The 246,030-nt window shown below is 41.4% G+C and overlaps 3 protein-coding genes and 3 long non-coding RNA genes across 23 annotated transcripts in view; 3 read left to right on the top strand and 3 right to left on the bottom strand.

The window, feature by feature from the left end:
* Positions 1–27,641: 27,641 nt before the first annotated feature.
* On the top strand, positions 27,642–154,236 carry SLC10A7 (solute carrier family 10 member 7). 8 transcript variants are annotated; one of them, XM_081926166.1, is made up of 13 exons: positions 27,783–28,247; positions 33,760–33,842; positions 35,207–35,343; positions 39,521–39,596; positions 62,916–62,954; positions 110,263–110,298; positions 117,119–117,202; positions 126,538–126,703; positions 129,234–129,285; positions 131,259–131,332; positions 147,854–147,999; positions 150,048–150,241; positions 150,552–154,236. In XM_081926166.1, exons 1-12 carry the CDS (start codon positions 28,148–28,150, stop codon positions 150,216–150,218), a joined length of 1,164 nt encoding a protein of 387 aa, XP_081782292.1. In that variant the 5' UTR covers positions 27,783–28,147; the 3' UTR covers positions 150,219–150,241; positions 150,552–154,236. The 8 variants fall into 8 exon arrangements, with proteins under 8 accessions (XP_081782296.1, XP_081782297.1, XP_081782293.1 ...); XM_081926167.1 differs by lacking the exon at positions 110,263–110,298 and having other exon boundaries at positions 27,683–28,247; XM_081926168.1 differs by lacking the exon at positions 150,048–150,241 and having other exon boundaries at positions 27,832–28,247.
* A 12,559-nt stretch (positions 154,237–166,795) lies between these two features.
* LOC309378255 lies at positions 166,796–171,682 on the top strand. The gene is made up of 3 exons (XR_014171958.1): positions 166,796–168,520; positions 170,955–171,211; positions 171,550–171,682. It is a non-coding gene; the product is annotated as an uncharacterized lncRNA (long non-coding RNA).
* On the bottom strand, positions 171,548–189,925 carry REELD1 (reeler domain containing 1). Of its 5 annotated transcripts, none has more exons than XM_081926077.1 (9): positions 189,809–189,925; positions 184,193–184,255; positions 181,840–182,056; positions 179,149–179,371; positions 177,537–177,709; positions 175,836–176,148; positions 174,783–174,846; positions 173,804–173,860; positions 171,548–172,225 (listed from the first exon to the last, which is right to left on the bottom strand). In XM_081926077.1, the coding sequence occupies exons 2-9, from the start codon at positions 184,202–184,204 to the stop codon at positions 171,599–171,601; spliced, it is 1,686 nt and encodes a 561-aa protein (XP_081782203.1). In that variant the 5' UTR covers positions 184,205–184,255; positions 189,809–189,925; the 3' UTR covers positions 171,548–171,598. The 5 variants fall into 5 exon arrangements, with proteins under 5 accessions (XP_081782203.1, XP_081782202.1, XP_081782201.1 ...); XM_081926076.1 differs by having other exon boundaries at positions 184,193–184,286; positions 188,319–189,822; XM_081926075.1 differs by having other exon boundaries at positions 188,319–189,822.
* Positions 189,926–189,969: 44 nt separating this feature from the next.
* LSM6 (LSM6 homolog, U6 small nuclear RNA and mRNA degradation associated) lies at positions 189,970–197,002 on the bottom strand. 4 transcript variants are annotated; one of them, XM_081926279.1, is made up of 4 exons: positions 196,852–197,002; positions 194,395–194,506; positions 191,512–191,625; positions 189,970–190,244 (listed from the first exon to the last, which is right to left on the bottom strand). In XM_081926279.1, the coding sequence occupies exons 2-4, from the start codon at positions 194,486–194,488 to the stop codon at positions 190,210–190,212; spliced, it is 243 nt and encodes an 80-aa protein (XP_081782405.1). In that variant the 5' UTR covers positions 194,489–194,506; positions 196,852–197,002; the 3' UTR covers positions 189,970–190,209. The 4 variants fall into 4 exon arrangements, with proteins under 4 accessions (XP_081782405.1, XP_081782406.1, XP_081782407.1 ...); XM_081926280.1 differs by lacking the exon at positions 196,852–197,002 and adding an exon at positions 196,448–196,473; XM_081926281.1 differs by lacking the exon at positions 196,852–197,002 and adding an exon at positions 196,185–196,326.
* Positions 197,003–197,381: 379 nt separating this feature from the next.
* LOC309378276 lies at positions 197,382–205,161 on the top strand. 2 transcript variants are annotated; one of them, XR_014171986.1, is made up of 4 exons: positions 197,382–197,626; positions 199,573–199,681; positions 203,625–203,721; positions 204,943–205,161. It is a non-coding gene; the product is annotated as an uncharacterized lncRNA (long non-coding RNA). The 2 variants fall into 2 exon arrangements; XR_014171987.1 differs by lacking the exon at positions 197,382–197,626 and adding an exon at positions 197,725–197,949.
* Positions 205,162–224,892: 19,731 nt separating this feature from the next.
* LOC309378274 overlaps positions 224,893–246,030 on the bottom strand; it is a 27,670-nt gene continuing 6,532 nt past the window's right edge. For all 3 annotated transcript variants that reach the window (XR_014171981.1, XR_014171982.1, XR_014171983.1), the window contains 2 exons: positions 227,305–227,416; positions 224,893–225,370 (listed from right to left, as the gene is read on the bottom strand). This is a non-coding gene — a long non-coding RNA (uncharacterized lncRNA). The remainder of the gene's footprint in view (positions 225,371–227,304; positions 227,417–246,030) is intronic.

Below are 246,030 nucleotides of genomic sequence, written 5' to 3'. Positions count from 1 at the left end.
GAAGATGCATTCTGGATTCCTAGTTGTATAAACCTTTCCAGTAAGCTGTTACCCAGATTTCAATCACTTCATAAACCCTGGTCTCACCCATGGAGGGAGCACATCAGTACTGACATTGCTGTCATTTTTTACCCACTGAGTTCCATAAATTTCCTTACAGAGAAGTAGCCCTGACAACATGAACAGCGCACATAGTGCTCCCATCATTCTCCTTTGGATGTAGACTTTTTCCTACAAGAATTATTCTCTGTGAATTTGTACTGTGTAAAAATTACCCACAAAGTGATTGGGGCATTGAATTGGAGAAAAGTGGAAAGGGTAGTGATGGCCACCAACTTGGGTGGCTTCATAAGAAGATCAGATGAATTTGTGGAATAGACAAGCCATAACGGCTGCATTCTACTTCCACTGCCAGAGACAATATGGCTTTGGATAACCATGCTTAGAACCATGGGTGGGGAGAATGCTGTTGCATTCAGGTCCTGTTTGTGGGCTTCCCACTGGGGCAACTGATTGGCCACTGTGAGAACAGGATGCTAGCTAGACCAGATGGGCCTGATACACCAGGACTCTTCCTGTTTTCTTATGATGAGGTATCCCATATGTCAAGGTGGACAAGTCCTACCGTCTCTTATTCCTGCTTAATCTCTTTCCCTCAAACCTGGCATAATATAGTTCTGCATTAGGGAAAACCCAAAGCACCAAGGGAAACTTGAGGTCTTTTAGACTGGTGGGAAGTGAAGAAACAGCCATCCTAATTTATTTTTGATATATCTCAGTAGATGAGAGGGTCAGGACAATCCTTCCAATTCATCTGCTATGTGTCAGGCAGATGTGTGTCAACCAGTGTAAAGGGAGAGATCAGGCCAATAGCCCATCTAGTTGAACACATTCAAAATACAGCATTTGTGCTCAGGGAGTTTGTACTAAGGCAGGAGAACAAGTAGTTTCTTACCTGTTTGCCAATATATATAATATTTGACTCTGTAACCTAATTAACCCCCATGCATTTATTTATTTATTTCATATGTTTATAAGGCACCCATGGTCCATCAGTGTAAACACAGGCAATATAGCTGAGGATTCCTTTTAACATATCCAACATGTCTATCCATTTTAGTTAACATAAATCTGGGCAGTGTCCTGGCATGGATGAAACAAAGACAGAACAAGGTGCTATTTAACTTGGAATCGTTCCACTTTTTAAACTGTGCATCATTACAGTCTAGTGAATCTGGCAATACCGAAAGACAGGTTAGGCCGAGGAATTATTTAGATTGTATGTGTCTCCACTGCTTGGAGTTCCAACTCCAGCATGACAGATGAGACAACGAATAGCAGAGGGATAAACTGAGCTACCATTGGGGGCAGATGTTGTGCATTAGTGCACAACCCTCTTCCACCAGTGCTCAGATTGCATGATTATGTTGCTTATCAGCACTCTGCTGACAGCAAACCAACCTGCAGGCTTTTGTTGTGTAGACACTGCCTAAGAAGAAGCTTGCTGGACCTAGGGGCCATCCAGAACTGTACCCTGTTTCCAACTGCAGTCAGTCAGAAACTTTCAAGTGCACAAGGTGGGTATGAAGGTGGCAGTCCTGCCATTATTGGTTCCTAAGTAACCTATATAGCCTTCCCTCCAATTGTCTCTCTTTGACTTGGCATGCTGCAAACTGTAGTCACCTGGAACTAAAGTCTATACTGTATAAGCATTCAGAAGCAAGTGAAAGGGGCATGGTACCCACCTCCATGCCTACTTGTGCAAGCTTAACTGGAAAGATGGGGAGGGGCATATGGTTTTTATCTTGGGACCCCCATCCAGCCCAAGACCAAAATCATGGTCTTGATATTGTAAGCCCTCTCCCATCTATTAAGAAAACTGCCTTCCACCAGGGGCTCTTCTTTAAAGAAAACAATATTAAGCAATAATCTATAATGGTGTTCCTTTGAGCACGTGGTATTTGCTCCTCCAGTGATGAATTACAACTGTATTCAGTGTTAAGGAACTGGACTTGCTTCCAGAGGAGATGGCAGGGCATTTATGCAGGTATTGAGCCCAGCATTTCTACTTAAACAAACAAACTTTGCTCCAACATCCTTTGGCAGAATTCTGAGAAGACAGCCAAAATTGTTAACTTAATGCTTAACATTTAACCAGTCATCCAACCTACTGGGCACCCAGAGCTGGCAAATCAGGAGAAACAAATCATACACTATGTGTATGTACAGCCCCTTCTACATTCAACTCAGTTCCTAATGAATGAAATATTATTAGGTTTTGATGAATATTAACATAATTAAAAGACGGCAGAAATTTTTTTTGAACATTATGGAAATCATCCATATCAGAAGGATTGAAAGTTAATTACACAGCATCACAATTACATGATTATAAGGTGATTACACTCTTCTGGAGAGTAAGTGCTTAAGGCATCCATTCCATTACAGGCAAGTCTCTTGCTTCAGTCAGTCATACAGAGCTGTTTTGTACTGTGATATGAAGCATTTCTAAACCAAAGCTAATTTCACTGGTCCCAAAATTTGGTCATTGCTGTGTGAGTGCCTAAAACCAGTCACCAGGGGCCTCAGATAGATGCACAGTCTTACTTGCTCCAAAGCATCCAAGAGGGAAAAGAGAACAGAGAAATTTTAAAGCCACATAAAGATGTTTTACCACACTGTTTTCCATTCAGATCAGAGGTGGGCAACTTACAACCTTCTGTCTAGTTTCAGTGTGGTGCAAACACTCTGGAGGGGCCAATTCAGCACTTTTAAATTTTTTAAAATTTTTATTAGAGATTTTCTTGGTCTACAAAAGTACATACCTTGTCTCTCTTTTTTAGGTTGTATAGTCTTTCTTATAAATCAGCTTCATTTGTTGTGAGACATTAGAGTTGAGTACAGTATGAGGGGTGGGGGAGAGGAGGGGTGGAGTAGTGAGGCTTACATTATTTTATATAGCATACGTGTGGGGTTTTATTTTAGCGTCAACTAGGTAGGTTCTCTTTCTATTCATTTATTACATTTACTTGGTTGTGAGAGGTATTGGGGGGCAGGGTGTGGTTGGTTGGTTGTGGTTGTCTGCAGTGGTGTTTGTTTGAATTTGTGGGGGGTGTTGTTGGGTCAGGTAAACCAGATTGATTCGTATGCTATGGGTGGATTCTGGTTCTTGTCTTGTTGGGCCATGTATGTGATAAGGGAGAGCCATACTGGGGTGAAGGTATCCTCTTCTATTTGTCCCTATGTCAGTTTCAGTTTATTGGTTCACTTTTCCAGTAAGGCCATTTCCCATACAATTTGATACCATTGGTCCATGTTTACTCATGACAGGTCTCTCCAGTGTCTGGCTATGAGGCTTCTGGCTGCTGAGAGTAGGTGAGTTATAAGCTCTGTATAATGTGAGTGGTCATTATGACACTGGAAGGTGTTCAGTAGGGCTAGTTCTGGGGTGAGTTTTAAAACCTGTTTAGTTATTTTGCATATCTCTTATAGGACTGCTGTCCAGAAGGGTTGGATTTTAGGGCATTCCCACCACATGTGGAGGTTTGTGCCTGTGGTGATTTAGCCTCTCCAACATCTTGGTGAGGTTCCTGGGCATATCAGTGCCAGTTTCCTTGGTGTTGAGCATTGCCTGTAAGTGAGTTTCAGAGTGAGTTCCCTTCTTTTGGCTGATATGGACTTAAAGGGAAGTTTAGACCACATTCTAGTCCATTGGGTGGGGTTAATTTCATAGCCTGTGTCATGCTCCCATTGTTCTTTGATTGCGTCAAGGGGGGGTTGTGTGATTTTGGAGCAGTATTTTGTATATTGTGGATACCATCCCTTTGCAGTGTCCCTCTGCTCTCAGGAGAAGGTTTTTGGTCAAGGGCATAGTGGCTGCTGGTTTTACTGCTGGATTGTTTAAGAAGGTGTGTTAGCCAAGGTATTTGGGTGTCCCCTAGTTTGTCTTGCATTTCTTGTGTTGGTATGGGTTTGTTGTTTTTGTATAAATCTTTTAGCCAGTGTAGGCCTTTTGCTTGCCAGGTTTTTATCTGGAGAATTTGTGATGCGTGTTGGAATAGTGGGTGATAGGCCAGGTGGGTAAGTGGGGATGGGGATAGTTTGTTTACATTTCCCTTCCATGCTCTGTGAACCTGTTCTGTATTGTGGAGATTTTCTTTAGTTTGTTTTGGAGAAATGGGGGTGTTTTCAATGGTGTCTCTCTCCAAGTGGACCCAAGTGGCTGTGTTTCAGTTCTCGTACCATTTTGGAAAGTGCAGATTTAATAGATTTACCTTTAATTGCAAATTGAATATAATTTCTCCCCCATCCCTACCTACCCTTAACAAAAACTGTTGCCTTCCTCTGACTTAGTGTAATACTAACTTGATGCAAAACATTTTTGTTTGGTGTTGTTCTGGATTTGTGTTGGTCCAGATACAGCACATAATCAAAGCCAGTGTTTCCCAAACTTGTGCAGATATTTTGGGCTGTTTTGGAGCTAGCAGGGGGCTGAAGTCTTAAGCATCTGGAGGAAATCAGGTTGATCCAAACAACTCTTCCATTTTGAACTAATTGAAACTATCCATTTCAATTTAATTTTTAGGCCTTATTTGCAATTTTTTAAAGAATTCAGATTCATGCTGATTGAATATACATTAATAGGTATCTAAGCTCTGTCTGTTGTGCTGCTGGCAATATGTGTAAACACTGTTAGAGTGCTAACAATCTCTCCACATGAAGAAGCGTTAGATTTCACCAGTGTGATTAACAACACAATATATGTTGCTTTGTAGAAAAGCTAAGTATTGGCTGTTTTTGACCTTTTACAAAGCTCCCCATGACAATTTCAAGTTTAGCTACAGTCATGGGGAGAAAACACTTTTTTTTTTCATTAAAAAAGATTATGAAATTGGAAGTGCTTGTTCCAGAAAATGAGTTCACATTCAAAAATAGATAAATAGATTAAAAATTGGTAATAATATCCATAGTAACATCCTTGGTCTTTTCTTCTCCAAAAAAAGAATGACATGCTCTTGTATTGTCTCTTGAGACAGACGGATGCCAAAAACAATAGTAATATTATATTACAAACCTTTAAATTTTTTCAACCCCCTTCATGATGAAATGTAGGTTAGGCTTCTCAGGTTGAAAAGGAGTTTGTAATGCATTTAGAGGAGCTGCTGTTTGGAAAATTTTGTTGTGGTGGGTGATAGCTAATGTCAGTCTTACTCAGAGTAAAAGGTAAAGGTAAAGGGACCCCTGACCATTAGGTCCAGTCGTGACCGACTCTGGGGTTGCGGTGCTTATCTCGCTTTATTGGCTGAGGGAGCTGGCGTACAACTTCCGGGTCATGTGGCCAGCATGACTAAGCCACTTATGGCGAACCAGAGCAGCGCACGGAAACACCGTTTACCTTCCCGCCAGAGTGGTACCTATTTATCTACTTGCACTTTGATGTGCTTTCGAACTGCTAGGTTGGCAGGAGCAGGGACCGAGCAGCGGGAGCTCACCCTGTCATGGGGATTCAAACAGCCAACCTTCTGATTGGCAAGTCCTAGGCTCTGTGGTTTAACCCACAGCGCCACCCGCATCCCCTTACTCAGAGCAGACCCACTGAAACCAGTGGATATAAGCAACTTGTTCATTATTTTCCAAGGGTTTACTTTGCGTGTAACTTAGTTGGGCATCTACCATTGTGTTTCTGAGTACTTCTATACTTCATCTTTTTTAAAAATCTACTTTACATATTCATAGCTCGAGGCAGCTTTCAACATTTAACAGCACAGCAAATGTTGTGCTAAATACATATGCAAGTCCATATAAAAGGAAAGCAGAGGTGCAGCGGTGAAGTTCAAAGTGCAGAGACTCATCATGCAGCTCCCATAGCCATCCATACTCCCAAGATGGAGAGGGAGAGCTGCAGGGAAGGTTTGAAACAGTGGAGACATTTGGGATGTGGTGGAGAATTCTGATGTTCTAGAGAACTTGTGGGAAAACTCTATATCAGGGAACTGCCATCGGAGCCAGAGGCGGAGGGAAGGCTCCAGAGGGATGCCGGAGAGGGTCCCAGTAGGGAGAGAGGCAGCCCATCTGCTGGGGAAGTAAATCAGCGTAACACCGGTGGAGAAGGGGGGCAGATGGGGGAATCAGAGAGGAGGCTCCAGGACTCTTTGCCGAAGACCAGCGGGGAGAGCACGGGTACTCCGCTGCCCACACCCTCCCTGCACAGAAGACTTCCACGCAGGGAGAGTAGGAGGAGATTTGGCGTGAAAGAACTTCTTTGCTGGAAGAGGTTCAAGAAACGCCCACTGACGGATTCTGCCAGCGACTGAGACAGCCACGGGTGTGAGGCTGTCCAGACAGAAAGGGTTCAACCAGGTAACCTAGCCAGGAGTGGCAGCAACTTACGCACGAGCAACCCCTAGAACCATTACAATCTAGCAAGTTTCTTCAAAGGCTACAAGATTTCTCCTGCATATCTTGGATGTCTCTTTGGCATGCAGCACTCTTTCTGATGTCATCCTTAGACCTCTTTTCAGGGCCAGCCCACCCTTGAGGCAAGATGAGGTGACTGCCTCAGGCAGCAGGATCCACAGGTGCAGCAGATTCAGCATCTCAGGAATGCATTGCCCGCCACCGCTGTGGTGACATCAACAGCTGCAGTACATTCACTGAAGGCCGGATATGTTGCCTCTTTGGCAGTACCCCACCCCCCATACTGCCTCTACAGTGGCTTCTTGGTGAATAGGAAGCACTAGTGGTCTCCTCCTACCCTTATTCCTGATGTAGATCTTTATTCCCCACTTGATCCTTATGTTAATCTTCACTTACCCCGTGTTCCCTAGTGAGCAGGCATCATTTTGCGGTTTGCCTCAGGAACCAAAATCATTTGGGCTGGCCCTGTCCCTTTTGACACCCAGCAAGTCTTTCCAAAAAGGAACACTGATAATAAGGACTGAGCATTCTCTTGAACTACACTGTTGGGGAGGCATGTAATTTAATCTGCTGTGGATTTGGGAATGGCATCCTTGGTTTTAATATCAACAAGCAAACAATACAGAGAAAAGAAGCAAAGCCCTACAGATGTTTGCTTAAATAAATTCACTTTAAGACCTAAGATGATCCTGAATATGTGAGTTGGGTAGGGTGTGATCTCCTGTAAAAGAGAGATTTTTGACTGAGGTCTGACCATTGGCCATGCTGGCTGGGGTCAATGGGATGTTGGAGTCCAACAACCTCTGGAGGGCCACTGGTTTCCTGTCCTTGTTATATAGGTTTGGCTGAGGAAATGTACAGAACATCAACTGCTGGGAGTTAATATGCTGGGAGTTTGTTCTGATTCTCAGTTTGAAAACTGTTTGATTGCCATCAGAATTAAAATAAAACTGTGAAGACTTGAATCCTAAAATAACTTAAGGAAGTTCATATAATAAATGTTTCCTGTTGCCTTCACTCCCTTATTCTTCTCTGGAGGGTTGAGAGGGCCTCCTGAACAAAGCAGGATGGAGCCTAGAAGTTGATGGGCAAGAGGAGAAGGATGGGAAAAGTTCCTTCCATTAATTTTCTTAAATTAGCTTATCAGAGAGTGCTAGGATACTTTGTAAGTTTTGGGAGGGGTGGGGTGAAAGCACCACCCTGAACATGGGATTAATTTGGGGGGATTCTAATAATTTTTCAGAGGAAGCTGCCTTCTCTTCAAATACAGTGGTACCTCGGGTTACGTACTTAATTCGTTCCAGAGGACTGTTCTTAACCTGAAACAGTTCTTAACCTGAAGCACCACTTTAGCTAGTGGGGCCTCCTGCTACCGCCGCGCTGCCGGAGCACGATTTCTGTTCTCATCCTGAAGCAAAGTTCTTAACCCGAGGTAATATGTAACCTGAAGCGTATGTAACCTGAAGTGTATAAAACCCGAGGGACCACTGTATGAGGTGTTTGAGGATTTCCCTTTCCCAACAACAAAAGCCTTGCCATTGCTTCAAAGCAGCAGCTTGGCAGTTTTTGATAGGCCATGCAATTTCATGATGTAGTATGGTTCCCAAGAAGGCTTGTCCCTACCATTACACAAAGAGACACAACTGCCTTAGACCACTCATTTGGGGTATTATAAAAGAGCAGCACATTTGTTAGCTATTTAATTTATCATTCTTTGTTCGGGTTTGTTTGTTTGCTTGCTTGTTTACTGCGTGGAGAGGGGCTTATGGGATTTTCTGCCTCAGATGCCAAAATGATTTCACCAGTCATAGGTGAATAATTTCACCCACATTGACTAGAGCACAGGCGATATAATTTGCTGCTCCTCCTCCTCAGGCAGGAACATACTTGGGGGAGTGGGGGACATGTCTGCCTCCACTGGTCTGGAAGTTACAGAATAACCCTTTTGAATAGTCCCCTGAAGGTGTGTGTTTGTGTGATATTCAGCTCAGCTTTCTTTGCAGGATCTGAGCCAGATTTTGTGCTATTGCCACATCTTGCAGTAGACTCCTGCACCCAAACACACACTGTTCAGAAGGGGGCACCTAACTTTTCTCCCACAGAGCTTTGGGGGGGGTGTCAAGTGGTAAATTAAGGATCTAAGCTAAAGAACACAATTACTTTTAATATTCTGATATCTGATAAAACCAAATGTATATGTAAAAGAAGCAATTGCATTCACAACCTGCCTGCCCTTATTCCCCAGGAGGAAACCTAATTCATCTGAGTTTGTCAATTTTATTGATCACTCTTAAATAGTGGAAAAATCAACTTTCCCTTCAGTGATCAGCATGGAGTTTACAGTCTAATAAGTAAAAGAGGGAAGTGTTCATCCAGACTAATCTGGCAAGGAAACACACTTAAAACCTTATCCAGATATTTTATACCTGGCAGTTAGGAAGCATGAATGCATACAGGAAAACAGTGTAACCTGAAAATGCCTAAAATGATACAAGAAGCAACATCAATACTAAATATGGATTTAAAAACAGCCGCAGAAAGAAAATATTAGAGCTGCTTCCCCTTTTATAATTTTTCCCCCATCCAGCGAGCATCCACCAAGCACTCAAGTGCTACAAATACTAATATTTGGGAAGAAGGAGAGACAAAAGGCATTGTGCCCAGCCTTAGCTCTGGCTGGGATGACACCTACACACAGCCACACAGCACAAGCAACTGCTGCTGCAACCTCAAAGCATGCGAACGTAGAAGGAGGTTGCAGTAACAGTTAGGTGTGCCCATCTATTGTATCTCCTCCACAGTTCCACACTCTGTTTGAGGCAAGGAACTTTTCTTAAATTAAAGTACTAGTTATGACCTTCAAAACCCTAAACTCTGTGTGTGGAGGGAGGCTTCATGTCCTTGCACAATTTTATGGAAATGTAAACATTTGGGAAGAATTTAACCCCCGGCTTGCAAATCATGTATGAGTATCACAGTGCTTAAAGCAGCTAGTCAAAGCATCACTTTGAGCGAGGCCTGCTTTCACTGATTTAGAAATCCCCTTTCCATAATACAAAATTGATTTATGAAATGTCCAAAGCCAAATGACTTCCAAGAGAGATTGAAACCTGTAGGACCAGCATCTTCCACTAGCCGGTGTTTGCGGAAGATCGCTATCACAACTTTTCCTGCAGCTGGTACAAATGTCAACAATCCTCAAATGCACTCAACATGGATGCCGGACCAGGAAATAACTGATCCAGTTGAGCTGATCTTTATAAACAAGTGTTCTGGAAGGCAGGGATGCAGAGGGCTTGATTAACTTATTCACAGACCTAGGGTTTACTTTATTTCGTTCAGGGACCCCTTGTAGCTGGCTAATCTTTCTGCACATGGAAGAACACATGAAGAGAGCCCTTAGGCCACTTTAATCATTCACTGCTGCTGTTACACAATAAAGGTAAAGGTAAAGGTACCCCTGCCCGTACGGGCCAGTCTTGACAGACTCTGGGGTTGTGCGCCCATCTCACTTAAGAGGCCAGGGGCCAGCGCTGTCCGGAGACTCTTCCGGGTCACGTGGCCAGCGTGACATCGCTGCTCTGGCGAGCCAGAGCTGCACACGGAAACGCCGTTTACCTTCCCGCTGGTAAGCGGTCCCTATTTATCTACTTGCACCCGGAGGTGCTTTCGAACTGCTAGGTTGGCAGGCGCTGGGACCGAGCAGCGGGAGCGCACCCCGCCGCAGGGATTCGAACCGCCGACCTTTAGATTGGCAAGTCCTAGGCGCTGAGGCTTTAACCCACAGCGCCACAATGCTGTACACCAAAAGGGGCATCTTAATCTGAAAAACTAGGTGCAGAGCTGGGCTGTTTCTTTCACCGTTCCGGGATCATGCTTCAGTGGTGAGATTTTGTATTAAGTGCCGAACTTGGCGTCCCTCTTCCAGAGGGCAAATATAGTGTGACCAATTCCATCACACTGAGCCCTGAGCCTAGGGGGCATCACAACTATGGCATAGTGAATTAAGCAGAACAGGATGCAGGAGGCAGGGGACGCCAAATTTTGGCTTCACACAGGGCACCACTGAAATTTGAAGGACCAAAGTCTCTCCCCCAAAAACCCAGCTGTTATTTCTTAAACAAACAAGGTTCTAGTCCTTATAACTCTGAAATGTTTTCAGTGCCTGATCAAATATAGGTTTGTATGGGTTTACTTGTGCAGGATTTCCATTGGGCGTGGATCTGTGTTTTGCATAGTTAGCTGACCTTTCACATAGCTAGCAGAAATAGGATCAGCTTTGCAAAACAAGCAAATATATGCATCGTGTTTGCATAGCAGGGAGGAGAATGAATTTAGGTGTCCTTGGTACAAATGGGTGCTCCCAACCCAGCTTATCATAGCCTCAGCTGTTAAGTAAAAGCCAGGGTGAGATACAAAAAAGCTACTTCAGATATGTCCAACTTAGGGGTTGCCAACAGGATTTACTAGGCCTGTGGAAAGGGGTCTGTGCTCCACTTTCAAAAGAGGGCACAACTCTGGATGTACCTTCTGTCATATGCAAATTTGTATCTCCCCTCTCAGGTGGAATGCGGGGCCACAAATAAATTAAGTGCCACATACTGTGGGTTAAACCACAGAGCCTAGGGCTTGCCGATCAGAAGGTCGGCGGTTCGAATCCCCGTGATGGGGTGAGCTCCTGTTGCTCGGTCCCTGCTCCTGCCAACCTAGCACTTCAAAATCACATCAAAGTGCAAGTAGATAAATAGGTACCGCTTGGGCGGGAAGGTAAACGGCGCTTCCATGCGCTGCTCTGGTTTGCCAGAAGCGGCTTGCCACATGACCCGAAAGCTATACGCCGGCTCCCTCAGCCAATAAAGCAAGATGAGCACCGCAACCCCAGAGTCGGTCACGACTGGACCTAATGGTCAGGGGTCCCTTTACCCTTTGCCTTACTAGTAACAAATGCCATTTCCATACCAGAAAAGGCTTAACCCATTGAATTTCTGCCTACCACACAGCTGTAAAATGTGTAAGAGCACTGCTTTCCCCTAATGTTAACCATAAACCATGCAAACAGCTCATGTGACATGAACTGTAATCCAATCATGTTACTGTAGGACTATTGATTTGAGGCTGGCAATACTATACTCAGTGCAATATGAGGCATGGTACTTCAGAGGGAGGGGATCAAATGAGAATCAAGATTCATAGCAACCAAGGTTCTGATATCAACGCTTGGATAAATTCAAGATCAAATTGTTAAAAAGCAAGCAGTGTGTGTTAAAAGCATTTGTTGTGGTTATTTATTTATACTGCACAATAGCTATGGCACTGTTATAAGAGCAGGTCAAACAGCCACTGTTTTATTCTTTGAGCAAATAAATATTTCAGCCTTTGCCATGAATATACTCATTCAAGTATTTATAGCTGCAACAACAACCCACCCCCAAGAACCCTATTTCTACCCCAAAGATGGAATTCCTCCCCTCCCATGCTGCTGCTACAAATGGCTTAACAGCCCCTCCAACTGCATTCCCCTTAACACACAAACACATGCAGACACAGAGAGACTGAATAATGTATTTTAAATATAATTTGAATTTAGCCACATTGGGCTACTTTGCAGAACTTATGTAACCTATGCATTCTTAACCACAACACAACACAGTTTCCCTGCACAGCATGGCTATACTACTGAATAGTTTAATTGCATTTGCAGTGTAATTTTTTAAAATGTTCAGGTAGAAGGGGGGGGGGGACTGTTGTCATCGTTTTTGCATGAATTTAAACCTGTATTGCTGCTATCCTATCTTTGCTGCTACTGCCAAGTCACAGTTGTACTAAAAATCATGACTTTCTGAATTATTTGCTCTGGGCAGCAATCATTTCTTTACTAGGAAAGACAATGGAAAAGCATCTTCTAAGTGAGTCAGGAATTCCCTTCAAAACAAAGCCAGTGTCTTCTCCACTGCCTGAGTCAAGAGGAAAAACATATAGACACCCACCCACCATGGAACTAAAAAACAGACCTTCCAACTTGCCTTACAAACTCTGCATTGTCTGGAGAAGCGATTCCCTGGGTCGTTCTGAAGCCATTTTTTGCAACATTCTCTGTGTATAACTTTAAATTTCTCCACTTAACTCATCAATCATAGCTGTGACTTCACTCATTGGATAGAAACACAATGAAAGATGGGAGCAAGCTCATATCTCATAAAAGCAATTGTTTCACATGGTGTCTGCCGATCTTTGCTTCATAATTTTTGTTCTACAAAGTGCTAGAGACTTACCTTTTTAAAAAATGAAAGCTCCTTGCTCTTGGCGGCTGCTCTTGGAGATGGGAAGTCCAAAGCATGGAATCAGAACAGCAGTTCTTTGGATTCTAGCCAGAGCATAAATGGAGGAAGGAAATGCCTAAATGATCCTAGAGCCTAGTCACTTTAAAGGCCACTTTGGTTCTTGTAAATCACAACTTTTTGGCACTATTTGATACCATTTTTTCTCCTTTGGTAACACAGACTTCTATCAATGGCTTTTTGATGAGGTACTGAGAAATCTCAGCTGTGTGTGTACACACAGAATGATGAAACCACACTCATGCTATACCTCTAATATTAGTTGTTTCAAACTCTTGTATAAAGGACCGAAATGAATATTGATCCTACAAAAGGAGACACATCCATAATAAGAGATTGAAGACTGAAACCCTTTGTGATTAAAAAAGTGTGTGTCATTTATAAAAGTGACAAAACATTTAAAAATAAAAAGGTGGTGCTTTGGGGGCCGAATGTTGGCTTCAGAAATGCAAAAAGACGAATAAATCTGCATTTTTGTGAAACGGGAAAATGTTTTTATTGCAGCAACAACCTAACACAGCCAACAGCACAATCAATTAAATTAATCCCATGAAATAAAACTTGAAATAAAGATGATATCTGAAATCATTTTTATTCATGGTTAGAGACCATGCAGATTCATTTGACAAGGCTTAAAAACCTTATGGGTGATGTTGAAAACTTCAATGTACAAGTACTGATTCAATTTGAAGGAGAAAATTGACTTGATAGGATGGTTTCTGTGGAGACATTACTAGAACAGCAAACCCCCAAGCAATACAAAGGCAACTAGAGTATTGTATGCTCATTACCTGAATTTTCAAATGCTGAACAACTGTGAGCAGTATGAATATGCAAAGCTTGTGGGCTCTGAACCAATATCCTTTTAAAAAAAATCTTCTCTGCTTTTCAAGGCAAAGATGTCACCACTTCAGGCTCAGCCTTCCAATATTTGTGTGTACCTTTGTCTAAATTGGAGGAACTGGAAGTTAAGGATTTAGAACAGAACCCTTTCCTCAGGCCTGCACTGGGCAATACTACTTCTGAAGTCCTATGCACCCAATAATCTGGCATTTTAAAAATGGGAACCCTCAAAAGGAGCTGGAAGCAGAAGCAAAACAACAACAACCATGAGGTAGTCAAGAGAGACATCTTCAGGGAATTTTTAAGAACGGTTATTCAAAATTCTGATGAGCTACCTTCCTATTCAGAAATTACCTGATTTCTAGTTATAGCTATTACTAGTTGTAATATCTCTTTGCATTCACAAGGATGCAAAACACATTCCTGCAAGCACCCATGTAAGCTTAACTATACATCTGCAGCAAATATTTGGCTTGTAAAATGTACTCTCCCATTGGGAGAGATTTAAAAATTATTATTATTATATTATTATTATTATTATTATTATTATTATTATTATTATTATTATTATTATTATTTGCTGTACAGTCATGCCTTGGATCTTGAATGCCCTGGAACTCAGACATTTTGGCTCCTGAATTCTGCAAACTCGGAAGTGATTGTTCCGGTTTGTGAACATTCTTTTGGAACCCGAACGTCCGACAGGGCTTCCACGGCTTCTGATTGGCTACAGGAGCTTCCTGCAGCCAATCAGAAGCCGTGATTTGGTGTTTGAACATTTTGGAAGGCTTCCGGAATGGATTCCGTTCAACTTCCAAGGTACGACTGAATTTATTTATTAGCTACTCTTCACCAGTTGGTCTTATGGTGGGTTCCAAACATTTTAAAATACACATTAAAAATATTTAATACAAATTACAGACAATGGTATAGGGCGGGACCTGAAAACACACATCTCAGGTGTTGAAGGCCACAATGTTGTGTGTTTTCAGCATTCACCTGAAAGCTGTATAGTGAAGGCACGTCCTGAGTTGAGTTGGCATCCATCTGTCTCAGGAGACAATGGAGGAGTGTGCCTTCGGTGGTAAAGTCAAAAGCGTTGTAGAGTTACAGTGCCTGCTGTGGCTATAGAGACCAATATCGGAGACATATGTCTTATTGCAAGTGGGCAGATGAAGGTGCCTGGTAGATGCATGTCTGTTGGGAGGGAATTCCACAAATTAGGAGCTTCCACAGAGGATGCTCTCTCCCAGGCTGCCACCCATCCCTACCCCCAAGTAAGCATAGGCCCACCATCAAATGCCAGTGAGAGGGAAACATCATTGTCCAGAATAGTTTGTACACTACTGATTCTATGTTTTAGTGGGTTCCGCTGGGAACAGCAAGTACGGTAATTGCCTCATAGCCTGTCAATAGAGGTTTTGTACAATAAAAATGTATAGTGTGAAACACGCTTCCCTGCTCCCTCATGGTGATTTTCTCATCCCCTTCAGCCACCCATAGAGTCGTACCTTGGAAGTAAAATGGAATCCATTCCGGAAGTCCATTCGACTTCCAAAACATTCGGAAACCAAAGTGCGGAAGCTCCTGCAGCCAATTAGAAGCCGCAGAAGCCCCGTCAGATGTTTGGCTTCCAAAAATAGTTTGCAAACCGGAACAGTCACTTCCAGGTTTGCGGCATTCGGGAGCCAAAACATTTGAGAACTAAGCTGTTCGAAAACCAAGGTACAACTATAGTCTTGTCGTTCGTGGGAAGTATTCCAGGAGAAAAATGTAGGCAAAGACTACCTCAGGACCTGCCCATCCTGGACTCCCCAATCCCAAACACAGAGAGAGTGATGTGCCATCAACTTCCCTGTGAAAAGATCCCCAGATTCCTGCTTCACTTGAACTCCCCCACACACCCCGCTGCTATGGCCATCTACCTTCAACTAACGCTGTGAAGGATTCCAGGGTTTATTTTCAGCCAGAACTTGCCGGAACTCAGTTCTGGCACCTCTCAGGTGGGCATCATTGTCATTATTAGAGAAAAAGAGAGGTATTCATGGTGAGTTGTGGCACCTCTTTTTCTAGAAAAGCAGCACTGGGTGTAGCTAAATATCACCTCAGAGCCTGCTCCAACTGGACTATCCTTTCCCCCTCCTAGGGCCATTCTGCCACCAACTACCTTGTCAGAAACATGCCAATTACATTCCATTCATTGGTAGCTTTTAAAAAGTTAGATTATAATATTACTTGTAAACTGCCTTGGAAAGATTTGTATCCTGAAAGGCATGCTCTAGGTCAGTGTTTCCCAACCTTGTGCCTCCAGCTGTTTTTGGACTACAATTCCCATCATCCCTTGCCACTGGTCTTGCTAGTCAGGGATGATGGGAGTTGTAGTTCAAAAACAGCTGGAGGCACAAGGTTGGGAAACACTGCTCTAGGTAACTGTAATATATAGTGGCATGGCACAAAACTGTCAGATGCTTATTGCAAGATTTGCAAGTATGAGCTTGCCTTGGCCCAGAATTTGGGTTACTTTGTGCAAGAAATCAAGGTTTTGCCTCCAGATTGCACACATTCCTGACTACAGCGTTTGGCATTTCACCCATGCAGGCTATTTCCACATGTAAATTTACAGTCAAATTTTGAAATTGACTATTACTTGGCATTGAGACAAAAAATAAAAAAAGCAAGAGCCAAAGTGATCAAGGCAATTAAAAACTGGTAATATGTCCATCTGCCAGATGGTGATCAAAGGCCAGTGTTGTCATTAAGAGATCATGCTACTTCCCCTCAGTCACCAGAGTGACAACTTCTCAAGAAGCATTTATTAAAACTCTTAATATTTTTCCTATTTCTTATTCCTAAAAGATGTTCACGATTCAATCAAAACAGAAGAGGTTTTTCTTTATTATTGTTAATGGTTTTCAAAAAAGAGCAAGCTTGCAAACACAAATAAAGAAGTTCATTGCTCAAGGCTTTGCTCTACGTAACTTGCATAAAAGTATGATGCTTAAGAGTTGCCAAATTAGTATTTTTAAAAAATATTTGCATAAAGTTATCCACATTGTTGGGGTGTTGATTTGAAAATTAAAAATGCAGGCCAGACTTCAGGAAATTTTTACTTACTGTGTTAATAAACTTTTGTTTATGCCTAGAGGTGCTGTTAAATTGCCAGCCAGACATTAATATACAGTCCACAAGGGATCCTGTATAGAAAATGTGATTATTGCTGTAGGATTCACATAGAACTTGTAATGTGCTTGGATATCTGCTGGACAGGAAGCAAGTCTAAATTTATATCGAAATGCAATCTAAATTTTTTTTATTATGTCTGTTTTTTAAAAGTCCAAAGATGGAACTAACTTTTTTTAAGGTATTATTGAACACATTTTGAGACACGTGTGTTCTTTAAAAAAAGAAGAAGAAGTTGATAGGAAAAAAAGTTTCCTGAGGAGAGATGTTTTGAAGAGGTCCAGAGAGGCCCAGGTCACTTCCAGTCTTTAAGGCTCTTAGCTATAATAATAATTTTTAAAATGACAACATCATAAAAAATTAAATACTAGTAGTTTGTTTAAATAATCAGCTGATCTGATAGGGCACATCCATCATGGTTCATCTAATATTGTACATTCAGAACCTTTGCATTTTTAGTAATACAGTGGTACCTCTAGTTGCAGACACGATCCATTCTGGGGTGCCGTTCGCACCCCAAAAAGTCTGTAACTAGAGCAGCGCTTCTGTGCGAGCACGGAGCGCAATAGAGCACTTCTGCGCATGTGTGAAGCGTAGAGAACGCTTCTGCACGTGCGGCAGAACCCGGAAGTATACACGTTCGCAACCCGAAAAGCCGCAACATGAAGCAAACGCAACAAGAGATATGACTGTATTTATGAAAAACATTTAACTCTTTAATATGACAAAATCTATATCAATTAATAACAACAAAATAATTTTACCCAATCACTTCTTTGATTTGTTCAAACTTGTAGCTCTGAGGCAAGAATGTTTGTCTCATTTTGGTCCGATGAACAAGCTGTGAAACTTATCAAATGCCAAAAAATTAACCAAGTGTCTAAATTTGGGGCCCGGTATGTGGTTGAGGTCCCAGGCCAAATAGTCCCTTTGCTCTATCCTGCTTGTGATTGATCCTGTTTGAAACTCGATTGAAGATTGTGGCAAGCTATTTGAAGTAAAAATATTTATTTTTGAAAGTTATATTGATTTTAAAAACAGTTTTGCAGATCTTAGCTTTTTTCAACTAATTGTATTGGAGAGTTTTAAGCTTCAGTGGCCCACAAATCTTTCTAAATAAACAAAAGATGGTTGTGTTACTCTGCGTTGGAAAAGGAAGCCTTCTTGATGGCTTGAATTATAATACCTGGAAGCGTTTTTTATCATCTTAGCAGCAGTATGATGTGAGGAGAGGAAGGCCACAATGATGCTAGATCACAACGTAGCATTGTTCGCATTGGGGCCTTTTGAAAGTAAAGGAACGCTGCTGCACTGGGACTGGCTGCAGACTGAGGAGTGGTGGCTGGAGCCTGATAACTGGGCACCGGGAGAAGAGGGGTTGGGACTGACTGGGAAGAAGAAGGGATCAGTGAACTGGGAGAACCTGTAGCAGCCAGGAGGCAAGAGACAGAGGCAGCAGAAGCTGCAGGACTGGAGAGGGATGAACAGGTGCAGGAGCAGGGACGGGTCAGGCTAGTGAAGGGTCAATTCCTGCTCCATGTCTGCAGTCATGGGATTATTGTCTTTCACATGACGGTATATGTTTTGACTCCACAGAGTGGGAAGTGACAGAGACAGGATGTTTGTGTTATTGTGTTCTGTGAAGTGGGACTATTGTCCTTTGTTTTTTTCTCTTTGCTGTCTGATGCTAGAGAGAGAGGGAGCCATGTTGCAGTGCTCTCTGTGTGTTTATATGTAAACAAAGTAGATTAGCCAAATGCTGAGTTGCTGAGGTCTGTTACGCATGATGCTCAAACTCTGTGGATCCCTAAGTGTGCCAGTGTCCGTTGGCATCGGTCGCCGTGATGTTTGGGTTGAAGAAAGCTTTTGAAGCTCCCGAACGATCGACCAGGAAGGAGAGAACATGACAGTCGGGCTCCTGAGATTCCACACCTCCTCCTGCTGCCCCCATCTCTCCTGCTCCATTGTCTCCTTGGACCAGAACATGCAAGAGAGAGGAGCGGAAGCAGGTTACATGCAGACAGGGTCTGTGCCTGCTTGCATGCAGCTCAGATAGGGGAGATACATAAGGTGAGGTCGGGGCAGGGGCTGGGTCTCTCTGTTGTGGTAGCTGCTGCCTCATCAGGTGCATACCTAGGAGTAGCTGAGAGATGTAAGACTGATGGACATGCCTTTTCCTAACTTGTGAGTGTACTTTAGGCAATAAAGAGTTAAGTCCTCACTCTGTACATTCCCTGCCTGACAGAAGACAGTGGCTCAGGAAGATCCACCTTGGGGGAGGGGAGTACAGGAAAAACCCTCAGTACCCATTGTTTCAAATAGAAAACCCCTTTCCCTGAAAATTGTAAGCCTTGTCCCCAAATCACTGGATTTTTCCAAATTTGTCATCAAAAGAATACCACTGCAAAAATGAGTGGGGGGGGGGAGCAAATATTTGGCCCAGCTTTACAAATTTATATACCATTTCCACAATAAAACACCAGTCTGGAGGGGCCCCTTAAAGTAACAAAACCATTTCCATAAGACTTTGCATTCTAGAATCTTCTCTCTCATTTGGGGAAGGATATTTTAATTCTCATGTTATATTTGCATGTAAGTCTCAAGCATGGGAGTGACTCCCAAGGGTGTGCATATGTCATTCGTTGAAATTTAATGTGAGAAATGTCGCTCAGTTGGGATTTGCTTTTACATCTGATCTGTTCTGAAGAAAAATTCTTCATCGTTCCTAGGAGGAAAGCTCAGAAACACTCCCAGAGAGGAGAGGCCTTCAAAGCTCAATTATATACCACTATCTGTATGTAGGAATAACAAGAAAAACAGGATAGTTCACATTCTGACAACAACCTCCTGCTGTGCCATTTTTTAAGTGCTTCAGGTGGCGTGTATGTGGCGCTAACACCACAAACTGACACATCGGACAGGTGAAAGGGTGCACACATTTGCAATAAAGGTAATCACTACAGAGAGTTCTGTGGTGCCTTAAAGATTATATTTCTGCATTTCAGGGGATTGGTCCCTTCCAACTCTACAGTTCAGTGATTCTATGATTCTATGCACTACTTCATCCGCTTAATCTGGTACACTGAGTGTTTTTGGAGTTATATCTACATGTGGTGGTGGGAGCATTGTAAGAAGTAAGAGATCTAGATTTCTGAGCTAACATAACTATACTAAATTCATAGCAGCCATTCTAACTCTTTATACATATAGGTAAAATTAATAGGTAAATGACCCCCTGGACAGTTAAGCCCAGTCAAAGGCTTTCATGACATTCAAATTGTTTGTGGTTTTGGTGATTAAGAAGCATATGAAAGGTAAAGGGGCCCCTAACCATTAGGTCCAGTCATGGCCGTCTCTGGGGTTGCGGCGCTCATCTCACTTTAGTGGCCGAGGGAGCCGGTGTACAGCTTCCAGGTCATGTGGCCAGCATGACTAAGCCGCTTCTGGCGAACCAGAGCAGCACATGTAAACGCCGTTTACCTTCCCTCCGGAGCGGTACCTATTTATCTACTTGCACTTTGACGGGCTTTCAAACTGCTAGGTTGGCAGGAACAGGGACCGAGCAACGGGAGCTCACCCCATCGTGGGGATTCGAACCGCCAACCTTCTGATCGGCAAGTCCTAGACTCTGTGGTTTAACCCACAGTGCCACCCGCATCCCGTAAGCATCATATACAGTAAATCCTACTAAATATATATATTTTAAAATTCTCTTTTTGCACTGTCCATCAGTCTCTGACTTTCAGAACCAACGCTCCCCCAACTCCAGCAGTCGGTCCCAAGCCGCCCACCTCCAGTTAATAATTCTTCCACTAGCTCTTCTGACACACCTAAATACACACCTGAGAATTCAGTAAGGCTTACACAATTCTGAGGATCACATCCCCCCCCCCCCCCGACGTATTCTACTCATGGTAACAAAAGAAGGGTGTGGCAGATGAAGTGAACTCTCCTCCAGGAAAGTTTCAACATAATCAATCTGTTAGATTTTCAGGTGCCAGGAGACTATTTGCTGTTTTTTGTTGCAAAAGATTAAGATCTGGAAATAGTTGGGGGGGAAAGGTTGCTTCTCTTCACTGTATACCTCCAGGCTACTCAAGCTGTAGATGACGAACTCTATTTCAGACCAACATCTGTGAACTAACTGCAGGGTGACTGAGGCTGTAATCCTAAATACATTTACTAGGGAATAATCCCCATTGAACACCATGGGACTTCTTCCAAAAGCAAATAGAAAAAAAGTGAAAGACAAAAAGTCACAAAGTCATAAAAGTGATATAAAAAGAGTCAGCAGGATTAAAGGATTTTAAAAGCTCAGGATTTGTTTTTAAAAGGGTCTGTGATGGGCATCAAAATGTCAACAACAGAGATGTCAGAGAGCGTTCCACAGCTGTGGTACCACCCCTGAGATGGCCCGGTATCTACCTACACCTCTTCAAATGGTGAGACACCCATAGGAGTTCACTGAAGATCTTAATGCATTGGGTAGATACATATAGAGGCAGACCTTTAAGTATGCCCACATTCCTGCTGTTACATTTCCCTAATATAGCATAGATTTTTACTTTATGCAAGTGTGAACACTATAGCAATTCCTTTCAGTGGCTGGGGGGGGGGAGACTGAACTTATGCCATTAAGTGCTTGTGAGAAATAAAAATGGGTTGTAACCTGTCTCCCATACATTTCTAGATTTCTTCCTCAACTTCTCTATTCATAATTAATATCTCTCTTTATCTTGTTCCTTTTGACTATCTTTGTTCTTTCCAAGTTAAATTATTTACCACCACCTCTTCTTTTCATTTAAGCTCTCTTTATCTTGCGAGCTGCTTTCCTTTATTCTGAAATCTCTGCTGTCTAAACGCATAATCAGTTGACATCCACTGCCGTATGGCTTAAAAACCTCGGTGGGTTCGTGAAAATCATTTAACTGTGTACTTATTTGATCGTAAGGTAGGTCATGTGGATAAGGAGCCAGGTTACTTCAGAGAGATGTGAATTAAAAGGTCAAGGACTTCAGATCACCACTGAAGGGAACCATTACACATCACTCCTGCCAGTCACAGATATATTTTAGCAGAATAACAGTTTAAACCAATTAGCTAATGAATCAAGGATTTTTAATAATATTCAATAAATTCTGTTTGTACCATCTGCCTGAAGATATTTAAAACAACATCCTTCCATAGCTTGACCAACCCGAACACAGCTCTACAGCTATGTAAAGTGTTTGCCAGTTAGTTGACAATTTCTCCCTTTTTTGCAGCTCTGGAATGATATCATTACAGGATGCTAATATGATATTTGAGGCCTCCAAATTTTTTCTCTTTCACACATGAGGATTGGAGAAGTTTAAAAGAGTCAAATGTTTTCTTTCATTGTTCCTTCTCACTGTACTCAAACAACAGCAGACGTTTGAGAAAATCAAGGATGGAGCAACACTGAGGGGCCATTTTTAAAAACAAACACACCAGTTTTAACAAGGAAAAGTAGCAGAGATTGTTACAACACAGAAGTTAACACTAAAACGCTAACACAGCCTTTCTTTCCCAACTCCCTTGCTGTTGTACTCAACCCTTGTTTATATGGCCACTTCTCTATCCTAGTGTCACCCTTCCATCACCCTTCTCAAACCTCTGCTATTGTTCAAAACCGGCATTTCCCCCCCTTTGTTTTTCTCTATTCCTGCCTTCTCTTTTACTCCCCTGCCCCACCTTGACCATGCAAATCAGGACTGTGATGTGGCACTATAAATTCTCCAATGAGGGCTGCACTCTGATTTCATGCAAATCCAGGATTATAATGTGGTGCTACATACTGTATCATGCAATGGGGGCTGTGTGGTGACCACCTTGCATTTTTGCTATACAGTATATAGGAATACAGATCGCCGAAGAATTGATGCTTTTGAATTATGGTGCTGGAGGAGACTCTTGAGAGTCCCATGGACTGCAAGAAGAACAAACTGATCCATTCTTAAGGAAATCAGCCCTGAGTGCTCACTGGAAGGACAGATCATGAAGGTGAGGCTCCAATACTTTGGCCACCCCATGAGAAGAGAAGACTCACTGGAAAAGACCCTAATGTTGGGAAAGATTGAGGGCACAAGGAGAAGGGGACGACAGAGGACGAGATGGTTGGATAGTGTTCTCGAAGCTACCAACATGAGTTTGACCAAACTGTGGTAGGCAGTGGAAGACAGGAGTGCCTGGCGTGCTGTGGTCCATGGGGTCACGAAGTGTCGGACACAACTAAACGACTAAACAACAACAACATATAGGAACACACACACACACACACACACACAGAGAGAGAGAGAGAGAGAGAGAGAGAGAGAGAGAGAGAGAGAGGTTAAAACAGCTTTGAATAAGTGCAACTTGGGCAATACAGTGAATGTGGCATGGATACCATCATGGTTTATCACATCTTTTGATAAAGGAAAAAGAATGAAGAGAAAACAAACAAATAAAAATAATAATGAAGTACAGTGCTGGTGCTTGGAGGATCAGAGTTTATATTGTGCTGTCAGTATCTATGGAGGCTTACAGAGTTTCATTGGCAAAAATGGAAAGGTCTTTTCCCCCCAGGGGGCTTACAATGTAAAAAAAGACAATGTGGGAAACAAAAGGAGCCCGGGAGCTTAGGGCAAGGGACACAAAGGACCAGGGATGAATGTGAGAAAATGCACTACCTAAATTTTGATGTTTGAAAATGGAGATTAAGAAATTAAGGCAGAGGCTTTACAGAAATGGATATTGAGGAAGGATCTGAAGGACAATGAAGAAATGGCAACACATACATGTTCTAAGAGAGTATTTTATGATATGCTTTATTAGCAGAGATTTATTTAACATTGAAATAAGCCCACTGACTTTCAGGTAAAGTACAGAAGAGGATCATATATATTTTCCTAAGTCTGGGAGCAATCTTATTCAGCAGGAACTCATACATAATGAAACAGAATAAATCACAAGAGATTAAGTTGTCTTTAGTTTATAATAGGTGTGCCCTTTCCCCAAGGAATGGCAGATGTTTCAGAATCCAGTCAGGTCAAGGCTTTCAGTAGCAGAGCGTTGTATTTGCCACTAATGGTTTTATAGAATTATTAAATTAGTCATTACCCTAAAGCTAATTCTTTTCTGATTCTGGCTGTATACCAATTTTGATTGTTTGAAAAATACGGTAGCTACCGTATGTGAAAAGCAGTCTTTTTCTTTCCTTTTTTAAGAGACTTGTATAGCCTGCCTGTTATCCCCCTCTCCTGCAACTGTGATGACTTAGCAGAGCAGACCTGTCTCTTCCTTTTCTAGTCTCAGAGAAGTGCTGATCTGTGAGGAGGAAAGAGCAACTGAGAACTCAAGTTACCAGTTCAAAGAGCACAGCATTCTCTTCTAGCCATAAAAGGCTGGCAAACTCTAAGGCTAGGAGATAAATTGAATGAGTGGGCAGGAGCAGTTAGTGGATGCTCATCCAAGAAACACTTGCTACTTATCTGAAACAGGTGAATGACAAAATATAGGACTGTATAAAATGTAGATGACATAATTTGGAGCACCAAAAATGGTAAGAAATGGATATCTTCCCTGAGGCGAGCAACCAGAATCCTTTGCTTCTACTGTTTGGTCAGGCAGTTAAGCAGTTTTAAGTTTTGATGGTTGCTGCGTTTAAGCTGCCATTCTACAGTGGTACCTCATGTTACATATGCTTCAGGTTACATACGCTTCAGGTTACAAACTCCACTAACCCAGAAATAGTACCTCGGGTTAAGAACTTTGCTTCAGGATGAGAACAGAAATCATGCTCCGGCGGCACGGCGGCAGCGGGAGGCCTCATTAGCTAAAGTGGTGCTTCAGGTTAAGAACAGTTTCGGTTTAAGAACGGACCTCTAGAACGAAGTAAGTACTTAACCCAAGGTACCACTGTATTACCCAGCCACTTGCATGTAAACCTCACTGAGTAGACATGCATAGACTTGCACTGCTGTCTACACCTTTATTTCTTGTCTCTCACTCTCCAATACAGGGGTGCCAACCTGAACAAAATATTGGGTAGGAGGCTAGGTAAGCCACACCCTACACAATTGATCCCATGACGTGGCGCACACACAGCAACTGAATGGCAATGCCCATCAACTTTGGGGGGTCCAGCCCCCTCAAATATTTTATTGTGGTGGCTGAAGGGACCTCGGCCCCAGGAGCTGGCTCCTCTGCTCCAGTATAATTGCTAATGTTTTCCTTCTTAATGCAATGGTATATGCATTATGTGCGCTCCTGAAAGGACAGGCTCTAAGAACTGGTGGTGCTTTCCACTCAGTGGGAGCAGCAAGAATTAGCAAGGTAGGAAGCTACTTTATACCGTGTCAGACCAACTGCCCACATAGCCAGTACAGTCTATATTGGCTGGAAGCAGCTCTTCAAGGTTTCAGTCAGGAAGTCTCTCTTGACCATGCTGGAGATGCTGAGGATTGAAGCGAGGACATTTTGCATGCAATGCCATATGCTTTACCATTGAGTCATGCCCCATCCCTGATAGTTACAGGTGAACCATCACACAGAGGCTGTGCCACACCTTCAACATATATACATACGCTAAAGCATAAATGCCAAAGAACAGCTGCTCTATGTCAGCAACTTTTGTGTCCCCCCGTCCCCATCTGAATGCAAATACAGAAAAACTTTGCAAATCAGCCTCTGGCTCAGAATATACACACACTTCAAAACAAAACTGCACAGAAGATAGAGAAATTCTGCTAGGTAACACTATAATATATATATTCTTATTTGTTCATTTAATTTATGAATCACTTTTTACAATTTACAAACATAATATAAAAACAGCTATAAATAGCTTATATACGATGCAAAACAAAACCATAGAAAGACATTCATTTTGTATTGTTTTTAAACCTAAGGGAAGAGGTGTTTTGATCCAGCTAGAAAAAATCTGTTGGAGCAAAAATGCCTTCACTTGTTTCCAGAAAGTTAGTAGGCACCTATTGCATCTCAACAGGGATGCTATTCCACAAAACAGAAGCAGCCACACTAACCATAACTCTATGTTATGGGGAGAGCTTCTGCTACTTTGGGGACTCTTAAGGAGAAACTCTTTGCAGAAGGCATTGCTCTACTGGGAATATAAGAGAAAAGGCAGTCCCTCAAGGAAATAGGACCTGGGCTGCATTGGGCCTTATATATTAGTACCAAAACCTTGAATTTAGCCAAGTAGCAGATTGACAGCCAGTGAAAATTCCACAGACTAGGTGTTATGTGCTGGTGGTAGTTTGCCTCACAAGCAACCTAGACACTGCATTCTGTGCAAGCTCAAGGTAAGCCCCACACATTCCTCAATCTAGGAATGGCCTCAGTTCTCTTACTAGCTGAACCTGGTAAAATGTACCCCTAGCCACTGAGATCACCTGGATCTAGAATTGTCCCCTAGAAATATTTTTCTCTCTTAATGCAAATACGCTTGAAAGCACATCAGCTTTGGCCCTACAATGCCTAAATTATCCTTTTTTCCAACAGGAGATGGATTTACAACCGGTATAAAGCATGCTCTTCTATAAACAAAGGTATCTTCCTTTTTTATATATATGCTTACACCCACGATTAAGATTTGAGCGCTTCTCCTTTGTCACACTTCTGTTTCCCCAATACAGTAGATCACCTTCTCTATTAATCCTAAGCATGTTAATTCTGAAGGCCCACTCAAATGGCTGCAGGTAAGGCGACTGCCTCAGATGGCAGGATCCACATTGTTGAGTGGGAAGGGGTCCACCTAGTCCAGGGGTCTGCAACCCGTGGCTCCGGAGCCGCATGTGGCTCTTTTACACCTTTGCCGCGGCTCTGGGGTGGATACTAGCGAGGGGAGGAGGCGCATTGTGCGCCCCAACACTCCCCACTGTGGTGGGCGCTGTACTGGCTGTGACGTCGCTAGTCATGCACCGTCCCAACGTCACCTTCCTGCCCACCCGCCTGCTACATTGTAAGGGGCATGTACGCTGGTCACTGTTTTGAAGGGGAGTGAAGAACACACACACACAAAAAGTTAACTTGTTCATTTAACATTTATTTCTATGAGGAGGAGTAATTCTGAGGGGTCAAACAAAGAAATAATAAAAAAGTGACAAAAAATATTTTTATAATGACGAGTTTTGCGGCTCCCAGTTTTTTTTTCCTTCGGAAACGGGTCCAAGTGGCTCATTTTGTCTTAAAAGGTTGCAGACCCCTGACCTAATCCAACTCCCTGCAGTGCAGGAATCTCAACACACACATCCCCCACCCCCCATTTGAGGGGGCAGCATTGCTTGCTGTTTAACAGCAATGCGTTATTTTGCAACGTTTATCTGCAACCATTTCAAGACCGTTTCTCTGTAAAGCTTCCAAATGCATTCTTGTGGTGGGGAACAGATGCGCTTCTGCTCCGCAAGGGGTCCAGACTGGGGATTCCGTTTGCACCAACGCTAGCAGCCCGTCCAGTTCAGCCAACACTTCCTTAGAACTTTCATAGCCGAAGCGGCGGCGACCTGGCTTTAAAATGTGGAAACCCTCAATAGCGGCGCGCTTTGCACCTTCAGGTGCCCGAGGAGCAGGCCCCGCCCCGCACAACCCGGCCAGCCAATCCTGCCTCTCTCTTCGCCACGAGCCCAACTCCCGGGAAACGCGTCCCACTCCAGGAAACTGAAAGCTCCGCCCCGCCCTCCCCACGTCAAGCGCGTCGCGTCGGCGAACGGGCGTAAAGTCTCGAAGAAGCGCGCAGCCCCGCACCAACCGCCGCTCGCGAGGTTACCGTTGCCTTTCCCCCTCCCCCACGAGCAGGCGCGGGGCCTCGCTGTCCCGCGCGCCGCTGGCGGGCGAAGGGGCTGCCGGGAGTTTCTCTCGCGCGCGCCTTCCCCGCTGTGAGGGAAAGAGGACGCGGGCCTTTTTCTCCCGTCTGACTGACGGGCTCTTTCGCGCTATATGCCGGCGACGCGGTGGCTGCTGCTGCTGCTGCTGCAGAGTTTCCCCGCGGGCTGCGGGGCGTTTCTCGGGAGCCGGCCTCTCTCTGCCTTCGTCCAGCCTCAGCCGCCGCAGTACCTCGTCGCTTGCCGGCTTCCAGAGATGGCGTGCGAGTCTATTAGTAGGCGCGTGGTAGTGATGGCGGCTTTCAGGGAGACTTTTCCTGTCACTGGATACTGTTCCTACTACCGGCGGCGGCGGCGGGAGCAGCTTCTAAGTAGCCCCGCTGCTGCTGCTGCTGCTTCCATGCTGCACAGCCCTTCTGCAGGAGGGGCCAAAGGGAAGTCTTGACCAACTCCCCGCCTTCCTCCTCCCCTCCCTTTCCTAGCTGCCTGCAGCCGCGGGAGTCTCGCGGCCACGCCGCCGCCGCCACCATGGGCTTTTTGGACAGGCTGAGGAAAGACTGGTTCATTCTCGGAATAGTCCTGGTCATCACGGTGGCCAAGCTGGAGCCGGCCTTTGGGGTGAAAGGGGGTAAGTCTGGCCGTGGGCATGCCGTTGCCTCATGAAATGCGTGTCAGCCCCGGATTCCACCCCCCCTCACATGCCCAACTCGCTTGTTTGCAAACAAAGAGGAAATTGGGATTTTAAAATATATATTAAAAAGTCGGGTATATGGGGTCCATTGCAAAATGTTGCGCTCTCCACACCGTAGCAGAACTGAAGGAAGCCCACGGCCCGAATATCTGCACGCTGCTTGGGGTTTGCTATCCAATCCCTTCTTTCTTTTGGCCGCTGCAGCCATTCTGATGTTTAGTACAGCTCTTCCTTAGCGCTCCAAAACTCTTCGGCAGAGGAGCTGCGTTGACACGTTGCACACTAGGAGCGAGCGAGACGACCCAACTTCCGCGTGGTGACACCCAGCAAGCAGGAGGGGCTGAGCTCTGGGGCGGGTTGAGCAAACTTAAGTCCCAGCAACGGATAACATTGAAGGAGATACGTGGACTCCTTTAAAAAATGATGATAATAAATTTGATAACTGCAAGCACCGAGCAGTTGCAAAAAAAGGGACAGGGATTTAACTCCCTCACTCCCCAAATCGCCTTTATTGTTTCCCAGCCAGTGTAGAAACTTAAAAGTACATTGACTAGCTGGAAACTCTTGTTCTGCTATTAGGCTATGTAAATGAACATGGAGAGGGGGAAGTCATTCCCAGATTGGGACATTATTGGGTTTGATGTAATCCTTGTACGCTCCCACCTTAAAAAAATGTGTGTGTGCATCAATAATTTTCACAGTAATAGTGGTAAAACATAATCCAGAGGAGGTAGTTTTTCACATCCGTGAGGACTGAGTTAACAATGAACTTAAACAAATACACTTGTTAACAGGGAGCAACTTCCTTACTTCCATGTACTATATCCATTTCACCTGGGAAAATTACTTCTGTTGAATCTGGGATAATTACTCCTCCTCTTCTGGAGAGAATTACTTGGAATGCATGAATTATGTATAGCCATTCCCCTAGTGCATGAGTGAGCTTATAAAGCAGTTGTGTTAGTTTTGTTTTCTTCAAATTATGGGGAAGAGCAAACTTCATTACCATTGGGCCCTTTTAAAAGCATATAAGTCCTGAACACACCACCAAAAACTGTTGTGAATAAAGCACATAGACTGCCTGTGACTCAGTAATACTGTCTATGTCTGTTGCACAAAGAAAGAAGCTTGAATATTAAGACTCAGTTTGTGGATTTGCTAAATAGCCTTTGACATACCATAAATGTACAAGCTGTTCTTGTTCAAGTGTCAAAATGAAATATTGAGCACTGAGTCAAAAATATGAGTAGGAACATCTTTTTATTTAAAAATGTACTGGTGAGTACTTAATGCCATATCCTCTCAATTAGTGTGTGCCAGTGATGTGGGATGGAAAATTTCCAAATGCTTAATTTTTATCTGCATTAAATGTTCTGTTTCAGGAGTTCATTAGAAAAAATGAATGGGTGCCCAATTGCAAATACAGTTAAGGCAAACTTGGCAGTTTCAAAGTTTTCTTTACTAAATGCAAGTAAAATAAACTTGCTAAATTAGATCACTCCCTCGGGATGCAAACTGACATTTTTCTTATGCACGTTAGCTTAATTTCCATAGAATTCCCCCTCCTTATTATCTTATGCATGTATACAGGAAAGTAAGTCCTACTCATTTTGTCCCTAATGGAGTGGCAAGATGTAAGAAGTGGATGCAGCTCTGACAAAGCTATACTTGCTGAAATATCTTCTACACAGATTTATGTTAAAATTGTAGGATACCTGTTTTCTCTTTTTCATCTGGTCGCCTATCCTGCTTCCAGGTAAGCATGCATAGGACATTGCTGTCACATTTTGAAAATGGCAGGAAACAAAAAAGCTTTGAAATTGATGCAAGGCAAATGGCTCTTTTAGCTAAAACTTATAAAAAATGTATAGCTTACTTGGCCTGCAGATTCAACCACTTGCTTTAGCTTTTTTGTTCTATTTATCTTCTAATTTTGTGGCCAATTTTTAGATATCCCAGGAAATATTTATTGTCTCATAGCACATGGCTTTGTAGGAAGAGCTGCTAGCTTTTGTGTAGAGCTTAACAAAAATATATTTGAAATAATGCTATGAGTTTAATTCTGCAGATTTTACTATGGGAGTGCTCCAGTGTTTAAAGAGGATTATCTGTTAAAGTGGTAATTTTAAACTGGACAGTGGGGCATTTTGTCACATACCTTTTCCTCTTCAGTGCATCGGAGCACATTTACTGATGTAATTCCCACTCAGTTCAGTGACTTTTTATTTTATCTGTGGTGATCCAGACTTGGCTCCTGCAGTTGCATCTGTCATATATCACTGGTCTTCTGCCATCTGTAAGCTTGACAGCCTTTCAGTAGCCGGGCTAACTAGTCTTAGGCAGTTATTCTTTCGAGGTTTTTGGCCAGCAATTGTTTACAAATGTATTGAGCATTGCATTTAATCACTCTTCATTTATTAAGGAACTTTTATGTCCAGGAGACCACTTCTTTCCCTATATCTGACTGCAGCTTAAGAGCACACTTTCCAATCTAGTTTTCTGCCAGGTTGGCTTATACTGCCCAGTGGAAGGCTGGAACCTGGACATGAAGTTCTTGGGTTCTTAATCTTCAGTTCCATGACTTCATATAGTTTGCACCTGAATTTAGAAATGTTGTAATTAACCCTGAGTCAGAAATCTGGCTTAATAATGGCTAGTAATCTGTTCTGTGGTAGGTAGCATGTTGTGTTTCATTGTTTTGGTAATGAAGAATTGCTTTGCTCCATTGAGAAAACACTGGTTCCCAGGAGGTTCTGATGCATTTTATGGAAGACATAAAGTGTTGATACTTTCACATTTGCCTGTATGTCAATTCAGTGAAATGTGAGGATCGTTTGCCTGGTGTTCAGGATAAATAACAGAATCACAGAACTGTAGAGTTGGATGGGATCACCCAAGGGTTATCTAGCCCAGCCCCTTGCAAAGCAGGAATCTCAGCATAGAATACAAACATTACATTTCAAAAAAGTCTACAAAAATAGTGTCAACTAAGGATTCATTCTGTTGCCTAGTTAGAGAAATTGACTGTGTTGATTGTTTGATTAAATGTGAAACAATTGGCATATACATAAAAACAGTAGTTATAAACCAAGGCACATATTTATTTTCTCGAGTTGATGTGCATGTGTGATGTATCTGAGAAAGAAGAAAGCCTCTTCTAAGATAGCGTTTGCTACCTACAATTTGTATAATTGTATTAATGATAAGCTTTTTTAAAAAGTGCTAGCCAATTAATTGGGATTTTTAAATTTATTTCCTTTAGCATGATTTATATACCACTTCATAAATAAAAACAATCTCTAAGCAGCTTACATAAAAAATAGTTCATGAAACAATTACGTAGTTAATGAAACACTTTTTAATTGATTTTTACAACTGATTGTACCAGCATTACAGCCCTTCTAAGGATGCTTTGAGGCATAGCATTTTGTGAGTGATTAGCACTGACTTAGAACAGTAGCCATTTACCAGTAAGTGCACCAGTCTTTCCATAATGCTCATCCCACGCCAGTTACTTCTAGGCCATATGAACCAGCAGGAACAGTACAGCTGGAGCAATTACCATGGTGTCAAAACAGTGATAGTACCTCTAAATTTTTACTTTTCCTGCAGTCCTTCCTTTTTCAGTTCTGCCAGTGCTGCTAGAAACAACAATGGAAAACTTCCTAAAACTGACTAATGACACTCCTAAGGGAACACTATCCACATACCTTAAGGAGGTGTGGGGAGGGAACATTATTTGAATTTATTCAGTGTATCAGCCAGAAGTGAACATTGATAGATTTTCTGTTTTTCCTGCTAACAGTATAACAAATGCACAATATTTACTGTATTTTTGGTTGCCAAATATCTAAAGTTCTTTGGGCGACATATAGCATATAATAAAAACAATGAAATACAAAACACAATTCTAAAAAGTAGCATTAAAACAATTAATATAAAACTGAACTAAAATCAAAGCCACAACAAAACATTCCAGGTGTGAAACAAGGGTAAAAGCATCAGATTTAAAAGACCTGTGAGAATAAAAAGGTCTTTGCCTTGCACTGAAACATACTGCTTATTTATTATGTGAGCCAGACATCTCTCAAGGAACCAAAAAGAGGTCTAGGTTATCTCATTTCTTCAAAACTAAAGAACAATTTTTTGTTGCTGAGAGAATGCAGTTCTTTCACCAGTTAGCCAAACTGTTCAATTAAAAGTACTGCCCGTAATGCTGTTGCACATATAGTGTGAGGGCCTATTGGACAGTGCTTGTGACATCATTAATGGGCGATAATGGAGAAGCCCACTGTTTGCAAGCTCTTGGGTGTTAAAACTGCTCGGAAATTAGTCAGCATGGAGAAGCCCCTTACTACTTTCTCCTCCCACCCACTTTCTATTCCATGTTGTGTACATCTCTTGTGAACTATATATATATAGCTCAAGTATTCCACTACCATCATCTTTGTAGTGATTCCCATCCCCCATTCATTATGTGTGAATTTGATATTGAATTGTTGACTTTGTATTTGGACTTGCTGGATTACTCTGCAAAGATTAAAATCAATAGGAGCTGGATTTCAACTGCTTGTCCAGATATGAACCCCTATTTTCCCCTATTGAAAATACACATTAGGACAGCACAGAATCTAACTTACAGTAATTTACAAGAAGTAATTATAAAAGCTGCAATTGGGACGTGGGTGGCGCTGTGGGTTAAACCACAGAGCCTAGGACTTGCCGATCAGAAGGTCGGCGGTTCGAATCCCTGCGACGGGGTGAGCTCCCGTTGTTCGGTCCCTGCTCCTGCCAACCTAGCAGTTCGAAAGCACGTCAAGTGCAAGTAGATAAATAGGTACCATTCCGGTGGGAGGTAAACGGTGTTTCCGTGTGCTGCTCTGGTTCGCCAGAAGCAGCTTAGTCATGCTGGCCACATGACCCGGAAGCTGTCTGTGGACAAACGCCGGCTCCCTTGGCCTATAGAGCAGGATGAGCGCGCAACCCCAGAGTTAATCACGACTGGACCTAATGGTCAGGGGTCCCTTTACCTTTACCTTTAATTATAAAAGCTAGGCCTTTCTTCATAGCTGGTTTTACGGGGCGGGGTTAATGTTAAAGAAGGCCTTTGCTTTTATTCTTTAGATCACAAGTCTGTTAGATTTTTGTTTCTGCAATATCCAAATCTTATTACTTCCTTGTCTCTGTCACTCCTTTGTATATGAATCATAACCCTTCATATTGATCTTGGATGCATTGACTGCACTCTGGTAGAGCTGGGCTGCTTCTGCACTTCTGCTCTTGGCTATGGAAAGAGAAGAAGCCAGTAAGCTTGGTTTTAACCTCATATAGTCTTCAGTGGGAACCACATAATAATGTGTGTGTGTGGAGGGGCTTGTAAGTCTTATGTGGAAATCAATCTTGGCTGTCTTGGTTTATTTTTGTTTATTTTTTGTATTTGTATTTTCAGGACCACTGAAACCAGAAATCACCATCACATACATAGCTGTTTCAGCTATATTCTTTAACAGTGGGCTCTCGTTGAAAACTGAGGTACTGCAAATGAATGTTAATCTTTCTCACTTTTTTTGTTGATGGGAGCATCAGGCTGCTAATGGCATAGTACCAACAGCAGTCAATATGTGCTTGTATATTTAGGAGACTATATGCATCAAGAGTGGGAGAAAAAGATGTAATGGATTACATCCCTGTACCCATAAATGACTGTCACAAGGTCCCTTATTGCTTCTGTATTAAACTTGATATTTTGCTGTTAGTTTAACATGGAAATTATCTGTATGGATTGTGTTGAGTCTACACCTGCAATCCTACAGTGGGTCATTTGCAAAGTATTTACTTGGAGTCATTTTATTGATTCAAATGGAACTTGGGTCCCAGAGAATTGTGATCAGGCGACTCTAATTTTGGTAACACAGGTGTTTCAGAGCTGATTCTGCTAGTATGGGCATGTGGCTAATAAACTGGCATTGAACCAGCACCAGCTGAACAGCCCATGTGATCTATTGAAGTTAGGTATATTTCAGAGCAGTGACATCCTGTTTCCCCCACGCTCCTGATTATGCATTGCAGCATGACCTTGGTGTGTGGGCAGCTTTTGTAAACGTGTTTAATATCACCACTTATCTCCAGCTGTTGTAAGTTTGCTCCCAATTTATTATTTCTCCATGTGTAATCTGAGGCTCAGAATTTAAGTCCTGCCGTATTTATGTGGTAAAGTAGGCTTGGAGCCACCTTACATAACACTGGATGGCTTTTTGCTAAGTCATTTTTTTGGGGGGGGGATTAGCTTTAGATAACAGGGTTGTTTATTTAGGGTCATAGCTTGACAGATATTGAAAATATTGTTGCACTAGGACTAGCCATTTATATACATGCATATATATGCTAGCTAGTCTTTTTTTGGGTGGAGGCAGGGCTAACCTTTGGTGAAGTCTTGCTGCTATGTAAAGCTCTAAAGCAGCCTTCCCCAACCCTGGGTCACCAGATGTTGTACTGTAATTCTCATCATACCTGACTGTTGGCCATGCTGGCTAGGGATAATGGGAGTTGGACTCAAAACACCTGGGGACCCAAAGTTTTACAAGACTGCTCTAAAGTCTTTTTTAAAAAAAAACATTGTAGGTACAGGTGTCACCTGTCCAGTTGTTAAAATGTTTAATTTGAATGTGTATTTTACTATTAATCTAGCTTATGCTTAGTTTTGACAATAGGTGATTAAAAATTTGCATGCATCAGGACAGGTGAAGCAAAGACCCTTTTTTACAGAATTGGAGAATAGGCTTTTTGAAGCAATATGTATCTGACATATATAATAATGATACCAACTTAAGCAATACAAAATAGAACTGACTTCAGCTGTTAAAACTGCAACCTCTTCTTCTCTTGTTGCTTTGTAGGAGCTGACAAGTGCTTTGATGCATGTGAAATTGCATCTTTTTGTCCAGATCTTCACACTTGTATTCTTCCCAACAGCAATATGGCTATTTCTTCAGCTGTTATCTATCACACCTATAAATGAATGGCTTTTAAAAGGGTATGTTTTAACATCTAAAGGGTGAAATATTTATGGCTGCTTTTCCAGAAATGTGCTTTCGGTATCATTAGGGCTGATTTTCCCCTCCTGTGTACGTGATTTTTCTGCGTACGTTCATGCTTTGACACTTGCTGTTGGAAAAAAAATATGTATGCAAAACATTACTCTTTCAAAATCTTGGTCTCATGTATCCAAAGACTTGGCAGCTAATTTTATATGTAGGGACTTACTCAGCAGATCATGCCTCTTCTTGACAAGCCTTCTGTATTGAATTTGCTAGTTTAGGTTTCAAGGACTAGGAGTAAAAATGGGGGGAAATTGGTGGTAGAATAGAAGCTTAACTGTTTGAGTATGTATGAAACAGAATATGTTTTTTCTATGATGGTCTGTTGACCCATGGGAAAAGTCAATCAGGGGTCACAGTTGATGGCAGGCAGTGCCAGGGCCAAAAGCGAGTGGAGCCGGCAAGATTACATGATGATCTCTCTCTTTAGCTATTAGCTTCCCAGCATCTTGAATTATTTTCTCACTCTCTCAGATTCTGACTAAGAAAAGTCCTTTGCCATGATGGTAATTGTTTTTCAATGCAGTATGCCCCTCCCCCATTTTATCTGTAAATGCTTTCAGAGATCAAGAGCTATAGAAAATTGCAGTGTATGAATATGGCTGTCAATGTGAAGAAAAAATATCAAGCACCATATTCAGCTAAATTCTGTAATGAAAGCAGTTCAAGTTGTATCCTTTTCTAGAAGTACTCTTTTTTTGCCTCTAAGGAACATAGCTGCTTTATTTATTTATTTAGTGCGCCAGTATGCTACCGTTCCATCTGCGTATTGCTCATGGCAGATGATAAAAAGAAAATCAGAATACAAACTGAAACATACTCAAAATACACCATAAAAACCACACACCAATGACCGCACCAGTCATGCATACAAGCTGTGGAAATGGAAAATGATTAAAAATCGGTTTGATCCCAAAGAGGACTTCATTGAGGGCGGAGGAAACCCCAAAGAGAACAGAGGTGCAGCAGGGCTTTGTTAAGGCTGCTCAGGCTCCCTGCCTAGTAGCTGACATGTGCAGCCCCACAACCCCAGCTGCTTTTCTGCATAGCCTTCAGCTGGCTCCAGAGCTTCAACTCTAGTTGGAGAGAGTTGTGTGGAGAGAGAACCTGAAAAGAGGGAGCTGGAGAGCAGGGAAAAAATGGGTGTTTAGAGACTTTTTAGAGGGTGTTCCCACTTAGGCGATTTTAGTTTATGCCTGCAGGGGCTCAGAACATAACCCCCGCACAAGTGGGGAGACACCTGTGCAAATGTAAACGCTGATGTGTAACTATTCACAAAGATAAGACCCAAATATTTAGGAACAGGACAATTTTTATTTTACTCTCCGTGAGTGAAGTGTTGAATTGCAGGTAAGCTGTTAGAAATTCAAGGCAAAACAGTTGCAAAACAAATGTGGTTTGAAGAATATTGTTTGTACATCTTCTCCCAGTAGGTTTTTTAAAGTGCAAAACTGTGTGCCACTCCCTCAACTTTAACTCCAGTATGTAGAAAATATTACAGCAAATATCTGTTTAGGGCAATTACTTACATCTCACTCACAGGTTGTCAGTCTACATTGTATATTATTAGGCTGCTAAATACTGTATAAGAACATTTTATTGTTTACCTCTGGTATAATAATGCTGCCTCCTTTTTATTTCTTGGTCTCATCTTTGCCACATAGGATATGTTTTGTTTAGCTCATACAATACATTGTCATGGTCGTCTTTGATACTCTTGTCCTAACTAGGGTTCATTAATACCAAGAATGTGATCATAATGAACAGCGCTTTTCCATAAGGGAAGATCTTGTGATGCAATTCCTCTGTCCTTTCATTGTGTTCTGGTTATTATTTCTCTTCTGGCAATGTTATAGTGAGAGCAATCGTACTTGAGATTTACATGGGGTCATCAGCAGGGAGCTGGACCAGATAGCTTTTGAGATTCCTTTCAACTTTATGATTCTTTAGCACTTTCTGACTTTGAGGTAGATCATGTTTCTGTCTCCTTTTTTGTGGGTAGAGGGCAAAGAGAGGATAGAACACATGAAACTGCCTTATACTAGGTCAGACTAATGTCAATTTCATCCAGTATTGTCTACTCTTAACTTGGTGGCCTGTTGCTTGTTCCAGGATTGAACCTGGCACCTGGAGGCAAAACATATGTTCGTCCACCGAACCAGGGGTCCTCCCCTAAGACCACTTCAGATTTCTCTCAGCACTGTTGCTAAGCCTGCTTGCAAACCACATCCTCTGAAGCAGAGAATACTTTCTCCAATTCCAGATATATGATGGATGGGGGTGGGGTATGTAATAATGAAAATTGTACTCCGCATGTGTTCAGGGGTCCTCTTGTTTCTGGAGCTGAACCTTGATATTGAAAGCAGATTCTGGGAGTGAACCTTAGTAGGTTCAAAGTAAGCTTTATATGCACATCCTCTCAGGAAGCTTCTCAAATTAATGCATGTATTACCATATCCCCAGCAGAAACAACCACTTATAATGTAAAGGCAGAAGTTCCTGAAAAGCTACTCAGCTCTTTCATTCTCAGGGCTTGCCACCTTCCTAGATTACTCCTATCTGTACAAATTTACCAAACATTATTCACATTAAGGCAGTATTCTTCAATCTTGGTTCCCCAGAAGTCATTGGACTACAATTCCCATCATCCCTCAGCTGGCATGGAAAGATGGGAGTTGTAGTCCAACAGCATCTAAGGGCCCAGGTGGAAGGACATTGCATTACGATTTCTCTCTATAATCTGGAAGGGGTAGGAAAATGCTTTTTAAAGAACAAACATAAATGCTTGGAAATTAGATGTATTTACTACACCTGGAAGCTAGAATTTCACCATGCATGGCACAATCACAGCGTGCAGTGAGCACCTCCTTGTTTTCCTGTGAATGGTGGGACTGGCACTCCTGCCACAGGATGTAAGAGTACATCCTGTGGCAGAAGTCATCTTAGACTTTGAGTTCAGGACCGGAAGAGATTTTAGCATGTTAGTCTAGTTCAGAGCATCTGCGAAGTTGGATTTCAATTTTCAGTGTACAGTATATTCCTTGGCTTCAGTTTTTAATAACAGTTTTCTATCTCCTTTCCTGTCATGTCTAATAGATTGCAAGCAGAGATTTTTTTTTTATTAAAAAAATTATTGCCAAGTGCCCAGATATTTTAGACTCTGAATAAATAAAAGCAACAAAACAAAGCAGAGACAGTATGTTTACCTAGGAATGAACTGAGGCTTGACCCAGCCAAAATTTACAAGGACAAGCATCCTACAGCCGCCACTCCATGGATTATTTTCCATAACTGATGAGGGATCTTGGAACATTTTTTGAATTTAATAGATTGGTAGGTCATGCCTCAGAGCAATCTACTGCCGCACACTCCATTAACATGAATAAAGTTTGAACAGTTAAAGTGTTTAGGGAATTGTAGCTTATGCCTCAAGAGCCCTGCACTGAATATCATAACACTCCAATTTACAGAGAAAAAACAAAGCTTTATAACAAAGCTTCTTATCCTGTTTTGTGTAGAATGACTTCTGCAAGCTGCTCATGTATCTGTATACATCTGAAAAGGAATGAGCAGTAGACTGCAAATGGATTTATCAGAAGACCATGTGGTCTTCCTTAAAGGGAATATTTAGCTTCTTGGGCAGATACAGAAACAGCTTGTATGAGTTGCCCATTATCCCAGTCCAGATCTACTTGTGCATTACAGTTTGAGCTACTCCATTTACTTTCATGGGGCATGTAGCATACAGATACTTGCACGCTTGTGAATGGGGTAGCCTTTGTGGATTCAACTATTTTATCACAGAATTGTGAAGTTGGACGGGACCAAGGCGGTCATCTAGTCCAACCCCCTGCAGTGCAGGAATCTTTTGTCCAATGTGGGGCTTAAACTCACAACCCTGAAATCAAGAGTCTCATGCTCTACCAGCTGAGCTATCATACCATCTCAGTTAAGAAATCTATCCTGTTTTTGTATTCTAGTCACAAAACAAAGAATATTGGTATTCATGGTTTCTGAATGTAGTGTGTAATTTTGCCCATTCTCCTTTATGGGTTTTGTGATTAATTTCAATGAATATTACATTTGTATCTGTGTATGTTTTCTGCCCCTTAGTTTGCAGACAGTAGGCTGCATGCCGCCTCCTGTGTCTTCAGCAGTGATTTTAACCAAAGCTGTTGGTGGAAATGAGGTGAGTTGATTACAGTTTTATTTTATTAATTGCTTTTTTATTTAAATGCTTTTGTGCAAAAGTTTTCTTTCCTTGAGAGTAAAGTTGACTGACAGATCATGAAAATGCCACTTGAGATCCCATCAAATAACAATACCTTCAAATGCAGAGGTGTAGCTTTTGGTGAATATTTTGAAACCTTGGGGATACATGCCCTTTAAACTTTCAAAATGCCTATCTCTTCATGACCATAGCTCTTTTGCAGTTGCATCAGAGCCAGGATGGATAGGCCTATTCTGACCAAATCAAGTGTCATTATAGAGTGATTATTGCCTGCAGTACAAGGATGAAGGGAGAGCAGGAGAGAAGCCTCTCTATCCTTAAAGGAATATCCTACTTACCTTCCCCTCTTCAAGTCAGGTAGGGAGCCTGGCAGCAGAGACCACTGGACAGGCATGGGCACACAGCCTTTTGGATCTAAAGGGAATCTATAGGTTTGAAGTGGTGGTAGGGGAAGGGGATTGGACTGTGCCACATGTCCTTAAAACTCCTTTCCTCCCTGAATGGATGAGGGGTTGACTTCCTCCATGTCCAATTTTCACCCCTCATCATCTTTTTGGTGAGGGGATTACTTTCCAATCATTTCTGGGTGGTTCTATGCTAAAGGTATGTTCTGTCTTCACCAAAAACCTTTAAAGGAATCCTATTTATGACTCTCATGATTTGGTGTTACGCATTTAAATCTGTACTAAATTCCGTCATTTTAATTTGTATTCAACACACAAATGGTGTTACTTAGTGTAAAGAATATTATATTTTTAGATCTAGTGATGCCTCCAAATCTAAAGCCTTTTCGAAAATGAAACCTTGGAGAGTCCCATGGGGCAAGGTAAATTATTGCATGTGGTGAACTCTTTAAGTCATAGACCAAGGTCAAGGCAGTAGGAGTCTTATTTGAAAAAGCTTTTCTCTCTGCTTGGAAAGCAAATGAAACCTCTCATCATTTAACTTTAAAATTATAGCTTTAAGAAAATTTTCACTGCAGCTGAAAGATCAAGTTCATGGCAGACATAAAGGACTCGGAAGTCCTTTCTCAGATGTAACTGTGGAACAAGAGACGTTCTGATTCCCCCACTCCTCGTGCATTCTTGATGGAAAATAAAGAGTTCATAAAGATCAGAATCTTTGTAATCTACTGAATAAAATCAAAGGCTTCACAAGGCAGAAAGGAATGCATTAAGTCTTAGACTGCTTTATTTTATTTAAGACAATACTTTTAAGGTAACTTTATTTCAATTAAGATTATTTGGTTAAAATGTAATGAAATAAAAGGTTTTGAACATTTTATCTGTTGAACATACCTCAGTGATCTGCTTTGCATGCAGAAGGTTCCAGGTTCAATCCTCTGCATCTCCAGGTAGGGCTGAGAAAGGCTCCCTGCCTGAAACCCCCAGAGAGCCACTGCCAGTCAGTGTAGGCAATACTGATTTAGATGGACCAGTGATCTGACTCCATATAACATTTCTTCCAAGGAACTCAAGGAAGTATACAGTTCTCTCCCTTTCCACCTTATCCTTAAATGAACCTGTGAGGTAGAATAGGGTGAGTGAGTGGACCAAGGTCATCCTGTCAGCATGAAGCTGAATGGGGATTTGATAAAGTAAACACTATACCACGCCATTCTGGATTCCATTTGGCAAATGCTCCTACATTAGCATTATAAGGTAATGCACTTGGGAGTCCTGCATTTGCATGAGGCCCTCGCATGTTACCCAAGTTTGCCATCATGTGTAATACCCATTTAGAGGAAATAGCCAGTTCCAGCTCTCTTAAGTGAATGTATGGCATTCACATTTTATATTTTTAGCAATGGATATAACTATATTACATGTACATCTAAAAAAACACCCCGCAACACTGTATGTGATGGTCAAGTATTTTTAAAAACTACTGTCAATTTTGCAGATAACTCTAGATATTGTATCATACTGGTTTTTGATATCTGTGATGGTGTGAGTCAGAACCGGAAAAAACAAGCAAGCCATTTCTGCAGTAGTGCCATTGAAGTTTGATACTGCAGCAGAGCCACTGATTTTTCGACTTTAGCCAGAGTGGTACAATTTGTCTAGTCGGGAATGGGCACAAAGCTCATTGATGGTAACTCAGTTGCTTGATCTGTATGAATTGCCTTAAGTAGCTATGACATACTAATTAGAGTGTCACATGCAAGTTATTACGGTTTACATCTTCTTTTAAAGAAAGTGAAGAATTTTACTAATACTATGGAAGGTACTCACAGTGCTGTTTCATTCTGTTCTGTTGGATAAAATTGGAAGGGCTGTATAGAAATGGGAAGACAGGCAGACTGTAAAATGCAGCTAGACCATCCATTGGACAGATAAAATGTTTATTGTGCCGATGATGAAGGTGAGGCAGCTATTGAGTGTATTGGGCATTGTTGCATAAAGGAAAACTCAAGAGGAAAAAAAAAGAAATGAAAAAAAATGCCATAATGCTCCTTGTGCTGATCTTATCAGTGGAGAAAGCAGATGTCCATCAAATGTTTTCCAAAGTCAAGCCCAGTTTTTAGTGTATTGTTGCTTTCGTTATTTTTTAAAATTCTCAATGTTCTAATCACCCCACTATCTTCAAACTGTTTATAGTTGGGAAAGGGGAGAAAAAGAATCTTCCACACTGAATTAACAATAGTTGTGGCCTTGCAAAAGATGTTATTTAAATTTGTTCAAAAATAAGGCAAAACTGTTGTATTGAGTTTTTCTTTTAATTAGCAGGTGCCAGCTGTTCTAGGAAGAGAACACCTGTGCTACTTGAGGTATTAGGGAGTTCAGGTCCCAGTCTCTTTGCACACCAGTCAAAATTAGAAATAACGGATTCCTGTGGAGATGTGGGTTCTTAATGGCCTTAGCAGCTACTGTTCTCTTGACACATTCTCAGTCTTGAGATCTGAGGAAGTTACTTGAACACTTTGAAAGTGTTGGAAAACCATTGGCAAGACCAGGGGTCAGCAAACTTTCTCCACTGTCCCTCAGACCTTGTGTGGGGCCGAACTATATTTTGGAAAAGAAAAGAAAAAAACGAATTCCTATGGCCCACAAATAACCCAGAGATGCATTTTAAATAAAAGGACACACTCTACTCATGTAAAAACATGCTGATTCCCAGACCGTCCATGGGCCAGATTTAGACTGCGATTGGGCCGGATCCGGCCCCCGGGCACTGAACTCAACATTTAGCTTCTCTTTACTGGTTGATAAAATCCATTGCCCATATCTACCAATAATTTGTAGAAGAGTTTTGAATGTAGTTTAAAAAATATATAAATTAGCATTGTTGAGTGAGTGAGTAGACTCTAATGTTTTACAAAACATCCCTTTTAACACGAATATATGAGCATATGCAAATCTTAAGCTTTACTTTTGGGTAAATAAGTTTTAATCAAAATATAGAGGTACTGGGGTGCCAATACAATACCATATCTAATATTATTGTGGTGGGAACCCCCACCCCATCACTAAGAAACATTTCACAATTTTGGAGCTTGGGCTTGATCTCCCCCCTTTAAATGACCATCATTTTTTAAAAAACAACAACCCTGGTCTGTTTTTGTTTGGTTTTTAAAAGTTCCAATTTAACACCTCCATGGATTCTTTCACCCTTTCTTCTCTTTATATAGCCTGAGTCTTGACAACCTGGTTGGAAGTGATCAGCCGGACATGAGGGAAACCTCTGTTGTGTTTTAAGAATACTGTAACAGTGGTGCAGTTAGTGGGCTTGAAGAGGTTATTAAGTTATTGCTTGTTGCCTGACCCATATCGATTTCTGGCTAGTAAGCATATGGAGTACTGTGTGGCAGTTTAGATGACAGTGCCGTTTTAGCTCTTATTATTGATGGGGCTGCTGGCTTGTCACGAATTGGGAGCAAGGATGCTATGCTTAAACAGGTGGGGCAAGAATTGATGAGGGAGCCCTGCACCTGACTGGTTGTTTTGGGACCTGTTTGTGTTGTGGGGGGGGGGGGGAGAGAAGTTGTATCTCGCTGACAGAAGTTGTGCAGTATCTGTCTTTGTACCTTGCGAGGCAAGAAAGCTCTTGTATTCAGGATGGAGAGAGAGGAGGGAGGGAAAATTGCATCTGGCTGCCATTGAACCCACTTCAGTATTTTTGAGTCTATGGAGCTTACAAGGCTGCTATTATCTTATTTATCATAATGCTATAGAAAAAAATAGTCTCACTAGTGAAGTGGATGTTTGAAATCCTGGCTGCAGAGCAAAGGCTAAATGCTTAATCATGTGTTCTCTCAATGTTGGGTGTTTTGTTTTTTAAAAAGTATGCTGCTTTTACAGCAAAATACTTTATCCTTTACTGGAAAATGTACACCCAATATGCACAAAAATATTAATGCAATTATTCCTATTATTTTCTTTATTTTCTTCCTATGGAAATATGTGCAAATTTGCATAAATTGTGGAATTTTTTTATTATTATTAATTACCAATTAATCTGCCTGCAACTCTAACTGGATCCCATGTTAAAACAGCTATACATTTTTGTTAATGTGATCTTTCCTGTGCATGATTGAATGGTGTGAACAAAGCTGTACAGGGAAGAAGGCCTGCAGGTCATACAGTTGGTACTACAGGAATGTTTGGTGAGAGAGTTTAAAATGTGGCTCCAGCACCATCCTGCAGAGATCTTTGAGTCCATAGGACTTTCCCCAACGTCTGAACCATGAAGTGACAGATCAGGCAGGTTCAAATGATTTAAAAATTTTTATGAAGGTACAGCATACGAAAAAGCAACACACACAAAAGAATAAGCAGTACAGTGAAGGATATTGGTTCACATCCAGTTCAGGTCAAATTCCTTCTTTCTTTCTGACACTTCTCTTGCTACTTGCGAAGTTACTATTCATTTAAGCCATAATATTTGACTATCACAATTAAAATAGTGTCCATGTGTCTCATTCTGATTGGCTCTCTCCCCTCAGTAATATCTCGCTTTCTACTGTTCCTACTAAAACCCTGATCTAATATGAAATGCTGAAAATGGTAAGCATATTTGCTGCTGAAAACCTCTGTTCACCACCTATTTAGATAGAACTACTAACATATTCTCTCTGAGGAGATGAATAAGGGTAATGTGGGTCTACAGCATTTTATTTATTCATTAAAAATATTTGTATCCCATCTCTTAATTGCAAAGATAACCAGCAACACATAAATATAAAATTCCTATAAAACTACAAAAAGCATCCACAAGTAAAGCAAAAATCAACAACTGCAGTTCAGAGGAGATACTAGTATCAAACCACATTAAAAACTTAGGAGAAAAAGCCACAATTTCAGTTGCTTTCCAAAGGCCAACACGTTATTTATTTTCACATTAAGCTTGTTTGCAGAGGACACCCTTGGAAAACCAAATGGAGCTCAGAAGAAGGGTGTGGTGTTACAAGAACTGTACAAATGGCTTTTGCTGGGGCACTTCCAGTGGCAAGAAGGAGGAAAGGAATGTAACTTCTTTTAAGACATCAGTAGCCTCCTTTGCCTTCAGAGCTGGGAATCGTTACAAGTGGACTGTTTCTTAAAAGGTAAAGGGACCCCTTGACCAGTTGCAGATGACTCTGGGGTTGCGGCGCTCATCTCGCTTTACTGGCCGAGGGAGCCGGCGTACAGCTTCCGGGTCATGTCACCAGCATTACTAAGCCACTTATGGCGAACCAGAGCAGTGCATGGAAACACCATTTACCTTCCTGCCAGAGTAGCACCTATTTATCTACTTGGACTTTGACGTGCTTTTGAACTGCTAGGTTGGCAGGAGCAGGGACCAAGCAATGGGAGCTCACCCCGTCGCAGGGATTCGAACCGCTGACCTTCTGATCTGCAAGCCCTAGGCTCTGTGATTTAGCCCACAACGCCAACTGCATTCCAAGGACTGTTCTTTAGCTTATGACTTTTGGCAGTGATTTATGGGTTGCTTTGAATTACTTGGTATATAGACTACAGAGGACTTAAAGTGGGACTTAACTCTAAGTGACCCACCTCCGCAGTATAGCATCTTTTCATCCAGGCCCATTTCTTATTTCATATTTGCACTTGAGTGCAGATACCAAAGTACAGAATGCATGCACCTTATGGCAATAGATAATTGCATACAAAGGTTTTAGATAACCAGAAAAAGATCAGACTTATATTTTGTTATCACATCAGTGGCTTTTGATGGGGGAAATTGTGACTTGAATGGGTGAGCAGCATTCACAAATTATTTTACACGTGTATTCATACTTAGGTAGTTGTATCCAAAGGCTAAAAGTCTTGGCAGAAGGAAACATAGTTCTTAGACCATGTTAATCAGTTTGAGGCTAGGTTTACAGGGATACATTTATGGCTGTGAGTAGACCAGTAACAGTAACACTTGGAAGCTTAACCTTTAGAGAGGCAATCTAAAGAAGAAAAAGGCAGCAGTCTTAGATTCCAGGGGCAGGAATAATTTTTAAATAATATTTACACCTTTTGTCATTTTAAAGAAAAATCTTTAGTTTCCCCCTTTCCCCTTCTGCCTTTTTTCTGCTAGTTGACAGGGCTCACTTTATTTACATTTTGACTGATAGCCCTCAAAGATGTGCTGAACTATTTCCCCCCCTTGCTGTGCTAAAGCAAAACCCCCTATAAAGCGCCAGCAGACCATATGACCCCAGCCCGTAAGAAATGTGAAGACAATTGTGATATGCCAATTCACTTTCAGGATCTGCTAATACTGTAATGTTTTTTCCCTTGCCAGCAGCCTCCTTGCCTGGTGTCATTTCTTGAGCTCTTTTGGGATGAGATTAGTCTACAAGAACAAAGTAGCCAGATGTCTGGTTCTGAGAGAGTCCCAGGGGTCAGGGTATGGTAGGCAACTGTAATCATTTGGGGCTAAGATCAAAGATACCTGAGAATTACTTATGGGCACATAGTGTGTGTCATGCCCGTTATTAACAGTCTGTGAAAATTTGTTTCCCTAATTAACCCTTTTGTTGGTTAAGCTTTAGAGAATGAATGTAGTCCTGAATGAGAGAATAATTTGTTCTTTTTAGTAGCCGATACAGACACCTTTCTTAATCTTCAACTGTGCACAATCTCATTATAGCCAAAATGCAGTATTTTGGCTGGAATACTTGATGTGAGTTGTAAGAATTTGTGTCTTATCCAAAAATGAAATTGGCAGAGAAAAATTATGAATCCTTTCCCCACCTTTCCCCAACTACTGAAAATTTAATAAATGTTAAAAATATATAGTTAGGCTTCACTTAATGTAGCTAGCTTAGTTTTGTTCTAGCATTGGATGCTAATATCAAAGTGTGGGCTGAATCAGTTGGTTGATTGTATTTAAGTGAACAAATGCAGTGCACCAGTCTGAAACATGCTCTTCCTGGCTCTAGTATACTCAGCCTTTGTTATCAAGGGCCTCATTAGTGGCCCAGTTGTCTGTTTTCAGTGCTGCGACTTCCCTTTCTTTTATACAAAGTAATGTTAATGTGCTGATATGTATGTAAGCGTGTGGAGGGGGAGGGGGGAAGAGTGGTTGTGTTCATGATAAAATTGCATTTGCAATTTATTGCCTGTGATGCATGTTGAGCAATTTTAAGGGACAAATTTGAGTGAGCAGACATTTTTAAACCCTGGTAGGAAAGCCCTCTGGAGTAATTTAAAGGACATAATTGATTTATCTGTTTCAAACTTGACAGCCTCACCATTTTCTTTCTTGCTCTCTCACTCTTACTTAAGAGCACTAAAGGAAAACAGAATAAGATCATTACTGAAAGAGTGGCTTAGGCTAAACTTCCTTTCTTACTGGTGATGCCTGAGGTCTGCATGTGTAAATTGAGAGTGCTTATAATGGCGAGATTTTATTATTGCTTGCAGCAGGCTTAATAATAACAAAAGCAATGAAGGAGGTTAAAACAGTGGCTGCAGAGGGAGGTTCGCGGTGGTCTTTGGCCAATGCCATATTCTTGCAGTACACTTTCCCAATGCAGGCACCCAGCCACCCCACTTATGTGCAGATTATGTTCTGGACCTCCATGTGCATAAGTGGAAAAGGTGCAAGTGGGGAGCACTCTCTAACACCTCTACATGCTGTTTTTTCCCCTGCTCTCCAGCTCCCCCCTTTCTTTCCACATAACTCTCTCTTCAACTAGAGTTGAAGCTCCAAGGCCAGCTGGAGGCAGGACCGCATGCGGAAAAGCGGCTTCTTATCTCCCCAAGTCAGTGTGTTTAGGATTTCAGTCTAAATTTCCTTGTGTCCTGAAAAAGCTTATTTAGGGATACAGTGTGCCTTTTCCTAGTGACTTGGCCCACATTTGCTAACATTATGTAACATCTGATTATTTGCGGACTGTAGAGATCCAAGAAGGATGAGTTGTTATTCTCAGTAAACAAAAAAATTGAAGAAAGTTCCCTTAGATGACTGAAAGTTGAGAGTGACTCAAGTAGAGGCTTTTTATTGAAATGTTTTAGCCTTTCTGCTGATCTCTCTAACAAGATCAAAAAGCTGCTGTTCTTCCTCCCTACTTGTATGAGTTAAAACAAGGCTGTGCAGGGATCCCATGTGGATAGAGAGGCCTCTGTAGAGCATGTGTATAGCCTGGAGGGATTCTTCAGATGCCCATTGCCACCCATTTTTCTTGCAAGTCGGGGAGTGACTACATGGGTCTGGTTTCTGAATTTGTTCTTTTTGTTCTGAGAATAATTGATTTAAGTATTTCTGCCCCCCTCCGCAGTTTGGAATATAATCTCACTGCAAACGTAACATTTACTTTTTGACTATGCATTTATTGAGAAGATGAAACTTAAAGCACTCTTTAATTCTCTGTGGTGGTGTGGAAGGCTTTTGGAGATATTTCATTAATGAAGGCCAAATAACAAACCTGAATGGTTATTTGCATGGTTTTTGACAGGATAAACAATGTAGTATTAGGGATTATTAGTGTAATCACATTTAAAAGTATAAAGAGATGGTATATCTTACCTGAATGGATTGAACCAAAATGCAAATAGCTTAAAAAGTGCCTTGTAATGCTGTATTATGAAATGGGGGCTGGCGGGAAACTCCTGAAATTTATTCTAGATAAAGTGGGGGTGCTACCATTCATTAGTTCTGATAATCTGATTGAGGATAGCCAACATTTTTTTACTTTCCTGAAGCAGCTAGGGCGCATTTTAGGATTACTCCTTAACCTGGCCCTTTGCCTGGATGCTCAAGTGCTGACAGCTGCCTTGTAAAGGCTTAATCTGGTTCACATCTGCAGTCTTTCCTGAAGAACCTGGTGTGGTCTCTTTGTGGGGCTGCCCTTGGAGACAGTGCAGAAGCACCAGTTGATGCAAAATGCAGTCACAAATTTGTTTCCTGGAGCTCAAAATACATAATTTCAGGTTGGACATAGTTGGTTGTATCAAAGAAGTTGTCCTATTTGCACAAAGGCTTCTACCTGCACAACATGACTTTCTCTCCCCCTGCATCCTCCACCATTAGCTTTGGGGGATCAGGGGAATCACAGAACACATTTAAGGTATGTGCAGGTAGAAGAGAGGGAGAAGTCCTGTTGCAAAGTCCTTGTGCCAATGAGATAACTTCATTAGACAAAACCCAATGTGACTGAACACGTTTGGGATAATGCTGTTCGTCTTTCATTGCCACTGGATACCAAGTTGATATTCTCTCTGAATTATTGTTTACAACCCTAAAATCTATTTACTTGGTGGCCACCACCAGTTGATAGTTCATCAGCTTATATATTAATGTTATTTAATACATAAAGTGATGGGTTTTTATATTGCCGTTAAAAAAAAAACCTTCCCCTGGGCAGCTTTACAAATGCATATTCACACATATCAGTACAAAGAGATCAGCAATTGAAAGCAGCATAAAACTGATACCGTCAAGGCTTAATAGTTAAGTAAAAGTAATTGGAGAATACCAGCCTTTGACTGGTCTCAGAAAGATAAAGTACATACCAGCTGAAACTTCATCGGGAGAGCATGCCACAATCTGGTTGCTACTGCTGCCGCCACCACTGAGAAGGCCCCCCAAACTTGTTGTGGGGGCAGGGTGCTGTGAAGTTAGCATTTTGTTATGTTAGTATGTACTTCTTTGTTCATACTTATACATTATGCCTAATTTGCCCTTTGTTTTTTGCCCTTCAACCCATTTTTGTTGCCACATTTGATACATTATGTGTTACTTGTAAAGCATGTTTAAAAGTAAATCCAAGGCAAACGAAAGCATAACATAGTTCAATATTGTCTTGATTTAAGCATGGTAGAAAAATGGAAATCTGTTTTTCATTTAAAAAAAATCTCATCTTAGAACAAGGAAAACCCAAAATAGTGTAATGGGTTAATGCAATGTCTTCATGTTGTAACTTAATATCACTTAAAACTGTAGTACAGTATACTTTATTTATTTAAACATGTATTTATTTGTACTCTTTGAAGCATAGCAAGGGACATAGTCAACTCAAGATTTCCTGTGTTTCATCAGAAATTTGACTGCGAACATGATCAAGTTGATAACAGTCAAAGGTTTTTGCTGGCTGGCTGGCTGGCTGGGGGACACTGTTGATTGCCTTTTCTCTATTGGAACAGGATTGTGAAGCTAAGGGTAACACATATTTTGATTCATTCTTTGCTTTGCTCTTTTTAAATTCTTCTGCTCTTCCCAAATTCATCAAGAAGTGAGCAACTGAAAGATGTGTTTTGCATTTTGCAAAGCTGTGCTTGTGGTGGAAATTTGATTTGAAGGGCTCATTTCTGCTAGATGCAGCAATATGTCCTCTAGACTTTCAAAAGTTAAAAGGCAATAAGTCAATCCCTCTGGAAACTATGCAGAAATTCAAATCATAAATAAGGAAATGCGTCAGGTACATTAAACAGACACAGAAAAATGGCTTTCTGTCCTTTGTAGCAAGGTAATTGGGCACCACAGCTTGGCAGGAGCTGGTGCTATTGAGTTGGCTGTAACTGCCACAGGTTGATAGGCAGGTGATAAGGCAGCTTCCACTTGGGTCTGCACAGGAGGCCTACCTAATATGCTGTCTGCCCTAAGGGCCTATGGGAACACAGTTGGATTATTATGTTAATGCATGAGCCTGCTGCCCTCTTCCTATCCCAGCTGGGTTCCCTGTTGTTAGGAACTGCTTTGCACTGACAGTGGAGTAATATGCTTCATGATTGAAAGGGCAAAGGGGCTTCGAAGAAAAAAGAATAGGCCTGCACAGATATGTAAATGAGGAAAGGAAGTCAGTAGGAGGGTTTCCATATAGGTATAGATAGAGAATTTATTAGAAAATGAGTAATACAGGGCTGCTAATTGCACTGTTGTTTAAAAACCCCATTAAAAATAATTTCCACATGCATTTTTACTTGTAATGTTAGCGGACGCCAGGCTGGTAAATATTTCTGAAGGAGCTGTAGGAATTCTGTTTGGTTTTTTAAATCGAATGATATTGTACAGGTCACCAGTATGCAAACCGATAGCAGTTCAGTTGTTTCAGGCTTTGATCCCAGTTTATTCTCCATTGCTAATTTTCTAAAAAAAATATGTAATTGCCGGTGGAGGTGTACAGTTCCTGCATTGTCTTTTAAAAACCACTTTTTGATCTTTGATGGATTATGTGGTCATGGGTATAGCAGTTTTATTTTGCTTTGTTGAATGTTAAATCTTTAAATATACCGTGTGTGTATACGTGCGCGCACACACACACGCGCACACACACGCGCACACACACACACACACACACACACACTGTATTCAAGGGACCCAGTGATGGAGTACACCTTCTGTGTATCCTGGGCTTTATCTGCATACCTAAGGCAACAACCAGCCCACTATTTGCTATATTGGAAGGCTCTGTTTCTGGCATCAGCAAATGAGCAACATTTATTGCTGTTGCTTACAGATCTCCACCCTCAGTTGCTAGGGCCTAAGGCTAGCATGTTTGTGCTATTTATAGCTAATTGTAATGAAAATATAGACGGTCTTATTGCCCCCTAGTATTTTTACCAAGCCTTGATAGAGACTTGTCTTGAGCTTGCCAGGGTGACACCCCCCCTCTGGGAAGGCTTTGATAACGAGCATACAATTTGCAGGATTGTTTGGGGACACTTCCCCATGTAATGTGCTGTGGTTGATTGGTGCTTTCAGTTGGAACACATGTCATTGGAAAGCATGTATTGATGGTGCAGTTTCATACTATTCCAGACAGGCTAGTTTTTGTGGGGGCACATTTTAAGCTCCTACACTAGAAGTTTTCTGTTTCTTGAAGTTCTTCCTTCTTCAGAGCTATAGCGGAAACTGATAATACTGTTTTGAAGTCCCTAGCATAAATAACTAGTATTGTATGTGTGACTTGAAGAATTTGGTGTCTGTTTCTTTTAAAATAATGATGATGCCGAACTAGGAGAGAAGGTTTGGGATTAATGGGAAATTGAGGCATGCATACTGTATGTTAAATTTTCAAGATAGAGTTAATTTCATTTTTTCCAAAGTTATGTGATGTGACCTGACTTTAAGCTTGTATGCAGACTTGTATTACAAGTATTATTAAAATAAAAAACATCAGGCAACACAACACATTGTTTATTGTAGGAAACATAAATGTGTTTGATGACAAATACATCAAGTATGAAAGCAAAATATGCACACAACTTTCTATGCTCAGTGCTGCTGATAGTCAATGTAAGTGGTGCATGAGAACACACATGCAGATCAGAAAGCTGTTCCGGGTATAATACTGGGTAGATTTAGGCAACTGGTTAACAGGTAAACCACATAATGGATTATATCATTGCATGGAAGCTCTTTTCCCACCCCTACCTTACTGATTGCTACTGCTTTTAACAGATGAAATGGCCAGCTTGTATTGAGCAATTATGTAATGAAAGATTCAGTTGGCTAGGCTGTCATATAATAATTGCAGTTAACCATGTGAATAACATGGTTGTTCCATTCCATTAACTGTGGCTGATTGGTAACTCCTGTTTTTCACCTACCTAATGCCTCTACAGATAGTTTCACAGGAAATAGCTGGAGAGTATAGGTTCTCCACAGAAAAATATTTGTGTTCATGTAGCCTTGGAGGTAAGCTTAAAAGGGCACCATTTAAGATGTGGCCTTGTTCTTTCAGTTCACTTAGAAAGTAATATTCTTTGAAGTTATGGGGATGCATTGTTTTAACTAGACCTCTAATCGTGTTATAGATTATTTGTCTTGAGGAGGATCAAGGGACAAGACCTTTAAGTGTTTTCATCACAGCTTAAGATCTCAGGAAAATTTTAGCTTTAAATGAAACCTCTGTTTGGGAGGCTGTTATTGCTCTGTATCCATTGGAGAATACATTCTGAGGTAATTTAAAAGACAGAGAGGAAAAGTCACTTAGAGATATAAAGTGCTTGACTAGAAGAGAGTCACATGTTGGCAGTTACTTAGGCATCGCTGTTCAGGGGCCTCTTCTATTAAATCATAAAAGTGACAAACCATTTGTCCTGGTATGACAGCTATTGCCTAGCCTACTAAGCTAATAAGCCTTTGGTAGTGAACAAAACTGAGCCATAAATTAAAATTTCAGATAGTTTCATAGCTGGGGGTTTGGGGTTGCCTTTTATTCATTATTGAGTAACCTTTCACTATCTGAAACCGTATATGAATAAAGTTAGGTTTTGGAAATAGCCGAACAATGGGTTTCATCTCAGACAAGGAATACTGTAGAAATTCTTTGGACCAAATGCAGTCAGCTGCATTCCGGTTTGATGTCAAGGCAATGAAGCCATTATTTCATTTGTCTTCGTGTAAGTAGGTATCGGGTTACATTAGAACAACCCTAAACCCTTCAGAAAAAGAGGGGGAAAGCATGCACATTTCTGTAAAAGAAACTACAAGTACAGTTCACTAACTACTTGTGCTTTGCAACTTCCACTTGTTTCAATGTGAATTTTGTGGTAGGCCGTGCAAGTGCCTTTGAAGTAGATGAAGGTTGCATAGTAGTTTGGTGAATTGAGATATCATCTTAACTATGTCTACTTAGCAGTAAATCCCCCTGAATTCAGTGGAACTTGGCATTGCAGCCTTATACCTAATGGTTATTTGCTAAGGTTTTGAACGAAGATGCTGCAGTGCCTTTTTATCTTGTACTAATTCACTTTATATGTTAACATTTAATACTAGAAAGAGGAGAAATTATGATTTCTCTTTCTAATAAATCTGCACTCTTCTGTTGTCATTCCAACAACTAAGTTTGCATGCCAGAGGAACAAGCTGGCAGCCAGGTTGCCCATGCTCCTTCCATCAACACCACCATTGCCACTGGTGGGAAAGGGAAATGAAGAGAAAGTCTTTTTCACCCTTCCCCACCACTGCCACTTCTGATAGGAGGAGGAAGCCTTTGGAACATAGGGAAGGAAGTTCTTCTCCCCTTCTGCCATGCCCCCCACCAATGATGGAGAAAAGAGAAGGGTTTTAAAATGCAGGCTTGCTTTTCTTGGCAGTGGTGGGAGGTGGGTGGATGAAGAACAGGTTAGGTGGAGAGTGGTGGCTGTGCAGTATCCTGTGTGCATCTTACCTGCATTTGACTTGCTAAGTTTCAACCATACCTGGTTGGAGGTGGGCTGGTGAGGTGAAGGATCCCAGGTCCTGGGCAAGGCCCATTTGGAGCACCCTGCAAACAAGGGAGCCTTTGGCCAGCAGCACAGTGACAACAAGTAGGGATTTTATGGGACCCAGCAAGAGCCAAAGGTGCCCTGCTTGGAGGGTGCATCATGGGGATCTTGTCAAGGAAGAAATGCAGAGTTCTCTTAAAGATGCTTGTACTATAAATGAAAAGTAACATTAATAATAAAATACCGGTACTTCAAAAGATTGTTCTTTTCGGAGATTTTACAGATTTTTTAAAAAAATAATTTCAATATTTCCAGTATGGTCAAATTGCACTCTGATCAAATTCCCCTCACACCCATTTCCAGCAAAGGTTTACTCACTATTGACTTGTTTCAAATCCTGGAACTGAAAATTTGAATAAAGAAACAAATGTGTATGGCTGATCTATGTAGTAAGAGACAAAATTCTGAATTTGTAGAAGGCAGGAACTTGGAGATCAAGTTCCCAAAGTCTGCGATACAATTGGGACTCTTGAAGGACACTTGCTAATTGTAAAGTTCTCAGACATAGAACATTTGCAGGTGCAATATTGCATGCAAGGAGACAACCCTGAGGCAGGTGGATTCTTTTCCTCTACCCCACTCAAAGCTGGGGTTTGGCATTGCAGGTGCTGCCACCTCTTCAAACCAGCAAACCAACAACAGGGGAAATAGCTTTAGAAAGTGAGAGCTGAGTGGAAGGCTCAGAGTTGAAGTATATTATATAATCTTCTAACCAGGGACTTGGGGGAGAGATCCTGTCCTTTGTGGAATAGCTGTTGTCGAGCTAATCTTCCTTCTTCACTTCCCAGGGGTGCATTGTTGCTTTCTTTCCTCCCCCTCCCCCTTTACCCACATGATAATGTTTTTCAAGATGAATTTAATAGCAAATCCCAGAGATCTGTGTTCCCTCTGTGTAGTGCATCCTGCTCCAGCCAATTAAATCAGTAATACTTTTGCTTTTAGTTTATGACTTAAATGAATGAATGAAGGCATTCAGTTGTCTCCTTCGGACGTGTCATCTACCATGGGTCATGTAACAGAGACAAGGAGGGATGTGAGGATCTAAATTTTCACCTGTGTTTTTAGAGATGTGTGATAGGGTTTGCATGCCATGCAACCCTGAAGGTCCATGTTCCAGAAAAAGTAGTAAGCTAGTGCACATTCAACTCCAAATATGCATTCAGTTTCCACTTAGTTCAACTACAAAGGCTTATCAAAAGACAGAATCTGGATCTCACTGCGTGTTAAAGTGGTGGTGAAGTACTAAAAGACACAACCTGGGCAGTTTTTTGTTTGCCTTAAAGGGACCATTTTATTCATTCCCTGTCTTTTGTCAAGCAGTTAGCGCCACACTTTTATTTTGCTGTTCTGCAATAGGATTTTTATATGCATTTTAACAGTTATTTAAGAGTCCCCGTGTGCTTAAAAAAGCATCTGAATATATGTACTCCCCCCCCTTCTTAAATAAAGCTGCATCATAACCAGAGTGTTCCATCAATACAGAAGAATGAGAAGGGAGCTGTGGCTGGAACAATATGTAAAAATACTGCTCGTAAAAAATTTCCTTTATTAACTGTCATCATCCCCAGAATATATGTTCAAATAAACGTTGTGTAATAACTAAATTTGAGATTAATAGGTCCCTTAAGAAACGGTGAAGTCATTCAGGATAGTCAGTGAAAAATAGGCTGTAAGACTGTAACATGCACATATTGTCCTGCTTACATGCTCTCTCTGGTGTCATTCCCATTTATCAATGTCGGCAGGCTCTGTTCTCATTAAAACACTCGTGCACAAAAGCAACTTAATTTTCTTAAGAGGAAAGGACACCTGATTCAATTTAGCAGCAACAACCAATAACTTGAATATATATTCTTTTCCATTCTGATGTCAAATGAATAGTTATGAGCAGGAGCTGAGATAAAATGCATTCCTATTTTTTATTTTTTAAGCCTCAGAGGTATGTGAACATGCTTCTAAAAAGGAGAGTGTCTAATTCTTGGAAATCACACTTAAGACTTAAACTGAGATAATATTAACTTTGGTTCCAAAAGGAGTACTTCAAAAGAAAACGGATGCTTCATGTGGCTCTTTTAGGCACAACTTCTCACTGATTCAGTTTAGTATGGGCTTGCAATTTAGGGCCAAATTAGATGTTATGCTGAACACCCAGGTGAAGCCAAGAAAAGCAGACATGGGTTTAACACCCCCTTGCCCTCTGTAGCTCTCTGTAAGACTTACCCATGGCCTGACAGTGCAGAATCCTGTATTTACGTGCTCCTGGCTGGGGCTGATGGGAGTTGTAATTCAAAACATATGAGGGGCACCAGGTTGTGGAATTAGAATATATGTTCTGAGACTTACAAAGGGAAGGGGAAAGCTTAATGTGGGTAAGGGAATTGGACATGTAGTGGCAGGGGTGTGGCAGCTGTGGCTTGACTCCAACTCCCACTAGCCTCAGCCAGTGAGGAATGAAATCAAAGAAGCACCCAAAAGAGGAAATGTATTAATGGGTGACTTCAACTTCTTTTACGTAGACTGTTTGCATATGCATTCCAGACACAACAAAGAAGTAAAAAATCTAGATACACTAAATGATTGTGCTCTAGAACAGTTGGTCATGGAACCAACCAGGACAGCAATGACCCTAGGTTTAATATTGAGTGGCACCCATGGTGTGGTGTGAGATATGTTAAGTCAGTTTGGAGCAGTGACCACAGTGCTATTAAATTAAATATACAGTGCTACCTCGGGTTACAAACACTTCAGGTTACAAACTCGGCTAACCGGGAAGTGGTACCTCGGATTGCAAACTTTGCCCCAGGATAAGAATGGAAACACAGGTGGCGCTGTGGGTTAAAGCTTCAGCACCTAGGACTTGCCGATCGAAAGGTTGGCGGTTCGAATCCCTGCTGCGGGGTGCGCTCCCGCTGCTCGGTCCCAGCGCCTGCCAACCTAGCAGTTCGAAAGCACCTCCGGGTGCAAGTAGATAAATAGGGACCGCTTACCAGCGGGAAGGTCAACGGCGTTTCCGTGTGCAGCTCTGGCTCGCCAGAGCAGCGATGTCACGCTGGCCACGTGACCCGGAAGTGTCTCCGGACAGCGCTGGCCCCTGGCCTCTTAAGTGAGATGGGCGCACAACCCCAGAGTCTGTCAAGACTGGCCCGTACGGGCAGGGGTGCCTTTACCTTTACCTTTACCTAAGAATGGAAATCGTGCGGCGGTGGCAGTGGGAGGCCCCATTAGCGAAAGCACGCCTCAGGTTAAGAATGGTTTCGGGTTTAGAACCGACCTCCGGAACGAATTAAGTTTGTAACCTGAGGTACTACTGTATATGTAAAAGGTTAATTGCCAAGAAAGTCCAACATGGTCACATTTGATTTCAAATGAGCAAACTTGCCTCAAATGAGGAAATTGGTTAAAAGGAAGTTGAAAGGCAAAATCAAGAGGGTCAAATCACTCCAAAATGTTCTGGAGTTGTTTAAAAAATGCAATACAGTGGTACCTCTGGTTAATAACTTAATTCGTTCTGGAGGTCCGTTCTTAGCCTGAAACTGTTCTTAACCTGAGGTACCACTTTAGCTAATGGGGCCTCCCGCTGCTGCCACGGCCACATGATTTCTGTTCTCATCCTGAAGCAAAGTTCTTAACCTGAGGTACTATTTCTGGGTTAATAAAGTCTGTAACCTGAAGTGTCTGTAACCTGAACCTGAGGTACCACTGTATTAGGAACTCAGTTGGAGTGTATACTGCAGGTCCAAGGGGATGCCAGAGGACAAATTCATGATCCAACAGACTCTACTTATTTTCAATATAGTGAATGATCAGGGTTGTTGGGAATTGTAGTACAGCAACATCTGAAAGGCCACAGCTCCCCTAACTCCTGTGCTATGGGCTAGGTTTCTAGGTTATGACAAAGGACATATGATTGCTATTCCTTCTGTCCTGTGTTTACAAGTTTTAGGTTTCTATCCTCTCTTCATTTGATTATAAATTTCACTGGGGGGAAATGGCAGTTTTAAACAACAGCAGAACTTTGAGTAAACCATGGGTGGAGAAATACTGAAGAGGAGTTTCTTTTAAAACAACCCAGTTTGAAATTTATATTCTGCTTGATTGTAAAAAAACAGTCAAAGCAGTTTACAAAAAATAAAACCTCATAATTATCAGTAAAAGTGGTTGAAAACAACTATTTAAAATATTCAAATAATAATGAAGCAATAAGCTAATAATAGAGTAAAACACATATTTATTTTCCTAGGGCTTGCCGATCGAAAGGTCGGCAGTTCGAATCCCCGCGGCGGGGTGTGCTCCCGCTGCTCGGTCCCAGCGCCTGCCAACCTAGCAGTTCAAAAGCACCCTCGGGTGCAAGTAGATAAATAGGGACCGCTTTCTAGCGGGAAGGTAAACGGCGTTTCCGTGTGCAGCTCTGGCTCGCCAGAGCAGCGATGTCACGCTGGCCACGTGACCCGGAAGTGTCTTCGGACAGCGCTGGCCCCTGGCCTCTTGAGTGAGATGGGCGCACAACCCCAGAGTCTGGCAAGACTGGCCCGTACGGGCAGGGGTACCTTTACCTTTACCTTTTTTCCCCCCTGTTTCCTTCTCTTCTTGTTCCCATGCCAAGGCAACTGCTGTTGTGCAACATGCCTTCACCTTTGCTCCCCTGCCCTGCCTTCATGCAAATCCAGGATTGTGATGAGGCCCTACAGATCTTCCAATGGGGCTGCATGATGATACTCTCTCTCTGTCCCGCACCCACCCACCTAAAAACCACTATACAGCAAGGATGGGGAACCTGTTGCCGTCCAGGTGGTGTTAGAGTCTAGCTTCCATCAGCTCCACCTAAAGGTCAGGAAACATGGGAGTTGTAGTCTAGGAATATCTGGAGGGCCGCAGGTTTCACACCCTTGCTGCTAAAGCTATTCTGGAACCATACTGTTAGGCCTCCCTGTGCTAAGTAGATTCTGAAATGGTGCGCTGTGCATGTTGGGTGCCATGGGGTGCCATGTATGTCTCTAGCCCATACAGAGCCAGAAGTGGTGAGTGTACATCTGTGATTCCACATGATCCACTGCTTTAATAGTTATGCCCTACCTTACCCAGATGTACAAACATTACATTTTTAAAAATCTACTTAAAATCTTAGTTTCAAAATCTCAATACTCTCCTCCTTCTTCTTTGGCAATAATTTCTAACCGAGTAAGATTGTCTTCCATGAACACGGTCTTAACAGTGAGGCCGTAAGTGACTCTGGAGGCCAATTCTGGATCCACACATCCTTCCACAGTGGGAGCATAGGATTCTGGGTGGGAGTTGATCACGGTGAGGGTTTGCCAAACATGGCTTCCTCTTAGCACGTTTCTCCCTTTTGTCCTGAGTTTGAGCGTCTTCAGAGTCCACGAAACCTTTGGTGAAGGCTGTTCTCCAATTGGAGCATTCGCAGGCCAGTGTTTCAGAGTTGTCTGTGTTTATACTACATTTTTAAAGATTTACCTTTAAACCTCTTTTGTTGACCACCAGCATTACGTCTTCCATTTTTAAGATCGGAATAAAGTACAGTGGTACTTCTGGATGCGAACGGGATCCATTCCGGAGCCCTGTTCGCATCATGAGCAGAACGCAATCTGCATCTGTGCGTGCACGGGTCATGATTCGCCGCATCTGTGCATGCACATGATGTCATTCTGAGCATCTGCGCGAGCGGCACAACCTGGAAGTAACCCGTTCCATTACTTCCGGGTCACCGCGGGACACAACCTGAAAAGATTTAACCTGAAGCGTCTTTAACCCGAGGTATGAGTGTAGTTGCTTTGGAAGATGATAATCAGGCATCCAAACAACATGACCAGCCCAAAAAAAGTTGATGTTGAAGAATCATTGCTTCAACACTAGTGATCTTTGCTTCTTCCAGTACACTGGCATTAATTCGACTGTCTTCCCAAGTGATGTGTAAAATTTTTCGGAGACACTGTTGATGGAAACTTTCAAGGAGTTGGAGATAGCGTTTATAAGGGTCTGTGTTTCACAAGCATACAGTAAGGTTGGTAGTACAATAGCTTTGTAAACAAGCGTTTTGGCTTCCCTGCAAATGTCCCGGTCCTCAAACACTCTGCACTTCAGTTGGGAGAAAGCTCCACTCGCAGAGCTCAGGCAATGCTGGATTTCGGCATCAATTTTAACTGCCCAGGTAGGAGAAGTGATCAACACTTTCCAATGTTACACCACTGAGCTGGATTTGTGGAACTGCAGAAGGGTTGTTTTGTGCTTGTTGGTGCAGCATTTTGGTTTTTTGGATGTTGAGCAATAGGCCAAGCTTTTCATAAGATTCTGCGAAGATATTTACACTAAAGCAGACAAAGTACAACAGAGAAGCATTCCATCAAATGCTCAAGAGGTTGAAGCTGCATTCACTGAGTACCCTAAAATATAATATTGCTCATGCCACATGAATGTCTTTGGGGCAGTGCAAGCCCAAGACATTTTGCTACCCAAAGGTCAAATGCTGCCACCCCCCAATTAGGGTTAACACTGTGAAAAGCTTTGTTGCATTTTTAATGCACCAGATCTACCATACAGAAACACCTAAAGCAGATTGCTTCATTCTAGGGCCATTCTTCTTAGTGGGTATCATTTGTGCAAAACAGGTGAAAAATGACTTATGTCCAGGTAAAGTAAAGGACCCTTGACTGTTAGGTCCAGTCATGGCCGACTCTGGGGTTGCGGTGCTCATCTCGCCTTACTGGCCGAGGAAGCCAGCATACAGCTTCCGGGTCATGTGGCCAGCATGACTAAGCCGCTTCTGGCAAACCAGAGCAGCGCACGGAACCGCCGTTTACCTTCCCGCCGGAGAGGTAGCTATTTGTCTACTTGCACTTTTATGTGCTTTCGAACTGCTAGGTTGGCAGGAGCAGGGACAGAGCAACGGGAGCTTACCATTGCGGGGATTCGAACCGCCGACTTTCTGATCGGCAAGTCCTAGGCTCTGTGGTTTAACCCACAGCGCTACCTCAGCAAACCTGTTAAGGCAAGGACACCTAGAAGACAGCCTTAGAAGATGATTGCAAGGGAGATAGGTTCATACTAGAGAGGGCAGTTCTTGTCTGAAGTACTTTTACAGCTTTGTGGGTGAATATTGAATATGCTTACAGGGCGCACCTGTCTCAAGGTTTGAAACTATAGCTTGGTAGACTATTAGTTAAATTCCTCCTTTTCAGAGAATACATGTTCCTGTTCTCTATCTGTGATTGCTGGCTAGCAGAGTTGTCTGGACTAGTGCCTACTCCTTATGTTCAGAAGCAGAATGCAGATGAGGTAGAGGTGTTAAAATATGTTGCTGTGGTTCTACAACTGTCAACTGTGATGTTTTATTCAGCTCTGTCTATTCAGAAGCTCCCTGCGCAATGAAGAATGCCATATGCCATTGTCCTTGCTTGCTTGCTCGCTAGCTGGTGAGCAAGCAGCTAGGCAAAGGTTTCTAAACCTGTGTTTCCTTGTGTGTTTGGGCCACTAAGAGAGACTGCGGTCCAGTGCTATCTTTTATTGATAAGGCCAGCAAAGGATGACTCTAATGAAATTATCAAAGCTTTGAATTAATTATGAACTCGAATAAGAAAGCTAAGCTCTCTGGAGCCAAGCATCTCATTAGTCATTCATTCACATTGCAATCTCTTTATAGAGGCAGAAGGCAGGTTCTGCTTCAGCTTAGCCTGTGTTTGGATTTGGTTCAAACTTGCCAGCTCTTTCAAACGTCCTTGCTCTGTGGCTGCAAGACATCCTTGGTGATTAACTTGATTCTGCCTCCGTTCTTCATTTAAATGGCAGGTTCTGCTCTCCCCACCCCCACTTCCCTTCCCTTCCCTCTAATCCTGGTTCTGCATCATCGAAGTGGATGTCATGCAAGGGTTTCTTCTTCTCTGATAGCAAAGGGGAAAGCTTTACAAGATTGTAAATATTTTATGTCTCGTGGAGTTTGATAGCTTATCCTTAATGCTTGTTTCCATCATTGTTTCTTGGAAATTTAGGTAAGCACAACACTTTATTTAAAATCAATTCAAAGTCATTTATTTTTCTTACTTGTTGAGTTCCTTACATTCTATCGGTATCTCTGGCCTTCAGGATTAAAAGTCTTGTGTTCTTATGGTTTACCTATTTCAAAATGTATTCAGTTAAAAGTTCATAATGTAGATGCCTGATATTAAAGTAAAATATGGCTTGCTACAGTTGAGAAGTTCTGGCAATTTGGATGAGTAACATTATTATATTCAATTATTTTTCAGAATTTTCCCAGTATTGGATTTTTATTTCCCCCAATAGTAACAGTATATTTCTAAGCACTGAGCTCAGTAAGACTTCTTCTCTAGTAAGTTTATGTTAGGATTATATTGTTGGTCTGTTTGTACTATTTGTGTCAGCCATGTAAAAAAAAAAAATTCACCCTGGACAGGTCTTTAACAGTAGTTTATCATTTGTATCTTATTCACTGACATTGGCCCGTTTGCTTTCTGTGCAGCCTCCATGTTTACATATTTGTTTTCTGAATCACATAATGTTATAGCTACTTGCCATTGTTATAAGAAGATTTGAATGAAATGAAAGGAGTGTTTTGTGTAAAGCAGAAAGACTTAATGGTTTTTCTTTTTTCTTTATTTAGGCAGCCGCTATATTTAATTCAGCATTTGGAAGTTTTTTGGTGAGTCATACTGTTTTTTTATATGCCTCTTTAATGTACCATTGTTTAATATTTGTATTGCTTGGGAGGAGAATTGGAGGCCGTTATTATCTGTCCTGGTGCTCATTAAATATACCCAAGCTTGTATTTCTTTTTTGTGTCTCCTGCTGTTTGGAAAATTAGTGCATGAATAATCTCTGATCAATATAATTTAATGATGCTTAAGTACATGTTAATAGTCTCCTTAATGAGGTGACAATCTATTATTATTCAGATGTTTTGGAGGCTAGTGTCAATATATTGATTTTCTAATGAGGCTTATCACACAATCATTATTTTCTATCAAGGGGCCATGGATTTTGAAAGGAAAACATGGCCCAGATGATGAGAGAGACAATGTTAATTCACTCAGTGACGTGTCACCATTTTTCTCTGCTCCATGACCCCAGGGAGGCTATTGGAAGAAGTATAAATAAGCATACAGTCAATGCTGCTCAAAGTATCATTTCTGTATTTACATGTTAGGGCTGCACTTCCTGAGCACACACTATAAAAACATGCAGAAAGGGCAGCTCAGTAGTTCTTTCCTCTGTTTTATGTATTCAGCAAATCAAACAGTTTGGCCCCTTAAGAGACATTTTGTATAATTTTGTATCTTTATAATACACATTGCTCATCTCAAGTATGGTGCTGACAATTACTTTGATAAAAAGTTGCATTATAGTAAATACTTAAAATAAGGGGACATACAATATTACTTTGTGCCTTATGAACACTTATCAATAAGTTAAACATGCAAATACAAAAATACTGCAAATAATATGAGATAACCTCGGTATTTAGAGAGAGACTTCCATACTCAGATGTTATTTTCATGTATATAGCTCATAATACTTGAAGCCTGGTATTTTTCCAACTTTTACTATTTTTTAAGCACTAGAATACATCGCAGAGCAGTGGTGTTAGGCCTGTGTCAATTAGCTACAAAGCTGCCTCTTGCAGCAAGCTGTAGAACTACTGTGGCCCTGCCACGCTGCATGATCTCAAGAAAAAATGTGGAGAGGCGTAATATGGTCAGTGTACTCTATATACTTCATTTGGTTCCCAAGCCTCCAGTTAAATTTTATGTAATAAGACTAGTATGTGGTACAATATGGCGTGGCTGTCCCTGTGCCATAAACTCCTGTATATCTGCCCGTTCAGCTCCATTCCATAGTTACCTCATATAAAGTAAAGCGCACTGCAAACCCTGACATTTGCAAGAGGCCTTCAAGTTGATGCTAGTTTGTATGTCAAGGCCTAATCTCCCAAAGAGTGTTGGATACTGAAAACTGGTTCACTGAGTTGGGTTCGATGACCTATAGTGTGATAATTCTATGACCAGTAAAGACGTTCCTGTAAGTGCTTTTCAGATATGCAGTCAGGTGACCTGAAAAGAGAAGAGAATGGTTCTGTATATGGTTGGGGAGATCTAGTTTTTCAGACAAAGTGCTGTGCTTTTCTTGGAGGTCCTGGAGATATGAATGAGAGCTTTCTGAAATAATATGTATTCTCCAGTTATTTAAATATATTAGCATTTGATAGTCTGCATTTACTGGCAATGACAGAGGCATATACTGGATGTATGGTTTTTAGAATTGGAACTAAACTTCAAACCAATCTCAGAAAATGAATTGCTGTAGTTTTGCAGGCAGAAATATGTGCATATTTATAACTAATGTAATAACATCATAGGTCTAATTAAAACATAGTGTTTTAAAGAACTAATTGTTACAGAAAACTTTTTTTCCTGTAGCTAGCCTGGTAATTAACTAATGATAGATGAATTCAATTTACATAAATTTCAGACCAAGAGAATATTTTAGAATTATGCCACAGAGAATTGCTCTGAGTTTTAATATCATTATCTCCTCCCCTCATTTAAAAAGTTGGGTTTAGAATAATTGTGGAACATAAGTGATTTGAGTTTTCCCCATGACAGCAACTTAATAAAATATGATAGCATTTTAGTAATTCAAAGCAGTTGGTTATCAGCAATAACTGTGGCTCTAAGATGGTAGCTCTATGCACATTTATTTGAGAATAAATCCATTGAACACAGTGGGACTTACTTTTCAGTAAACACATAGGATTAGGTTGCATAGCATGTAGTTATAAAAAAAATGCTGATTAAATCTAGACTACACTCCTGCAATGCTCTCTACAGAGGTCTGCCTTTGAAGACAGGAAACTTTGGCTAGTGCAGAATCCAGTGTCCAGAATGCATGTGTTTATGTAGGTGGCTTTATCATATTATTATACAAATTTTCATTGATTGCAGAGGTTTCCTATGTTTTCAGATGCTAATGTGTTAGTGATATTTGAAGTCCAGAACAGTTTGGGAGTATGTTTCTTAAAAGAGTACCTACTCTCATATGAACTTGCTGGGCCCTGCTCTCTGCCCAACAACCAATGGAAACGTTTCAGTGGTGGAATTTTCTCCCCTAAGATCTCTGCTTGGCCTTGTCTCTTGAGGCAGAACATAGTAATAATAATAAGCCACTAAGGATTTTTCTTTTTAAAAAACTGCTGGACCCCTGTTTATGACTTTATCTGATGCTTTGTTTTATCTGGTGCCATTTTACCAGATATTGTTTGTTCAATTATGTGATGTATTTTCCATTTTTATTGTAAACTGCCTTGTGAAGGCTTGTCCTAAAAGGCAGGATAGAAACAAATATAATAAAAATAATTATCCAATAAAATACACATTTTATTATACTGTCGCAGACCTGGAATAATTGGTGTTGTTGGAGTTCACCTGCAAAGGCAACTGGTTCCTGCATTAAAGGGATAAAATGCTTAAATATTAACTAATTGCACTGTTGCCCAGTTATTCTGGATGTATTGTTTGTAAAGACTGTTGTGTTGAAGTGCTGGTAGCAGCTTGGTGCTAATATAAGAACAGTGTGACTGTACATAAATTTAGATATGTACATGCACACATCATCCTTCCACAAAATGCCCTTCTAATAAAAATGTATGGAATTCTTATCTACTCCATTTTAGTAGGCATAATGCTTTATATAGCCTGACAGGACCTGTGTAAATGCATTAGGTGCAGTGTCCATTTTTCTTGCAAATTTGTGACAGAGATTTAATTATGAGAATGACCAACAACTTACAAATCTAATTTTCATAGGCTGAGCCAACTTCTTTATTTTTTTTAATAATGATGGATTCTTATTTTTTTTAAGCAATGATTTCATTACTATTTAAAGAAATTCCATTGGTGTGGAACTAACCAATTGACTGGCATTTTTATTTCATTATATTGCCCCAAATGCTGTTCATGCTTTTTTCTGTTAATTGTTCTACATTGTGTTAAAAAAACCAAAACATTGTGCAGAAAATTTCAGGGGAGGAGACTGGCTTGTTGATAATATCTTCTTTCCCAGTTTGTAAAATCAGGCAATATTTTTTAAAAGAAAGAAAAATGTTTGAAGAATGTTGGCCAAACATACCTCTTTGCCTTTCTTATGAGCGCTTATTTTAAGCAACTAAAGTAAGTGTTCACTACTGATGTTGAATAATAATGTGTATAACATCTAGCTGCTGCAACTATGTCTTCATAGTGTAATTTCATATTCTCAATAGTCAGTTTTCCTTTTCTCTGTTAGGAATTGTGGAGAATTGATCCTCTTTTCAGCTTTAGATTCTTTTAGCTCCGATTCCTCACTCCTTGCTGTTTATTTGAGAGGACCCATGTACGAACTTAGGTCCATTAATTTCAATAAATCTACTCTGAATAGAACATAATTGGATACAACCCAGCTTCTTTTCTTTTGAGTAGACTGGGAAAGGGTGAAGCTTTGCTGTGGCAGTGAATTGTTTGATGACTTAACTTGTGGAAATTATTTCAAACTTTCATTAATCTGAAACTGGTTTTAGAGATCTTTTGATTTGATATGTCTTGGTGTCACAGATCCTAGAATGGTTTAGATATTTTAACTGCAGAGCTACCAGGGCCTGCTCAAGACACTTGGACTGCCTGAAACAAAGATAGCACGACACCTCATTTCCATGTACAGAAGCTGACTGGACTGGCAATTGAAACTTCCTTCAACACTGGTGATGGGAAAGCCATCCTCCACCACATCTGAGGGTAGGCAGGGTTGTGTAGCAGATGCATGACAGGCCATGTAGCACATCCTATTATTTTATCCCACTGAAGGGAACAGCCAGAGGGTTGCCTATACTGCTCCACAGCCTGTCTTGTCTAAGGCAATTGCCTAATGGTAGGGCTGGCCTGAGAACCACCAGTGGCAGGCAGTTTCTTTGCACCTGGACAGATCTCATCTCATGAGTGAATGAAATCTGCTACAGGTTCTCTCCCATAAATTTATGAACAATTGGAGATCATATTGGTTGAGCTCATATAAGGGTTTATAGGTGATCAGCAAAAACTTGAATTGGTGTTCCATATATATAGGTGGTAAAAAGAAAAAGCAGTAACCTACCATGCATCTCTTATGGCTGCAGTTCTTTGAGATAAATTTCAGGAAGACGGATGACGAAATGCATACAGGAAGGTTTCCAGAAGTGTGCTGTCTTTTGAGAGTTCTCAGAATCCTTTCCATGTCTTATTGTGTCTATTAACCTTCTGCAGCCCAGCAGGAGAAATTCTTACAACTACATATGTGAGATGAGGCCTTGAGGTTGGAAGATAGTGGCATGTACAAAAGCACCCTCGTCTATTCCCTATCTAACACTGCCTGCTGGTTCAGGAGCTGGGAATGTAAAGAAGAAAATTGGGTTGCCTTTATTAGTAAAACCAATTTCTCATCCGTATGCTAGAACACTTAAATTGCTTAGTCTGGAGTAATCCCACAGGATTTGCTGGGGGAAAGGAGAAAATATTCCTCAAGCATTATAGTCTTTATTTCTGGTTTGCTAGTTTTCTTTCTACTACAGGCTTCTGGCAACTTTTAAGCCTACACATGGACAAACCTGTTCAATGAAAGATTGCATGTGACATCACCCAACCATAAATCTCTCTTTTTATGTTGATGTTGTGCATATTACTATAGCAACAAATAATTCTGTGGTATGCACTAATGAGCCATTGGTGCACTTATGGATTATTTGAAGTCCTCCTTGTTTTGGCCTCCTGCCTATCAATACACCTGAGGCATGTGGTTAATGGCCTATTAAGGTACACCCTGTTGTGCATTATTGCTTAATTGTACTGTAGTTTACTTGCGTTTTAAAATTTTATTTTACTTTATTTTTATTTTTTGCTGGTGGGAGTAAATGTAATGCCAGTTTTTTAAAAGACAAAATGCACATTATGTGCAAATAGGATAGCAATAATGTAACTCTTTAAAACATTTTTTTAGTAAATGGAATTTTAAATACATCAAAAACAATGTGAATAGTTTCATATCCTTCTAAAGCTAAATAATTAGCAGCCATTGTGCAGTTCTTTTTTTTATTATTGGCTGGACAGCATAAAGATGAAAGAAGATTTATAGATAGTACTGCACTTCATAGCTGACTGAAGCAGGTGTTAGAAATGCAGATGATGTGCATTGACCAAAGACTGTACAAATTTGAAATGAAAATGCCAGTGGTCTGCTTGCAGTGCTATGCACATGTGATGTTTCCAGTAGCTGAATTATTAATTTTGTTGTGCAAAATTGTTCAGCTGTTCAGAAAAAGGTGCCCTTTGAAGATTCCCCCCCTCACCCTTTATTTGTATTTGACAACAAGCAATCTCTGTTTTGCTTCATTTTTATTGTCTTTGCTTGAAAAAGCGACCTGCAAATTCAGTAGCCCAGAATAGTCTAATTGGCCAAGCTCCTGAGAATTTGAATGCAGAAGAGGAACTGCTGTTGCATGCAAGAATTTCTGCATATGCACTCATCTCCCAAAATTACAGTTAATTATGTGGCAGAACCAATTATGCCTGCCATCAGTTTGGGCAAGGGTGGGAAACCTGTGGCCTTCCAGATGTTTATGAGCTGCCAACTCTAATAGTCTAGCCAATGGTCAAGGATAATGGGAGTTGGAGCCCAACAACATCTGGAGGACTACTTGTTCCAGATCTGAGTTAGGGAATGCATGCATGGACCAGAATGGCCAGGGATCAGTATAGGTGCAACCCCAAGAAGTGAATTGCTGGGTAGTACAAACATGTACTGTTTTGCACAAGCACACTCCGTATACAGAGGCCTATCAAACTTACATGTATGTGTGCTGCATCCATTCACAGATGACCCTCGCTAGATTGGAATAACTGACTTAAATATGAATTATACTAGAGAAAATGGATAATGAATTGTACTGCAAATATTTTATTTAATCTATAAAGAAATAAAAGATCTATATGAAATATGTTTAATATTCTGTGTTCAGTTACAGAATACATAGTTAATGTAAATGTATACAAGTGCAGTTGTCAGCTGTTTCAGATTTGTTTTAGCTTATCAACCCTGTCTTTTAACCCATAAGCTGTTATGTTGATAAAAGCAACTGTTCTTTACATGTTCTAGATTTAGGTGAATTGACTGAGTTCACACAACATTCTTGTCTGATTGCCTATGGTCTTCAGGTCAAGTTCCATACTTTACTCCATTGTTGATGTATGGAATAGTTATTAACCTTTAGTTATTGCACATATTATGCCTCATGGCAGCAAACATAGTTATCCCGTCCTTTTTATCATCACAACAACACTATGAAGTAGGTAAACTGAGAGATAGTACTGGGGCAAGCTTCATGGCTGTTTGGGAATTTGAGTTCAGATCTTCCTAGTCTAGTGGTGATAAAGGGTTTGGAAACCAAGCCTTCTGAGGAACGGTTAAGGGAGCTGGTATGTTTAACCTCAATAGTAGGAGACTGAGGGGAAATATGGGGCACCCAGCTAGATGGGTGGGGTATAAATAGTATTATTATTGCTATCTTCAAATGTCTAAAGGCTGTCACATGGAAGATGGAGCAAGTTTGTTTTCTCCTGTTCTGGAGGGTAGGACCAAAACCAATGGCTTCAAGTTACAAAAATGGAGGTTCTGACTAAACATCAGGAAGAAGTTTTTGATGGTAAGAAAGAACAGACTCCCTTGGGAGGTGGACTCCCTTGGAGGTTTTAAAGAGATTAGATGGCCATCTGTCATGTATGATCTACTTGATTAAGAGTCTCATGCTCTACTACTGTCTGAGCTGTCCCTGAGAACATGTGAAAGGCCCACTCTCCAGCAGTATCCCTCCCTTGAAGTTGTGTCCAGCACTGACATTTCTGATTTTTCATTGGTTGGTGAAGGCACACTTCTTCAAACATGTCTTTGCAGGGGGAGTAAAGGGGTGGTCTATAATGAGCCACTCGGTCTGCAGCTGTTTGTCACCAGCTACTAGTTGCATATTTTAAGGATATTTTTTGATATTTTAATTTATGGTTATATTAATTTTTAGGTTATGGTTTTACTGTGGGGATGCAGGTGGCGCTGTGGGTTAAACTACAGAGCCTAGGACTTGGCGATCAGAAGGTCGGTGGTTCGAATCCCCGCAACAGGGTGAGCTCCCGTTGCTCGGTCCCTGCTCCTACCAACCTAGCTGTTCGAAAGCACATCAAAGTGCAAGTAGATAAATAGCTACCTCTCCGGCGGGAAGGTAAACAGCGTTTCCGTGCACTGCTCTGGTTCGCCAGAAGCGGCTTAGTCATGCTGGACACATGACCCGGAAGCTGTACGCTGGCTCCCTCGGCCAATAAAGCGAGATGAGCGCCGCAATCCCAGAGTCGGCCACGACTGGACCTAATGGTCAGGGGTCCCTTTACCTTTACTTATGGTTTTACTGTACTGACTTGGCTTATTATTGCGTTCTTGCCCTGAGAGCACTTGTTGGCCTAGAAATAGCATTGAATGAATTAATAAAAATCTGGAAGGAATCAGTGCATCTAAGCAGTCTGCAAGGCATCAGGTCCCTTAAAAGTACAATTCTAAGCAGGTTTATTCAGAAGTTCCAGTATATTTCAGTGGGATTTATTCTCTAGTTAACTGAGTTTAGGACTGTAGACCCTGCATCCCAAATGCTTGTTTATCAGCTGCACTGGTTAATCAGAGTTCAGATCAGTTAAACCTTGCCTTGTTGTGAATATGCCTCAAGGTAATGGTGTGATGTTTATGGGAATAAATTTACAATTGAATTGTTTACTTGTTAAAGCCAGAGGCTTTTACAAGTTATCGGATAGAGGTACAAAATAATATAACCATGACACACAAAAAATGTATAAAACAACATTAAAAGGCATCAGACTGCAAGCTGTCCCCTGTGGGTAATGCAGACTCCTACCACGGCTTGCTTGTTACCTCAAGAGAACAAGCTCCATTGCTAAAAAGCTGTGATTTACTTTGCAGTCATGCTGAGTCATGGTTTGTGCCCTGTTCTTTGAAGAAGGGCACATGGGATTCATTTTGTTCCTTTAGTGTGTTGGGCTGAGAGAAAGTGATATAACCAGAGCCATGGTTCATGACCAACCATGGATTTGTACCTATTTGTCCCACTTCCCTAGCCAATATTCTAACTAATACCTAGTTAAATCCACAATAATTATGTAAAGCTGAGAAAAGTGAGAAGCGTGTGCGACCATACCTTGGAGTTATTGTGGGTTCCGTTCCAGACCACCGCAATAAAGTGAATATCACAATAAAGTGAGTCACCCTTTTTTTGTTTTGTTTCCCAATGCATATACAGTGGTACCTCAGGTTACATACACTTCAGGTTACATATGCTTCAGTTTACAGACTCCGCTAACCCAGAAATATTACCTCGGGCTAAGAACTTTGCTTCAGGATGAGAACAGAAATCGTTCTCCGGCAGCGCGGCAGCAGCAGGAGGCCCCATTAGCTAAAGTGGTGCTTCAGTTTAAGAACAGAATGAATTAAGTATGTAACCAGAGGTACAACTGTATAAGTTACGTTTACACTATGCTGTGGTCTATTAAGCAGCCAGGCTACCTGCAGCTGCACCCGTGTCCTGTAAGGAGCAGCAGGAGCCGCTGCATGGCGGGGGCAGACTCCTGCAGCCTTGTCTCCAGCCCAGCAGCAGCAACTCCTGCAATTCTTCAGTTTGTAAAAAGCTCAACATCTGCGAAGCACAATAAAATGAAGTATGCCTGTATCCCGCTCCATGATATTCTGCTTTGCATTTTCTTACATGCCTGTAACTCAACCAAGGTGGGGCACATCAGTAGCCTTGGTTTCAGAAACTAGTGAACCTGCAAATATGCTGCCTGAATATGAGACCTGCAACTCCTGAGGAAGGCCCCTTGTGGCTTAGTTTATTGGTGTTGAAAGAAAGCTTTTGTTTATGTAATATGGCAGAACAGCTCTCAGGATGCAAAATGAGGTGATCAGAGGGTATACTGTGCTCAAAGAAAACAAGGGGAGATATGTATGCATTGGCTCATCTTCAGCTGTGAGTTTGGTGGGAGCAAAGGGCAGGAGTAAATAATTTAAGGTTTCTAATCTATCATTTCCCCTGTAATTTACATGTAAATGAATGGAACCAGGTACAAGTTATGGAATCATAGCCAAGGGACAGTGAAAAGGAGGCCATCTGTGAAATATGGGTAAAAGGTTATTGCAGAGACTGTGGAGAGAACAGATGCCCCCTCTTTCCTGAGGACACATGCTTAAAAACCCGTATATTTTTATTCTGAAAAAATAATTTGAGAATAGCTCTGGGATAAATAGCATTTTGAGATGGTTCTCCTGGGACAAAGAATACTTTGGTTCCTAATCCCTGATAAAGAGGCTTTTTGCTCTTTTGTAATGTCTGTTATCTGATTTGACAAGGTGTTCAGGGTATTCTATAATTTACATCCCATGATCATAAGGGCACAGCTCCCATAATCTCCAAGTGGTAAGGGATGATGGGAATTGTAGTCCAAAACATCTAGAGGGGAGCAGACTGGGGCAAGTGGGTATATGGAGGAATCTGAAGCAGTAGAGCAGTTTAGTAAAGCAAATAAGTTTTAAGAGGTGGCCTGCCCTCACAATTGCAGAGTATTAAAACTTACTGTATCATACTTCAGTTAACTCCAGTATACTCCTCGGTTGTCTCCTGAAACAGACAGATGCCAGCTAGTACAGAGTCCTTACAAACTCCTGTATGAAAAGTGAGTAGCCACTTGCCAAAGCTCAGTACTACTTATACCTCCCAGTTTAACTTTTTGCTCAGAGTAAAGTGATTTTTTTTCTTTACAAAAGCAGTGGAGGAATGTGCAGCATTCCAGTTTAAGAACCTCTAGAAAGTTGTGCCCCATTGTATATCTCTGGCAGCGTAAAGCTCTGCATTGCAAAGGCTTTGGCCATATTCTGTCAAGGAGCTGTTGGCCCATAGGAAAGATGTGTGTCCTTTGTGCAAAATATTGCTAGTGCTAATAATAATATACATTGTCAAAGTGCTTTGAGAAAGTGGAATTCAAAGCACAAACTTACTGTGACAATCTATTCAGTAGGCTAAAAAGCAGTTATTTTCTGATACACACAAGGGTAAAAGTGATACACACTTGGATAAAATTTAAGTACAGTGGTACCTTGGTTTAAGAACAGTTTAGTTTATGAACAACTTGGATTCAGAACACTGCAAACCCGGAAGTAGGTGTTTTGGTTTGTGAACCTGCCTTGGAAGCAGAATGTGTTCCGCTTTCTGTTGAGTGTGTTCCATTTGTAAATTGAGTCCCCCGCTGCTATGGGAAAGCACGCCTTGGAATGCTTTGGTTTAAGAACGGACTTCCGGAAAGGATTAAGTTCAGAAACCAAAACCACTGTATAAAGAACAGGACACATTCTACTGCTACACTGAATGAATGAGGAACAAACATAATTTCATTCATGCTTTATTAAAAATAAGTTCTGCTCTGTTCAGTGAGACTTACTACTAGTAAGTGTTTTTTAGAATTGTTGCCTTGAAACAATGTAAGAACAAGGTGGCACTGAATAAAAAACAGTTTTTTTGTAAAAAGTTTGTCTTACCACAAAACGTTGCCACAATTTTTTTTGAAGTATGAAAAGGGTGCATAACATAATTTGTGCAAAACAAATTAAAGTGCAAGTATGTCACTGTGAATTTGTAAGCAGTTTTGTTAGCTCAATAGCATTATCTTAGTTAAATCCTCGAACATTTCCTTAGCTGTTTTAGCCTCATCATTTTGTGTACTATTATTATGATTATACCATGTTCCATGGCCATGCTATGCAATTGGATTACTTTCTTTTTCCGTTCCATTTTACGATGCCTGTATAATCACCCAAATTGCTCATTTGTGAAAAAGCACAAGACCCAGGCGCTGAGTGTATACCCAGAGAGACAGTGGCTCTTTTTTAGCATGATTTAAATAGCAATATGTGCTTAAACCCTGGGTTTTATTTTTATTTTTTTTAAATGCTCAGGAGGTTTTATTGTGTAAACTACAAAAACATCTTCTTAAAAACCGTAAGTTGAAGAAAGATAATGTTTTCCTTGCATCGTGATGAATGTAGCAATTGTGCACATATGCTGGAATAGATCATATTGAACATCCCCTGAGCTCCGTTTGCAGACAAGTTGTAGCTCCACCATGACAAAATTCCCACAAGATCTTGAATTATTAATGCTCTGGAATCTGCGGGATTCAGCAGATAACGTTCAGAATTATTGATGGCAAACTTTATCCCTTTTATTTTCTGAGATGCATAATGAAATGGGGAGCCCAACAAGATATTGTGGATAGCGTTTAGGCTAATTTTTGTAGGGACCAACTGGCCTTTTCTCTCATCTAACGTATGTAAATATAATATTTTTCTCTTGTGGCAAAGGGGAGGAGACTGGCGCTGATTTATGAAGCCTTCTAGCATTCTCTGTGCACTGCATCCTGTGAGGGCATGATGCTCTAATTACACTTGCTCTGTATAATGAGAGCTCTTAATGACAATTACGGATTATAGTTAGGGTTGCTCAGGGATTTTTTTTCCTTCTCATCTTGAGATGATATATTGACTTTTGCACAATAAGTCTTTATACCGTATGGGTGCAGTGGGCTAAGCAGTGCTCCTTTGCTAGCCCTTTGGGGGAAATGGAAGTTGTACAGCTGAACAGCTTGATGAACTTAAGTTCCCTGTCAATATTTACACCGCGCACCGGCTTCTTTGAAGTTTATGAAGGTAAAATGACATTTCAATGTGGGCCTTGGGTTCACCATCTTCTAAGCAGCTGGTCCTAATAAGCAGCTTCTGATTTGCACATAGATTTAGCTCAGTGTTTAGGGTAGAGCTAGGCATAGGCATAATACAGGGTTCCAACTCTGTTATGTCCTTGTAATGGTGGGGTGGAGAAAAGTACACTAGCAAAGCAAAATAGGTGGCTGGGTGGGTAATATTTAGTCCTTCCTTCTGCCTACCAATTACTCTCTGAAAATGCCTTCCAGGCTGATTTTAATTGATTATTTTTTTGTAATGAAGCCTGGCTTTAGCGCCCTTAAAAAAAGGCCTGTTTGAGGGAGAGGAAGAGCTGAGGGAGGGAGGGGGCATTTACAGGGATAAACTGGTGGACTTGGGAAGTCTTAAATACCAGTTCCCCCCTCTATGCTCTCCTTTGGCCATGCATTCCCATTACCTTGACAAATGTGGGCTGCAGAATGTGTGTGCAGAACATCTAGTTTCACCCTGAGGCTGTTTTTGTTTTGTTTTGTTTTTTTGTTTTTAAGAATATGGTTCAAGCTTCTGAACATTATCATAGTTGCTTCACATTTTTCATGCTTTGGCAATAAGCTTTTGCTGAAATGAAAGGTTAGACTGAAGGCCAGCCACTGAAGAGTTAAGAAGCAAAATCTGCCATTTTCTTTAATATTATTGTAATTACTTCCCACTCGCTTCCAAACACATACCATGTCTGTCCCAAACAATATTTTCCTATGTAGGTAATCTTGCCTTGTGTACCTTTCCATTGTGAACAGAACTGTTGAACCAATTGAAAATACGTTTCTCTTCTCACTCAGCTTCGCCTGAGTGGATGCCTACCTTTTGCTGCAAGGTAACAGCAGGAAGCATTTGTCCCATGCGTCTTGGAAGATTAATGGTAGAACTGTCCAAACCCCTAGAGAAGCCTATCCTAAGTCTGCCTTTTGAGTCTTAAAGACTGACTGTGACCAGAAGAACTGTACAGATAATAAAATTTACCATGCGCTTGTCCATTACTTAAATGTATGTTAAATTGCAGCAATAATTTCAGTAATGTGTGGTTCTGGTGTTGCTGTTGCCACATCCCCTAGTCATTAAGCAATTCAGTTTCTGTGGCCTGAAGTCATTGGTTTTCTAATGCCACACCCCCTTTCTTTCAGATTCTTTGATTATAGAAATAGATGGTTTTGATGATTTATTTTTGCATAAGTTTTGCACTGCTTACCAAATATGTAAGTCATCGAAAAAGCAGGTTCCTTTTTAATGGACTATCCATTGTGCACACACCCCACAATTCTTTTTACAAAACCTGGGAGAACTTCCATAAGTTCTTTTATACCTTTTTTTTAAAGCACACTATCACCATACTACATGCAGACAAATATTTTAGAGCTACTATAGTACAGTTTTCTCAGTGAAGAGAAGCACACACACACACAACACATAAATACACAAACACCTGCTGGTAGTTATAAAGTGGTACATAAACAATAGCTGGAATTGTTAAATCTGAAATCCACTGAGAAAATACAGGGAAGACTCAAAGCATAAAGCTCAGAAGTATACCTCTCCCATGGTTTACTAATGCAGACAACCCAGGAAACCATTTAGTGATATTGCCTTACTTTACCATAGGTGGGGGGGGGAGTGTTATGGACAAAAAAGAAGGAGCATCAGTTTTTGTCCACTGCTTTGTCTTCATGTACCTGCCCCTCCCCCCGGCGCTGCGTCCGCCAGATTTCAGCAACTCCCAAGACAAAATGAGAAACATGTATATTGGGAACAATAAGTTGATTAGTTAAGCAAAATGGTTAATGAGGTGGTTGCAATTTCATGCTAAAGTATTTTGGTAACCTTATTTTAATACAGTTGTACCTTGGTCCTTGAATTTAATCCGTTCTGGGAGTCCGTTCGACTCCCGAAATGGTTTGAAAACCAAGGCGTGGCTTCTGATTGGCTGTAGGAGCTTCCTGCAGCTAATCGGAAGCTGTGGAAGCCGGTTGGATGTTCGGCTTCCAAAAAATGTTTGCAAATCGGAACACTCACTTCTGGGTTTGCGACATTTGGGAGCCAATTTGTTCAAAAACTAAGGTGTTCGATTACCCAAGGTACCACTGTACATGTCCTAACAACTGAATTCTTAGACTGCAGTGTGGTGTCATCAGAGTTGCTACTCTGATGTTGCACCCTGATACATCATTGCAAAGTGTTAGGGTAGAAATTCAGCTGTGTGACTGTAGTATTCCTTTATTTTTCTTTTGCTGCATTATATACTTGAAACTGTCACAGTAATAAACTTAATGTTCTTCCCCTCCCTTTACTAATGCTACTATGACACATTCATTTTTACGAAATGGGCATTTTCTTTACTCATGATTATATCCTGGACAGCTCCACTCTCCTGACCCATTTCCTAGAACCTTCACAGTTCTTTTGTTATTACAGTGGATGTAAAATCCTGTTCAGTAATTTAGCTGTTTGTCTTCCTTTCTCAGAGCGTTGGTGAGTGCATCAACAGTAAAATGGAAAAATATTCCACTAGCAAATCTGTTACTCTGAAGTGTATAATTTGGCAAGAGCTAAGGGCCTTTCCTTGAGCTATGGGGACTTTGATATCCCTTAGCCATCAGTAGCACATATTGATTCATTACATAATAGTGAAAGTACACTTTGGTATTTGTGCAGTCTTAGAAAGAGTAGTGTCCATTATGATGATTTTACTCTATGTTTTTGAGCAATATGCAATAGAATGAGGAAGCTGATCAGTAGAAAGTATACAACTGCCTACAGAGGCTACATTTCTCAAAACACAGGCTAAGTGTAAAACAAACTAATAACTTGCTTATGCAAGCCATTTCTTAACTTTTTGGGGACCTTCCTTCCCCATTTATCTTTTTAAGTTTTTCCAGAAATGTGACACTTTATTGAAATCATTGGGTGGTGTCTGACGAAGAGCAGACCTATTTAAAAGCTTCTATTTGGAGGATGATTTAGTTGGGTACCATCCAATGGGAGTAATTATCATTGACCTTTATTTCCTTATAAGGAATTAAATCTACCTCTTAGATAAATTTTCTCATTCAGTTTTATCTTTGAATTGTCAAGCGTGTGTGTGTTTGGTCTCAATCAGGGGTCGGCAAACTATGGCCCAGGGGCTGGTTGCGGCCCACCGGGCTCGTAAATCTAGCCCTGCAGACCCTGCCACCCGCTCGGTCAGTCCCCGTGCTAAACCGCCGCAGTGTGGAGGCCTCGCTGCGTGGGGTCTGACTTCTGTGACGCTGGCATGGCTTTGGATTAGCTGCAGGAAGCTCCTGCAGCCAATCTGAAGCCACAGATGCCTCTGGGTGACACCCGTTCCTTCCCACTGAGGTGGCCACGTATGGCCAAGAGCCAAGCGGGAGGAAGCGGTGGCAGTGGGGAGGCTGCCTCCACTGCCCGGGCCAGCGGCATGAGCTCTGCGCCCCGCAGATCGCTGGCTGAGGCAGAGGACGACGATGACGCTGCCAAAGACAAGTGGCGGCTGCGGCGTGAGTGGCGGGCAGGGGGGTCCTTTTGGGAGAGGGTGGGTCCGGCCCCCCACAAGGTCTGAAGGACAGTGGACCGGCCCCCTCCTGAAAAAGTTTGCTGACCCCTGGTCTCACCTGTATGGCAACTCCTAGTCCAACTAGGCTTTTCAGGTGCTAATTATTTGTAAAGTGTCTGATCTTAAAATTGTCTAGCTGCTGAAGACACTCCAGAAATAGTATCCTTTTATCTATAAAATGGAATATTAGTTGGAGTACACAAACATTTCAGTTTTCTAGCTGTACGGGTTGTCCCCAAGCTCTGTTCTAATATATTTCTCCTTGACTTTCCACATTCTGGGCTTGTTTGTCTTTTATGTTCAACATGTAAAAATAAAAATTGAATTGTTCAGAATCGGGCTGAAGGTTCAATCAATGGACTGAAAGTTCAGGAACCGGGTGTGATTGAGTGTTCTTAGGATATAATAACTGGTCGCATTTGCTTGTGTCATGATTTCATAATTAATTGTTTTTCCTTTGAGTGCAATGGTTTGATTCCTATTTAACAGGTATATCAGTGGTTCTTACTTATTTGCCAATAATTTGTCTATTTTTAAAGCTGTCTATATCCCAGACTCTCTGTGCATACTCTCATTATCACCTTAAAGCAATTTGTGCATATTACCATATGTCCAATACTTGTTCTTTAAAAGTGTTCTCCTTTGGTGCTAGATGGCTTCATCACTTCCAATATTTCAATGGAATGCACTGGATGGGTTTACCACAGAAATGTTGGTGGGACAATAGGTGTGGGAGGGTTTAAAACTGATAGTGTTGAGCATACCTGTAAAGGTTCTTTTTCTTCTTTGCATTTTCTCTGCACAGTTTATATATAGCATAGCAACAAAGTGAGATGAATCCTGATTTGACCTTAAGTGCCTTGCCATTCAGCTGAGTGGTTTTCCTGTAGGAATAAAAGCTGACACTGCTTTGCCTGAGTTCCTTCAATCAATATTAGCGTGGGACAATACACATTATATAGATATGAAATAAAAGCATCCCTATTGATACAGATGGATAGACAGACATATTCCTGGCTCAGATCTTAAAAGGTTATGGCAAAGAGCAGACTATGTCTGGATGGGACTGAAGAATTTTCGTCACTGGTGAGTTAACTATAGATAGTCAGGCATTGATTCCCACATCTTAAGGCCTTTTGATTTGGCTTGGAATTAAATACTGTTACCAAAAGAGGACTGATTTCTTTCGGCTTGCAGAATGCACTTATTAAAATTATGTAATTCATGAATATAAATCTAAAATAGAAAACCTGTAAGGAATTTGACTGAATAGAAATATGAATTATGATAAAGGTGCAGGGAACAATTTTCCTTTGACTTTATTTTTCATTAATCTCATATATGATTTTTGTGTATTTTGATCCAATGTTTATTAAATGTGTAGAAAGGAAATGGTTTTGAAATTTATTTCTATGTATGTCCTTAAGTTCCTTCTGCATGTGGCCTTTATGCTGAACATAGCTTTGAGCATGCTTTGTGCCATGTAATAGTTGTACTAATATGATGATCAAATAGTATAAGATTTCAAATACGGATTTAAAAATCAGATTCACTTGCAGTTTTCTCATCTGAATGTGTGTTTCCGGCTAATAAAAATTACTGCAATTATAAACCATCTATATACATCTTTTGATTTAGGCAGTTGACCCAATTCAGCCAACTCTTCCAGTTTGCATGTGCATTTTTCTCTGGATGGTTGTGTATTGATTCTTTGATACATGCAAAATTGACTCCTCCATTGAATACAACGGTCAAGGCCACATGGACAGGAAGTCTATACAAATTGTAGTACATGTGGTGTGGTTTTGGATTGGTAATGTTTTTAAGGTTCCTGTTCTAATTATAAAGTTCATGTCATCAAATATTCTTTAAACCTCACCTGTAGCAATTTTATCACTAGAAGTGTGTGCAGTAGCAGTGCCCCATCCACAAAAATATACCCTGCAGAGAAATGTTAAATTGAGGGGAATGGATGGTTCTCTTTCTGGTGTTAGTCAACTTCTTTTAGTGGTAGGGAATTTCATTCAAAAGCTTAATATTAACATCATATACTTCTGAATGATTTGAATTTCTTAAATGTTATGTTTAGTAGTAAGAAAAAAAGAAACCAAGGGCGCATGGTAAGCTAGTTCTTCCTGCTAAACTCTCTCTCTCATGTTTTAGGTAGAGATAAAATCAAACCAAAGCATTTTCACTTTCCATGAAACTTCAAAGTAGGCTGGCCATGGCATTCAACAGCTATAGCTTCAGTTTTTCTAAAAGTCTGGTTCATGCATGTTATCACATGCATATGTTTTTTGCCTGTGCATGTAGAAACTTGAATGAACCAGAGATTCAGTGATGTATAGACCACCAAGGCAGTTTGTGTGGTAGTGATTTTGGTTTCACCCCAGCTGTCATAATTATAGAAATGACTGCTATTACATACTACATGTAGTTTCAGCCAGTTTATACCGAGGTTGGCTGTTCACAGAAGGAAGGCATTACATGGAGTAAATCTGATGGAAGCTAACAAGTATAAACAGCTCAAAGTCTCTGTTGCTTATGCTACGGTTGAGGTGTAAATATCTTCTGCTTCTATATTTAAGGGGAAAATACTGTACCCGAGTTGCAAGTATTCATATAATTATTGCATGAATATGAGAAGAACCCTTTTGGAGCAGACCAAAGATCTGTGTAGCCCAGCACCCTGTTTCCAATAGTGCTGGTCAGATATCTCCAGAAAGCCCACAAGCAGGGTTTTCAGTAGTCCTCCCTTGTTTGTTCTTAGCATGTTTTTTTCAGGTATGTGCTGCCTCTGAACCTGGAGGCTCTATTTAGTCATCATGGTTAATAGTCTTATCTTCCATAAAGTTGATTTTAATTTTTGAAACTGCTACACTTTCTTATGGCAATGATTTCTGTATAAGAACATTAGAGATACTAGATCTCCAGTGACTTAGGCAGAAATCTTTCCAAGCCCTGCTATTTTAACATACCAGGGAGGGAGCCTGGGACCATCTGCATGTAAAGCATGTCCTCTGCCAATGAACTATGAAACTTCTGTTTCAAGAGAGAGGAGAAAATGCATAGCATTTAGATCTCTGCTACTTGAGGGCAGACCAGCAAAAGCTGCCTTCTTTTTCCTCTCTATCCCAGTGGTGCAAGAGCTGACCAGCTGCTTCTGCTTCAGGTTTTTTAGATGATATAGTGACAGCAGCACAGGTGCTGCTTCAGCCTCTCTGGGGCCATGATCTCATCTACAGTGCCTCAGTCTCAGGAAGGCCCCTACTGGGGGGTAGATGCCCTTGGAAAGCCCTGTAGCATTGCTGCTGGCTGCCCTGCTGTGGTGGCAAACAATATTTTATAAGTTTAACAGTATTTGCACTGTGGCAAAGCAACGGTAGCACATACCTCCTTCAGGACCACCTCTCCCACAACGCCTTGCTCTGAGGGAAGGACCCTGTCTTGGAATGAGGCACTATGAAGGCAGGGTGGCGGCGGCTGGGTTATGGAGCTGCAAGTGATGGCAGCCACAGCTGGGAGTCCTGCAACAAGCAGAAGGAAGGCAGCAATCAGCCACATGCCCCAATCCTATGTCTGAGTCATAGACTAATTTTGTCTCAAGGAAGGGCCACCACTGCCTACATAGGGGACAGCCTGGTGCTTCTCCCTCCCTTTGTCTTTAAAATGTTAGAATCTTTTGCTGGGGCAAAATGTAGTAGCAGCATCACTGGAAAAGGAAGGGGAAGTTGCCTGCGAGAATACTTGAACTTCTTTCTGAAAGATATAAAGGATGTGAAACATGTAAAGTAGGATGAGTGAGAGGTAGATAGATAGATATTGGTGCTGTCAACTGCAACTTCCAATCCAAGGCCTCTGTTGAACAAAATTCCAACAGTGCTAACACACTATCAGGTATTAATATGTTGCCATGTTCCACCAAAATAATGAGGAAACATAAGTGCTGATTGAAGCTTCTATGATGTTCACAGCCATCTTGATCTTTGTTCCTACCTCACATAGATTATATTGTAACCTTGTTGGGATCATTCATATATTTTTCAGTGTGTATGATGTATGAATGCTGCAGTTCATATGTAGTGGAAGCAGGTGGGAGGGGGAAATCAATGTGCAGGCTCTCTTGCTTCTTGAAAACTCCTAACCCATCCATATCCTTGTACCTTTTAAAAAGCATTTCCAGCAGTACCATTTTCTCACAGTGTGTTCTGAGTTCCACTGCTCTAGATTTATTCCCTATGTATTAGATCACAGATGAGGGACCCATGGTTTTCCAGATGTTGTTGGACTCCCAACTCCCCCAGCCCTAGCTAGTGTGGTCAGTAGGGATGATAGGATTTGAAGTTCAACAGCATCTGGAGAGCCACAGTGTCCTTATTCTTGTAATTAGATTGTAATACAGACTGATATGTTTCATACTGATTGGAACAAAGTTCCAATTAACCAGGACATTTTATACCAAGCTTCACCAGCTTTTATAAACCCATAGCCTCATTTGGATTTTAGAACATATGCTGTGAATACCACCCCTCTGGTCACTTCTGTCCCCACTCCTGCAGAACAGCCACGCCGCACGAAAAAGACAGAAAGACTGAAAGCGCATGCACACTTGCTTTTTTCAAGGGATTTGAGTACAAGTTGGATTCAGTAGAATTAATCTGAACCTCAAGAAGCATGTGGGTGAAAGAGGTAATGGGAAAGATTTGCACTCTTCCACCTTAAGCTCTAAGTACTTGTCAAGGGGGAAAGAGTTAACCACCCTCACTACTTCATGACTAGGGGGCAGTGAGTGGTGGAGGGAGGTCTCTGAGGCTTCATGGATATCAGGGGAAGATCTCAGGTGTGCCACTGTACCCATGAACACCATGCTGGTGATCCCTAAGCCCTACAGACTAGGCAGGTTTCCATATGTCTGTGATTTCTCTATTTCCTAAAATATTCTAAATTTCCTAAATATTGTCACAGTCGCTGTCTAGACTTTTGTATGAATATCCTCTACTAGTTTAATTTGAAGTAGCCAAGCTCACCATAATTATAAGCGGAGTGCTTTTCTTTTTAATGATAAAGATTTGAGAGGGCGGGTATATGTATGCATGTGTGTCATTGATTGCCAGGAAATGTGGCGATGACTAGCAAATCCAGTCAGAGGAGTCATGTGTAACATTATCATTGATGGAACATTTTTTACCATTAAGCCTTCAAACTCTCTTCTTCAGCTGTCAACACATGGGCACTTTTCTGGAGCCAAATTCTCTCACGCTGTGCACTGCCTGCAGCTTGCCTGAAGCTCAACTTTGACTGAAAATGTTGATTTCACTTCTTTTAGCCTTGTTCTCATTTAGCGTTAAAACCTGCCTAGAGTCTGCCTTTTATTCTGTAATGTACACATGCATGTGTCAGCCCTCGCACACTTCTGATGTGAAGTTAAGGTGCTCAAAAGATATGCTAGTAATCTCTATGAATAATTGATTAGAGATGAGTCTGGCGGTGTTAATTGTGAGGTGCAGCTGAGTGAATGCCAAAACAAAAGCTCTTCTGAATGTTTCCGGAAAAAAACTTGTAAAGTCTTTAGCATTGAGCAACAGGGTCAGTGCACCGAAGTGGAATTTAAAGGATGCTCTTGACTGTAATGGATTTTGACTTGCTTTTGTCATGTGCCTCAGTGCATCATTGATTGGGCACTCATTTGTTAAATCAGCTCTATTTTGTTGTTTGTCAGACCATAGACTGTTGAAATCTTCTTTTTAAAAAAATCAAAACCAAAAAAATCTCTTTACGAAAAAGATGTTAAATTATCAGATTTCATTGATGAAAATGTCATGTGGATATAACTGTGAAGAAACACATTGTGGGGATATCCACCAGCTTACCGAGGAATGAAAGGAATGAGTTAAGATTTATCTGAACTATTGATCGTTCATCTTCTTAAATGCTGCCTTTAAATTCAGCTCAGGGCTGGTCTCCAAAACTATTTCAGCTGGAAAAGGTCTTAAACAGTGTGCACTAAAAAGCATTGCTCAGGGTACGCACTATGCCATATCCAGTTTGGAAAATGGTTATATAGGAAATCTGATGGATAAAGAGTAAGTGATGGGTAATAGGATTCTCAGCTTCAAGGAGGCTTCTGAGTATTGGAAAATGCAACCTTCTGCAGTGAGCTGGAGTTTTCAAGGTGCTGGGGGGTAGCTAGAGCACAACATTATAAAGAAGTAGACCCTGAACATGTATGATATATCTTCATAGACATAGGTGGCGTTGCCCTTGGAATGAATATTTACTTTCCCCAGATGATTGCTGATGGTTGGGAGTAAATGTTTATGGTGAATTCTTGAGTAATTTACATAGGTGGTGGTGTTTAGTAGGAATGTTACTTTTGATATCTGAGGGAAAATAATGTGTTTATAGTTAATTGCTGGTTTGGGGGCTTGCAAATAGTTTTCTTTTGGGACACAGGAATGTTTTCATCTTTCCTATGCTCAAAGCGATTTTATCTTTTAGCCCTTATTGTTTGGCTATGTTTTATGTTGCTTCTGGAATGGGCACTTTTTCTTCAGGTAGGAAATCAACCTTTGGGATGAACAGATTTTGGATTCAACACTAATCCTTACTGCAGCCGTGGGGAACCTTTGGTCCTCCAGATGTTGCTGAACTAAACCTCTCATCAGCCTCATTAAGCATGGCCAACAGCAAAGGACAATGACATGTAGTTCACAACATCTGGAAGGTCAAAGGTTCCCCAAGCCTACTTTAGAGGGTCTCTTTGGTCACTCTAAACTAGACCAACTACTGGAATGGGATTCTTCTGCACCCCCACAGGCACAGAGACCTGATGCAGATGCTCTCCCCACCCTGCTTACCACTCTTCTTCCCATATTTCCCCAACAGTTGTGCCAGGCTGATTGCTGAAGTTGCCATCCAGCATTTAAGCTGGGCAAGTTAAAGTTTATGTTGCTGCCTTTGTGTACTCAACCAGCTAGAAGTGTGGCTAATAAAGATGTGCCCTGTTTTATTTGCTTAGCAATTATTTGCTTAGGGATTCCAGTGAACTCCTCTTCCATGGAGATCACAATGTATTTGGGAATATTATTCTTCCTAATCCTTTATAATTCTAAAATAAATAAGTAGATCAATCCATGTTTACTAACCAGCATAATGGACTGTGAGAAACGGGAAAAACTAACTTAAGTATTCAGCATTGCTTATTGCTCTTATGCGCTGAAGGATGAATGCCTTCGTCATAGACAAGGCAAGGTTTTCTGTTTTTGCAACCCTTGCAGAAATGGGGAAACAGTGAGTTGGAGCAAGTCATCCTTTAATCTCAAAAGGATCACAGGAAACTGATTTTTTATACTGGGTCAGTCCATTGTCTACACTGACTAGCAGTAGTTCTTGAGGGTTTTAGACAGGAGTCTTTTTGAGACCTTCCCAGAGACACCAGGAATTGTTCCTGGGATCTTTTGTGTGCAAAGTACGCACTCTGCTTACTGAATTTCCCAATACTATAATCAGTTAGTCATAACTAACTTAATTATTTGATTTTAGTGGCATGGAAACATGCCTGACATAGCATTGCTCCAGCCCAATGTTTGTCCATCTATGGTAGCAGATCCTCCAAGGAAGCATGGGTGCTTGATCCATCAAATCTTGCTCATTTTAGATTTTGAGCAAAGATTAAGAAGTGATTGAAAAGTGAAACGTGAGCAGATGGGAGAAGAAAATGAATACACTCAGTACACATTACAGTAACCATGTAATTACTTAAACACATACCCTCTCCCATCTAGTATGGTGTTTCCCAACTGGGAGCCCCCAGGATATTCCAAGGGGGGCAACAGGTGAAAATTGGATAAATGGGGGGCCACGGCACGAGACTAGGGGACCACAGAGGGAAGTGAGAAGTGAAGAAAACAGAGCAGTGACCGAGAACAGAAAACAGAGAAGTGAAGAAAATAGAAAATGGAGAACTAGAGTGAACAGAGAAGTGACTTGGGCTTCCTAGTGGATGGAGCACCACACACACTCTGCGGTAACATCACTTCTGCTTCCTTCTCCCTCCCACTTTCGCACTCCACCGCTGTGCGCACCAGGCTGTCCACATCTCGTTTGTCATAGGAAGGAGTGTGGCTAAAGAAGTATGTGGAGTGCTGTTTCTTCATGCAAGTATTACTGTGAAAGGAGATATGTTGCTGCATGCAAGAGTTACTCAGCCTAATGCGGAATTGCCTTAACATAGTGGGCACAGAGGTGAGCTTCGGTTATCCCTCATAGAAATAGAACCAGATATTAAATAGCTTGTTTCTGGTCATCAACCAAAAGAGTCACATTGAGAAATACGTAAAGTATAAATTTTTATGTAATTGTACTTTGTATAAATTATAAATAAAGTATGTTCTATTTGAAAACAAAACATTTAAATAGCTACCTTTCTACTGTTAGGAAAGGGAGGCCACAGGAAGGAAACAAGGTCAGAAGTGGGCCATGGTCGGAAAAAGGTTGAGAAACACGGATCTAGTACTGTACACTGTTATCAAGCAAATCTTGAATTCAAGCAGCTTTGTGGGAGTAAGGCCAATGCGAAGTTGGCAGTCACTCCACAGCATAGTTTTCTTGGATTCTCTCATCCTTCATTCTCACCATGCCTTTTGATCATGTGAATTGATCATCAATCTCTAATGAAAGAGTGAAATCTAAATGTGAAGCCAAATGGAACAATCATTCAATCAAACCCTTTATTGTAACTTTGTAGTCCATTATATTTAAAGTAGGGTTTTTATATTACCATTATCAGAGATGATATAAAAGCATTTCACTTAGTGTTGAACTTAAATGATCATCCAAGCAATTTTCTTCTCCCTGAATTCAGGCAGCTGAAGTTACTATTATCATTACTATTACTATTGGCTGACTCAGTTGTCTGTTTGCATTATCCTCCAAGTTGCCATGGTGTCATTTTATGGCTTAAAAGACAGAGCAAATTTTAAAGTATTTATTGCAAGTATTATTTGGTTTTACATAGTCAAATGCTTAGCAAAGGAATCTGTCAAGTTTCTAGAGTTTGCAGTGTTTGCTGGCAAGCAGCTCATTTCGTTGATCTTGGGGCTGACAGAAAACACTTTTTACAATTGAAATAAACTTTTAAAAGCTGACCCACAACTTGCAGCAAAATGCTGATGTTCTGGGTAGGGGGAAATGCTAGAAGTCATAAAATTGTTGCTTCCTCAATCCACATCAGAGAAGTCTGATTTTAAAATTTTAATTTCAAATTCTATAGGAAGCTTAAAGCTCTCTTGTACAAGTGGCTACAAGGATCTGGCTTCAATCCTAAACACACTTGGGTAGTATTTGCAACTTTCTTCTGACAGTATAGGATCACATAATAAAGAGTTGTTTATTCACACACATATGCATAACAACACATCTACAATACTGGCACTCACATTGTATTCTTCTGATTCTTTTCTAAATGTGCATTCAGTTCCAGGTTCTAACACTCCTTTTACACTTCATTACCTATTGCATTATGGAACAGTGGCTTTTTGATCAATATATATCCATGTCGTGTTAAATTTCATTCAAACCACTGGGTGTGGCATGACACAACAGCAGACATCATTGGACATATCAGCACCCTTTATGTCCATGTGTGCTTCTGTTCCCCACTTGAGTTACCCATGAAAATGTCAAGAAAGAACTGTTCATCAGAATACCACCCCAAATTTTATCAAATGCTAGTGCAAAACATCCATGATTTTCCAAGTCAGTGGGGTTGCAACCTTTTTTTTTTTTTTGGAAGTAATTAAAACAAAAATGAGTGCTAATCTTTTGCTAGGACTCCATCAGTGGCTTTTACATCTTTTGAAAGATCACATAAAACACTAAAATTATCAGGCAAGAAAATATTGGGGGGGGGGGGAATAAGGTGCTATCATTGATGCTGTGTGGGTGCACGATAAAAGCCATTGTGACATAAGGGGCTATCTGAACTCAGCCTAAATGTTAACAAATAACCGAACACCTTTCTAGTTATTATGATTTGCCCTGTGGCTTATTGCATGGCATTGGTAGGAATGGCAACTGGTAATGTATAAACTCTACAAACCTCAGAGACAGTCTTGAAATTCATCAACATTTGAAAGCCAGCTTTATTCTCCTCTTAACCAGGTGTCCCTGGCCTAGGGAGCTCTTTGGTTTTTGAATGGCTTTTAAAATACAAAATTACGGCTTTGCTCCTAGCTTCTCTTCAGTGAGGAGGGCAGAGTTCAGTCCATGGGAAGGGACTTTACCCTTCAGCCCTCTGTGTTCCAGAACATTTTCTTCTGAGGACTGGATAATTCTTGGGAATGAGGTGGGATATGGTGCAGGGTTGTGCAGAGAATCTGCCCTTGGGTGAGCAAAATAACAACTTTGAATCCAAGCCTAATGTTTCAGATGAGACACATTAGCTGATACCAGTTGCTGGAAACTACTGTTGTGCTCAAATCCTGCTTGTGGGCTTCCCACAAGCATCTTGTTGGCTGCTGTGAAAGCAAGGATACTGAACTAAATGGGCCATTGACCTGATCCAGCAGGCCCTTCCTCTTATGTTCTTAAGTTGTGTCATACCAACAAATCTCAAGTCCTGATAGCTGCATTATCCAAGTGTTGTAGTTGCTGCGTTCCTATAGCTGCACTCTACACCGCTCCAGCAATGGTTTGAAATGTTAAAATCACATGATGAATGAAAGGCCATGTGGCAAATCCCACCTCAGTGCTGCACATACATACATACATACATACATAAATGCATGCTAGTGGTCTTTATGCGAATACCTTCTGCATTATTTTCTTGTTTCCATACAGGGCTGCCTAAATCCATCTTCATTTCTATCCTTTCACATGTGTTCATTCTGTCTTGTTTCTGCTTTAAGCTAAATTGTTTTAATCCTCGTGTAAAAGGAAACTTGGCTTTGGTCCTTCTCTTTGTGATGGCCCGTTTCTGAGCTGGAAAATGGGTGAAGGAAAGCTGCTATCCATAATACCTTTCTTGTGTTGATTTATCCAGAGAGGCTGGCTTGGATCAAGAAGGTCCCTTGTATAAGTGGAAGGCAACTCTCACTTAAGCCCCACCCCTTTCTGTATGTGCCTTGCTTCCAGTGTGGTGTAGTGGTTAAGAGCAATAGACTCGTTATCTGGTGAACCGGATTCGCGTCTCTGTTCCTCCACATGCAGCTGCTGGGTGACCTTGGGCTAGTCACACTTCTTTGAAGTCTCTCAGCCCCACTCACCTCACAGAGTGTTTGTTGTGGGGGAGGAAGGGAAAGGAGAATGTTGGCCGCTTTGAGACTCCTTCGGGTAGTGATAAAGCGGGATATCAAATCCAAACTCTTCTTCTTCCACAGTAGTTTGCACCGTATACTATGCCACCCCTGAGGAGGGCTTATCAGGGGGCATTTGGTAGAGGCAGAAAAGTCTCATAGGACTCAACTATACAGCTGCAAATAAAATGTTTTAAATGTGTTTTAAGTGCAATATGCAATGTGACACTAGATGACAATGGTGAGCATTATGGAAAATTCAATGTATTTTTAAAAAAAAGCATTTTCAGAACAGTTTTTATATGTGTGTAGATTCCACCATAGTATGAGCAGCTTTTGGATACTATGTATCTGGATCTAGCCCACTGTTTTGTTTGGTTCCATTATTTAAAAAGTACTTTAGGATCAACTTTGTCTTCCTATCTCCCAGTACAAACCTTCTGCATATTTCCTGTATATATTACTTTACTGGAGCTGCAGAAATGAGTTCTGTCTTTCTTCCGAGTCAACGGTGAATTTGTGCAGTTGTAATCTACTGTGAGCACTTTAATAAATCTGATGCAATTTGCTGAAGGCAGGTGGGAGACTAGAAATGGGATTGGATTGCAGGAACAGGAACTAGTGAGGTGTAGCTTCTCAAAGAAATTAGCAGATGAAATTTATAGGGAATCTATGTATGGCTCAATGCCATGAATTCTTGGTAAATAACAAAGAGGGGGGAGGGGGAGGAAGACTCAGCATACAGCAACCGTGGGAAACTTTTTCCAAGCCAGTTGCACAAGGTGTTTCTATTTCTCTAAATGAATTATAGGGCAAACAGTGGCAGATCACTTGGGGCAGAATGGACAACATCAACTCGTGGAAGCATCAATTTCTGGAAGCTGATCCACACTAAGAGGGGGGGGGCATGCAATGTTGCGGAGGCATTTACCTCTGTCTTCATGTTTTCACCTAGAAAGGCATAATAATATAAAGTAATGCATTTGTCCTGTTATTCAAGTTTGTTTGTAAATGCTCACTTTTTTTAAAAAAAAATGGATGGGTCAGTTTGCAAAGCTTTTGAGAATGTGTCAGACAGCTCTCTCTCCTCCCTCCCTCCCTCTCCTGGTAATAGTAGTTATCCTCCTAGTGCAGTAATTTTGGGACTACTAAAGTTTAGCATTATTAAAATATAGTATGTAATTTACTTGCACGGCCAATAATGCAACAAAGGTTGGGTTACATTGGGATTGGCTCAAGTGCTTGCAGTAGAAATTTAGTTATCCAGAACTCTGCTTATTCCCAGGGGGTATGGATTGGTAAAGTACCAGCTGGTGCTTTCTGTTTGTAAAACATGAGATAATCTCTCTTGCAATGCTACAATTGTGATATCTATGGAAATATGCTTAGGAAAAAGAGGAGGAAATTGCTAGAGATAACATCATATCAATTTGTTTTGTTAGTAGCAGCTAGGTAACATTTAACTTATTTGCAATTGTTAGAAATTTTGGGCATCTTTTAAGTTGTCTTTCAGCAAATGTTTAATTTATATGACCTGTGATTCAATTTCTTTTATGGACAAGTAAATTTGGTTTTCCTTTTTTCATCTTCCATTATGTCTGTCTAAAAAGTATAATAATCTTTTCTCGAATGAGACAAGATTTCTTCCCTTAACAAGAAAGTAAGGTGTTGTTGAATTCATATTTCCTTGTTTCCCCTTATCAGCTAGTAGCTTTCCATTTCTATAAATCTTATATTGCAAAACAAAACAAATGTTTTACAGAGTTGATCTTCCTTCTCATTCCCCGCCTCCTGCTTCATGCTTTACTTGATAAATGAATACAGTGGTGCCCCGCTAGACGAATGCCTCGCAAGACGAAAAACCCGCAAGACGAAAGGGTTTTTCGGTTTTTGCGACGCTTCGCTAGACGATTTTCCCTATGGGCTTGCATCGCAAGACGAAAGCCCATAGGGAAATCTCGGGGACCTTTTTTTAAATGCTGGCGGTGGGGAGCAAAGCCTTCCCCCCCCTCCGGACTTCAGAAGAGGTCCAGGAAGGCCGGCGGGGGCGAAAGGCTTTGCTCCCCACCGCCAGCATTTTAAAAGCGGTCCGGGATAGCAGGGAAGCGCTTCCCGCTATCCCGGACGGCTTTTGAAGGCAGGCGGGGGGAGCAAAGACTTTTGCCCCCCCCTGCCTGCCTAACCGGGGGCTTTTAAATCGCCCCGGGACTGTCCGGGGCGATTTAAAAGCCCCCGGACGGCTTTTGAAGCCTCCCCCCCCGCCCGGCTTCGGGGCATCATCCCGATGCCGGGCGGTGGGGCAGGAACGCCTCCCCCAGCCGCCCGGCTTCGGGGCATCGTCCCGATGCCGGGCGGTGGGGCAGGAAAGCCTCCCCCAGCCGCCCGGCATCGGAACGATGTCCCGAAGCCGGGCGGCCGGGCGGGAAAGCCTCCCCCAGCCGCCCGGCATCGGGGCATCGTCCCGATGCCGGGCGGTGGGGCAGGAACGCCTCCCCCAGCCGCCCGGCTTCGGGGCATCGTCCCGATGCCGGGCGGTGGGGCAGGAAAGCCTCCCCCAGCCGCCCGGCATCGGAACGATGTCCCGAAGCCGGGCGGCCGGGCGGGAAAGCCTCCCCCAGCCGCCCGGCATCGGGGCATCGTCCCGATGCCGGGCGGTGGGGCAGGAAAGCCTCCCCCAGCCGCCCGGCTTCGGGGCATCGTCCCGATGCCGGGCGGTGGGGCAGGAACGCCTCCCCCAGCCGCCCGGCTTCGGGGCATCGTCCCGATGCCGGGCGGTGGGGCAGGAAAGCCTCCCCCAGCCGCCCGGCATCGGAACGATGTCCCGAAGCCGGGCGGCCGGGCGGGAAAGCCTCCCCCCCCCGCCCGGCTTCGGGGCATCGTCCCGATGCCGGGCGGTGGGGCAGGAAAGCCTCCCCCAGCCGCCCGGCATCGGAACGATGTCCCGAAGCCGGGCGGCCGGGCGGGAAAGCCTCCCCCCCCCCGCCCGGCTTCGGGGCATCGTCCCGATGCCGGGCGGTGGGGCAGGAACGCCTCCCCCAGCCGCCCGGCATCGGGGCAGGAACGCCTCCCCCAGCCGCCCGGCATCGGGGCATCATCCCGATGCCGGGCGGTGGGGCAGGAAAGCCTCCCCCAGCCGCCCGGCATCGGAACGATGTCCCGAAGCCGGGCGGCCGGGCGGGAAAGCCTTTGTCCCCCCTGCCTGCCTTCCCAGGGGCTTTTAAATCGCCCCGGACAGCGGAGAAGTCCTCCGCTGTCCCGGGCGATTTTAAAATGCCGCCCGCCAGAAGAGGTCGGGGGAAGGCTTTTTCCATAGGAACACATTAATTGATTTTCAATGCATTCCTATGGAAAACCGTGCATCGCAAGACGAAAAACTCGCAAGACGAAGAGACTTGCGGAACGAATTAATTTCGTCTTGCGAGGCACCACTGTACTTAAAAGTTTCAAAAAAATTGCTCCCCTCTTAATTTTTTTGAAGCCAAAAAATCATTGTGGGTTTGTGGCTTTCTACATGCCAGAAAAAACAATCAAATGGCAAACCTGTGTTTTCCCCGCCCTCCTCTTCTGAAATCCCCGACAAGCCCCAACACTTGGTCCTTGTACTGCTGTACAGATCTATTCATTATTGATGACTTGGGCCAGGCAGGCAGGCAAAGTGCACAAGCAACACATACATAGATTACCATAGTGTGAGGTTTGCACTCTGCATTTAGAAATTACCTTAATTCCAAAAGAGGGCCTTCACCCACCCACCCACCCACCACAACTGCTGCACAACTTCTATTAATTTATACTAGGGGCAGTATATTCCACAGAAACCATGAGCCATGCTGCTGTAGCAACAAGATCCATGAACATTTTTTACTAATTCTTTTTAACAGAATAAATAGTATAGGACATGTTCCATAAGGATCTAACTATTAATGAACAAGGAAATGTTCGTTAGTTTTATTTTCCAAGCATGTCAGACATACACCTCAAACGTAGCAATTATTTTTGAAATCCTATTGACTTGAAGCGAGGCATATATTTGTCTCTCTGGTCGCTGCTAGAAAATGTGAGGTTTTTCTCCGGAAGTCAAAAATACATGGAGAAGTTCCAAACTATATTTTGTGTTTCCCAGCATGTGGACTCAAGTATATTCCTGTAGATGTAATGTAACTGTAAAGTCCTAAACAGCCTCGGTCCAGTATACCTGAAGGAGCCTTGTTTAGGGAAGCTTTTAATGTTTGATGCACTATTGTATTTTAATATTTTGTTGGAAGCAGCCCAGAGTGGCTGGGGAAACCAAGCCAGATGGGTGGGGTATAAATAAATTATTATTATTATTATTATTATTATTATTATTATTATTATTATTATCGTCGTCATCATCATCATCATCATCATCATCATCATCATCCTATTGGAGCCAATTAGTTTGTGCCAGTTTTTCAATCAAGGATGTTCAGTGAAGTGATTTGGATCATAAAAACTCATAGATTGCAGTCATTTACTATAGTATGTGATTCTTTTCAAAAAGTATTTTAACTGCATTATGCATATCCAGTTTGTGACATCTATGTCTATTCTGTAGTCCAATTGCAACTAGGGAATATTGAACAAGAACCAAGAACAAAAAGCAATATGAAAATTGGTTTGAAATTCTAATGCTAATAGTTTGTCGGTGAGTTTCCTTGGTTATGTCACACTGGTGCAGCACTTTCGTGGGACTGGCTGCCGCTGGAGCTCTGGAGTATGGCTGCCCTGATTGGTTAGTTGCCAGTCATGTGCTTTCCTTTGTTAGCAGCTAGCTGCCCCTTCCCTCAGTGGCTGTACTGCTTATTCCTAAGCTGCCTCCCTACCAGATGGTTGCTTGTATTTCACTAGGCAGAGGTGGGGGTAGGGCTGCCTGAAAAGCTCCACCACCCCCTTCCCTGGTTGATAACCAGGTGTTTGGGGCAGGGGGGGTGGACCAGGAGCTGCCAGGAATCTTTCTCCATCTTCTGCAGTTGCACCAATTTCCTGCACTTGGGAAAGGGCTCCCTCTCAGTCTGCTAATTCCTACAAACACAGGAACAACACATATAAGCATGGCAGTGGTGTTTATTGTGCAGCATCCAGGATGAGGTAAATCATGAAAGGCAAAGATGGGTGTCTGGGGTTGTCAACTAGCAACTCCAGCTGGACAACCTTGCCTTTGGAAATGGCAAGACAGAGAGAGCAACAGTTATAGCATCTGTTTATATGGCTCCAGCTGTATGTTGGGAACATCTTCACATAGTGCCCAAGTATTTGTTATGGAGGATGCCAGGACACAAGAGGTTCATACCATTTCCACCACTTGCCCCTGTAGGATTGCCTACCTACCAGTTGAAAGTGTTATACAGTACATTACTACATGTGTTTCTCCTTTCCTTGCTTGCTTCTGTGGAGTGCCCTTTCCTAGCACCCCCATTTTTGGAGTGTTTGGGTATTTGTGTCTGGAGGCTAAAGATCTTAGGATTCTAGGCTGAGAAGTGGTATCAGTGTTTGTGAGTCGAGGCCCCGCTCCCCGCTTTGTGATGAAATAAGACACGTGGACACAAGTATTTTAGGTTAATGGGCTAAAAAAGGCCACAACTTTATTGGTTACAGAAGGCGAGTGGTATTGGCTTAGGCATTATTGGATCTGAACAGACTATACACTTGACTCCTGGCTGCTCAGCAGGGAGTCACACAAGGGTTAACAACCTGTAGGAGGAGCTTGTTGATGCAAATCAACTGGAAGCTTTCCCCTAGAGTCACCGGGGTTGTGCCATGGCCCTAGCTACCACCTGGGCATCGGACAGGAACCACGACCGCCGGATTCCTTTAACAGAATATCCTTCAAGGGGAGGAATAGGTGATGGCCACAACCTCCCCTCTAACACACAACACATTTTCCAGAGCCCAACTGCCAAACCTTACAATGTCATGCCGATTTGCTACGAGGTAGGCGAAAAACCAAGTGGCTGGTGCCAATCTGCCAAGTGGAAAAAATTCCTACCAGGTCCCTTGGACAACCAAGGTGACAAACCGAGGTCCATAGCAAGGTCAGGTGCTGAAGCAAAACCTAGAGAGAGGGTGGGTGATCTGAGGAAGCCAGAAGAACAATGGAGAGCCCGTGGGCTCACAGCCATTTAAGTGTGGCTAAACCACACACCCCCTGCCAGCTGGATTGGCTGGCTGGGGTGCATGACGCGGGCCCAGGACTCCAATGATGCAGGGGGCCACGCCACGCCCCCGCAAGCGCGGGAAATGATTCCCGCTCACAACCCCTCCCCTCCAGGAAGAGGAGAGGCTTCGCAAGATCCTAGGATGTTCTGGAGACAGGCTGTTTTTTCCAAAGTGCTCCTTTGGTGGGCAAAACTCATCTTCTCCATAGTTCCCCTCACCCAAATTCCCACTTGTATCTGTTAAGTGTCACAGTATTGAGGGTGGCGGGGGGGGGGGAGGGAGAAACACCACCACCATCATGCCATCTTCCTGTCATATACATTTTGTTCACACTGTGTGGACTGTACTAATGGTGATGTACCGTGATGATGTATTCAGTTGCATCATATCCTATGCTCTGTCTTGGCAATACAGGTGAGGTGGTCATTCATACAGAGGAAGGTGGTTTAAATAAAAATAAAATAAAAAATCCCTTCCCAGAACCACCTGCCTCCCATCCATGATTCTCTCCCAGCCATTTTCGCCATTCCCTCAGCATGTCTTCAACAGAACAGGTCTATAGGTAGCATGTTCCAATGACATATCTGTGGTGGTCTCTGAATCTTGTAGTCACTCATATAGATCTCTACTGTAGGGATGGCCTCATAAATCAATGGGAGTATCAATTTTGGCTTGATTGTGCTGATATGCATCAATAATTTCAATATACAAATGTCATGCACATTTCCCTATATAACATGCTTATTACATTGCTAAGATTTTCTTTAAAGAAAGCAGAGTGGGTCATAGGCAAGAAGTTTCATGTGTGAATTTGCCCTGTAATGTATGCAAACATGAAAAATTATATTTCTTTTGATAAAAATGTCTCCCCTAATTCTTGCAATAGCTTTCATTTTATTAGATAGAGATAAAAAGTAAAGCCCTTTTAGTTTTAAATTAGAAATGAAATTGAATATGATGACTGACTGACAATGAAAACTGCTTGCTTAGAAAGGCTATATACTCTGGTTTGAAAATAGTGATGAGAAGCCATTCTGGAAGTGGGTTATATTTCACTTTCTAGAAAAGGAGTGTCTGCCAACATTAATTGTCTTTGCCATGGTGCATTATTTTCATTTCTTGTATTGCCTTTGTCACCATTTGGAAATGGCTTAACACCCTAATGTAAATTTCAGACCGTAGAATCAACAGCATAATAAAACTTCCTTTTAAGTACTGTAGCAGGTTTTTTTCCTGGAAAGTGGCATAGCACCATCTAGTGTAGAAGAACATTTCATTTTGACATAATTTTCTATTCCTAAGAATGCTATAACACTCAATTAATTGGACTGTTTCATGGAAGATAAACTAAATTAGCACACACAGCATCCCAGTCCAAAATATTATCCCAGAAAACAATCAACAATACTCATGTAATCTCAGTCTGGTGATATGATTTAGCACTGCTGTGGTACAGTCCTCAAAATGTACAATTCTTTGTCTATATGTGCTGAAATAGAAAATAATGAGGAACATCCAGTATCAAACTGTCCGATATCCAGATTTACAGGATTTTTGCATTTAATAATTTATCAACAGAAACTGGGAGCCCCTTCTTCTGTGTGTTTAGAATTGTTTATGTCCCTTCATATTACTGTAGACCCAAGGGGGCTTTGGACTTAAGTTTTAAAATGCCCAAATAGTTACTTGGATCATTGAAATCCTGAAAATTGGCCTATATACATAGTGTGTATCTGCAAGCACTTTTAAAAAAAATCTTTATGAAATTTGTCAGCATGAAGACACACAAAATAAATAGGAACAATAAATGCAAATTTTGACCCAGCAACTCAGTAATAAGCATGTATCGTCAAGTAAATTTGTTTTCCAAAGCATTCAGATCAACAGAGACTGTGGAAGATAAGGGTTGACCAACACAGAGAATGTCAAGGGAACTATTCTGCATATTTTCTATAAAACGGTTTAGTAGGAACTTCTCCCTTAATCATCAACACAAGCCGCATACATTTGCAGTGCTGGGGTACCACTGCATTTCCAGGTGCATATGTACAGCATAAGAACCATGCTTCTAGAAAAAGAGATGAGAATCCCTTGCATTTTAGCCTCACAACTCTGGTACACATGTCCAAAGCACATTGTCCATAGCAATATTAAAATAATCAAAGCGTTATTGATTTATCTTTTTGTAAATCTCTTTGAAGTTCTTTTACAATCAAACAGTATATAAATTTTATGAAATAATTAATGTGACAATAATTACATTCAAGGCCTCAACATAACCCGATTAATGGTGATTCAGAAAATACACTGGCAAGGATCCAAACAAGCACACTCCTCAATCCACATTCCCGAGAGGAATTTGGACTGGTGAAAGTAACTCTTCATGCTGCTGTAACTCTGGGAGCTTGAAAAGCAATTTGTGATATGGCATGAGGGTCTGTTTAATTGGGGGGGGGGAGAGAAGCTATCCCCCCCCAATAGCTATTTGGATCCCTGCCATAACTTAGGTACATAGAATTATAATTATTCCTGGCCTGTTGCTATACGTCCATAGGACAGGGTGATACAACCATGAGGCATTAGAGTAGGTAGTACCACTCGACTTTGTAGATAGGGAATACTAATTTGCAGGAACTCCTTGCAAGTGAGGGAGGAAATCTAGCATACCAAGGGAAACTTTCCAGCCTAGCCACTACTTGCCTGTTTGCTTTTTTGGTTTTATTTTATTTTTAAATAGAGTACTAAAAAAGAAAAGAAAGAAAGATACCAACCCACATACCGTCTGAAGTGGTATGGTCCACTCTACCACCTCAGGTTTCTGTTGCCTCATTCTGCTGCATTTGTAGCCTAGGCCTCCAAGAAATAGACGTTAAATTGTGTGTCTTGCTAAGATCAACAGGGACTGAATAGGCATGTATGAGGAAGCATGAAAAAATGTACAGGGAAGTGAGGTAGAATTGAAATACACATTGCTGATGGAGACAGAATACGTGCATGAAAAAGAGAAAGTACGAGTGTGGGGTATTGACCCTTGTCTTAGAAACAGTTAAATATTATTTTCAGAACTGGACAACACTTGGACACCCATATTTCTATTTTAAATGACACATTTCTTTCCTGTGTGTATAAAATTGTCTTCACTCAACTGAGAAGTTTTTCTAGTGTGTAGAAGATGCCCTCTGCTGGAAGAGAGGGTTTCTCACATCTATATGTGTGGGTGTATGATGTATTTTATAAAATAGCATGTATATGTATGTATGCTTTTTAAAAGTGATGCTTACTCAAAAACTGTTGCTCAACATTTTTCTTCTTCTGACCCACCACACACAAGTACACACATTTCTCCTCTATTATGTAAACCAAACATTTGATTACTTTGTAAATTCTAACCTGCATATATCCCACATTTTTCTTCTTTGATGTTATATTTACTACATTTTAAATATTACATATCTATACATCTAAGTAAAATACAAGCCATTCATCTAGTCAGATTATGCTTGCTGAGGGCATAGGATTGCAACTAAAGCTACAGTGCTATGCACATTTACCTGGAAGGAAGTCCTATGGAGCACAGTGGGACTTCTCAATTGATAAGCATAGGGCAATGAGCACAACATTACTGGGGGGAACTTACATTGGCTTAGTGCTATTCTTGTACCAGTGGGAGGCTGCATTGACAAAACTCTTATCCAGTCAATGGTCTTTTCCATCCTTGATGACAGAATAGCTCAAAAGAGGCGGCATAAGCTTAAAATGTTGTAATTGTAGCTAGTAGAGAGCCCTAGATAACTGCCCTTCTATCCATATCCCTACAGCCTCATTGGAGTGTAGGAACCCAACTTACCCTGAAATCAATCATGGCACACTTTCAGAAGTAGAAATGCCCCAGCAAAGAAATATTATTCATGTGTCCTCTAACAAGACACACAGCATAGGGTTACATAACCCTACTACTGTGTCTAAAGCACAAGGAGCACACAAATTGGAACTTTGCCCAAACAGACATGCAACAGGTAGGGGATATGGTGGTGGGGTGGGGTGGGGTTGGTGAAAGGGCAGATGAATGATGCTTGTCTTTTCAGAACCCTTCCAGATACTCTGCTTTTGAACACAAATGCCCAACAGGAACTTCATTGTTGCAACTTGGACTGCAACAACAAAGCACTCAGCACAGAAAAGCCAGGAGGTGTAGCTCACTGCGGGGGTGGGGGTGGGGAGACACTATACTTCAAAGCAGGTATCCCTCATATCCTCCATTCCTTCCTGCCAAACCACCAAGAAAAGACACGGGTGAGCAGAGCACTATCATAAACATCCACAGTGTTAGTGTGTCATCCAGCGTGGCATAGTGGTTAGATTGTCGAACTAGGACCTGGGCATCAAGGATTAAAATCTCCACTCAGCTCACTTGGATGAGTTACTCACTCTCAGCCTATCCTACCTCACAGGGTTTTTGTGAGGATAAAAATGTGGCGGGAGGAGAACTATGTATGCCACCTTGAGCTCCTTGGAATAAACATGGGATGTAACTCAAATAATAAATAATGTGGGTAAAGAGTTTACAGTGGTACCTCGGGTTAAGAACCTAATTCATTCTGGAGGTCTGTTCTTAACCTGAAACTGTTCTTAACCTGAAGCACAACTTTAGCTAATGGGGCCTCCTGCTGCCGCTGCACCACCGCTGCACAATTTCTGTTCTCATCCTGAAGCAAATTTCTTAACCTGAGGTACTATCTCTGGGTTAGCGGAGTCCGTAACCTGAAGCGTATGTAACCCGAGGTCCCACTGTACTGCACTGGCTTTATGACCCTCCATTTACTCAACAGTTTGCAGCAGTGTTTCCTGCATAGGATACACAGGATGAATAAATACTGTGGAATACCAAGAAACCTAGGTAAGTTCTCACCAGGCACGAATGAAAAGAATGTAGAGCACCATGCATTTGATGGTGAGCACCAGAGCTGGGCAGTGGTTGGTTACAGGACTAGAGGCAGGGGATCCAGAGTAGAGCAAACAGTAACTGAAGACAAGACTTCCAGTGCAGCTTCATACGTTGACTTGTCTCAGTGACTTGCATTGTGAATTCCTCTTGAGATTGGGAGGAGAACCAAAGAGAGTTGAGTGCATATGGGGCATGAGGGATAGAAGAGCACATAGTAGCAGCAGTACCCTTTCTCAACCAGTCTTCAACAGCCCTTACTGAGTACTTTAACCACTGGGTTGCAACTGCTACCCATTATTCATCACTATCCCTGTGTTTCTCCACGGGCAACCAGAATGCACAGAAGCAAGTGTCTCCCTCCTCCTGTTGCCATGCAAACCACAAGCAAAAAGGCCTACAACTGTAGCAGTGACCTGTGGGGAGCTATTTATACTTATTTTCTTATGTTTATCTTCCACATTTCTTCCTTCATTAAAGGCAAGGTGGTATCTAGACAGCCACCCAACCAAGCACTGGCAATACCCAGACTTGCTTAGCTTCAGCAAGGTCGTGGTCTTGTGTGCCATCAGACCACAACCTTGGAAATTAGGTGCTCCGCTGCTTGCATAGTTCCTGTGACTTAGCAGAGTTTTCAAAGACATACAATAGGTGATGGATATCCCATGATGAAGAAAGCTACCTGTGGTACTCCTGTGTCCATCATGCCGCTCTTGAAGGCACGGAGGTCCTGCGAAAACAAGCAAGTTGGTTAGCCCATTACTATATGATGCTGTCAGAACTTAATTCCAGAAATGATGCTGCCAATAAAAGCTATGATTCATTCACCTGTGTTGCTGTTATTACTGATACTTTGCGAATAGAGTCTGCTTCCCTCAAACTCAACTGTCTTCATAAGGGAACACACAATGGGAGGGAGCAGAAGGTTCTTTACAGTACCCCACTAGGGCTAAGAGACTGCATCTTCACCATGGTTTTGCCCCTTGAACACCAGCAAGGGTAGCAGGATGGCCCCTGCAGTTCATGGTGCTGCTGGCTTTTCCTCCTAGGAATTGGTTGTATGATAAATCAGGCTGCATGAATTGAAGGAGGAAATGGATGACATGTTCTTCTGAGGAAACACCACCTACTGGCAAGCAGCCAGATGCATGTCCATGTGTGCGTATGGTTGGTTGCAGTGGAAGGGGGTGAGCAAAATGGCTTGTATCCTGGGCCTCACTGAGGCTGGCAGTTGGCAGAGTGAGTATGTTAGTCCTTTCACTCCATTGGCAAGCACTCTCTCCTGTTTCAGGTGTGCATGTGTGTCTCCTCCCAACTCTTTCTCCTGGGAATCTAGTCCGGGATTGAACCTAAGATCGTCTGTGGTGTGCCTATGCTGTTTTCTAAGGCTAGAGCTCCATGTTGTTGAGTCCATCTAGTCCTGCCTACATGGCTTGTCCAGTAATCAGCATGCAAAAGAACAAGGAGACTACAAAAGCCCCAGCACAGATTCTTCTTCTTCTTCCTCCTGAGTATAGTACTCAGTGGTATTCCTGGGTTCTAGATCTGCTTCCTCTCTCTTTCCCCATCCAAACACCTAGTTGTCAGTGGGGCACCCATACAATCATCTTTGCCCTTTGGGAGTCATCTCACCTGGGTGGGAAATTCACACTGAACTAGCCGTCTTTAAACAAACAAACAAACAAATAAATAAATGCTATGCTGCTGCCTTCTGTGGTGTGTAGCTTTCTGTTTTATGTGCTCCCACCCCTTGAAAAAAGCTTCCATCTTAATGTAAACACAAATATGAACTTGTTGTGTGCTATGCTCTGAATACACTGTGTGTGGGAAAATATTTGGATTCATCCTGCATGTACAGCTCCTGATCCGAATCTTTTGCATTGTAGTAGCAAAGTGGTATGTTCTGGTGGAATAACATTATCATGGCATTTCTGCTGCTGTTGTTAGTTTATTAGTGCCATTCCTACAATGGTCAGTAGGGATGCCATTAGTTTGCAGTACCAGAATGTGTGGGTGGAACTTGTAGGGGTGCTATGGCAGTGCCTGCTCATACTGGTACATCGGCTTTTGTTTCTCATGCTATTCTTGTGCACAAGTTCATGACTACTTAATGTTGGCTTTAGTGCTGGCTTCGCAGGGCCAGAGGACTGGTCTGCCTGACTTACTAGCAGACATTCTGTGTGTGCACATTGTGTGTGTCTGGCAGGTGAAATTGTTCCCAAGGTGACTATTTTGTAAATGGTAGAAACACTATCCATTTCTGACACCTAATGCTATTACTGTGTTTTGCATATGATGTGTCTAGCTGTGTTAATGATCCAATCTCTCCTCTTAAGAGACCACAAAAGATGCTGTCCCAGGGGAAAGAAAACCATGAAGCTTCCGATTGGGATTGGATGCCCAGGGCATAATCCCACCATCGGAAATTAAAACTGGCAGATTACGTCCCTTCTAATAAAGTAAAGGTTGTCTCACAATTGCATTTCTGATTTTATAATCCAGTCATTAAAATACAAACATGGGACCTCTCTTTTTAAAAACCTTTTTTTATTTTTACCTTTTGTCACACTTGTCATTTTTAATTGACTTGGAATATAGAAGTTGCATGCATTTGTGAAAATATAATTAAGCTCAACTTTTCATAGCCAGGTGCTTAGCCAAAAATGCAAAACAGATGAATGTTAGTTTAAGAAGAGCTGATTTAGCTAATGGCTGTCAATTCACAAAGGCTGCATTTATCACAAAAAAATACTGTAAATTATATCACATGTAAATAAACTAGATGGTTTTTCTCGCTTGATCTGGTAGTGTTTTAAAGTGTGAATTTGCAAAAAGAAAAATGGAAAGTACATGGGACAGAATTGTAAAAAAATTGGGAAATGTTGAAAATCGTAAACATTGGAAGAGAAAAAGACAGAGAATGAAATAATCATTTAGTATTTAAAAACTTTTATTAAACTAATGGTGCAAGATGAAAAAGGCATACATATTTGGTAAAAGCAACTATGACTATTTTTAGGAGCAGAGTAGTACTCTTATCTGTAAAATGTGTTTAGAGTAATATTCTTTTAAAAGAAAATAATCATGTCTGTTTTTTTCTTTTGTTTTTGTTCTGATGTTACTGTTTCATGGGAAATTAGTTAGTTGTCCCATAAAGGGATAAGATACTAAAATGGGAAAGGATATATATCCTCCTTGCTTAGCTTGTTCTCTCTAGTGGCAGCTGATCTTCCCTGAGTAGATAAATGGGTAATTTCCCTTCCTCTGACTGCTCAGGGAAGATCAGATGCTGCCAGAGAGAACAAAATGAACTTGCCAGCAAAGTACAGTATAGGCTAGCCGCTAGCCAATTACAAAGCTAGCCATGGTGAGTGAGTGAGTGAGTGAGTGGCAGCAGGGGCTTTTTCCTTGCTGAAAGCACCATACAAGGTAAGGGTAAAACAAGTGATTTGAAGGTGTCCCCAGCTCTTTCTTTGATGCTGGGGAGGGATGGAGAGGTGGCTGTAAAAGGCACAGAATGACTGCAGCTGGAGAGGCTGCAATTTTTAGACTACATACTTGGGAGCAATCTTTTAGCAGATCCATAAATGTCAGTGGGATAGCTCTAAAATACGTGGTTTAAAGACTGGCATCTTAAGCTTTAATTCTCAGTCTCTGAAGAAGTACACCCTTAGCAAAAGTCAGCCAGAGTGATTCCTTCCTTAATAATTAACTCATGGCTTAAAATAAAAATAAAAAAAAATCTTCATTGTCTTCTTGCATTGCAATCTGGTTTGGCAGATAATAAGGGCATTGTGCATATTGTTGAAAACCAAACACCTTCCCTATTCAAATTAATATTCGAAACTGAAATAAGAAGTTAGTTTTTAATCTTCTGTTGGAAGATAAAAACCTACCCCTCGGTGCCTCTTTTCCTTTCAGAAAAGCATAACTGCCTTTCCCAAATATGACATGTTAGATGATCCTCACTGTAAAGAAAAGTGCATTTACAGGTTCCTGATGTGACTGCTTCTACACAGAATCATTCTTTGTATGAGCATTTTGGGTCAGGCTGTGAATTTTCCTCTTCTTCTCCTTCCCACTAAAATCATTGAAATATATTCTGTCGGTCTTTCACATCAGAGGTGTAAATGGATTTCTTGAAAGTTTTTCTTCAGAATGGTAAAAGGCAATCACTTTACAACTTTGACTCCATTACGAGCTGCAACACAAAGCTACAAAGATACCACCCTAACTTTGAGAATACTCTGCTGCTGAGTGACCTTGCCTCCACAAGGGCAGATACTGTACATACTCTGTCTGTGCAAAGAAATGTTTGGGCAGAATCTCTGTATGCTGCTTGTTTGATAGCACTTGCACAAGAAGCACAGTAGAGGGAAGAGCAGTCAAGTTTAAGTTTTGAGAATGGTTCTGTTTTACTGACGGCACTTTTGTGTGCCCTGTGGTGGAAATGAGATTATCCCCTTTTTTTCCTTATTTTTTAATGACACCAGCATTGTATGGTCATAGTTAACATACTGTACAGTGGTGCCTCGCAAGACGAAATTAATTCGTTCCGCAAGTTTTTTCGTCTTGCGAGTTTTTCGTCTTGCGAAGCACGGTTTCCCATAGGAATGCATTAAAAATCAATTAATACGTTCCTATGGAGACTGCTTGCCAGGCTGGCGGTGCGGAGAAGGGCTTTTCTCCCCACCACAAGCCTTCAGCACAGGTACGGGAACAGAGGGGAAGGCGCGCAGCGCTTCTCCTCTGTTCCCGGGGCTTGCGGTGGGAGGAGGGTTTTTCCTCCCCACCGCCAACATTCAGAACAGCATTCTGAATGTTGGCGGTGGGGAGGAAAGCCCTCCTCCCACCGCAAGCCTTCGGAGGAGGCTGGCGATGGGGCGGAGAGCCCTCCTCCCCCCGCCAGGCTTCGGAGGGCTTCTCCGAAGCCTGGCGGGGGGAGGAGGGCTCTCCGCCCCATCGCCAGCCTTCAGAGGAGCCCTCCAAAGCCTGGCGGGGGGAGGAGGGCTCTCCGCCCCATCGCCAGGCTTTGGAGAAGCCCTCCGAAGCCTGGCGGGGGGAGGAGGGCTCTCCGCCCCATCGCCAGGCTTTGGAGAAGCCCTCCGAAGCCTGGCGGGGGGAGGAGGGCTCTCCGCCCCATCGCCAGGCTTCGGAGGAGGTCCGAGGACAGTGGGGAAGACGCGCTGCACTTCCCCGCTGTCCCTGGAGATTTCCCTATGGGCTTCCGTCTTGCGAAGGAAGCCCATAGGGAAATTCATTTTGCGTCTAGCGGGTTTTTCGTCTTGCGAGGCGTTCGTCTTGCGGGGCACCACTGTACAGATATTTGCTTTCGGAATTTAGGCATTTCATTATACAGTAGTATTACAGTACTGAAATTGCAGTACTAAGGAAGAAGTTCTGAACAGCACTTATTTCCTCACTGGTAGTATTTGGCTCCTGAGGAAACAGGCAAAGCAACATAACCTCTTAAAATATTTAGCTTTTAAAGCTTTTATACATAGACAGTGACCATTAGGCAATGCATTTGAGTTCAGAAGAGATGCAGTTTTTAGTGACGCTGTGCAACTTTCAGCATACATTTGTTTATATTTTTAACAAAATGCAACTATCAAATGAATCTCTGGATATATAATTCTATATGTAGCAAAATATTTAGTTTGGGTCCTCCCTAATTTTTTCATGTGCTTTTTTCTATATCACCCTACCCCCTATATGTTTTCATATACATCAAAGTTCAATAAGTTGCTGATAAAGGCTTCAGACACCTTGTAAAGACCTGCATTTTCTCCCAGGCTTTCCCTGACCCATAAAATCAGACCCTTTTATGTTTCTGAATCTTTCTGACTCCTGTTTTTATATTATTTTTAGTTACTTTTGCTTTGCTTTTTTATTGGTTTCAGGTTGTATCTGTGTTTTCATGATATTGTTTGTTTTTTATATTGCACACCACTTAGAGATTTTAAAATATTAAGCTGTTTATAAATGCTTTTAAGTAAATAAATGCCATTTGCCCCTTAGATTCTAAATATGGGACAAGAGGCTCATATACTGTAAGACCCTTGGGTCATCGTTTAGGCTTAGCTGAGTTTCCATCACAGAACAAAATTTGCCCCTATAAATAACTGGCATAACCCCACCCTATGACCCCCACAACACATGCCAGAGACCTGCAGGAATTATCCAGTGTGTGTGTGCCAATATTTCAACAAAACCAGCTGCCTGGAAATTGGTAGAACTAAACAAGTTATTCTCCCTCAGTCCTTTCCTGACAGTGACATTAAAGACATTAAGAAAGTAGATAGTTAAAATCTGTTGAATTATTGTAATGGAGGGCAAAACATATGTTTCAAAAGTGGTTTCTACTGTATAGAACAATCTCTTTCCAAACACATGTGAAATATAGATGTTTTGTGCTTTCGCCACAAGCGAAAGAGAATGAACAGAACTGTCTGGACATGTGTCACGTTGAAAATATTTCTTCTCCTGCCTCCTCTTTCCTCCCCTCTGCTTTCTGGGAGCTCACCTGATCTTAGCTTTTTATCCTACCTTCAGACTTTCTGTCGTGAAAGTCAAAAGCATTTTAAATTTCAGCAAGCGTATGGTGGCTGGGGTGAAAACCAATGTAAGGCCGGCATTTTATTTAATTGTATCTATTTCATTGTAGCTGATCTGTATACCAGTGTGTTATAACGGTTTGAGTGTCAGAATGGGGACTGGGAGACTCAGGTTGAAATCCCCACTCAGCCAGAAAGCTTCATGAGGTAACACATTCTCTGAGCCTCACTGGCTTGTTGTGAGGATAAAATGGGGGAAAGAGAAACCTTTTATATCACACTAAGCTACTTCCTGTAGTAGAAGAGTAGGACAAAAATGTTGTCTATGAAATAAATAAGGGTGCACAATTATTAGTTGTGTTAAACATTTATATATGTTACAGTTAACAGTAACAAGTGTCCTTAGTTATCCAAGTGCCCTTTGCATTCATTGGTGAGAAAACTAGAGCCACTGAGTAGACTATTTAATCTGTGCATTTCTCCCTATATGTCCACAAATAGAAGGTCTGCATTCCAGCAGACTCTCTGAGGAGCCCAGGTCCCTCATGTGCCTCTGGCATGAAACACAAATAAATATATGGTCCAAAATAGAAAAGCCTGTGTCCTGAACTGGTGTAAGGAATCCAGATTTTTGTTATTTTTATTTCAGTTCATAGCCTGCCCTGTCCCAAAGGTCCATAGCAGCTAACAGCATGTGCATTTTATGTAGAGCCCTTGCCTCACCCTTCTTCACAACAAACTTGTGAATGGAGGTCATGAATATTTCCTTTTACGAGTGTGGAACTTAAAACTGAGAATGACATGTCAAGGTAAATCAGGGAAATATGGTAGAGCAGGGATTTAAACCCAGATCAAAGACTGTGGACTACTTTGGGTTTTGTTTAAACACATGCACACACATACATACAGATTAGTCCTTTTGTAATGCAGAAAATTGTAATGCAGAAAATTATATCTAATAGTTATATTTTTGGGGGGGAATAACCTTAGTTTTTAATGGAAGGGCTAAGTAAGATCTGTGAATTAATATGCATTAAGTAGCAGGCTGTTTTATTAATTTATGATAAGTATTGAAGTATGACGGAGTGGGTGAAGTGAGAATTACCATTTGCTGCTGTGAAAATGATGCTTGTCATGTTATCTCCCAATCCTAAAGCGTTGTCTTAAGCTTTGTCTTCATGAGACTTAAAATCTTGTATTATGCCCAGTGATCAGCCTTAAACCTCTTTGCTGTCACTGAAGAAAACAAATCTTTTGCCTTTCTTTGCCTAGGGGATGTGGAGAGCTGAAGTGGTCCTATGTGACTAAATTAGATGAAAGACTTGCCTTCCCACCACGGAGACACAGAGTCTAATCAAGTGAAATGAGTTCTGAGATCTCCACTCACTTCCTAGAGGATATCAGTTTACATTACAAAATCACGCGACACCTAATTCATCACAGTTGATGCAGACTTTACTCGAGAGAGGGCCACAGCTCAGACAAGGATAGTAAACCACCTGTCCCCTCTGTGGAAGGTTTGATTATTAAGGCAGTGGGAAGCAATGGTGGGAAGGGTCTTTTGACCTGTATTTTATTTATTTTACATAAAGGGAGAGGGAGATGTCAAACTTAAAAGTGGAAAGATTTATACTTTTAATTATAGTTAACATAGATCATTCCCACCCCTTCATCTACATATGAAGCTAAACTTTTTCTTTTCTTTTTTCCAATTTTTTAATTAAATTTTCCACAATTATAACAAAATACAAAAAGTGAAAACAAAAACCAAAAATAAAGAAAAAAAAGAAACATACCAAAGGGGGGGAGGGGAACAGTACAACACATTACAAGAGAAATACAACCAAAACCACACCATAAAAAAGAAAAAATAATCTTAATACCTTAAAACCCAACCTTGCTTACATATTGATTGACTTCCTCTAATCCCTCCCTTCTGAATTTCCTTGTATTTGAATGTAACAGCTTTCCAATATCATTATTAAACATCAATATTCCAATTATAATCAAATTTGTTCACTTTTCTTACTATTCTAAATCCCATTTATTTAATTGAATCCTAATTTAATCCTAGGCCTTTTTGGTACTTTCAAGTAGTTTCTAAGTTTTTTATATTACAATATTTATTCAAATAGTCCTTAAATTTCCTCCAATCTTCTTGATATTCCTCTTCTCTCTGGTCGCGGATTCTTCCCATCAGGTCAGCTAGCTCCGAAAAGTCCATCATCTTCATCTGCCAATCTTCCATTGTTGGTAATTCTTGTGTTTTCCAATTTTTGGCTAGTAAAATTCTAGCAGCTGTTGTGGCATACAAAACCAATTTAACATCTTTCTTGGGCAATTCCAAACCTGTTATCCCAAGTGAAGCTAAACTTTTTCTGTTTGTTGGCACAGAAGTGTTTTAAAAGTTGTATATCAGTTCAGCATCACAAATCATGGTTGTATGTTACCAGAAAAGTGACATTGCAGTGGCTTTGTAAATAGATGCCCAAATGTTTTTCAGGGTGATATCTAATGTCTTCATGCTTCCATATTTGGTGTGGTGAAGAAAAACTAATCAACTTCTTGATTTCTTTCAGGGCATTGTGATAACTCCCTTACTCCTGCTGCTTTTTGTGAGTATCTTAATATTGCTTTTCTTTCTGTCATCATCACATTGACTGTTAAGTAGTGTCATATTGGATGTGGAAAAGGGGCCATTTTGAATGTTCCAGACTATTTTCAATGATCAAAGTACACATGATTAGTTCTTGACAATTTTCTAAGTTGATATAAATAAAAATGTGTCATGGAAGCAGTTATCACCATGTGCTCATCTAGATTAGCAGTTGCATTGATACCAAAACAAGGAGCAGCATTAAATGGCAAGTAACTTACTGGAAGATCTATCTTCTCCTATGTAGGCAGTATCTGCTCTAGATTTTGATTTGATTCCTTATACTCCTATGCTGCTTATCATTCAAATGAATCCCAAAGCAGTTTGCAAACAGTAAATAACAGTAACATGTTAGAATGTAATAAAACATCATAAATACAGCATGGATCATACGGAATAATGAACACATCATCAGTGAAACAATTACCTTCTTTATAACACTGTTAACAAAGCAACTACTAAAAAATAAACTAGACATCACAATTAAAGCAAAAGTCATATGATCAATACATTATTTATAATTTACAAAGCAATATTAGCAACGTTAACAAAATAGCAGGCAAAAAGAAAACGTTTGCACACACACTCCACACCCCCTTGACTCATAATCTTTCAGTCTATTCTTCTCATTAAAATACACATAGAAATAAGGCCTGTGATAGCAACCTCCTCCTAAAGGTTCCTCTGGCTGGAGATTGGGCAGCAGAAATGAAATCAACCACCCTCTGATAGCAAACAGATTAAGAGGGGCCCTTAGACAATATAATGGAAATGTAAGACTTGGCAGGATTTTGTTTTTGTAAGTAACGGGATAAATGTGCTTTATATCTGTATAGTTGAAAAAAGAAGGGAAATATATTTGTGATTTTCAGGTTGCCATTTTTAAGTACATGGTAGGGAACCAATAAATATGTATTTCTAAATCCTTGCCTGCTCTTTTGACTGAGATAAACAATAAACTTCAATGGAGATGTTAAAACACACAGAGAGAGCTAAAATGGTGAACAGTTTTTTGTGTGTTTATCAGGAGTATTATCTTGTATGATGACAAATTGCTAAAGCCATTGGGGCTATTAACCAAATTTTGCTCACATTTACCTGCTGCTGGTCTTCAAATCAGGAGGCATATTTGTTCAACCATTTGTTTGGTTGAATTATATTCCTAGAATGAAACCAAGAGACTTTATTCTGTGTTTCTCAAATGTCGTCTTTGTTGCTTGGTGCTCTGTATGTGACTTTGAAAGAGGGATTTCAGAGGAACGTTTAACAATATATTTAATTCTTATTTCAACCCTGCTGAAATAAGTAGCTAATTTCCCATTTGGTTTACATGGCTGTAGATGTGTAACAAGGGAGAAAGGAAATGACACAAAGAGAAAATCAGCTATGAATTATAACTTAGAAATCTCCAGAGAGGAAATTCTAGGTATGGTCTACTATATAGAAAATGTTTTTGTTTACCTGTGTTTAACCTAGAAGGGTTTAAATATCCTAGAAAAGCTTGTAATTTAGGATTCCATATAGTGAATTGAAGTGCTACCCTTAGAAGAACTAAGTGAAATTTCTTTATGCATTGCTTAGCTCCCTACACATATTTTTCTGGTTCACCTGACACTGACAATGCTGGGTAATATAGCAAAATTGGAACATAAAGTTAGTTGAGACTGCCAGCACTCCCTCAGCCTTTGACTGCACCAAATCCCCAGACCAAATGCAGCAATTAAGAAAAGAAATGTGGACTTTCTTGTCTTGTCAAATTTGGTCACTTGTTCTGTCTGAACTAATGGAGGTGTGTTTCAGAATACATTAAGGGTAAAAGTAAAGGACCCCTAACAGTTAAGTCCAGTCGCGAACAACTCTGGGGTTGCAGTGGTCATCTTGCTTTACTGGCCAAGGGAGCCAACAGTTTTTCCGGGTCATGTGGCCAGCATCACTCAGCCGCTTCTGGCGAAACCAGAGCAGCACACAGAAATGCCGTTTACCTTCCCGCCAGAGCAGTACCTATTTATCTACTTGCACTTTGACGTGTTTTCAAACTGCTAGGTTGGCAGGAGCAGGGACCGAACAACGGGAGCTCACCCCGTCATGGGGATTTGAACAGCCGATCTTCTGATCGGCAAGCCCAAGGCTCTGTGGTTTAACCCACAGCACCACCCGCATTTTTCTCTCTAAATCAAGAGAGTGTTCTACTTAGTCCTGTTCCTAATTAGTGGCATATGTTGGTGGTGGGAGGCAGTATTCCCTTTGGAAAGCAAGCCCCATACCATGTCTCAAGGGAACAGTTTTGTCATTCCTGCTCACAGTTTTGCTTCTATTCTCAAACCACCTTAAGGTTGTCCGCATTGGTAAGATGTTGATCCATTGGAATTATTTTTAAAAGCCTTGTTCCTAGTCCTCATATTAACACCTCCTTTTTGCTATCTCCCCTAGTAATCACACAGTATGCCCCTAGCCCTGCCTTCTGCCCCTAACCGTGGCTTCAGTCTTGCCTCTTCTTTTGCATCCATCCCCTATTTCTATTTATAAAACTGAACTTAGAGATGCATGCAGACATGATTTTATGATATTTTCTGTTGTCTTGCACATGGTGGTTGAAAGGTGTAAGGAAAACATTATGAGTGCAGTTTTATGTGAAAAAGAAGTTTTTGGGGAAATTATGCAATCTTTAAAATGGGAGAAAGGCCAAATTAGGACAATTGGTTGCTTGCTGAGAAGAGTGTTTAACCTCTCCTAATTCTCCTGCTCAAACCTCCTCAGTTCCATTTTCCTGCAACTGGGTTTCTTTGTTGTTTCAGAGCCCCAGCTAGGGCTTTACAGGGAAGATTTGCAAGAATAAATTAGTGGGTAGGAATAGGATGAAACCCTTCCATCAATACTCTTCATTGGTGTTGTGAGGGTAGCAGGATATGTCTTGGTGCCATCTTAAAGACTGGACCACCCTTCCTCCCTTGCAGGGAAAGGGGTGCTTAGACTGAGGGGATGGTGTGCTTTTGACTATGTAAGGAAAGTGAATGTCATGAGCAGGATATTTGTTTGTGCCAGGAGCATGTGTTGATGAGGTTATGTATGAGGGTTAATGAGTAGAAGGGAGATTGGTGTTATTTAACTACATTTTACTCAGAGTACCTATTGAAATTAATTAATATGACTAAATTAGGCCCATTAATTTCAGTTGAATACCATCGTATGTGTATGTCAACTCCGTGAATTTCCATATTTTCTAGTAACAAAAACAATTATTATTTATTACTTGCATTTATATTTTGGTTTCTTGACCCAAAAAGGAGCCTAGAAGCAGACTTTTTAACTTTTACTTCCTATTCTGTACTGCTCTCTAAGGTTTCAAAGCAGCACAATAATGAGTATATTAATCTGTATGTGTAATGTAGTAAGATAAGAACTTCTCCTTCTAGATAGGTTTACATTTATTGATTACAGTTTATATTTTGTGCTTTTTGCACAAAATTTATTACTGGTAGCTTTTAATACTTCACACTGCTTTGCTTCCACATACTTGTTAATGTAAAATGAGTAATATGAAGTAAATGTTAAAGAAATGCTGAAGTACACAAAGGGAAGAGTGAGCACTTACAATAAATTATACATTTTGCATAAATTATTAATTTTCTTAAATGAATGGTATTAAATGTAAGACAGTTTTGTATTTGAAAGAATACTGTGACCGAACTTAATATTTGATTAATTCCTTTCAAGAAAAATATTCAGGATTTATGTTACCTTAATGATGGGGTTTTTGGGGTCTCATGTAATTGTAACCTCACTTAAGAAACAGTATCTTCCAGCCTTTTCAATTTTAAAAGTCATTTCTGTGTCTAATTAAACTTTGTTAAAGTGTTACTGAGCCTTTGTTCCCAATTATACTCAGCTATATTCATATCTGTATGAAGATTTCTGAATAAGTGGACAACCTAAAGAAAATGATACCATTCATTCATATGGTAGAAAGAAAACATCTCTACTGTACTTAAAAACACTTTCCACATGGGATTAACCCATTCCAGTTGCTAATAGTGGATTTTGTTGACTCTCTTCTGTAGTACCTAACCCCTAGTACTTAATGTGAGCTATTGAGAATTGAAAATCAAGCCTGCCCCCATTCAAGGGCTAAACTCAAATGGCCCCATTTATGAATGACACATTGGGCAACATTTCAGCAGCATGCTGAAAATAAAGTCTTGAATGTGTGGGGGGTTTGTTTAAGTGCTCACAATGCTTTGTATATCTGTCATGTAGTACTTCATTTATTTGAGTTCACTATCCTGTGCAATGTTAGTAGCACAATATTTTTGTATGAAGAGAAACTTTCCACTTCTTTGGCTTATCCCTTTTTCTTAACGCATTCACTCACTTTTATTGAAATTCTTTCATTTGTATCAGTCATTTTGACACTAATAAAGCGAATAGTGGGGTTTTCCACTCTCCTGGAATGAAGGCTGAGCTATATTTCTAAACCTGTGAGGTAAGAGGGTAGGATATGACAACAGGGAAAGAGAAAGATGAATTGTAATGTACATTTGGTCAGCGTTTTAGCACAATTTTTGTTTGCATTTTTGCTGATTTTGCAAGGGTGAAAATAGGATGGTGAGTTCATATTTAGACTTGATTATTTAACCATAGACTCAAAACCATTTGACATGCTACCTTTCACAATATATGTTCAGCCAGCCAAGCTCCTCCAGTGGGCTGGGGGGCGCTGAGTGCATGTTGAGTGAGCTAAATAGACACATCTGAACATTCGCAACTGTCCTGAAACCCGACTAACAGAGTTGTATTCCTCTGGACCACTTCACTTAGATGTATCTTAGGAATATGTTACTAAGAATAATGTAGAAATCTGTCTGCTGAAAGAAGGACAGTGGGAAAATCTCCAGGGTTTTTTGTTGAACTGGAAGTTTGGATAGATGAAGTCAAATATATGAATGCTGTCCTATCACAAATGCAATAGGAAGCATTTGGAGATACTAGAGAAGCAGTATAAGGGGCTGTTAGCAGCACATATTGTTCCAGTTTTTAGTTTCCAAGCAGTCACCAAGGACAGCATTCTGTAGGTCACACTGCAGTATTCTTACTTTTGAGTTTGCAAAGATCCTAATTACTCTCCCTTGGTCTGGGGTGACAAAAAGCAATACCTCCTTCTAACTAATTTGGTGTTGGGAAAATGTATTCCTGGCACTGCCAGTTACTAGGCTAATAGGCATAATGTTGGATCCAGGGACATCTGAAGACTACAAACAGGAGCATCCTGGGAAATCATGGATATGGTGAATCTTCATTTATTGAAATGCATTCCTGTATATCCCAGGAACTTCCTTTTTCATGTTTTTTGCAGAACTAGCAGGTACCATTTGGTAGACATTCCTGTCTACACCTTTACTGAACTGTAGTTTTATGTTTAGTAAAGCATATTCTGCATCCCTGTAGTGAAATACCTTCACTCTCAGTTCTCTGTAGCAGACAAAAGTGCAATCAGATGATTTCCTTTATTTATTTAAACATTTATACACGGGGCAATTGAGAGCCAGTAGAAACCCATTTAAAACACTGAATCATAAAACCAGTGAGATTATTAAAACAGCAGAGTTTAAAGGAAAGTGCCAACATTTGGAATGGTGTTTGGAGACAGGTTGTGGATTCCAGATAGTAGCTTAACCAACCATTGTATCCTTTATTAGCTTGAATTCCTAGAGATGTTCTAGTGTAGATTCTACAACCTCAATATGATTAGGAGGATGCAAGAACACAACCTGGCTTTCTTTTTAAAAAAAATGTTTACGCTCTGAGGAGCATAGCCCCGAGGACTGCCTCTGAAGTGGACTTAACGAAGTGGATGAGGGATTGCAATTTGGCACAACTGATATGAAGTGTTTCATCTGACTCCACTAATGCAATTGTGGCAGTTACAGATGCAGCATCTTCCTTGGAGAATACCACAGCTGTGATATTTGTCCTCTTTGCCAAAAAAAGGAGAGAAATTGAACAGCTGGTCTGAGAGAGAAATAAGGGCCTGAAAGTTGATTTCCATCTGAGAACTCTGTACCAGGGCAAATCTATCCTGTCTTTTGGTGTTTTTGTTTTGTTTGTAAACTGGAATAGAAGTAAGGTCACAATTATTTTGCAAGCCATGGTTAAAACTAGTAACAATGTTTTAGAAAAGCCTAAAAACTAGGATACCCAATGAAGTTTCAGGACATTTTCATTGTATTTCATTTTCTTTATATTGTGCTGAGAAGCATGACTTTATGTTTTATCCTGTGATCTGGGGGTAGGAGACTTGCAGCCCCCTAGATGCTAGATTTATTACATCAGATTATGTATGTTCGTTGTATGGCCTTGGGTGGGGAGCCTCCTGATGTGGCTCTCCTAATGCAAGCAACATGGGAGATAGGATGGAAACCTGCAGAACTTGGTTTAACATGGGTGGCTAACTTGAGGCACTCCATATGCTGTTGGACTCCAACTCCCATGAGCCTCAGCCAGCATGGCCAGTGATTAGGGATGATGGGAACTGCATCTGAAGGGGCACAGATTCCCCATCACTAATATTAGCTGTGTAATCAGTATTCAAGACTGTGCAAAATTAGAACATACACAGTGCAATCCAGTACCTATCTACTCAGAAGTAAGCCACAGTGAGTTTACACACATAAGTACAGATTTATACAGATTTATGTTTTATACATCTGGACATTTAAACTTATTGGTAATTCATTAGCAGTTAAAATTCCATATTAACATCATGCTTTTAATTTTTTTCACAGCTTGGATCCTCCTCCTCTGTGCCTTTCTCATCTATATTCTCACAACTGTTCATGACCGTTGTAGTTCCACTCATAATTGGACAGGTATGTTTTTAATATACATATATAATGTTTCTAAAGTCTTATGGACTGTAAAAGAGAGGAGTCTGACACTTAGAAAAAGGCCTCTGGATAGTGACATTTAATAACAGAGATATGACAGTGTAATGCTCCCTGAAGCCACATTGATTTTACTTGAGAATGAGCAGCTGTCCCTCACTCCCTCTGATGAATCTTTTACATATCTATCTTAAAAAAGTGTTTGGGAACATGAAGTAGGGGAAGAAAATGGTAATCTTGGTGTAAATGAGCTGTGAAAGTATCGTAAAGGTCTGCAAATGACTTGATTTAGAAAAAGTCTCCTTGATGAAGCTGCACAGCTAATTGTTTCAAATCAAATGTGGTTCATTGCATCTAAGCATGTGCTAAAGTAAAATAGATTACCCAAGAACTAGTTGTGCTTGCTAAAAGAAATTAAGCATTTCTGGTAATCATTTTTCATGTTTGTTTGCTTGTTTATATGCATTATATATTCTTGTAAGGGTATATAATGCATTTATTTATATTTTATTTGAGTATTTGTATACTGCGTTTCAGGAACCTGCATGTGTGTGCATATATCCATATTGGTCAAGGCCCAAGCAATTTGTGTAGGCTTCCCAAGGTGAAAATTAGGATAAAAATACATACATGCTATTATTTTAAATAATAGTGTATATATGGATTTTTGGGAGTATATTAAGATTCATGGTTTTGTACCCAAAAAATAAGGTTAATATTAGGTTATACAGGCGACTCCCCACTTATGTGGGGTTTATGTTCTGGGGGCCCCCACACATAAGCGGGGAGCACCCATTAAAAAGCCTCTAAACATCCATTTTACCTGCTTTCCATGCTCTCCAGTACCTTTGCCTCTAGATTGCAAGAAAAAGCAGGGAACAATACATCTGAGCCCACTGCTGAGTGGGGTACTGGGCAGCAGCAAGAGCTCCCACCTGCCATTTTGGATCCCATAAATTTAAAAATAATGATTAAACATTTATTTCTGGAGTTTGGGCTCGCTGACATCCTCTTCAGGCCACAAGTCACAAGGATTTTCCAGATTTCTCCCACGATTTCAGAATTTGAATTTATTTATTCCAGTTAAGTCCAGTTAAGTATAAGCAACTAAGTTTTGCCCTGGGACCCACTTTTTGTGTACTGCCTAAATACCATGTATTTCATACATGGATTTTTTCAAGAAAAATGTTTATCCTGCCATTTTTGAACTGTACTTGTGTTACAAGAATACAAGTAGGCCACTGCATGTACTTTACAGATAAGTGTACACTAAAAGCCAGTCTGGCTACTTTAATAACATGCTTGCACATTATACATATATGTATGAAGTTACCAGTTATATTAGTTGCATGACATGTTGATGTTCAGGTCTTTTGACTCTAAAGTCAGAACATGTTTCAGCTGTTTAATAAGCTAGAAGTTAAAAGCACACATTCAGAATGTGTGTATCATTAAGCTCCCATATAAGGATCATATAATGAAAATGATGATCAAACACAAAGTACCCAGTTAGATTAAGGCTGCATGTTTACATCACAAAAGGCAAATTTAAGCACCCTACACCCCCCTTGCCCTCACTCTGAATAGAGGTGAAAGGGAGGCATGTCCCTGTTGCCAGGCAGCGTGATGACATTCCTTTTCTTTCTGTATTGCATTGGTAGTTTCACTGCCCACTGATGTTGCATCACCTCTAGTTCTTTATGTGACCTTTAGTGAAGGAATGAAAATTGAGGTGTGCATTTAATGTGCATTTAATGTGAATCCCCATTTACCTTCTGCTGTATCAAGTTAACTCTACCCAGTTGGATTGAGAAATGTAGGAAGCCTCAGAATACTGATTCTCTACACTGACTCACAACATGTACCCCAGGATTTTAGACAGGAGTCTCCAAGCCACATCTGAAGATTCCAGTAATTGATTCTGGATTCTTCTGCATGCAGAGGATGTGCTGCATTGCTCCTAAGCTAAGGTTCTTCCCCGTGTGTTATCTTCAACACCTGCCCTTCAAGACTTTGTTGAAGATTTGTCTTGACGTTATATTATTTCAGTGCCAGATAGATCTGGGTTGCATTGTGCATGAGCCACAGTGATGTGCTGGAGCCAAATATTCACAATTCTGTACCACATGTGGTAAAATATTTCTGCATGATATAAAGCACTTTGTTCACCTGTCTCTAAGCCACAGTGCCCTATTCTCCGCCCCGCCCCCCCAATACTGGGACTCTGGACAAAGATTGTGGCCTCTTTTGTTTGTGTTGTCTCATTCTAACAGGATTGTGACAGGTACCAGAAAAATGAGTACCATGACAGTATTTCCCTTCCCTTTTCTGCTGTCCTTCTCCCTTCTCTAGAACTAAGTGCTTGTGACAGACTTTTATTTTATGTTTTATTTTAAAGAGTGATTTATGATTAAAAGTTAATGAAATAGAATTTTCACAGTGCTTTTATTATATTCTACCAGTTTGAACATTTTTCAAAGCAGCACACCAAAACCCACTGTTCTCTATGAATAAATAATAAAAGCCATGTCTGTACATTATCATTCATGCATTCTGTAGTTGCCCACTGGTGATTTGTTTGCCAGCCTGAAGTGGGCGCTTCATATTAAACTGTCCTTAACTAAAACTCAAATTAGTTATTACAATTGCACCGATTTAAAATGTAAATGTATAGATATATTTAATTGAATTCTACTTTGTAAGCTCAATGGGTTGCTCTCTTGAGAGCAGAGATATTCTGCCAGTGAACTGTACAAGTGGATTTTGCAGGTGGAATGGTCTAATCTGTCCCCAAAACATTGCTCAAGCAGGAAGCAAATAATTATTATTTATATTTGTTAGTCGCTTTCCTCACAAAAGCGTCCAGTTAAAACAAACACAACCAATAAAAACTATAACTAATAAAATCTATAGAGATAAGAGAACAAGGGCCAAAAGTCTGGATAAAGAGAAGAGTCTTTGCTTGGCTTTTAAAAATAGAGACAGGTCATGCAAGGTATTCCTCCTTGGGAAGAACAATCCATAAGCAAGGAACTGCCACTGGAAAAGCTCATTTTCATGCCTCAGATGATGATTGCAGGGTCTGGGGATAGGTAGTCCTTGGGGGAATTAGGGTCCTGAGCTGCATAGGCTTTAAATGTCAAACCCAACATTTTGAATTGAGCCTAGAAAATAAATGGTAGCCAATGCAATTGTGCCAGAATTGCTGCTATATGATCAGAGTCCTGATCATCAATCTGCTTGCTGAATTCTGAATCAGCTGCAGTTTCTAAACTGCCTCCAAAGGCAGCCCCATGTAGAATACATTGTAGTAATCCTAGAGGTTACCAGAGGGTAGACAAGAGAAGTTAGGCACAACTGGCCACTAGCAGATGTTGATGGCACTCCATGCCACTGAGGGAACTTGAGCCTTAAGTAACTCTAATGGATCCAGAAGTATCTCATGTTACGTATTTGCTCCTTCAGAGGGAGTATAACCACATCCCAAGCTGGGCCCATCTCATCCCTCTGGTCCAGGGAACCACCTGCAAACTGTTCCTCAGTTCTGTCAGAATAAAGCTTCAGTTTATTAGCTCTCATCCAGTCAATTCCTGAGGCAAAGCAAACTTTCCAGCACATCCACTGGCACACCTGCAGATGTAAAGGAGAAGTAGAGCTGTGTGTCATCAGCATATTACAGACAATGTAGTCCAAAATGCTGGATGGCCCCACTCAGCATTTTCATGGAGATGTTAAACAGTGTGGGGGATAAAATCACACCCTGTGGAATTCCACACTAAATGCTCCATGGTACCAAACAGTATTATCCAAGCACAACCACCTGAAAATTACCATCCAAGTAGGACTGGAACCACGGTAGAGCAGTGCCACTCAACTCCACCTTAGCTGTTTCAGAAGAATACCATGGTCAAAGGTTTTGAAAACCGCTGAGAGATTGAGAAGAGTTAACAGGAACACACTCACCCTTCCTCTTTCCCAGCATAGTTCACTATTCAGTTTCCATATTGAAGTCAACTGAAATGGATCCCAACTGAAATGGATCTAGAAAGTTGGTTTCATCCAAGAGAGCCTGGATCTGTTCCACAACCATTGCTCAGAGACCTTACCCAAGAAGGGAAGATTAGCAACTGGTCATTAATTTGAATAAAATAAGAATTTCTTAAGGATTGGTCTTACCACATCCTCCTTTAAGCAGGCAGAGACCACCCAATCACCATCCTGGCCAAGGCTGACCCCTCTCTCACAGGTTGTCACCCAGACTGAACCAAGCACCTTGACCATGTCTTTGGGCTGTACTAACAGAAACTCATCCAACCCTTAGGACTAGACAGACCCTTCTTTAGATGTGTCTGCTTTAACAGTGGAGTCAAGGTCTTGGCAAATGCAAGCAATTTTATATCCATCTTGCTCACCCACTCAGGTCTTGGTGATACAGACCAGGTCAGCCTTCTTATCCACAATCAAATCATGGTTAGGAAAAATCTTATTCAAAGTCAATCTGGCGTTCAACAGTAATAGCTGCAAACCTGAAGGTTGGCGGATAGGACAACCACCATTCTTCAAGCTGGAGAGGGGCCTGGCACACTGATTGTCTATTCTGTGTCACCTGGCCTGTGCCTCCTCTCACTCTATATCTACCCTTGCTCATAATCACTGTAATTGCCGTTTCCCCAGCTGATCTCGTCCCAGGCACATCTTTTCCTCACTCCCTAAAACTGAGTGCCATAAAACACCTCTGAGCAAATTACAGTTAGACAACAACCACCCAAAAGATAAAGTAGCTATAAAGCATCAGTTACGAATCCCCCCTTTTAAGAGCAATTTTCCATGGGAAACTAAAAAAGGAAAACCAATGATAATTTACTCAAGCAAGAACTAGGTTGATTTTATGAACAGGCTTTCAGGCTGCAGTCCTGTGCACACTGAACTTGGTGGAACTTCCTTCTGACTTGTGCATAGGCTTGCCCTTTCAATATAGTTTGGCATTTAAAGTAAATAAGGCTACAGCATTTCTTAAGAAACATTTTAAACTAGAATGTAACTTTAATCCATATAGAAATGGCCCTGTTTACAGCTAAACTTCAGCTGAATTTCAGGAAGAAGCAGCAATCTTCTGGGAGGCCAACACTGTTGAAAAGCTGTTCAGAAAAATTGAGATGACAGATTAACAGCATTCATGCCATAGTTCACTCTTATCTGACACATGACTTTAACTACAGACAGATGAATTCTTGATAGGAAGGTAAACAAAGGAAAATATAATATACAGCACCCTAAAAATGTCATGAAAGGTTTGTTTTATGGTATTGAATTGCAGTGTTTTTAACATTTAAAAATAGAAGTTTGAAAATGCCCTTCAGATTGTTTAGGGAATTTTAATAAAATGCAAGAGCTTGTGTAACACTCATCTAAAACTAAATAGAACACAATATTGTGATTTGCATCCTGCTCATTGAACAAGATGTTATTCATAAACACACACATTAATGTATATGATGTTTAGAGACTGAGGTTTAAAGAAGCAATAAGCTAAAGAAAAAATAACAAAATCAAAGCAGAGAAAATTTGAAGAGGCATATTCTGACATCCGTCTTTTTGGAAAGTACATTGCTACATCAGAATATTAATAGTCAATAAAGGAAATTATATTTAAAACCTTGCATTGTTTTGTGATCTTTTTCACATTTCTTCAAAGGAGAGAGCACTTGAGTCATATGTGTTTCTTTGGGATGCTCAAAGGAAAGGGATTTTGTAGATCAAAGTGGCTGGGAAGTAGCAGTCAGCAAAGGCAGCAGTTCAAAAGTAGAATCTGTTCAGAGCACAGATCCAACAAGCTCAGAACCATTATAGGGTATTCTATCCTATCCAGGCACTAAATTGCCAATGAACTCACATCTGATTTTTATTAAGCTCCTATTTACCCCTTTAAAAAATAAATAAAGGAGATTAGGAGGGCCTCCCATGTAATTAACTTAGATCAAATTTACATTAGCATTCTCTTCCTATAGTGTCATTATTAGAATCACCACTGCAGTTGTACCAAGTGTTGTAAGTTCAATGGAAGATATATAGCATTTGCAGGCAACCCTGAATGCAGTGCATACAGTTCTAGATTCAGAAGATCTTGAGGCCCGACTATGTGTTGCATGGAAGTAAGTGTAATTGAACCGTGATAACCCTTTTATTTTAGGAAATGCTTTTTCAGTAGCAATTTCAGGTAGGGAACTGACATGAGAGAAAAGGACTAAGCACGCCACACACCCAGTTCTCTGCTTCAGATTACCACTTCCTGAAGTGCTTTTTCCTTAAATAAAAGGGCTGCCGTGGTTCAATTACATGCGTTTGCATCATGTAATGTGTAGTTATATCCTCAGATAGAAACAGGTGGATAGACCATCTTTTTCAAGTATGATGTTGGAAAGGTGGCATATGAAAAATGTAACTAAATCCATAATAGATAACTTTAGCAATCTTGACACTCTCTTGCTCAGTGGCCTCAGATGCCTTTGTACGACGGACCATACACCCACCTTTACTTGCTGCAGTAGAGTATGACATGGGCATAACTTTTCTTTCTTGGAGAGGCTCATACTATTTGTTTTCTTGTTTGGGCCAAATCATGTTTGAGATCCTTTGTTGTAGAACCACTGTAGTGTATGGCTAAGCTGGAAAGTCGCCAATTCAATCTCACCTCAACTATACACAAAGTCCTCTGCCCATATCAACTACATAGAGATAATAATACGGACCTAACATACAAGATGGTTGTAAGAATTACTGAGAAGAATGTGCATGGAGCTCTTTGAATATGCAGAAAGTGTTTTATTGTTTAGCCATTTAGTCATGTCCGACTCTTCGTGACCCCATGGACCAGAGCATGTCAGACACTCCTGTCTTCCACTGCCTCCCGCAGTTTGGTCAAACTCATGTTCGTAAAAGTGTTATATAAATGCTAATAATGAATTTCATTATAGTAGCTGTGAAACTAATAGGTTACCCAATGCCTATTAAGATTTCTACCCAGCACCTGCTTTTCATTTATCCCTTTGTCAGTTGTAGCCACTAGCAAATCATTAATTTACATCATGTGATTCCCCCACCACCACGCCACTCTGGATATAGATCAGTATTTCTACCCATAAGCATATATGGGGGAGACTATGGTGTCCTTGCTGCCACTTACCAAGTTCATTGCAGTGGTTAGATTCAGACAGGTGCCTTTCATAACTCGGTCCTGTTGGCGCTCTGCTACATTGGTTTTCTCTCCCTTATCAAAGCCCCATCTCTGGACATGACACTTTCCCAGCCCTGATTTGCAGAAAAGAAGCAGCAGCCAGTCTTTAAAGTCATGTGACCAACGTGACTGAGTTACTCCACCCTTAGTTTTGTGAATGAGCTTTAAATCTAGGTTTCATATTTCCAATCCCAGTGATTTCTCCACTGAGCCTGCCTGTTAGTGTGTCTCTAGTACCATACAGAAAGTTTAATATAGAGAACTGTTGTCTTGTTGGTTCCAGAGTATGAGAGGTTCAAAGTAGATTAGTGATCAGCCTTGAATAACCTGCCTTTATTTGAAGAGCAAATATTGGCTCAGTAAATGTGTTATGGCACCTGTTTGTGTGCAAAAGCACATTGCTATTAATTTGTGCTGATTTGGAGTCTGTAGTATCACTCTTGCAAAGCTCCAGGCTTTTCACAGCTGCCTTTAATTAAATTACTGCTTCCAGTCTACACACAGAGACATGTACACACACATTCATTTATTCAAAGGCCTTATGTATTCTACCTTTCAGGGGAAAGCCCTCCCAATGAAGCTTATGAAAGATTTTGATTTCTAAAATTTTATTTAAAAGCATATCTAAACCATTTAATATTTCAAAAATCTCTCAAGTGGTGTACAGAAGCAACATCAATGAAAACAAAAAAATAACTTAAAGCCTATAAAAATATAATGGCAAATCCAACAGACTAGCTGGGGCTGATGGGAGTTGTAGTCCAAAAAAGTCCAGATCTGGAGGGTACCAAGTTGGCAACAGCTGGATTAATGGGTAGCATGAACTTTCTGTGTTACTTCATAAACACTGCAGTAATAAAATCTGTTGGGGCATCTCTTGAGAAGTCTTGTTATGTGGTGACTGAAAAATTAATGCAAGTCCTGGCTTATATAATTTCCTGCAAGTCTAATGTAAGCTGCATACTTTGATTGATGTCACATAGCACTTTCATGTAGATTAAAAAGAAAGGGGAGAAAAGATGGAACCCTGTAGGACAGGTATGGTTGAACCTGAGATTCTCCAGGTGTTGCCCAATCAGCTCCTATCAGCCCCAGCCAGTATGGCCAACAATCAAAGATGGTGGAAGTTATATTCCAGCAACATCTGGAGGACTACAGGCTAGTCACCCTGATGTACCGTAATTCCCAGGGGGAATTAGTCTTCCAGCACCACCTTCCGGAATTATGTCACAACTTTGAGGAAGTCCAGAAAGAAGACTTTGGTCAATAGTAGCAAAATGTAATGCCTCCTGTATTTCTAGAACCATGCTGCCATTAGTTACTGTACTTCCAAACAATAAAAGGAGAGGAAAACTGATGAAACAATTTCATTTTCAAATTCCTGAATGTGAAAAAGTTGCGCTAAACATTGTAGGCTTGCTCATCTTCCGTTAATTCTGGTATTCCAAAAGCATGCAACTGGCATTTGTCTTTCGATTTACAAAAACTCCATATCTTCAAACTCTGAATTATTTAAGCTCCCACAACACATGCACTTTTGCTTTTCAAGCATGAGTTATAATTTAATTAAAAACTTCTGGTGCATCGCTAGCTATTTAAATATTTAAATGTTCCATGGATCACTTTCGATTATCTGCTCACATGAAATTCCTGAAGATGTCAGATTTTTAAGATTCCCAAAGTTACACTTGGAATTGTCTGTTGATGCAAAGGGGACTGTGATAATTACATACATCCATTAGTATCAGCAGAGGAGATAAACTTTGGGGAGGCTTAATGGGCATGTCTCAGTGACAGCTAGCAAAGAACATTTGGCATGATTAAGGATAGACTTGAATGTACTTGAAAATATACTCTCATTATGGACGCCCAGTGGAAGTTGCACTACAAATGTTAAATTCCCCAGAAGAAGAGTTATGTGGCAGGGAAGCTTTGAAATCCACCGTGGCCGTCATCCAAATTATTCTCTTCTCTTTATGTCTTTCCGCTGTCAGATTCATTTTGTGATGCCCAACTTGGCTCCCTGTGTGCGTTGAAAAGAGGCAACCTGTTGATTTTCCCTCTCTCTCCTCCTGCTATGTTTCAGATTGTCCGAAGATACATCAAGGAGTGGCTTGAGAGAAAGAAGCCTCCGTTTGGTGCTATTAGCAGCTGTGTGCTCCTGATGATCATCTATACAACGTTCTGTGATACTTTTTCCAATCCAAACATTGACCTTGATAAGTTTAGCCTGATTATAATCGTTTTCATAAGTAAGTACCACCAGTTCATTTATAATCCATTTTAAGAGCTGGGAAATGTTTCAAAGGAGCTGTGTATTGCTGCCCAAGGAATCAAGAGCCCATGGTGTACTCCCACATCCATTCTGAGTTTCTTTCTATTGCGACCACATTCTAATATGTGATGAATTGTGGCTATTGAGCACTGCCATGGTCTTTGGATGCGTTATAGAAATGTGGAAGAAGTAACACTTGCTATAATTTTCTGTCATAGAAATGGTGTGCCTTAATATGTGGGTAACGCCGCAGTAGCATAGAGTCGATTAAGACATTTCTTCCTATTTAGAAATGATGCACTCCTTGAAGAACAAGCATACTTGTGGGCAGGGGTGTACGGGGGGGGCAGTAGGCGGCGCACCCCGGGTGCCAACCTGGGAGGGGTGCCTCCCCCCCAGCTTTGTACTCGCAGTGACACATACAAAAAAAGTGGCAACTTTAAAGCACGCAGTTGTAGTATTTTACAAAATGAAGGTTGATGGTGTGACCTAGCAGCAACAAATGGCCTGATACAGGGACCTGCTCATAGTCTCAGCAGTGGCAACTGTCGTGCCACCCGTTACCCACCCTCTCTCCATGCACACACATGCACACAATATTTTGAGCAAGGGTGCTTAGCTAAGCTGCGCTGCCGTGGTGCTCTGAAAGTAGTGTTGCTAGCATCTGCACTGTTGGATAGCATCCTTGGTTTGTTCTGCCACAGAGTCAGCTATCAATTTCAGTATAGATGGGCTGCCAGAACAAAGCCCCTCATTGTAAGAAGAATCCAAACACACAAACGGAAGCATATTTCTCCTCTGTGTGTGCAGAGGCATGTGTGGAAGGATTCTCTTGTGGCCCCTGCAGTACCTGATGTGGCTAAGTGTCAAGTTCTAAATTCTATTGTGCTTCAGTTAGTCTTCCATCTCTAAGCAGTAAATAGCAGAGCCGGCTAAGATATGGTCTTCTGGATATAAAATCTTAAAAGGGCATCCACTCTCCATGGGCATTATAGAGCTTACGATACTATGGTTTTCTCCATGGTTAACAGCAAGAGTGTCAGTTTTTTCATGGTGATTTTTTGTAGGATGGTTCTAGTTGAATAGCAGCATGTTAAAATATTTGTTGTTGGTAAAATATTGTTCTGTCATAAAGCACAAAAACTATATTTCTTGCACAATCAGTATGTTTTGTCCTGTCCATATAATCCGTATGTTTTGGTCAGGAATAAAAAATGTCAGATAAATTGGATCAAAAAGGCCCGTGTAAGCATTTTTTAATTGTCTGAGGAGAGAGAGGGTCCTATTCACTGAGGAGAGAGAGGGTGCTATTCACTAAATTTTACTTAGAATAGACCTACTGAAATTAATGGGCCTAACTTAGTCATGTTCATTACTTTCAATGGGTCTACTCTGAGTAAACCTCAGGTAAATACTATTTGTTGTCTTTTGTGATCTTCCATATATTTGATGATAAATAACATGCCTTGGGATTACCCTTTTAAAGATTAAAATTAGCTCAGAAAATAAAAGTATTCTGCTGAGGACTGCCTGTAACTTAGTTGGTTAAAAAAAAGTTCCCGTTTTACTAAATAGAGATCAGAATGTGGGGAAACAATTAATGCAAACCAAAAGTGGAAGATGGTGGTAAGATGGTGGTAAGGAAGGGCAAGCAGCCATGTGACACGGTCTGGTGAAGCTACAAAATTTCTAGTCCTTATTCATCCTGGAAGAAATAGACTCATAGAAAGCGTGCACATCGCACACACCCTTCGCTTCAGACGTTATCCTCAATGTAGGAAGGGTCAGGAAGAACTTGAGATTGGGCTAGACATGTTGTCCTGTAGCTCCATGGCTCCTTTGTATCTGTGTTGACTCTGCAAGCGGCTAACACATGAAGACTTCTGTATTAACACTTTTAAATTCATAAATACTTTATGAATATTTAATAAGAAATACTGCAGTCATGTGCACACACACACACAAATATGCATGTATATGTTCTTCCTACCATTCCTTTCAAAATCCTCATCTTTTAATTGTCATAACTTTTCTTGGCTTTTAATTTCTTAGCTTCTTTGTATTTAATATGAAGCAATTTCTTTTGTCAAAAAAAATAACATTTATCAAATTCCTCCAATTAATAAAAGTTCACCCACTCAAAGAAACCAACTTGACCTGTTATGTGCGTCTCATACTGAAAACCAACAAGCCACCAGCCTTCTTGATCATTTATTCAGAGTATGAGAGCCATTTCCAAGCACTTCATTACTTTTTCCTACTATGATATAAATTCTTTGCACAGGGGGAATAGGATAATTTTGTAAGGTATTATGACAGTGTTTAGTTCTGCAGGTACATATCTGACTTTTGTACTTGTAGCAGAATAGCAGGCATATATTTTCTCATTCTTAATAGTAAAATATATGCATTTTTTATATTAAGAGATGGGTGTATATCTAAAATGCGCATTTGTGTGGGTCTTTTCATGTTGCACTTAACATTTATCAAACTAATTTGTCTTTCAGTATTTTCAGTTCAGCTGGGATTCATGCTGTTAACTTTCTTCTTCTCTACAAGGTATGTTACAGCAGTAAAGGTTATCTCTATGGCAAAAAAGAAAAGTTGGGTGCAAAACAGGGGAGTACTGTCCTTTTGTCAGAAACTCAAAAGTTTGTACCAGGTGTGTGGAAAGTCTTATGCACCTGAGAAATCAAAGGATGGACAGATAATCTACTCCAGTTACTGTTTGTCTGAACATTTATACCCCACCTTGCTATGATATAATCTGACTCAATAGAAAATAGAAAACAAGCATTACAATACATTCCCAGTATCGCTTAGAACAAGCCCTTTGCAGCTGTTGGGAAAAATATCTGTAAATATCAGCAGAGGGTCTCTGGCTGGCTGCAGCTCCAATTAACTGCACGGTGAGTGGAGGAGGCAGCTGTAGTGAAGAAAATGCCTAACTGGGGAGTAGTTAATTAAACAATTCAGGAGGAGGGGGTAAATTGGTGTGTTGGGCTTTCCTGGACACTTGCAGTTTGGAATAATTACTACTCTAATACGTATTCACACACTCTCTTTTTACTTAATAGCCACTAATTGAATAAGGTCCAAGAGCTACGTCTCTGCAGTCACAGAGGGAATCCCTTCTGTCCCTGCGCTTTGCTTGTTAACATAGGCCTGATCTAGCCCTATTAGCATAGTGCTCTGCGATGCAACCTGGCTTTTATTACCAAGATTTCTGTGATGCAATTAATTTTTGAAGTGCCTGGGAAAATCTCCTGCACAATCAGCGTGGTTGATTGGCCTCCAGGAGGCAGTTATTAGGCACCTTTAATTTATCTTCTGTATACAGACCATATTTTTTTCATAATGATCCCCAGTGGATGGTGGACAAATTTAATATAAAACAGAGCCTACTTCCTGGTTTTACACTCATCTGTGATGTGCTAATTTTATCAGAGCCAAAAAGGTGCTGAATTCAGCACCTTCCCCAATCGCCTAACACGCCCCTAAAGTAGTAAGTAATCTATGCCTTTCTTAGAACTGGGGTGGTTTATTTCCTTCCCATTGGGATGCAAATCCTAAGTTGTTTTTGTTTCTGTTTAAAAGGGGAAAAGATACAGCTTTCCACATACATATAGTTGGCCATTATGAGAAGAGGATGCTGAAGTAGATGGGCAAGATCTGGGTCGGGGTTTGGACAGGTGGTTCAGGCACTTGCGGTTTTCCCTCCTTCTACACACACACTCCTAGAAATGCAGACTGAATTTTATTAAAAAATACTTTGATATTTAAATTAATAATGATTTTCCTGTTGCATATGAGCAGCCATTCCTTACCCTAAGCCATGTGCCTAGGTTCAGACCTCACAACAAGCTGCTGTTACTCCAGAATGGAAAGAAAAGCCTTCTAATTCCTTGTGATATCACTGGAAGTGGAGTGGGTAGCACAAACCCAAGTGCCACTGCATCTTGTCCTTGTAACACTAAACTGTGATTTAACGCTGTGTGCAAACACACAGATGTTTCAGTAAGGCCGCAAGGAAAGTATGCCAGTATTTTAGGCTTCACCCTAATAGACTATTTAGAACTGTGTTTTAAGAGTACTGGTGCCCAGTTTTTGGAAAGGTGAAAATTAGCTGTAATGTGGTGCTTTACATTTGTGGAAAAGTACTCTGGGCTGGGATAAACATATGTCCCATGAGAACCAATTGGAATCCTTTCATAGGTGCCAACTCCCTGGGTGCCCGAGCACCCACAAAATTCCCCATGAAGTGGCCAGGCACCCACAGATTTTGTTCGCGGAGCCAGGTTGACACTCCTGAACTTGCTCATTTTCCAGATAAGAATATATGCAGACAAGAATTTGCAACAACAGAGAAACTATTCAATTTAATGCAAAAATCAAAAGCTGCTGAGCGTATGTAGCTAGAACTATATTTTATGAAACCTAATGCAAAGAGATTAAAAACACACTTATAGGGTATGGAAAGTGAGCAGACGTTTGGTAGAAGAGACTTTTAAAGTGCCTTACATTTTTTCTAGGAAGAATTCTGGTTTCACACCAGCAGATACAGTGGCTATTATCTTCTGCTCTACACACAAATCTCTGACTTTGGGTAAGTCTTTACTAGAGGTTGAGTTCAACTTTTCAGTCTAATCACACTGCTCCTTATACTTCACTTTGTTATGAAAGTGGTATTCTGATATTCTGTTATCAGTTCAGCAATATGACAAGATGTAGTATAAAAGCCTAGCATTAATATTAGTACATTCATGAGAACACTTTTGGAATGGGCAAGTAAATGTTTCCTAAGAGGAAGACAACATAGTCTTCTCCTCTGGGAATTTAGTAATTGTATTGCAGTGCCATTAATCTGTTCCTTCTTTAGATAAAGTGATGTGATTTTTTTCTTTGTTTTTGATGTTCTCTTTCTCTAATCTAATATTGATAAAGTTTGTGGTTCATTTCAGATTATGTTCTGAGTTATTACAACACAGTCAAACAGCAAAATTATTATAGCTCAAAACTGTAATGCACAAAGCATTTACAATATAAAGAAACATAAATAAAGACAGCAGTGTTTTATCAAATATCAGTGTATTTATCCTAAGCAGTCTCTGGACTATGTGTTTATTCATTACAATTCAGTATTCAAAGATCATTGACTTACTAGTCACTCAAAATTCCCTTGCAATAACATTTGTTATGGTAGATATGTACAATAAATTTAATTAAAATATAGTTGTACTTTGAGTGGGAAGACACTGCTGAACATTGCATTTCTTTCCTGTGATTTATGGTGATTAGCGAAGATCAAAATAAGAATTTTTAATATAAAGTTTACAGATATTTGTCATACCATACTTTCTCACAGTGGGTGGCACCCAATAATGCCCACTTGTGCAAAGGGGACTTCTCATTTCCCCCCTTCCTCATCCCCAGAATCTGCTTCACAAGGTCCTTCAACCCTCTGTGGCAGATTTGGGGGGCACATGTCTGCTTGCATTGCTTTGCTGGTGTTTGTGTTCCTTCTGGTGCCCCTCATTCCATCAATGCTTCTATTTCCTGAAGGAAGCCTTCTTTCTTCAAGTAGCTTGCTTGACTCTGCTCGTTAACCACATTGGTGCCATCTTGGTGATCCCTTTACTGATGTGTAGCATATATTCTAGCAGAGCTTTTATTATTGTGCTTTGGAAAAACTCTACCACTATCAGTTGCAGACCAATGTTGCAATATCCAAAACAAGAAAGGTACAATGAGCGCTCAAACCTATTGAGTGTTTTCTTCAAAGTAAGTCCCAGTAGGAGTTTCTTCAAAATGCATGTGCAATCTAACTCATTGCAGCTAAAAATGATGGTGATGTAAAATAGAGAAATATGCCATATAAACTGGGGCCTAATATATCTTTGGGCTAGGTAACTAAAAACATTTTTGGAAATGAACTTTTTAAAATTGCTATTGGAAGCGCCCTTGGAGATTCCATATGCAAAAACATGGCACTTAGAAGTACACCACTGTCTATCAGCCCTTTTCAATTGGAAAGAACACCTCATTATACGGTAATTAATATTTGGCATTTTCTCCAAATATAACCACAAGTCAGTGTTCCGGGAAGCTGACGAAAAGTTTACCGAGCAATTTAAATAGAGAGTGGTAACCCTAGGGAAAATATTTGCAAATGCACCCAATTTATTCTTATGTTGGCGTCAATGAGGGCTTTAGTTTCTTTCAGACCTGCATGTCAAGATCACTCAATGTGGACCTTTTTGGGATGGTGTATTTGTTCCATAAGACTCATCTGTTGACTACATGTGCTGATATAGGAAAGATCCTCAAATATCTATCCACCTTTATGGCCTTGTTAGCACACAACTCCAATGTATTGCATTAATTAAATCAATTGGTTTTGAGATGGAACCATTGCTAGGCACTTTGCAATCTCTCTCACTGTTGTTTCCTAACCCACAGTAAGTCCTATGTTAAATTCACAGCAAACTCCTCGGTGTTAAGACATCCAGTGGTAGACGTGGAAAGTGGCATTCTAAAAAACCACTTCTGCTTTCTGTGAATCATATGGATGCATCACTTGAAGAAGAAAAAAGAAGTGGTGGATAATATGGGTGGCCATTATCATGATCATCATCATATACTCTGTTCTTGGACACTGCGTGTATAGGGAGCCCTATATCAAGTAGAAAAAGAGAAATTGGTTGTGTTTTAGTATCTACATTAGGTAGTTGTTAGGGCCTAAATAATTTCCAAATGAACTTATAAAGAAGGAAGGGTAGAGAACTATCAGCAAGACAAAGGGGTCTGTATCGATATGCTATGAAAAGGGGTGAACATTTACAACAAGCACCAGATTTTCTATTCAAGAGAGACTACGGAGGAACACTTGTGAGTTTCCACTTTCCAAAGCAAAAGCAATTAGTATGCTTTGTAGCAATAATGATAAAGCAGTTGTTGTTGTTGGCCTCCATCTTGTCTTGAGAGATGAGTGCACCTCCAGGAGTGAAGTCAAACTGCGTTAGCAGCTCTAAAGTGACGCCCCCAGGGCGCAAGCCTGCCCATCATGTAAGGAGGTCCTGGGCTGCCCAAACGACAAGGACACCAACCCCTTTTCGGCCTCACTGATGTGATCCAAAGGAAAGGAAAGCAATACATTTGGCACCAGTTCAGATGCAGGAGTTGCCAGAAGGAGGGCAGATGCAAAGGACAAGCCTTTTCAGTGGTGATGCCAGTATGTCTGAATGGCCTTCCTGGGAAGACCCAACAACCTCATTTCTTCCCCTTTTGAGACAGGGTCTGAAAAGGTGTTGTTGTTGTTTTTGGATGGACTTTTAATAATGTTGAAGTATCCTTTAAGTTGATTTGGTTTTAATATTGAATCCCCCCGCCCCTCTGTTGCAGATTTTTAAACTTGTGCCCAGGATCCCTGTATGCTGTCTTGGGTGCAGATACTATAGAAAATATATAAGTTTTATTTTTAAGAGATCTTGTCCATGAACAGCAAAAGTCTTGCACCAGCTAAGTGATTTGAGTTTTTACCTCACTGGAAGTATCAGCTGATCAAGTGGTTATGCTAGCTAAAACCTCTATTGCAGAGTAAGAGACAGAAGAGGTGAATGTCTGCCATTGTCTTTAGACGCCATTATGGGCAGAGAACTCCTGAATAAGCATGCGGTTACTGGCATAAGATGGATTGCACCAGCAGCTTCTCTACAAATTTCCTTGTTTAATTACATTTTTTAAGAGAAGTGAAAATAGAAGAAAGTAATAGGAGAAAGAATGAGGAAAGAGAAGAGAAGAAGAAAGATGGATTCTGGTGGCTAAGAAATAAAAGTGGGTCCCTTGGTTGCCAGCTGGGGTTTATTGTTGATCTGAAAAAGGTAGATTGCTGTGTTACAAATTTCCTAAGTACTGTACTCTGATCTAAAATTCTCTATATTTAGAAAAGTAATTTTTTGTCATAGAATTTACCAGAGGTCCTAGTCAGGAAGCTTTGGAATAATTGTGAAAGTATGTTTAATCTGCCAGTTTTTTAGAGCTGATTTGTTTGTGGTGTGTTTTCTGAGGTTTCAGGGGACGCAATGGGACAAGATGCTGTAGTTCGGGGGGGGGGGGGTATAAATGGAATCTCTGGATTGAGGCCCCTGACAACATGGGAGTGATGCTTTGTCTAAAGTCACATTGTTCTGGGATAGTAATTAAGTTAATCTACTATCATCTGTTCCCAAGGCCAGATCTTTCTACCCAGGAAACCAACAAGACTTTTGCTGCCGACTTCATAACGAATGACAACTTGTGTGTTGTGGTGTTCCACTGTAATTTACCTGAACAGATTTAGGAGAGAAGCAAGATTCTGTTTTTAACACTTGTGTTTGAATATTTAAGGGCACCAGTGAACTTCAGGGCCTTCTTTTAAGTCCTCTGTGAGGATGTTTTTATCTGCCTTCAAAACTCCAGCACCACTAAGCAAACAAGAGCACTTAGGGGCCTCCTGCAACAAAAGCCATTTCACTTGGAGCTTAAACTGATTTTTCACATTCTGGCATGTGAAGCCTCCACAGGGTGCCTTGCGTCCATTCCCTGGGGAGTGCAGCATAGCACCAGCAGAGGAGGAGGAAAGATGACAGCTTTGAAGCCTTAGAAGTGGTAATAAGAGAAGCATGAGAAGACTCTTGTAAGGCACTTCTCCCACACCGTATTATGAAACCAACTAATTCCCACATGCGGCATGCTCAGGAGGCCATCTGCCACTTCCTCTGCTTGGATCCATGAAGAAGCTCTCACTCAACACTGAGACAAGCACAGTTCCCTCCCATATGTTGGGTTTCCTTCTGTAGACAGAACAGTTGATGTACCTGCATTTCCTCAAGGCACAGGGTGCATAGGTTGAATTTGTATGGATCAAAACACATGCACACACAAAAAAACATACAGTCCTCTTACATTGCTCCTTGGTATATTTCATCTAATAACATCAGCTTTGATAGAAACTGAACTCCGCTCATTCTTTTTAACAAGAATGCATAATTTCTGCCGTGACATCACTTTTATTTGTATTTTGTTTAACTAGATAATTAGGGATATAAAATCTCACTAGTGAAGATAAATGTGGCACCTGAGAATTCCCTCAGGCATATTTGCTCTCATTTTGTTCTTTCTCTCCCTGCCTCTTTGGAACATGCATGCCTAGTACATGCAAGCACATGAAACACAAGACATTTGATGCATGGCTTTTATTAGTGTATTTGCCATTGATTGATTAGTGCTTAGTATTAGTACTTCTTCTATTGATTGATTGCAGATGAAGTGACTATTTGACCTTTAATTATAAGCTTGGCTATTGAAAATGACATTGAGCTATGGCTTCACATAATCCATCTGGAAACCCTGACATGATGTCATTCCCTGGGGTTAATTCTGCGGGAGAAGGGAGGCCTAGAGGAAGTACCGCAACTATCAGGATGGTTCATCTAGAACAATACTGCAGGCTTTGTTGCCTGCAGTTGATGTGCAGCCCCAGCGCTTTGGAGAAGTTAATTTGCTTATACTATAGAGATGAAACTGCCTGCTACAAGTTGCCAGTTCACAATGAGTACAGCAGATTACCCAGAAATTCAGAGGATGGAAAACCCATTTTAAAGCTACCATTCATTACAGTGTTCGGACCTGCAGTGTATAAATACTAGAAATAATGGCATGGTTACATGGTTATTTGTGTATTTAGCTTTTTAAAAATAATTGAAATAGGTGAGACTTGCAAGTGTTTAACTAATGCTGGATTGTACCCAAACATTTTAGTTTTAATACCAGGAATAATCATGGTTCTCATGTTGAATATATATGATCAGCAAAATATCAATAAGTATCATGTTATGAGCTTTGCCTGAGCTTTCTGATTTGGCTAATAGAACAGCCTAATGTGTCTGAAGAATTGCAAAGAGGTTTTTCTCCTAGCGTGGATTTAAGGAGCTTCCTTATATGAATAGACAATAAGATTATATTACTTCGCACAGATTAAATGGAGTTGGTTGTTGTAGTCTCTGAAACACTTGCAATTTTATCTTTATTAAATCATGGCCTAATTTGAGGATAGGCATGGTGAATAACCCATTCTTTTACAGAAACCTAGAGTGGGTATCAAAGAGGTCTCCCTACCTCTCCAAGTGTGAAATCACTGTTGTTCCAACTTGTCAACTTTCTCAGCACCGTGTTGTTCTGTGCTTATGCTAACACTAGTCAGGATCACACATCTTTTTATTGCTGTCCTCACTTTACTTGCTCCTTGTCTAGTGCAAAGAGGGAAGAAAAGTTAGCTCGTCATTCCGGTTAGATGCATTCCAGCTAGATGCTGGCTGGTCTGTGTGCACAATCAATCCAAGCTTGTTGCTCTGGGCAGTAGTTTTAGGGGTATCACTGAAGCAGTGGGTGATTAGATTGGGATGCCCCCTCCCAGATCCCTTGCAGTCTTCCAAAGGATAACCGGGGTACAGCTTTACTCCAGGAGTAAAGCTTGTCTTCGCAAACTAGTATTTCTTAGCTTGCTGGATTAATCACTGTTATAGGTGCTACAACAGTATACAGCTAAAAGCAGCGAATGAAGTGAGGGAAAATTTAAGAGTAAATAGTAAAGAGAAATGGTTATATGGGAGACTGACTTTATGTGAGTAAACTGTGTGATATTGGACACATTAATTAATTGCCTCCCCCCACCTATGAACATATGGGATGATACCTCCTAATTGGCGGAATCTGTTATTTATTTGACCTGGAATGTAGGCTCTCTGGATTAAACCTTTGACGTGGGCAGGAACGCCATCACCAGAGTGCCTCCCTGATGTTCTCAATTCATCTCTGCAGTCTGCTTGTAGTAGATTTTGAATTAATATTTAGAAAGCTTGCCTGCAGCAATACTAAAATGTGCATCAGAGAACAACAGTTGTTTACTGTGTTTGAACTGAAGAATCTCACCCAGGAGATCACATTCACTTGAAGTTTACATCTCTCAATCTCAACTTGCAAAAGGGGGATCAATGAATAACAATTGTCATTTCAGAATTGCACCTCTCCAATTATTTATTTGGTTGTGTGTCTTCCCAGATATACATTTAATTGGATCAGACACTAAAAACCAGATTGCAGCTTTTCAATGACAGCAGCAAGTTCATGCCTCTTTATAAATATATCTCTCTTCTTTAAAATCTCATATCCAGATGTAAAACGATAATGACACAGGAGACCATATTACTGTCTCTCTCACCCAAAGTGCAGTTAAAGTTAATTTATCTACTTTAAAAAATGGCATTATACCTAGCAGATTATTGACAGGTCACCCACGAGGAAATCCCAGTTTGCTCATGATTCAACATTCCTTTATCCCAAACTGGTGTGGGCTACAGATGTCTCCTACACACAGGCTTTAAAATGTTGAAGATGTTTGAAAGAAGAAGAAGAAGAAGAATTTGGATTTGATATCCCGCCTTTCACTCCCTTTAAGGAGTCTCAAAGCGGCTAACATTCTCCTTTCCCTTCCTCCCCCACAACAAACACTCTGTGGGGTGAGTGGGGCTGAGAGACTTCAAAGAAGTGTAACTGGCCCAAGGTCAGCATCATTTCTGTGTAGTGCAGGCGGATCAGGTGGGAAGCCATCCCACTGCACTGCAGGTGGACCTAAACACGCGCACACACGCTTCTTTTCAACGGACACCACTTTCCTTTTTCACCAATTCTGAGTGTTGTTTCTGTTCAAGTACAGTACTTGGAACCCAAGTTCTTGAAAGAGCACCTTCACCAGTACTTGGCAGTGTACTCTGAGGAAACTCTACAGAGTGTCATCAACCATTTTGGCCAAGCCTGCAGGGAGTTCAGCCTTACCATAAGCCTGATGAAAACCAACATCCAGGGTCTGGATGTTGCCAGCACTCTATCCATCAGCATTGGTGACCACATACTTGAGGTGGTAGACAATTTTGTCTGCCTGGGTTCTACCATAACCAGCAACGTCTCCATTAACACTGAGCTGGGCAAACATACTGGCAAGGCAGACAAGGCTTGTGTGTTGAGTACACCACTTTAAGGAAGTGAATCATGGGCAACTTAAAACCAGCAGGAGCAATGCCTTTCACATGTGCTGTATCAGGAAGATTTGGGGTATGGCATGGCAGGACAGAGACTCAAAGAAAGATATGCTCTTTCAAGCCCACATTCCCACATTTTTGTACACCTGTTTCAGTGGCATCTACACTGGCTTGGTCATGTCCACAGAACGCAAGATGGAAGGATCCCCAAGGATGTACTCTACAAGGAAGTGGCTTCAGGCACCAGTCCCATTTGCAGACCAACTCTGTGTTACAAAGATGTCTGCAAACAAGACATGAAGGCTGGCAACATCAACCCTGCCATGTGGGAATCCTTTGCAGACAATTGCATTGCCTGGAGACAAACAGTCAAGTTGTGTATCCACAGCAATGACCAGAGGAGGAATGACTGCTGGGAGGAGTGCAGAGAGAAGAAACGCCATGGTGCATCTGTAGCAGCACAACCGGATGCCTTCAGCTGCTCCAGCTGCAACAAAACATGTCTCTCCTGTATCAGTCTCTACAGCCACAGCAGGCACTGTAATTCTCTCAACAGATTGGCTTCACTTCCAAAGGCGCACTCCTCCATTGTCTCCCAAGACAGATGGATGCCAAAACTCTGAAATTCCGGTGATGTATATAGGATGACTGCAGAGCTATACCACAGCAAATGGCTTCTGTTCTGGATTGCAACTGGAGTAAGGATCCCCCTCCCCCCCCCAAAAAAAACCCCCAACCAAGGCTGATTGATTCACCAACATTCATTTATTCTTTTTTGAGCTTGTTTGTTGTCCGGTGACATATATGTGAATGCATCTTTCCCTAAAGTCTCACATATGGTCTAAAACCTTAACTCATTTAAAAAAAGAAAATGCCTGATACGTTCTGATTTTTATCTATATTGTGTTGCCAAACAGGAAGGATTCTAAGCATTCAAATTAAATAACAATGTAAAACCATTTGGAACATTTATGATATTTGTAACATAAGATATATAATCAATTGATAAGCAGTTGGGATGAATTTTTATTTTCTGTGTAACTGATGTAAAAGTTTGCCTTTCATCTCATTTTATTTCTTGAGCTACCTCAAATTGTGTAAAATTACTGAAATAAACATATTACTGGAGATAAAAGTTTTAAGGGTGTATAACTCAATCCCATAGAAGTTTTGTTGGGGAGTGAGAGTTGTATCTCATGAGGAGGAAACCGATGGTGTTTTAGTTCTCTGTTTCTAAGATGTATATTTTCTGTGTACTGTCATTTAACCATATAGTATTTGAATTCATGTCTTATTCTATATATACCAACTGAGATCTTCAGTCGCTAACATAATGGTTCAAACAGCTGGAAAGTTTGGTTGTTAGCAATGAAGCCAGAGCTGTGCTTGTGTAAGAAATGAGGGCACTGCCTGTGTGCACAGTCACTTAATATTAACTAAGGCAGTCACCATCTGAGTGGTACTAAACCACGATAAGCTACCACTCATAGCACATGTACTGTTGTCCCATTTTATGGCCCACACAACTTTTAAAATCAATCTCGTCGTGACTTGATTCATTTTTTAATTCTCTGTTAACTAATTGCTACTACAACACAGTCAGACAGGTGTAGGTGTTTTTGAATCTGAGGCTGGCATCTTCAGATGTTGGCATTAAATGTTTCATCGTTAGCATCTGGAGAGAGTGCTCAGACCATCCATTAAACATCATTTCCAAGCTGTGCAAAGCCACTGGAAAAAAACAAGGAATAGATCGAACACTTGTATCCTTTTCATATTTTCATTTACTTTAAAAGAAAACAGCACCAAGAAGTGCTAAACTTTCCCCTCTTTCTACTGCGTTTCTTTCCTTTTTCCTTTTATATTGAGCATCCTTTTTGTGGCAATGTGAACATTGTGAACCAGTGACCTGAACCTATTGTTAGTGAGAAACACGCTTAGGACAATGTACATCTTTCCCTTGTTTTCCCCAAGTGTTATGAAGGCCTTGCAGTTAATCTGGGATTCAGAATCATTACTTCCTATAGAGAGTCTTTCTATGCACACGATACTATCAAGTTTCTCATGCAAAAACTTTGAGAAGGAAGATCAGCAAAATAAAAAGAAAAGCTATTTCTTTCACTCTTTCATTTTCAGAAAAGCATTTCTTCCCTAACAGAAAAAGAAAACAAAATAAACTTAACAAGGAAATTTTCTTTCATACAAAAAGCCATGGGGAAGGAAAAGGTGATTGTCTTTCAACCAGTAGGAAAAAAATATATTTAGGGATGGGTGGGTGTGTAATCACCGGCCTCCTCACCGCCACCGCCTCTTGCCATTTTTTCTGGCTCTCACAAAATCCCACTGATTTTAATGGTGGTGACAAAAAGAAAACGAACTTAATAGTAAACACAGCTCTGCTTTAATCAACTTGGTCCAGCCCTAGTGCCTTGATGACAGTTTAAAACCCCTCCTCCTTTCTCATCAGATTTACCATTTGATGGGCAGGGAGGGGTGAAAACCCTCTTCCTCAGATGATCTGCTCAGACAATGTGAGGCAGAGAGCTGTGTAACTCTGTATGTGAGTCCTCTGCCTTGCACTTGGATTTGTTCTGCATGTGTATGGGGTACGTGTGAGTGCACACAAGTGTGAGTGTGGGCGGCACTCACTTTTAGCCACATCTGCTACTGGCATTCAGCCCCTAGAGGGTTGGCCAAAGGTGAATCGTGCTCTCTGGCAAACAAAAAACAAAAGGAAACCACACACACCCCGCTCTGAATCCCAGGCTTCATGTTCTTCACAGTATACTCAGCCTCTGTCTTTCACTAGAGTTCTATCTCAGGACAGCAACAAACCTTTGTTGAAACTTGGATTTCTTCCAACAATAGTATTCTCCCATGTTGTCTTTTCCCTGTCCACTCTACGTTTAAGGAAACTTGTTTGTTTCCTTGTCTGTTGCACATTTTCCCCAGTCTCACTCTGCATCAGCCACTAGTGGCTAAAGCAAAAAATTCAATGTGATGACATCAGGACATGGGAGCCTGATCCTGTTTTCATATACTTCTTTCTCCTAATGTGTAGTTCCAAAGAAAGAGTTTCAGAATTGCCATTACATTCTGTCATTAAATATTAGGGTGGGGGTATTTTTTTTATCCTTAATGGAAGTGTTTCATGCTTCCCCGCCCCCCTCCATACTGTTCCAGAGGTGGTTTTCGTGTTGGTGTCTTTCTGTATTGATTTTTGAAATTAATTGTACTGAGGAAATATTTATATTACGGCTTTCGAAAAACAAAAGTTCTCCTTTTGCATAGATCCATCAGGACGTTTGTGGCCTAAATAATCCTAGTTGACTCTGATTTCTCACAAACACTTCAATGAAACACCATCATATAAGGCAGTTTATGCCGCATTGATGGATGGCTACCTTCCAGCCATCAACAAATTCTCTCATTAATACTTACTGATCTATTGATGGGTTTTGATGCAGTCACCCATAAATGTACACTAGTGGCTAGTATTGATGGAAATACACTTAGGGGACTGTGTTGCTTTTTGAGACACCCCAGATTATAGAGAGATTGTTAATAGTGCCTCTGTAAATGCACATTCCCACAGTTCAACTTTGCCTAGCTGCCTGGGATGAATCATAAGGCAAAGTAGACTCAAATGTCAATTACATAGACAAATTACCGTATTTTTCGCTCTATAACACGCACCAGACCATAACACGCACGTAGTTTTTAGAGGAGGAAAACAAGAAAAAAAATATTCTAAACGAAATAGTGGATATATGATTTTTGTGGTGCATGCTGTGGCCACAGACATGTGATCTGACAGTGAGTTTGGAGTAGCCCAATGCAAAAATCCTGAGGATCCATGTGGATCCATGCTTTGTAACCACAGAGGAGGGAAGGAAGGGGAACCATGGATCCTCTGCTCACGACTGCAGCAGATGCCCCCCGCCACCCGCAGGCATTCGCTCCATAACACGCACAGACATTTCCCCTTACTTTCTAGGAGGGAAAAAGTGAGTGTTATGGTGCAAAAAATACGGTATTTCGTCTGAGGGTGTTTTCACAGACACACTTCAGTCTGTAACATAACTAAGCTGTAGCATGACCCAGAAAGAGCAGCATGGCTTTTTATCCTCAACCATTGTAGTTAGTGTGGCCATCATTGTGGGATCCACTCTATAGCACTTAGACTAGCCTTCCCCAATCTGGTGCCTGCCAGATACTTTGGATCACAACTCCCATTGGCCAGCATGACCAGTGGTCAGGAATGATGAGGCTGGTTGTCCAGCAACATCTGGAGAGCATCTCATTGGCTACCCCTTCAGGGAAAGGGAATGCAAAAGACTTGTGCTTTTTTAGAAGACACTACATTGAACTTCTTCCTTTTCATTCCTCCTCAGTTTGATCCCAGTGTTAAGTGTGTGTGAAACAAATTGGTTAGTGCCGCCAAATAACTTCTAATTTTTGTTTGGAGTTCCAGTTTTCTAAAAGGCTTGTGGTTCACTACAATCATGTGTAAGTCTCTATAAACAAGTGACACTTTTTACTGCTATGAAGCCTAGATTGTGCAGGAAAGGGTTGTTTTTCTTTTTCTGTGCCCGCAGCAATATTATTTCTAAGTGGGGTAAGGGTCACAGGCTATTGTACAGAAGGATTTTTCTCCCTCAGTACATCTGTGTTACATGAACGCACCTTATATTTTTCTGTAATACCCAATCTGTAAGTAAAATATCTCTGTAAAATGTGTATCTGAAGAAGTGTGCATGCACACGAAAGCTCATACCAAGAACTAACTTAGTTGGTCTTTAAGGTGCTACTGGAAAGAATTTTTTTTGTTTTGACTATGGCAGACCAACACGGCTATCTATCTGTAACTAAAATATCTCTGTGTACTTACATGTGTACATAAATGATTGGATGTGTGAGAGACTTCTAAAATGAATTGTTGGTTTGGATCTGCATAGGGAAAAGAAATCTAAATGCTGGACTAAGAAAGAGCAACATCTAGCAAATTTGGGGGATGCGTGACTTGTGTTGAAGGATAACTAATATTTCTGTAGTAACAAAGAGAAGTTCTCTCAAATCATAGCAGTGCCAAGCAGCAAGTGACAAATGCTACTCTGAGGAAAGCACAGAGATTCAAGGAGCATAAAATAAACATATTAAAATGGGGGGTGGGAGACCTGAGCTCCCGCTCTTACTTTTTTATCCTTTCCATCCTGGGTATAGGATAAAAGAAAACTCTTGGTTCCTTGTTAAAGAAAAAAAAAGCTCTTACTTGAAGTTCTTGCTTGGCAGATGTCAGTTGAAAGCTCAGCGAAGGAATAGGCTGCAATGTCAAACTCTGTTGGGTAATTTTAGACAAATGTGTCATGTGTGACATGGAAATATGGCGTGCTGTACATTAGTGATTTCCCAAGTGTTTGGATCAGGTAGTAATGTGCTGAGAAAGTGCTCTTTATCTATCCTCGCTGTGTACTTGTACAGCAGAGGGGGAAATGCTTTTGGTAGAAATTACTTTAGTCAGAAAAAAAGAATCCATTTACAATATGTGCCTGCTAACATCTTTCAGACAATGCATTGTATTAAAAAGGCATTTTTGATTAATGTTTTATAAACATTTTTCAGCATGACAGCTTAAAGTCCCTGTAAAATTGTAAATGCGTGCAGAGTGCTCACTTCCATAAAGTCAAATGCCATCTCCTGAAGCTTGCATGGATCCTGTCAACCATGGTGACACAGAATCAGTACCTTGGAGCATTAAAATTTATTTGCTTCATTTCTGTGGTTGCAGTGATAGCGGGATAGAAAGAGAGTCATATTTAAATTTATGTGGAAATACTTTCCTATCCTGCAAGTTTTTTAAAAAATACTGTGTGTGTGTGTGTGTGTGTGTGTGTGTGTGTAGTGGCTGTGAAAATGTGAAGTACAAATGCCGTATTTCAGGGAGGGGGTTGTTTAAATGTAAAAGATTCACAATCATTAAGAGGCAAGAGACTAAGGAAAGTATGAAGTTACATGCTACCACCATAGGGGTAGACCCTCCTGCTTGAGTTGACTACTAGTTTGAGGAGTAGCCCTGCTTGCTTTGGGGTTAGCCTGTGATATTGGAGGGGAATTCGGATGCTGCACATATAGGAAATTTGCTTTTTCATAGAGCGACAGGGGCCTAAAGACTTATCAGGGCTGTTCTTAAATACCGTATTTTTTGCACCACAACACTCACTTTTTTCCTCCTAGAAAGTAAGGGGAAATGTCTGTGTGTGTTATGGAGGAAATGCCTACGGGTGGCATGCTTACGGATTTTCCTCCTCTAAAAACTACGTGCGTATTATGGTTGGGTGCGTGTTATAGAGCGAAAAATACGGTACTTTGTGTACTGTGTCTCAGTACATAAGTACTCAGACCCTAGGAGACAGAACAGTGTCTTGTTATGGTAATTAAAATATGGCCTCAGGAGGAGGGGATGGGCCAAAGAAGCAAAATAGGGAAAGGCAGGCTATCCCTTATGATAATGTAAGAGTAGAAAGCTGTATCTTATTTACTAAGGGATGGAAGGTACTCTTGGAAAATTGTTTCTTTCCATCTTCTCTCTCTTTCCATTAGAGCAATTTTGTGCTTCATGACTTGTGGTCCTACGTTCTGTATTGCTTTGATCATTCAAGAGACCAGATTGCTCCAGTTCATTTTTGTGTTTCCTAACCATGAGAGTGTCCTATGGACATAGGAAGTCCTATCCTTGGAGAGTGAGACCTGTATTTGGAGGTCTCCTCCCTATTGTCAGAGAAACTTCCACAGCCCTTTCCATACCAATATCAGATTTCCACTGTTGGTAGGACCAAACCATGGGAGATTTGGGTACATGCTGGGTGTGAACCTGAGAAATGGCTGTATCCAAAGGACCCAACACCTCAGTCCCCTTACATGCCCCCAAACAAGGTGATGAACTCAGTCCACCCTGGAGACCCTTTGATTTGCCTCCCAGTGTTTTCAGTAGTTAAGAAAAAATCATGGGAGAGGAGTGGACGAGCTCTCCTCCATTTTGCCAGCAAGAGCCCAGCAGGGTTCTGGGTTGGTTGGTCCACTATCTGTATCACTTCAAGCAATCCGACAAAGTGGTATTCCAGACATGCCTTACATAGTAAAGCATCAGGAGACTTCCAATGATGAGAGAAGGCACAAAAGGCCCAGGACTCAAGTCCTCTGGCTCACTCCCTAGCAATGCTCCTGACCTGGGAGTAAAACCCACTGAACATGGAACAAGGAAATGGATAAGAGTTTCAATGCCCTAGTGTGGAAACAGTCTTGGTTTCATCCCCCTCCTGATTTCACTTTCAGAAATTGGCAGGATGGGTGGAGGGATGGGAGGGTAGTAGCAAAGTTCCTGGCAGGATCCTGAATTTTGGTTCTCATTTGTTTCCTTCGGGTCCATGAACAGCAGGAGTAAAATTGTTAACACTTGTTTTCCATTCCTTACAAATCAGGTTTGAATAATAATTTCAAATGTTTCCCCTTTAAAAAAACAACAGACTGAAAGCAGCCATCAAACACAGGAACTGGTGCATCTATGGGAAGACTAATGTAACAATGTGAACCATTTTTCTGAAATTCGCTTTTTAAAAAGCTGTGCTTAACTTTTTGAACATTTTAGAAAAGTAGCTGGATTTGATATGTTTTTAAATATATATATTTGTGTGTGTCGAGATGCTGCACAACTTTATACTAAAGAGATCTAATGTTGGTGTTCCTATCGTATTCCATTACATCAGAATTTATGTACTATAAGTGATGAAAGAAACTGGAGTGGACAGATGAAAATAAAGATAACCAAATCCTTTTAAGCATAGCACCTTTTGTTCTTTGCTACCCATCTTAAAGATTTAAATTTCTCAGCAGTTCTTTGCTATTTTTGTTATAGTGGCACCTGCTCCTGTCACTGTCGTTTGAATCACTGCTCCTGTTCCATAGTTACATTAACAAACGCTGTGGACTGAAATATCCAAGAGTGGCCTGGGATTTACAATAGGCTTTGTTTCCTTGTTTGTAATGTTGTTCAAAGAATCCAGCATCCCTTCTCAGACAAAAGACCAAAAATCAAACAAGCGTGCACATCCTCATGTAGTTTCTTTTCTTCATTCAAAACTTTGTAGGATTTAATGGCACGACATTGGGCTTGATTTCCAAAAGGGTTTTGGGCCACAATCCTTTACCCACATACCCAGGAGTAAGCCCTATTCAACTCTATGGGACTTGCCTCTTGAGTAGACATTGTGCTGTTATAACTCTGTAATGTTTGTTTGTTGCTTGCTTGCTTGCTTGCTTGCTTGCTTGCTTGCTTGCTTGCTTGCTTGCTTTCTAACATTCCTGTAACTGTATTACACACACTTTCTAACATTCCGGGAATACTTTATAGCAATAATATGCAACCTGGAGGCCTCTTATAGACCCAACCACCCCAGTTCAAGGCACTGCTAGGTAAACAATCAGTCATTCCTTTTGATGCACCAGTTGTCTGAAATGTCCTGGGCAAAGCGGTAAGGATTCCTTTTCCATTCCAAGGTGCAAATGTTCCCCTTTCACTGCAAAGAGAACATATTTGTTTGTGAAAAAGAGAGTAGGCTCAGCGACAGTGAGGGATATCATAAATGGGGGAGAAGGTAAGCAATTTGGCATTGAGATAAAGGAAAGCAAGAGGGTGGGGGAATCTAGGTCACCCCCCAATATTTTGTACAGTTGGCCTCTAGCAGGTTAGAAATTTGCATTCAGCCTCTGGCTGAGAGAATGCCGCTTTCGAACGGAGGGGAGATTTGTTCTTGGAGTCTCTCCAGCATTCTGTCTCGTTCCTTTTTGCCAAAAGGAAAAGGGGCTTTTCTTCACTGCAGAATTAGTTTTTCTGCCTCCTACTACATCTGTGTCTTCTGAACTATCTTTTTTCGTTTGTTTTCTTTTTTGAAATCTTAGTGAAATGTTACAAAAAGTATAATGCTTTCCTGTGATCCCCGGCAAAGAAAATACATCAATCAAAGCAGTCCTAAATTTAGCTGTCTTTCTGTCCACAGGAATACCAATGCTGAAGATAGTATTTGAAGGCTACGAACACCTATCCTTAATCTCAGTCCCTTTACTTATCTATCACCCGGCTCAGATTCTCCTCGGTAGCGTGTTGGTACCAACAATAAAGTCTTGGATGATTTCTAGACAAAAGGTAAGGAATTGTGGCCAGAAGCACAGTTCATTATGATAGATCTAGGGAGAGAGAGAGATAAGATTAGAGAACTTTTGTGTCCATTGCTGTTCAGGTGCTGGCAGAGCCACTCCATGATCATACCAATCTGCAGGCAAGGAGATTAGGCTGGGCTGAATGTGTGCTTTGTGTGGACTTCTGGCAATCATTTTGCACGGAAAAAGCACATCAGTAAATAGGACCTGCAGGCATACCCAGAGATGCTCACTGCATCTGAAGCACCGTACCACATTTTGTCCTTGTACAATTGCTTTGGTGAGGTTCTCTGTACAATAAAGTATCTGCTCATCCTTCCTAGATATCATAAACATTGAAGGAAAAACATTTAGAAAATTCCAAAGACAGGAAATTGCGACTCTTTCTTTCTTTCTTTCTTTCTTTCTTTCTTTCTTTCTTTCTTTCTTTCTTTCTTTCTTTCTTATGTGTGCCCAGTAAAGTCTTAAAAGGCCCTGTTGTGGGTGGTTTTATTTCCCCCAAATCTAGTAGGGCATTTGCCTTTTTCATCCAAGATGCATCCAAAGTCAGGTCTCTCTTTTTGTTAGTTTTAATTAACCAGGCTATATTGCTTGACAGATTTATTTTGATCATTTGCCATTTTGCCATACCACTGTTCTTCTTCTGGTCTTGTAGGTTATTTTTCCAAGAATATTATTCTAATTACATGACAATATTATTATTTTTGTAAATCAGGGAAGTTCATTCTTGGTTCAGTAGCAATAATTACAATAGATTTTGATGTTGTGCCTGGATAATGGTCTCCTGCTTTGAAAGTAAACATGTCAACTTCACCTTGATGTTTATTTTCTATCAACTCCTTGGCTTCACTTTGGCATTTCTTTCCTGGTGGAAAACTGTTATCCAGTCATTGTACTCAGCTCTACAGTGACATCCTTCCTTAATTATGATACCAACATTTGATTTCTTCATGAAGTAGAATTTAAATATTTAGAGGTTCGTCAACAAGAGGGCGTTTCTATTCCGGCAAGTAGTACCGTAGAAGCCTCCACACACCAAAGATCTCATTTTCCCAAACAATGATGCAAATATATGTGTCTTCATTCGTAATGTATTGAATACAATTAACCCTAATTCTCAAATTTAAGAAACAAATAGTGCACTTTTTATGAGAGCATTGTGGACTGTGTTCGATCTGTTTTGGTAATGCTTTCTCAATAACCTGTCTTGCTGTTTTTTAAAGATGTTTAAATATAAGACGAATACCCATATCATGGTTCACAAGCTGTTGGGAACTTTTCAGCACCCAGTAAATGAGTTTTAACATTGAAGGAACCTGACAACAACACTCACGTTACATATATGTGCACATAATTTACATGAGTGCAATTTCTCATATGATTTTTTTAAAAAAAAGAAAACAGACCAACAAACACTGGAATTAGGCCTGAAACTGGGTCAACCAAATATGGAGAGCTACTGAGACCTTTCAGTACTGTCAGAACTACTACGGTACCAGATCTCACTACTATAAAGCCAACAGGAGTCTTATCGCAAGGCATTTGACAGTGCCAGAGGCTTCTTCAAGAAAGGGGCAGCAAAGCAATGCAACACACAGTTAAACCATGGAATTCACTCCGATAAGAGGCAGTGAGGGCTCCCAGCTTTGGAAAAGGATTTAGGAGAAGGTGGCTTATCAGTGGCTACTAGCCTTGATGGCTGTGCTTGGAACTCCATGGTCATAGGCAGTAATGCTTCTGAATACCAGCTGCTGGAAGCCACAAGAAGGTAGAGTGCTCTTGTGCTCAGGTCCTGCTTGCAGGTTTTCCACGGGCATCTGGATGGCTACTGTGAGAACAGAATGCTGGACTAGATGTTGTTCCAGCAGGCTCTTCTTAAGTTCTTATGCTCTTCTTTTCTAAGTGTCCAAACAGGAACTCTGTGGCCTGCCTTGAATGCCCAATGCTGCCATCTTTCTCCTCTAGGAAATGCAATGGTGCCACTCTAAAGTTTTCTTAACAGGAAAGGATAACCTAGGATTTTTTCTCTCCCAGGAAATCTGCAACAGATGGCTTCTTAAAAGTTACCACCCTTCATCGTCCGCATTTTATCAGATGTGTGATTCCAGTTCCTTGTCTTTAGGAATTGCCAGGAGTGAGAGAGAAGTAGGGTTTGCTGCCAGTCAGTTTCAGAGAAATAAGAAAGTGTCATGTCTCCAGGTGTGAGGGAGAGAGAAAAGGAAGAAACGGTATGTTATAGCCCATCGTGAGGTGACTTGTAGAAAAAAGCTAGAGTCTTTTTGATCTTTGCTAATCCCAGAAGAAAGAATTATTGCATAAGGTGGAGGAGAAGAAAACTAGCAAGATAGTGGGGAAACACCCCTTGTAATTTAGCAGCACAAGACACTCAGGGAAGAGTTGGCCAGAGACACCAGCATCTCTCCCTCCTGCTCTAGGAAACCTATCACCAGTTTATTTCAAGTACATTGGGTTGTTTAACTTTGCTGCTGCTGCTTCTTTCAATGCAAACAAACTGATGCTGTGTTTTACTGCTTGCAGGCACTGAAATTAACAAAGCAGCCCAAGATGCCAGTGAAAGTTTAACAGTGGAAGAGATCCAATGAATGTATATATGTACTATTTTGTACATACACAGAGACAATTCAGAAGATGGGCATATGTGAATGTTGCTTCGGCATTTATTTTATTTTTATAGATACTTATATATACATATATATATTTAAAATACCTACTGAAGTGCCTTAAAATATATTTGACAAAAGCATTGATTCCAAAATCACATGGCTGCTTGGTGTAAGAGGTTGCACTAAAGTTTGGGGTCATTTGAATTTTTCCCCCCCTTTATTGAGTGAATAGTTCAGACAATGAGAGACGGGAGCTTCCATCCTCACACCTTCTCAGAGGAAGTGGGCACAAGCCGCCAAGTGTTTCTTACTCTCACGTAAGCTCCACTGAACTGAATGAAGTCAGAACGAGAGCCGTGCTCTGCAGATTCTACTCACCATTCACGTGCATATATGCTAATCCCAGGCCAAAAGAAACCAGGGGCAAGCAACACTCTTCTGGCTGACAACAGGAAAGCAATTTCTGAAGTTCTAGTCAAGATTAACTTGAATTTCTGTATGATTCCGTAACCCTCCCTGCTCCTATGATTATGACATGCCTTTTTCTTCTAAGTTTGTGTACACTCAGCATGGGGCCATCCATTGGAGAGAAACGGAGAAGCATAAATTATTTGCATTTGTTGACACAGTTGTCTAGACATTCCTTCAAAGCTAATGGTTTCTCAAGGCAATTCTCTGCATTCCATTTTTATGATTTTATGGCATTGTATATCTTAAATGCATCGTGAGCATCTTCAAAGAGAAGGCCCGGTGCTTATGGTTTAAGGGAAGATCTGTGATCTACACGTGCAGCTAGGAGGGTTTTTATCAGTAACATTAGTATTATTGGTGTTAACCCAAACTGAGCTAAAAGATCCCCCCTCTTTTCCCCAAATTCAGTACACCATACCCCACAGCGACAGAAGAATATCCGATGCTAATATTCTCTTTACTGTCGCTTTCAGAGTGGTGTTCTTTGCAGCAAACGCAAGCTAGTAAAAATGAAAACCTAATTCTGTAATTAGATATTTCCCACAGAAAGCATATATTTGTGTACTCTTTAAATGTTTGAAAGCACTGGTATAAAAGGGGGGATATTTCTGGTCAATTTGGCTGCTGCAGCTTAAGTGATATTTTTTTTTTAAGATTAAATATGTTGAGTTTTCTTTACACTTCATAAAAGAGTCCAGTATACTAATGATATACACCTACCTGGCAGTAAGTCCTTCATTGGAATTTACTTCCATTCCTAATAGGAATTTACATAGGATTGCATTGCTAGTAAGCAGTGTACCTTATTCATGTCAGTTGCCTTTAGGCTAAGTCAGGCTTCCTCAACCTTGGCCCTCCAGATGTTTTGAGACTACAATTCCCATTATCCCTGACCACTGGTCCTGCTAGCTAGGGATCATGGGAGTTGTAGGCCAAAAACATCTGGAGGGCCGAGGTTGAGGAAGCCTGGGCTAAGAGGTAGTCAACCTTTTTATACCTACCACCCACTAATGCATCTTTCTCGATGGTAAAATTTCCTTACCTCCCACCAGTGCTCAATGGAAGGAGGATTCAGCTTGTGCTGTACTACCCTCTACCGCCCACCTAGAATCCTGAAACACCCACTAGTGGGCAGTAGGGACCAGGTTGACAACCCCAGGGCTAAGCAGTGATCTGAGAGACAGATAATGCCATTACACCCTCGTGAGCTTGGTAATCATGTGGCCCCAACCAGGAGATCCTCATGGACCTGGTAGCTTGCACCGCAACCCTGTCCACAAGGGCTTCCTGTTCATAGCCCATTCCACTGAAGTATGTGAAGAAGCCTGCTTCCGCAAGAATGTATGTGTGCATTCAACCGCATACGGAATTGTGGGAATGAAAATGTTGTTTCTGACCTCTGTACATTACGGTGGAAAGAAAGGGCAGGTTCTTAGGGAATGTCATTCAGTTTCAATATTATTGACCTGGCTTGTGCAACAATGTGAGCCAAATTGGGTTAGCAAGAACATGCAACCATGTGGGCTCCCATAGAGGAGCTCGCAGGTATTTTGATCCTCCTTAGTCCTTGTTAATGCTGTGCCTACCTAAGCCAAGGTTTGGCTTTGTGTGTTGTCTGAACCAGGACTCACGGTTACGCTCTTCCCCTCATTAACTACAATCTGCAGTTTGGTTTACCATGTTGTGCGAACCTTATTAACTGCACACACAAACTGTTTGAAATACATTCCTCTCCCTATACCCCAAGACTTGATAATGCATTATTCATCTTGGGATTAACAGTCCTACCCAGATAATTGTATTTGGTGCCAAGCTGAGTTGCCTTATTATGTTGTCAACAATCTATATCAATCTGTATAAAATGACTTCCTTGTTGCTTAGGTCAAAATGTGTTTATTGATAGGCCACTTTTCGGAAATGAAGTTACCACTTCTGAATGACAGAGGTGCAAAAGATCTAAGTGCCCATTAATAAGAATTAAGGTCAGTGAAATTGAGCATAGAAGCTACTGCATTTTGCCAATTAGATAGCCTCAATCATGTTTATTTGCATATGGGTCAGAATTATAAAATGGTAACATATCAGATATGTTTCTAAGAAGACAGCCTGTATAGGTATTCCCCAAACTCATCACAAGCTAGATTCTCAGTTAAGTGGATCAGATATATGTATTTTTACACACAAATTACAAATTCACCTCGTATACATCTTGATTCAGTTGTCTAAAAATACAGGGAGCCAAAACGCCAGAAAAAGAACAGATAACATGTTTTTCTTTTTGTTTTGACAAATCCTTTCTTGGGCCTCCAAAATACAGGTTATCTTAAGTCCACAATCTTGGCCATAAGCTGAGGAAGAAAATGAGACCCTGAGTTTTGTGGCTGACTGTTCCAAAACTGGATGCAATATCGTGTGAATTTCTCTCGTGAGCAACCCCCATGAAAATGAGGAGATGCACCACAGTGCAAGGTTTGCTCTTATGCAAATCCAATTCATTTTGATGCCTCTTGCAAATGAAATATTCCTGGCTGTTTCTTCCACCACTGTTAAACTCACAGCCAACTAACTCTTCTGTCTTATCATTTGAGTCATGTCTGCTCTTAAACAGTCGCTACACTGCTACTCATCCAACAGATCTACCTCAAATTACTACAGTATCATCAGTTCATGACTTTTAACTATGAAAATTTGTCATGGCAATTTCATTGATATTACACTGTATTTAAGGCTTCCAGGGAAAGGCACTTCTGGCTATAATTGTTTATGGCTTTGAACAGCCTAAATGGTGTTATGTTTCTTCCTCATTTTACACAAGTGAATGTTGGGTGGATTGTTCTTAAAGGAACATAAAGCAAAACTGAATTACATCCTTTAAGTCCATACTTAGTAGAACTTAATTATTCATATCCAAAATGTTACATTATGTTTAAAGACTGTTAAGATGTTCATTTCATGCCTTCAGTTGTAAGAGGAGCTCATTGGGTGTTAGTTTGGAAAGAGGCAAACGGATAGGTCTGCAGTTTATTTTTGTAACTTGGGTTCTTTTTTCTGCCTGGGTAAAGCTTTTGGTTTGTTTCTTTTTAAAGTCTATATGAACACTTTTTAAAAATAAAAATAACTGATAAAAATGTTTCTCTCTCTTTTTTGTGGATGACATCAAAAAGAATCAAGCAGGAGATGTAACTGCATGGACCACTTGTTGTCTGACCTCTTATTCAGATTTGCTGGGGTGTTTGCAGTGTACAGTTCTTGCAGCAGGATTTGGCTCACTTGTTGATTTCTTCCATTCTCTACTTTGAGTTCAGCATTGTTGGATACTTTATTGTTGCCTCTGACTCTGTTTATTTATTAAAGCATTTCTATACCACTGTATCATAAAATATCAAGACAGTGCAACCTACAAAACATTTAAAAAAATAAATAAATGAAATACGGTTGACCATTCAAGCGACTGGCTAACAAAAAACAAATAGCTGCAAAGGGTTGTCAGCACACAAAAAGTCTTCAAGAAACACCTGAAAGTTAAAAGAGAGGCTGCCCTGTCCTGGTTTCTGATCCATAATTGACTTCTGACTTCTGCTCAATGATTGAAACTAAGACTTTCACGTCAAATCTGACTATGGACTAACATGAAGTTATCTCAACTCATAAACTCTTATCTCTAATTCTGTAACGAATTATTGTGTTATACATATCCTTATGAGTTTGAGTTTGTAATCTCTGTTTGAGTTTGCAACTTCTTATTAAGGCACGTTGGGCTTCTGTAACACAGGAGGCAAGTAACAGCACTTCTCTGGGTGGCATCCTAAAACAACACCACCACAAAATTCCAAACAAGGTAAGTAAGAGATTATAGTCACTGGACTTTGATATGCAAGTAAAATAATTCAATTTACGTAGCCCTGTTCAGCTGTTTAGTACCCACAGCTCCTAAATATGTAAAAGTGGGGAGGAAGCTACTTCCAGCACCAGGCCAATTGGCGGACCAACTGAAGACTGGCAGCATCAACCCCCGCCGTGTGGAAATCCCTTGCAGACAACTGCAATGCCTGGAGGCAGACAGGTTGTGTATCCACAGCCCTGACCAGAGGAGGAATGACCACTGGGAGGAGCGCAGAGAGAAGCAGTGCCACGGTGCATCTGCAGCAGCACGACTGGACGCCTTCAGTGGTTGCAGCTGCAACAAAGCATGCCTCTCCCGCATCAGTCTCTACAGCTACAGAAGGCGCTACAACCATCCAACAGCTTGACCCTCACCCCAAAGGAGCTCTCCTCCATTGTCTCCCTAGAGTCTGGATGCCAACAAATAATGCTTTTGTGATCCCCATAATAGTAACTTTATCAGGGTGATTAGCCAAATTCATGGAGGATATGTCTCTCTGTGCCTATTAGTCATGCTAGATTCGTGGAAATTCTGCATGTTGGTGAAGAAGCCCGTAATGCCAGTTGCTGGCATGAGAGGAGTGGTCATGCTGCCATACCTAATAGACTTATTTACATATCCTTAGATTGCTGATTTTGGCCCAGGCATTTTTTTTCTATTACACCCCTCTGCTAACACTTTTAAGGTAAAATTTTGTTGGAAAAGGGAGCTTGACTCTCATTGCTTTTGTAAGAGAACTGCTACTGAAAACGTATGCTAATAACAAAGGCTCTACCTAGCATTGCTGCTTCAACAGTCTGGAAAATGATCTGCTCCCCGCAGCGGGTTGTCTTTCTCAAAGGGGTGCCTTTTTCTCTCTCCCCTCCTTGACTTCCTTTCTGTTGAGAAAATGGAGCAATTGATGCTTCAAAAGGGAATTCCGCACTTGGCAATCAGCTCCCGCTTGCAGGATGTCTTTGTCAACGGCAGCTTGAATATATTTTCCTCTCATTTCTCTCTGTTGTGGCAGTGGCAGACACAATTCCTTTCAGATCAGAAGCCTAGTGCCTACCTGGGACAGACTGTGAAAGGCATCTTCCCATGAGCCAATCAGATCCTTGCCATGGAACTGAGGATCTTGTTGGCTGCGGTGTGAGTTTTCCATTGAAGCAGATCTGCAGGTCCTGCTGCTGAGCATCATTCCATACAGAGGAAGACTTACTTCCTGGTGGCCCGCAATAAACACCTCTCACCTTCAACTTAAACTATTGTCTATCTTTCCCCAAGGGCTGCTTCACACACTGCAGACTTTTTGACTTGAGCCCCATTATGTGAAAACTCTGGCTGTACTAAAATCTTGATTATTCCCATAATATAGATCCAAACTAGGATAGAGAGCCATGTCAGATAGTGCTTCTCTGACCCTGTTATCACAGTTGTCGCCATCAGCAATTCCATAGGCAACGTTAAGGTTTCTCCTGGACCCCAACTTTCCACGTGTGTCCAGATCATGCATACATGCACCAGGAGAGAGGATGAATCACATGGTGTCTTTTCCCCAAGATTTCCAGTAAGTATACTTCCTATTTTCCATCAGTTAAAGCAAATTGCAGGAGGAATCTGAAATTTCGTGATGGGGATACTTGCACTGAATTCGGTTAACTCTTGAATAACATGGCTCTCTCCAGTTGTCCTCAAACTGCAGTGTTGCTGTAATTCACAGATCTTTGTTACTGACATCAGTAGACCCCCATAATTTTAAAAATAAATTTCCTTATAGTATGGTTCACATTGTATTGACACATTATTCAGCAAACCTGCATTTTCACAAGGAATGAAGAAAAATGGAAAGCCCCTAATCTAATTGGCTACTGATGCCACATAAATTTCAACTTCACAATTTGGCTTATTTTCATAAAATTGGCAAATTTTGCAATTTTTGTGCCTTTCCATGAGTTTAAAGTTGCAATTTATTTTTGTTCCAAAACAGCAAGAGGGTATTTAGACTTGTTGCTGGTTTGATCTACTGTATTGTTTTTAAGACTGCTTTTAACACATTATAATCCTGGTGTTAAAACCTTGGGATGAGCTGGCAACTGAGAAAATGAATAGCATTGTCACATAAAATATCCAGGACTCTGCCAGTGAGGAGGAGCACTTTCCTATCCTGTGGGCTGAGGCTGTTGGGATCCAAGGACAAGTCTTGCTTCAGGGGGTTATTGTCTCATGTACAAAGTGTTTGCTCAGAACTTGGAAGCTGCCATCTTACACCCTGAAGGAAACAAGATTTTATAATTGACAATAATTCATTTGGATGTTATGATAATCAGAAAACAAACAAGAAGCTTCCTTTGTAAACTGAGAGGTTGTTCATCTGGGATGCTTTGAAAGGAACACACATATGCTCAGTGAGAGTCAAATGTACCAATAACTGACTCTGTTCCATAGAGACTATTCCAGTGTCAAACACAGCAACTTTTTAGCAGTTCGGATTTGCCGGAGAACTATTTTGAGTGGTGTACTAGTGAAGGAACAGCACGTTTCCTGTGGCTCTCAGCTTGGATTTTAAAGTTTCTAGCCATTATGGCTGCAAAGCTAGACTTGACACCCTATAGGCAATGCTTGGTGCATCTCAGATTCCCAACAGATGAGGGCGTATGGGTCCTTGCAAAAGTGGACTCAAATAGGCCACATTCTGTAAACCTGTGTGATTTGTGTAATTGCAATAAGGAGTAGGCACGGAATCTGGTTTTGTGGTTGAAAATTTGCAATTTTTTGTCTGTGGAAAATATGGTGCCCCCACTGATCTTAGTGGTAAGCACATCTGGAAAATTAAGAAACTATCTTAAAATGGCTGCCGGGGGAGACATGGCCAGCCCAAAATGGCTTGCTTGAGGCAAGGGGTGGGGCGTGGAGAGAACCGGCTAGTCACAAAGCAAAAGTAACTTGCCCAACAAACCAAGTACAAGGCAGAGGTTGAGACCTGAACCAGATATTTAACCTTGCAAAGCCCAACAAAATAAGCGGGTTTTTCCCCAAGGCTAGCTGATGAGGTTCGGAAAAAAGGAACACGGACAAGTCCAAGAAACTGACTACAAGACAGGTTGGGTCTGGGTCCCATATTTAGCCTGCATATTTGACTGCATATAGCAGAACAAAATCCCCATTTCACAGAATGGGAGCTAATTTATCCAGATTACATCTGAATGGTTTGTTTATGTGACTGACTGTTGATATTTGTGGTTTAAATTCTGTTTTACTGTATGCTGCTATGAGATCACATTCAAGATGAAAGATGTGCTAAAAATACCTTAAAATATTATTTTCTCTAAAATTAATTTATTCTTCAATATTAATAGGAATGTCACCCACAAACCAAGTCTCCCAATTCATTTTTAATCAACTCTCAATACGCTCATTTCAGGATGCTCCCCGTGGCCTGTTCCTCAGCAACCTGGCTCTGCATTCACCTCAAGAGTTTTTCTAAAGCTGGGCTGTTTCCTGCAAGATCAGATGTGTTGATGTTTCTTGCTTAACCAAAGAGAAGGATTTGGAGGCTTGGCTTAGAAAATCTCTGATTCTGTGTAAATGATAGGCACTTCACATGCATGTAACTAACCACCTTGAGTGTAACAGTCACCCAGTGGCAAACACATACATGTGATTTAGGAGCTGTGTATTCATTTTAGATAAAGCATTGCACTAAATTTATACTTGTTCTGAAACAAATGCCAGGAGGAAGTACTGGGTACATGTATTGTTTCTCACCTTTTCTTTGCATTGGGAGAACCCTACGATTTTACTCCGCCAGTAGCAGCAGAGATTATGTTAGTTGTCCTCCTGGCGTGTCTGCCATGTTATTTTCCTAGAAGTTCCAAGATGTTGCATTGTTCTGGAACATTGTGATATTTTTTTATTATAATTTTTTTTTTAAGATACTCACCACACACATGCAAAATGACAGCCCCCCACTGAACTGATTTTTAAAAAAACACAGAATGACACAATGTCTAGGGCATGGGGGGGGGTAGGATGTCAGCCATTAAGAGCAGCTGTCAAAGCCACTGCCACAAATGCCGTCCAAAAATGTGAAAACAGTGTAGGAGAGATGCACGCCTAACAAGCAAATAACAAAACGTATCTGCCAAATCAGTAACAAAAGAAGTATTTTATAACTATATATATATATATATATATATATATATATATATATATATATATATATATGCTTTCGTAGATTTTCACGGGTACAGGAATGCAGGTTTTGGTGTCCTCGGGTGTCTTCCCGTGTAAAAGTTGGGGTGTCTAGGCGACGTTTCGACGAGGTCTCACTCGTCATCTTCAGGCTGGTGCCGAAAGCACCAGCCTGAAGATGACGAGTGAGACCTCGTCGAAACGTCGCCTAGACACCCCAACTTTTACACGGGAAGACACCCGAGGACACCAAAACCTGCATATATATATATATATATATATGCTTTCGTAGATTTTCACGGGTACAGGAATGCAGGTTTTGGTGTCCTCGGGTGTCTTCCCGTGTAAAAGTTGGGGTGTCTAGGCGACGTTTCGACGAGGTCTCACTCGTCATCTTCAGGCTGGTGCTTTCGGCTTCTTGTTACTGGAACAGAGCAGGATCTCAGTGTTTGAGTTCCTATAAATACTGTTGAGGGGGTGTGGTGTATAGCCTCCAATGTTCTGGGCAGAGAGGAAGTTCCCAGGCTAGTGTGCCTTTTCTTCTTTTTTGTTCCTTAATTACTTGAGGGATATCTTGAGTGATTTCTTGAGTGATATCCTGAGTACCACTTAGGTGGGTCATTAGGTGTGGATTAGTTGCTAAAGTCTTTGTGTCTTGACCTCTTGAACTTTGTGAAGAGTTTTTCTGAGAAGATGGCTGTACTGCACTTAGTTGTGCTCTGGCTTGGCTTCGTGTATAGGGGCGAGCTGTGGTTTTGTGGCCTGTGTCAGCCAGATCTGTGTAGGGATTGCAGGGGGGTGCAGCATCCGGAGGTGCCACCATGGTTTGGCTACTGGATGGTGTCTGTAATTTATCTGTGGAGAGGGTCTGGGTTTGGGTCTGGTGTGGTTGATTGGTGATGGCGTTCTGTGTGCCTCTGGATCTGGTGTCAGTTTTTGAGGGGAGGGCTAATTTCCAGATGTCTGGCAAGCGGGATGTGTCGTCACGCTTGTTCATGTTGTGAGGGTGTTTCTCTATCTCAAGTAATTAAGGAACAAAAGAAGAAAAGGCACACTAGCCTGGGAACTTCCTCTCTGCCCAGAACATTGGAGGCTATACACCACACCCCCTCAACAGTATTTATAGGAACTCAAACACTGAGATCCTGCTCTGTTCCAGTAACAAGAAGCCGAAAGCACCAGCCTGAAGATGACGAGTGAGACCTCGTCGAAACGTCGCCTAGACACCCCAACTTTTACACGGGAAGACACCCGAGGACACCAAAACCTGCATATATATATATATATATATATATATATATATATATATATATATATATATATATATATATATATATAAAACACCTCCCAGAATGAACAAACCTTATGATTTAATTCTGTCTTATTTTGTTCTTCCCACAAATCATTTTTCTTTTGACTCTTTTCTCTAGGCGTAAAAATCACTTCAGAAGTCTGGCTGCACTTTGTATCCTACAGCCACCATTTTGATGTGGGTGTGTGGGTGTTGGAAGGGGAGAAATATGTGTATTTAAAATAAATTAATATGGCAATACAGTAAGGCTAATTATTGAACAAACTGCTGGAGTCTGTACTAGAGCAGAAATTTGGACATAAGTGGCTTAAAAAAAACCACACCTGCCTATGTGCTTCAAGCACAGCAAATCCTTGTTTAATGAGTCCAAAGGATTAGTGCTGCACACCAGCCATATTAGCACCACATTGGCCAGAGGTGTGTATAGATCCCTTCTCCAGAATCGTACCACTTTTTTTTTAACTGTGTGCCCCCAAGGCTATGGCTTTTGCCCCATTCTGACTCTTTCCAAAGGAGCGAATCAATACCAGTCCATTACGTACGTAGATGAAGACCATCAATAAAGGAGGAACTAGCTGGAGGTGAGAAGGCAATCATAGAGGATTTTGCGGTTTTATCAAAGGGCTTTCTCTGTGTTACAAGAGACTTTGCATAACTAAGCCTAGCTGGAAATAGTACAAAATAGCATGGAGAAATAAACAGATAAAAAACATAGTTGTAAGTGGACCAGTTGATTATTCTGAGTTACTTGAAAGGCTGTTTTTTAAAAACAAAACCAAAAACCAACAACTATAAGAAGTGTTGATGTGTTCAGGACAGAAAAGATCCTTTAAATTTGATTTGATCTGCTCTACCCAGAGACGGGGTAAAAATTCAAATGACAAGAATGGCCTTTTGGAAACAGTCATACAAAAGGAACATAATAAATTTGCTAAATTTTGCTAACTTTTTCCACATAGATGCACAAAATTTTGAAATTGGCATCTTTTAAAACTTCTGGAAAACATTAAAATACATTAAATCTGTGAAAGTTACTATAAATGTTGTACCAAAAAATTAAATGAGTATCAAGTAGCCCAGCTACCCCCAGTACGATATTCTGTGATAAAAAGCAGATCGGTGAGAAAATTCTTTTGTATACTTTTATGCATGCAAATAAGGCTGAATTTTAAAAACAGGAGTGTAAGCACTGAACTGAAACAATCATTTTCTTGAAAATTTGCCTGAATAAGACAATAAATTTAGCAATGGTGCCCTCTAGTGGGACGAAATGGCTAGTGCCGAAACAAGTGGAAAGCATGGATGGCAGTCACAAACTATCATCAGCCTGGTTTTCCAATAACAAAGATTCTATTGCAGAACTAAGGGGATCTTAAGCCTGATGAGGGTTATTTCCTATTGTAACTAGTCAATTATTGTTTGCAATTGCAATTGTTGGCAGTGCAGGGAGTAGCACTGGTTTTTCTTACCATGAGGACTGACATTTTTTCTTTCCTAACAAGAGGTCCTGTGCCTTTAATGGCTGCATAGCCGGCAGGTTTCCTAGGCAGGATGATGTAGCGATAAAAAAGACGGCACCTGTGGAGTTTCTACCTCTCATGTGAATGTTAGAGACTGAGAGCTTGGGCTGAAAGGTGCCGGAACTCCCTCATTCTCTTATCATGGCAATGGTGCCCACCTGAGAGGTGCCAGAACTGCGTTCCAGTGCATTTCGGCTGGAAAAAAGCCCATTTTCACACTCGCTATGCGACTGAGGAGGTGCAGGGCATGTCCACATATTCACACACATGTGTATAAGGTACTGTGAGAGGCAAGCAGTATGCATGTGCATCTTAACATGTGCCAACCCAACTTGTGCAACCCTTCCTCCTCAGAAATGGGGGCAGGGAACAGAACAGCCACACAAATGAGGCCTACGTTGTTACTGAATGAGCATAGTGCTAGCATCATATGCATGCATCAAGGGCTGTGACTGCTTCCCACCACCACCACCTGCATAGGATCATCGTCATCATCGAAAGCCGGTAAGTAGGTCTCACCCCGGGGAGCCAAGCTGATCTAGTTGATATACAGTGGTACCTCGGGTTACATACGCTTCAGATTACACACGTTTCAGGTTACAGACTTTGCTAACCCAGAAATAGTGCTTCCGGTTAAGAACTTTGCTTCAGGATGAGAACAGAAATCGTGCAGCAGCAGGAGGCCCCATTAGCTAAAGTGGTGCTTCAGGTTAAGAACAGTTTCAGGTTAAGAACGGACCTCCGGAAAGAATTAAGTACTTAACCCGAGGTACCACTGTACAGTTGAACTTGGAACAGGAAGTACAGTAGTACTAGGTGCACATTTCCATACAGCCACAAAATTCACCGCTTCACCTTGATCCAGTCGTTCTCTCTGCCTAATCTCCAGAGACTGATCTTCTATATAAAACAGAACGGAAGAGGCCTGTGCTACTTCCAAAGGTGCTGGATGGTTGCTCCAGAGCACTGGAGTCTGTCAAGGACAAAGATGGGGAATTGGAAACACTCCATTTGCTACTGGATTACAACTTCCGCCATCCTTGACCACTGGCCATGCTGGCTGGAGCTGATAGGAGTTGGAGCTGAGAACAGGTGGAGGGCTACAGCTTTTCCATCCCTGTTCTTGGATGTGGGTGGGCAGGATGGAACCTGCTTGGTACCAGTGTGGTGTAGTGGTTAAGAGCGGTAAACTTGTAATCTGGTGAACTGGGTTCGCTTCCCCGCTCCTCCACATGCAGCTGCTGGGTGACCTTGGGCTTCTCTGAAGTCTCTCAGCCCCACTCACCTCACAGAGTGTTTGTTGTGGGGGAGGAAGGGAAAGGAGAATGTTAGCCGCTTTGAGACTCCTTCAGGTAGTGATAAAGTGGAATATCAAATCCAAACCCTGCTGCTGCTGCTGCTGCTGCTGCTGCTTACTTTCTGAGCGGTTTAGAATGTGGTCGTTCTTCAGACGAGTGCGGTGCGAAAACATAGCAATGCTAATACTGTTCAGAACTAAAATTCTGTGATGTGTGTTAATGTCATGAAGTTTAAGTGGTAGGAACAGCTCAGGGTCATGACATAAGTTAGGTGTACTATCAAAAGGTTACCTCGGTCAAAGTCTTTATCTTGGATTAATCCCATTTGGGTCAAATACTTCTCCAAAGTAAGGATTTTAAAACTGAGACCTAAAGGCCCGTTCCAGTAGATGGCTTACACCAGTTGATGGCTGCAAATGGGGAGAGAGTATTGGTATCAGGGGGGGAAAACCCATATAAACAGAGTACGGCTGGGAAGTTCAGAAGGACAATGGGATCATGGAAGCTTTTTTTTGTGATAGCTTCTATAACGGAGTGAATTTTCCTTTCCCTTCTTGAGCTTCATGTTTCTGTAATAAACCCCAGCATGTCACATCACCATTTCTCTCCACACTGGCAGCTGAATGCCTGAGCACCTTATGCACCAGTATCTAATGTACATCAACGCTTATTAATAAAGTGATTCTGATCTTTGACTTGCCTGTAAAGTAGCAACTGTTTGTAAAGAATCAATTATGTGTTGACATTAGCAAGTGCAGAGCTGTAATGGATAGTGCAATTCCAGGAGTCAGAGAGGCCATCTGGGATCTTTGACCTTAACCTGAGGAGTAGAAGTCCTTCTCCTTGCTACCATATTAGTTGTTAGTTGATCACTACCTTGGGAGCCTGTTTTCTGACTAGTTTTTAAGCCCTATAGCAAAATCATCATCATAATCATCAAGTTCCATTAAAAAAAGCAGATGGAGAGGGTAGGGACATAGTGTAATGGCACTCTGCATGTTACGTACTTTCCGAGCAACTCAAGGAAATGGGATTATAAACTAGAAAAAATAAGTCAGCAATATAAGCAGAGGAAGAAGCCATCCCAATAAGCAGAAGCAGAAACTCCAATCTGGTCATGATGATGAACTAGTGAGCTATTCTGTTTCAAGAGCTGCCACAAATGCAGGAAGCCCAAACTGGGATTTGCCAACAGCGCATCACAGTTGCCATGACACTGCTGCACTGCAGGAATATCATGTGACTCAATCAGGCAGTCAGCTGATCTACATACACTAAGTGATCTAGCCATAAATTCAGTTGACCGACCGAAGCATCGTGCGTTTAAGCTGTGTAAACAGAGTGAGCAGAGGATAAGGGAAGTAAAAGCGGGACATTGCACTGTGAAAGCTGGCTTGGGCCATGGAGAAATTCCAACCCCGACTGCCAGGCCATGAGGTTGATGTCAGAATGGATGTAAACGGGCTCCCTTTCTGAGGCATCTTAAAGCACCACTTTCAAGTCAAGAGCTGAGGCTCCTGCAGCCATCTAGTGACACAGCTTGTGCGGGCAATTATCACCACTACTAAGACTGAACATGCATTAGAGTCATGTTCTTATAAATATCATCATGATGAATGAAAAAAGATGAACACTTCATGGCTGCCAAAAACAAAAGCAATAGTTGTACTCTCCCCCCGCCCCCATCTGTCGCCTTGTCCTGTCCAGTATTTCTTCAGTAATTTTTCTTTCTCGCTCTGGTTGGCCAGAAGTGGCTTAGTCATGCTGGCCAAATGACCCAGAATCTGTCTGTGGACAAATGCTGGTTCCCTCGGCCTATAGAGCGAGATGAGCACCGCAACCCCAGAGTCATCCGCAACTGGACCTAAGGGTCAGGGGTACCTTTACCTTTTTATGCTTTACATATGCATGTTTTTCTCCCAGACCTAAACCAATTCCTACTGCCAACAAGTGCTTCGTCTTATAAACCGCCTTGATTTCTCCATACCTATTTTGCTCTGATTTCTCATCCTCTGCTCTCTTGCTTATTAGCATTTCAGCTATTGTATAGGTTTGATTTGCTTCCTTCCATTGGGGAGGAGTTGTTGCATTAGGGCTGAGCCAATTTTTTGTGGGCAAGGATTTTTTTGGTGTGCCATGCTATTTTACCCGTTCACAACCATTCTTAACTTTTGGTGCAAAATTTAAAACAGAGGGTAAGTTTCCTCCACTTTCTGGTTATGTCTTCTGGCCAATCCGGGGTCATATAGGCAGCATTATGATGCCATGGCACCACAAAACCAATTGATTTGGCTATGTGACAGCACACTGAAGTAAAATCAGAGTTAGGGCAACTCTTCCTGTTTTCACTTTTAAAGTGGGACTATTTACCTCAGTTGCTGAAAAGAGTATCATGTTTCACAAAAACAACTGTTTTTTTAAAAAATATTTTTTATTAGCTCACCAATCAAATCAAATCACATCACATCACATAAATTCCGAATTGCAAAGCCGAATTTTAAATTTTTGTTGAGGGGACCCATATTTCAAGTTCCGAAGGGGGATTCCGATCATCTTCTTGCTACTGCGTTAATATCCATATCAGTCCAAATAATGTTCATAATTCTATCCAGTCTTATCTTGCTGTTTCCACATCTCATATTGTTCGTATATTTTTTTATTTTTTTATTTATGATCTCTTCTGATAATCTCCTTAAGCAGATAAAGACCAATTATAGTCCTGTGTGAATTTTTCCGTTCGTCCATTCCTCATATCAAGATGGTCTCACACATCTGTCGCTCTGAGGAGTCTCACCCACAATATAAAAACAGCTCTGTTCCTCCTCCCAGACTTAAGTCCTCCGACAGAACTTGCCAAAACATTCCAAAGCTCTTATACTTTCCACTATCTTCTTGAAACATGCTTTGGTTAAAAAATTATCTCCACACAGTCATAAATCCACAGCTTAAGTCATTAAAACAGCATTTCTGACTTGTGTGTGTGGGGGGGAGATTCTTGGTTAATCACATAGAGGAAAGAAAGGAAAGTTTTTTTCCCTCCCCCATCCAGTCCCCTTGCCATACCGAGCCTTGGTGATCTACTCATGATTTATTCTTGTTCCTCCGACCCGTCTTGTTTATCAGAGATCTCTTCAGTTAACAGTCTTTACTCCCCCTCCTTCCTTGAAATATGTGCATTCGCTTCCTCCTAATTGTTTCTTTTGAAGTTATTGCAGCTAGAGGCGCGGATCAGAGACAGCGTCCAGGAGCACCGAGATCCACACAAGGGCTTTCTGCCTAGTGCCCCCATCCCCACAAATTCGGGGGTGGTGTAGGGCACAGCAGGCAAGGGCAGCCCCCCACACAACCTTGGGGGGGTAGGGAGGCTATTTACTCCCATCACAGCCTCCTAATTACCTCGTGTGGGTCGGAGAGATGTTATTGTCAGCCATCTTCCGATGCGCCCCTAGTGGCCCCTCTCACAAAAACAACTGTTAACCAGGTTTATGGTTTGAGCCCACCTACAGACAGCTGTGGGCAATATTGTAGGGCCTGGACTATAGAACCCTCAAGGTCCCTTCCAACTCTACAATTCTATGATTCTATAAAAATTTGTATTTGGAATATCACCTCTTCCTCAGTTTGGGTCAATACTAAGTCATGTGAGTGAGTGAGTGAGTGAAAGAGAATATATCAGAGCAGTGGTAGTGGCGTTTTTCTTAATACTAGTAAATCTAGTAATAAAATCATATTTATTTTCAGGCAGTAATTTGGTGGGTGGGAAAGAAGCCATTGTATTTAATAAATTCTGTATTTTCATGCCTAGCAATATCACTATACCCTCAGCAAAGTATAGCCAGTGCATTGCCTTCTCATTTGCAACAGAGCTACGCCAGAGTGCACACAAAAGACTGCATTTGTCCAAAATAAAAGTGTTATTGTCGTTCCCTGCCACCTCAAGCTATTCTTAGCAATAGATATTTTGAGATCACCAGAATACATTGTAAGGTGCCCAGGATCTGAGTAGCTGCTTCTTGGAACTTGGGTCTTGCATGGTTGAGGTTTCATTACTTCTAGAATCATTCATTAGAAGTATAAATTACTTGCTACTCAGTAGCTGCCAAGAATAACTCGCACATCATCCTCTGCCAAGCTCTAACATTGGCACTGGGCTCATGCCCTGTCAAAATAAGCTCAGTTCATGTAGTCAAGCTTTTGGCCAGCACTCAGTATGTTAATATTAGGCGCTCATGCTTATGGCAGTGAAGGTCATAGGTGTGACAGTGTCATTTGGTACTAAAAAGGTAATGTGTGCTTTAATTAGCTAATACAGTGTTGATAGTGACTGATTTGCCATTGCTATATTTGATCAGTATTGCTAATTTTAATTATCACTCCTCTTTTCCAGAGATGCCCACTTTTGGCTATGTGTTTCATTACTCCTTACAGTTCGCTTGACTTAGATGGCTCATGGCTTGGTGTTCTTTCCTAATGAAATACCAGTTGTAACCTCATTATGATCCACAGCAATTGGGTGATGGAAGTGCCTACACAATCTAGGGTAATATATTTCCATGTGCTCTGTGGTGTCCCTGAAAACAGGGTCCAGGCAGAAGACCCAGTTTGCCTCGCAACTACGTTATCCACAAGCTCCACATTGTCACTCTTCCCATATGCAGCAACGACAGATATTTATATGGGAGAAAGGAAAAGGGCACAATATCAGGCAGGAGTGGCTAATCTGGCCCCCACGGATTTTTTTCTGACCCTCAGCCCTAATACTTTTGGTGACAGTAGCATCAACACACACACACAGCTTTGGTGTGGGCAGAGTTGGGCTGATGATGTGAATCAGCCTCTTCCCATTCATCATCTCAACCATGTGATGAGCAGAGAGGGGGTGATGATCCCTTTCCTTGACCAATTTGCTCAGATCATTTGAGGAGCTCGGCTGTGTGCATGTGTGAGCAGGATGAGTGTGAGGTGGCCAAATTCACACCCACCAGTGGCATGCAGCCCCATGCAGCTCCTGTCCAGTTCCCGGTGACACTAGTATAGGAAGGGAAGCACAAAAGGTTTTGCACTTCTTAACTATGTTGCTGTCTGCAGTCCATTGTCTTTGTCCTATAGAGCTCATCGTGAACTGTTGAGAGCCATACCACCCTTCCTTGGATAATTGCACCTTGGTTTGCACTGCTTGTTCATGCTACTGCGTGATAAAGAAATGGTACCAAGAATTGTTTTTAGGTATGTAAGTAACTTCACTACTGATATTAATTTACAAATTGCTTCATGACTAGTCTTCTTCACCCTTGGAACACTGTGAGATATAATCTTCCTAGAGGCATAGAGCTGAGGACTAGAGGTTGTGATGGCAAGGTTACCCTTACCCACTGAATTAAGTTCATTAAAATAAATAAATACGCTTATAATCCTGCCTTTCTGCCATGTGGCTCTTAAAGAGGTCTCCATAGGGTGCTCAGGCACTGATTAGAATCAGACCCTGAGCAGCTCAGCTTCAGCAAGGTTGCTGCATGAGGGCACCTTCAGACAGGGTCCTGATCTGGGGGTTGAACTTCAACCCGTATTTGATCTATTTTTAGTTCACACAAAACAGGGAACAAAAAATGCTCAGTTAGTGGGTTAAATATATATGTCGACTGAGCAAAAGCTGGGAGCAAATTTTATCACTCGCGTAACCTTGCACTGCCATCTTGCTCCATGTTTACTAAACTCACCTCGCCAAATGGTCCTGGGAGACACCCAGGTTACTAAAATATGGCTGTCCACGACAAGTAGAGACAAACTATGATACCATCAATTAATCTATGTGCACTTCAAGTTGCACATTTAACCTTCTCTACAGAAGATAGGACTAGGCAAGGGTGGGTGGGTGTTTAAAAAACATCCTAAGCTATAACAATCTAGTATTATTAAACATAGACAGACAGAAATAGTGCGGGAGGACTTAAGAATTTGTAATTTATTCATAAACTGCTAAGCCATCATAGCAAACTTTTTAAATGAAATCTGATAGTTCTTTAAATATTTACCAGCTTGTTGACCCATTTTCTCAGTTAATTAGGGATTGCATTAACAATGTACTGAACAGAGGCAGCTTTTAAAATTAAGAAGCCCAACTATTGTGCATTGCACAAAGTTTTTATTTTGTTCAATGAAGCTAGAGAAAGGATGCTCAGTTGAAAACATCCCAATTCTTTAACAAAAAAGACACCTAATATATGACTAGATTAATCACTTTTCCTATGACTTAGTTGACAGATCCAGATCATCTTTCTAGGAAGAACATTCATTTTGCAGTCTTCTCTGTTTCTGCAATAGCTTTTTACTGACTTCAGCTGCACATATTTTCTTACCATGATTTCTGTGATAGCCTGCATTATTTTCCAGTGAAAGGTTTTGCAGTATTTGCTTCTAATGAAAATGAATGAGTAATTCATCATACTTTCTCAACGTTTTTCAGTGTACTCGTTCATTTCCATCTTTAAGCTGAATCCCTTCATCTGAAACACATAATTGTGCAGCTGAAAATAATTCAGGGAAGATGTGGCCACACACCCTGTATGGCTTTTTCCATAGGGATTGGAAGATGTTTTAGTTGTTTGTTTCTTCCTGGTCATCACCTTTATTTCCCCTCACTATTTCCCTGTTATTAGCTGCTGCCTTGCACTTTATTTTGCATATATTTTGAGTTTTGAAGTCTTTTCAAAAATCTTTTTGCAGAGTGTTTCATATTGAGGATGAAAGGTGGGATATAAAGGTTTCTAATAAATACATAGCAAGCTCTGTGAGTAAGAAGAGGCATGCCCAGTGCATCCCATTCTATGACAACTTAATGTTCTTGACGACTATTTAAATCTATTTCAGGTTAAGCATAATTTTTTTTTTTAAGATATGTGATTTTAAAGTGAGAGTTGCAACAGTGTTGCAGTTCAGAGTGCTTCTCTACAGGGCCGGCCAGCCAGCCATTCCCATTCCCATTCCCAGGATACTCCATTAAATTTCCTGATTCCCTGGTCTTCTGTTCTCTTGCCCCCACCTACTTCCACAGTCAGCCAGCATTGCATGGTTATTGAGCATGCCTTCCCTGGGGTTCCCCCCTTAATAATGATAATTTTTAATATTTCTGCATACTTTGGGATTCCCCAAAACATACCTTTTGGGTATGCTTAGAGAAGGATTTGCACTCAGAGTAGTAAATAGCCGTTGCCAATTAACTCTGAACTTCAACTTGGTCTCAGACTAACCCATTGCTCAGGCCTTCTTTAATCCAGCGCAACCCGAATCCGAAGAAAGTTTTTCCAGTCAAAGTGCTAAAAGGCTGTAAAAGTTGTAATAGGGCCATCCATTGGGTTTCCTGAGTTGACCTGAGGTCTTTCTTCCAATTGTTCCAATAGCTGAACTGACCCAGAGTAGAAAACAAAGCAACTGCCAGCCGTGAGGATTAAACAAGCCAGCATATCAAGGTGCAAATGGCAAGAAGAAGCTTTCTCTCCATTTACACCTGATGAGCAGCCATGTTCCTTTGCCAAAAGGTGGCAGTTACTGTCTCTTTGTTTCCTTCCTGGAGATCAATTCACAATGCAGCCAGTCAGTGTTTGCATCCCATGGATCAATTTTCTTAACCGCCAGTGTTGCTCTGTTTTGTTTTTCTAAACAGGAAAGTTAGCTCAAGTGGCAAACATTTGACTGATTTGAGAAATCTCACACACCAAACCAAAGGCATCGCAACCTAAGTGAGAAGAGGGCAAAGGGCTTCTGTTTACTTGAAAAGAAGAACCGCAAGAGCAGAAACTTTTTCTGCAGAGACGAACTAGGAGGTGACACTCAGTGGCAGAGGAAGGATTTCTATTTCTGGCACTACCTTAAGGCAACAAAGGAAACATAATAGCAACAATAGTCCAATTTAATGAGCAGGTATGCAATATTAATTGCATTAAGAGTTACACTTTGAACAAAACATACCTTTATATTTTCGTATCTGAAAGTAAGAACATCTGCAAAGTAGCTAGATACATCTGCATTGCAACAAAATCATGCCTACACAAAACAGGTTTGCTTATCAGTGTTTCCCAACCTTGTGCCTCCAGCTGTTTTTGAACTACAACTCCCATCATCCCTGACTAGCAAGACCAGTGGCAAGGGATGATGGGAATTGTAGTCCAAAAACAGCTGGAGGCACAAGGTTGGGAAACACTGGCTTAGATGGTTATATGCAACTGCTCCACTTCCTGTGCTATTATTTTCTACTGCAGGCCTACAGATGAAGCTATCTGACATCTAACAGGAAGAACCACCACCATCCTAGAGAACAGCTTTTTTCCCACTGCCTGATGGGCTGATCCAGTTGTATTCTGCCTGTACCAGAACAAAGCTGTTCTCTCGTATCTTTCTGAAATGCATCATCTCCCCATTCTCCTGAAGTGCCATGCCATTATTTTCTGGCTCGCTAAAGGACACTTCCGTTCGCTTGTGACAATACTGGGAATGGATGCAGCGTAGACCAACAGCCAGCACCATGCTGAGGACAGCAGAGCATCCAAGGAGAACACCCAGCTGAGCTACTACAAGCTGGGATTCCTTGCGTGGCTTTCCTCCAGAAACAGTAGCTTTGGGTGTGGCTCTTGTTACCTTCAGGAGTGTGTTCTCAGGGATATCCTTTCTGCCCTTTACCTCCTGCTCATGTGATGTAAGTTCAGCCTGGGGCAGGAAGTTTGCTGGAACTTCCCATGTTGCTGCTTGCTTCTCTGCCATCTTCCTTGAAGCTCCTGATAAACTTTGATAGACACTCATGTCCTCTTCACTACCTAAATGCTCTGATATTGTTTCCGTGCCTGGAAGGCGTAGAGGATCCCGGAAGTGGACCAGCGGTGAAGCTGTAACGGGTAGCACAGACTTGCTAAGGCCTGGGTTAGGTGTTGCAGAAACCCCCTTAAAAACAAAGAGATGAAGTAGACATGGGGTGTGACTGCCATTGTCTTGGCTGAGATATACAATCACCTTTTAGTTGTTCAGTGAGATCAAAACTATCATCATTAGCCTACTAGAATCATCACAATTCTAACAGATAACTGTTCTCATCATAATAGCACACCACTTAAGAGCTCTTAAAATGATCCTAGAACAGTATTGAATCAGACCAATGGGAGGGGATGAGGAAGAAGATAGGTAACCATTGATTAGCATTCAGAATTCTCATTTTAGAAAGGCTTCTTAGCTTGCAAAGGTAGTAGCAGGTTTATGCTGTGTGACCTTCAGAGTTGAGCATGTTGTTTTCTTACTGTGATGCCGTTATATGCTTTGGTGATGGGCTTGGCGTTTGGGTAAAGGAATGTTACAGAACTATTTTGTTTACCCCACTGGTCTGTGCTCACTCAAAAAATGTCTGATAGGTTTTATAGACGGGGAGAATAAAGTTAGCCTGTTGCACAATCAAATGCTTCTATCAGATGTCAAGGAGATAAAAAACTATACAACATTTAGAAGACATCTGGAGGCAACCTTGTATAGGGAAGGATTTAATGCATTATTATGCTTTTATATTTGTTGGAATCCTCCTCCAGTGGCTGGGGCAACCCAGTCAGATGGGTGCAGTACATTCATTCATTCATTCATTCATTTATTTAGGTTAGACTCCACCAGGAGCTTTCTTGGCCACTGCTAGTTAAAGAAAATGGAAATGCGAGAGCCAATATGATAGAGAAGGGCAAAACTATGGAAATACATGTTCCAATTCTCACTAAGTAATAAAGTTCATTGGGTGACCCTTGGGCCAGTCACCATCTCTCAGCTTATCCTATTCTATGAAGTAAGCATCTGCTTGTTCTTTTATGCCTTCTGACAGTCTCTGTCTTATCCCTACTATTCATGCGGCAATTGCTACCCTCTCTCCTTGACACTGCTGCCTTGTCTCTTCCCTATGAACTATAACTCTTCTGAGCAGAATCTGTATCACTTCTGTGTTCTGCTCAGTGCCTAATATCATGAGCAAAAGAAAACACTGAGTAGCAGGACTAGGAAAGCTACTACTACTGAGAATCGTAGTAGTTGAAAGAGCATATCCGTATGCTGTATCTATGGCCCAAGGGTTAATTGTAAGACATGTCTATCCTCTTTCAGCAGAGCTGTTTACAGCCAGCTGTCTCCTGTCTATACAACTCCAGGAATAATTGGCATCAAAATGAACACTTAGAACACAATAGCTTTGAATGTCTGCATAAAAAGGTACCACAAACCCAGTGGGACTCTCTTCCAAGAGTTTACTTTAACTTATTTAAGATTTCAGAGAGTCTACTGCCCTCTAACTGGAGTAAGCGAGAACAGCACTAATGCCTCAGTATATACGTGAGCTACATCAAAATCCACTGACTGGAAAATCAGACATTGATTATTTAGCCTTCTTTCCAGGACCTGCCATCATGAGTACTGTAGCACTGTGCTCATTTAGTCTTTCTGAATGTACTTCAGATTTTCACTAAATACATACACTTTAAGGGGAGAGAAACTCACCAAATGCGCTTCTTTGCTCGGCCTGTTTTCCCTGTGGTCTACACACCATGCCTGTGTCTGAAGCCAGTAATAGTGGGGAGAGAATTACTTGCTTCAGAATCCGACGAATCTTAAAGCTAACTAGGTCACAACTAATTAAGCACATCAGTTTTGGCAATCTGTGCTTATCAAGAGACATGAAATGACCTCAGATGCAGTCTACGTGTGCCAGACATTCCAGACAGGATTCCGGAAGGCTAAAATCAAGCTTTTGTTGGATCCTCTGTATTTGTAGACTGGGGGCAAGTTTTCAAGTCACAAAGAATTCTTCCTCACTCAAGTAAAAACCAGACTTTCTACATGCAAAAGGCTTCTGCCCCATTGCCAGCAGGCCGACCCTCTGTTGAACCAAATGTTCTGCAAACAAACAACACATTCCCTACAAGGTCTGTTCAGCCTCGTGTGAGTATGGGACCAAGCCTATGACTTTCCCATCACAAAGCAAACAATGCAGAAGTGTGTCCGTTATACTTTTGAGTTCAAGCCTTCAAGGACAATTTGTTCTCCATATACATGGTTGGGGGTTGGAATACAGTTACAGATTTGTTTTCAGTCCCACATTGTTATACTCTTACGATTTCAATGCAGATTAAATAATGAGACAAGTTCTCATTGCATTCAGTGACACTGTGATTCTCTGACTGCAGGCCTTACAAAGCAGCAGGAAAGTGGTCTCAGGAGCATTTGAATTTGTGTCTGAAGAGAGACTCTAAATTTTATCATTAGTAGGGTTTAGCTATGTGTTGGGTCACTGCAATGGCTCTTACTTATTTGCACACCTCTGTGAGATTAGAGTGTGGTACCAGCTTAAACAAATACGTCTCACTTTTATCATATTAGGCTTCTGTCAGAAAGACACAATGCTGAAGCAGAACAGTAACAATGTACTACCAAAGATCTTTCTTGAAAACAAATCAAATGCCATCCTTTCAGTGCTTACCTCCATGCCTTTTATACATGTAGAGCAAAGCTGTGGTATGGGAAAGCTTGAAGTATTTTCTCTCCTGAAATGTTGGGGAGCAAAGTGTAAGTTAATTACATTTTGTTCTGATAAATTCAGCTTATATTTTGCACACATGTTCCTAAATGTCATAGGGAAATTCCTCCCAAAGCTTATTCAGAACTGGGGTTGGGGGATGCTTTAATTGTATGGTATGTCAGATATATGAATCCCACATAGGAGGCTGCTTACACAGAGCCAGACCACTGGTCTATCTCGCTCAGCATTGTCTACATGGACAGGTAGCACATCTCCAGGGTTTTAGGCAGAGGTCCTTTGCAGACTTACATGGAGATGCTGCAAGCTAGCTACTCTACCACTGAGCCACAGCCCATATGTGCCACAGAATCAGATCTGTTTCATATAAGATACTGTAGGCACTATGTGAAGGTCATTTGAAATCATACGCTCAGGTGAGCTCTGGAGCTGAAAACCAAAGACAAGGAATGGGCTAGTGCCCAACACTCTGTGAGCACTGGGACTTCCATTTCCCCTCCTCTCCACTGCAGCCCCCTGCACGACCTCCAGAATCGGCTCCAGAGAGGCCCCCCAAGAGAGATTTGGAGGGTGCATAGGGGACAGAAGGAAAAGGGGGAAAGGAAAATTCCCTTTGCACAAGTGGAAGTCAATTCTGCACACACAATGGTGACACTAGATACAAGCTGCAGAGACCATCTCCCCAAAGACTGTCTCTCTCCATGAGCATCTTATTTTGCTACCGGACAGCTATCATTCCAAATAACTTTCAAATGGCAGCCATTTTGCATTTAGCTGGTCTTGGTCCTCCAGAATGCCTACACCTGTTTGAAAGCTCTGCTGCTACTATTTTACAATTATTTACACACTTAAAATGAAAAACAAACAGGGGTGTGAGAGAGAGATGCAGCACTCAGAATCTTTTAAGACTCTGCCATGTTTTGGCAAATCCAAAATTCATAAATATTAGTGCAATAAGTGTTATGTGCAGCATGACATGTAATGCTCACACAGTACCTGTTGTACATGCTGTGGCTGGAGGAATGATGTTGTGCTATGAAACCGAGATCCTGGAACTGAAGTGATGGCTCCAGCGTGAGATCACCAACTGTGCCACTTCCATTAGCTTGTCTTTCTCTACTGCGACTGATGGCATGTGAAGTGACCAAGTCTGCAAGGGATTCAGACAGAGCATTTCCATTGTCAGGAGGCTCAGAGACTTGTCGTCCACTGTAAGATGGATCCAAAATCAATGTGGCTGCAAGCCGAGTCAGACTAGTATGTGTAAATTTTGCAAACTGAGTTAAGATGGTGTCAGGAGTGGAACTTTCTGGGGTTAAGCACAAAGCAAAACATTAAAAAATATAATACTGTTAGCAGGCATTTCTTAAAATATTGAACATGCTTCTCTTATGTATATATTTCTTATTTGTTAAGATGACATAACTGGAGTACTGGATTAGACACATCTAATCTGTTAGATGCTTCTGTTTCCAATAGTAGCCAGATAGGTGCCTCTGGAGAACCTCACAAGAAGGGCATGATCATGACATTCAAATCATGACAATCAGTAAGGCAAATACTTTCACATTCATTAGCCCACATTACATTCTGGGAACACAGCACACTGTCTTTTACTGCCACTTCACTGGTCCACCTCACTCAGTACTGTCTAACTTTATACACCAAGTGGCAGCAGCTCTCCAGGATTTCAGACAGGAGTCTTTCCCAGATCTATATGGAGAAGCTGGGTACTGAAAACAGGACCTTTTCATGCAATGTATGCAGCGTTTATTAAGACTTTCCATTCCCAATGACAATGAGCAGTAATATAAAATAAAGCTTATAATAAAAGTTAGAAGAAAACCTTACAGCTTTGGAAAAACAAGTGTCATCTTTCGGCTAGTACGTATATTCTGTTTTCAATCAGATAAGCAGGAAGATAAGGAAGTTAGAAGAAAGAAATAGAAGAGAAACATGAGATGGGAAAGAGGAATGATGGAGTAAGATTGTGTGTGTCAGCTGGACAAGGAGTTAGACTCTTGGATAAAAGAGCAAATTTAGTTTTATAAAAGAGCAGAGGGGGAGAAGCAACAGTGACACACCCTCCTTCTTTCCCACTTCTACCGAAAAACCTCAAAGAGAACTTGTATGGATGTCATCCACAGAGATTGTGAATTACTTTGAGAGTTCACAGTGAGATCTTGTGAGGCCTCAAAGTAATAAGGTGCTCATGCATTTCATTGCAGGTGAGATCCAAGAGCAAGTGATCTCAGCAAGTGATCTCAACAAAGCTGCTTAATACTCCGAATTAGTATGTACAATCTAGCTCTGTTAAAGTCCATTCCCTTTGCAATGTAGTGCGAACTGAATCCAATGGAGATATTCTTAAGGATATTTACTTGAACATCAGGGCCATAGAAATCAGTGGTATTTACTTCTGAGTCAATGGGTGGTACACAACTAAATCATAAGAGTAGGTTCATTGAAATCAACAGATGCAAGTCCCTTAAGTCCAGTGGTTTCAATGAGTCTGTTCTGAGTATGATGCAGGGCATCATACAATGAGTTTATAATTCAATCCAACATAGAAGCTTTGCACTAAGTCCTAATACTTCTAAGTCATATAAGATAATAGAAGTGTGAAATAGCATAGACCTATAGAAAGGTTCCACTTTAGCGGGGGGGGGGGGAGGAGGATGTCGGATAAAAACATACCTTTCTCTGCAGCAAATGCTCCTTTTAGATCAGTAGACTTTTGAAGAGGCGTTGGCTTTATTACACTGGGGGCTACATTACTTTCAGGTGTGGTTCTGTTTTGTGTTTGTTGAGACACAGTGGAAGATTCAATCCTTGCCCAATAAACAAAGTACGACTGGACGACTGATAAACTGTTTTTAAAAAAGTGTTTGAAGCAAGGCTTTAGTCATTCTGTACCATAAATAAATCATCAGAACATTTGGTAAATCAAAGGGAATTTTTTAAAATCTACAAACAGAATTAGCGTAAAAGACATTAAAGGATTAGACCATAACACTTTTCTGTTTTGAAATGACAACAAATAACCAGTTGAAACCTTAGTGAACGGGGTTTTAAATAAAATCACAATTAGAGCTAATCAAAACACATGGGGGGGGAGTTACTTTTAATTTAATCAGCTTTTTAAAAATTAATTTTACATTTGACAAAAATAGCGCCATAGTCAAGAAGGGGAAGAAAACTGAATGTCATTAAAAAAAAAAAATCGAGACCAAGTCCTAAGTGTAGCCAGAATTTTTGTTGAGGGAGGGTAGCCAAAGTTGTTGAGTTTTTAAAAGAACATAAAATGTTAATCAGACAAAGACAGAGGCCTGGTCAAATAGAAACATGTATTGGTTAAAGACATATTTTTAATAGATAGAGCTTGTCTTAGCACTGAAGTGTCACACTGGGAAACAGAAAAATGTAATCTCTTTCCACAACAGCCTCATGAATGCCCTCAAAAGTTGGCTTTAGTTTCTCTAGGCAGGTGGAGCTAGCTGTGTGAGGGGAAAATGTACTGCTCAATTCTAAAAATGTTTACTTAAAAGGACTTGTGCCCAGTGTTTAGTAAATGTGCCCTAAGGCTGGAATCCTAACCTATACTGCCCTGTTTGGCTGGGCGGTTACTAGCATTTAGGATGCTTATGAAATCTGCCCGTGTTGGATGCCTTCCAAAATGTTGAGGTTTCACTTTACCAGAGAGAGCAGAGCTGATCAATGTTGAAAATCCATTTATATACAGTTTAAAGGTTTAAAAAGAGAAAGCATAAAAATGATGCTTTGCCACTCTGTCTGACTTTAAATATCAAACTTAAATCCTCAGGAGTACAACTGTAAACCTGTGCAAAGAAGAAATGAAACCTTTTCTCTTATTTCCCTTTTCAGCATACACTCCTGCAGGAAAGATTTTTTTTAAATAATAGTTAATAAATTGTTTTGGGTAGGCTTTTATAGAAAATAATTTTAACTTTTTTAAAGAAAGCCTTCCTGAAGGAAAAAGAAAAACAGAAGTACTTATGTAGGGAAATGAGTTGTAGTTTCTACAAGTGGAATTCCTACTGGACTACAAACAGAGTGGAACTCAAAGGATATTGAAATGGTGGAACAATAATGGAGCAGACCCGGTTCAAGTTCTCTTATAGTGACCATTACGTTTCTGAGCTTAGAATCAATATCATGCTACCATTCCTCAGTAAATTTTGCAAAGAGCCAGCTAGCTAGCTAGCACCCATGGATTCCTCCACTAGAAGATTTCCAATCTGTTAACCATCAAGCAGACCTTCAATCTTAACAATCCAAAATTTCTTACAAGAACCTGATGTCTCCAATGGGCTGATCGGGTGCTTTCCACACGAACGACAGGTTTCTCTTCAGGGACTTGTCTGAATGGGTGACGGTGTCGCCATCTTCAAAACAAGTCAGCAGTTTGGAGCCAGGAGGAATGTAAACAAAAGTGCCAGCAATTTGATCGTTTGATACCCTGCGAGCTTGAAGCATAAAGCCCATGAAATCACGCGTGCTCCTGACGGTGACTGGGGACAAAGTGGAAGTTACACAATAACATAAGCCCTTGGAAATGCATTTTAATATTTGCGTTGTGAAATTTGAATCTACATTTCATGTTAGGAAGTGTGCTTGGCAATGCCAAGTTGTTGGAATTTTAGATATTTTTAAATAAATGTTGCCCTTGGTAATTTATTAAGCACAGCCAATATTAGCATTAGGGTCCCGGGGGGCTGGGGTGGGGATACACCTAAAATAAGCCTTGCCATACTGACCTCCACTGATTACCGTCAACATTCTGGTCTCATCACGATGAGATCCAAATGTCATAAAGCAGAGAGGGGAACCTGTGGCTCTCCACATGCTGATGGATTCCAACTCATGGGGATGAGGGACCAACTCCCTTCCCTTGCAAGGGCCCAGTTAGTGCCATTGCCTTCCGTTAAGAGTTTGGGTGTAATCCTTGACGCCTCCCTTTCCATGGAGGCGCAGGTTACAGCAACAGCCAAGGCGACATTTTTCCACCTTCGCCGCATCAAGCAGTTGGTCCCTTACCTTTCCCGCCCCGACCTGACCACAGTGATCCATGCGACGGTCACCTCCAGGCTTGACTACTGTAATTCGCTCCACGTGGGGCTGCCCTTGAAGCTGTCCCAGAAACTCCAGCAGGTGCAGAATGCTGCAGCCAGGCTCCTCACGGGGTCTCTGCCATGGGAGCATATTCACCCAGTGCTTTTCCAGCTGCACTGGCTCCCGGTGGAGTACAGGGTCAGATTTAAGGTGCTGGTTTTGACCTTTAAAGCCCTTCATGGCCTAGGACCCCCGTACCTACAGGACTGCCTCTCCCAGTATGCCCCACGGAGAGCCTTAGGTCCATAAATAACAACACCCTAGTGGTCCCGGGCCCTAAGGAAGTTAGATTAGCTTCAACCAGAGCCAGGGCCTTTTCAACACTGGCTCCGGCCTGGTGGAACACTCTGCCTCATGAGACCAGGGCCCTGCAGGATCTGATTTCTTTCCGCAGGGCCTGTAAGACAGAGTTGCTCCGCCTGGCCTTTGGCTTGGAGCCAATTTGATTCCCTCCCCCTCTTTCTTTTTTCTTTCTTCTCCTGTGATGAGGCTGCATTTTAATGTTTCAATATTTTAATTGTTGTATTATAATCTTGTTTTTAAGTTGTATTCATTCAATTTGTTTTTATTATTGCTTGTTAGCCACCCTGAGCCCAGCCTTGGCTGGGGAGGGCAGGGTATAAATAAAAATTATTATTATTATTATTATTATTATTATTATTATTATTATTATTATCATCAGTCTCAGCCAGGAATGATAGGAGTTGTAGTCCAACCAGATCTGGAGTATATGCACATACAGTTGTATGCACATAGAACCTACTGCCAGAAGTTGTGCAAATGTGTGGACACCAGGGGGCAGGAACAGCAACTACGGTAAGTGTCAAAGTGGGGCCAGCAAACACAGTCCCATTCCCCCCTCACAGGTTAACTGTACACATGAATGATGAGGGGTGGGGTATTTCTAGCCTGTGAAAGTGAAGCTTTCTTTGCCATAACAGAAGGGAGTCACTAGAGCTTCCATAGCAGGAGGCTAAGTCATCTCCTTTGATGAGAGCCAACTGTAACTGGCAGTGATCCATGAACTGTGTATGAAAAACACTGGTGGTTTATTCCAAGCAATGTCACATGCAAGCTACTCCTTCTGTAATATACATGAGCAAAACTGGAATTTGATTTCTGTTTACACACAGTTACACCCAACACACATTAATTATCACATATAAAGCAAGTTTCATTTTAAGTAATATATCTTCCCAACATACCCGTAAAGTGCTCGTTGTGTGAGCCACATAAGTATCTTCAAAACTGCCCTGACTATTTTAATTAGTGTTTCAAATTTAGTCTTGCTGTTACATCTGCTTACTGCTTGTTATTCGTTCTTCTGTTCATTCAATCAGTTTTGTCCTCCTGCATTTGGAGAGCAACTGGGACTTTGGCAAATGCAGGCCATCTTAAGCAGCAGAGAGCAACTGAGAAGGGAGTCGGTGCTTTGAATCTTTTTCAGCCTGAGGGCTGCATTGCCCAATGGGCAAACTTCCAGCTGCCACAATGATAGGTGGGACATAAAGCAAAAGTGGGCAGAACAAGGAATGCAAATTTAACCTTTGTACCGTAGGCTAGTTGTTACACTCACATACCACTCTCTATGCACCATCCAGGCAAGCAAAAAGCATTATCAGAGTTTCAGTGACACATTCCAGCCAGGCTAAATCACCAGAGGCTCATGCAAAGCAGCAACATTGAAGAGTGTTGCCTGGGGAGAAGAAGTGTTGCTGGGAAGAGTCCCAAGAGCTGTATAGAAAGGCCTAAAAGGTTACATGTGGCTCCCAAGGCTGAGGTTCCCACTCCTGATCTATGGCCTCTGAATACACCCCTCTGGCTTTCCCCCAAAACATCATAATTACCGGTAGCTGTGACTCCTTACCTGGAACCTTGTCACCTGGAAAAAAGGATATATTGGTATGGATGGTAATATAGTTATTCTGTGGGTTCTGAAGGTGAGCTCTGATATGTTTGGGCCTCATATCAGTACATGCCGAAAGACTGGCCCCATGGGAGAATGCAGCGGTGTATGAAACTAAGCACAGGATTGTCAATGCCCACACAACAAAAAGTGCCTGAACTTTCATCTCTTCCTCTACCTGTCAGGAAAAGACGTTGGAAGTTATTGCAGTGCTTTTCAATCAATTTTTTGAAGTACAATTTGTATGAAGCTACACCAGTGACACCTTTGAATTTCAGATGAAACTGTCAATTTCACAAGCTTTGGACTGTGAGAAAGGAGGTTTTAATCTTCCCTGGAGCTTTTTCCTGGTTAATCCACGAAATAAAACGCGTTGAGAACAAAGCAGGCTTTGACTTTTTCTGGAACTGTTGGGGTGGCGGGGCAGTAACCACCCAGGCAAAGTGGTTACCTGAAATCCTTTGCCAGTATGTTCTGGCTCATTGCAGTCAGACGATGCATGTATTCTCTTACATTGTGGCCATGCTGCAAAATGAGAGCTAGCAGTGGGGTAACTATCAGAAACATCGATGGACCTTTCCCAATGTTTAGCACGCAGGGAATGGATAGCAGCTACTTGGATTCCACACACAGTTCAGAGGACACTGCAGCAGCTAACACATCCTTGAAGGGCAGTTGACATTTCCCCCAGCGTTCAAACCCAATACTGAGTAGCTGGAAGACAACACAGCCATTGAAACTGCAAGTACAATGTGGGATGAGATAGCATAAGTTGGGAAGGGTTTAGTAGTAGGAGCACATGTTTTTCATTCAGAAAATCCCAGGTATTTCCATTTTAATGGATCAACCTAGCCGAACAAATGCTCTGAGCTGGTATAAAGTAACTTCCTCTGTGCGTGTTACACATACCTATTTAATTTGTATACTGCTTTTGCAAATATTTCCCAAAGCAGCCTATGACCATATACAAAATTCATATCACTTATTGGCTGGTCCTCATGGCATCCGTAGTGAACAGGGACACAAGTACTTAATGATGCCCACCATGTTGATGCCATTTTATTTTCTAAAATACTTTTTAGAGGCATCTTTAAAAGTTGAACATTCACAACTGTCCCAATATAGCCATTTAAATCTAGCATTCAAACCCAACATTTCATCAGTTCTCCGATTTCCCCCACTTTCACTTTACTTCTGTGTGCTCCTCCTGATCAGTGCTGGAACACACAACCCTACTGACTTAGAAATATACCAAAGAAGAATAGGAAAAAGGGAGGTCCTCATAGGAAAAAGGGAGGTGCTGAATATATTCATGTTCTTGGAAATAAATGCTTCAAAAGTATAAATATACATGTAATTATTAAAAGCAGCTGTGCTTGAATACTGTAGAGCAGTACTACAGAGCTATGGCAGGAAAGGTCCAAGCAGCAGAATGTCCTGTCCAAGTCAGGCCTAGGTCTCATGGACACTTCTTTTGAGGTACAGTGCCAAGAGTGTTACCACTCCATATGTGGTCAGTGAAGTTTAAAGGCCTCATGTCATACTTGACTCCAAAATTTCCTTTAATTATTCATACTTTCCAAAACAAAACAAAAGCCCAGCTTTTCTGGAAGGTGAGTTAAGATTGGACAGAATGAAGGGTGGTGAAGCAAACATGCAAGAGTAGAAAAATCATTTCCATCTGCACTGCAGATTCATCATCCAATCTCCTCCTGCCACGTATTCCTTCCCCTTCCATTTGTGTCTGCCTATCAGCAAAATCAGTTCTCCATTAAAGAATTATCCATTAGCTGATCCCATAAGCTTCTATAGTCATCTCTTCTATCCTACCAGACCATATCAGCCATTTGGCATTTAAATTACTGTCTTAAAACACCTTAAGCTCATACACAAAAATGGGTCTATGCAGAGTTCAGCTTATATAGACTTTCCTACCACCTTTAAATGTGCCTGTTCAGATGCTATTAAATATTGAACTACTTATTCTGAGCCAATGTTTAGCTCAATTCTTTTCCTCCACAGCGATTTCTGAAACCGTTTACAGACTGAAGGCAACACAAGGCCATATAAAGGAATCCCTTTTTAAAAACCCAGCCCTTGAATTAGCACAGGTTTTGAACAAATTGAGTCACACACACTCCCATCTTCCAATATAATCCCTGCTATAGCCATTTTTGTAAGTGGTTAAATATATACAAGTTATTTTCCCTGTGTAATAGAGTATTTCCCCCATATCCCAATTTTGCTTTTAGTCCTATAAAATCTCCTCTTAGTATTCAACACCTTAGTTGCATTAACATTGCCAGTTTCTTACCTTGGGACACATGTTCCTTCAGACACTCAGCAATTTTCTCCTTCAGCCTGCCAGGCAAACATCCTTTAAGGAAAAAAGTTCTTTACTCTCTCTACTAATGAGAAGAGCAACAGCTGTTACTGCTAATCCTTAATACCTACAGGAACTCTGTCAGTGCTCAAATCCAGTTTTAATCATGTTAGTTTTCTTCACACTCGACTCATCCACTTAAAAAGAAACACAGCAACACCAAGTTTCCGCGGTGAAAACAAAACCTGGGCTACCATATTATACACATTTACTTGGAAGAAAATCTCAGATAAACTTAGAAGTGAACATAGGATGAGAGCCATTAAAAAGACTGTGGGAATAATCTAGTGTTTCAGGTACATTAAGGTCTGGCCTCTTTCTCTCGCCTCCCCACACAAGTGTAGCACAAAGAAAGATGTGCTTTCTTTTGTGCACTCAAAGATATACACCGAGCATGTTGCCTTTCAGATTTGTATGGGAATAACTTGAGAGCAAAAATAATTCAGAATTAATGAGACCTAGACATGTCTATTTCACTGTATTAACACATAAATATTTTGACTTCAACAACATTTTAAAATGCAGTTATACAAAGGGGAAAGGTCCTGATCCTTAAAGCTCCCTATTCTCTACCCTCACTTTGGCTGATGTCATTGATTCTGACCAAGAATATAGGTCATGGCCACAAAATCCCATTCTTAGCGTGAAGAAAGGCTGCAAGTCTTAACTGAAGTTTCAAAACAGCACTAGAGCATGAGCAGCATAGCATTTATTTATACCATATTCCTTGACAAGACAACAGCCTCAGTGAATAACTAATACTGAGAATAAAGTCTGAAAACAACTTAAAAGTGTGTGTGTGTGTGTGTGTGTGTGTGTACACAGACACACAAACACACACAAAATATATACTAACATATTTGTAACCTCCCTTTCACATGTTTTAGGTCTGTGGGCACATCTGGATGTTTGAGCAAGTACCATGGGTACCACCACCCTGGTCACCAAAGAAAGGAAGTGCATGCACATCTTACTTCCAAGGGATCTAGGTAGAATTAACCGGAACCTACAAAAGCACATGGAGCTGAAACAGGAAAGAAGAGTGCCATTCTTCCAACTTCCTCCTTCAGCTGTATGTACCTGTCCAAGGGGGGCGGGGAGTAAACGACCATTACCCTGTCATGACCAAGGTGGCAGTTCAGGGAAGCATTCAGAGACTTTGTGGGCACTAGGAAAAGGCTTCAGGGGCATCATTGTGCCCCTGGATGCAACACTAACAACCTCTGCCCCATGAATACTAACAAGCAACATTAAACAGAGCAGCAGAAATAAAACCAAACACACTCAGCAGAGCCAATCAGAAATTCTCTGGAAAGTGGACACTTTGGCCTGGCAAATATTTAAAATCAATAATAATAATAATAATAATAATAATAATAATAATAATAATAATATTTTTTTTATTTATAGCCCGCCCTCCCCAGCCAAGGCTGGGCTCAGAGCGGCTTACAAGCAATAATAAAAACAAGATGAATGATTACAACTTAAAAACAAAAATAAAATACAACATTAAAATAATGGAACATTAAAATATTAAAATGTAGCCTCATTGCAGGAGGTGAAGGAAAAGAAAGAAAAAAGGGGGGGAAGAGAGGGAGGGAATCAAGTTGATTCCAAGCCAAAGGCCAGGCGGAACAACTCTGTCTTACAGGCCCTGCGGAAAGAAATCAGATCCTGCAGGGCCCTGGTCTCATGAGGCAGAGCGTTCCACCAGGCCGGAGCCAGAGTTGAAAAGGCTCTGGCTCTGGTTGAAGCCACCCTAGGGCCTGGGAGCACTAGGGTGTTGTTATTTATGGACCTTGAGGCTCTCCGTGGGGCATACCAGGAGAGGTGGTCCCGTAGGTACGAGGGTCCTAGGCCATGAAGGGCTTTAAAGGTCAAAACCAGCACCTTAAATCTGACCCTGTACTCCACCGGGAGCCAGTGCAGCTTGAAAAGCACTGGGTGAATATGCTCCCATGGCAGAGACCCCGTGAGGAGCCTCGCTGCAGCATTCTGCACCTGCTGGAGTTTCTGGGACAGCTTCAAGGGCAGCCCCGCGTAGAGCAAATTACAGTAGTCAAGCCTAGAGATGACCGTCGCATGGATCACTGTGGCCAGGTCGGGGCGGGAAAGGTAAGGGACCAACTGCTTGATGCGGCGAAGGTGGAAAAATGTCGACTTGGCTGTTGCTGTAACTTGCACCTCCATGGAAAGGGAGGCATCAAGGATTACACCCAAACTCTTAACGGAAGGCAATGGCACTAATTGGGCCCCCGCAAGAGAAGGGAGTTGGTCCCTCATCCCCCTGCCATCCCGACCTAGCCATAGGACCTCTGTCTTCGAAGGATTTAGTTTCAATCGGCTCCCACGAAACCATCCAGAGGTTTCAAAAATCAAGAGGGAAGGGGCAAGGAAATTACCCCAAGAAAAGTCCCACAGCTTCAATATCACTGCAGAAACAACCCTGCTCTGCGTTATTATCCAGTAGTTGGGGGCATATGTAGCAAGTTCTCTGCAGATTTAAAATTAACAGCTTTAAAATTTGAATGCTGAAAAACTCAAGTGGAAGGCTGTTCTACTTATGTCTCTTTAGGTTTTAAAATCTTCATCAAGCAGACTAAAAACTAGAACTCTTGCTTTGGGGAAGGATTGTTAGTTCTGCTGTAGACACATTCTTGGAAGTTTAAAAATTGCTAATTGTCATTTTCCTCATTAATTGCTCCTTTCAGGAAAGCGTAAGTAGGTGATGGCAAATTTTATCACTAGTGGTATTCATTAAAATTGCTAGAGCTATAGATATTTTGCACAGAAATCCTGTACTTCTATCATTGATCAGTTGCATTTTCCTACCTAAGGGAGGAATTTGTTTGGGCTCAGTCTGGGCAATTGCTACATGATAATGCTCAACTAGCCTTGAGCAGACACTTCAGAAAATAAGGGGGCAACTTACAGCGAGTCCACTCAGAAGCCTTAGCTCAGTGGAACTTAACTCTCAGGTGAGTATAGAATTCCAGTTTTAGTATCAAAAAAGGTATCAAACAATTTTTTCATAGACTAATATTGGGCAAATAAGCTTCATGTTTACAATAGGAAAGTAAGGTAAATAGGAAAGTAAGGAAAGTAACGGAGCCCTGACCATTAAGTCCAGTCGTGACAGACTCTGGGGTTGCGGCGCTCATCTCACTTTATTGGCCAAGAGAGCCGGCATACAGGTTCCGGGTCATGTGGCCAGCATGACTAAGCCGCTTCTGGCAAACCAGAGCAGCGCACGGAAACGCCATTTATCTTCCCGCCGGAGCGGCACCTATTTATCTACTTGCACTTTGACGTGCTTTCAAACTGCTAAGTTGGCAGGAGCAGGGACCGTCGCGGGGATTCGAACCGCCAGCCTTCTGATCAGCAAGTCCTAGGCTCTGTGGTTTAACCCACAGCGCCACCCGCGTCCCATAATAGGAAAGTACTGTGCCTTAAATATTCTTGATTTTACAGATCAGCAGAATACAGACTGAGTTAGCTTTAGACTTTTCAAGATCCCAACAGAAGATTGCAACTTTCTTTTCATTTCCTGCAGGCCTTGATCCACACCAAGAGTTGCTCACTGTGTAAAAGGCCCTATTGTAAATAGTGAAGGTTCAGCCAAATCGCCCCCAATATATAGGTAGGATTAACTGTGTGGTCCTATACACTCAGATGTTAAGCCCTAAGGAGTTCAATGGTGCTTACTCCCAGCCAAATGTCTGTTTCAATCACTTTTCTCCTTAACAGCAATTAAGTTAAGTCTTCATCCCTGTCGCTAAGCCATTTTGCCTTCCTGGATAGCCATGATTTAATGTACAACTACACCATAAAGAACATACAGACATAGCACAATTGCAATGACTCCCAGTCATGCTGCTCTGTTTACATTGCAATGACACAAGGGGATGGCCAGTTATTATCTTGGGCTATGCATGCAATGCAGTGCATGTGTATGCATATATTTGAATTAGGGCTTTTAAATAAAAGCTGCTCTTTAGAGTTGTGACAGGGTTAAAAAACTGTGGGTAAGATATTATATAATAGCAGCTATACTTACAATAAACATTCCATAAATACACTGTTTTAGATGTTTGGAAACAAAATACTTTAGCTACTTCCAGCAACCATTTTGGAAGATGAAGGGGTCCAGTGACCTTGCCACCTGTAACCTTTTCCCAAAGCAAGTTAAAAATTACATAGTAAACCTGAAGGAACATCCATTTTAAAAAGAAGCCATTAATAGAAAACCATGCCTGTGATTTGTATTTACATGGCAGTCCTTTCTCAAGCCCTTGTCAAGGAGTTATAAATTATTGAAACATGCTATAAAATTGTGTTCTCTTTGTATGCTGCACAGAGCCATGTGCAATGTGAATAAGTTAACAATTATTAATTCCTTCCCTTCAAGTGTTGCTATTCCCTCCTTGTACCAAAGTTCTTCTGTTATTTGAGGAGATGGAACAATGTTGTATTCACACAATTGTTAATGCTTATTCATGCACAACTCAAAGGTATGTGCTGATTTTAAAAGGCAGCTTTAAGTTGTTCAGAGAACAGCATAATGTACAAGGCACCCCATGCTGGGTTGTTTTATAACTTTTTATCAAAACATTCTCAACTCTATACTATAGGACTTTAGTTTAGCTTTGCATACAGTAGAATCCTGTACTGTACATGTCCATTCAGAGATGCCCCTTTAAGGTAGGTCCCAGCTGAGTTCAATGGGAATTGTTCCCCAATAAGCTGAACATAGAATTACACCCTAAACATATTTTGAACAGGAGTAAGATTCCTTTGTACACACATCAATGGCTATTTCAGACTAAGGAAACATTTTGTTTGCAGCAACTGAGTTTTAACTTAGATTGCAAAACACAAGGTTTATAATTCCTTTCCCGCTATTCTTCCATTTCCTCGGGTTAAAAAGTCAGGCATCTAGTTGAACATTTTGGGGCACAAATGTATGAAAGAAAGTGTGTGTGGCCTAAAGAATGGTTGAGGAATATGCAGTGGAACTTTAACCACAGCAGCTCTACAGAGACCTCCCCCCCCCCTATTTCTGTTATAGCCCATCCTACCAATTTATTTATTTTTTATTAGTTTCTTAGCTTTCATGTTTCAAGGCTGACTCTGCTTTAAAAATAAAAAAAGAATAGTCTTTGGATTCTGCTCAAGCTGCTGGATTTTATATTACATGTCAGGTCCTGCACTCTGTGCAGCCACACAGATTTATGAGCCTCCCAGTGTGGTGGTGGGGGAAGAAAGAAGAAAAAGTTAACGGCAATCAGGAGAGCAAAGGGTTGCCAGGATTTGGAGGGCTGGCACATAAACAGAAGCTTCTCACTTGCAGTGCTTACTTGTAGCTGGCACAATGCTACCCCTGGATTTTCCTTCCATCCTGTTCCTATTGTTGAATTGTCACTGTTACACCCACTATTTAAGATTTTTGTTGGTTCACTTCAGACTGCAACTGAAGATTTTACCATGTGACTAGAGTTAAAGAAAGAGGCTGTGCTTTTTTAAAACAGGGCATGCAGTTTGCCTTACCTTTCCAGCCATCCAAACTTTTGAAAACAGGCTTTCACACTTTAGCAGTCCAAGAAAGGTTCCAGTGTGGTGTTAGGTTCCACTATGGTGTTATTCTCTAACTTACCACTGTTCATGTGAGTACCAGATGTTGTATAAAATTAGCTTAGAGCATAAACAGATCATATTCTTTTCCAAGTTTATTTCATTCCAAATTATAACACAAGATGTATTCCAAACTCTGTCAGCAATATTCCATTTTGTTTTTACATATAAAAAATAACAACCATCCTTTCTTACAGGCCACGTAACTTTTACAGCAAAATGAAATAACCTTGTTCACTGAAGAATTGCCAGTAACAAACAAAATAATGTTAAGAAACTAAAGTTGCAATACAAAAATGTTCCATCTTCTGGTATGCTCACATTCTCCTCTTCTGTGTACTTATATACAAAACTGTTTAAAAGGAGGAAAAGACAATTAGGATGTTTTGCATAAATGTACTTGTATATATAATAGTGTATATATAATAGATATAATTATAACAGCTACAGTCCATAAACTTAATATTATTGCCAGAAATACTGGTTTGATCCAAAAATACCGATCATTGATGGAAACACTGTTTTACATCTCATCCTATAACACTGTGAGAAAAGTAAAACAAATCCAAAGAGGTTTTGCTACTGAAACCTTTTGTGTGAAACCTGCTACAAAACTGATTTCTTATAGAATCATGTGACATTTTGAATATTTGCACCAACAGTGCTAGTATAGTAGCTTCTGTCTGTTAATTATTCCTTGGAGCCAATGCTGTAGTATAGCTCTAAAGATATTTTTCTTTGTAAGACAATGAAAAATCTTAGTAGTAAGACTAACACAATCCCAAAAGAGGCATGATCCTGCCAGGACTAAACATTGTTAAAGCCCACTGATTACAATGCAAGCTATTTATGCATGTCCTCAACTCTCCCATTGAAACTAAAAGGGCAAATGCCTAATGCTCCCATTGAAATTAGAAGGGCAAATAACTAGATATGTACAGCGTATGACACACCCATTAAACTTAAGTTGAGCCATCATACTAAAGAAGCTCCTAGCTGCTAGACTGCTCCAAAAGTTTCAAGTGTCCATACACTGCAGGGTCTATTGTTTCTTTGTTTTAAATATTTATATACATGCATTCCCACCAACCCCGGCTTAATTTACCTGATCCTAGCATCACTACTAAAATAAATGAAGTTATATCACTGCAAAGATTAAGAAAGCCTATTTTTCCAACTCTGTAAAACCTGGTGCAACCATCAAGAAAGCTAATGGAAAATGTATGAAGAGAAGCACTGCCTAAAAATCTATTTTCCAATCCCAGGAACAATTCCTAAAATGTAAAGTAAAAATAAAACAAACCACCACTGAGCTCCATACTCTTGACTTTGAGGGCAACACAGATTACTTATTATCTTTTCGCAAAGCCTCATTTGAGTTGAAATATTTAATCATACCTCAAATTCTCTCATTTGTACCAGGAAGGTGTTGTAACATGTCATTCTGCATGAGGCTTTACAGAAGCCAAACATTTATGGATGCCTGCTTACTACATCTAATTCACCATCAAAAGTATGTGCACGAAGAGCCATTACCTAATTTTTCAAAAAAAATCTTCCCTCAAAACAATTTGGATAAATACACCAAAACCCAGTATCTTCTAGTTAAGCATACTTACCATTGTTTCCTCTGATGAAAGCATCCCCATATTTATTCTTTAGTTGCCCATTTACATACTCCTCTGTCTGCTCCAGAGCTATATTCATGTACCCATCCAAGCAAGCCAGAACACCTAAAATCAATGGGACCCAAAGAACTGCTTAGACTTTAGAGCTACATTTTTAAATCCAATGCTGTATTAAAAATTCAGTACAAGTACAGTACATTGTTGCAAAAAATGACTAGGCAAGCAGAAGTGTAGAGCTATAGGTTGTTATGGTAAAACATAATTGCCACATCTTCCTAGAAACTGATTAAGACTGCAATCCTTACCCTATTTCTTAGGAATGAGCCCCATTGACTTCAATAAGACTTGATTCCAAGTAGATGTTGTTAGGATTGCACTGTAAGTCACTATCTGTAATTTAGCATATGAAATGTAGTATCACTGTAGCAGAACCCTTTGCCACAAGATCAATATTTTCTTCTCTGGAGCCTGGAAAGGTTATCCTTCCATTTATGGATTATCTAGAGACTACTGTATCTTAACATTCTGCAGTAAGTTGTCATAAATTTGAATGGACATAGGCACATCAAGTTTAACTCATATTGTATGGCATGTATTTTATGTTTTCATATTGCAAACCACCTTGTGATCTTTGGATGAAGAGTGGTATAGAAACCAAATAAATCTGAATAATAGAAGGAAGCAGCCATGTACACAAGACCAAAAGTCTCTTATCACTGAAAACTGGAATACTACAGCTATAACATTTTAGGTATACAATGTGGGAAAAGTTAAACTAAATTATGAAGTTATCTAAAGAGATAATAATCTAACAGGCAACTGTTGTTTTAAAAGTGTGTAGTATTAAAAATGGGACGTGGGTGGTGCTGTGGTTTAAACCACTACGTTGCTTGGACTTGCCAATTAGAAGGTCGGTGGTTCGAGGCCCCACAATGGGCAAAGCTCATTGTTCGGTCCCTGCTCCTGCCAACCTAGCAGTTTGAAAGTACACAGTGCAAGTAGATAAATAGGTACCGCTCCGGCAGGTAGGTAAATGGCATTTCTGTTCGCTGCTCTGGCTTTGCCAGAAGTGGCTTAGTCATGCTGGCCACATTACCCAGAAAAACTGTCTGTGGACAAACATCGGCTCCCTCGGCCAGTAAAGATGAACGCTGCAACCCCAGAATCGTTTGCGACTGGACTTAACTATCAGGGGTACCTTTACCTTTAGTATTAAAGATAGGTATTTAATATTACCTTAGAGTGCAAACAAGATTCAGATTCAGAGGAAGGCTTGAGGGGGAAAATGCTATGAGTTTATTCTAAAATATGTAATGATTTTGTGGGGTTTAAAAAAATAATGTTGTATGAAATATTTTAAAAATAATGTCCTGCCAACATATTTCAGTTACAGTCGTACCTTGTTACAGTTACAGCGGTACCTTGGTTGTCTAACTTAATCCTGGGAGTCCATTTGACTCCCAAAACGGTTCGAAAACCAAGGCGCAGTTTCTGATTGGAGGCAGGAACTTCCTGCACTCAATCAGAAGCTGCATCGGAAGTTCAGCTTCTGAGAAACATTTGCAAATCGGGAGCCAAAAAGTCCCGAGTACCAAGGCGTTCAACATACCAAGGTAAAACTGTGTTCTTAAACAAAGGTTTCAACCAGTTTCAAGTAAGTCCTAATGGTTTTAAAGGGTCTTACTTTCAAGTTAATATGATGAAAATTAAGATACTAAAGTTGAGATCATAGAAGTATAGAATTATAGTGTTGGAAGGAACCCTAAGGGTCATCTAGTCCAACCCACTGCAATGCAGGAATCTCAACTAGATCATACTTGACAGATGGCCATCCAAGCTCTGATTAAAAACATCCAAGGAAGGAGAGCCCACTACCTCTCAGGAGAATCTGTTCCACTGTCTACATACTCTTAAAACAAAAGTCCCGGCTGCAAAAGGTAACCTTGGCTAGGTATTAGAAAGGTAACCTTGGCTACGTATTAGAAAGGTAACCTTGGCTAGGTATTAGAAAGCTAGACATATCTCAAGGAAATCAGAAAAGCAGACCAAGGTCTCGGATCATATTTATCAAGGGAAGTTTTTAATGTGTGACATTTTAATGTGTTTTTAATCTTTGTTGGAGGCTGCCCACAGTGGCTTGGGGAACCCATCCAGATGGGAGGGTACAAATAATAAATTATTATTTTTTATTATAAAAGGCTGTTATTGGAAATGTGGCAAAAAAAAATTGTGAATACCTTAAAGTAAACTGTATAAGTAGAACTGTATTTTCTCTCTCAATGTAAAAAAGGGGGGAACCCTACAAACTTGTAGCCTTCATCTTGTGTTTGTCAAGCATTAAATGTTCTCTTTCCTAGAATCACCTCTAGTATGGTAGTCGTGCAATGAAAAACTCACTCCTGAAAAGATGTACAGTCTCAAAGTTCCCCATCAACTTTCTTCTTAGCTATAGAATCCTTTTAAATGAAGTGAGTTCTTGGGAAATTTAAACATTTAATTTACACTCAACATCTTCAGAAAGAAGGTCTAGTATTGGTTAGAAATGTCATCACAGCCTCATCCTCATTTGGAACACCAAGTAGGCTTAGAATTTAAGAAAATCAGCTAGGGTTGCCAGGCTTACTGTTCAAAACAGCAAATTCTCAATCCAAAAAGTTTGGCTAGGATGATAAAAAGATTCCAGATGTGGGGACTAAATTAATCTCACCATTCCTACCTTTGTATATATAACCCATAATGCCTGAGCTTGACTGTGAAGAACTCTCCAAGAACAGGCCAGGATCATAATCCAAATTATATTGGTTCCTTTCTTCCCAACTCAAAGATCACATAAATATATCATGATGACTGGCACACAAGACTGACAGAACTTACCTCGATAATCAACTCCAGAATTCAACTTTACAACAACTGGTCTCCCAATGATTTGTTTCAAGAAATCACTTGGAGTTTGTTTCCGTAAACTCATTTTGACAGATCTGGGAGGCTAAAGGAAACAGAAATAGGAAAATGGTTGAAATGCAGAACTCAAAACAGCACAAACAAATGCTCAACAAACAGAGGTAGGATGCTGGCTCTGTAAAGTGATCATTTGGGAAATAAATATCAAACAAGAGGATAAAGCAATTTTTTTTTTGAAGCGAGGCTTTTGAAACTGCAATTCTACAGCCATTGCATGAAACTACTCTCAACTACATACAGTTTGATATTCTTAATAAGAAGCTTATCTAACACATCTGTTCACAACTCACCACCATTTGAAAACATTCAAAGTACTCTGGCATGCCTTTATTCTGTCTCTGTAGTTTTTCTACAAAAGAACTTCACAGTATTGTGGAATTCAGATTGTTTTTTTAACATAGTGACTATGGATTTATAAATAAATAGCTAACTGAGGAAGCACAAGCACAGGCACTCTCATTTCATGTACAGCTAATTCAGAACTTTCATTATTTGAAGGCAGTAACATCCTGATGAGTGAAATCACTCCAAAGGTACATTGATATAATTGTATAACAAGCCTAATTTGTTAAACGTGTAAATAACCATCTAAAACTTCAGATCCATTTAGTAAATTGTTGTTTTTGCAACTGGATACATGTTTCCTAGAAGCACAAGTTGGTGTTGGCAGCATTTCCTCAAATATCACAATAAATATGATCTATTTAAATATGATCTCTAAATCTGCTTTTCTTTTGAATATCCTGAACTCTGCACTTTTTGCTAAATCAAGTCAACTTATGCCCATTTCACAATATCCATAGCAGCCCAGATGTAACATATGAGAAGCCTACACAACACAACTGACCTAACTGGGATTTATGCTGTAACAGATTAGGGCTCCTGCCCAAGAACATCAGCAAAGGATTCATCAAAATATTTTCTTCATTTATTGCCTCTAATATGGTGTTCTGGATTTTTAAGAAGTAGTTTTAACTATTCTTATTTTCCTTTTCTATTTTCACCATCATTCACCAGCAACAAGATGATGACAGTCACAGATAACCTAGAAATGAAAACCTACAAGTAGACAGGATGCACAAGGTTTCTGCATGCAAACAAACACAGGTCAGGCCCATTCATTCATAAAAGCTCCAGATAACCCAATTATTTCCAAGACAGCTAGAGGTAATATCATTATAATATGCTTCTCTGCAGCAGCCCTGGCAACCTTTGACACATGATGTACAGTGCATATGTACCCTAGGGGGGAAAACAGGGCAGACTTAAGTGTCCACAATTTTCCATCAAAATGTTGGGCATAGACCAATCATTTGGATTATAAAATTCACAAGCAAAGACTGGAAGAGCTGCTTATAGAAAATGAGTCAAGAGGCCTTGCAAATTAACATTTAGCACTCCCAGAACTATTTTCTGGGACTCCTTCTGGAGTCCTGCTGGTGAAGGATGGGTGATAAACTTAATAAAATTTAATAAAACCAAGGTATCTTGTGGGTGCATACATAGAACAGCACCAGAGGAAGCTTTCCAGGAAACATTTCCTGAAAGCACCTAACAGAGACCTAGGCTCCTTGACCTATCTCCATTTGGGTTATTTGGCATATGCAATCCTTGTGAAGGGATTTAAAAAATGTCGCTTTCAAATGTATTCCTATTCTACACAGATGTAAGAAGTTTGCGCTTGGCAGTTATTTTGTTATTACCTGCGTGTGCTCCTGTAAAGGCCACTGTGACAGGTGTGTTCCCGTGTGCTGTACAGTAGTGATCAAAGGGACGTATATGAAGTGGGTGGGTGTGTCAGGTTCAAATTACTGCCCAACTATTAAAGAACCGCCGGGTAACACCGGGCCAGCCCCACCTGCCTTGCAGGTTTATTGTGAGGATAACGTGAACTTGGGGAGGGAGAAGGTGGAATGCAGAACTGCAGCAGATTAATTAATAATTCACAATTTGCGCGAATTTGAACCCTCTCCGCTGCCAGTCCTTTCTGTGGGGTCGTATACCGTTAAGGCACCCAGCTAAGGGCTGAGGAGCCGAAGCCCACACAATGCGACGGCCAGGGCCGCAGTCTCCCGCATTGGGGGGGGGTGTCACTTGACTCCCAAGCCGGCAGGGTCTAGGAAACCAGCGTCCAGGGCCCCCTCGTTAACAGGGCGGCTGGGAGGCGCTGAGGGAGAAAGCGGCACCCTCGACGGCCGCGGCTTGCGAAGGGAGCGGCCCCGCCGCGCAGGGCCTGAGGGAGGCCGCGGCCTAGAATGTTCCGCCACAGCAGCGCGCGCGCGGCCTCTCCCCCCCCCCCTCCATCCAACCGCCACCCCTCGCGCCGCCGCTGCCCTGGAGTTCCACGCTTGCCCGCCCTCAGTCACTCACCCGCGCTTCTTCGCGTTACTTAACTAGCTCGGGCGGTTTTTCCCGAACGTAAAAGAAAGATGATGGGCTGTTCGCTCCGCCAATCAGCGCGCTGCAACTTCGCGGCGCAGCTACGGTGGCCCGACCCGGCCAAAAGTCTTCGCTTCCTCCGCCTTTTCAAAAGCAGGGCGGAGTTCTTTCCTTAAGGCTAGAGAGAAGGAGTCCCGTTGGACTTAAATCGGGTTTATTTCCGAGGAAAGGCGACGCACGCAGGGGATCGGGCTGTAGGGCTCCCTTTGAGAGAGTCCCGCCCTGCTAACGGTATAGGTAGGAGAAGCCGCGAGGGAGGAGTTCATAAGCTTTTGTTTTAGTGAAAGAAATACGCGCGTGCAGCGATAAGAAGCGAGCTGTGCCTTTGTTTTCAAATCGGGACGTTGTTGCTGCCGGTCCCAAGTATTATAATAATAAAACTGTAAAGTTGGAAGGGGTCAACCCCCTGCAGTGCAGGAAACTTTTGCCCAAACGCGACTGCCTTAATAAAGAAATAGCAATCCTTGGAAGAGTCCCATTTAAGAAAGCGTCTTTTGCTTCGGAGTTGCCAGAAAACATGTTGCAACTGGGTGGGATGCGCTGGTGCTTTCTCCAGGCAGAATTTGGCCCCTCTGCATAGAATTTGCCCCCCTATCATTAGGCAGAGTGGAGCAACTGCCTCAAGCAGCAGGTGCTGGCAAGGCATCAGGGGGTGGCCTCTCCAGTGCCCTCTGCTGACCTCATTGGTGGACAACACTAGCCCATTGTCAGTATTGGAAAACATGTTTGTGGGCTTCCTATAAGCATATGATTGGCCACTGTGAGTACAACATGAGCTTTTTTTTAGGGGAGCTGACACAGTTGTTGAGCTTTATTAGGATAAACAGCCAAAACTTACGTAGCTGGTGTTTTGAGGGACCGGCAGTGGCTCTACCCACCTACAGCGGCGGAGATACCCAGCAACTGCCATGCCACCCTTCTGCTGCCCAGCAGTCCAGCCCCCAATGCCCAGCAGCCACCATGTCGACCTACAGCCCCCCCTGCGCCCTGGTTGGCACGCCACCCCCGCCCCTACACTACAGGGACTAGGTAAGCTTTTGGCCTCATCCACCATCAATAAGATTCAACTGCCATTCCAATTGGCCCTCTGTGTAATAGAGGTGCTGCCCTGTTCTTTGCCTCAGGCAACAAAATGTCTTGAGCCAGCCCTGCCACTAGGGTCAGCTGTTCAGAAATCCCTGTTATCGGCTTGTGCCTAAACATGTCACTCAAAAATGCCCCACTGGGTTTGGCAAGATTTCCTTTGCAAAATATGTGCATAGAGGTTTGCACATGTTTACTCAGGCTGCATATACATAACTTTAAAGCACGTTCAAAGTGCACCCTGCACGAACCCTGGGAACTGTAGAATTGTAAGAGAAGTTGCAGTTCCCGGCACCCTTAAACTACAGTGCTCAGAATTATTTGAGAGGTTAAATGTGGTTTGAATCTTCTTTAAATATATGGTGTTAAGCAGCATCAGAATAAGCCCTGCTGTATTCAGTGGAGCATCTAAGTGCACTTGAGACTGCAGCCTATTTCTCAGGAAGCAGAGTGTACAGCTTGTGAATTGCAACTAGAGTTGCAGACTCCTGAAATTAATGGATTCTGGTACTGGCTAGGGTCTGGAGGTGGAGTCCAGAGAGGGCCAATTCAGCTGCAGAATCTAGTGGCTCTTGGCAGACCCAGGAGTAGAAAACAGCACAGTTTAAAAAATGTTGCAGAAGATGCTCAGGAGTGACTGCCTATTGCTTTTCAAACAATTGTCAGAACCTCCCCCCCACTTTTTAGTTTGAACTCTCAACAAGTGTGTCACTTGTTTGATGGGACCCTGAGACTGTCAGCTCCCATTATGTGCTGGAGCTAGAGAAATGAGAACGTGCACATAAGGCACATGGAGATATGGGTGGGTAGAGCATCGAAAGTCCCGGATTCAATCCCTGGCATCTCTGGGTAAGGCTGAGAGAGACCCCTGACTGAAATCCTGGAGAGCCTCTGCCAGTCAGTGTAGACAATACTGGGCTAAATTGACCAATGGTCTGGCTCAGTATAAAGCAGCTTCCTATGTTCCTAATTCACACAACGTTCCTGGAAAAATATCTGGTCTGTTTTTCTTTTTATTTCAACCTGGTTGAAGTTTTAAAAACATAGATTGATGACCCCTATATATTAAGGGAAGGAGCCAAAAATATATTTTGATGATTTTCAAGCCAGAAGATATGAAGTGGTCAAACAGCTGCCTAGACTCTATAAGCTTAAGGTTTCATTTGACATATTTTACATTCCAATTTTAAGGTTTTGGCTCTTGGATGAAAAATAAAATACCTGTAGTGTTAAAACCAGTCTTGAACACCCGCTAACCCATCATATTGCATATTTTACAGGAATAAACAAATGTGTTTTTCTCATATGACTTCCTTGGCCAATCTTGATTTAAATGGCAGCATGAGTTCTTGGCAAATGTTATGTGGAATGGACCAGGGGAGGAAAATGAGAGGTAGCCAGCTCAGCAACACATTACCCGCAGAAACAGAGGGAAGTTAGGGCAGGGAACTAGTTCTTAATGCTCGTTATCTGCATACCCTTTGTTCTCCATTACATAACTGCTGCCTCTTGATGCATGAACTGAAAATATTTATTGTTTAGTACGCAATTTCCATTAATTTTGTTTAGTTCCTCTGCCAAGCAAAGCAGGAAGTACATTTTGAGTGCTGGGATGGCTGTAGCTATGCTCTCCAGAGGACAGATGTCAAGGGGAGACAAGAGTAAACACTCAAAAGAGGTGAGCAGTTTTATGTCTGGCCAGAAGAGGAAGCAGAGACAATGGTTTTTGTATTGTTTAAATGGTTTTCAAAGAAAATTGGTCTTCAAAAACAAGGCATTAGCAGCTGGGAAGGTATCTTGCATAAAACCACAACTTCTGCACAACTTCAGTTTATTTAGGAACATAGAATGCTACTTTATACTGAGTTAAATCCCAACTCCATCAAGCTCAGTATTCTCTACACTGACTGGAAGCAGCTGACCAGGCTGGCGATATTCCCAGCCCTAGGGGACCGGGTGGCGCTGTAGCCTAAACCACTGAGCCCCTTGGGCTTGCCGATAGGAAGGTCAGCAGTTCGAATCTGCGCGACAGGGTGAGCTCCCATTGCTCTGTCCCAGCTTCTGCCAACCTAGCAGTTTGAAAGCATACCAGTGTGAGTAGATAAATAGGTACCACTGCGGCAGGAAGGTAAACGGCGTTTCCGTGTACTATGGTTTCTGTCATGGTGTTCCATTGTGCCAGAAGCAGTTTAGTCATTCTGGCCACATGACCTGGAAAGCTGTCTGTGGACAAGCGCTGGCTCCCTCGGCCTGAAGCAAACTGAGCGCTGCAACCCCATAGTCGCCTTCGACTGAACTTAACTGTCCAAGGGTCCTTTAACGTTTTATTCCCAGCCCAACCTAGACATGTTAAGAGATTGAATCTGGAACTTTCTGCTTGTAAGGCAGGTACTCTACTACTGAGCTATGCCCCTTCCCCAAATTCCCAGAAATTTCAGCGAAGTTTCTGCATAAGTTGGATTATGTAGTACAAAATGACGGACGGCATATCTGTTTAGGGCATGTTCTGATAAGCTGGTTCATCTCATCCACTCTTTGCTAGCCAAAGGGTATCCATGCAAACCTGCACCAATCCTCTGGATTGGCCTTTTTGGACCTATGGGCCGATTAGCCATCCAGAGAAATTGTGGGCACCACGGGTGCACACACACACACACACACCCCTCCACCACCGCAGCCAAGCACACCTTTGCTACTCACTATAGTAGAATGAATCTTTCAAGCCTCATTTCAGCCGAGAAGAGGACCCTCTGGGTGCCAGAGAAGACGTATTTGGTTTTTGTGTCCTAGAAGGTGCCATGTCGGTGAGCCCTGCTCTAGTTAGTACAAGTAGAAGGGCATGCAAAATACGTTCATTGTTTCCCATAGGTTTAACAGGTAACCCAGGACAGTTGTGAAAGCTCTACCATTATCCCATGAACAGGGCAGTACTGTACTTAAAGTTTTATTTTTGCTGGGGTGATTGAATTATTCCTGCACAGTTTCAGTTTGGCTCAGCTCATTTTTTGTATTGTACATTCTGTACTGTATGTTTCATTAATAAAAAAAATTCATGAAAAAAAATGCATGAGAAATATTCCTTGGGTTCCATAATCTTTTCCAAAGCCTATTTCAGAAAAGGTGGATGAAACATATTTTCAGCTACACAAATTCCTTTGACTTGCACTTCTCATGAAGACAGTGGAATAGATAGCTGGAGATGTTAATGCCTTCCTGTCATAGTCCTAACAAAGCTCGCCTGCCAGTGCCAGGCCAGTATGAATATGTCTCCAGCACGTTCTCTCTTACGTAGAATACACTTTCTTGCTAGTGGGTAGTACTTAAAATGAATGTTAGATAGCACCAGGCTTATATTTGATAAGTGCTTTGATATATACAGTACATAAAAAGCTTGCCCTTGACCACAGGAGTCATTCACAGAAAAGGCAGAGTAACAATATATTCATCCCCATAGCATATCATATTGTGAACTGTATCTTCACTCTGCATGCTTCCTCTCAACAATTCCATCTAAAGCCTGAACAACTAAAAACAATGGGAAAGCTTCCATTAGCACCTATATGATGAAGCTCAACTCATTTGCTCTTCGTCTTCCTGCTACAGTTACTGCTACTTGAGATATATATTTCCTGTGAATTTCTGCATGATGTGTGCAGCAAAGGGAACAAATCCCTCCAGTATCATTCAGAGGGCAAATTATGATGCTGAAACTTGGGAAGGCATCATCATAAGAACATAGGAAGCTGCCTTGAATTGAGTCATACCAGCTAGCCCACTATTATTTAGCTTGTAGCAGCTCTCTAAGGTCTTTCACATAATCTACTAGCTCAGAGTTGCTAGGCGCCCAAGACCCATCAGCCCCACTCAGCATGACCAGTGCTCAAGACTGACAGGAGCTGTAGTTCGGAAAGACCTAGAGGGCCACGTGTTCCCTACCCCTGCACTACCTGATCCTTTGAGGTGGAGCTGGCAGGGACTGAATCTTGATGAGTGGAAGTCAGCTTCCCTGAAATTAAAAACACTACAAGAACAACACCACACACATTGGTGCAACTACATTGCCAAGGGTTTAGCTATAGGGTAAGAAGCATGTGAAATGAGCCTGTTTAATAGTCCTTTGATGAAAAGGAGGATTGCCGAAGTTCACTTAACAGCACAATCCTATGCATATTTAATTCAAAGTACATTCTGTGCAGGTTGTTATACACCACCCCAATCTCCACAGCCGTGCAAGATTCCAGGGTTACAGGCACTTACCCAGGGTTCATGTTTCATTTGGAAATGAGGCACAGTGGAGACGGTAGTGTCTTTATGCTATATGGTTTATTTACACATATATACACCCGAGCCTACAGTGTAGGGGTTCAAAGCATTCTACTCAAAGCAGGTTCTGTCTCTCTCGTGGCTGCAACGTTTAATCCAAAACTGCCAGCCCCATGCTGCTCTGAGTCCTGTTTCTCCAGCTCGTAGACTCCTTGCCAAATGCAACAAACTCTCCTTCAGCTTACATCCTCGCCCATTCCAGTTCTGCCCCTCACTCCTGCAACCCTGCCTTTTGTCTCCTGCTACCTATCTCTCAGCCCACGGCTGGGCTCCACCTGCCTGCGTCCAGACAGTCTTTGCCTTCTTGATGGCTTCCTTGATGGGTCAACACCCTGCCTTCGTTTTCTTAACGACCTGGCCATTCAGGCTGGCCTGAACACTGGAGGATTGGTTTGGCCTGTATTTTGCAAAGCCAAACTCAGAGTCTGGCACCTGGGGATTAGAAATGGGGGTCCAGTGATTAGAAGGGGAGTCCAGGCACCCCACAAACTATAGCACAGGTAAATGGGCTAACTTCAAAATAGTGTGTATAGGATTGCAGATAAAACATGCTAGTAGCAGACTTTACAAAAAGTTATGTACAAGTACATTTATCTCAATGGCTAGGAGACATTCAAAACATTCAGATAATACACAAATGATGCTGTGTCTGAGACATACTGTACAAAGTAAAAGTAGATAGCTGTAATTTTAACTGAAGTATATGCAAGCACTGGGTGACCTAGACCATTTGCAGTTCTTTGGAATACTACAGCAAAGGTGAATTAAATGATTAATCTGAAGTATCTCCGAAAACATTGGATCAACAGGCAAGTATGCCTTATCTCTCTTACCAGTCAAGAGGAGTGGATATTAATTATTAACAAATGTAGGATGGAAACAGCAGATGAAAATTAAAACTCCTAAGATGGTTGAATTCCATCTTAATATATCCTCGAAGATCATGTAATCACATCTGTTAATGGGCAACCTAAGAATGCTACATTTCCTGAGTGACAAAATCTAAATGACCTCAAAGATACAGTCTTCAAAGAGTTTACGTAATCCATAATTAATGGACGTGTTTAAACAGTTCAAAACTCTGGAGGCGAAAATAAAGCCGATCTATGTTCACTACACAAGTATGACCACAGCATTGAAATGATTCAGTCACAAATAGCCTTACATGCATTTTTGAACAACTTGAACATTACAGCCTGGTATCTTTTTTTCAGTGTTTAACATATATAGATGCAAGGCAGATTCAGATTAGATCAGGTAGATTCTATGTACCATTGCTTCTGTAAATTTCTTTACAGTGTACCATGGCAAAGCTTCCCTAGTGTTATTATTCATTGGAATCAGACAGAAGCCGCCCTTGTCTTTTAATCAAGATGAACTTGAAAGGTGAACATTGTAAGTGGCAGAAATTATTTATAATTTTGGTAATAAAAGTTTATGTCCAACATTCCAAATTTCATACATCTGCTCTGGTGCTGGCCTTGAGATATAAAACTATTGGAAGTTTCCTTTAGAGTGGGCATTAGTTGAAAGGGGATAAATCAGAATGATAGAGTTCATAGCCATTCCTAGCTCACAAAATTTCCATATTAACATCTTCACCTCAAACATAAATGGTTACAAAGTTACAATGAGGAGAGTTGCATTGGCCTTTGTCAATTGAGCTTAATGATGGAAATCCAGACAATGGAACATTTACCTACTGTGGAGCGTTAAAAGAGGAACAATTTCAGAATCCTTGCGCAGAAGACCCAATTAAAAATTTATGGCCCACTGTAAAACATAAAGTGATATTTGACAGTCTTTCTCTTGTTCTCCTTTTACCGAAGTACAAAACAATGAAACATAAGAAGTCCTCTCACCCCCAACTACTTATAATGAAGCCTTTTTCATAGATCAATGGGAGCTGTACAGAGGATTAAAAATGTGTTTCAGGGTTGTATTTGTTTTATCTGTAGCTCATGCTATTACAAAGGCTGGGATAGCATAACAGAACAAAAAACATAATGTTTTTACAGTTATTAAGCCCTAGCCATAGTTATCAATTTAATTAGGGCTGCAGTTCCTTCATTCCTTTACCTGGGAGCAAGCCCCATTGAACTCAATAGGACCTGCTGTTGAGTAGACATGAATAGAAATGTCTGTTGAATGACATTTGGGATTTAAAGCATCACAGCTTTAAAGCACATTAAAAGTAAATGTGTCATTACATAAGTTTTCATGGATTACCAAAAAATGATGCAATCTGATGAAGCGGACTTTAACTCCCAAATAAGCGTGTGTCATAATAAATTTGTTAGTCTTGAAGGTGTTAGTACTGATCTTTTTATCGTTCTGCTAAAATTGTGCTGTGATCTACAGTATTTCACAGGGCTGTTGTGAAGACAGTAGACTGTAAAAGAATTCAGAATTTGGTCACCTCCACACCATACATTAAACACATATGTAAGGCACATTGCCCCTCTCAAATAATCCTGAAAAATGCAGTTTGCAATTTCCAGCAGCCGTAACAAACTACTTTCCCCAGGATTCATTGGGGAGGCCATGTTTCTGGGGGAAGCATAACATTACTGAAGGGCAGCAACTAAGAACATCTTTCTGCTTCCTCCATCTCAGCCTGTTCCCCACAATGGGCTCCCCTTTCTCTTCTTCATCTGACAGCAATTACCACCCCAGCCTCGAGCCAGTGATGACACCAACCCAAGACAGACTTATCCCCTCCATAAGTGGATACAGGTATTCCCCACTGTGTACCATTGCACAGTGCTTCCACGGACAAACATAGGGCTCTGGTCCATGACAAATTTTCAGAATTAGGAGAAAGATTGCACTTCAGTATTCACAGCCCAAAGGCAAACAACAAAAGCATCCTCAACCGCAAGCCAAAATCACTGTAGTGATAGGAAAGGGTCCGTATGCTCAGACAGGGGTCTCGAGTGGACTCGTTCTGCCAGTGCAGAAGGGAGAGAGAACTAAGCTAGAAATCTCATGTGCTGGAGATTTGACTGGTTCAGTAAACTTAATATATGGCGATAATTGACAAACATGTTTTTGCTGCAGTTTCCTAACCTATCAATCTATTGAGGAGCTTTTAGGCTAGTGTCCTAGTATGTTGTCAGCAATTCCTACAACTTTCAGCAGGACTAGCTGATCTTACGAATCACAATTATTGGCCATGACTAGAAAAGTATTGCTGAAAACAAGCAAGGACTTAAGAAACTGAACAAGTGGGTGACAGGCGTGAACTTTATAGAGCCAGGCATGGGCTTTGGCAAGTTCTGAAACAGACCAACTCTGGCCACAATGTGATATCAAGATGTATGTAGAACCTGGGGGGGGGGCAGTGTGATGCCCTCCAGATGCTGTTGGACTACAAATCCCATCAACCCCAGCCAACATGTCCAATTTTCAGGAACGGCGAAAGTTGTAGTCCAACAACTTTTAGAAGACATTATGTTGGCTACCCCTCTTCCAGCACTCCAGAGACTCCACAGCTAGCATGATATGCTGCTGCTTACCACACCATTTGGGTTGTCTAATAGTGTGTGAGTATTCACACACCCAAAATTTACAAATGGCCAACCCATGTAAACAACTACAGCAACACTCATATTGGCTCTTTTATGGAGTGCACTGGAGTTGAAGACACTGGTCCCAGTCCTAAGATGTTGGCAAAGGATCACACCCAAGGATCACCAATGAGGAAGGACGGGACAAGGTTGTTTGAAGCTGTAAGCACATATATGGGGAATGGGGAAGCAAGAAAAGGACTCAGTCCAGTCTCCAGTCTTGTTTCTCTGTCCCCACCACAGATGCTGCCAGAGATGTCCGTTCTTATTATTTGTTTGGCAGTGTCTCTTCAATACAGATGTGCCATGTGAAAGTGCTGGATACCCAGTTCTTACTCATCCTTGTTTGATATTTCTAGCAGGGGATAGTCTAGTCAGGAATGAAAATTGGTTTCTGCTTTTGCATCACTCTTGCCAAATTGTGGCAATGGTGTGGTTTCAAGCCCATATCTAATATAGAGAAGCTGTATTTAATGTTAGCTTTTGGGGGGATGGAGTGATTACATCACTGGACAATTTTCCAGTTTTATTATAAATTTTTAACTATATGGATCAATTTCAGGGTGTGTCGATTTCAAGGTCTTGAATTAAAGCTGTATCATTGTCAAACAAGCAGCCTATAACCAGAAATGGTTATTCTCTATCCATGTTTCCAATTACTGAATCTAATATATTATTAAATTAGCCTTTACCCAAAAAGCATTGATTCTCTGCACAAACATCAGCTTAGACTGTCTTGTAAACTGCACATTGTTTTCCCTTCTGCTTTTAATTTCATCAAAGTAGAATTGATTTTGTCATGTAGAAGAGCTAACCCTAGCAACAAATCAGGTTTTTGAAACAAAAGTTCATTGTAGATACCATTTCCCCCCTTTTGTTGAAAATGTTTATTTTCATTCTTTGCTTTAGTTTAGACTTGGCTTATGAAAAATGCAATGTTTACTGTTACTTATATTGCTCTTTAATGTAGCTAGTTTTGTCTACAATTACTACAATATTCAAAGCAAATGTGGTAATATCATGCTCAAAATCTCTTGGACAAAATTACTATCCAGACGTGAATCTTATGGTGTGTCCTAGTGAAAATCACAGATTCTTAGTCTAATTCACTTCAGAAGTTGGTTTGGAGGGTAAAATGAGGCAAATGTGCTCTTGGGATGAGGGCAAGAAATATACTCTAAAATAAAAATTAAAAATGGCTAAACACAGCTATTTTCTGGTGACAAGAAATCCAATGAATGCATGGATCTTTCCATGGGTTCCCGTATCAGGGCTTGGTTGCTCCATGTTCTGAAATGCATATTTAAATCTCTCTATGCAGATCCTCTATGCAGGACTCACTGGACTCTGGATCAGGACAGCTAAAAGTCTGCTAACTGCTTTTGAAAGACTAGGGCTGTCATGGGCGTAGCCGGGGGGGCAGGTGCTCCCCTAGATTGAGTAAAACAATAGAAATTCTTAACTAACTAACCAACCTCATCAGTTTTGCCCCCACCAACACAAGTCCTGTCCCCCTAATCAAGTCCTGCTTCCCCCAACAAAAATCTCGGCTACACCCATGAAGGTTGTTATTGTTCTTTTAAGTTCTTCAACAATACAAGGGAGGTCTGTTTTACAACCTGAGCCTGTGTAGTATAGTGATTTTTGACTGTTGACCTTGAACCCAGCAAACCAAAGTTCAAACACCTATGTTAATTTGTGGATGAACATATCAGACGACACAGCGATTCTTCAAACAGCTCTTGTTTATTCACAGGCCAGAACAGAACTGAACTGAAGGGTTCAGCCAGCCTGCTTATATAGAGCTCCACTACAACGCAACAGTAACCACTTTCCGTAACTATCCAATCACTGAACGTCACTTTCAAACCCTTATTTGCATATGTGGACCTGAGTGAAAACTATCTACAGTATCCCCCTGCTGGCCCAGGGTGAGAACTTCAGTACATAACAACCTGTGTCAGAGGAAGAGTGGAGCTGGGAGAAGTCACAAAGAGACAGTGGTGGGCTGGCGACATTTAGACTTGCTAGGGCTGCAGAGCAGCAGAGGTCAGGTTGACAGGAATCTCCCCTGTAGTGCAGGGAGTATAGTGACTTGGTCCTGTTGCAAGAATCTCCAGCTCAAGACCCCCAGAACCTTACACACTGCTGCTCAACTGGGACGTTAACTGGGCAGTCTTGGGTCAGTCACTTTCCCTCAGCCTAACGTTATTTACAGGGAAGTTGTGAAGATAATATTGGGGAGTCTGGGAGTGTAATATGCTACCAAGAGCTCTTTGAACAAAAGGCTGGTATGCATGTAATGCTCAAACTTGTGTGCAACAAGCAAGCCATTGTGATATAGCGGTTAGATTCTTGAAATAGGACTTGGGAGTCCAATCCCCAGCAATATCTGAAGGGACAGTGTTATTTTTCTAGATAAAGAGGTGCCGAAGCTCACCATGGACGCCTCCCTTGTTCTCTTATAATGGCAATGGCATCCACCAGAGAGGTGGCACCACTGAATTCCAGTAAGTTCTAAGTGGAAAAAAAGCCCTAGTCCTTAGATATTGCTTGGATGCTAAAGTTTTTGATGGATTGGTTTTATGGTGTATTTACCATGTATAGTTATTGTTGTCCCTTAGGATAGCTTGCTGGTGAAGAGTGGGTTATCAATATTACAATCAGTCAAGCAAGTAAGTCACTTTATTCATGGAAGTGACTCTAAACCACGTGACACAAGTAAACTGACCCCAGCACCCCTCACCATTGGCCAATACTGGCTGAGGATAAGGATAGAGGACTCTTCCTATCTCTTTCCTGTGTTTGTATAAGTTATAGGTCTGTTTCATCCCTCCATTTTTTGTATTATTATTATTTGGCAGACTAAACAAATGAAAAGATGCACGAAAAATTCACATTTAAAACTGTACATGTATTTATTTATTTATCCTGCCCTTCCTCCCAAAGCAGCTCAAGATGGTCAACACTTTATACATATTCTTTCCCAAAATACAGAGTTTGGTCAATGCATCCCCCCCACCCCCAATGAACACATATTTGTACTGTTCCATGGTTGCCACATATTCAACTACCGTAGTTTCTACACAAACTATGGCTTTTAGAGCAGTGTGGTACCTGTACTTTGGAACACTGTTGCCACTGAAATTAGGCAGGCACCCAGAATTCTAGGAACATATTAAACTGTCTTATACTGAGTTATGCCATTGGTCCATCTAGCTCAGTATTGTCTACACTGATTGGCAGTGACTCTCCAGGGTTTCAAGCAGGAGTCTCTCTCAGTCCTAGATGTCGGAGATGAAAATTGGGACTTCCTGCATACAGGGAAAATGCTCTACCACTGAGCTATGCCCTTCCCCAGATTCTGATGTTTTTCTGCCTGCTGAAAATGTTTCTGTTTCGCCAAGCATTTCTAAAGAATTAATTTGATTCAGAGCTGGTCATTTGTTCTGCACATTACAGTTCGATAATTTTATGGTGTTTTAATGATTTTATTGCACACCACCATGCTTTCTTTTTTTTTACAATGAATAGGCAGTTTAGAAGTACACTTGCAAATAAATATCTATAAAACATTCCTCATAAAATATGCATTTTTGCGTGCATTTCTTGAACTGAAAGTGCATCATGAAAGTCAAAGAGCATAATCTGATTGACAGCTTTATTCCGATCTGCATATAGGTCCAGGATCAGCAAATGAGGTCAATTGACTTTAAAATGGAGACTGAATAAATTTCTCTTCCATCCTTAGCTGGGGATTATGGGAGTTGTAGTTCAATAGCATCTGAGGACTTGAGGCTGTGGGAGAATGATGCAGACGTGGGACCCTCCACCCACACTTTTTGTTGTTGCAGGTTAATTACTGAAAAAATATGTAAGTGTGTGCCCTTAACACACATTACAATGCTGAAGAGTAAGGACTGTACAATTAGACACTTTAAAATTACATTAAATTCAATTGGCTTGAACTTATTGCATTAAAGTCAGTGTAACAAAAAGTGATTACAGTAATTGGATTGAATCATGTTCTTAATTATTACCTAGGATTATGTATTGTCCTTAAAACAAAACAAAAAAATCTAAGTACAGATGGGTTTCAGTATTTTTTCCATACCAACCTTAGAAACGCCCTTCCTTCAGATGTCAGGGAGAAAAAGAATTACAGAACTTTTAGAAAACATTTGAAGGCAGCCCTGTTCTGAGAAGTTTTTAGCTGACATCTTATTTTATATATATATATTGCTGGGGAAACTCAGCCAGAAGTGGGCAGGGTAATTATTATTATTTATTTATTTATTTATTTATACATACATACATACATACATACATACATACCCCGCCCATCTGGCTGAGTTTCCCCAGCCACTCTGGGCGGCTCCCAATCAAGTTTTAAAAACAGTACAGCATTACATATTAAAAACTTCCCTGAACACTAATTATTAGTATTATTATTAGTATTATTAAAGTCAGTCACTTTTATTCCCATTTTAGAGTTCGGGAACTGAGGCTGACGTAACTGAATGCTCAAACTAAAAGGTGAGTCAACAGCTCAGGCAGGGCTTTGAATCTTTTATGTTTCATTTTGCTTTTGTAAAGTCATTCCCAATCAGTTTATTGAAAGCACAAAAGCAGGTGAGCTTTACTAGAAGCCTGACAATGCCATGAGACAGAAACTGATACATTATTTATATTTTTATTACTGCTTAGAAGGAATTTTGCTATCAGATTCCTTTATAGCATGTAAAATGGTTGAATATTGTTATAGCCATTTCCTAGAGGCCACACAGGTTTTTTTTGGTTTGGTTTGGTTTTACGTGTGATTTAAATATGAAAAGAGAGTGGGGGAAACAGGTTAAATTATTGTATGTCATTTCTTTTTGAGGCTGGCGGCCTAAAGTCAATGGGAAAGGCTAATGATTTACTGCATGAGCAAGTTAAAAATGTATGCACTAATACATTTTACTGCCCTGTATATTCATGCTTTATTCCTCTGGCTCTTAAACAAAGTTTTTTAAAAAAGAAAAACCACAGAGAGAGAGTTTTCTACATTTAGAGATATCTCCTGAAAAATTGCCCTAACAGATAATAGAAGAGTTTAGAAAATGCAAACATATAATTTTAAAGTAACCTCTTTGCAGCTGTGCATCTTTCCCCTTATAACATGGGAGTGGAGTCCTTATCTTCCTATTTCCATAATGAAAGCTCCCCAAGCACAGGCCACTGTGGCAGATTTACAGCCCTGGAGCAAGAGAAGTGACAGGCATTTTAATATGAACGGAGATATGAGGTCCTTAATGTACAGTGATGTCACTTCTAACAAGGTAGGAAGTGGGGGCGGGGATCGGATGGGACTTTTCATCTGTTTATTTGTTTCTCCTTCTCACTCCAGTCACCAAAGGAAGTGAAACCTGCCCGCTACATCAATGACCTTTTTTCAAATGGGAAAAGGTCGCAAATAATTGATAAAATAAGGGAGGAGATTCTGCTTATTCAGGTGCAAGGCACATGCTCAGGTTAAGGGAAGGGAACAGACCTTCCTTGGGCATGCATTAACCAAAATAAGGTAAAGCCAAGCATAGTCTGTAGACAGAACTTACTTTGGGAGCGTATAAGGGCAAGACGTGGTAATGAATGTCCTCAAGGGAGTGTTAAAATGAATCGCTTATTGGATGTTGACCCTCTTTTTTATTATTCTTTTGAACATCCTGGATATGGCCTAGGAACTTCTATGTAGCCTGATGATCCATCTATTGGTCAGAGAAAAGGAGTGGCTGGTGCAATATAGGGCTGTGTTGCAAAGCCATCCTCCTGACTTGGAATAGGCAAATCCATCAAGTTCTGTTTCTTCTCGTTTCTCATTTTCTGGTCTTCAGTCCTTCCCAATTTCCATATCAATCTGCAACTTTTGAAGAAGTCCTCATGGAAATCCACCGGCATCTCAGTGCACAGTTCTTCTAATACTTTTGCAAAGCATTCTTTCCGTAACATACAGTGGTGCCTCGCAAGACGAAAATAATCCGTTCCGCGAGTCTCTTCGTCTAGTGGTTTTTTCGTCTTGCGAAGCAACCCTATTAGCGGCTTAGCGGATTAGCGCTATTAGCGGCTTAGCGGCTATTAAAGGCTTAGCGGCTTAGCGGCTAAAAGGCTCTTAGTGGCTTAGCGGTTTAGAAAAAGGGGAGAAAAGCGAAAAAAATCGCAAGACTCGGAAGACATTTTCGTCTTGCGAAGCGCATTGAAAAACAGAAAACCCTTTCGTCTAGCGGGTTTTTCGTCTTGCGAGGCATTCGTCTTGCGGGGCACCACTGTAATGCATTTTTGTATGTTATTATCTCCAATATATGCATTTGTATGCACACTGGATATGCACTTTTGAAAATATTTCTTAGCTGAGTCAATGGGAGAAAATGCCTGCTCTGCAATGTTCTGTGGGCTGTGATGCACCAAGTAATATTTATCCAAGTGCTCTTACAGGTTTCTGCAATATGCAAAACTGTTTAGATTCTGTGATCTTTCAGCCCCTCCCCAACCTTCTCTCCTTGGGAAAAGTTAATGAATGAATGGGTCAGTCGACAGCCTGTGGGCCACTTGAGTGCATTTCTGCCAGCTTTCTGGACTTCCATGTCAGTATGGATTTCATTCATTGTATGATCCCAAAACTGCGCTTGTGGCCTTGCTTGACAATCTTTCTCTAGAGACTGACAGGCAAACTTATACTACATTGACCCTATTAGATCTTTCTCTGGCCTTGGGTACATATGACATCAAGAGGTGTTAGGGACACAGTGGTGGGACCTGAGAGGCATTTGCATGCCAGCAACTCCATTTGTTCTCCAAAGAACGTTCCCAAAAGGTAACAGTGAGTAATTGTGCAATGTTCCTCTGGCACCTCCCTTATGGAAAGATTCATAGGTGTCGCATTGTTAGTTTTTACTCTCTCTAACTAGGGCCGGATTTAGGTTTGATGAGGCCCTAAGCTACTGAAGGTAATGGGGCCCTTTATATGTCCAGCTGTCCTTTGTCAACAACAAATTGTCGCTGTTTTTTGTGTTGAATATATGCTATATGCTAGCAGTGCAAGTAGATAAATAGGTACCGCTCCAGCGGGAAGGTAAACAGTGTTTTCGTGCGCTGCTCTGGTTTGCCAGAAGTGGCTTAGTCATGCTGGCCACGTGACTGTACGCTGGCTCCCTCGCCCACAAAAGCGAGATGAGCACCGCAACCCCAGAGTCAGTCACGACTGGACCTAATGGTCAAGGTTCCCTTTACCTTTTCCTTACAACCTAAGCCTACAACGGAGGAGGTCACAACATTAACACCCCAAAAAGGTTCTGCTTCTCCCATCGTCACAGCCTTGGATTTAAACAGAAATCAAACATTGTTCTGACTCTCTCTCCAGCTTGCAGCTTTTCCTCTTGCTGACATCACTGCAACTCTCTGCTCTCAACTCTGGCTTTGTCCTTCTAACTAACTGGAGTTAAAAGGAGGGGGCTCCACCAATTTGCCATTTCTTAGAGACCCCTTAATGGCCCCTCACCCAGGCTGTCACCTCACCAGGAGTCAAGTCTGTCTATTCCAAGAATTAGAAGCCTTGATTAGATTTTAACACTTGCTAGATCCAGGGATCGTAAGGGTCTCAGCATACAACCTAACTCCCACCCCTACCCCCGTAGCACTACTTTGGTTTTATATAGCCTCCTTTCCATAGTGATTTATTTCTACCAACTTATTCTGATGGCTACTTCTGCAGTACAATAACTGCCCCAGATTTTGGAATGGAATAAAAGAGGCAAAAGAAAGAAAGAAGTTATTGGGTGTTTTCATAGATTTCTCAGAGTAGTCAGCTTAGGGACCCTCTAAGGTAAAGGTAAAGGTACCCCTGCCTGTACGGGCCAGTCTTGACAGACTCTAGGGTTGTGCACTCATCTCACTCTAGAGGCCGGGAGCCAGCGTTGTCCGCAGACACTTCCGGGTCACGTGGCCAGCATGACGAAGCTGCTCTGGCGAACCGGCACCAGAGCAGCACACGGAAACGCCGTTTACCTTCCCGCTATACAGCGGTACCTATTTATCTACTTGCGCTTAAGGGTGCTTTCGAACTGCTAGGTGGGCAGGAACTGGGACCGAACGACGGGAGCTCACCCCGCCGCGGAGATTTGAACCGCCGACCATGCGATCAGCAAGTCCTAGGCGCTGAGGTTTTACCCACAGCGCCACCCGCATCCCTCTAGGAACCTTCTAGATACCACCAAACTCCAACTCCCCCATACCTGATCATAACCATGTTGGGTACGAATAATAGGAGATGGAGTCCAACAATATATGAGTTGGCTACCCTTGGCTTGGGACGCGGGTGGCACTGTGGGTTAAACCACAGAGCCTAGGACATGCCGATCAGAAGGTTGGCGGTTCGAATCCCCGCAACGGGGTGAGCTATCATTGCTCAGTCCCTGCTCCTGCCAACCTAGCAGTTTGAAAGCACCTCAAAGTGCAAGTAGATAAACAGGTACCACTCTGGCAGGAAGGTAAACAGCATTTCCATGCGCTGCTCTGGTTCGCCAGAAGCGGCTTAGTCATGCTGGCCACACGACCTGGAAACTGTACGCCAGCTCCCTCGGCCAATAAAGCGAGATGAGCACCGCAACCCGAGTCGGTCACAAACTGGACCTAATGGTCAGGGGTCCCTTTACCTTTACCTTTACCCTTGGCTTAGGCTATGGCTACCAACTTATTTGGCAATTAGTTTTCTGGGTAAACATGCATAGGATTGCACTGTTTGCTTATCATTACTGTTTATTACATTGACCTAAATGTACATCCATTCAGTGAAAAGCATCTTCTTTCCATTTTCTCTCTCACACTAACAGCTATCTTGAGAGATGCTTAAAGGCACATCTCTGGGCATAATGAATGAAAGGTTTGATGGGACCACAAGAACATTTCCAGATGGATCACACCCGTGGCATGCTGCTGCAGATGGAATGTGTTTCAGGAACTGTAGCTCAGTGTGCTGAATCTGTTTAGCAATTAGAATGCCTATGTTGACAAAGACAGAAAAATAAAAATAAAAATCAGCCAAAGATAGTAATGAGAGACTATAGTCATGGCTCCAGTAGAACATATTATTAGCATTAACCTTAGCACTAGGTCATGCACTGTCCCTTCTAATGAGTGATGTTAGGGCTTCTCTGACAGGCTGATTCCAAGCAGAAGAGTAACATAACCTTTACTATTTGATTATGCCAAGAGGCATATATGAACTGCAGAAGGCCAGACAAGCCTAGCCCTGTATTATAAAGAATAATTTGATTTCCATCCTATTCCCTTCCCTGGCCTTTTAATTTCCTGCCAGCAAAGGGTGAGTCCAACAGTCCAGTCATATACACATGAATCTGGCGGTTAAATCCCATCAAGTTCTACAAGACTTACAGTCCTCAGCGTGTTTACTCAGAAGTAATTTCCACTATACACAGTGGGACTCGTTCCCTGAGTACCAGGTGTGTGCATAAGATGGCAGCCTAAATCTAGGATAGGTATGTGCATGATTACAGCCCAAGAGTCTCAGAGTACACGCTCAAGAGAACTGAATGTGGATGAAAGAATACAAGAATGCTTTGGCATCTTAAAGGCTGATTTGTTGCAGCATCTTTGGCATTCAAGAGCTTACTTATCTGATTGATTGATTGACGGCATTTACATCATACTTTTTTCTCCAAGGAGCTCAAGGTGGTGTACATGGTTCCCCCCTCCTCATTTCATCCGCACAACAAGCCTGCAAAGTAGATTAAGCTGAGAGGCAGTGGCTGGTACAATGTCACCCAGTGAGCTTCATAGTTGAGTGGGGATTTGAATCCTGTTCTGACACTCTTAATACTCTAACCTCAAAACCACACTGGCTGATGTACACAATTGTGGTTGTCTGTAATGCAGGCATTGTAAGTGTAAGTGAACACACAAGCACAGACATACACTGGATACTTGAGGGAAAGGAAATAGTTATAAGGAAGGCTGAAAAATCACACCCAACACTGCTAGGCAAGCAAAGAATTTGCACAGCATCACAACATTTGAGTTTTTATTTTTTTATTTTTTAATTATCACATCTACATATCCAATAACCAAAGTAGCAAACAAGCATGAATCGTCTAATCGTCTAATCCTAAACTGCACAGATAGTATACATAAATGTTAAATATTCAGTTTGACCAATGTACCTAAATATTTACTTGAAGCCACATCCACTCCATACATCCATAAAACTTTTAAAATAACAACCACAAATATTAAGCCATTAATAGTTTTAAATTCTAAATGCCATTATAAAAATATTATTTAAGTAATATGCATGTGATATTATTTTTGTTTGTAGTGAGTTGGCCAACCAATATCTTTGAGCAATTAAATTTGCCAGGGTTTAAGATGTGCTTATAGTGAGTATTCTTTGACAAAGAAGTGATTGGACAGGCATTGTAATCTTCCTTGTAAATCTTCCATGTAAAACTGTTCTCCCTCACTTATGCATTTTTTAATGTATGTGCATTTTTAGCTAACGATGTCCTTGACCTTATAGTAAGACTACTTGAAGTCATAGGTGGAAAGACTGTCCTACAGGTATGCTTTTTGTTGATCACGTGAGGAACGACCTATTTGAATGAGCATTCTTGTGATGGAAGTGGGGTAAGTCCACACTATGAGCTTATTGTAATAGTATACTTGCTTTGCGCTTTAATAGATACATATTGCATTTTGACAATGAAGTGAGATGGCAGCACAGGAGCAAAACCTGCAGAACTCCCTTGTGATCTTAGCAGAAGCAGAAGCCCATTAATGCCTAAATAGTGGCTTGGTCCATCTCTTTCAGTCCCACAGATTCCAGTAAAAACATGGCAGCCATATGTCTGCAGTAACAAGGAATCCCAATAGTATATCTGCTAATATTCTATAGCAGAACACTTAATTCAGTATACAGGCAGCCCACCCAGCCCACCCCGTTTATGCACATTCAATATGTGCACGGTCGTGTATAAGCACATCGCGCCAAACCTGAAAGTGACCCGGAATCATCCTAAAGACGTCACTGAAACGGGGCGGTGTGGAGTGTTTGCAGCTACATAAGGGAGCTGTTGTATTACAAAGCACTACATAGAAGCTCTCCATGCTGTCCAGGCAGTGATGGCCTTATTTCAGCTGCCCTTCTTAATCAATCGTATTGGAGGGGGAGGAAGAAAGACCTTTGAACTGCCTGTATGCAAGAATGAGATTGGCTGAAAATAGAGTGTCTGGTGTTAAAGCTTTGATGTTGTGTTCAGCAAGAAATCCACTCGGATCAATGCCACCCAAGCACAACTATCAATAATCAGAAGAATGTATGACAAGAACTAATGTTTTATATCACAAAGTAGGTCTTGTTCACACAAACAGTTAGCTTTTGGATTCTGGGCAAACAGGCTGATGAATAAAAGTGACAACTGCTTTTTTATGCCTGCTTTTAATGTAATTGCTTGCTGCCTTTAACCCTGTTTACTGTATATTTGGTTAATTTAAAATATTGACTGAAGTTTTTGCTTGCAAAGCTCTGTTCTGTAATGCAGATTACTATGCATCTAAATGGGCTTTTTTGCCTCAGATCTTCCTACCAGAGACCCTCTGAGAGATGATCTTTGTTTTGTTCCATATCAATACCCATTTTCCAGCTGCACGCAAGATGACAATAATATATTACTTCTTTTATACAAGTCAATAAATGACCTTAATAAAGTAATACTTATTTAAGGGGCAGCATAACATGTTAAACTGGGAAAAGAATGAAGATCAAGAAAAGTTCCAGAGATGTTGGCAACTGTCTTTCTCAAGACAATGGAGTGCACCTCCAGGGGTGAAGTCAAACCACTGGGAAATCACAGCGCCTGCTGTGGCTGTAGAGACCGGTAACTCATAACTGCTGCCTTCTGCATTGTTATTTCTGCATTAGCAGCACTGAAGTGACATCCTCAGGGTGCAAGCCCAGGAACTGTGTATGGAGGTCCTGGCCTGCCCAGATGACAAGAGCCCACTGATGTGGGCCAAAGGAAAGCAGAGCAATATGTTTGGCACCAGTTGCTGGAAGGAAGCATACAAGACTCCATCCAGCCCTTTTCACAATATCACAATTCTGTGAGATGGGAAATGTGATGACTCATGATAGGGTATTCTCAAGAGTGGCACCCCGACTCTGGCATGTCCTCCACTCTCAGGTGCAATCAATATCAACACTAATTGAATTTTGACAGCAGGGGGGAAATGTGTCCATTCTTCCAAGCATTTGTCTTGGCTGATGTAGTTCTGTTGTTGGTTTATTGCCTGATTTTAGATTAAATAGTATTTTAATGAAATATTGTTTTATTGTATATTAGTGGTATTCCTCACTCTGGGATTGTGTGAATAATGAAGAGCAGGTTATAAATAATTTAAACAAACATGTATATATGCAAACTGGAGTTGACCCAATGGGTTCCCATGACCTACAATCTTCTGGGGCTGTGTGTCCATATGGAGCCATTTTCTTCGGCATCAAGTTTGACTTGTGCACCCAAGGAGTTTTGCGTGCACATTCTGTGGCACACGTACATTGGTGTTGCACCAATGCCTTTCTTGCTGCTAGTGCTTCACTTCTAAGAACCTGGGCTTGTTTGCAACTTAAAAAAAATGGTGCCTAATATTTACTGAAATCAGCTGAACGTTGACAGGAAAATATAATCAATAATTTCAGAAAATAAATTAAGCCATGTGACAATGTAACAGCAACCTTCCTTCTTCAAAACTGAATAATGAAGAAGAGGGTGACAAAGAGCAGCAAAAGACGGGTGTTTGAAAGCCATGGTTTTTTACTAATTAGAGCTCTGGAAAAAAATCGTCATCATCACTGGACTCAGCCCTGAAACACAGAAGCAAACGAACAGCCCTGGTTCAATTTTCAGTTTGTGCTTTTGAGTCAGCTCCGGGGTTGCCTTTGATATGTTTCATGCTCATGAACTTTCCATCAATTACAGATGTGAACTTTTTCACTCTGCTGAGTTGTTTGTAAATACTGTGAGGTAGCTTTGCCCCAGATCATACCAACTTAGAACTTAAGAATGGGGGGAAAAACCACATACAAAGTTATATGAGATTATCTTCTCCTACACCTATGATTGGCTAGTTAGTTTTGATATGTTTATATTTCTGTCCATCTGCCCCTTTATCCTTTGACCCCACCTGAATCAAAGCCATTCATAAACTCCCCCCTCACCTCCGCTTAGCTAGTAATAACTTTGCCGTGAAAACTTTTCCAGAGTTCATTCATGAAAACCAAAGTCTACTGTAAACGCTCCGTGCAAAGTTAGCTGTGCGCTTGAATGATTCCCACAAAATGCTAACAATATGGAGGCAACTGAGGTAACCCACTATCTGTTGCAGGATAGACAGACTAGGTAGCTAGGAGTGGAGGCAGAAAGTTTGCAAGAGTGAGAACTGCCTGGGAATGAAGGAGAGAGACGATTCAGAACCCATGTAATTTGCACTTCTTGAAACATTACATAAACCAAAGGGAAGCTATCCTACAAAATTCACACTTCTCTGAATTTTGCAATGCAGTCATGCAACTAAATATTGTGTAAAAATGTGCACAGTGGTACCTCAGGTTACATACGCTTCAGGTTACATATGCTTCAGGTTACATACTCTGCTAACCCAGAAATAGTACCTCAGCTTAAGAACTTTGCTTCAGGATAAGAACAGAAATTGGCGGTGCAGCGGCAGCAGGAGGCCCCATTAGCTAAAGTGGTGCTTCGGGATAAGAACAGTTTCAGGTTAAGAACGGACCTCCAGAATGAATTAAGTACTTAACCCGAGGTACCACTGTACATTGGGCAAAATTGGAGGCAAAATATATATTTTATTAGGTAAAATGTGCACTCCAATAGTAAGGCCTATTTAAAGCACATTTTGTTCCTCCCCTCATAGGATACTGGGAATGGTAATTTACCCTTCATCGCACTACAATACCTAGCACACTTGACTACAGTTCCCAAGCTTCTTTTGGGAAGTGCTTTAAATGCAGGGTGAATATGGAGTCAAAGATGAGTGTCTTTCCCAACTCTGACTGGAGAAGCTGGGGCCTTTTACATGCAAAGCATGTGCTCCGCTCATTGAGCTAAGGTCTTTCCCCTAAGTATTTTGCCTCTGTCCTGGATGACTGAAAATAAGCTGCGAGTTTCTGCCAATCAACATTTCAGATCAAGAATATCTTAGTATGTGGTTGCATCATGCAGGCAGCTTGGCTAATAGCTGATGATTAACTAATATATTCCATTCTAATTGATGTTTCAAACCCAGTTAATATTACTGATTTTTCAAATCAGGAGCAAGATGATTATCAGACAGCCAGCTATTTAAAATTGTTTTCTGAATGTAGGTCAAGTGTTACATTTTCCTGGCATGCATTTGTTATCACTGCTGTTGTCGAGTAGACAACAACACCTATGCAGCTAGGGTAATTCAGAGATTTAACGGCTCTTGTCTGGTGCAATCTCCTTTAATTTCAGGGTGAGGATGTTTCTAATTAACCTGTTTCCAACAGGTTTGCTTTGAAGTCCCTGAAATACCTTGGGACAGTACAAGAACTCAGAAATGTCGGATGTGTTCTAAATCCTGCTTCCTTCTCCATCAGGCTTAGTGGCGTAATATTTTTTTTGCTGTATAACATTATCAATTGCAACAATTGGGTTATGTATGCTATGATGGAAAGGGAACTCATTCAGTTGATCCTTGCACTAGACTTGTACATGCTTTTGGGGTTTCATCAGTAATTAGGATAATGGACTTGGTCTTGATTTTCAGAAGAAAACAACCATAATGCCTTAATGTTTTCTATGGCAGCATTCTGAGCAACATATATTTTAGCTTTCACATCTAAATGATGTTTGTTTTGTGGTCTTGACCTGCCTGTCTAGATTAGGTAGCATCCCATTTAAAAGGGGGTTGGGTGGGAGGGAGACAATTTATTATCAATACATTAAATAGCCTCCTCAGTTTATTAATAGCTGTATCCATTACAGAAATGTTTCTGAAGTCTTTCCTGCAATACTGGCATTACTGCTAGCTAAACTATGACAATTTTCCCTGCTATCATTAATCTAGTGAGCTCACCTTTAAAATGTCCATCTTTTTGGCTTTATTCTCCCCTTTGGCATTTTGCCAGTAACTTTTTGCTCTTTTAGCCTTTTTTTTTAAGCCTTCTTTTTTTAAAGCTACCTAAGTGGATGAAGTAGGACATGCACAAGTCTTCAGATTCACGTTAAGTGGTTTTCAGAAAGCAAGGAGCAGGAGCAGAAATGTGAATTTCATAATGAAAAAAGGAAGGCTCCAGGCTCCAGAATGTATCTGTAATCATTTACGCCCCACATGGTAGTATGTTTTGGATATGGAGCTAAAAATTGCTGGTCCACTGCAAAAAAAGATACTAATAATTCCTTTGAAAGTGTTATATACAATAATACCCAGCCCAGGCGTAATTTCTCACCAGTTGTTCAAGACTTTCATACAATTCTGTAGCAGCTAAAAGGTATGGCTGAATAGGACATATTTACTGAGTTCAGAAACTTCTGTGTTCCTATTTCTCCCTGTTACTTACAATAACCTAAAGCCTAATGGGGTTGATAGAGAACTAAAAACATGGGTGCCAGTTTTCACTAGATCTTCTTGTAGCAAATGGTGTAGTTTAAATTATTTCCCATATAAAAACTGTTTGAAGTAGATGTTGTTGTTTCTTTGATTTTTACTGATTTATTCTTTAAAATAAATATTGCCTTTTTTTCACAGGAAGCTATCTTATATTGGGCCAGAACATTAGTCCATCTTGTTCTCTATTTTCTGCACTGACTGACAGCAGCTCTCTAGGCAGGAGTCTACCTGATGACACCAGGGATTGAATCTGGAACCTTTAGCATGCAAATCAGGTGCTCTACTACTGAGCTATAACTCTTCCCTTTGCAAAGTTGATGATTTCTCTTTAGAATAAGAAGGAGCTATGATGCAGTCCAGATTATGCTTGGACCAGGGAAGGACTATGTTATGATGGTGGACTAAGCAAGGATGTCTTTAAGGGGAACAGTGGCGGAGGACGTCTCTCTGGCACTCGGTGTGGGGTGCCAAGGGGTGGGGCAAACCACCCGGCTGCGCACACACGGCACCAATACGGACACCGCTCAAATGGCGCCCGTACAGATGGCACACGTGGCACCCATACTGACAGCGCGCATGCGGCGTCCATTCCAATGGCGTGCGAGCAATGCCCGTACCAACAGCGTATGCGTGCCCTCGACCACCCTACAGCTGGGGGGGGGGGAGTCAGCAGTCCGTCAGCGCAGAGTCTGCGGGCACCTGAGAAGCGTGGCTTGGGCGCGCTGCAGGCCCTGCGGTGAGTGCCGCGCACCATTGTGTCACTCCCCCCTCAGGGTGACACCTGGGGCGGCCTGCACCCCCACCCCCCCTTTGTATGCCCCTGAAGGGGAAGGGACCCTCAAGGGAACTCCTGGTGGATGGTGGGAGTAGTCTTCACTAAGCACCACTGTTACACCATTTCTCCATTTCAGTAAGATTTGTATGGAATGCCCATTTCTTAAAAGCCTTTGCCGTGTGCTTAGACTTACATATGTTACAGCACTACTTCATAGCAGGATTTCATCACCTATATCATCATTAAAGCAATTATTTCAGAAACAGTAGTCTTCAGTATGCTTGTAGTAGCCAGGATCATATATTGCCAAGTTTTATTTCTGCCTTGTCTATATAAATATATAGGAGCATTAGAGAGCTGCTTTGGCTGCAGATGTAATAGATTTATTTAACTAGCCCATCAGTGTGACAGGTTTTATTTATTTTCATTTTCCTATTGTAATGATAATATAAATCAGCAGCAAGCCTCACCAACCAGGATTCAAACGGGTGGAGGGAGCAGATGAGCGAGTGCTGAAGAGGCTACAGTGTCATAGTCTGGTTGGACACAAAGGAATGGTGGGAGAAACCAGTTGGGGAACCCCCAAGGGAAGAAGGCTCAGAGCCCGCCCGGGAAAGTGGTGGGACAATGATGACTGGTCAGATGGAGAAGACTGGGAGAAGGAGGCAGAGCCATTGCTACAGAGCGGGGGCCTAGCTGGGCTTTTTGCCCTGAGTGAAGCCTCCAGAGGGGCACCATTGAGGCTCCCAGTCTGTGTGTACACAAATGTGTGTGTGCGCATGCATGTGCCAAACTGGGTCTTTGGGTAAAATAAAGCCTAGTTTCGCCCTTGGGAGGGGGTGTTAGAAGCCAAGATGCTTAGATGCTTAGGGCTTAGTGATCTAGGAGAGTCTGTGGCTAAGAGAAGTCCAGAATCAGCGAAAGAAGCTGAAGAAGGAAGGTGGGAGGAGGTGAGTGAGTCACAGATGTCTCCCCCTCCTGCTGCGACAAACTACCCTACTTTCATCTCTCCCAGAACCAGAAGAGGCATGAAAAGGGCAAAGGAGAGATTGGTGACATGCAGACACAGTCTCTTATTGCTTGGGGGGAAAACCTGGATAGGAGGACTTAGGCAGCTGTGGGGAGGCAGGGGACCTTCAGTCTCAGCAACTGCTCCATGGGGGCAAGACCTACCGGAGATGAGTTGCTATGCTCATTAGCACTCCTATGCAGATTGTGGTTTTCTTAATAAAGAGGTAACTCCCAACTTGCAGTTTTATTTACTGCTGGCTCACTCCTGACACAGTCCTGGAGAACTGTACATTGACCCAAGTGGGTTGCAGCAGTCACACTGACCCAATGGCTAACAAGTGGCTTAATAGGACAGGCAAACAGGGAGATTTTCAGCCATCCAGGGCCGAAAGCCCCAGGTTGGGGTGGCTGATCTAGTGAGCAGAACGTAATAATTGCATTCAAAATGCAACTTGTATAACTGATCGGCTATAGACAGAGAAGAATGTGGCATTGTGTTAAAGAACTGATAACAAGGGCTCCAAATTGGAATCCTTCTTTCAGGTGTATTTATTATTTATTTCAAAAACTTATATCCCACTTTACAACCTCAAGAGGTTCTCAAAGCAGCTGTACAAAAAAAATGCACAATACAATCATATTCAAGACCAGTATTAGGGACATGGGTGTCCGTATGGTGCCAGGATTATACAGGCAGCATGTCCTATCCTCATCATTAGTCTTCCCTGGTGTTACTCTTGGGCTAGGTCAGCCTTCACCAGCCTGTGTCTTCCAGATATTTTGGAGTACAACTCCCATCAGCCATAGCCAGCACAGCCGCAGCAAAGACTTCTAGTCCAAAACATGTTGAGGTCACCACCAAGTTGAACATCTGGCTAGGCAACAGGCCCTGCTGAGGACCTCTCAGGTAAATCAGTGAGGCAGATTTGCTCAGCTGAATTTGCTCAGCCCATGATGGAAGCAAATATTCATTTCCTGGCAGTGTGTCAGAAGTTGAGGCAATGAGTTATGCAGCTGAAAACCATTTCGTCTTTGAGACTGCAATCCTACACTCTTACCTGGCAGTAAGTCCCATTGGAACTTACTTCTGAATAGACATGCCAATCACTACTGCTATTTTAGCATTAAGAAGGTGAAATAAATTAGCTTTAAGCCTGAGACAACTCACATTGGTTCACTGATTTGTTTACTGACATTCCCCTTCTTAAAACTTGGGGGGGGGGGGATCAAAACAATACAATGACACATCATTAGTGTTAGATTTCACTGGTGAAATTACAATGATTCTGAAGTGAGAGGAATGCCCATTTGGTCATTACTTTTAAAGTAATGGTTATCACTTTAAACTGTACTATGCAAATCACTAACACGTAGATTTCACCTTGAGGGTCAGAGTTCATTTTAGGCCACCTATTTTGACATTAAGTTTGAACTGTATATCAGTTATTCAAGACTGCAATTCCACCCCCTACCCCCCCCCCGTAAATCGGACAAGTCATTTTCACATCTGCAATAACCGCTAATGGTAATTATTAAATCAGCCTTTGGTATGCATATTGTGTCCTTTTCTTCTCCTGCTTGATACCTACACTTGTGTAGATTTGAACTTTCATATCCTTTCTGTATTATGCAATAGACGAGGGGTCACACATGTTTCTCTGCTTTGAATAATACATCTCTATGAAGTCTTGGTATATTAACTGTTGGAAAATTTGTTTCTGTCGTTTTAATATTTTATCATTTTTTGTCCTAAGTCGATGACCTTAACTGGTTGCAGTTCATTTCATTTCTTTTCTGCTTAAATATTTTAAAGGCTCTGAAGTACAAATATCAATCATATTGGGTGTTAAGAAAAATGCCAAACTTGAGATTTGGGTTATTTAATTGCAATTGTCAAGCTGTATTTAAATTCTTTCCTTTTCCTTTTCCTTTTCCCCTGCACAGTTTTTGCTCTCTCTTCCCATGTAGTTTTCAGCCATACTACCTATTTTCACTGAAAAATACAGAAAGAGACAGGGAAGAAAAGGGACCAATCCAGCAGGTAAGTTCATTTATTTATTTAGCACCATCAGTGTGCACAGCAGTTGCAGGATATAAAAGGATTTGTCCCTGTTCTGAGGAGCTTACTAGGGACATGGTTCCATCTTAGATGGGCCATAGGGCCGTCTTACCCATAGGCTCTAGGGGTGCAGGGCACCCAGGCACCAGGCTCTCAGGGGCGCCAGGCCAAGAGTCTGGGGCCTGAGAGTTGAGTCCAGGGAAGAGCCTGCTCGTCAGTCAGAGCACCACGGTGGACTCTTCTGCGAGTTTGGGGGCGACCGAGCCAGCGAGATGCTGTGGCCGCTGGCTGGCTCCGCCCTCCTGCGTACCTGGGACTGGGCAACTAGGGGGGGCGCCGGATGGATCTTTGCACCCAGGCGCCACATATGCTTAAGACAGCCCTGATGGGCCACCCCCTTCCTCCTGCCTTCTGCCACCTCCTCTTCCCTCCTGTTACCGGCTCCTCCCCATCCTCCCTGGCCAGTGTGGTGTAGTGGTTGAGAGCGGTAGTCTTGTAATCTGGGGAACCGGGTTCTCGTCTCCGCTCCTCCACAGGCAGCTGCTGGGTGACCTTGGGCCAGTCACACTTCCTTGAAGTCTCTCAGCCCCACTCACCTCACAGAGTGTTTGTTGTGGGGGAGGAAGGGAAAGGAGAATGTTAGCCGCTTTGAGACTCCTTAAAGGGAGTGAAAGGCGGGATATCAAATCCAAACTCTTCTTCTGTTGCTCTCATACTGTGCTCTGAGAAAGTGTCCCTTCATCAGAGGAAAACATTGTGGATGAAGTGACTGCACAGATCGTCTGTGCCACTGCTGCTTTGCTGCAACATTCTCAAAGCCTGCTTAAAATTTAACAGCCCACATCAGTCAAAATGCCTCACTCTCAGGAAGGATCCTTTCCTCAGAGTGAGTTGTGGTGGGCCTGGAGAACTTGGTTGGAGTGCCAGTGGCGGCTTCTGTAATGGCAGAGGTGCTGCATTCCTTGTGAGTGGGCAGGAGGCAGCTACTGCAGCAACAAATTTAGCCACAAGTCTTAGCTGCAGGGTGTGTGTGTGTGCGTGTGGTGTGGCCGCAGTATGACAGCAGCAGGAAGCTCTATGGGTTGTTGGGGTGGGGCTGTTAAATTCACTACACATCCTAATTTTCTGCTTGAGGGCTGAGGCACTTGCTCATAGAGCCCAGAAGTTTACCGTGTAATATTTGACACAAGGGAAACAACAGAGAAAAGGCAGGGTGGTGGGTGCTTGTTTCATTTGTACATGCTTAGGCTTAGATACATGCTAAGAGTCCATCCTAACATCAGATGCCCAGTATCAGGACAAAATGCAGGCTAAAGATTACATCCAACTAAGTTATACTTGGAATGAAGCCATTCAAGTTAATGGGCTTAAGTTCGTCAGGTCTATAAATTTCCATAGGTTTACTCTGGGTATAACATAGGCTGCATACACACCATACTTTTAAAGCACATGACTTCACCACCACTACCACCCCAAATATTGTTAACAGTCATTTGTTAAGGCTGCAGGGAATTGTAGCTCTGTGAGTGGTTGAACTACAGTTTCCATGATTCTCTGGGGGGAATTATGGGCTTTAAATGTATAGTGCGTATTCAGCCTTAGTTGGATACAGCTCTTAAGAGTTGAATACCACCTTGTGGCATAAGCATCTTGGCTTCATTTATCCTTGGGACTCTCTGCAAGGAACACTGAAAGCCAGGCAGGGAGAAATGGCCAAACACTTGGAAATGCATGCCATGATGGTGTCACGGAAAGGCGGGAGACAAGAGTTCCTTCATCATGGCATTTCACACTGGAAAATCCACCCCCCCCCCATAGAGACCCACAAGAAATAACTCTATGCAATGTCTGCTGGTGGGTGAAAATACCTTTGTATAGAAAAGCTTCCCAGCTGCTGATAATAGGTGGGAACTGGCGCTATTCAAAGCTGCTGCTGTTCTTGTTGCAGTGATGGTCTTCTGTAAGCTCACGGGAAGTAACCTGGTTAAGCGGGGAACACAATGAGAGAGATTCTTTGAAGCTCATTTAATTTATTACATCTTTGGAATGACAAATATGGAGATGATCCAGATTCATACAGCTTGTTTTCTGAGCTGCAATTTGTTATCTGTAATATTTTTAATGAAACAAACAATTGGAATAGCTTACAATTTGTTGCCTTTTTCACTCTTTTGCTTGATTTAATGCTGCGGAACAGCATAGCCTATTCTTTCCCTGTCAAAGACAACAGAAGAGGCACTATTTCTTAAACCAGTATTTTTATTCTGTCCTCCCTATTCACCCACTTTCAAATGTAAATAATTCCATAATCATATCAAACTCAGAATAAATATTTGTACTACCAATGTTTTTCAAATAAGGCTTAAACAATCCTTTTGGTGTTTGCACACTACTCAGAAATGGCTTTCAACATGCCTAGCAATATCTCCTGTGTTCTGGAAATACAGACCACCTTGTACTGTGTGGCTCCCTTTATTTATTTATTTTTTTTGTAGCTTTCCTCCTCCTAAATGCATGGTGCATGCAACAATGTCAAAGTCATAAACCCTATTAGGATGATTAAAACTGCTTTCATTCCTACATCCCTCCCAAATCCTTAGCTACTAAAAGTGGTTTCAAATAACCTCTTGGGCAGCCCTTCAGAAAGTGCTCAGTTCTGAATACAGTCGTACTTTGGTTGTCAAACACCTTGGTACTTGTACGTTTCGGCTCCTGAATGATCAAAATCCGGAAGTGAGTGTTCTGGTTTTTGAATGTTTTTTTGGAAGCTGAACGTCTGATGCAGCTTCCGCTATTGTTTCCGGCGTGCCAGCGCAATCGGAAGCCAATCGGAAGCTATGCCTTGTTTCTGAACGTTTCGGAAGTCGAATGGACTTCTGGAATGCATTCTGTTCAAAAACCAAGGTACAACTGTATCTATCCTACAGCTGAGTGGCAACCATATGAAAGAGCTAGATAAGGTGTAGAAAAGAGCAACCCAAATTATCAGAGGACCAGCTCAGCTTCCAGATGAGGAAAGTCTACAACAAGGGTGGGGAACCAGTGGCCCTCTAGGTGTTGCACAATTCTTATTGACTATGCTGGCTAGTGTAGATAGGAGTTGAAATCTACCAACATCTGTAGGTTTTCTATCCCTGGTCTACCATTTTGGGGTGGGTGCGCAGTAGAACATGATGCAGACAATAAGGCTTTGTGCAGACCAATCTATAACTCAAATTGTCATGCTGGAGGAGGGTTGGATGAGGCAGAAGTGTCTCTTCACCCAGCTCTGCCAGTGGAGAACCTTCACTATCGCTAAGATCTCCACCCAAGCCTTCAGAATGGAAGCTAACACTAGATGTATCCTTACTGTGGGTAGTCAGCCTAAACCTATGAAATGGGGTTTTGAGAGGGAGCAAGCAAGGCCAAGCCAGCCTAGGATCCTAAGCCAGTCCAGTTATGGGCAAGTTGTGCTGAGGCTTGTTTTCTGAGCCAGCCTGGAGCTGAAGCAGTAAACATAAAGACTTTTCCTGCCCCCCCCCCCATTCTGGTGTAAGACCAGTTCCAGGGGTGAAGCTGGGGCATCTAGACATGGCTTTTAAATCAGCTTTCCAAGTGATGCCCTTGGGATGTTGAGGAAAGAGGTAAGGAGTCTCTGAAAGAGGTATACCCTAATCAGTATTAGGGAAAGCAGGATTAAAATTGTGCTTTAAAATTGTGCTGAGTATGAGTCTGGAGACCTCAGTGCACATCTCACCATGTGACTTTAGTTTGGGCAAGTTTACAAACAATGACCAGGAATCAGTGTAGTCTACCCATTCAAGAAGTACTACTCAATTAATTATATGAGCTTTAATAAATAAGTTAATGACTGAAATTTGTATATTAATAAAACAATCATTGTGAAGAGGAAACGCATGTCCTCAGATGTCTGCCTTATGAGTCGCAGCACACACTATCTTAGAAGCAGCATAATTTCTTGCGTGCGATAAGAGGAGCACTTCTTCTGAGATCAGGGGTTGTGTCCAATGATACATGCGTACAGTTCCATTCACAAAGCTGGGCTTTTCCTTCCTCTCTTTGGGTACCTCTGGAGCAGAAATTGAGGTGGGGGGGCTGCAGAGGAGAGGAAGGGAGAATTAAGCTGCAGAGTTCGGTAAAACCCAATACCTGTCATCCTTAACTTTCTAACGTGTTACAAATACAGATAATCTGCTGCTTGATTAATTAGAGTTTTCGATCAATTAGAAGTTTTAAAATGGGATAATCTGACCAATCAATGCTCACATTGTTACAACCCTAGTGAGAACCAAACATAATGTGTGTAAAATGCATAAAGAATTAGAAATGTGCTCTATGCATGCTTGGTATTATGATCGGCAAAGGAGAATTGCAAGTTGATACTGAGGAGGTGTGAGTTACCCCCCTTTTCAGAGAACTCGGCCAATCAAAAAAACAGGTGTAAAGTACTTTTGCCGGGTCTGGTGTCTGTTATTTTTCAGATGTCTGCCCCACCCTTGACCTTAAATTGTTTCTGAGTTATCTTTCTGCAGCCTGGCACATGTAATCATGATTGCTGTGGACACCTGCTAGTCATTGATTAATGGGGCTGGGAAAGAATCTTATTCAGGCAGGCCTGAAATGACTTTTGGACTTCAGAGGTGAAAGAAGGTTGTCATCTCAGAGAAGCCCATCTAGGGACCTTTGGATTTTTTCCAGTAGTGGGAAGAATGCTTTTAACGCTGCATGTTTCTGCATCTGTTGACATTCTGGAATTAGATCAGCCACATAACAGAGGATAGAAGAGGGCACTACAGTCCCTAGATTATTTTCTACAAGGGTGTTCACACCTTTGTGCGTCCCATTCAATATGTACAATCTGTGTACGCAATAGTTGAGCAGTACAAATCCACTCACACAAATGCTTGTACATAGGTAGAAGCAGCTTGTACCTGTGTTCAGTGCAGCGTGTGAGCAAGCCTTATAAAAGTTAGGATAGGGTGTTATCAACAAAGCTATAAGGCCTCTCTGCCTGCTAGGCGGCGATACAGGGAGAAATGAGTGTGATCTCTACAAGCCGTGGGACACCTTCCTATGAGCTACAGACACAGCTATCAACACAGCTGCATGCATTGGGCACAGAAAAGTATATTTGCTTCTTAATTAAACATATCTAATGTCCACATATTGGAATTTTAAGAATTTTAAGATATATTACAAGCAATTATGTTGTTTTAGACCATGCATTCAAACCACTATGATATCACATTAAATAGTCATGGCTTCACCCATGTAATTTTGGGAGCTGAAGTTTTTTAACAGTGCTGAGAGTGGTTATGAGGCCCCTATTCCCCTCACAGAACTACAAGTCCCAGAGTGGTTTAACAGTCAATTCCTCTTCACTGAGAACTATGAACTATCGTTTTGCCTGAGAGTGTGTTGCCTGCTGCACTGAGCACAGAAGAAGTCCCTTCCCAGAAAGAGGATGTCATCCAGCACAACATTTGTTGTTGGAAAAACAAAATACAAATATTATATCAAATCAAACTCTGGGAATTGTAGCTTGGGGAGGGGAATAGGGATCTTCCTACTGCTCTCAGCACCTTTATGAAACTACAGCTTGCAGAATTCTTTGAGAGAAGCCACAACTGTTTAAAGTGCTTTAAATGTATGGTCCGAATGTGGCCTTAGTCTCCTTTGGTGACCTCGGTGGACAAAGAGAGAGCCAATAGTTATGAAATGAAACCCCAGCATTCAGCTGAAGGTCCATCTATACAGCTGACTGTGAACAATGGCATCTGTATACACAGCCACGGATCATTACAGAAGGACGAGTCAATTAGCCTTTGGCGACACTACATCATGAGCCTGCGAAGTAATTTTTGAATACTTTAGGGGCTGTTGTCAAAAGGACAGTACAAGGAGGGCAATAACGGGGTGGGGGGACGGGGGGAACCAACCACCGTATAAACACTCCAGTGTTCGGAACTCTATCTGATGGCTTACTGTCAAGTAAAAAGGGTTTCGTTTGTTTTTTTTACGAAAAGTATAACAATTAACCTTTACTTACTGCACACCATGAAAAAGCAATAGAAGGTGGTCCAAGGCTACATGTCTCATTTGGCCTGTCCGCTGATGCCTATAGCAGGACGCATTATGTACAGAGTGCAGAGGGCAACCCTCCAGGCCTGTGGGATGCAAACATCTTGCTGAAAAGGTCTTGATCTTCCCCAAGTGTGACAAATAAGTTGTTTCAACTTAGTATGTGGTGCATCACAATTAGTCAGATAATAAGGCACCGCCTTTTAATCCCATGGCAGCCTTAATTTTACTTACTTATTGTATTGTCAAAGCAACCGTGTGGGAGGATTGATTTGGATTGGAGCGGCAGTACTGGGGAGGGAGTGTTTAATATTTCCCCCCACTTACCATTATTCCAGTTTAGAGCAAACCCACCCACTCAAAGCTGCTATTAGCCCCACTTGAGAAAGAAATGTGCAAATACAAAAGGTACCTGTATTTCCTTCACAGAGAGGCTAATAGCAGTTTGGGGGTGATTGAGACTGGGGAAATGGCACAGAGGGAAAGGGTTACATTTTCCGTGTTCCAGAACTGCTGCTTCCCCAGAAAAACTTTCAAATTAAAAAATAATAATTAAACCCAACAGTAGGAGATCTGATAACATATATCCTATAGCTTATCTGTTTTGAACCCTAGTAAAGGTAAAGGGACCCCTGACCATTAGGTCCAGTCGTAGCCGACTCTGGGGTTGTGGCGCTCATCTCGCTTTACTGGCCGAGGGAGCCGGTGTACAGCTTCTGGGTCATGTGGCCAGCATAACTAAGCCGCTTCTGGCGAACCAGAGCAGCACACGGAAACGCCGTTTAACTTCCCACCCCAGCAGTACCTATTTATCTACTGTACTTACACTTTGACGTGCTTTCAAACTGCTAGGTTGGCAGGAGCAGGGACCGAGCAATGGGAGCTCACCCCGTCGCGGGGATTCAAACCGCCGACCTTCTGATCGGCAAGTCCTAGGCTCTGTGGTTTAACGCACAGCGTCACCCGTGTCCCCAGCGCCACCCGCGTCCCTGTTTTGAACCCTAGTTAACACCAAAATAACATGTAGAACCTCTGGTATTCTATTCCTAGTAAAGGGACTGACACACTGGGGGTTGAATTCTCTCACAATAAGAGACCCTCAGTCTAAAGCACCTACATCCCAGGTGAGCAGCTGTGTGACTACTAGGGATCGGCTCTCTCAGTTCCTCATTTTCTCCAATCTTAAATTCAGTTCTCCACATTTCTGCAGCAATTTGGGGGTTGTGGTTGTTGTTGCTTTAAAAAAAAATCTTCATGAAACTTCATCAGATTGTTAGTGAGAATTTCTCCGAATTTTGGCATGCAGTTTTGGCTACACACTTTTGCAACACCTTCCTCCACAGCAGGTGGCGCTGTGGGTTAAAGCCTCAGCGCCTAGGACTTGCCGATCGAAAGGTCGGTGGTTCGAATCCCTGTGGCGGGGTGCGCTCCCGCTGCTCGGTCCCAGCGCCTGCCAACCTAGCAGTTCGAAAGCACCTCCGGGTGCAAGTAGATAAATAGGGACCGCTTACCAGCGGGAAGGTAAACGGCGTTTCCGTGTGCGGCTCTGGCTCGCCAGAGCAGCGATGTCACGCTGGCCACGTGACCCGGAAGTGTCTCCGGACAGCGCTGGCCCCTGGCCTCTTGAGTGAGATGGGCGCACAACCCCAGAGTCTGTCAAGACTGGCCCGTACGGGCAGGGGTACCTTTACCTTTACCTTTACCTCCTAAATAATTTTTTTTTTGTATTCTGTCCACCCTATTACTTTGTATATTGGCCAATCAGAAAAGGCTGTGTCATGAAGTATAGGACTGTGATGCACAGAAATAGAAAAAGAACATCACACTAAGCATGCTATGTTCTCAAGGTGCACGAAAATTTGGACGTGATTTGAAGAGTCTCTCCGCAAAGTTTCACAGTTTGCATTTCCCATGTGAGGAAAAGGAATCCTTGAACATTTACTATGTAGAAGTAATTGCAGAAAATAACTGGTAACGTATTGGAAAGTATTGGTTCTGGTTGCTAGAATGGAGTAAAGAACACTTTGGATATTCCAAGGACTAAACACATGCAGGAAATAAAAGTCCATTAAATTGGAGGGAGAAATGGCAACACTTTAGGATTCATATCTATTGGCTGGTGTCCAAACAACTCACTCATCAATTGCAGCCCTCACTTCATTCACTGGTTAAAACCTCATTGGTTAAAAAGGTGAGAGCAGACAGCCAGGCTGGCTCATCTCACAGGAATCACGTTTTGCTTCCCTTTCATAGCAGGTAGAAGCTTGCATTATTGTTTTTGAAATGAAAGCTGAGTGTCTGGGCCTTAGTTGTGAAGTTTGATGGACCCCTGGAAAAACTCAGTGTCCACCCCCCACCTACCTGCCAGGGCCTGCAGCCCCCTGCTATAGGACAACAATCTAACAAAGGAGGCACTGAATCAGAATCTTGCGATTAAGCTCCAATATCTCAACTTCAGTGATGGCTCTCAGATATTTGATATTGAATCTATACATCACGGGGCTGTGGAGACAACACACACATACCCTGCTGAAGTCCTGCTCTGATTAAGTTTTAGAAGTTGTTGGTGACCTGGTACACCATTGCTGGTGCTTTGCCCTCTACCAGAAACTTTGGTCAAGTATTTCAGTGAGAAACTTTAGCAGAAGGTAAACCAAAGACTGAAAGGAATATATGTTCTCAGGCATATACACCCATATAAAGCTGTTAATAGAGAGGTGGCAACCAAGAGACCTTTCTGGGCTAGGCTGAGTCAGCTTTATTCAGCAACCAACAGGACTGTTTCATGTTTATCCCCCTCTCCAGACAGAAAAACCAACTATCTCATTTAGAACTTGGAAAAGAGTTAAGAGCCTCGGACAGAAGATCACCAGGTTGATGGACTATATGGAATTGACGGAAATGACTGGTAGAACCCGAGACCAGGGAGAAGAGACGGTGGAAGAAGACTGGGAAAAGTTTAAAGTTTATCTATGGAAATACTGTAAAATTAATGAGTGTTAGAAAAATGTTGGAATGAAATTATATGGCTTTAGTAGAAATGTTATAAGGAATTAAGCATAAATAAGTATTATAGTATTAATGGAAAATAAGGTTAAAATATGTTAAGATAACTATATGACAGAAAATAGAGAAAGATGGAAAGGATTTGCTGAAATAATTAATAGAAATGGAATACAAAAAGGGAGGTGAGAGGAGGTCGATGAAACAAGGGAATGAAAGGGAGGGTATTGAAATGGTATGATGTGTGTTTTTGAATTGTTTTTGCTCTGTCTTGTTTTGTTTAATGTGTTAATGTTGTGTTGTGTATTGTTTATATATTGTACTTTATTGTTTTTTCTTTCTTTTTCTTTTTCTTTTTTTTCTTTTTCCTTTTTTGTAAGGTTTAAAAGTAATAAATATTATTTTTTTTAAAAAATAGAACATATAAATTCCAGGTTGGACTGGGTGGGGGGACAATGCTTGAAGCCTCCAAGATAGTCTCATACGACTGCCCTGTTTATGTAACTTTTGCCACATAGTGTTTAGTTCCCACCGCATAGATACTCCTTGTCCTGACATACTCTTTGTGTGGTGGCCAGACGGACATTTCCCCCACCCAGAATTGTGTGATCTTGGTCTTTTTTAAAAAATGAATTAATAAATATCCCCAATTAAGCATATGTATGGATGTTGTTGATGGCATCAGTCTCTCTCAGGAGACAATGGAAGAGTGCACCATTGGGGGTAAAATCAAACCTTTGGAGAATTACAGCACCTGCTGTGGCTGTAGAGACCAATATGGGAGGGTTGGGGCAGATGAAGGAGGCCAGTTTTGCTACGATGCACTATGGCATTTATTTTCTCTACGCACGTCCCAGTGGTCATTCCTCTTCTGGTCACTGCTGTGAATACGCAAGCTAACTGATTGTCTCCAGGCACTGCTGTCATCTGCAAGGGATTCCCACATGGCTGGTTTGATGTTGCCAGCCTTCATGTCTTGTTTGCAGACATCCTTGTAATGCAGAGTTGGTTTGCCAATGGGCCTAGTGCCTGAAGCCAGCTCCCCGTATGGATGTACCAACACATTTTCCAATAGGTTTGTGCAGTGTGCAAAAAGCTGAAAGGGAGATGGAAGCCTGAGGCAACGTCTGGAAACATCTTAATTTCCAGGACCAAAGAATAACTGGATCGTAAGTGTCTGGAGTTTTAGCTTATGGATTATGCTCATTCATAATTGAACATAGTCTTACACATACAGCTACTCATACACATGTGAGCAATTAGCTATGGAAATACTTCAGTCATGCAGTTATATTAGGCTACAGCTCTCAGCTGTTGTTCCTTCTAAATTAAAAATAAATAAATTTAAGCCATGACCCGATTATGTGAACTCCAGAGTCCAAAACCAAACGGGAATTCAATTTAGAGCTGTGCCAAGCCATTATATCTTTGTACCAGGGAGCTTATGTGGCATCAGAATTCTTTTTAGGATATTGAACTAAATTTGCTCCTGGTCCTGCCTTCTTTTGGTTGGTGCCATATTTTGAGAAATACATCATCTTCCAAGTGCTCTGTTCCAGTAATGCAGAGGACTACACTGGCAATACATCTGTTGTTGCAATAATATACTGGTGCAATCTATTATCAGATTGAGACATACAAGTGATATATTACTCAAGAGGTGGTACTATTCTGAAAGGAAAGTCACCATGAAAGTATTCAGCTATTGAGCAACAGCCAAGCATAGCATACTTGAAGCCACTTTATTCCGAAATCTCAATATTATAGTCTGCTTAGTACTGTAGCTCTAGACTTTAAAATCTTCAGTTCATATGTCTCTTTTAAACCTTTATAAACATACTAAGAGCAACTACCATTAACCTTAAGGTCACTGTAAAACTGACTGCATACCATTGCATTATTTCTACTTTATAGCAGGACAATTCTTACTTACTCATAACCATTTGGAAGCAAGTAACATTGACCCCTAGATGGTCGGAAGAGCACACTGTATCTCATTATAATAATCTCAGCTCCATTCTTTACTCAACATTAATTATTTTCCATTCTAAAACATTTTGTGCTGCATGACAGCAAAACTTTAGCCTGTCGTTATCTGCGGGTCACTTTACCCTAACCTCCTTATTCCCCATTTCGAAGCATTTATTTCTTACAGCTCAGAACAGAGTCGGTCTAGTTTACATTTCCCCCCTGTGAATGATGCAGATTAAATATTTCTAACACCTTCAAAGCATCTTCATAGCACAGGAAGATGCCATGAGCTTTTCTTCCATCCATTTCATGCAAACACTGCAGATTAAATAGGCTTTCTTTATCAGGGTTCAAGCTGATATCTCTCCTGTCCCAAGTAAATTTGGAACCAAATTTCACATAAAAAATAGGTATTGTAGGAAAGGACATAAGAAGAAAGGACTGTAAGCTTTTCCAATATGCTGTAACGGCAGCCAGAATCCTGTTGGCCCAGGAGTGGAAACAAGAGGAGATACCGACGATAGAAGAATGGAGATCAAAATTGATAGACTATGCGGAACTGGATAAATTAACTGGGAAAATTAGATATACTAAAGACCAAAAGTTCATCGAGGATTGGGGAAAATTTGTGGATTATCTGAAAAATATATGTGGTGTAAATACAACGCTAGTGGGATTTAAAGAGGCACTGTAAAAAAAAAAGTATTGTTTATTAGAAATAATGGAAGTAAAGGGGGAACAATGGCAATACGAAAGAAAGGAATGTGTATTAAAGGTATAAACATGGATGATTGTCAGAGACGCTGAAGGAAGTCAAAAACAGTTACAATCTGTTGTATTCGAGATAAAATGTATAATTGGATGAAAATTAATAAAATTTATATTAAAAAAACTAATTTCACATAAAAACACATTTTTAGGGTCTTGCTTCAACGGGAGAAATTTCAAGGGAAACTGGGTCAATTTGGATAAGCTACTGCAAGACAAGCGGGAAAAGCCATAGCTCAGTGGCAGAGCACAGGACCCAGGAGAGGGGGTGCAGTGGGTACATTGTACCCCTGCCTGGGGTCAAAAGGGGGGGCACAGGGGCCAGAAATTTCCTGGGACCTCAGAAAACATATGCATATATTGCATGAAGATTAGCATTTACACAAAATGCCATGGCACTTCTTCCTCTACCCGCTTCCTCTTCTGCCAGTGTGCCCCCACCTACTTTTCCCATGCAATCCAGAGAGGCAGCAAAATTTAATGTAAGTGGGCAAGGCGAGAAAGCAAGCTCGCTTTGCCTCTCCTGCAGGTGATGTACTTCACCTTCTGAGGGGACTGCTGTATGCCGGTGAAGGGTGCCAGTGCTGACAGTGGCCCGCCTTCAAGCAGAGGAATTGGAACAACAACAAGCAATACGTTGGCGAATAATATACTGACAATATTTTTATAACACTACAGTATACTGTATCAAAATTCATAAATAGAAAACATGTAATATGTGCATGGAGTCACAAACTAATAAGAATCAGATAAACGTTCCATAACCAGGAATGGTAGGATTGGTAAGTCACTGTCAAGGATCACTGAAACAGAGGCAGAATGCCTTTCCACAGTCAATATCCTATCCAAAATATAGTTGGAAGTAAGTTGGAGCACGGTGGTTCTATGGGCACAACACTACAAACGTGAGTTGATGGGTGCTCCAAACGTCGCAATAGCACAGCAGCAGACAGAACAGTTATTCCAGGATAATGAACAGATTAATCGTCCCCAAAGGTACATCAAATGGCTGTGGATCAGCTATCACTCAAAAGTGTGGTAAGAGGAAGGCAAAGCAGAGGAAGGCAAAGCGGCTCATTGCCACCGTTACCATCATGAACAGATGAAGAACTCACTACATCTGGAAAAATGATATTTTCCAGACAACTGTCCTAAGAATCAGGAGATAGTTAGTAACATGAAGAAGGTCATAGTCACAGAGAACATTACCTAGCTTGGCAAACTAGAAATGTTCCTGCAGTCTGGGACAGGAGTTCACATCATCTTACAAGCACCCATCAAAACTGAAGCTGTGAAATGGTACAACCTGTTAAATTGCATCACCAATGTTGCACTCTTGTTGGGAGAAAATGGTTTAGCAATTACTAATTCATCCCATCAAATTGGTGATTCAAACAATGGAATCTTTTTAGGACTCATTGAACTGCTCCCCATCCTTCAGGAACATGTGCTAAGTGCAGAGGAGTCACAGAAAAGGCATGAGCAGCCTCGAGTTCATTATTTGTCCCCTGCCTCACAAAATGAATTTATTACAGAATGCTTGAATCTTGTGAAGCGACACTTTTTGCTTGAGAGGCAATCTGCAAATGCTTTGCAGAAATAGTAGACTCTACGCCAGATTCTTCCAATGTTGAACAAACAACATTTCTTTGGAGATGTACTTTTAAAAGAAATGCAGTATGAGATTCAAGAAAGATTTCTGAAGTTTGCAGATTGTAGCAACAAAAGAGGGAAAGAAATGGCTCAGATGATAACGAATGCATTGGAAGAACATGCTATTCCTCTCAGCGAATGTACAGCACAAGCCTATGATAATGGGACAAATGCGGCATGAAAATACAATGGCGCACAAGCCAGGGGTGAACAAAGCATGAACGGTACCCGGGGCAGGGGGGCAGGGCAAACCGACCGTACAGTGCATGCACGGTGCTGCTACGTATGGCGCATGCTCTGCTCATTCCCTCTGCCTCATGCACCCAGCCTTTTGCCCCACTCCATCAGAAGAAGAAGAGTTTGGATTTGATATCCCGCTTTATCACTACCCGAAGGAGTCTCAAAGCGGCTAACATTCTCCTTTCCCTTCCTCCCCCACAACAAACACTCTGTGAGGTGAGTGGGGCTGAGAGACTTCAGAGAAGTGTGACTGGCCCAAGGTCACCCAGCAGAGCGGGGTGGAGGAGCGGGGAAGCGAACCCAGTTCACCAGATTACGAGTCTACTGCTCTTAACCACTATACCACACTGGCTCTCCAGAGTCAAACGTTGGGTGTGCGCGCGAGAGAGAGCCAGGCAGGTCACTCTCTCTTTCCCTCTCTCCGCCCACACGTGCCTCCCCCACCCACCCCATTCCGCCAGAGACAGCGGAGGTGACTCTGAGGTGGCGGCAGTTAGAGCAAGAGCAGACGTGATTGGGGATGGTGTGCCTCAGGGAGGCGGTGGCCTTTGCCGCTTCTGATGCCACTGCTGCTGCCACTGCTGCTGCGCCAGTTGCTGCTACTGCTCCTCCTGCCGCCCCTCTGTCCTTGCTGTGGGGGTGAAGTGGTGGCAGCGGAGGGTGTAGCTGCGAGCAGAGGATCCTTTGCACGCGGCTGCGGCAGCGCATTGGCACCCCGTGGGGTGCCCTCTTGTCACCCTGCCAGAGATGGTGCCGGGGCGGTGCGCTCCCTCTGCCTCCCCCTTTTTCCTACGCCACTGGAACAAGCAAAAATACAAGAAAAATACTCAAAAGCAATTTTTTTCACCTTGTGGTTGTCACATACTCAACTTATGTGGAAATGCTGCTGCTGAATGCATACCTGGAGCAATAACCTTTTTGGGGGGAACAATTAAAACTGTGTCCCACCTGTTCAGTTCCAGTCCTAAGTGGTAGGAAATACTACAAAAACTATATTGGTTGTTCTTTTCATAGTATGTCTGTGCATGTCATAGTATGCACAAGATGCTCAGATGCTGTTGAATGTTGAATTTTGCAGATCACTTGCCTGGTATTAAATTAGCACTGAAAGACCTCCTAGTACTAAATTTGATGGCCAAAACAAGAAATGAAGTCCATGGAGTTTTATTATATATGACATCTTTTGCCTGTGTGTTATAGTGTCAGCCATGTGGTACAAAACATTAGCTGGCATAGATATTTGAAACAAGGTCTTTCAAGCTAGAGATGCCACACTGGATGTTGATGTAACAGAGCTGACAAAACTCCAAAAGAAGTGGAAATGCCTGTGGAATGAAGCCAGATTGGTTGCATCAAACCTAAATATAGAAATAAAACTCTGTCCCATGTATGTAATTAAGTTAGGTGCAAGAGGACAAGGTCACATGACAACAGCACACCTGATGCTAACTTGGAAGAAATGAATGACACAGATGATACTCCAGAAGAGCCCTACTTCAGAAAGTATGTGTTTTAGGTTTTGGTAGACAATGTTATAGGAGGGTTAACTGTCCACTTCAATGCTGTTAAGCAATTTGCACAAAAAATGCTTTCTTGTGGAAATATCTCACCATGTCTGAAAGTGAAGTGGAGAGAAAATCTTTATCTTTATCATAGCAATATCCTGCTGATTTTAATTGGTGATGATTTCGGAAAAGAAATGCAACATTTAGCCTCAGTACACGAAGAAGATTTTGTAAATGTACAGTTAAAACCATTAGGTCTGTTGAACTTGTTAAGAAAGTACAGACTTGGTGACCTGTTTCCAAATGTGTGTGCTAGCTTAAGAGTACTATTAACAATTCCAGCAACAGTAGCTTCTGGAGAGAGGTCACTCAGCAAACTTCAGCTGATTAATAATTATTTAAGGTCTACAATGTCTCAGAAACGTCTTGTGAATTTGGCCAGGCTAAGTATTGAATCAAACATTGCCATAACAATTAATTTTAATGCTGTGATTTGAAATTTTTCACAAAAGTCCAGAAAAGCTATTTTTTAAAAGCATATAGTAAGTTTATCTTCCTTCCTTTACTAACACTGGTGATCTGATCTGCATTGCAATATAAAGGGATGTTTCAATGTGAATTATTTTGCCTTATCTGTATTGTAGCATAATCAAAGATGTTCCAATCAAATGTGCTTTCTTATCTCTGATCCTCTTTTATTTTATTTATATTTATCTTGGAGGGAATATAAGAGCATAAGGCCTTACATGCAGAATAATAACAGAGTGCTCCACTCAGCCCATCTATTGTCTTCCATACCCTTTTTGACCTTATAGTATAACCAATGGAGAAGGTTAGGGGACCAAAAGAGACATTTCTTGATAAAATTCCTCTTGGAGGCCCTGGTAGACCATGCAGAAGGTCCCAAGATCAATCCCTGACATCTCCAGGTAGGGCTGGGAAAGACTCCTGCCTGAAACCCTGGAAAACCACTACCAGTCAGTGTAGCCCAGCTAGGGAGAAACTGTGGCCTTCCAGAAGTTGTGGGACTCCAACTCCCAACAACCCCAGCCAGCATTAGCAATTGGCCTGGATGATGGGAGTTACCATCTAACAGCATCTAAAGGGCCACCGCTTGCAAGCAAAAGCCCCTCTTCAGACCTTCCCTGCTCAACATGGGAAGGACAGAGACTGAGTGGGCAGAGCCAACATGCACAACAACTGTGCCTCCTCCACATGCTTGAATAGGGCTAGAGAAGACAATGGTTCTTATAGAGGACAATAAGAATGGAAGAAGTGTCCTGCTGGATGTGGCCCATCTAGGCCAGCATCCTGTTCTCAAGGTGGCCAGCCAGAAGCCTATGGGAAGCCTGAAAGCACAAGCCTGAGCACAATAGCATCCTCCCCACTTGTGAGTCCCAGCAGCTGGTGCCTACAGTGGAGGCAGCACGTTGTCTATCAATGGCTGCTTGTCACAATGGCTTTCCTACTTCTAATGGGGGGTCATGATGGAGAAAGTGTTCCTTCAGAAACCTCTGGCCCAGATCATCATATAAACTCAGGCCTACCTAACTTAAATGAAGCCAATGCCTGTGACAGTCAACTCTGATTAAGCAAGTAAAGTACTGGCTCAATTCCCTTGGCAACGTGCTATATTTTTACTCCAGAAGACCAAGGGGGCCCTATTTGTTTGATTTAGCCCTTTAGACATTCTCTGTTTTTGAAGCAAAATGCTTCCTTTTGCATTGAATAAAATGGAGTACTCTTTGTTATGTATTTAGACTCAGTTAACAAATAAAAATTCCAGCCAGGAAACAGCAATTAATATCACCATATGCCAAAACTGTTTCGTTCTCCTAACCAAAGAAAACTTATTTTTATTCTATTCAGGGATTAATCTGAGCCAAGGCTCAGCAATGGAACCTCTTTTTAATGCCAGCACTTGGCCCTTGAACATCTGAAGCAAAAACAAACCACGGATGTGTAGAATGCTTTTCCTCATCACTGCGGGAGAGTAACCACAATAGCCTACATACCTAGAATTAGATATTTCCAGGCGGTCTCATCTCCCGGCATCTGTCCACTTCAAAAATTAAAACACTGACTGTCTGTTTCCATCCCCCGCCCGCCCTTTAATTAATAGCACTCTCTACACGGGAACTAGAAAAAGAGTCAAATCCTTTCTGTAGGGTGACTGAGAAATTCAAGTTTTAGGAGAGAATTCTCCTCTTGAGAATTCCGCTGTGCACACAGTGCAGGAAAATGTATGAGCTCCTTCATCTTGGCTGTGTTGCCAAGGACCGATTTGGGAGCCATGCATTTTTCCACACAGTTGAGACTCAGACTCAGCAGTTTAGCAAGATGCCTCTCTGGACTTAAAGACATAAACCGATGCAAGGAGGCACCCTCTGCCCCCTCAGAACCAACCACAGACCATTCTAAACTTAATACACTGACTTGAAGAAGCATGCCAAGGAGAGAAATGGTGACACAGACACACGGCTGGGATTGTCAGAGGAATGCTGCCAACACCCCCCTCAGCTGACCACTCTTAAAGGGAAAACACATGCGTCTTCCGTATGCCTGCCAGCACTCTTCTAACAGTCATTTATGGGCTTTGGCTCCTCCTGATCAGAGCAAAGTTAAAGAAATCTTACCTAACCAACAAGCTAAAAGGCGTACAGTATTTACAAGAGAAGAAGATTTTCTTTTCTCTGCAAACAGCTTTCGGAACTGAATTTACAACCTTCAAACCACTCTGTGAATTCAAGTAAATTCAGTTTCTGGAAAGTCCTATTATAGCAGGGTGAGGCAAAATGCAGTAACCATATGTTTTTGTTCTAATACAGAGATCTCTACATTTAGTGTAAGAAAAGATGGTGCCCTAAAACTAATAGTAGCATGTTTCCCAAATTAATATTTGAGTTTTGGTGACATAAGAACAGTAGTGCCTTTTCTTTTATTGCCTTACAATGCCTACTCGGAATGCCTACTTACTTGGGAGTCAGTCTTACTGAATAAAGTGGGGCTTACCTCTGAGTAAACATGCACAGGAGACTTAGAACTGTGAGTTGCTCCTCACACACAAGCACCAGCCTGAAAATAGTAAAAAGTAATATGCTGGAGACATGTTAATCCTTTCAGTCTTTCTTCCATAGCCCTGCCCTCTCCGTCAGAAAGGATATATGGAGAAAGTGGCAGTACATTGGGCGGGAGGGGGGGGTTAAGCTTCAGCCAGGCCGCTTAATTGGCTCCAGGTGTCCGATGAGCCAAACCAAACCAAACCAGGAGGTTTCAGCAGCAGCTGGGCAAGAATGTGCCACAAATAAAAACGGGCTGCGGTTGTGTAGTAAAAGGAAACGGATGTCTATGCCCAGTTTTTCCTAGGAGAAGAATAGGGTTGGAACAGCAGTGCCACGAGCATTACTTCCTTGCCGACGAACAGAATGAGCTATAGCTCAGTAGGCACATAGTGACAGGGTTGTCAACTTTTTGACAGACCAGTGTAGCAGCTTGTTGTGCATACTTTAGCCGTTGGCAACCTTTAGGTTCACATGGCGAAATAAAGCTACAATTATTCGGGAGGAGTAGGGAACAGACTGTGTTGCTTTTTCTGATCAGTTGGCAATCATAAAAACTTATTTCTTTATTTAAATATTTGCAAACTGCACTTTTGCAAAACTACAGCAAGGCAATGCACAACATACAAAAGTTACAACAACAATAAAATATCAGAGCAGGGATGGACATCTATAAATATGGGTTGGTTAAAAAATAATTTGCAATGCAAAGTCTCATCTGAATAACCCTATTTTTAGGTGCTATAGAGAAGGCAGGGATGATTCTTGCTGAACTTCTGCTGGCAAGGACTTCCACAGGGCAAGTGTTAAATATATAAGTTTAATACACATAAATTGTAATGTTTGTATGCACTGAGGTTAAAAAAAAGGGTTATGTAGAGAACTCAGGGTCTTAGTCAGTCCTTGGAGTCAACAGCAGTAGAAGCTAAGCTCAGCGATGATGAACAATCAAGATGATTGCATAGGATTGTTCTTTGGGGCCAGGGAGAGGAAAGTTTCTTAAACTGTACAGTGGTACCTTGGGTTAAGTACGTAATTCATTCTGGAGGTCTGTTCTTAACCTGAAACTGTTCTTAACCTGAAGCACCACTTTAGCTAATGGGGCCTCCTGTTGCTGCCGTGCCGCAGGAGCACGATTTCTGTTCTCATCCTGAAGCGAAGTTCTTAACCCGAGGTACTATTTCAGGGTTAGTGGAGTCTGTAACCTGAAGCGTCTGTAACCCAAGGTACCACTGTATTAAGGACTAGAAAGACAAGCAATCTGTTACTTTGTATTTTTGCAATGTTTTATTTTGTAAATAGTTTAAGGCAGTTTTGCAGTAGTAAAACCTTTTGGAATGCATTCTTGTGGTGGAGCTCATTCATTTCTACTCTGCATTTAGGTCCAGCTCAGGCATTCCGCTTGCAGCAACTCAAACAGCAAGCCCTGCCACACTAAAGGCTCGGTCCCTAATAAAGGCTCACCAAACCTCAGTGGTGTGGGGAACCACAAAAGTGCCCCATCAGAGAATCTCAGTGACCAAGGTGAAGCATAAAGGATCAGGCAATTTTCAAGGTGCTTTGAGACCAAGTTGTTTAAGGATTTGTGAATTAATTCAAGAACTATGAGCTGAGTCCAGCAGCAAACTGGCAAAATAGTTTTTAAAGTTGTTTAGCCTTTGAGTTTTTAAAGCTGGGATTGCCAGCTGATAAGAAGTTGAAAAAGCGGCGTGGAGCTTTTTAGTAAAGCTATGATATCCATAAACCAACAAGCAATGCTTTTTAAACTTCGGAAATAAATATTATCACTGTTTAGTTGCTTCAGTTCCTATTGCTGTTAATCAACTGTTCCCCTGTCTCCAGTTCTTCAGTGCACAGGGTTAAGGAGAGGCTTGTCTTTTTAAAAAGAATTACAATAAACACGTGGCAAGACAATAACATATTTTGTGTTATCCAAATATCACTCAAAAATCATGTTACATAAAAATGAAATAAGAAAGCCTTGTTGATTTTACCTCTAATATTTTGAAAGTACAAATGAAATGGACAAAGGCCTTAACCACACGGAAGTTTAATGTAGATTTGAAACTGCATTTGATTTTTGGATGTTGCCCACATGATGTTTTCACTATTCAACTGGTACGCTTTTGTATTTCAACAATATACTTGGATTTTCCCTATCTGGAAAAAATCTGAACAGGGGAAGTAAATCCCAAATAAAATCACCTGGTACCCAACTGCAGACACGCAGGAGTGCATTGTCTAGATGGGTTCTGGTGATTTCTGTTTTGTTTCTGTCAGCTAAAAAAACCTTGCTGCTTTTCCCTTTTTAAAA

Source organism: Podarcis melisellensis, assembly GCF_964234715.1.
Source record: "Podarcis melisellensis genome assembly, chromosome: 9".
In the NCBI taxonomy this organism is placed as follows: Eukaryota; Metazoa; Chordata; class Lepidosauria; order Squamata; family Lacertidae; genus Podarcis; species Podarcis melisellensis.
The sequence above is the reverse complement of the archived record's forward strand: the minus strand, read 5'-3'. Positions and strand labels throughout refer to the sequence as shown.

Excerpts from the sequence above, each read along its gene's own strand:
- SLC10A7 (XM_081926166.1), top strand. The coding sequence starts at position 28,148 with ATGGGCTTTTTGGACAGGCTGAGGAAAGACTGGTTCATTCTCGGAATA. Across the intron at positions 33,843-35,206 it reads GGCTCTCGTTGAAAACTGAG|GAGCTGACAAGTGCTTTGAT; the intron begins GTACTGCAAATG and ends GTTGCTTTGTAG. Across the intron at positions 117,203-126,537 it reads TTCCACTCATAATTGGACAG|ATTGTCCGAAGATACATCAA; the intron begins GTATGTTTTTAA and ends GCTATGTTTCAG.
- REELD1 (XM_081926077.1), bottom strand. Across the intron at positions 176,149-177,536 it reads AGCATTTGCTGCAGAGAAAG|AAAGTTCCACTCCTGACACC; the intron begins GTATGTTTTTAT and ends GCTTAACCCCAG. Across the intron at positions 173,861-174,782 it reads CATGTATAAAAGGCATGGAG|ACACAGGCATGGTGTGTAGA; the intron begins GTAAGCACTGAA and ends TACTGGCTTCAG.
- LSM6 (XM_081926279.1), bottom strand. The coding sequence starts at position 194,488 with ATGAGTTTACGGAAACAAACTCCAAGTGATTTCTTGAAACAAATCATT. Across the intron at positions 191,626-194,394 it reads TTCTGGAGTTGATTATCGAG|GTGTTCTGGCTTGCTTGGAT; the intron begins GTAAGTTCTGTC and ends CATTGATTTTAG. Across the intron at positions 190,245-191,511 it reads TTTCATCAGAGGAAACAATG|TTTTGTATATAAGTACACAG; the intron begins GTAAGTATGCTT and ends CCTTTTAAACAG.